This window comes from Gopherus evgoodei, chromosome 6, assembly GCF_007399415.2.
Source record: "Gopherus evgoodei ecotype Sinaloan lineage chromosome 6, rGopEvg1_v1.p, whole genome shotgun sequence".
NCBI lineage: Eukaryota > Metazoa > Chordata > Testudines > Testudinidae > Gopherus > Gopherus evgoodei.
In genome coordinates this window covers 45,140,764-45,429,121 of record NC_044327.1, presented here as the reverse complement: position 1 = coordinate 45,429,121, position 288,358 = coordinate 45,140,764, and the positions used below count along the sequence as shown (strand labels likewise).

General features: G+C 41.9%; 7 protein-coding genes across 28 annotated transcripts; 5 read left to right on the top strand and 2 right to left on the bottom strand.

Annotated features, from left to right (window-relative positions):
* Positions 1 to 52,129: 52,129 nt before the first annotated feature.
* Positions 52,130 to 60,019, bottom strand: RMI1 (RecQ mediated genome instability 1). 3 transcript variants are annotated; one of them, XM_030566639.1, is made up of 3 exons: positions 59,749 to 59,863; positions 55,650 to 55,834; positions 52,130 to 55,538 (listed from the first exon to the last, which is right to left on the bottom strand). In XM_030566639.1, the coding sequence occupies exons 2-3, from the start codon at positions 55,797 to 55,799 to the stop codon at positions 53,949 to 53,951; spliced, it is 1,740 nt and encodes a 579-aa protein (XP_030422499.1). In that variant the 5' UTR covers positions 55,800 to 55,834; positions 59,749 to 59,863; the 3' UTR covers positions 52,130 to 53,948. The 3 variants fall into 3 exon arrangements, with proteins under 3 accessions (XP_030422499.1, XP_030422498.1, XP_030422497.1); XM_030566638.1 differs by lacking the exon at positions 59,749 to 59,863 and adding an exon at positions 59,941 to 60,019 and having other exon boundaries at positions 52,130 to 55,834; XM_030566637.1 differs by having other exon boundaries at positions 52,130 to 55,834.
* Positions 60,007 to 83,927, top strand: HNRNPK (heterogeneous nuclear ribonucleoprotein K). 5 transcript variants are annotated; one of them, XM_030566645.1, is made up of 17 exons: positions 60,010 to 60,098; positions 60,292 to 60,433; positions 62,838 to 62,912; positions 63,017 to 63,099; positions 64,022 to 64,119; positions 65,909 to 65,965; positions 67,469 to 67,512; positions 68,485 to 68,557; positions 69,137 to 69,250; positions 70,051 to 70,179; positions 71,095 to 71,402; positions 71,589 to 71,643; positions 78,797 to 78,847; positions 81,129 to 81,150; positions 81,229 to 81,311; positions 81,742 to 81,911; positions 82,727 to 83,927. In XM_030566645.1, the coding sequence occupies exons 4-17, from the start codon at positions 63,051 to 63,053 to the stop codon at positions 82,755 to 82,757; spliced, it is 1,284 nt and encodes a 427-aa protein (XP_030422505.1). In that variant the 5' UTR covers positions 60,010 to 60,098; positions 60,292 to 60,433; positions 62,838 to 62,912; positions 63,017 to 63,050; the 3' UTR covers positions 82,758 to 83,927. The 5 variants fall into 5 exon arrangements, with proteins under 5 accessions (XP_030422504.1, XP_030422505.1, XP_030422500.1 ...); XM_030566640.1 differs by having other exon boundaries at positions 82,667 to 83,927; XM_030566642.1 differs by lacking the exon at positions 60,292 to 60,433 and having other exon boundaries at positions 82,667 to 83,927.
* A 1,803-nt stretch (positions 83,928 to 85,730) lies between these two features.
* On the top strand, positions 85,731 to 98,800 carry C6H9orf64 (chromosome 6 C9orf64 homolog). 4 transcript variants are annotated; one of them, XR_004000915.1, is made up of 6 exons: positions 86,111 to 86,180; positions 86,383 to 86,729; positions 88,049 to 88,308; positions 95,435 to 95,630; positions 95,767 to 95,873; positions 98,358 to 98,441. XR_004000915.1 is itself a non-coding variant. In XM_030566635.1 (5 exons), the coding sequence occupies exons 2-5, from the start codon at positions 86,393 to 86,395 to the stop codon at positions 98,588 to 98,590; spliced, it is 1,026 nt and encodes a 341-aa protein (XP_030422495.1). In that variant the 5' UTR covers positions 85,731 to 86,099; positions 86,383 to 86,392; the 3' UTR covers positions 98,591 to 98,800. The 4 variants fall into 4 exon arrangements, 3 of the variants coding, with proteins under 3 accessions (XP_030422495.1, XP_030422494.1, XP_030422496.1); XM_030566635.1 differs by lacking the exons at positions 86,111 to 86,180; positions 95,767 to 95,873 and adding an exon at positions 85,731 to 86,099 and having other exon boundaries at positions 98,358 to 98,800; XM_030566634.1 differs by lacking the exon at positions 95,767 to 95,873 and having other exon boundaries at positions 98,358 to 98,800.
* A 7,781-nt stretch (positions 98,801 to 106,581) lies between these two features.
* Positions 106,582 to 151,510, top strand: KIF27 (kinesin family member 27). 4 transcript variants are annotated; one of them, XM_030567252.1, is made up of 19 exons: positions 106,582 to 106,662; positions 110,098 to 110,166; positions 112,860 to 113,236; positions 115,731 to 115,931; positions 118,671 to 119,647; positions 125,646 to 125,789; positions 129,379 to 129,585; positions 130,110 to 130,285; positions 130,718 to 130,851; positions 131,505 to 131,660; positions 132,824 to 133,029; positions 133,486 to 133,683; positions 134,032 to 134,142; positions 136,431 to 136,607; positions 137,708 to 137,923; positions 139,676 to 139,882; positions 143,078 to 143,276; positions 144,286 to 144,450; positions 148,110 to 151,510. In XM_030567252.1, the coding sequence occupies exons 3-19, from the start codon at positions 112,918 to 112,920 to the stop codon at positions 148,568 to 148,570; spliced, it is 4,254 nt and encodes a 1,417-aa protein (XP_030423112.1). In that variant the 5' UTR covers positions 106,582 to 106,662; positions 110,098 to 110,166; positions 112,860 to 112,917; the 3' UTR covers positions 148,571 to 151,510. The 4 variants fall into 4 exon arrangements, with proteins under 4 accessions (XP_030423112.1, XP_030423114.1, XP_030423113.1 ...); XM_030567253.1 differs by lacking the exon at positions 106,582 to 106,662 and adding an exon at positions 107,210 to 107,311; XM_030567254.1 differs by lacking the exon at positions 110,098 to 110,166 and having other exon boundaries at positions 106,619 to 106,662.
* Positions 151,511 to 154,044: 2,534 nt separating this feature from the next.
* On the top strand, positions 154,045 to 204,484 carry GKAP1 (G kinase anchoring protein 1). Of its 4 annotated transcripts, none has more exons than XM_030567161.1 (12): positions 154,163 to 154,335; positions 168,976 to 169,247; positions 174,346 to 174,489; positions 186,139 to 186,216; positions 188,923 to 189,046; positions 191,441 to 191,463; positions 192,253 to 192,405; positions 194,343 to 194,444; positions 196,780 to 196,843; positions 199,119 to 199,189; positions 200,023 to 200,100; positions 204,158 to 204,484. In XM_030567161.1, the coding sequence occupies exons 2-12, from the start codon at positions 169,029 to 169,031 to the stop codon at positions 204,203 to 204,205; spliced, it is 1,104 nt and encodes a 367-aa protein (XP_030423021.1). In that variant the 5' UTR covers positions 154,163 to 154,335; positions 168,976 to 169,028; the 3' UTR covers positions 204,206 to 204,484. The 4 variants fall into 4 exon arrangements, with proteins under 4 accessions (XP_030423025.1, XP_030423021.1, XP_030423022.1 ...); XM_030567162.1 differs by having other exon boundaries at positions 154,163 to 154,355; XM_030567165.1 differs by lacking the exons at positions 154,163 to 154,335; positions 168,976 to 169,247 and adding an exon at positions 154,045 to 154,154.
* Positions 204,485 to 218,081: 13,597 nt separating this feature from the next.
* UBQLN1 (ubiquilin 1) lies at positions 218,082 to 257,034 on the top strand. Of its 4 annotated transcripts, none has more exons than XM_030567159.1 (11): positions 218,082 to 218,462; positions 235,549 to 235,700; positions 239,659 to 239,777; positions 240,985 to 241,247; positions 242,142 to 242,300; positions 243,102 to 243,345; positions 248,003 to 248,124; positions 249,245 to 249,328; positions 252,692 to 252,807; positions 253,824 to 254,001; positions 255,839 to 257,034. In XM_030567159.1, exons 1-11 carry the CDS (start codon positions 218,301 to 218,303, stop codon positions 255,992 to 255,994), a joined length of 1,755 nt encoding a protein of 584 aa, XP_030423019.1. In that variant the 5' UTR covers positions 218,082 to 218,300; the 3' UTR covers positions 255,995 to 257,034. The 4 variants fall into 4 exon arrangements, with proteins under 4 accessions (XP_030423019.1, XP_030423020.1, XP_030423018.1 ...); XM_030567160.1 differs by having other exon boundaries at positions 247,982 to 248,124; positions 249,284 to 249,328; XM_030567158.1 differs by having other exon boundaries at positions 247,982 to 248,124; positions 255,842 to 257,034.
* An 8,240-nt stretch (positions 257,035 to 265,274) lies between these two features.
* On the bottom strand, positions 265,275 to 288,081 carry IDNK (IDNK gluconokinase). Of its 4 annotated transcripts, none has more exons than XM_030567168.1 (5): positions 288,037 to 288,081; positions 279,144 to 279,174; positions 278,648 to 278,734; positions 268,291 to 268,334; positions 265,275 to 266,331 (listed from the first exon to the last, which is right to left on the bottom strand). In XM_030567168.1, exons 3-5 carry the CDS (start codon positions 278,675 to 278,677, stop codon positions 265,953 to 265,955), a joined length of 453 nt encoding a protein of 150 aa, XP_030423028.1. In that variant the 5' UTR covers positions 278,678 to 278,734; positions 279,144 to 279,174; positions 288,037 to 288,081; the 3' UTR covers positions 265,275 to 265,952. The 4 variants fall into 4 exon arrangements, with proteins under 4 accessions (XP_030423028.1, XP_030423026.1, XP_030423027.1 ...); XM_030567166.1 differs by lacking the exon at positions 288,037 to 288,081 and adding an exon at positions 287,959 to 288,028; XM_030567167.1 differs by lacking the exon at positions 288,037 to 288,081 and adding an exon at positions 287,955 to 287,987.
* Between the last annotated feature and the right edge of the window lie 277 nt (positions 288,082 to 288,358).

Sequence of the window (288,358 nt, the reverse complement as noted above, 5' to 3'; positions counted from 1 at the left end):
CTCTATCTAGTGGACAGAACACTGAGATGATGTCAGGCTGGAGGCTATTTTAAAAATACAATAGTCTGTTCCAGCAGTGTGAGCAATTCCTGCTACCAGAAGCTGTGTGTGCCTCAGATGGGAAGAATTCTGAGCGGGCCTGTTTGCAATGGTAGGTGGCTTCTGGTCAGAAAATAGTGATTAGACAAGATGGCAAGAAAAGGCCAGAGGGAAGAGGGTTTCTGGGGGATTGTGGGAAAGTGTTGGAGTACTAGTGACCCTAGATTGTTGTCATAGAATCATAGAAGTGTAGGACTGGAATGGAACCTCAATAGGCCATCTAGTCCAGTCCCCTGCACTCAGGGCAGGACGAAGTAATAACTAGACTATCTCTGGCTGGTGTTTGTCTAACCAGTTCTTAAAAACCTCCAATGATGGAGATTCCACAATCTTCCTAGGTAATTTATTCCAGTGCTTCACTACCCTTGACAGTTAGGAAGTTTTTTCCTAATGTCCAACCTAAACCTCCCTTGCTGCAATTTAAGCCCATTGTTTCTTGTCCTATCCTCAGAGGTTAATCAGAACAATTTTTCACCCTCCTTCTTGTAACCACCTTTTATGTACTTGAAAATTGTTATAATGTCCCCTCTCAGTCTTATCTTCTCCAGACTAAACAAAAGCATTTTTTTCTTCAATTTTTCCTCACAGGTCATGCTTTCTAGACCAGAAAATGTGTGAATAGAATTGTTTCATTGAATTTAGCCGAACAATTTATCAGCTTTACCATATCACATGTACCACATCAACTTGGTTTTCAGCCACTGGGAATTACTATTTTGGTGGATATTTCCAAAGCTGACCTGGATTTAGCCACACCGCTCCCATTAATTTCAGTGGAGTTCTGTGGCTACATCCCGTAGTAGACTTTGAAAATCTCAACTTAAAAAAAAAAAAGTTTAATACTAACAAGAATTTGAGCTCAGCTTGTTTTTTCTTGTGTATGTTTCAAATCAACAAGGAAAGATGTTAGTGTCTAACCTTCTGTTCAATTACTTCACTTCTCCCCAGTTGCCTTTTCTTGTTTATAGTAATAAGCAAAATACTGATAATTTGCTTTTTAAGCGTTATTATGTTACTAAGAGCCAGAGAGAGAGCTGTTTGAGTTTACTTAGCAAGGTCCTTGTTGTTTGAGAACACATGTACCTGATACTTAATTGTGAAATATAGCTACTGAAAAATAGATCCTACAACCAGAGGGGTGCGGAAATGGTTCATAAACTCTGCTTAGGCCAAATTAGCAGTGTGGGCAACAATACTGTGCTGTGTTTTCTTCTTCAATGCATATATTAGCAGCTACACATGCAAAACAAACTCTGCTTTGTGGAGAATGAATTATGTAAATGTAATTTATAGCATTAATTTGGGCTTGTAAATTTAATCCACTCAAACATAAAAAGGTTTTCGTGCAATGAATATTTCTGAGGTGGTTTAATACGTTTAAAATAAATATTGAGCAGCTGACAAAAAAAATGCCCTCCACATCACAAAAGCTGTTTTAAAACAATAATTTAAGTGCCTAATGAATATTTACTATCCAAGGTTTTAACTCCTAAGTAAATTTTTGCTTCTAAAATATTCATTATGTAGTCTATACAGGTGGCAAGTATTGATGGTGTTCAACAATTGTTCATGCTAGGAGCATAGCGGGAAATAAGTGCTACCGTATTAAAAGGTACCTTTCATGGAACCAGATTATTTAATACAAAAAAAATGCAGTAAAGAACTATTATAAACATGTTCATGTTTCAGTGCTTTAGAATATGCAGTGGATTTTCTGTCAGCTAACAAGCTTCCTGAAAGTGAAAGTTGCGTAGTCTTCCCTGAAAAAAGGTTTTATTTTTACAAAATATTTATAATAAATTCCTCATAAATTGTTTATTTGTAATTGTTGTTTAAGGGAGCCCCATCCAACAAAGGGGACTGAGTGCATCCAATTATAATCCAGCGGGACTAGGGATTGCTAAATATCTTGCTGGAAACATTAGCCACATTGTAGGATTGGGCCAAAGTGTATAAAACTCCCTCTAAAGCAATCTGTCTTTTGAGAAGTTATTAAAAGGGCAGAAAAATACCAATGTGAAAAACTTGGGAACTGATCCGATTGAGTAATTTTTTAAAGCATTTAAGTGACTTAGGAGCCTAAATACCAGTGAGTTGGGCATTAGGATCCTAGTCACTCAGGCACTTTTAAAAAAAATTTTGTCTGTGGTTGTTACTGGAAAAACTGCCTAGCTTCAATGGAAGTTTTGACTGAGTCCTTAAGGAATACAGGATTGGGCTTTTTGCTTCTTCCTAATAAGTTGTATTGCAACTCAAACACTGTATCACAGCTGTAGTCTGTATAACTGAAGGAAATCCAAGCAGCCATCATGCAGGCTGTATTTAGCTTTCAAAATTCTTTCTCTTCCTCCTTCTGTTTTTCTCTACTCTCTTAAACATTTATTTTAAAGGTAGACTGCAAAAGAGAGGAAAATGGGGTTTGTGCCCTTTTTTGGTTTTGTCCTGTTTGAAGAAGACCTGATATGATTGTTTTTATCAACTTTTTTTGATCTGTGTTTGTTTTACATTAGAAATTCAGCTCTTGTATACTCTTTCTTTCTTGAAAGATCCTATAGCTGTGTCTGCACTAGGACTTTGTCCTCACTAGGAAAAGAGGTGTTTGTTTGGCATGTGTTATGTGGTAAAATCCTAGTTTGGACAAGGCACTTCATAGTTTTCACATGGTAGGTAATGAAGGTGAGCCCTCAGATTTCCCGTAGTCATCCTGCTCACATATGTGAAAACTAAACACTTGGATTTTATCACAGTGTGTTAACTAACATGGTGGTTTAAAAAAAATCCTGACTTGAGTGCACCTAAAGGTTTTACCCAGAGTTATTTGTCAGTTAACTCAAGGTAGTTAATTAATATGTTTCTAAAGACCACTCTGAACACTCCACACTCATTTGTTCCAGGCTACATATATTTGTCATTTGATCTGCTGTATAACTCAAATGTTTGAAGAATACTTGGAGGAAAAATGCCTTTGAACATATGTATGTGTCTCATCCCATAGCATATCTGAGCACCTGAGCCATGGTGTCATGTTTTATAAAACATATCTTCTTCCTGTGTTAGGACCAAATCCTTCTTATGTTACTCACCTAACTCTCATTGATGTCATGGGAGTTTTGTATGAGTAAAGTGGGAAGGATTTTGACCTTGGTGTTAGCCATGATAGCAATGCTGCAGATACAGTTGAGAAAGCATTTTCATTAAAAACACTTGTAATTTTTCAAGAAATTGACCCTTTTAGCTGGTAACTTTTGCATCACTTGAGTTTTAAACAGGAAAAAAAAAATTTAGAATTTCCTGTGGCTGATTTTTCTTGTATAACTGATTCATCATGAAGGTGAATAATTAGAACCATTTTTTTCTTATTGAAGGATTTTAAATGTAAGGTTTGTAATGTAATTAGAACATGCTAACTGTATCCTCTCCTGGAATTAAAATGTATGTCACTTTGCCTACCTTCAGTATAAATTATGACTGAAGTATAATAATTCCACTTTCCTGGTAGAAAGACACCCTCCAAATACAAGATAAGCTACTGTTTTTGTTTTATGTTTAATTATCAGAATTGTGTGCATCTCTAAAAGATACAGAAATGTGAAAGGCTCTTCCAAGAGACACCATAATTAGAAATGAATTGGAGCTTTAGTTGGAGTTAGAAGAAGCACTCTGTTTACAGCCAACAATGGTATATACTGTTCATTTAATATTGCAGACCATCTTTCAACTGCACTCTTGTAAATTGCAATTTAAAAAATCATGTTTTGCTCCTTCTAAATGTCTTTGTGGTTTGCTTCAGGTCTCAGATGGTGTCTTTAAAACGCTCCAGAATGCAGTTTCTGAATTTTAAAAGAGCAGTTTTGTTATATTTATAATCACTTAGGCATTGGAGAAGACATGAGTGCATTATGGATCCTTCTTTTCTTGCTATTTACAAGTAATTTTAACATTAATCTTGGAACTTTCAAGTGAAAATGCTGAAATACAAAAGCAGCTGATCCAGTAATTCTCAGACAAAAATCTATTTCTAGCTGCCTTTTTTTCCCCCATGTCTGTTTAGGGTGCAATTCTCTCACCTTTAGTCATGTTCAATACCTTAGGTCCTGATGCTACAGAGAGAGGCAGGTAGACACCTGAGCCTGCATGGAGCCCCACTGATTCTAATCGGGTTCTGGGTGATAGAGGGATCTGCCTGCATGTGTCTCCTTTCATAACTGGTGCTTTACTCATGCGTTGTCCCATTTAATCTGTGGCAGAATTGGGCCTTTAATCATTAGTGGAAGCAGGATAAAGTATCTGCAGAAATAAATATATATTGAAAAAATCATCATCAGAGAATTGAAAGCAAATCGCCAAAAGGTTTTTGGCACTTTAAACATATACCTGTTTGGTTCAGTCAAAGCTTTCCAGTGTATATGAAGGAAATCTAACAAGACTTCCTCAGAAAAATTCTGTTTTATTACATTATTATCAGAACAACTTTCACGGAAGAACTTTATTTTATTTATAGTAAATTTGCTGCTCATGAAACTGCCAGATTTCTCAAGGTCCAGCACATGTAGCAAAAGCACCAAGTGTCCCCCACACTATGCTGCCAATGTGCCTCAGTCCTGTTTGGCAAGACCACCTTTCTGGGCCAAGAGGACAGTTCAGTCTTCATGTCTGTCTGCTCCCTTGATGCTGTGCTGACATTAGTAAGAAGTGCCAGGGATGGAGGTTAGGTTTTTGCGGAAGGGTCACTTGTTCACTTGAAACTGAACTGAGACCACATACCCCTTTCATACAGGCCACTAGCCAACAATCAACAATGATCAGTTATTAACAAACAAACTGGTGACCTAGAGGCAAAAGGTTTGGCATCCCATTACCAAGTCCCTGAGTTATCCAGTCCCTTCATAGAAATATTTGTAAATGTAAAAAGTCTCCAGACTTGGTGTAACCTCTCCTAACATGACTCCAGCTGTGAGGAAAGGAACAGATCCTGACAGGATTTCTTTTCCTTCTTTTAAAGTATGGGTGTATTTTAAGATGGGTGATTAAATTGTGAAGGTTTTCTATGGTTTTAAAGTTAGGTCCAGTTAAGGAGGAAAGAGAGTGGTGGTTCCTTTTAAAGAATTCTTTTTTTTAATTAAATCCAAGCTGCCAATTTCATAAGAAGTGAAATATACATTTGACTTCTGCTGATTTTTTTTTTAATATATAAATATTTGAGCTGTTATAACTCAAATGTCTTCATTTATAATGATGTTTTAAAGGGTTTTAGTCCTCAATGCGGATTTCTGGTATCTTTTAAAAAGAAAACTTAAAAATGTAACTGAGGCACAGTTTTTGAATATTACAACAACATTTAAAATATTTTAATATGCATAGCTCTATTAGCATATTGGCTTCAAATTGTAGAGCAAGACTGTATTACAAAGAAGGAGCTTTTGTTTTCTGAAAGCATTAGGAAGGTGCAATTTTCAGCAAAGAAAAGTAAAGGCTAAAATCTTCTATATTCTGCAGCCCCCTGCAGAGAGCCCACACAAAGCAGATTACTTCAGGTAGAAGGGAGGGGGTGTGGTGATGAATCTCACCTAAAGAAAATATGGAGGATTGGGCCTTGAAGGAGACCAGTCTGTGGGCCAATTTTTTAAAGGTATTAGGCACCTAATGGTGCAGATATCCACACAGTGGGATTTTCAAGAGTGCCTGTCTCTATTTATAGGCACATCTGGCCCCTTGTAACTATAAATATAGCTTTTTCCTGTCCAAGTCTTTACCTGCAGATCTTCCAAATATTTATATACATGCTTAAGTTTATGCAGATGAATAATTCCATTGGAGACAGTGAAGTCCCAATGACATCAATGGGGCTTAGCATGGGTGTAGGGATGAGGTGTCTGTTGCAGAACTGGAGTCTTAAAGTCTGTCAGTTTTAAATATCTTGTATCCATCTAATATAATGGTCCATGGTCCTGATGGGGCATTTTCTGGCTACTACTAACATATAGAAGTTAAACAATAATAAGTTAATTGCTATTTTGGCTATCAAGCGTGTTTATTTTGATTGTTGTTTTATATTTTCTCCTGATACTTTATTTTTTGTGTGCTGCATATTGTATTTTATATTCATCACCCTTAGGACGTTGGACACTTTTGCAAATTAATACAACTTTAGGGGCATTGCGTACATTTTAAAAGGCCTGTGCTATATTTTGGTCTTTGAGTTCTGCATTTATCAGTAAAATGCATCATATGTTAATAAAATTCATGATTCCTTTTAGTTTCATATTATCATAAAAAATTCAATATAAATTAAATAGACAGGAGAAATATGCAGGAAAGCAGGTTTAGAATTATATCACTCTAGCACAGAATGCACTGTGAGTGCTTGGAAAATGTTCAGGCTGCATAGGTTGGGAGCAACAAGAATAACATTACAATATTTCAGTCTAAACCAATACTTACTGGCATATCTTGATAACAAGGTTTCTAAATATCAATTTAATTTTAAAACTGCAATAATTAACTTACAAGTTATATAAAATGCATGTGTCATTGCCCCTTCTGAACTGTTATGCTCTGGCTATCTAAAACAACTATTTATCTAAAAGATGCCTAAATCCTAGAAAAGAGCTGTTACAGTTTAGTAATCATCCTCTCCACTCCTGAAACTATAGGATACATCCTGCTGGGGGCAGCTGCAGTTCCATGACATCCTTTCTCATTCCTGGGACCTCACTGAAGTTCCTCAGCTAGAGCACCATCGGGTCAGTGCTCCATGAAACTATGGGAAGCAGAGTAGTGAGTTGGAGGCAAGAAGCAACACATCATATTCCCATCTAAAGGTAGGGAGAGGGATTTTGCTGAGTAAGAGCAGGGTGTGTAGGTGGGGGGACCTTCCATGGAACTAAAGCTTCCTTAACCAGGGACCCCTATGTTCCATAGGGTTATGTGGCTGCATCCTCTACATACTCTAAAGCCATCCATACCTTTTGAAAATCAGCCATTTTTAGTTAAGTGTCGACATCTGCATTCACCTCCCACCCCAAATCCTGCTCTTATTCTAGAGGTGAAGAAACAGGGCTGCCCAGAGGATTCAGAGGGCCTGAGGCAAAGCAATTTTGGGGGCCCCTTCCATTAAAAAAAAAGTTGCAATACTATAGGATACTATATTCTCATGGGGGCCCCTGTGGGGCCCAGGGCCTGGGACAAATTGCCCCACTTGCCCCCCCCCTCCCTGCGGGCAGCCCTGTGAAGAAATGAATCCATGTCTTGTCATTGTATACAAGTGCCCTGATTTTCAAAAATACTGACCACCTGCAACTCCCATCCACTTCAGTGCGATTTGTGCATTCTCAGAACTTCTGAAAAATCAGACCACCCTCATTCATGTAACGATGTGTGGATTTAGGAGCCAGACTTGAGGCACTCAGATCTGAAAATGTTAGCCAATGTGTGTAAATTATTTGCAGAGCAGAGTGGGAACTCCACTAGTTTACAAGCACATAATAGCCATTGTTGAAATGGTCTGAAACTATACAAGTGAGGTAATCATAATGCCAATAGTGAGTAAAGGTATATCTACACAGCAGCAAAAAAAAAAAAAAAAAAAAGTGTCAGCAAGCATCTGCCCACGTCAACTGATTTGGGCTCGCAGGGTTTGCGCTGAGGGGCTGAAAATTGCAGTCTAAAAGACCCTGTCCCTTGCGTAGGTTTCAGAGCCTGGGGTTCAGCCTGAGGCCACACATCTACACTGCTATTTTTTAGCCCTGCAGCATGAGCCTGAGTCAGTTGACCCAGGCTCTAGGACTCACTGTGCGTATATCTACACAGCAAAAAAGATATACCCTTTTAGTCCAGGGTATATCTTTTTTGCTGTGTAGATATACCCTGGACTAAAATTTCCCAGTATTGAATCACGTTCAGGCAGGAATGTGGTTTTATTTCACCATAGTCATCAGCTACATTACTAAAATATTTTTATTTCTTCATCATGAAGTTGATGTGTGTGTACTCACCCACTACAGCTCCTTTGTGGTATTCAAAAGTAATGTTATGTTAAATGTCCATGCACCCTGCAAATTGCCTGAGTTGAATTTAAGAATGTTAGTAAACTGATTTCTGAAGAGCTTCTGCTCCCATTTAAGGAGTAAAGAAGAGAAGATGAGACTATTTTGATCTGCAAATAGAAGTGTTTAGCTCCACAGCCCCTATCCGGCTCCCATTGAAGTCAATGGCATTTTTTCATAGACTCCAATGAGAGCAGCATTTGGCTCCTGATTAGATTGCCACTGAGCAAGGAGGAAACCTAATAAAAGTGGAAAGGGGATTAAGGGGGCAAACTCTAATTATCTAATCTATTAATCCTCAGTTACCAAATCTAATGTTTTAAACCATATAGAGTTTGACTCCCATCTCCACCTCTGCCCTTCTAGTAAGGTACATTAATAACAACTTCCCTTCCTCAAACAAACAGAACTAGGATGTAGCCCAAGACTAATTGGTTCCTAAAATTCAAAGAGAAGAAAATGTAGTAACATATGTATGAGGAGGTGTTTTATGCAGCTTAGCAGTGATTTGAAATGGTCTGGTTCACCTGGGTCTCTGTGGTTTTTAAATGTCAGAGGCAAATGAAAACTGATTAAATGTAATGCTGTAGTAAACAAGAGGGCACCGTGGAGAAGTCCAGAGTATAACAACAGATGGTACGCGTTAAGTCTATTTATTAGCAGTCACTTGGCAGTGAGATTGAAAAAGAGGAAGAAGGCAAGAAAATAGATAACATGGAATATAACATTGGTATAATGATTCCATAGCCTTAAGACCAAAATGCACTACATTCTTCTTGCCCCATCCTTCACCCCTCACCAGCTTTTTCTTTTTCTGAATTATAAAGCTAAAAAGAAAATTACACTGCATTTACTCTAAAATACCATTGGTCAACTGGTTTTCCATTGCTGAAGGGGGGAGCTGCTGGTGGATTCTCTGCAGCTTGAGGTCTTCAAACCAATTTTGAGGATTTCAATAACTCGGTCCTGGGTTAGGGGTTGTTATAAAATTGGATGGGTGGGGTTCTGTGGCCTGCCTTGTGCAGGAGGTCAGACTAGATGATCATATTGGTCCCTTCTGACCTATGAGTCTATGAGTTAAATGATTGTGCACAGCAATCAAGATGCAATGGGAGAACTAGTCTCTCTCCTGCCCCTTAATTTTTCTTGGAAAAATCCTGTTTACTCATTTGAAGACACAGCAAAATAAGATGTGCATCTGGACTGTCTGTTGAGTGCTTTCTAAATAAGGTATACTCCCAACTTCATTGTTTGTTTCACCTCTGCCCTGTAAAGATTAAAATGCTGCTCTCTGCATACATTTCTTTTTTTAAATGTGAAATTTATGAAAGGGTGGAATTACATTTTTAGTGTTTTTAGTTTTACCTTTAGAAACCTAAAGAGCAATACAAAGGTCTAGGAGTTCAGAAGATAATCGCCATGTTATTATTCCCTTAGAGCTCACTAAAATGGCAACACATTTTTACTTTAAGGGGATCAGGATGCTCGCCATGGTGCTAATAATATGATGATCATCTCTCAATTTTCTTTCTCTCTTTCTCCCCCTCCCCTTTCAAAACGTTTTGGGCTTATGGGAAATAGGGTAGCTTTGGTCGCCATTAAATCAATCTCACCTCACATCCTTTCATAAGTGTGAAATTAATTCTGAGTGATACTGATTATAGCAACTGTATCCTGGCCCTGGTCAAACCTAATTACAATTTCATGTAGTGTCACACTCCATTTTTGTTTCCAGGTAATGTGGCCTCTTTTTCACACAGCAGCCTTTACAGACAGCTTGTTGTTGATGAATAGAGTTGAAAAAACCTACAGTCTCAAATGACCTTCTTTTGCATTGTAAAAAGATATGTGGATTGATAAATAGACTAGGATGTATTATTATCCATTATTCAGTTTCACAATCAGTGAACACCTGGCAAGGGGAAGGTGAGATGGCTGTTTGCTTCCCATCAGTATTAATGTTGATGGCCCAGAGCAAACACAGAGCAAACCAATTCCCCCTTGTTAGAGGAGAGAAAACGTGAAACAAAACAAAAAAAATCTGCTTAATATTTAGAGTGTGTAGGTTTAAATTTTAACTTTGTAAAGGTTACGGGTTACAGCTGCTGGGTATATGCCTTTTTTTAGGTATCATTTATTTAGAGTTTATTTATGGAGTCAAAATAAAAAGATTAACAGTTGCAAAAGGCTGACATATTTCTAACCAAATAACAAAGTGGTACACCAGGAAAAGAGAGATCTTAACAGTCTGACGTGGTATCATCAGACAAAGGTGAACATCTTGTTTTGTCTAGTTGGTATTACCTAGTGGGACTCAATTAACCTAATTTTCAAATTATCTTTTTTAAGAGAGTTATTTTAAATCACAGATGTGAAAGCTTAATTTTACTTGATTGACCACACTCGCTTGCAAACATTTCTCAAACGTCTTTGATCTCTGAATTTATCATTTTTGATGTGGTTTTTATAGTCACAGAACTCCACAGCTAGCAGTTAGACAAGAATTGTATTCTCAGATTGAAAACTTTAATATGAAATTAAGGCAGAGAGAAACAATTTTAAGAAAACAACAATTAGAGACTCAGGAAAGCTAAGATTACAAGTAAATGAAGCCCAAACCTTTGAAAGTATATAAATCCACAATTTAGAACACCCAAACAACTTCGATTCTTCCCCTATAGTGATGCCAGCCTCCCGTCGTCCCCTCAAAAGTGTTATGTTTGGATCAATGATTTTCTAAGAACTTTAAGACAGTGGTTCCCAACTAGAGGTACCTGTAGCCCTGGGGGTACGCAGAGGTCTTCCAGGGAGTACATCAACTCATCTAGATATTTGCCTAGTTTTACAACAGGCTACATAAAAAGCACTAGCAAAGTCTGTGAAACTAAAATTTCATACAGACACTGACTTGTTTATACTGCTCTATATACTGAAATGTAAGTACAATATAAATATTTCAGTCAATTTATTTTATAATTATATGGTAAAAATGAGAAAGCAAGCAATTTTTCAGTAATAGTGTGTTGTGATGCTTTTGTATTTTTGTCTGATTTTGTATGCGGGGCCGGCTCCAGGCACCAGTGAAAGAAGCAGGTACTTGGGGAAGCGAATGGAAAGAGGCAGCACGTCCGGGTCTTCGTCGGCAATTCAGCAGCAGATCCCTCAGTCCCTCTCTTCCTCTTCGAGCTCCCACCGAAGAGGAAAAGAGGGAGTGAAGGACCCGCAGCCAAAGAAGGAAGCGGCTTTATCTTTTTTTTTTTTTTCCGCTTTGCCACTTGGGGCGGCAAAAAAAGCTGGAGCTGATGCAGTTAGTAAGGAAGTAGTTTTTGAGTGAGCAGAAACTAGTGAGTCGGCAAGACAAATCAGACTCCTAAAAGGGGTACAGGAGTCTGGAAAGGTTGAGAGCCACTGCTTTAAGTAGTTCATAGACTATGGGCTTGATTTTGCTCCCATTCCAGGAAATGAAAAAACTCTCATTGACTTAAATGGTGCAGAATCAAGACGTATGGCTGTGGACATCTTACATTTGGAAAAGTTTTCTGTATTGATACAGTGACTTTTCCACCGCTATCTTCCCTCCATCTTTTTTCACAAGGGCTTTAAGAAGTCTGCGGTCTGTGCACTTCTTTAAATTGAGAAAAGACAGTGTACTGTACATCTTACAGATAGAGTATTGATAGTAGCAACCACCAAACATCATTTTTAACATTGGTTTCAAATTTTAGAGAGACTTTCCAATACTAAACATGATGTTTCATCCTGTACTAATCTTTATTCTTTTCGAGTAAGTTCTATATTGAACTGGGTCCAGGATATCTTTATAATATAGATCACAATCTGTGTTTGGTTGTACCTGTATAATTGATGCCACTTGCAATTTAAATGATAAGTGGGGAATGATTGCCTTCAGTATGCTAGATATCTAATTAGAAACTTGGAAAAATATATTTTCTTCTTCCTCAAATTGGATACATTTTGTGGACACATTTGAAATGAGAAGGACCACCTTGAGGATTTTAGAGGGTAAGCCAAAATCAGGCTTATAATGGAAAGAAAGCAAGCTTTGGCCTTCAAAATGGAGCAGCTAAACCCTAGACTAGTGTGGATCAGATAAGCAAATACATGGCCACATTGAATGTCAAAGCAGCTGCAATGCCACATCACCTCTGTGCAGGGAAACTCTGCAGCCCCTGTAAATCACACAGCTGTGCTCCACAGAGGTTCTCACTCCTAAGGAAATGGATTGGGGGCAGATGAGAGCTTTGTCAACGTGTCCATGCACATTGCACACGTGCTGACCAAAAATCCCTGCTAGTGGAAAGCAGTGGACTGCATCCACTACACTCCTGTAGTGATTGGCCTGACTGTCCATCCACTACTACAAATTAGGGCTCAGGATTCAATATGGAGAGTAACTAGCATCTTGGCTACTGTAGAAGTCAGACTGTGTAGGAGCTGGGAGGCAAGTGGCTGTGTGTGGATGCCCTTTTCCTCCTGTGGTCCTCCAAATCCATGCAGATCTTTGAGGATTCTCCTGACTATTTTTTAGAGTGAAGAGGGGCAAATCCCCATGTTCCTCCCAACAGAGAATTATCAGGAAACTCCCCAATTTTGAATTTGTGGATTTTTCATTCACCTGATGAAGGAATAACCCAGGCAGAGGAAAAGCTGACTATTGGTCTATATTAAATTATAACCTTATTAAATGCAAACAAGATACACAAAGTAATGTTTAAGTTTAGGAACAGAGCATGAAGAACTGCAGCACAAAATTCTCATTCATGATAATTGGAGATGCTTATCCGTGTCCCACTGAAACAGCTAAACAGCAGTCCTCTGGGAACTAAGTCAAACTGGGGCTTGGTCTACACTACGCGTTTAAACCGATTTTAGCAGCGTTAAACCGATTTAACGCTGCACCCATCCACACAGCAAGGCCCTTTATAGCGATATAAAGGGCTCTTTAAAGCGGTTTCTGTACTCCTTCCTGATGAGAGGAATAGCGCTGAAATCAGTATTACCATATCGGATTAGGGTTAGTGTGGCCGCAAATCGACGGTATTGGCCTCCGGTCAGTATCCCACAGGGCACCATTGTGACAGCTCTGAACAGCAATCTGAACTCGGATGCAGTGGCCAGGTAGACAGGAAAAACCCCGCAAACTTTTGAATCCAGGGAAAAAGGGCAATCCAGGGAAAAAGGGCATGAAATGATTGTCTGCCGTTGCTTTCACGGAGGAAGGAATGAGTGACAACATTTACCAAGAATCACCCACGACACTGTTTTTGCACCATCATGCATTGGGGTCTCAACCCAGAATTCCAATGGGTGGGGGAGACTGCGGGAACTATGGGATAGCTACGGGATAGCTATCCACAGTGCAACGCTCCAGAAATCGACGCTAGCCTCGGACCATGGACGCACACCACCGAATTAATGTGCTTAGTGTGGCCGCGTGCACTCGACTTTATACAATCTGTTTTACAAAACCGGTTATGTAAAATCGGAATAATCCCGTAGTGTAGACATGCCCTGACTCAAGTTAGAAAATTCCTAAGTCTGACATTTATCCTTGACTCCCTCTGCTGTGCTTGCATATACTGCAGCCCACAAGAACAGTGGGTGATCTTACATAATATACTATAAGCTTTTATGCCTTCGTATGTCAGAGCCAGTTAATGGAACCAAATTCTGAGGGGTGGTAGGCACCTGAAATATTTGTCTTCTCTCCTTCCATGTGACACTTACCACCATCACAGATTATTGAAATTGAAAGAATTTTAAAATCTGATGTCCTTTTTCCCATTTATGTTGCTTTTTGCATTTCATCCAGTTTTCATCATAATATATTTCAATTTCACTTTTCTTTTCTGGCTGTTATGCACTAGGTTATAAGCACTACAAGTGAATGTTTTAGGATACAAAGAATTCCTGGAAAGATTTCTGTTAAATTAGGTTTTATCAAATATTTTCCCAAATTTTTAAGAAAAAATATTCAGTATTTGAAACAAGATTCTAAATAAACATATTGTCCGTATAGTGGGTTGCTTGTTTATCAATCCTGGGCCAAATCTTAAGGGGTTCTGTTAAAGATTACATGATTCATAAGTTCAGATTTGGTTCAAATTGAAGAAGTGTTTCATTAAACTTGAAACAAAACCAAAAACTGGCAGGGGAGCAAAATTAGTTTTGGCTGAAATTCTTTTCAGATTTTTTTTGTTTGGCCCCTGTACTAAATAAATCAATTATTCACTTAGCTCTAGTCCAAAAATGGGATTAAACCATGGCCACATTATAGACTAAGCCACTGCATATTCTCAAAGTACATTGTATGTGGGGGTAAGGAACAGTATCAAAATCACAAAAAAATTCTACTTTAGTATCTCCTAGAATCATAAAGGCAGAATATAGGCCATATCCCTTCAAATAGAGCTGGGTATACAGGCCCTTGCATCCTCATGGAGTTCCACTGACCTCAATGGGACACTGTACTGGTGTGTGTATTAACAGAATTGAGGGGTTCATGTCCAGGCTCTATGATTAAAAGATAGTGGTCACAGGAAGTGGGTTAGGTAAATCCCATATTGTACAACATAATATACTACAGCTAATGGCTAAGGCAAGATCACTATCTTCATAGCCCTCCTCCCCATACTGAACACGTAAAGGAGAAAAAAGAGAGAAACAAAAATATTTTGTCTTCCCTACTGTTTTCCATACAGTTTACTGTTTCCACCTCACATTCAAAATCCAGACCAAAATATAGTATTCACAGATGTCAGCATCTGGAGGCAACAGCTTTTGAGGGAAGGGCAAGGAATAAATACCACTCACTACCTGAATGTCACCTCTGAAGGTTAGGACCAGATGCTGAGAGCCCAGAGCTCAGCATGACCAAGTCTTATTTTTATTTATTTAATTTTTAAAAGCAGACCTATGTTATGGTCCTCAACAATTTGACAGTGCCCCTTAAAGGACACAATAACAATAGCTTGCTGGCTTCAGACATTTTACAGTTGTATTTGTATTTAATTCACTTTGCTGCTTTAATGCACCTATAAAATAACTAATACAAAATAAACATGTATTTTAAAAAAGTCTCCCACTGACATCTGTCTCATTTGCATTGACTTCTTTATGGCTTTGATGTGAATGCAAGTCCATGAGACATTAATGTTGTAGATAAATCCTTTTAACAACTTTTCAGGTCCATGGGTCAGCTGTAGCTAATATACATGAAACTGTTCTAATTAATCCACCTATCACATTGACTCCATTTCAGTGAAGATGACATAAGATGCCCCCATATCAGCTCTATGGGTCTTTTGGACACAAGGCAGTGTTTGCAATAAGATGGTTTTCATTAGGGAGGTAAAAGGTACTCCTCTACTAACAAAGCCTTCAGGGGTCAAGCTCTGTGTGGGGAAACTCCAGGGAGGTTGGGAAGATGGAATCCATGTGCACACACACACACACACACACAGCCTTGCAGGGCTGTAAAGAGCAGCCCCTCTATGACCCAGTATAGAGGCCAACAATTAACATCCATCAGTTTTGAGCCACTGGCTCTGCAGTAGTTCCTCCAGCAGCACACCCTTAAAATCTTCCTCCACTTGACCTCTCTCTGCATGGGAACAGGGCAGGATTTAAGTGGTGTAGAGCACCTTGCACAAGCTCTCATTGCCAAACTGAATTTCATTCTGGGGCAATACTGCTGGTGTAGCCAAAGAGGGTCCCCTGGCAGTGCAAGAGGTGCACTTCTGCTTCACAAAGAGAAGAGGGTTTGGGCTGATCGGAAGTGGTGGAGGATGGGCACCTCCTACACTGTGTAGATATATGGGCCTTTCAGTTTCAGCAAACATGGGGAAAAGGTTCTAAGAGGGGAAGCAGTGCATTCTAGTGGCTAGAGCACTGGACAGAGAGTTAGGAGAGTTCAGTTCCTGGCTCTGCAACTGACTTGGTGTGTGACCTTGGGCAAGTCACTTTACATCTCTGTTTCCTCTCCCACCCTTTGTTTATCTTGGCTAGAAGATGAGCTCTTTGAGGAAGGGATTGCCATTTACTAGGTGTTTGTACAGTGGCTAGCATTGGGGGACCCAGTCTTAGCTGGAGTTTCTAGGTGCTACAGTAATATAAATAGTAAATAGTCATAACAGAATGATAGGTTTAAACAGCAGTTAGAAGCCTGCACGTTCCACTTCACAGAAAACTCCTGCACACAGTTCTGTCTGTGGATGGACAAACTGTTAGAAGCTAGTGTATTTGTTCATAGTTCCCAGACACTTCTAGCCAACTGGTACACTGGAACTCAGTAAGAAAGAATTCTGCTCTCATTTACACAGAAGTCATTCCCCCTGAAATGAATGGGAGTTGCACCGATGAGAGCAGAATTTGGCCTGCTGACTCCAGTTTAGTCACTATACTTACACAGGCTTGAAGTCAGTACCTCTGTTTGGTAACGTGCTTTCCTTGTTCATTTAAATTTTTTTAAAATGATTAAAATAGTGCCAGCCTAGTAGAATTGCTTTGAGCAGGCAAACAATGCTTACATATAAGCCTCAGCATTTCCAGTGTGGTCCTTTTCAGCATCCTTTTAAAGTGCTTGTAGAAAATGAAATGTTAAACATCTCACTGCAACTGTAGTCAGGGCAGCTCTAGCTTTTTTGCCACCCCAAGCACAGCAGGCAGGTTTGCCGAATTGTCGCCCAGCGGACCTCCTGCAAGCAAGCCACTGAAGGCTGCCTTACTGCCACCCGTGCAGGAACCGGAAGGGTGCCCACCACGGCTTGCCACGCCAGGCACGCACTTGGAGCGCTGGTGTCAGCGGCAGCTTCAGGCTGTAGTACAGAATTACAATACACTAGTATTTTGGAAGCTTGCACGTATGCTTTCTCTCACACATACATTTGGGAAATGAAGAAAATACTTTGTCCTTTTCAAAGTATTTATAGATTGCTGTTTAGTGGCCAGAGTTTCAGTAAGTACTAATTAGTCATTATAAGGCTCTTATTATTAACTATTACTTAGGGAAGTGCCTAGAGGTCTGGGTCATAGATCAGGACCCCATTTGCTAGACACTGTACAAACTCATAACAAAGAGATGGTCCCTGCTCCAAAGAACTTACAATTTTCTAGTGTCATCTTATGAAAAGAAGCTCTTCATTAAGATAAATTTGCATGCCATAACTAAGGATATGTCTGTAGTGTGTGTACTTGCATCCTGGCTTGTGCACATGCATTCGTGTGTTAGCCAAGTCCACTGCCAGAGTCCACTCTGCAGTCTCACACATGCGTCAGACACATGTAGCTGTGTCCATACTGGTGCTGTAGCTACATGTGATTCATGCTTGGATTTATGGGTGCATATCCCATAGTCCTGTACATCCTCACCTCCTGGAGCCGCTCCAATCCTTGATTTGTGGTGTGTTGTGGGAGAATTTGTCTGTCCTTTTCAGACCCCTGTGCATAAGTGCTTTTAGCCAGCAACATTTCAAATGCAGTTTTTTTCTGAGGCATATCTGGCTGTGCATGCTCCTCACTCTGTAAATTCCAACCCAGAGACAAGACATGGATCTATTTCAGGGGCTGGCAATCTCTGGCACGCGGCTCACCAGGGTAAGCACCTTGGCAGCTCAGGCCAGTTTGTTTACTTGCCGCATAGGCAGGTTCAGCCCACTGTGGCTCCCACTGGCCGCGGTTCGCCATTCCAGGCCAATGGAGGCTGCGGGAAGCTGTGCAGGCCAAGGGACGTGCTGGCTGCGGCTTCTCGCCACCCCATTGGCCTGGGACAGCGAACCGCGGCCAGTGGGAGCCATGGTTGGCCGAAGCTGCTGAGCAGCAGGTAAACAAACTGGCCCACCCCGCCAGGGTGCTTACCCTGGTGAGCTGCGTGCCAGAGGTTGCCGACCCCTGATCTATTTGATCAGCTGCTCCTGCTTGTGGGTAAATGGTTCATGCAGCAGAACAATCAGCAAGATGCTGGATGGCATTCCAGGAGCACTTTCTGAGACCAAAAAAAAAAAAAAAGTGGTGGTACTTGGAGGGGGAATAATTTATGGCAGACTGGACAGACCTAGTGAATGCCACAGTTGGTGCTTATTTTCCATGGGTAAACTAGTGTTTCTGTGAAAGACAATTACCACAGCACGATGGGAACAAATTGTCCTGCAGTTCTGGGATGACCTGGAGTGGCTCTAGAGCTTCCACATGAGAAAGTAAATGTCCCTGGAGTTGTGAGAGGAGCTTGCACGAATCATCCAGTGCCAGACCACTTGAGTGAGGGAGGCGATAGTAGTGCAGAAGAGGGTTCCAATTGCCTTCTGGAAACTGGCTAACGTTTGTCAAAGAGCATGAACCAATTAGTTGCAAGATAGGATTTCTCTTTACTCTTTTCATTTTAGAACCCAAACTGGTTGGTTGGGGGATGTGTGGTGGCACTCAGAGTACAGAGGTTGAGAAATAGTAAAGACGAGAACAAAATATAAGTAGGGGAGAGTGTGGCAAGGGAAAAGCAACAACAAGTTTTGATACATGACTATCTCCAGTAATGGACTGTGGTCACAACTTTTTGACCAGTCTTACTATCATAAAACATGACCAGCGAGAATTTGAAAATAAGTTTCTTCTACTTGCAAGAGTAAAGAGGAGACTGGCTTCTTTTGCTCTGCTGTTGGCCAGTTGCAGGTGATTCCTCCACTTAAGTGTACACTTACCTTACAAGTGGCTTCTTGAAGCAGATGTTTCCATGTCAGTAACCTCCTCCTCCTGGTGACACCTCTCTCCTTTTCACACCATTAGTATAGTTTGCAAATGTTTTGTCTAGGGATGAAAGAGCCTATTTCTCCTACTTTCATATTATTTTTTTAAAATATGTTTTCCTCCAACTCTCTGCTCCTCCCCCTATCGGGTGAGATCAAGCACTTCATCATCTTACTTTTCACAGGCCTTGTCCTGCCTTTCCCCACTTCAGTTATCTCCTTTTGGATGTTACTTTTTCCTGTTGTTACATGAGTACCTTTTCCTGTCCTTTTTTGTTCCTCTATTAATGATGCTTGAAAGCTTTTCCTTTTTACCAGTCCTCCCACGGAAGGAAGCTGAAGACACTCCACACATATAAAGAGGTACTCAGAGCACTGAATGGCTTTTAGAGAGTAGTACACCAGGAGAGAGAGAGAAGGCTCCAGACAAGCGGTATAGTCATGTGTTAACAGAGTTGTCTCCCACAGACAAGGATATCCATGTTCTAGTGTGTTTTTTAATTATATAATTATTGTATAAGATCACCACCAGGGATCTCTGTGCTCTAACCATTTTCTTTAATCTTAGTGTGGATAGGACAGCATGTCAGTGGTAAAGCTGACTAGTCCAGGATCCTTATATAGTTGGGTATAGAAATATGTTCTCTTATCCACACTAGCTTATAGAACTAGACATCCTACATACATGTAGTGTGGAGAGGCTGTTCGATGCACATCTACAGCAGGCTGGTGTGCCTTCCCGATTTAATAATATTGCTGAGTTCTTATGTAGTTGTTTTTGTCTTTTAGCTCTCAAAGTGCATTACAAAGGAGGTCTGTCTCATTATCTTCATTTTACAGATGGGAATACAGAGGTGGGAAGTGACCTGCCCACAGTCACTCAGCCAGTGAGTAGCACAGCTAGGAATTGAACTGTGGTTTCCTTGGTCTAAGTCCAGTGCTCTAGCCACTAAGCTATACTGCCTTCCTTTACCACCACTTTCAATAAGCCCTACTGTGGTAATGGGGTGAGGAGAGTGAGCATGTGAGAGAGATTATCCTTCAACTGCATTTTGCTGAAACACTGTATAAGAAACATAATTCCTTGCTCCTGCTTACTCCTCTTGTTTATCATACATTATGAAACAATTAAGAAAAGACTCATTAAAATGTTTGCTATAATTTTGTATCTAGCCCCATTTGGAAAACATTTGATTCTTTGTCTTCTACATATAATGTTGTGATTCATCTGAATGCAGTTCCTTCTTGTTTGTTTCAGTATTGCCATAGCAACATTTGCCATTCAAGTACCATGTAACTTGTTGAGAAATACATTTTTATTTTAATTATATGAACAGCATGCTACTGTAGAGGTAAATACTTTATTATTAGGGGCACAAACATTTCATTAATTGAACCTACTCTCCCCTTTCTCAATGCAAGCATATCCATTAAAATCCAGTTTTTGAATTCTTTTCTCACAATGACATTCAAAAGGTTTGTTTCCAAGAATGCCCAGTAATCAAATTAGAAATGGGTAGGGGGTTAAAATTTACTTTTTAAATTAATCTTCTGTAATATCCCTGTGCAACTCCTAGCACTTAACAATGAAAAGCCCAACAGATATATGCAAGAATTCCCACCTAGCATCTCTATGTAAATAGAATTACTTTATTTCTCTCTCTGACTCAAATGCAAGACTTCCAAAATATAGAGAAAAGCCTTAGAAGATACATGGCTTGAAAATGATTGCAGGGTGGGATTTCCACTCACAAAATCAGTGTCTTGGAGAGAGGAAGGGAGTAAACAATGCATACAACAATCCATATTGCGATACTCATTGATAAACAGCAAGGCAGAGGACATCCAGTTTAAAAAAATACAGTATTCTACAGAAAGCAAGGTAACTTTTGAGGAGTCAAATATGTTGAAACTAAAGACTACCTTGCAGTATATCCATCTAGTTAGGTTATTAGACTATGTCCATCACTGTAGTATCTGAGTGCCCAAGTGGTAATAACTACCATGCTGTGGCTTGGGCATAGTAGCTGTCTTTCCAACTGCGGATGGGTTGTCATGCAGCAGCCAGCCAAGTTTTGCTTATATTTGTACCCTCTCCTTATATTAGTGAAAGCATGTTCCGTCTTTATGATCTAAAGACTCAGTCCTGCATTGAAGTCTGCATGGATGTAGGTGCCATGCTAGCAAATCCTGATGTAGTATTGGATCTGACACTGAGAGTAACACTGACTCATCCCTTACCGTGATAGACTTGCTACTTCTGTAAGCCAAACTCCAGCACCATTAGATACCCAATCTGATCCCTAAACCTTGATTCCACTCTCTAGCTGGGTTCCCTGGTGATGTGGTGTTACTGGCATACTGCATGCTGGGACATTTTAGATAAGAGAGTCAGAATCATGGCTTTTAAGAACCTAAAAATAATACTTTGTGCTTCTATAGCACCTCTATTCAAGCATCTTGTAGCTTGAAGTCTAACATTAGTGCATTAAACCTCATACTGCCCCTCTAGGCAGGAAGTATTAATATCCCAATTTCACAGCTGTGCAAACTGAGGCAAAATAAGGTAAGTGAATTGCCTGAGGTGATTTCTATGCTCAAGTTACAAGACCAACCATTCTTTACCTAATAAAATAACAGTACTTTTAAAATCTACCTTTTCATTTCCCCTCTTTTGCAACTGGGGCAGTCAGCATTTAAACAAAAAATCTGTAATTATGGAGTTAAGACTTTGCTAATGTAACCTCTAAAATCTTTTTTTTTAAATTCAGATGTTGCACACTGCTTACTTTTTTATTTTTATAAAAATTATTTAATAAACTTGAGTCAGGAAACAAATTTCAATGTCAGACTCCCAAAGAATTTTTATGAACAATAGAGAATGAGAATGAATTTTAAACCTTATTTAAAAACATTCTAGGCTGCATCCTTTTCACAAAGCCTCAGAAATTGTGTTTAACCTACAAACCTGTACTAGACACAAACTAGCAAAGGAAAGGACACCAAAGACCTTGAAGGACTAACAAATGTAATCAGCATCTGAACTCTCTGACAATAACATATCCAAATACTTAGAAATTTCAGCTGTCTTGCTATCAGTAGAATTATTCCCCTTCATTTGAATTAGTAGTTTAGAAAAATTCCAGTTACAAAACCTTTAACAGAAGAGTCTGTTGACAATTCAGTGGCTGAAGGTTGAGGCTAGACAAATGCAGATTTAACATAGGGTGTAAATTGTTGGAAGCAAGGGTAATTAACTGTGGGAACAATTTACCAAGGATCATGGTAGATTCTCCATTGCTGGCAATTTTAAAATCAAGATTAGTTGTTTTTCTAAATTATATGTTCTAGGAATTATTTTGCGGAAGCGCTATAGCCTGGGTTATGCAGGAAGTCAGACTTAATAACACAGAGGTCCCTTCTGTCCTTGGAATCTATGAATCTAAACAATTCCTGGGAGTAGATCTATTGCCCTATTTCTCTCTCTTTGTTCTCTTTGAGTAATGGAAAAAAACAAAGTACTGTATCTCCCCTGCTGATTAGCATAGTACTGGAGAGTCACCAGACAGCACAGAGTTGGTAAAGTCAGGACCTACACCTCCATCCCCTGCAGCACTACTGTAGAGGATGGGGAAGCATGTGAATGGAGCATGCTGATGATGAATAGTTTGCCAGCTGGTGTAAGTCAAAGCATCTCCTAAACTTTACTAGTCAATGTTGCAGAGGAGCCAAACGAATCAAGGAGTTATAACCAACTGATGCCCCACCCCCTCCACTGCACTGAGCAAAGCTCAGCAGAGAACCTGCCCTCTGATTTACGGTTTCAGACACAGTATATTCAAACAGTACATAAAGAAGCAAATGTCTTCTTTTTATAGGTGATATGAGTCCTGTGTGGTATAGTTGTATCTGAGGTGTTGTCATGAAGTGCTCTATTCGCCACTGGGTGGCACCCCTTTCTCGTGATTCTGGGATTAGCTCCACCCAGTTCAGCACCCCTTTTCTTTTCTTCCACCGTTACGCTCTCCTTCCGCTCATGGAGTTGCAGTATGGCTGCTTCATGGCTTGGTCCTCCAGCTGGGTCATACTGTGATTTCCTCTTCCAGGAGCGTCTTTCCAAGTCACTCTGCACAAGCAGTGCCAGACAGTCTTCATGCCTGCTGCCTTGACCATGGCACTCCTGCAGTGACTCTGACAGTCTTCCTGTTCATTGCCCCAAGGAATGCCATTCTGCAGTGAACGGTAGGGGAACCCAGGTCTCTATGCCTGGGTTCCAGTCCAGAGCCCGTTAGCAAGCAGTATATACAAGGCCAGCATGATGTTGTACAGCAGTATCCCTCAGTTGCTTTTCCAAACTTATGACCATAACTCTTAATACTTTTTCTCACCCGTTATGTGCCTCTGTTCCTGCCAGTCTCTTATCCCCACTTCCATTTTTCCTAGATTCTTATCAAATGTCTCTCTCCCTCTCTGCTACTCACAAGCAGTTTGGTGTGTGTGTCTGTGTGTCAGTGTGTGTGACCCAACTAAGTTTTTGGTGCAGCCTTTCAGTGCCCTGAAATGTTTTTTAAAATACTGATTGAGCGCTCGTCCCTCAAACCCACTTCCTTGGAGCATAGGAGAACCAGGCATTTGTCTGTGACCATAACCAAATTAGAAGTGAATTTTGCCATTTTCTCCAGGATCTAAACTTTAATTTAAAATAAATAACACTTCTGACTTTTGGTTGTGAAGTTACCTTTGACAATGTAAATATAATACTGTTATTGTATGTCATGTCCCAGTGCAGTTGTCTTGTTGTGTCTGCAGCTAGAAAGTCTGAATCACCATAATTAAAGTACTATTCTACTCTGAAAATAATCTTATAAAAATGTCATCATGGAGTTTTTTGTTCATTGTTTCTCTATGATTTCCATATCAAATCTGATCAGTTTACAACTTTAAAAACATTTGTTCTACCTCCCAATCCTGCAAATTTAATCTGGATGTCAAATTGTGAGGCGAAAGGTCATGGAGGCCAAATTTAGGCTACTAGTTAAAGTCCTGGACCTCCATTGCAGCATTCTCTGGAATGCATCCCATTCCACATGTACGACCAGAAAGACAGGCAGAACTGCAGAGTTTCAATGCAGGAATGAGACTATGGTGTAGGGAGGCAGATTTTAGGTTTATTAGGAACTGGGGAACCTTTTGAGGAAGAAGGTGCCTATATAGGAAGGATGGGCTCCACCTAAACCAAAATGGAACCAGACTTCTGGCATGTAAAATTTAAAAAGTTGTAGCAGATTGTTAAACTAAGGGCTGGGAGGAACCTGAAAGAGGTTGGGAAGCATACGTTTTAGACAAAGATATCCCTTAGGAATTAATTTATTAAAGGGGAAAGTCTATATCCTAGTAAAGAGGACAGAAGTTAGTAAAGTACAGGTAGGAGCTAGTGAGCAACAGACAAACATAGGAGTCTCATTTAAATGTAACACATGAAGGCAAGCAACTGAATGTTGACAGAATGTACAAATGCTTATATATAAAGGCTAGAAATCTAAATACTAAAATGAGTGGTCTAGAGTGGCTGGCACTAATGAGTATATTGATATAAGAGGCATTGTGGGAACTTGGTGAAATGAGGATAATCAATGGGGCATAGTAATACCAGGGTATAAAATATATAGGAATGACAGAGTAGATCATGTTGGTTGGGGAGGAGCACTATATGTAAAAGTAAAGTACAAATCTTAACTGAATCAAACTGTACCATGGAACCTGTATGGATAGAAATTCCAGGCTTGAATAATCAGAGTATAGCAGTGGGAATATACTACTGACCACCTGACCAGGATGGTTACAGTGATTGTGAAATGTGAGAAAGACTAGAGAGGAAATCAGGAAGATTAGAAAATATAGTAATAATAGGGGATTCCAATTATCCTCATATTGATTGGGAACATGTCACCATAAAATTTCTAGACACCATAAATGACTGTCCTGGAACCCACAAAGGGAGAGGCAATTCTTTATATAGCCCTAAGTGGAGCACAGAATCTGGTCCAAGAGATTAATATAGCTGAACCACTAGGTAATAGCAACCATAATGTAATTAAATTTAACATTGTTGTAAGGGGTGGAAATGCCAAAGAAACTCCCCACTGTAGCATTTAACTTTAAAAACTGAGAACTACACAAAAATGAAGAAGCTCTTTAAACAGAAATTAAAAGGAAGTCATGAAAGAAATGCCTGCAAACTGCATGGAAACTATTTAAAAACACCATAATAGAGGCTCAAACTAAATATATACCCTAAATTTAAAAAAGAGATAAAAAAATACCACCATGGCTAAACAGCAGACTAAAAGAGGTAAAAAGGCATCCTTTAAAAATTGCACATCAAATCCTAGTGAAGAAAATAGGAGCCTAAAATCTGACAAGTGTAGAAGTATAGTAAGAAGGACAAGAAAATATTTGAAGAGCAGCTAGCAAAAGAGACAAAAGCTACCAGAAAAATTTTTTTGAAGTGCATCAGAAGCAGGAAGCCTGCCAAACACGTGGTGGGGCTACTGGATGATTGAGATGCTAAAGGAGCACATGGTAAAGACAAAGCTGTTGCAGAGAAGCTAAATGAAATCTTTGCATTGATCTTCACTGCAGAGGATATGGGGGAGATCCTCACATTTATCACCTTAAAAAAACTGCTTGCGTGTGGGGAACTGTCATAGACTGAGGTGTCAATAGAGGAGGTATTGGAAAAAAATTGTTTAGTTAAACAGTAATAAGTCACCAGAACTTCTGAAGGAACTCAGATATGAAACTGCAGAACTACTGACTGTGGAATGTAACCTGTAACTTAAATCAGCTTCTGTACCAGATGACTGGAGTGTAGCTAATGTAATGCCAATTTTTGAAAAAGGCAATCTTGGCAATTACAGACTGGTAGGTACTTCAGTAATAAGTAAATTGGTTGAAACTATAGTAAAGAATAGAATTCAGACTCACAGATAAACGGGGAAGAGTCAACATAGCTTTTTTAAAAGGAAATCACGCCTTACCAATCTATTTGAATGCTTTAAGGGTATCCACAAGCATGGGAACAAGGATGATCCAGTGGATATAATGTATCTGGACTTTCAAAAAGTCTTTGACAAGGTCCCTCACCAAAGGATCTTAAGTAAAGTAAGCAGTATTGGAATAAGAGGGAAAGTCATCAGTAACTGGTTAAAAGATAGGAAACAAAGGATGGGAATAAATGGAGAAAGTTAAATAGCAGGATCCTCCAAGGATCTAAACTGGGGTCTGTGCTGTTCAACATATTCATAAATGATCTGGAAAAAGGGTTGACGAGTGAGGTTTTCAATGGTAAAGTTTCTGAGGTCCAGGACTCCTTGGTCACCTCTGAGTTCTGACCAAAGAAAGCAAGACAAAGAGAAATTATTTTGAACCTTTTCAGTCCAGAAACAGATGTTTCAGTATCATTCTGTTTCATGATAATGTTCACAAGCTTTTCTTTTTGTTCTAACACAAAATAAAAACAAATTCTGAAAACTCAAAGGTTTTCATGAAACTGAACTGTAATTCTCCAGTCAGCTGTAACAATCAGAAAAGAGGCTTTGCTTTTCAGCTTTGTTTTAGTGAAGACTAAATGATTGGATTCAAAATGTCCATCTGGATTAAATAATACTTTTCTTTTTGGAGCATCTTTCCTCCAAGAATTTCAAAGTGCAAATAGTTAAGCCTCACAACACCCCTGTCATGTAAGTATGATTCCCTTATTACAGATGGGGAAAATATGACACAGTGATCAAGTAACTCGTCCATAGTGAATGGTAAAGCCTGCTGTAGAAATAGCATTTCCTGACACCCAGTCCAGTGGACTGATCACAGATCACTCTTTCAAGATGTGGAAACGATTGACTATAGTTAAGCCACAACTTCAATTATTGTCATTGTCCGGAAATGCCCAAGTCACAATGTAGATTTGAAAAAAAGAGATACATGTTATTGTGGAAGCCAAATTGTGCTTAATAAGTGACTTACTATCTGTTAACAAAGAAAAGTTCAAAACAATTTATTTCCTATTTAAGAAAAAAACAAACTGTTTTTAGCATTATGGTCAAGTAATGCATCTCTGATTTATTAAATAAGACAGCACTATTACATCTGAAATGTGGACTAATTATTCTAAAAGCATTAATCAATTTGTTAAGAACTCTTGAGTAATAATGCAGTTTCTTTACTGCTACCATGGTAAGATTTATCCCACATAACCATAATCTGCTTATTGATACAAATACCTCCTCCTTTTAGCTAATTTAAGGAAAACATTCTCCAAGTGCTCTAGGCTGAAAGGGATGGTAAATAATTTTTAGACAGAAAGTTGAAGTGGATTGATTAGCAGCAATTTTTTATGTTTTACACAATAAAAAGATGAACTACATGGTTCGCAGAGCCAATTTGCAGAGCAACCTCTTCTCTCTAATTGCTGCTAGACTAATGTAGAAGCACACTCCTAGGAAGGAGAGAAATCCATTTACCCAACCATGTCATTTAAGTAGTGAACACATGTAGTGGATTTTTCCATTACCCTTCATATTAGCCCTGCTACATTCCACCTGTGACCCTCATTTTATGAGGGCAATGCTCTTTTATACAATTCTGTAACTATAATATAGGTCCACTTTAAAATTTTTCAAAGTAGACTAAGGACATTTTTTAAAAAACATAATTAGGAACATAATCAATCTCACTAATTCCTGGAAATGTATTGTGAAAGCAAATTATTTGATAAAAGGTTTAATAAGACCACATCTTCAGATATAGAAAATACCATTCCATCTCCTCCAGCACAAAAGTGACTATTCTCATCTGGCTACTTGCCCCACCTACTGCGAAACTGTTTTCAGAAACACTTTTTGTAACAGGAAATAGATAGATTGAAGTGGATGGATCTTCATGAAATCAGCATAGATTTACTTATTTCTAGTTCTTATATGAAAATAGATGAAACAGAAAAGACATAACAGTACATTTACACTGCAGTTAAACACCTGTGGCAGCTGACTCAGGCTCATAGGGCAGGGGGCTGTTTAATTGTGGTGTAGATGTTCAGGCTCAGGAACCAGCCAAACCATCAACAATGCAATTAAACAGTCCTGTAGTTTGAGCCCTACAAGCCAAAGTCAGCTGACATGGACCAGATGCAGGTGTTGAAGTGCAATGTAGACATTCCCTTAGAAAGGGTCTTGTACATTATCCTCAATACTGCCTATTACAGCAAATCATAGAATATCAGGGTTGGAAGGGACCTCAAGAGGTCATCTAGTTCAACCTCCAAACAGATTTTTGCCCCAGATCCCTAAATGGCCCTCTTGAGGGCTGAACTCACAACCCTCGGTTTAGCAGGCCAATACTCAAACCACTGAGCTATCCTTCCCCTTGGGATTACATCATTGGGGATTACAACAATAGACACAGTATTCCAAATCCATTCTTGAAGACATAAAGCTTAATCACCTAATTAATTTAATTCACTTCAATGAAAAAATAACAAGAATAAGGACTCTCAGGGAAGCAGGGATTTACAGGATTGGGCCCAGTGTACAATGCTTCAGAGTCTCTTCATTAAGAATATTTGAGTCCCAATTATATTAATCATAATTATAATAATACTTAACTCTCATATAGCACTTTCCATCAGTAGATTTCAAAGTGCTTTATTAGTGCCATAAAACATCTAGGAAGAAAACAAAAGTAATTTAAAAAGATTTGTTTGAACTAAATTTTCTGGTTATCCAAAAAAATCCTCACAGTATCAGATTGTAATGTACAAGTTCCCCTTAAGAAGTGAATTATTTCAGTTCCTCTGATGAAAGGCACTATATAAGTACAAGGTATTATAACATTATTACTTCAAAATATTTTCTATGCCTTACCACAGAGTCTAAAATAAGGAGTTGATTCAGCAAGAACTATAGCCTGTTCTAGACAAATGTCTTTAAAAATATTTTAGCTAACATGTTTTAATTAACACATTTTAAATACATGTATAGACATGGTTTAACACTTTAAAAAAGTTTTAGCACCTTGAAAAAAATATTAGCTGGTCCTGGTCAACCTCTTGACCTCGACCACCTAGCATATTTTTAAACTCTTTTCTACACTAGGTATTAGATGGTGTTTGAAAATGTGTTAATGCCTTTTTTAAAATACCTTTTCTCAAAGTCTAGACAAGGCTACTGCATGCTTCCTATGCAATGCAGTGAGACAGCAGAGAGTATCGTCCTTGTGAATATGCCACTTCAACAACCCAGAGTGAGACCAGGGATATAAACTTCAAAGTAGAACTCGCTTTATTAGTTGTGTAACAAGATAGCTCCTACAGAGGCTAGTCTCTGAGCATGCAGATCCAGGCTGAGGGTGAATCACATGAGAGATCCATTCCACTGGGAGGCCCTCTGGTGATTACATGACTAATTTTAAACAATTAGTACCACAATATACTTCAGGCACTGAAGTCAGTGGAGAGCTGGATAAAAAACCAATGTGAAGTCAGAACTGGGCTTAAGTTTTACAGTCAGGGCAATTTACCAAATTATATGGCCTGATTTTCCTCACCAATACCAATTTTACGTCAGTGTAACTTCATTGTCTTTGGTGGAGTTACTCCTAATTTGCTTCAGTGAAAGTGGAGGAGAATCAGGCCTGTAATATTTATCCGACATTAATGTGAATCTTAAACCAGAATAAACTTCATTCAAGGACAAATAAAATCTGTAAATCTTTTTCCTTCATTCCTTTCTGCAGTGTGGTTCATCTCATTCACTGACTTAAAATATAATGTATGTTTATTAAATAAATAAGTAAAAATTTGCTTACGCATTAAAAAAATCTAACAGTGTAAGATGTAGGTAAAACACAATTATTAACTACTGGATATATTAAATAGATAGTAATTAGATTCTTTACGCATTTAATTCAAGTAAGGTGACAGTATCTCCTTGAAAACTTCTGCTAATGATATTATAGGTGGTAAAGGTATTTAAGGTTGCCCAGTAAAAGATCCTGCTTTCAGTTGTTTATACCTTTGTAAAACTTTAACTGTTTAAACTGAAATTTTCCATGCTGGGTATCTGTCCATCATTCTGGCAATCCCCATCTTGCAGAGGCTACTTTAAACTGTGCCAACAGCCAAAACAATCCCCAGATTCCCCCAGGATTATGGGTGGTGGGGACAGATTGAAAGTTGGGGTTCTTGCTTGCCTGAGAGTCTAGCCCACTAAATTACCTGTTCCTGAAATAGTGAAAGCCTGCAGATGGGACTATATGGAACCACAGGTAAGGCAATCTGTTTTATTTACCTGTATTATGGCAGCACCTAGATGCCCCAACTGACATCAGCATTGACTTCTATGTTAGACACTGTACACACACACACAGAGTAAGAAATTGTCCCTATCCCCAAAGAGTTTACAGTCCAAATAGACACAGAAGGAAGGGGAGAACAAAAAGTATTGTCATCTCCCTTTTTGTAAATGAGAAACTGAGACACAGGGAGATTAAATGACCTGCCCAGCAAGGAACTGACTCTGGTGTCCAAGCCCAGTGCCCTAATCACAAGACCATCCTTCTTCCCAGTAATATAATTAGTTTTTTAAAACATTTTTTTCTCAATTTAGGCTTGAGTTAATTGGTCTTCAATAACTAATTATAAACTGGGTACTGAATTCTGTCAATGTGATAAACCATTTTACTTGATGTTACTATAAATATTAAGTTGTACTCCATATAATTATTATTTTCCATTATTATGCTTAAGCCTGTTTGGTATTGGTTAGCAATGTTTAATTAGTTATGTTTTATTTAGTTGGTTGGTTAGTTATGATAAGTTATCCTGCATTAAAAAAATCAAAAATATATATAATAAAACCACTATGAAAAAAACATTGTTTTAAACCAGATAGCATCCCTTGATGACTTAGACCTACTCTATGCTGTGTAAAGCCTTCACTCAATCCAGTAGAATGTGATTGTAAGATCTGTAACTTTTCAGTTATTGCTAGTATAATCATTAAGTTCTGTAACCTTTTGCAAACTTTGTAACTTTTAGTCATTGTTAGCATAGCCTTTTAAATTTTGTAACTTTTGCAAGCTTTATAACCTTTTCAGTTACCACTTGTATAACCTCCAAGCTTTGCAATATTCCGTCATGCGATCAGGGAGAGTGTGAACAAGGGAGTGTGGGGGGGAGATAAGGGAGTGTGAACAAGGGAGTGTATGTGGGACTGGGCAGAGAGTAACTGCAAAGAGAAAAGAACTGGGAGCCAGGAACCAGGTGTGTCTGATGTAATCTGCCCTGAGAAGGTAGTCACAGGGAGCTGTAAAGAAAAGAAGAACCTGGTATGCATGAAAAGAACGAGGTCTGTTTCTTGGTGATGGACACAGAAGGAAAAATCAGTATAAGTGACAGGAACTGCCCAGTTCCGATAAAAGGAAGAAAGCATGCTCACAAGCTCTCTTTTTCTTGACCTGCTTGCCGGCCCGGATCTGTGTCCGTAGGCGGACACACCAGATCTACTATGCTCCGACTTCTCAGCTTCCTCTGCTGTCTCCGGTAACTCTCCACTTGCGTGAGTGTGTGGGTGCCTGAGGGTATGAATGCAGTGAATGTGTAAGCTCCATCCCTTTTCTGTTTGATCCAATAGCAGCATTTAATAAAACCAATAAAAGTGTAACCCTGAGTTGGTTTCTAGTGAAATCTAGGTAACACTCTACACTACAAAGAGTTTGTCAGTATAGCTATATGAGTATACCAGTATAGCTATACTGTCAAACCCCCCATAGTGGAGATGCAGATTATCCCAGCCAAAGAGTTATATTGCCGGTATAAATTGTACCAGTTCCGAGAATGAAAAAACACAGTTACCTTTTCTGTAAATGGTGTTTTTCGAGATGTGTTGCTGATGTCCATTCCATATTAGGTGTGTGTGCTCGCCACATGCACTGGTGCCAAAAGTTTTTCCCTAGACAGAATCCGTAGGGGACTGGCTCTGGCGCCTCCTGGAGTGGAGCCCACACAGCATGGCACACGATGCGCCACCGGCTCCCACCACCCTCAGTTCCTTCTTGCCACCAGTGATGGTGCTGGAACATCTGCTTCGGCTAGTATTGTTTAATTTTCTGTTCTTGTGAACTTTTTGAAAACCTGTAACATAGTTGTATACAGTGGTGAGCTGGAGCCAGTTCACGGGAACCAGTTGTTAAATTTAGAAGCCCTTTTAGAACCAGTTGTCCAACTGGTTCTAAAAGGGCTTTTAAATTTAAAGTGGTGCCTTAGGCGCCAACTCCATGAGCTCTGGCAGCTCCCCGGTCCGCTCCCGGCCCCAGGTCACCTCTGCTCCACCTCCGCCTCCTCCCCCTCCCCTGAACGCTCCACCCCGCTTCTCCTTCCCAACCCTGCTTCCCGCAAATCAGCTGTTTGTGCAGGAAGTCTGGGAGGGCTGAGAAGCAAGCGGTGGCTTCGTGCTCAGACCCAGGGAGCTGGAGACGGAGCAGAGGTGAGCTGGGGCGGGAAGGCATGAGGAGGGCCACCTGCGCTATGGAAGGTAACCCCCTGATGCCCCCTAGCTACGCTACCCCGCCCCTAGGAGCCAGAGGGACCTGCCAGATGCTTCCTGGGAGCTGCCCCAGGTAAGCACCACCGAGACTCCCGATCTCGCCCCCGGCAGGTCCCTCTGGCTCTTACGGGCAGGGCGGGGTGGGCACCCGCTACGGTGGCCCACGAGACCCTCCTGTCCAGCCACTGAGCTCCCGGCCAGGGAGACTAGTCCCCGGCTGTCCCCCCTCCCCCGCAGCTTCAGCTCACCCTGCCGCCAGCACATGCTCCGGGCGGTGAGCTCGGCCTGACCCAGTGCTCTAGGCTGAGCAGTGCGGCTATAGCACTGCCAGACACCAGTGCTCCACGTGGTGTGTGGTGGCAGTGGCCTGGCCCAGCTCCAGCTGAGCGGCGTGGCTGTAGCGCCACAAGCCACCTCCAGGCAGCGTGGTAATGCGACAGGGAACAGGGAGGGGGTGTTAGATAGAGGGCAGGGGAGATCAGGGTGTAGGGGGGTGGATAGGGTTGGGGCGGTCAGAGGGTGGGGAACAGGGAGATTGAATGAGGGCAAGGGTCCCAGGGGAGCAGTCAGGAAGGAGCAGGGGTTGGATGGGTTGGTGGGAGGCAGTCAGGGCAGGGGTTCCAGGGGCGGTCAGGGGACAGAAAGAAGGAGTGGTTCGATGGGGCAGGGGTTCCAGGGGGCCATCAGGAATGAGAGGAGGGGTTGGATGGAGTGGCAGGGGGCAGTCAGGGACATGGAAGGGTGGATGGGGCAGGGGTCCCAGGAGGGGCATCAAGGAATGCGGGGGGTTGGATGGGGCAGGAGTCCCGGGGTGTGGGCCACACCCCCCTCGTAGAGTGAGGAGGGAACCAGATGTTAAGATTTTGGCAGCTCATCACTAGTTGTATATAGTTAGTAGTTTCTTAGTTACCCTTAGTAGTAGTTCTCAACTTTTCGTTCATACCAAACGGGACTCAGCGAAGGGATGGGGCATGCCCCAGTCCCCAGGCTTTAAGACCTGTGATCGCTGCAAACAGCCTTTGCCTGTCAGTGATCCACATACCAGCTGCCTAAGGTGCTTAGGCGAAGGGCACGTAAGTGCCATATCTGCAAGTCCTTTAAACCTAGGATGAAGAAGGAGCACGATATCCATCTGAAAGTGCTCCTAATGGAGTTGGCACTCATTCCAGCACTGGAGCAGCCGTCCAACTCCACACCAAGCACCACGGCTTCTGTGCACAGTGCTCCACCAGCACTGTCCATGAGCCAGCACCAGTCCCACTCCATGGCTCTGGGGAAGTAGCCAAAAAAAAAACTGGGAAAGATCTCCTAGCTCCTGGAAGGGACAGGAGAGGGCTGGGGGTGAGCCACGAGCCGCACCAGGCAGCTCAACACCCCCTTCTGGAAGTCGGGCCCCAGCTCAAGTTGAGTGGTGCAGCCCATCCCATGCTTTGCCTGCGACCCTGGATAGTGGTGCAGGCCCTAGCCAGCTTCAGGTGCCACTGACGCCCGAAGCTCTTCGGGCGGCTCGAGATCCTGATGCTCCTGGTGCCACCCACACTGGCTCCCGCGATACCCTAGTCTCGGGGAAAACCCACATTGGGACCTATGCGTGAGTCCCCACCTCAGCAGCACCATTCCCCATCGAGGGGGACGTCCCGCCAGCATTCTCAACTTTGCTCTCAACCAAAACCGTCATGCCTCAGAATAGGAGAGGCAGGCTCAGTGGGCCCTTTTCTGTCTCCACACCGGGGGCAGTGATCAAGGGACTCAAGGCATACCTCGACGGTAGATTGGTGTAGACCCTCTGAGGCACGTGCCACCCAGCAAGAACTGTGGGATTGGCCCCAACCATCTCCAAGAGCCTGGTACCGATCCTGGGACCAATTGGACACTAGAGACTGCCGATCATTGGGCCGTCATCATTTGTCTCCAAGAAGGAGGTTGCCTTACTCAGGATGAACCAACCCATAATAGCTCCCAGTCCCATTCGACGTCCTAGTACCAGTCGACCAGCATGAGGTGTGGATCGCCAGGTAGCCAACACAGAGCCACCGAACACTGTCGGTCCCTGAGAGCCTGACCAAGATAGTGTTGCTGTAGTGAGGTGGTGTAGCTCTCCACCGCCCTGGAGCAGGACGAGCCCATCTGGAGGCTGGAGTGGGCAGGGCCAGGGAGCTCTGAGCCCGCCCCTCAGAGAGTCAGGTGGCAACCCAGAAGCATAAAGGCTCGCTTTCAGAGTTCAGTAGGGCCCCAGCCACTGGGGAGGCCAGACACCTCCTGCCTAACCCACAACTGGGAAACTCCCGCGGCCCAAGGTGCCCACTAGAACTGGCCGGACCTGCCCTGCAGCCGCTACCCAGAGGAGTTGCTGGACCTGCCCTGCACTCACTACCCAGTGGAGCTGCCGGGTCGACTGCTGGACCACTACTCCGAGGAATCCATGGCGCTGGACCTCAGGTATCACAAGAGGGGGTTGCGGCCAGGATCCCCACTGACTTAGCAGCGGGTCTTCTGCTGCTGCTAGGGCCCCGGGCTGGGATGCAGTGGAGTGGAAGGGCCTTCGTCCCCCCTGCCACCCAAATCGTGGGTGGCAGTCTCCCCCTCTCCCAGGCCTTGGAGGCTTGGGTCTACTGTTGTTGCTCAGCCCTATCCGAGGGCCTGAGCTCCTGACTCATTATTGCCCCACACTGACCTAGGGCCTGGGCTTGATACTATTTGTACTGTTACTGCTCAGCCCTGCCTGAGGGCCTGAGCACCTGACTCATTGTTGCCTCGCCCTGAACCAGGTCCTGGGCTTATGGTACTTATTCCAGTTACTGCAAGGGCCTCCAGGAAAGACTCCTGCAGCCGGACTAATTCCCTAAACCTCAGGAGTGTGCAATGAGTCGATGTGGCTCCCCGCCGCCCTGGAGAGAGTTCTGCCCTGGCCAGCACCTCTACAGTCACTCAGACAGATCGACTTTGGGATGCAATGACTGGCACTGGTTGGACAAGGTGGAGGTGAGTTGGGGTGGGGCGGAGAGCTGCTGGTGGGTGCTAAGCAGCCACCAATTTTTCCAGCCCCAGAGCACCCGTGGAGTCACTGCCTATGATATTTCCCAGTGTTCTCCAACCGCATTTCCCCTTTCTATAGCGTGGACTGCTATAAATTCAGACTGCTGGGTCTTCAGCACAGTGGGATGGGGTTATTCTCTCCAGTTCCTTTCTACCCCCCCCCTTCCCACCTGCCTTCCCCATCCCTCTTCAGGGACCCGAGTCTCCTCGTGCAGGAGGTAAAGGGGTTACTACAGCTGGGTGCAGTGGAAGAAGTTCCTCTCGAGTACAGGAACAAGGGGTTCTATCCCCGGTACTTTTTAATTCCAAAGGCCAACGGTAGTCCATCCTGGACCTGCGAGACCTTAATAAGTACCTACAGCTGCTAAAGTTCTGCATTGTCTCTCTGGCTTCTATTATCCCGTTCCTGGATCCGGGAGACTAGTATGCCCTCCTTGACTTGAAGGATGCATACTTCCACAAAGCAGTCTTTCAAGGACACAGATGCTTCCTCTGGTTTATGGTGGGGCCCCACCACTACCAGTTTACGGTCCTCCCATTTGGCCTAGTGACAGCACCAAGGGTGTTTAGCAAGTGTATGTTGATGGTAGCAGCTTACCTCCGGTGCCAGGGTATCCAAATCTACCCATAGCTCGATGACTGGCTCGTCAAGGGCAGCTCCAGGTCTCAAGTCTGAAGGGATGTTGCGGTGTTTCAGGCCAAGTGCCACTCTCTGGGCCTACTGGTGAACAACAAAATGTTGACGTTAGTGCCAGTGCAGAGGATAGAGTTCATTGGAGTGATCCTTGTCTCTACTTGTGCCAGAGCATTCCTGATGCTGGAAAGGTTCCACACGATGGTGAATCTCATTGCAGAAGTCTCTGTGTTCCGACTACAGGCAGGGTCTGTCTGTGCCTGCTGGGCCACGTGGCAGCATGCACTTATGTGGGCCACCATGCAACAATGGCTGGCAATGGTCTATTCCCAGTCCCGAGACCCCCTGGAAAAGATCATTACCATTCCCCAGACGAGACTTATCTCACTGAGATGGTGGTCTGACCGCAGGACTGTCCTGGACGGGGTTCCATTCGACAATCCTCCTCACTCCACTGAGCTGGTGTCAGACACCTCAGACATCAGCTGGGGAGCACATCTCAGCAACCTCCAGACAGGGGATGTGGTCCATGGAGGTCCATGTGGTCCATGGAGGAGGTGCGGTTACACGAACGTCAGAGCTCTGAGCAGTCCGGCTGACATATGGAGTCTTCTTGCCCCACCTGTCAGGCAAAGTGGTACGAGTCCTGACAGACAACATAGCCTTGATGTTCTACATCAACAGGCGAAGGGGTGCACACTCATCGGCTCTCTGTCAGGAGGCACTCTGTCTCTGGGACTTCTGCATAAGCCACAAAATCCACCTGGAAGCTTGTCACCTTCCCAGCATCAGGAATCCGTTGGCAGACCAACTCAGAAGGGACTTCTCCTCTCACCATGGGTGGTTGCTTCATTCAGAGGTAGCCTGCATGATCGTCCAAAGGTGGGGAACTCCCCAAATGGACCTGTTCGCTATCAGACAGAACAGGAAATGCCACTGACATTCTCGATAGGGTCTGAGCAAGGACTCCCTCTCCGATGCCTTCCCTCCTGTCATGGTCAGGGAGCCTGATGTACATGTTCCCTCCAATTCCACTCATCAGCAGGGCCCTGGCAAAAATCAAAAGAGTCCAGGCGCAGGTTATCATGATCGCCCCAGAGTGGCCTCACTAGCACTGGTTTGGCACGCTCATGAGCCTGTCAGCAGCCTCTCTTTGGCCCATGCCCAAGAAACCAGGGTCAGCTCTTACACCCCAACCTCGGGTCCCCCTCCACCTCTTGGCATGGATGCTGTGTGGCTGAACCCGGAGGAACAGACCTGTTTGAAAGGAGTCCAACAGGTCTTCCTGGAAAGTAGGAAGCCCTCAACCAGACTAACTTACTTGATCAAGTGGATGAGGTTTCCCACTGGGCATCTGAATGGGGCATCTCTCCCTTGTGTTCCTCTGTACAGGCCGTCCTGGACTACCTGCTCCATTTGAGGAACCAGGGCCTGGCACACTTCTTCCATCAGTGTGCCATCTCCACTTTTCACCCACTGATCCAAGGACAGACAGTGTTTTCCCATGACATGACGGTCAGATTCTTGAGAGGGCTGGAGAGACTCTTCCTGCAGGTGCAGGCTCCTGTTCTGCAGTGGGATCTTAACTTCGTCCTCTCTAGGCTCACTGGCCCGCCCTTTGAACTGCTGGGGTCCTGCTCCCTTTCCCATTTGTAATGGAAGGTCACGTTCCTGGTGGCGGTGATGTCAGTGAGACAAGTCTCGGAAATTAAAGCCTTGACCTCAGAACCACCATATACAGTCTTTTACAAAGATAAGGTTTAGTTGCAGCCCCACTCGGCCTTCCTGCCAAAGGTGGTCTCCACCTTCCATATGAACTAGGACATCTTCCTTCCAGTGTTCTGTCCCAGATCGCACAAGACCAGTGAAGAGAGGCGTTTTCATGCCCTGGATGTCCAGAGGGCATTGGCTTTTTACTTAAAACGTGCCAGGCCTTAACGCAGATCAACTCAGCTCTTCATCGCTACAGTGGATAGGATGAAGGGTTATCCAGTGTCCTTGCAGAGGATTTCCAATTGGATTATCTCATGCATAAGGACCGGTTACATCCTGGCGGGGGTTCCGCCAGCACTGATTGTCAAAGCCCACTCGACGAGAGCTCAGGCATTTTCAGCGGCCTTCCTGGTGCACATACCTATCCAGGACATGTGTAGAGCTGCAACATGGTCCTCTGTTCACACATTTACCGCTCATTGTGCCATCACTCAGCAGGCCAGCGACGATGCTGGGTTCAGCAGAGCTGTGTTGCAATCTCCTACATTCGTGAACACCTACTCCAGGGTTACTGCTATGGAATCACCTAATATGGAATGGGCATGAGCAAGCACTCCACGAAAAGACAGTTACCTTTTCCATAAATGGTGTTCTTCGAGATGTGTTGCTCATGTCCATTCTATGACCTGCCTTCAGGGCAGAGGCGGGGCAGGGGGTGGGTCGAGCACCCAGGGGAAAGAGGGAAAGTCAGCGTCTGTGTGTGCAAGCACAGCTATGGACTAGCTGTAGAAACATAAACATCTACCAGCAGATTGCATGGGAAATGTAGGAGAAGGGGCATGACAGGAATGAGCAGCAGTGCTGCCTGAAAGCAAAGGAATTGTAGCAGGAATACCAGAAGGCCAGAGAGCCCAGCAGTTGATCTGATACCAAACTGCAGACCTGCCCCTTTTATAAAGAGCTTTGCATGCCATACTTGGTGAAGACACCACCACCAGCCCGCACACCGCTCTGGATATTTCAGACGAGTCTGAGTCACAGGCCCCTGGCAGGAAGAGTGAAGATAAGGTGGAGGGACTTGCAACCAGGGGGTCTGGCTATGCTGTGTGAGCCTGGCCTTAATTGAGACTCCACCACAGTCCAGTCAGTCCCAGCAATCAAGCACAGATGAGCCTGACACAAGGAAAGAAACCTCCGATAAGTGTGTAAATTTATTTCCCATTAATGTGATGGCACCCCTGATTTAGCAGGACACAGCTATCAACTTTTCATTAAATTACTTGTACTAAAAGAGGTAACAGTACAAAGAGAGGCAGAGTTGTTATCTGCTTTTCATTCTCCTTTAGGTGGGGCAGAGCATGTGGATCAATTTGTTTATGTACACAGGGACGTCCCTTCAGTCCTCCTGCGAGATCTCGATGAAACTTTCATGGAGGGATTGTGCAATCCTCTCCCCAAGTTTTCTGGGAATGGCAACCTTATTTCTTCCTCTGCGGTAGGACACTTTCCTGCACCATCAGCAATAAGTCACAGTCCTGTGTAGCAGGAGATGATTAACATCCCTGCACACTTGCATAACAATGGCCCCTAAGGTGGATTTTCCAATTCCAAAATGAATGTCCACTGACTGATAGCAAGCCACTGTTGGAAGTTTCCACAGTTTGATGGCTGCTTGCTGCTCCACTGTCAGTGCAGTTCTCATTTTGGTGTCCCTTGGAGGAGGGCTGCGGATGGCACACAGATCCAGGAGTGTGGTGGCCTTGTGCATCCAAAAGTTCTGCAGCTACTGCTTGTTATCCCAAATCTGTGTTACATTGCCGTCCCTCCAAACAGTGCTTGTTTCTCAGGCCCAGAAGTGGCTCTCCACCATTTGGAGCTGCTCTGCGAATGCCACCAGCAATCTTCAATTGGTTCTCATTATGTCCCACAGCAATCTGAGTCCCAGAAATTGTCATATTCCCCACAGCACTTCTTGACCCTGCAAAACCCAGAGGATCATGTGTCTTGTGCTTGCAGTGCTCATGATAATGATTAATGCTGTGTGGGCTCCATGCTTCAGAATCATGCTGCCTATGAATGAAGACAAAAGATTCTTTCAGTGTAACATAGGGTGGAGAAAGGCACTCTGTATCCATTCACAGAGGAGACATCTTGGGGCACAGGGATGTTCTCATGAAAAATTGGATCCTGGTTCTTGTGAAGGCAGCCAGCTCTGCAACAGACTGAACTTGGTGAGGGGAACCTACTTTGTTAGTTAGGAAAGGTAACTATTAATAAGTGTAGACCCAGGTTCATCTTTGATTATTTTGTTGTGTATTGTAACCATTTGTTTCCATCACTCTCTCCTGTTTCAAGCTGAATCTTTATTCTTTCTTCAATAAACTTCTGGTTTTAAAATAAGCGCTTACAAATTCTGTGTGATTTTTTACATGATGAGTAGTTTAAGGTAAAACTTGTAATCTACATTGCTCCTCTGCGGGGTGAGGATCTGGGATTTCTGTAAATAGCCAATGTCGGGCTGGATATCACAGGGGAATAATTCAAAGGCATTCAGGGACTGCGATGCACCTATTGTTAACCTGCAATGTGGAGACTGGCTATCATAGTTCCCTGTCAGAGGAGAGTGCTTGAGTGGCTAACAGGCTAGTAGCATTAGGGAGCTGACGCCCCACTAGGCACAAGCAAGACTGTCATGCTGGACGCAGGGGGTAACGAGGTGGCTGTCAGTCCTGGGTGCTGCAAGAATTGTCATGCTGAGAAAGGGACATTTTTGCCATTATAACTGTGTCGACAATAGGACTGTGGTATAGATTCATAGATTCTAGGACTGGAAGGGACCTCGAGAGGTCATCGAGTCCAGTTCCCTGCCCTCATGGCAGGACCAAATACTGTCTAGACCATCCCTGATAGACATTTATCTAACCTACTCTTAAATATCTCCAGAGATGGAGATTCCACAACCTCCCTAGGCAATGCATTCCAGTGTTTAACCGCCCTGACTGTTGGGAACTTTTTCCTAATGTCCAACCTAAACCTCCCTTCCTGCAGTTTAAGCCCATTGCTTCTTGTTCTATCCTTAGAGGCTAAGATTAACAAGTTTTCTCCCTCCTCCTTATGACACCCTTTTAGATACTGAAAACTGCTATCATGTCCCCTCTGTCTTCTCTTTTCCAAACTAAACAAACCCAATTCTTTCAGCCTTCCTTCACAGGTCATGTTCTCTAGACCTTTAATCATTCTTGTTGCTCTTCTCTGGACCCTCTCCAATTTCTCATCTTTCTTGAAATGCAGTGCCCAGAACTGGACACAATACTCCAGTTGAGGCCTAATCATCCCAGAGTAGAGCAGAAGAATGACTTCTCGTGTCTTGCTCACAACACACCTGTTAATGCATCCCAGAATCATGTTTACTTTTTTTGCAACAGCATCACACTGTTGACTCTCATTTAGCTTGTGGTCCACTATAACCCCTAGACCCCTTTCTGCCATACTCCTTCTAGACAGTGTCTTCCCATTCTGTGTGTATGAAACTGATTGTTCCTTCCTAAGTGGAGCACTTTGCATTTGTCTTTATTAAACTTCATCCTGTTTACCTCAGGCCATTTCTCCAATTTGTCCAGATCATTTTGAATTATGACCCTATCTTCCAAAGCAGTTGCAGTCCCTCCCAGTTTGGTGGTATATGCAAACTTAATAAGCGTACTTTCTATGCCAATATCTAAGCCGTTGATGAAGATATCAAACAGTGCTGGTCCCAAAACAGACCCCTGCAAAACCCCACTTGTTATACCATATATATTTCCAGCAGGATTGGGATCCATTACTAACTACTCTCTGAGTATGGTTATCCAGCCAGTTATGCACCCACCTTATAGTAGCCCCATCTAAGTTGTATTTGCCTAGTTTATTGATAAGAATATCATGCAAGACCGTATCAAATACCTTACTAAAGTCTAGGTATACCACATCCAACGCTTCTCCCTTCTCCACAAGACTTGTTATCCCATCAAAGAAAGTGATCAGATTGGTTTGACATGACTTGTTCTTTACAAATCCATGTTAGCTATTCCCTCTCACCTTACCACCTTCCAATTGTTTGCAGATGATTTCCTTAATTACTTGCTCCATTATTTTCCCTGGCACAGAAGTTAAACTAAGTGGTCTGTAGTTTCCTGGGTTGTTTTTATTTCCCTTTTTATAGATGGGCACTATATTTGCCCTTTTCCAGTCTTTTGGAATCTCTCCTGTCTCCCATGATTTTCCAAAGAAACCTCCTCTATTAGCTCCTTGAGTATTCTAGGATGCATTTCATTTCAGGCCCTGGTGACTTACAGGCATCTAACTTTTCTAAGTGATTTTTAACTTGTTCTTTTTTTATTTTATCTTCTAAACCTACCCCCTTCCCATTAGCATTCACTATGTTAGGCATTCGTTCGCACTTCTCGGTGAAGACTGAAACAAAGAAGTCATTAAGCATCTCTGCCATTTCCAAGTTTCCTGTTACTGTTTCTCCCTCATCACTGAACAATGGGCCTACCCTGTCCTTAGTCTTCCTCTTGCTTCTAATATATTGATAAAAAGTCTTCTTGTTTCCCTTTATTCCTGTAGCTAGTTTGAGCTCCTTTTGTGCCTTTGCCTTTCTAATCTTGCCCCTGCATTCCTGTGTCGTTTGCCTATATTCATCCTTTGGAATTTGTCCTAGTTTCAATTTTTTTATATGACTCCTTTTTATTTTTTAGATCATGCAAGATCTTGTGGTTAAGCCAAGGTGGTCTTTTGCCACATTTTCTATCTTTCCTACCCAGTGGAATAGCTTGCTTTTGGGCTCTTAATAGTGCTCCTTTGAAAAACTGCCAACTCTTCTCAGTTGTTTTTCCCCTCAGTCTTGATTCCGATGGGACCTTACCTGTCAGCTCTCTGAGCTTACCAAAATCTGCCTTCCTGAAATCCATTGTCTCTATTTTGCTGTACTCCCTTCTACCCTTCCTTAGAATTGTGAACTCTATGATTTCATGATCACTTTCACCCAAGCTGCCTTCCACTTTCAAATTCTCAATGAGTTCCTCCCTATTTGTTAAAATCAAATCTAGAACAGCTTCGCCCCAGTAGCTTTTTCAGCCTTCTGAAATAAAAAGTTGTCTGCAATGCAGTCCAAGAACTTATTGGATACTCTTTACCCCGCTGTGTTATTTCCCCAACATATATCTGGATAGTTAAAGTCCCCCATCACCACCAAATCTTGGGCTGTGTATGGTTTTAAAAATGTCATAAAGAATCACACCTCTAGTATGCTGGCAAAAGTTTATATTGTAGACCTAGCCTTATCTTTGCATTTTCCTGACTTGTAATACAAGAGTTCATAAATTATTTAATGTACCTGTCCCAGCATTTTAATATTATTTAGCATTTTAATATTTTGAGTATATTGTGTTTATTTTGTTTACAAATGTTCTTCACACACAGGAGGAAATAGTCTATATTTACCTTATCATTTACAAATTTTTAGTAATGTATTCTGAGAACTCATTAGGGTACATAGCTGGAAAATTCTCATTTTAAGTAGAGTAGTTGTTAAGCAACTTTAAATTTTAATTAGAACTCTTTGCTGCATTTCATTATGAGGTTATTCAGTAATTACTCAGCAGGTCCTGGGTATTTACTAATGCAGAAGTGACAGTACATACTACTGCTAAATTAGAACTGCACAGTTGGAGAAGATACTTAGAAAAATGTAGACCAGATAAATGCATTGTTTAAAAAGCAGCAGGGGAAAACTTAGCATTGAGCATAATCCTCTCTCTTTTTTTCCTAACTACTATTCCCATGCTTAAATAATGCTACAATATTCACCATACAGGGCTCTTTTCTAATGGCTTAAGTAGCCTATATAATGGAATTGGCTGCGTCTGATTCTTTTCATTTCTTACAGCGGTGAGTATGGCAGTGAGCATGAGGGAACGTGTTCTAATTACTAATGAAGGCAATGGCAGAATTGAGTCCTTACTCACACTAAGTTGAATTCAGTAGGTCTATTGGCAGGGTAATGTACTACTCACTGTATAGGTAGCAGAACTGGGCCCTAAATGACACTGAGGCATACCCTCTGGTTGGGGGAAGAAACAGACTTACTAAATATTTTCAGGTATTTTAGACTTTAGTATTCTATTCAACTTTCATTTTGTATGGAACAAATATTTTAAAAGATTTAAAAAAAAATGAAAATCCAAGCAGGTAAGCTTGGGGGTGGTAAACTCTATTAATTTAAATAACCTTTTCCCAGCATTTCAGGTTTCTGACATCCTTACTCATATAAGTGTATTTGGATTATTTTCTTTTCTTGGTTGTGTGTGTTTTTGTTTTGTTTTCCCATTTCTACTGTCTCCTGCACTCAAGTCTGACTCTCTATGGCTATTGACTTTTTTTAGTGTTTCAGCCTAGTTATCACTTGTTTTGTATCTTTGATTTTTTCCCCTTGTATTTTCCCTTTGTGCTCCTAACCGGGCTGACAGAAACAGACAAAAAGAGACAAAAAGAAAGGGTTCGACCAGCTGTTCCTCTAGCTATACTCAAACAATTGAAACCATCTCAGCTTTCCTATCTTGCCTTTTTTCTTGACCTTTAACTATATCTTTTTCCTCCTTTCCTCCTGTCCATTCAAAAAGACAACAATTCTCTCATCATCCCAATTCATTAGAAACTGCATTGTGTCCAAAATGATCTACTCTTTGTTCTTTTTCCACTTGTGTCTCAGGCCTGGTCTACACTTAAAAGTTATACTGTTATAGCTATGTTGGTTAAGGGAGTCTTTTTACGGACATAGCTATAGTTGGGCTACAATTATGTCATGGAGTCACGGCCAGCCGCAGGGGTTGGCAGGAGGAGGGCAGGGGGACCCCACAGCAGTCCAGCTGCGGCGGGTGGCAGGAGCCCCTCCACAGCAGCCCCACCCCAGGGGCAGCGGGAGCCCCCTACATCTGCCCAGCCGCCATGGCTGGGATTGGAGCCTGCAGCAGCCCAGCTGCTGTGGGTGCTGGACTTTCCTCCCTCCCAATTTTGTCAGGGATATTTTTAGTAAAAATCACAGACAAGTCACGGGCTTCCATGAATTTTTGTTTATTGCCTGTGACCTGTCCATGATTTTTACTAAATATATCCGTGACAAAATCATAGCAGAGCTCTATTCTGGAGGAAGTTATATCAGTACAGCTGTGCTTATACCAGTCTGTCGTATGCCAGTTTCTTGAATTGGCATAAACTAGACCAGTATAAGCACTTTTACACTGATCTAACAACATCCATGGGTTTTACCAATTTAACTATGCCAGTATAACTGCACAGGCAAAAATCTCTTAGTAGGATGAGGCCACAGATTTGCCAAGAACTTTGAGCTTTTTAAAGGTCTTTTCCCTGAAGTAACCATCAAATATATTGGTCCCTGTGATATGCTGGACGTGGCACTATTGTCAAGCTCAGCAGTCTACAGTTTTCCTATTGAAAATCTGTGGGCAGTGCAAAAATATTGGAAGGCATTCACTGTGAGTGAAATGCTGACAACATTGAAGTCAACTGAGGTCTTGCCATTGATTTCAGCACGGCTAGGCTTTCACACTGTAAAGGCTAGCAACACAACATGAATACCTAGGGCCTGGGTATGTAAGGGCCATTGTTTCCTTACCTAGTACAGACACCTTAGTTTAAATATATATTTCCACAAAGAGAAAATTTTGTTAAAAATGTTAAAAATTAGTTAAGGAGAATGCTGTCCCACATAATCCCTTAAAAACAAGGGAATATCCAATTTGAAATATCCTTCTTTATATCTTAACCTCCATTACATGTTCATTTCACTAACAGACAACACACCTCTATAAATAAAACCTATATACCTCTAACACACATAATGACAAAAAAGTATGTCACACACCTCATAATCACAGTAATGCAAAACCTTGACTGAGTAACATCAACATGCATGTCTGTTAGACACCTGTTCCCTTAATAGAACATATCTTTCTCTTGGATCATGAAAGATCAGAAAGAACCCTGATGTCCGTCACAGATAAATGATAAACACTATACTAGTCCATATTGTTCAGCATTATCTACAGCAGGGGTGGATAAACTAGGGCCAGGAGGATTGCCACCCCAATGGCACCATGGGCCCTGTGCCCCTAACAGAAGCCGCCGGCACCACATCCCTGCAGCCACTGGATGTGGGGGGGGGGGCAGAGGGCTCCGTGCACTGCCCTTGCCCGCAGGCATCGCCCCTTGCAGCTCCCATTGGTTGAGAAATGGGGAACTGCAGCCAATGGGAGCTTCAGGGGAGGTACCCACAGGCGAGGGCAGTGCGGTGCCCTCTGCTGCCCCTTCTACCCCCAGGGGCTGCGGGGACGTGGTGCCGGGCCGGACGCTTCCAGGAATGGCATGGCGTGGGGCCAGGGCAGGCAGGGAACCTGACTTAGCCCTGTTGTGTGCCACTGCCACCCCAGAGCCGCTCCAGGTAAGAAGCGCCAGGCTAGAGCCTGCACCCCAAACTGCTCCTGCACCCTAACCCCCTTCCCTGAGCCCCCTGCAGGGACAGCTCTAGACATTTCGCTGCCCCAAGCACGGCAGCATGCCACGGGGGCGCTCTGCCGGTCCCCGGGAGGACGGCAGGCGACTCCGGTGGACCAGCGGACTCTCCGCAGGCACACCTGCGGGAGGTCCACTGGAGCCGCCCTCCGGCAACCGGCAGAGCGCCTCCCGCGGCATGCCGCTCCAAGCAGCGCTTGGCGTGCTGGGGCCTGAAGCCGCTCCTGGCCCCCTGCCACACCTCATACCACAACCCCCTGCCCTAAGCCACCTCATACAGCCCAAAATCCCTTCTGCACCCCGACCCCCTGCCCCGTGGCTCTGCATGCAATTTCCCCACCCAGATGTGGCCCTCGGGCCAAAGAGTTTGCCAACCCCTGATCTACAGTAAGGACAACAAGGTTATTGAGGGCACAGAAGCAGCGTTCCTGTTTTTTCAGTTTATTTTATTCATCTAAAGCAGTGGTCGGCAGCCTATGGCCCACAGGATAATCCACTGGTGAGCCGTAAAAGTTTGTTTACATTGATGGTCCACATGCATGACCGCCCGCAGCTCCCAGTGGCTGCAGTTCGCCATTCCCAGCCAACGAGAGCTGCAGGAAGCGGTGCAGTCAGAGAGTCAATGTAAACAAACTATCTTGTGGCCTGCCAGTGGATTAACCTGATGGGCCACATGTGGCCCAAGGGTTGCAGGTGGCTCACCACTGATTTAAAGGCATTAATCTGGCACAATTAAGTGCAATATATCTATTTTACATTGATGACCTGTGAATATATCAGACTAGTACAGTTATTGTAATAGTATGTGAGAAAGAAAAAATAGAATACAAAAAATGAAGCTATTTCAGTCTGATTCACATGGGAATATACATGCAGATAAAAAAATCTTCTTTACACAGAATCATAAACAGAAGAGATAACAATATTTCACCTTTTGTCTGCAAATCAGACATTTTTTAAAAAATTAGTTCCCTCAGAACATATACTAGTGATTGTGCAGCTGCAATGGTACAGAAATGACAAAAGGGCACTTGAACGACAGAGCACATATGTAGACAAATTTCATTAACGAAAACTCACTTGTCTGTGCAGTTTCATGCATGTATTTTTGTACAATTGCTGCAACACCCTATATAAACTGAATAATTGCACATGCAAATTGATGCCCCTTACTTAGCTCTTTGTGTGAGCACTTGTAGTAATTGTATAGGCAAAATAGGATTGTAATTGTGCATGCATTTTTGCGCATGCAACCACTGATTATTCAGCCCCAAGAGTCAATATTAGAACATCGTTTAGCTTTTCTGGTGTGGTATGGGGAATGGATCATTTAGTCTCTGCAGGAGGACAGAAATTGGATCAGGAGGAGAGATGTAATCAGACCAAGAATTTTCTGCAATGCTTTGCAGTTAATCGTCACAACAACCCTGCCAGGTGGGTCAAAGTATTATACCTATTTAAAGATGGAGAAATTGAGGGTGAGGTTAAAGCAACAATTTTCAAAGGTGTCCATTTATGTTTGAGGCTGTTCTTGGATACTAAACTTAAGTAAATTTGACCCCCACAGCTCCAATGGTGGTTACTCTGCATGTCTAAAAATCATGTTCAGTATGTCTAAAATACCACACCCAAAATTGAGGCACTCAAAATCAGTGGCCCAAATGATTTAAGGCATGTCTACACTATGAACTTTTGATGCAGCACATTACGTTGGCATAAAGCTGCTGTAGTTAGCATATAGCTTGTGTTCCATTCTATGCATCCGAAGAAGCGAGCTGTAGCCCATGAAAGCTTATGCTGAAATAAATTTGTTAGTCTCTAAGGTGCCACAAGTACTCCTGTTCTTTTTGCGGATAGAGACTAAGATGGCTGTTACTCTGAAACCTGTCATATAGCTTGTGTGCGTGCATAATTGGTGCCAGATTGGTACTGCGCATGCTCACTAGTAGAGGTGACTGTGGGGGGGGATATTCAGGATCACATGCCACTCTCCAGATTTTATGCTTGGCTTGTACTGAGCATGCTCATAACACTACTGAAGCCAGCTGCCCTCACTCTGCCACTCCACTATCGGCAGTCACAGGTAATCTCTGCCCACTAGGAATGCTCGTGTCAGTGCATGATATGGTGCACTATGGATAGGTGTCCCAGAATGCAACTCGCCACCATACAGCACACTATCTTTTGGAAAGTTATGGACATGCACGGTGGGGCTGAAACAAATCATGCAAGATTGACTGGGAGAAAGGGAGTTCCTATCATGCAACTTTCTCCACCCTATAATGCCATCTCTGTCCCATAACTTTGTTCCTATTCTGAAAATCCCACAAACTCATGCAGGATTTGTAGCTGTATGTGATCTCTGATAGAAGCATGTGGGACATAATGAGAACCAATTGAAGATTGTTGGTGCCATTCATGGAGCACTGCTTCTGGACCCGATAAATGAGCACTGTTTGATGGGATCACAACAGAATGCACATTTAGGATGACAAGCAGAAGCTGCTGAGCTTTTGGATGCGCAAGGCCACCACACTCCTGGATCTGTGTGCCAAGCTCATCCCAGCCCATCTCACCAAAATGAGAACTGCACTGACCATGGAGCAGCAAGCTGCCATCAAACTGTGGAAACTTGCAACACTGGCTTGCTACCAGTCAATGGAAATTCATTTTGGAGTTAGAAAATCCACCTTGGGGGCTACTGTCATGCAAGTGTGCAGGGCTATTAATCGTCTCCTGCTACACAGGACTGTGACTTATTGCTGATTGGTGCAGAAAGTGTCCTACCACAGAGGAAGAAACAAGGCTGCCATTCCCAGAAAACTTGGGGAAAGGATTGCACAGTACCTCCATGAAAATTTCATCGATATCTCTCAGGATTGAAGGGAAATCACTGTGTACATAAACATAAACTGATCAGCATGCTTTGCCCCGCCTAAAGGGGACTGAAAGGCAGATAACAACTCTGCCTCTCTGTTGGACCGTTACCTCTTCTAGTATGAGTAAATTAATGAAAAGTCGATAGCTGGATCCTGCTGAGTTGGGGGTGCGATCACTGTAATTGGGAAAAAATTTACACACTTACCCAGGCTGAGGTTTATTCCCCTGCATCGGGTTCATCTGTGCTCGACTGCTGGGACTTACTGGATTGTGGTGGAGTTTCAAGTAAGTCCTGGCTCATGGCATAGCTGCACCCTCTGGTTGCATGTCCCCCATCCTCCTCCTCCTCACTGTTCATGCCAGGAGCCTGTGACTTGGGCTTTTTGGAGGTATCCACGGTGGCATGTGGGCTGGTGATGGCTTCTTTGTCAAATATGGCGTTCAAAACTCTTTATAAAAGGGGTAGGTCTGCAGCTTGGCACCAGATCAACTGTTGGCTTCCCTGGCCTTATGGTATTCCTGCTACAATTCCTTTGCTTTCAGGCAGTACTGCTGTTGCTTTTCCCCATCATAACTCTTCTCCTGCATCCCCTGTGCAATCTACTTGTAGATATCTGTTTCTATAGCTAATCCACAGCTGGGCTTGCACAATGTCTTCTCTCCACACACCAAGGAGACCCAGTATCTCCTGTCTACTCCAAGCAGGAACACATCTGGATCATGTAGCTGGCATGGTCAGCTGGGCAGATGTGCACAACAGTCAAGAGATGGTAAGTGTGCTCTCCAGGATGGACATCAAGAAAAGGCATTTCAAAAATTTTCAGGGCTTTAATGGGGTGGCCTTCCAATCTTTGTGACCATTGGGCAGTAAAGTTCACAATTCTGACAAGAATAGTCAACGTTGGATAGTGTGGGACAATCGCTGGAGGACTGTTAGGGTTGTGATATACATAATGCAATGTCTACCTTTGTGCTGCATTGTCTTCAACACATTGATCCCTGCTCCATAGTGCTTGGGGAGGTGGTATTTATATGCTGGCATCATGGAGAGCTTTCAGTGGGAGACACATTTAAAAGTAGATGCATGCATCATTAGGTCAATGCAAGTCATGTTTCATCAACCTAACTTTGTAGTCTAGACCAAGCCTTACTCAGTGTCACAGAGAGGGTCAGTATCAGTGAGGCTTAGAACGCAGAATTCCAGTTTTGTGCTGAATCTAGTACAAGCAGAAATAAGAAAGGATTGCAACAGAAGTTCCAAAAGTCAATGGGGAAGAAGTAATCATCCATTTGATATCCCCGTAAATCAAACTGGGTTCTTTCTGCATCATACTTTACCAGCCATCACCAGTCCATAAATTAATGTTATATTTTGTCTCACATTGTCAAAGGCCTTAAGGTACTTAAATATCTTTCATTTGGGCCTTAGTGTTGAGTTAGAAATTAGTCTTATGCTACATGGATACAATAGAATTATTATGCAGAGTGCCTCAGCGCCCCCTTCATGGACCTGGACCCCATTGTGTTATGCCCTGTACAAACACAGAAAGAGATGGTACCAACAAGAATAAGACTCCCTCATTTCTGCAGTCATAGGCCATGTCTACATAGTGAAAAAAGGTAGAGATTTTTCAACTTGAATTAGCCCCATTGAGTTAGTTTGACAGAAACTATGTCTAGATGGGTTTTCCAATTAACACCTTTACAGCTATATTGGCTGTTGATCCATAGGTGTTGAGACTTTCTTAGCATGTTAACTCAATTGAGCCAACTTCCCCAGGGGAGGAGAACCTCTTTTCATAGTGTAGTTATACCCTTGGTGGTTCTGCAGTGTTTATATTATGTGGGTGAAATTCATCTTATTGAAGGATCTCTGCACTACTTAAGCCCTGTAAGAAAATCTAGCGTTGCACAAACTGCACAGCCCTACAAAGGAATCTCTGCATATTTGGTGCATTTCAGAGAGGTACTCTGTGCAAGCCAAATAGTGTAAATGGTGTGTAAGGGACACTTGAGGGGTTTGCTTGGAGTGATGCCACTGGTGTCAGGCTTGCACAGATCTGGTGGTTCAGAAACATCATATGGAGATAAGAGGAATGAGCCACTGTTCCAGCCAATTCTGATATATGCGTGCTCCCAACTTATACACCCACATCAAGATCTGAGCATATGCAAGTATGGTGCATACAACAGTTCATGAACACTTACGTGCATTGTAAAAAATTCTAATCCTATTAGTTTAAATCAGCCTCAGCTATACATACACTGTATGTATCAGTCCTGTTTTTTGCAGATCAAGAATATTTTGTGAAGTTCTTGTACCCAAAGAACACAAGAGAAGACCTTCTTAATCTGTAAATAAAGGGATCTAGCCAATATCACCCGTGTGTATTCATAAAATGTCTACACATTGAGTAAAAATAAGTGTTTTAAAGTTACAGAAGTTTCTTCCCACATTCTAATGCATTTCTTAAATGCACTGTATCGTTCAATTTGTAGCAAATTGCAACTGTATGAGGACTGATTCTATACTAGTAGCGCTCTTCCTCCCTCCGAAGCATGTTCTTAAGTACTTGTCTGGGCTGCACATTTCTTCTGTATCACTAAGGCAAGTTCCAAGGTTTAATACTGACATGCTTTTCCGCATATACATTTGTTAAATGTTGACTGCAATGTACTTGTAAATATTAAATTTAAACTGTCTTAAAATCAGAAAAGCCAGTTAAACAACTTTCAATTGGTAATTACATTTATTTACTTAAATGTTGTCAGTAGTATAGAATATTACCATTTCATTATCATAAATCAGGCTCTCTTTCTACCAGCAATCTTTTGCACATATACATATTTTCACATTAATCTTTTAAGATCTATTACACAATTTAGAAATGTGTTGTGAATGCTGGTGCTGCCAACTAAAATCAGTTATTCATCTGCCATATTTAATATCATTTTCCCCACAATGCAATTTAATGCAGTTTTCACCACGATTGTTCTGTGCTTATTCTCAATGTTGCCAAAGAAGGCATTTCCTCCTCAATATAGAAATAATTATCAGTTCACTTTTCGCACACACAGGCAAGGGGGATTTTGTCTGACTGAGTGCAAAAATCAGCCTTTGTGTTAATTTTCCAGAAAACAAAGGCAAATATTTCAATACTGAGTTTTAAGCAGTACTCCCCAATAAAGGCAACAGGTCTGATTCTACTCTTAGCAGCAGTAACTACATTGGTGTCAAGAGTTAAACTATTGTTGTTGTTTGTATTATAGTGGATTGGTGTATGCTTTTACACTGTAATGGTTTAAGACCATTATTTATTGTAGTTTGTATTACAGTGTAAAAACATATAGAGACAGTCCTTCTTCCAAAGAATTTACAACCTAAATAGACGATATAAAGGTAGAAGAAAAAGTATAATCACCTTTTTTTACAGTAGATTCAAATTTCTACTGTAAAAGAGATGCAAGGGGAAAAAAAATGCTTTCAGACCTTCAGCGCATATCAAAGGATCCAAAAAAGGCACACATCCATTTTTTTTTTTAAAGGTCACTTTTAAAACTTCTCCCAAAAAAAAAAATCACACTTAGTCATCTGATATTTTAATTTTTATGTATGTTCCAGTAATATTAAAAATGTTCATCTCTGGATCCATTCACAATATCAGAATTTCCAAACTGGACCTTTCTGTGAGTCTTAAGACAGTACAAAGTGAGATTTTAATAAATATGATAACCATAGGGACAGGAAACATTTCAGGAACATGAAAAACATTTGACTAAATTGCACAAAGACTAGAAAAGCAATTGTTATCAAGGTAAATAACTAATTTGGAGAGAAGAAATTTATGTTAATGAGGTTCAATCTTGTACTACTAGATTGATCAGAGGCATTGTCAGGTTAAAATAAACAAATCTTACTTATGATAGACACCATCCTCTGTTAAATGAAATGTTTTTTAAAACACTTAGATTTTCAGAAGTGTAAAGTTATTTATTCTAGTTAGTGTTTGTTTCTCATACTAGACAATAAGAATAAAATAGTCTATTTTACTTTTGATCATAAACCATTTCTATTCACTTTCAGGTTTTCATGCACTACATACGAATTTGAGTTACAACTCCTGAATTTTATCCTGATAGTATGTCATAATATAGGTATTCTGTATCTGTATCTTACAAAGGTTCAGTGCCTTGTGATGAAAGCAAATAATTTGATTAGATTTACTTCCAGGACTGGATAGTACTCCCTTGTATAAAACTTCTTAGCAGTGACCCTAGTTCTAATGATAACTCCACAGAAAAAAAATGTAAGGATCAGCTGATCAGCACTCGATGACAAACTTTCAGATAGAAAACTGGTATTCCTCATCCCCAGTTAGGAGCAAGGTGGCTTTTGTAAAAATAATTAGACACATGAACATTTTATCAAAACAAGTTTATTTGTAATTTTTATTCAAATATTTCCCCCTTTAAAGAATGTCTATTCCCCTCCCCGACGTTAATAAAAACAAACACAAACCACTGGACTTCTTAATGGAGTTCTCAACACTTATTTGCTATGCTTTGAATTACATCTTTCCTTAGACTACTTTTTAATAGATTTTTCCTCCAACTATTTATCTAAACGTTTCTTCAAGTTTTCTAGATCTACTACATCAACATCTTGTAAAATTAGTAATGTTGCTTTAGACTGAAAGGGATTAAATTCAATAGTCATCAAACAACAAAGATCTATCAGTTCTCTTTGGCATTTCTGTAAACCATCCTTAAGCTTTTGATGTAGAATGGGATCTTTCCTTAATTGTTTCATTTCAGGCACTGAAAATCCAATTAAGCTCGTTAGAATTTCATCAGCAATGTCTACCTCTAGATACGCAGTACCATCAGAGATTTTTGCCATTATACTCCAGAAGCCACTGCTGCTTGTGAGATTTCCAGTAAGGGTTACAATAAAAGCTTTAACTTTCACTGTTGCAACAGTTTCTGGGGTATATGCAAGTAGAACAGAAATATATGTAAAAGGTGGGGAATCTAACTCAAGACTTTTGCATTTCTCTGTTCTGTAAGAAAAGGTTTGTACACAATTTTGTTTGTTTATCTCTGAATCAGGTTGTTTAACTGGTCTTTTGTTTAACAATCTGCTGCCAGAAAAACTACAGTTTTGACTGCTCTTAACTACATCTATCTTATTACACTTCTGTTCAAGAACATTTTCCAAGGAGAAATCATTGGTAAAGCTCTGGGAGTGTTGTACATTATCGTGTAGTGAAAAATTACTTGTACTACTTTCATCACCAGACAGTTCTCTCCCACAGGATTTTTCTTTGATAACTGAATCCAACTGACCTCCGCCATCTTTTTCAGACATGTAACTTAGTGAAGATCTAGGCATATGTGAAAATCTTTGTGTAATTATATCTATAGTATTGTTTATGACCGGTGACTGCACTGTCTGAATTTCAACTTGGATCTCCTGTTCTAAAAACAAGTCATCTTCCAATGAGAGGTCATCTAAATCTCCATCAGCATACTCCACAGTTGGAACACTTTGTTCTTCATTTGCCCCAGGCAAGAGCATCCCAAATTCCTGTTGTGAGTAGTTTTCATTGCTTGAAAGGAGCAAATGTGTGGCTGTATTTGAGTTGTTACTTCTGCTACAGTATCCACTTTCTAAAGGAATTGCATGATTTATGGTAAATTCGTCACTTTCATCAAGACTTGCTAGAAGCTCTTCATCTGAAGGTCCTAGAGTTTGTCCTAGTTCATCAACAGCTCCTAAAATTCCTTGTTCATGATCACGCTGCTTGACAGGATTAGGGTTCTCAGCTTCTCCAATTAACCTGGCAAGGACTCTTTCCTGAGCATACTCCTCTAGAAGAGCATCTACTTCGCCCCCCAACAATTTCACATTTTCTGATTTTAGCAAAAGAACTCCAAGACGATATGCAATGTTACCCTGTATTGTAATTTTTGTACCTGGAGGAAGATTACTATGGAGGACAGGAATGGGTTGGTATTCCATACCCTGAATTTGATGTATTCCATCAGTTAGCTGCAGCATGAACATTCGAGTAGGCTTTGCTTCCCAGGACTTTTGGGGTGCCTGAGTGTTGGCTGTTACTTCTTCATTTACAGTATTTTTCCCTCTTATCTTTTGCAACTGGGAATACGCAGGCTGGCTAACGTCCACCAGTGAATCAATCTGTATGGAATAAAAGCCATTAAGTTCTCCTTTTGGACCATCTAAGATGCAACTAGGCAAAACAGGATAGTCCAAATCTCTCAGATCTGTAAGAAGCCACTGCTCAAATACCTGTTTGTTAATTTGAGCTTGAGTTAAATTACAACCATTTTCTTGTTGGATCCAGTTAATACAAGCTTCTAGCCATGTCAGAGGAACTTTAACATGCCACGTAGAAGAAAGCCAGGTTTCCACTTTTCCTGCAACACTAGATGTACTCATTTTCTTTTAAGTTATAGGAAACATGTATGAATCCCCTGAAAAGAAACAAAAAAAGTTTATTCTTCAGCCCCTTACTAATTTGTACTCTACAGCAGAAATATAGAAAGGTAGCTACTCCACTTCTGTGACAAGAGAGAAATAAGGCAAAATGACCACACACAAACAATTTAAAGAAACTTTAAATACGTTATAAATGCATTGCTGTAGAACTATAATTCTAAAGCAAACATACATATTCAATATTTAAGCGTGGCCTTGAGGTAGCCAGCAAATAAACTAACTGGCATATATAATCTAAGGGTCTGTCTACACAACCGATGTTAATGCAGCTCTGTAGTCGTGGCTCCAGCGCTGGGAGAGAGCTCTCCTGGTGCTGTAATAAAACCACCCATGTGAGAGGAGGCTCTCAGCGCTGTAGCACTATCTACACTGCCACTTTGCAGCACTGAAACTTGCATCACTCAGGGGGTGTTTTTTCACACCTCTGAGCAAATAAAGTTTTGACCTGTAAGTGGCAGTGCAGACAAAGCCTAAGTAATCAGCTGGTCACTAGAAAGAACTGAGAAAGTGTTGAGATTTTTACCAGGTTCCTCTCCCTGAACTCATCTTGGTGACTCTATCTTTTGTACAGACTTCTGACAAGCCTGCAACTCAAAAACCTTTCTTCTTGCTGGCAGAAAGAACTCCTCCTGTCATCCTCTTGTCTCCCTCCCACCCTGCCAAACGAAATAATGGAAGCAGGCTGGGAGGTCCCCCTCAGCCTCAGTTTATAATTGCTTTCTTCCTGCCGGAATTGCGCTAGTACCTTCTCTACTTTTGAAGGGAACACGGTCCTTATTTTCACTCCTGCCAGTAGACTTATGCATAAAAGTGACAGGACCCATCTATTCTACAAGCAACTCAGGAGATTTGTGTACAGTTATGGCACAGAGGAGGCCTTAAAAATGCTGCAACTGGATGAAAGATTTAGAACTAAAGTAGCATCTAGATACATCCAAGTCTTGAGTATTTGTTTTAGGTTCGGGGGCTGTCTGTAAGCAAGGACTGGCCTGAAACCTGAAGCCCCCAAACCTGAAACAAATATTCACCAGCAACCACACACCACGCAACAAAAACACTAACCCAGGAACCGATCCTTGCAACAAAGCCCATTGCCAATTCTGTCCACATATCTATTCAGGGGACACCATCATAGGACCTAATCACCTCAACCACACTATCAGAGGCTCGTTCACCTGCACATCTACCAATGTGATATATGCCATCATGTGCCAGCAATGCCCCTCTGCCATGTACACTGGCCAAACCAGACAGACAGTCTCTACGTAAAAGAATAAATGGACACAAATCAGACATCAAGAATTATAACATTCAAAAATCAGTTGGAGAACACTTCAGTCTCCCTGGTCACTCGATTAGACCTAAAAGTCGCAATAATACAATAAAAAAACTGCAAAAACAGACTCCCACGAGAGACTGCTGAATTGGAATTAATTTGCAAACTGGACACCATTAAATTAAGCTTGAATAAAATCTGGAAGTGGATGGGTCATTACACAAAGTAAAACTATTTCCCCATGTTTATTTTTCTCCCTTATTACTCCTCACACCTTCTTGTCAACTGCTGGAAATGGGCCATTTTGATTACCACTACAAAAAGTTCTCTCTCTCTCCTGCTGGTAATAGCTCATCTTAACTGATCACTCTTGTTATAGTGTGTATGGTAACACCCATTGTTTCATGTTCTCTGTGTAGCTATATATCTTCCTACTGTATTTTCCACTGCATGCATCCAATGAAGTGGGTTTTAGCCCATGAAAGCTTATGCTCAAAGAAATGTGTTAGTTTGTAAGGTGCCACAAGTACTCCTGTTCTTTTTGCTGATACAGACTAACACGGCTGCTATTCTGAAATGTCTCCTCTGAAATTCTGAATGATATGCAGCAAAGAGTCCTGTGGCACCTTATAGACCAGGGATAGGCAACTTATGGCATGTGTGCCATGCAAGCGGATTTTCAATGGCACTCACACTGCCCAGGTCCTGGCCACTGGTCCAGGGGGCTCTACATTTTAATTTAATTTTAAATGAGGCTTCTTAAACATTTTTAAAACCTTATTTACTTTATATACAACAATAGTTTAATTATATATTGTAGACTTTACAAAGAGACCTTCTAAAAATGTTAAAATGTATTACCAGCACGTGAAACCTTAAGTTAGAGCGAATAAATGAAAACTCAGCACACCACTTCTGAAAGGTTGCCGATCCCTGTTATGGACTAACAGATGTATTGGAGCATGAGCTTTTGTGGGTGAATACCCACTTCGTCGGATGCATGTAGTGGATATTTCCAGTCTGTTAGTGTATAAGGTACCACAGGATTCTTTGCTACTTTTACAGATCCAGACTAACATGGCTGCCCATATGATACTCTAAATTATATATTAGTCACAGAGTAGCGGCCATTAGGTGTTTGTCTCTGTCTGAGGGATTGGAGCAAATGCGGTTGTATCTTAGGGCTTGGCTACACTCACACTTTACAGTGCTGCAACTGGAGTGTGAAAAAACACCCCCCCTGAGCGCTGCAAGATACAGAGCTGTAAAGCGTCAGTGTAATCAGGGCAGCAGCGCTGGGAGCGCGGCTCCCAGCACTGCATGCTACACCCGTAAGGGATGTGGTTTACATGCAGCGCTGGGAGAGCTCTCTCCCAGTGCTGCCGCTCTGACTACACTCACACTTCAAAGCGCTGCCGCGGCAGCTCTCCGAAATTCCAAAGGTAGCCATACCCTTAGAGCTTGGTTGTAGACAATGGATTGTGTAGTGTGCCCTGGATGGAAGCTGGAGGCATGTAGGTAAGTATAGCAGTCAGTAGATGATATATGCCATCATGGGTCAGCAATGCCTCTCTGCCATGTACATTGGCCAAACCGGACAGTCTCTACTCAAAAGAATAAACAGACGTAAATCTGACATCAGGAATCATAACATTCAAAAACCAGTAGAACACTTCAACCTCTCTGGCCATTCAGAAACAGATTGAAAGGTGCCAATTTTGCAACAGAAAAGCTTCAAAAACAGACTCCAATGAGAAACTGCTGAACTTGAATTGATATGCAAACTGGATACAATCAATTTAGGTTTAAACAGAGACTGGGAATGGCTGAGCCATTACGCACATTGAATCTATTTCCCCATGTTAAGAATCCTCATAGCCCATTTAAGACAGTTTGATAAGAAGCTATTACCACTACAAAAGTTTTTTTGCTGACAACAGTTCATCTTAATTAATTAGCCTCTTAGAGTTGGTTGGGCAATTCCCACCTTTTCATGTTCTCTGTATGTGTATATGATCTCCTCACTGTATGTTCCTTTCTATGCAGCCAATGAAGTAGGCTGTAGCCCACGAAAGCTTATGCTCAAATAAATTTGTTAGTCTCTAACATACCACAAGTACCCCTGTTCTTTTTATATATTAGTCCTGCAAAACCTAACCTGGCCTAAACTTTTGTCTGAATCAGTCACGTTGCAGGGCAAGACTTCGCCTCTCCCCTAAGTGAAAAGAAAGTAGTGTGTTCACATATTTATGGGCCTGGTCATCTTGTGCAAGCAGGGCAAGGTCATCCTGTGCAAGCAAATTGACTCCAGTACGATTACAATGGGACGTATTGTTTTGTTACCAGGAGTTTTCCTGCCTGAGGCTTTGCATTTGTCAATTATTTTTGCCGTTTGTATTGCAGTGGCGTGAGTGCCCCACAGACAGAAGGCAACGCAGGCCCCTCCGTTAGCACCATCACCACCACATCGCTGCGGCGCTCGAACCGGTTGCGAGCGCAGGAGCCATGGCCTTTAGGCTCTAGGTAGAGCCCGGCTGCAAGGTGCAGCGAGTGAGGAGAACGCGCTCAGTACACCCCCACCAACCCCGTCTCGCGGGGAGCGGCCTCACTTACCCGCTCCCGGGTGGGGCAGCGGGCCAGGCATGGGCAACAGAGACCACTCCTCCCGCCCCTCATACCACAGGCGCGCACTGTCTGGATGCGCAGGGCTAAGCGTGCTCCATACTCTCCCCCACAGCACGAGCTTAAAACCCAACGATCATTTAGAGCCGGGAACGGCCTCGCCAAGCGCGCGCGACTTTCAACCTCGCGAGAGCTTCGCTCATCTCGGAGACGGACGAGGGAGGCGGAGTTTTCACAAACGCCATTTTCTCTTCACACGACGGAGGTCGCTCTTGCTTGCCTTACGGCGGCCGCTGGTTCGTGTTGCTGTTATAGCCTTTATCGTGACTCCTGCCTGTCAGGTAAAGGGTGTCCGACATGCTGGTGCGATGCGGCGCGACCGGAGAATAAAGCCGGGCACCTTTCTTATGGTTTTCGGGCCCAAATAGGTTTGCGTAGCTACCACGGAGGGCGGGGCTAAGTGGGAACCGCCTTTAGCCGCGATGGGCAGCTGTACGAACCAATAGAGCTGTGACGTGCCATCTTGTGTTGTAGGCTGAGCCAATAGGCTGAAGGTTCTCTGTGTGCGCGTTGGTGGTGGGGCTGCTCCTTCCCACACCTCTTTCTCTCTCACACTCGAGTCGGTGGGGCAGGCGGCTGGTGCGTTGCTGCTAGGGACCGGAGAGCGCGCAGCGCGGTAAGACGCCAGCAGGAGAGGCCGGCTCTGGGGGGAGGGGGGTATCGCAGCGCCTGGGATTTGTCCGCCCGCTATAAATGAAGCCGGGCCCTGTTTGCGCCAATGCAGCTCATGACCCAGTGATGCGAGCGGCCTGGTTGTAACTGGGCCTTAGCCAACAGTGTCAGGCTGCCAGCTCCCTTTCCGCACCAGGGCACTGCCTCCTTTGCACGGGGGCAGACGTCTCCCCCTTCACTGGGTGGGTTGAGTAGGTCAGTGCCCTGAGGGATTGTAGCCCCCCCCCCGGTCTCTCCCCCTCACCGTAGTCGGCCATGGCGGATGGGGGAAGTGCTGATCTCTGCGGGCTAGATTTGCTAACGGTGTGGGGGGACTGGCTGTTGTGGGATCAGAGCGCGCAGTCGGGGAGAGGTGTCTAATCTGCGCGGCGGCCCGTGACCCATGCAGTGCCTGTGTCGATTTCCGTGGGATCAGGGTTGGGTCTCTGCTCCCACAGGGTGATCATGGCCGTGGGGGCGCATTTCTCGCTGGGACGCCTTTATTCGTCCGGGCATGCCGTGATGCGAAGGCTCCCAGGCGCCTCTTTTGTGTCTGCCCGGCAGCCAAGGGGTAGGCCTCCGTGTGACCGCGTGGTGGTGGCTGTTCCGCTCCCAGCTCCGCCTAGCAGCGCGTAGGCGCCATTACAGCGGCCGCCATTTCTTCTCCCTGGCCTGCCGCCGGGAACGAGAGAAGATCCGGAGGTTTGGGGGGAGGGGGAGAAGAGATTATATAACTCGGCCGGTCGGCCTCTTCCTCCCTCTCTGAGCACGACGCGGCTTAGGCTGGGTGGCTCAGCCGGCGGGGGAGGCGGGAGCGGGACAGCCATCTCAGAGCAGCCGACACCGGGAGCGGCCGACTCTTGCGGCGGGGCTGCTAGTTTCTCACACAGGGAATGTCCTGCTTGTTGAGCGAGTGGGGTGGGGTGGCTGCCGACCCTCCCCCACTTCGCATAGTGCGGTGCGGCTGTTGTGGCCAATCTCCGCTAGCTCCTCCCGTCCCGATGCGCAAAGGGTTGGCAAGTTGTAGGCACTTTAATCTGGCTTCCTCTGCCCTAATGAATATCGGGTCTTGTACAGTGTTTGTGGCTTGCTGCTTTATTCGTATAATGCTTTTGGATCGCCACTTTCTAGGCTAGCACTATAGCCAGCGTGAATTAGCCGCACACCACTCCCGTTTGGGATCATTCCAGCCGCCTCTGAGCATCTCAGTAAATAGGGGGCGTATCAGTGGCTACATTTATGGGCTTTCCTAGTGGTATTAGTAGCATTATAAATAAGGCTCGGAAATGTCAGGGTTACATCCCCAGGGGCATATATTCGCTATAAATTTGAACTTTCTGGCGAAATTCTTGGTATTCTCGCCTTGAATTGTAAACCAGCATAGAGTTTTTGTTAGCCTAGGAAACCCATTTTTTGACATGTTTAGTTGAAATGTGGATTTAAAGAATAATATGCAAATCTATAGTTAATAGGATTTCAGACAATGCAATTTTTGAACATTCTTATGCAGACTTACACAAGCAGACAAATGGATAATTTACACTTGAATGCATTCGGCTGCTTTTAATGTTTGATGGCAATTGCATATGAATGCATAATATACAGTGCAGTGCTTTTAGTAAAGTTAACCTATCTAAGTTTACAGGTTGATCTTTTATCATTCTAAAGACTCATAGCTGATTTTGCTGTTAAAAGCCCTATTAAAAACAAGTTGATGTGGATAATACATTGTTTCAGGCTTTTGCAATTGTACTTGAGTACTCTCCTATTTACAGATAGACTGTGGAAACCCCCTCAAAATAAGATTTGCATAAGTCTGAAGTGCAAGTGTTAGTGTACTGTGTGTAATAAGGATTGATTTGGCTCATTTAATTTTAGAATTTGAAGTTACCATTTGTTGAGTAAAAGATGAATACTGAAATACTGCTAAACATCTGAAAATTATGAACAAATGCAAACCAGTTTTTCAATAATTACATTTTAACTGGAAGTGGGAAAAATCAGTTGTTGGCCTTTTTATGTTAAGGCGTCATGCTGTCTGAGTTGTAAAGAAAAACTGGATAATAGTGTTTACAGTGAAAGCTCAAGGCATCAACTTCGATGTACTCTCATTCAAGACTGTAACTGTAAATCAGTGGTTCTCAAACTTTTGTGCTGGTGACCCCTTTCACGTAGTAAGCCTCTGAGTGTGACCCCCTTTATAAATTAAAAACACCTTTTTATATATATTTAATACCATTACTAATGCTGGATGCTCGCAACCCCCCATGTAATAATCTCGCAACCCCCCTGAGGAGTCTCAACTCCTAGTTTGAGAGCCCCTACAGTAAATGAACAAAATTAAAACTAATGTATGTTGGTTTTCATAGGCTACTGAAGCAATAGGCTGTTGGGTTTGATCCCGCCCAGAACACTTCAGTTTTGCTCTGCAAGGATATATAATCGTAAGTTCTAGAAGCAGTTGTCTCTTTGTTCCTTTTAGCAAGATGCACAGTTTGATTTTTTTTCTGTAAAGACTATTTGTGCTAGCCTCTTTATTCTTTGACAGGTTCCATTTACAAGTCTAAAAATAAAAGGTAGTGATGGAGACTGAACAGCAAGAGGAGACCTTTACCAACACAGAGACAAATGGTAAGTTCTATAACAGGACTATATGCTTTTAAATACTTTAGAAGGCTTAAATTGTTAAATTACTAATTGCATTCACAAGTTCAATAACTGAGACGTACTAAATGTTTGCAAGACAGTAGGGAGCAGTACTTCTTATGCACTGACTATGACACTTTCAAATTTCTTAATGGTCCAATAACATTACATTTTGAATTTTGATTCAGTGCTGTATGTTTGCTTTAGCTATCTTGTCAGTGCAAATTGTTTCATTATCCATCCATTATTTAGCTCATATTTGTATTCAACAGAAGAAGTACTGATCAGCATCATTGCAGCTTTTATTTACTTAGTATTTTGCACAAAAAGAACTACAGATAGTATGCATGAATTACTCAGATCTTCTAATTAGTGGTAAAATTCAAAACAGCAGCAATAATTCAGTTTTCATAGTTATTGTTGCCAGCTTGTAAAGAGAATATTTGAATTGTTCCATTGCAAATTATTCCAGTAGTACTCAGCAATAGGGCGAACTGTTTTCAACCTTTTGGATATGTTAGTGTTAATCTTTTGAGAATTTTGTAAATTCTAAAACATTCTTGTGATGACACTAGTGCTATCTTAATAAATTGTGAGTCCTAAATTTCATGAAAGTGACAAACCCCCAAAATCTTGGTTTAAACTGTACTTCATAGATTTTAAATGATTGCAATATTAAGGTCATTCTATAAGAATCTTAATTACCACAGTTCTTGTATTGGAATTGTAAATTATTTTGTTATAAATGTTCAATATATTCAGCTTATGGATTTGATGTTTGTATCCGCTTAATCAGGCAGAAAGTTTAATTAGGAACACTGATGCGTGTGGTTGAAGTGCATACATTTTGAATATGGCATAGAGAAAGCTAAATGAGTGTTTGCATTCCTTCCCTATGAAACTATAGGAAAACGTCCTGCAGAAGATATGGAAGAAGAACAGGCTTTCAAAAGATCTCGCAACACTGATGAAATGGTAGAACTGCGCATCCTGCTTCAGAGCAAAGTAATATACTTGAAATATGTTGCCCCTTTAAAGTGTATTGTAGCAATTATGTAGACAATCATAGCAAAGCATATAATCTTGGTGCTTGAGTTTTTAGTTGAAGGTTTATAAACAAAAATGTAAAGAAAACCTTTATTTTTCACTCTACTGAGAGAACTAATGTGCAGTGTTGTAGCAGAAATAGCAACACTGTGTAGTTTATCTTTTAAAATAGTCTAATTAAACTTAACTGGTGTGGAATATTGAATGTGGTGATGGGATGTAGCAGATAAAAAGTGATTTTTTAAATGTATTTTTACAAGGATTAGTCCTTAGTGATTTTAAAGTCTCACATTTTAAGCCAGTAACCAAGAAGTTAAACAATAACAACTAAAGTGCAGGCTATTTCCTGGACTTGATCTAAAAATTGGTTATTTGAACTGAAATTCTATTCATTAAGCTCAGATAATAAGGCTTAAGGGGAACAGTGTTCAATTGGGATCATGAACTTAAATATGGGGGAGAAAATTGTGCCTGTGAATTTTGATAACTCTAGTTTTCAACAGTGCAGTTTTTAAAGTCACCTGCATAGTAAACAAACAGCAGTGTGGAAGAATACATAGGTAGTTCCTCCTGAGACTGAAGATGATAATCTTGCTTTGGCTAACTCCTTGGTTCTCTCAAATTGCGATAGAGACATCAAAATTTGGGCACAGCTTGGTTTTGCATTTTGCTGAAGTAAAGTACAATATTCTATAGTTGGGGCGGGGGGGGTTAGTGTTGGGATTTATGTTTCTTTAACTGTTTGTGGTATTCCTAGAACAGGGGTTACATAAATTGTTGCAGAACAAGTTGACATGTTCAGTATAATATTTGAAGATCCCGCTGCATAGCATCGAGATTTTAATACACCAGTCAGTGTAACAGCCTAATTTGATACATTTATTTGCAAGCTGAATATGTATCAGTTTTATAGACTGCTGCAAATTTATTCTGCTAATCAAAAACTTGAAATACAGACTTATTCAGAAAAGTGACCGTCTAAATTGGCATCACGTTACTCAGCAAATCTCTATATGTATTCAATTATACCTACTCTGTTTTAGTTGAAGTAAGATTTTTACCGTTATTAACTTTTCACAACATGGTGGATTCTAAATGTGAACTGGATTGTTTTTTGGCTTTGTAAATAAATTGAATAAATCCAAATTGCAGGCCTCTGCGACTCCATTGTCTTCATATCATAACTTGGGTTGTACCTTGCAAGAGGCCAGTAGAGTTGCATAGGTGTAATCAAGGGCAACACTTGGACTGTAGACCCTTTATTACAAGTAGTGGTCAAGAAGCATTGTACGATCTAAAAGTCAAGTTTATAGTGCTGGCAATTAAAAGGATAAACCTCTTATAAACTGAACAGATTTAATCTGAAAGCCATTGACCTACACAAGAAGTATGGAACCTCATAATGCCTTTTTTCTCCAATGTCACTTTTCAGAGGTGAACTATATCTTGATATTGCAGTGATGCAGACCGAAACACCCAGAAATTTAAAGTTAACATGGAAATTTTGATTGCAAAATTTTGCTTTTTCTTAATTGATCATTAGCAGCTCTGTCAGCCTTTTTTCAGTTTGCGTAGCTTGTCTGTTTCTTCACCATCATTTAAATTGAACTCTTTTTAAAAAAAAAAAAATTGTTTAAAGGCATCCTAAAATCAACCTGATGGGAAAAAAAAGAAAAAAACTTTACTTCTCTTTGGGGAAAAAATAAAATTTGCATTGGCATTGTGTAATTTTTTAATATTTTTTCAGAATGCTGGAGCAGTGATTGGAAAAGGTGGCAAAAATATTAAGGCACTTCGTACAGACGTGAGTATTTGAGAGTTCGAACTAATTTAACGATTCTTTCAAAACACTGCATTTAAACCTGATTACATGCATTTCTAGAAATTGAGAAGATCAGTTAGAGACCTCAATAGTCTAGTTACAAGCCATTTGTAATGACTGTTAGAATAGATAACCTCAAGGTTTTTGAGTTTATATTGTAATTAAAACCCAGATTGAGTTATGTTGGAGGAGGTTTGTATTAAACCTCTTTGCATTTTAACAGCATTCCACTAAATTATACTTCAAGTGAGTTAACATCTTAATTAGAAATATTGACAGAGCTTAAAACCCTTAATTGCACCATTTCCCATATGTGTGAATCAATTATAGTATTACTGAAAACCATTGCAGGTGGCTGGCTTAACCCAATGATAGATGAATATTTTTTAAACTTCCTTTTTTAAAACTGTCCATCTGTTCTTACTTTAACAGCTTGCACATGAAGCACAAAGACATTAATGTTAAGAAGATTGCATGATTTAAATATGGGTATAGAACAGCATAGAAACATTTTATTCTGTAACTTGGAAGATTTTAAATGATCATGATTTATCTACTATTCACATTTTATAGTGGGTTGACTCTTGTGATTAGACACATGTTCAATATAAATGTTCTATAAAATGTTTATAAAACTTAGCAGCATTTAAAAAGAAATTTCATTAGTTTACACTCTTGTTTTTAACATCAGGTACGGTTTCAGCAGTTTTTCTTTCTTGAGAAACACTTTGTTAAACACAGTATTTGGTAGTATATCATTTCACAGTTAGATTTGTCTACATTTTTCATTAGATTGTTTAAATTTTAAATATGTAAACTGGACTTGTAAAAATTGTGCTTGAAATTGTTCATAAACAGCAACTAGAATTGAAAATGGTCAAGAATCATATGTGCATTAACTGACTTCTTTGGCAGCTAATGTTTTTATTAAAGGAAAAAACAAATCCAGATATCATATATAATTATCTGGAATAATAACTTTCCCAGTTTGCCCAGGATTTCAGTAATCTGAATCTCAACAGGTTTTGTGTCTACCCTCATGAGCCAGCCTACTACTGAAACATCGTATGCTAAAAGTAAAAAGTAGTATAGTTAGATCAAGTAACTCATTTTAAGGTCCATAAATGTTAAGCCACAGTCAATGTAGCAATCCGTTATTGTGTTAGTCTTCAGAACAACTTAATCTTGTTTCATTAATTGAGAGTAATGAGTATAGTTTGTATTAAATTAAAATTTATTGCTTTTCCCCCTTTTCCCTCTCCTTGTTTTTTTGGCCATATATCTCCGTTGCCCATGTACTGGATCGACTTGCCCCTGCGTTGCCCATCATGACGTTGGCCCATCCGCCCCTGAACGCCCATGTGAAAACCCTGGTTGGCTATGCCCAAAAATGTGCTCGTTGCCAAACGGGTGCCATACTTGACAACTTCCGATTGAATGCCCATGCCCAATGCCAACATCCACGAACGCCAATGACCAATGCAGTACAATGCCAGTGTTTCAGTCCCAGACAGCAGTGGCCCCGAGCGGTATGTCCCAACAGTTTATGCCTCACTGCCTGATTAGAAAGAGAGAAATGTATTTTATTACCTGCCTTTTATATAATTAAATAGTATCCCCTTATAGACGGTGTATTGTTTATTCAAGTTTTCTGTCTTATTTTCCCCATTAAGTCTTTTTGTCACTGAACTTTTACGTGAGTTGCCCACCCAAACAATCCACTAATTTTATTTCAATGGAAGGAGCACAGCTTCAAGTGTTGCATATTCGCTGCATTGTAAATCAAATTGTTTCAAAATAGTCTCTCGCTCTGTCTTTGTGGCCCACCTTGCTCCCCCAACATTGCCTGTTCATAATTTTTTCTGATGAAATGCTAACTCTCTGGTTCACTTTCCTTCACTTCTCATTTGTGTTGTCTTTTTATTTATTTGTGTTGTCTTTTTTATTTATTTGTTGGGGGGGGGGTTGTTTGGTTTTTTTGGTCTTACATTGTGTTTGTTTTCTTGCAGAGCCCCATTAGTAATTTCTAACTGGTCTCATAACCTTACTCCGAATATAATGTTCACCACTTGCATATCCCCACTTTTCCTATGAGAAGGTGTGCCAGTTTTACCAATGTAATAGCAAGGATATCCTGAATTAGTGGTGGTGGGGAACACGAATATTCACTTCGACTTTCAGTTCTGCGTCAGTTTCTTGCCCACTTAATCTGAGCCCTTCCAAAATCCCATTTTCTCTCTTGCTCTGTCTTTTGCTCTGTCTCTTGCTCTCTCTGCCTCTGCAAGACCTATTCTTAAATTTATCATGTGTATATATTGGGCATAAACAAAGATGCATGTGTTGTAAATTCAGTAAACAGGTTTACTTTAAGTGGGGAATACTGTAAATTCTACTCCCTGTAGTAAATTTGTTGTTTGAGTTCTGTGATTATGAATGCAAAACTTACTTCTACTTTTTTCCCCACCTTTTCTTTATTATCTGGCACTTGTGGCCTTTGACAGCATATTGAGTATAAGTGCAGATATTGAAACAATTGGAGAGATTTTGAAGAAAATTATCCCTACCTTAGAAGAGGTATGCCTTTTTCTTCTATTTGCATCTTCAGAAATGTAAAACATCAAATGACAATTCTGTCTGTGTTGTTCTTTAAATTAAGCTGCTTTTAATTGATGGAAGTGTTACAAACTCTTAGTAAGTATCAGTAATTTAAGAGATCAGTTTTTGGATTCAGTTTGACAAATTGCATTCTGTTACAGCAGAAAAAATCGTTTTAAGGTTTAACATAAGTCAACTGTGATCTACAAAAGTACAAGAATTTGGTACTTCACCGTTACTAAAATGCTTCCAATAATCAGGCAAAAATGGACATTGAGAACTTTCCTTCCTAAACACTTCATTTTACTTGCTCCGGTTCTGATGTTGCAACATGCTATCTTGACCCCATGCAGTGCTGCATGGTTCTTAAGTGGTTATGTAGTCAAAGCAAATTAAAAAAAAAATTTCAGCTGTTATTGGCCCGCTGTAGATCTGTTTAGAAATTTATAAGATCTGAAAGAGTCAGAATAGCACTATGCTAAATATTTATACAAGAAATATTTATGCTATATTTTGCTGATCCTTTTTTGTGTACAAATTTATGAACTTTTAACACAGTACCAGCACTACAAAGGAAGTGACTTTGACTGCGAGCTAAGGCTGTTGATTCACCAAAGTCTGGCAGGAGGAATTATTGGCGTCAAGGGTGCTAAAATCAAAGAACTCCGAGAGGTATCATCATTTTCCCCTCTGTTATCCAGTTTGGTTTCATAAGCTATTTACTAGTTTTGTATTTATAGGTGGTTCCAGCATGGCAGGGTGCATTCCTACAAATTGTAAAATTATAGTTGCTTAGAAGATTCTAATATTTTTCACACACTGCTGTTCAGTAACAATTTTTTACCAGTAATACCTAAATCTCTAACTTTTCATATTGGTGTAATGGTTTTTATATACAAAAAAATGTTTTTTCTTGTCTGCTGGTTTTAAATTTATATGCTGATAAAACCAATCAATCCGTTTACTTTCATTTTAAACCATTAATAATTGAGATGTATCATTAGCTCTTCAAGATAGATTGGTATAATTTAATTACTTGAGTTTTTTGTATTGTATAAAATAGTCAAATATTTAATATTTCAGCTATAAAAATACTAAGCTTTTTGATATTTCTGTACCACATTAGACAATGACCTACATTAAAAGTTAAATCTATCCTATCATTAAAATGAATCTTGAGTTACTATAACTGAAAGATGAGAGAGGAAAAAATTTTCTCCTTCAGTTTATGCATTTGACAATGTTGTGTAGAATTGGTTTTAGACATTGGCTGGGGAGCTCAGGAACCAAATGTACCTGAAACAACTAAGAATTTTAATTTACTAGGTTAGGTTGATCATATCTTGTGTGTACATCTATAAAACAAACACACACTCACACAGAGATATTGTTGGCTTTTTTGTTAGTTTCCTTGATAAGCTATTAAAGTTGTGGTTAAGTACTTCTAGTTGAAATGTTTCTTTTTTTAACAGAACACTCAGACCACCATTAAACTTTTTCAAGAATGCTGTCCTCATTCCACAGACAGAGTGGTGCTTATTGGTGGAAAGCCTGATAGAGTTGTGGAATGCATCAAGATCATCCTGGATCTTATATCAGAGGTAACATGTTTTTAGATTAACTTATTTAAAGATCAGTATTGTGTTTGTAAGGGGCCTAGATGTTTTCAAGATGGGGCATGACACTTCAGTCTTCAGGGTTACAATTCTATTCTAGCATATGGAAATTATAACCAAAAGTTACTGTTTGGTTATTGATGCCTTGTGTTTAAATAAGTTTCAGGCCGATTCTAAAAAACGTTCTCTTTTTACAATAAAAAAAAAATGCAGTATTTCTACCAAAAAAAAAAGTCATTGGTCCCCTTTTCTTGTGTACTGAATGATATAAAGGGAGTCCGGAATAGAATAAAATCAGAAAAGAATGGGCACAGAAACTGAATTACTCTCTGTTCCTTGAGTGGTGTCTCCAGCACAGTTGAACTTCATAGGAAGCACATTAAGGCTGTTATCTACACCTGAGAGCTTACAGCAGTGCAGCATTGCAATTCAGGTGCACCGCTGTAAGAGCTCTCATGTAGCGGCTCTGTGGCAACGAAAGAGATCTCCCCTGTTGGCATAATTAATCCACCCTCAGTAATCAGTGGAAGGAGCTCTCTGTTGACATGACGGTGTGTACACTTGTGCTTATGCCAGCATCATTTGTTTTTCAGTGGGATGGAACATTCACACCCCTGAGCAACATAGTTTTTCTGACATAAGTGGGAGTGTAGACATTGCCTAATAGGGAAGTTCATGCTCGTACTGCCTCTTCTGTTCCTGTTCTGTGGCTAAAGTGAGGACATGCCAGGGTTACTAGATGTACTTTTCGCAAGCATGATACGTATCAAAGTGTACGGGGATAATTTTCCAACTCTTTTTAAATTGGTGATTTAAAGTATTGTTTTATACTTTCGTGTATTATACTGAGGTATATTAATTTTAACAGTCAAATGTGAAATGTCTTTACTTTTGAATTAGTCTCCAATCAAAGGACGGGCACAGCCATATGATCCCAATTTCTATGATGAAACATATGACTATGGTGGCTTCACAATGATGTTTGATGATAGAAGGGGACGTCCTGTAGGATTTCCAATGCGTGGAAGGGGAGGCTTTGATCGAATGCCTCCTGGTCGTGGTGGGCGTCCCATGCCTCCATCAAGAAGAGATTATGATGACATGAGCCCTCGCAGAGGGCCCCCTCCTCCTCCTCCAGGTCGTGGTGGCAGAGGTGGTAGCAGAGCACGTAATCTTCCTCTTCCTCCTCCTCCACCTCCTCGTGGCGGGTGAGTTGCTGTGCAAAGATATACAAAATTATTCCAAAGGGTAGAAATTGTTGTTTTCTATTTGTGCTTCCTGTGTTCATTGTAGATTATCAAATTGAGTTAATAATTTTGAACTAAAATGTGACCTTACATAAGTGAAAATACTTAAGTTACAAACCAGTTCTGGGTTTTTTTTCTTCATTGTAGAGATCTTATGTCTTATGACCGGAGGGGCAGACCTGGAGACCGTTATGATGGAATGGTAAGGATTTTCATTTATATTGTCATTTACCATGTGTTCACCAAAAAACCTATTTTGTTTGTTCGCTTTCAAGAATTGCCTCTTCAAATAACAACTGCTCTAGGATATGTGTTTTTGTTTCTCAAAGTTCTAGAAAGCAGGGACCCATCAGAACAGTGCAAAAGGAACACTTCACAGCCCCTTCATGGAAAGGGACATTTAGGACTGAAGCTAAAAGGGGCATACACCCCTGCCTCAGCCAGCTTGTTCTCCTGCTATTGTCAGCTGTGGTGCTCTTATCAGTTTCAGGGCTTGGCTACACTTTCAAATAAGAGCACATTAAAGCAACCCCAGGCGTCCTAACTCTTCTTCCCCCCCACTCCCCAACACCCTGTCACACCACACCACACACCCCCCAATCACCCCCACACACCCATTTGAAAGGCATGTTGCAGCCACTTGCACGCTGGGATAGCCACCACAATGCACTGCTCTTTGTGGCTTTGCAAGAGCTGCTAATGTGACCACACCAGTGCTTTGCAGCTGACTATAAACACAAGGCAGCAATTTTCCTGCTGCGGTCTCCAAAGGCTGGCTTAATTCGCAGCGCTCTACATCTGCAAGTGTAGCCATGTCCTAAAGTCTCCACTAACTCGCCTTTTTGTCCTATCACCACATGGGTGATACTAGACCACTTTATCTTGAATCTGTGTTAACTGCCCACGCTAAACCATATGTTAGATATTGTAGATAGCTGAGAAACTGTTAGGCCATGTCTACGCTGGCAAGCTTATGGCAGTGCAGCTGCATGATCACTCATGTAGCCACTATGCTGACTCGTCAACATAAACCCGCCTAAATGAACAGTGGTGGCTGTGTCGGCCGGAGAAGTTCTCTTGCCCTCAGTGTTGTGTACATGTTCCCTAAAAGTGCTCCTCACAGAAAAGTATCTAAGATGTTAAGATCTAAAGCTATTGGATCTTTGTGGCTTCATGTATTCTGAAGCTTCTGGGACTTATTCATCATGGCTTCAGAAAAAGTGATGTAGTGGTACCCTAACTTAAGGTTGGGGCCATCATCTGAGAGGTGCCATTGGTCCAAGAATAATTTTGCGTTAAAAGGCAAGCCAAATATGAGCATTCAGATGGTTTGCTGCTCTCTATTTTAGTGTGGTTGGATCCTGCTGCAGGTATTGCACATTTGACCCCCAGTGCAAGTCTCAGATGTCAGTTTCCATTTTTCTGCAGATTGTCACCTGCCTCCGGTTATCTTGAATATCTTATCACTCATGTTCTTCACTTGATTCTTTTTTCCTCTGGATTGAGAGTTCAGGTAAATTCCAGAGGTACCTGGATTTCAACTCAATCTGTACTCCAATCAGAATTTTTAAATTTGATGTTTCATGATGGTTTTTCCATACCTTCTGTCTCTAAATATACCCACAAACATCTAGTTCAATGTTTCTCAAATGCGGCCACAGCCTCCTGGTCAGTGATTTGAGGGAGCGGGGGACAAAGTGGCCTCTCCCCAGGGCCCTACCTCCCTCTGGCGGGAGACAATCTGGAGGAGTTAGTGAGTGTCCCACCTTCCTGGGAGTGGTGGGGTTAGGCTTCAGTCCTGGAGTGGCGGATGGCAGGATTAAGCCACGGGGCTTCGGGCTGTGTCCCCAGGCGTTGTCCCTTGTGTATGGGGCTCTGTTCCCTGGCTGCGTGGTGGCGGGCTCTGTCCCCGAGCTTGTCCCCACCCCCCTATCACCTCTGGCTCGTGCTGCCTCCCCGTTGCCCATAGCACCGACTGCCTCTGAACCCAACACCACATCCAGGGCTTAATTTGGCCCCAGCCTTACTGGGGCTGAGGTAAGTCTGCTGTGAAAAGTGATACTAACAAACATACAAATACTTTTCATAGCAGACTTACTTATAGCTAGCAAGTCTAAAAAAACCCCAAACCAGCAACCCAAAAAAGCAAAAGAAACAACAAGAAAAAAGACAAGACTGTTCAAAGTACCTTATTTATGTTTTTGTTCTGTTTTGGTCCAGTAAAGAATAGAGAGAACAACAAAAAACCCTACATAGATAGATTACTATGATTTGGACATGTATATGGAATGGGTTACCTAGGGAGGTGGTAGAGTCTCCTTCCTTAGAGGTTTTTAAGGTCAGGCTTGACAAAGCCCTGGCTGGGATGATTTAGTTGGGAATTGGTCCTGCTTTGAGCAGGGGGTTGGACTAGATGGCCTCCTGAGGTCCTTCCAACCCTGATATTCTGTGATGTATATGTGCATATTTAATTGTTTTTTTCTAAAGTTTAATTAAGTATTTTAGGAGAAATTGTCATCGGCCACCAGCAAGAAATGTGTTGTGAGAACCCCTCATCTAGATTCTTGTTTACATCAGGAAAAATTAGATGTGTGATTTTTACCAGTGATTTTGAATTGTGCTAGGAAGTATGTGCTCTCACAGCCATTTTCCATGAACTTCTGTTGTTCTTCATAGTTTGTCAGATTTTGTCAATACAGCCCATTTGTTTCATGGTCACAAGGAGCCTGATGAACGCTAGGGGACAAGTGAAGTCCATAGAGAGATTCCTAGTCTGTCTATCCCAACAAAAGTTAAGATCTTTTCTATAAGATATTCATCTTTCTTGTCTAGAGAGTGAGGATCGAAGAGTTCACTGAGATGCCTGGGGTATTTTCTGTCTTGACTGCTAGAAACTCTGATATCAGTTCTTTCCCTTATTAGATCATCTTTTCTTGTATTAAGATTAGAATTGACCTGTTCAAAGTTATCTGATCACTGGATTAGTGATTATAAGGCAAGATTGAGCATAAACTGTCAGTCTTGGGTGGTTTTTTTTTTTTTCATTGCTTCAACATTAGATGGTGATGACCTTGAGGGTAGTTTTAAGGCTTCTTGATCAGGATTTCAGAAAATCTGGAGTTGGAAGTGTCTTTAACTCAAGAAAAGACTTAAATGTACAGTCTGTTTTGGAATCTTCTCAGAACAATTCTGTCTTTGCTTTTTAGTGACAGATTATTGAAATCTCTGTCTTTGGTTCACCCCTGCATCCATAACGCCTGTGGTGAAGAATCTGAATAATCTGCATCAAATCTTCTAATGTGGCTTTTGCATATTCCCTTTTCTATCCCATTCCTGGTTCGCTTTTCTCCATGTCTGCAGAAAAATCTGGAGCAAAGGAAGTTAGGAAGAAAGGCTTAGTCTTTGGCTACTAGGCATTAAATTTTGCTATTTTTCAGGTCATTGTTTTCTTACAAATTTTCTCCCAGGCATAATTATATCTGTAATATCTTCTATTTGATTTTTAAGAAAGCTAAAGATCTTTTTGCAAAATTTCAGTGCATATTCTTTGACAGCATTAAGTGATGATAGCTGCAAAGGCTGTGGTTACCTGTTAAATCTGCATAGACATGCACAGGTTGAGTCTACAGGTCTTCTAGCTGGTATGAAAATTATGTCCATTAAGGGTTGGACCCCTTTACTAAAACAAAACTACACTAATGGCCTAGCTGTTCAGGCTGTTAGTCTTGATTCAGAAAGAAACATTCACAATAGTCATCCACTGTCACAATAAATTTCAGGTTTCCTCCTCTTAAGACTTGTTGTGGGGATGTGGAAAGTGTATATCAAGGCTCATTTTGGGCCTTGGAGATGAATCCCTGAGGTAACACTGATCTAAGGTATTGTTCTCTACTCTGTTGGCTCAGTCTGGAACCTCAGAGAAGGCAGTAAGTTTAACTAGACATGCCTTTTTCTTCTCTGTAGCTCTTCCATGTAACATAAAGTTGAGCATACTGATCTGTGATGTTAGAGTTCAAGAAAGCTATGTGATCCAGTTGCACTCCATCCTTAGCCAACTCTTCGAGACTTCACAACCTGCTATGGCAGGAAGTTACTGTCCTTAAGTAACAGGGAAGTAGAAATTTCCCAGAAGTATTGAAGGGAAGAGTTTCCTCTTGTAATCGTGAAAGAGTTTTCTGCTCTATCCTGCATCTTCAGAAACTGAACTAATCAACAGATGCAAATACCAGATGATATTGTCTTCCATTTGACAACCTCTAATCTCATGTTCTCAAGACTGGTTTTCATATTTTGATCTGTCTGAAAAGACTTCTGGAGTGATGTGTTTATTTGGATGATTGATGGAAGCACAATCTCTTCAAAATATTCTCTTCACATAGTAATGTTTTTTATTATGGACTCAAACATGGAATAAGCCTAGAAAGTCCACTTTGTCCAATTCAAGCCAACTTTTATTGGGTGTCCTTTGATTGTTTGGTGACCTAAGAGTTGCTCTCAAAACAAGTCTAAAAACTTGAGAATGCATCTTCGTATCTTAAAACAGCTGCAGAAATCAGCTCACTTCTTTCCGTTCCCTCAGATTACAAGATTAATTAACTTTTATGATCACGTATACTCTGCCTAGAACTACTGCTTCCCCAAAACAGATTGAATCCATTTGCTGTTCTCAGGGCCAGCAAAAATTCTAATGTCCCAGCAACCTCAACTGTACATGTGTGTTTGGGAAGTATGGTTGTATGTAAAATATAAAGATGCTGCTCTTAATTGGAGGCAGAGCCTGTAGGAGTTAGTGATACATAAAACATAAGATCTTCCCAGCTGCCTTTTCTCAACAGGAAAGGACAAAATTCTCTGGCAGATATCTGAGTCTCAGCAGAACCAATATGAATATAGTCCCTGAAGGACTCTGGTAAAGGCCCTCTTCAGAAAGTAGGATCATGTTTATATAAATCTACTGACTCAAAAGACAGCACAACATTATTCTAATAAGATAGGAAAAGATACAACATTCAGATGCCATGTGGCTGGATGGAAGTGAAGCACACAGGAGTGCTTGTTTTTCTCTGCCACTTTTTTCCTGTTACAAGCATGCGTGATATTATTCTCTTATCCCCAATTTGTGCTCAGCACTTTCGGTGTCAACATTTTCTACAGTAGTCCCAGCTCTCTTGTTTTAGAACTATTGGATTTTCTATCCAGACTGAAGGTAAATAGATTTGGTAGTTTGAGATCTTTTTAGGTTCGGTTATGACTCGAAAACAAAGTGTTGTTTTTTTTAATTTTTGGTTCTCCTCACTTAAAATCCGTTAAATTGGAATATTCAAGTCTATTTTCAAGTATATATTGCTATTCAAGTATATATTTTCTATATTCAAGTATATATTGCTAGTTGTGCAAGCCGTTCTGTTTAAGAAATTTCTTCACAAGGAAGACTATAAAGGACTGATTTGTGCTGTCTCTAGTTACAGAACCACTGTAGACATTGGATTTGAATCTAGTCCAGGCTAAATAGAGTTGCCTTCAAGCCTATAGAAACAGACTGGCTTTTAAAAATCTGTTTAATGTAATCTGGGACTGCAAACACTTACATGCTAATGACTATTGTGACTGAATGGTGTCACTACAGGATGGAATTAATATTAGCCCCTCCCACCAGTAGGCCAAATTTTCTTAGAGACCACCCCCAAATGTCCACCTGCTATAGCTGATGAGTAGACCTGGTGCAACAGGTAGTTTTTCTCTCCGCCTCACACCCCATTACTGAACATTTCTCTTTCAGCAGAGCAAATACCCACTTTCAGAATGATCACAGCCCTCTGTTGTTCTCAGTGTGGATGAAGTTAAGCTGCCCTAGGGGAAGATGGTGGCCCCTGACTGCCAGTGTAGGGCACCACCAATCCCATTGGGAGTAATGGGGAATGGTGGTCATTTTCAAATAAGTCATTTTGTTGATGGCAGCTTGACTTCCAGTGGGTTTAATCAACACCAGATTTTTTTATTTCACTTTGAGTGAGTTAATTGCCAACTAAGTCAAGTTTAACATATTAAATATTAGCGTAGTCTCTCTCTTGATATTGATTCCATGCTACAGATGTTTAGTCTTTGCCCTAAAACACAGGGCAACAAGCAGTTTCTTGTGGAAAATTATTGGTGAGGCTTTGCTGAAGGAGGAATTTTTCAAGTTGAAAAATAATGACAAAACTGTACTATTATTCCTTTAAAAAAAATTTTTTTATTTATTTTTAACTTTTGAGTACTAAGCATCTTAAAGAACCCTTTAACCGAAACTAATTAAAGAGTTTATTTCCGGCATTTTAGGAAGTTTATTGTGTGCCCAAAGAGTGATATAATTTCAGGAAGGATGTGCTGTGAGGATGTAACACAGTGGTATTAGCCCTGCTTTAAGTACTCAGACTTAGCTGTGGAACCACAAGCAGCACTTGTGTGTAAAACACAACTCAGAGATAACTGAGTCTTTTGACAATAGATGTTTTATGTGAATCTCAGGGTCAGGAACATAGTCCATAAGTGGGGAGAGGGGAGAGTAGGTTGCACCTTCAGCACAAGTGAAACAATTCTGAGTGGGGACGTCTTCCATTGTTTGCAGTGTTGTAGCCATGTTGGTCCAGGATAATGGAGAGACAAGGTGGGTGAGATGACAATACCTTTAACTTGATTATCTTTTGATGGTGAAAGAGCAGGTCCTGAAGAACTCTGTAAGATCTAAAGCTTGTCTCTTTCACCATCAGAAGCTGGCCCAATAAAATATTACCTCTCCTAGCTTGTCTTCATGAGTAGGGATACTAAAGTAAGGAGGAAGTACAGTTCCCGCTCTGCAAAAAGGAGAGAGCGCTTTAGCTTCCCACTCTTCATTATTCTTCACTCACTATTGAAATGAGGGTTCATCAGGCGGAAGAATCTGAAGTAAAAGCATGAGGATTTGGTGCTTGGGGGTAACTTCTGCCAATAGGTGGTAAAGGTAACTCAGAGTACCCTATTTGTCTTTTGCGTCCTTAACAGGAAAATCTCTGTCCCATCCAAAGGGGCAGAGAATAAGTAATGATGAGCCATTTCAAGCTCCCCCCCTCCAAAAATAAAAGGGAGAGCGCCCTGCCACTGGCCAGAATCTAGAGGAAACCGAGTGACCCCTTTGGTTCCTTCTCCCTTTTCAGTACTCTGTACTGGGGCAGGTGGTTGGGAGCGCAAGGGTATTCCCATACACATCTCCACCGTGTGTGTGGGTGTGTGTACACGCACACCTTTGTTGGGTTAGATATAGGTCTGCTTGAGGACATGGACTCAGCTACATTTCTCTTGTCCCCATTCTCTCCCTTTACCATGTCCTGTCTCGCAAGATGATGCAATGTCATGTGGATGCCTGTGATGACATACAACCACCAGAATTGGTGAGTGAGCTCCTTCTTTGCTTTTTATTTTAGTCTGCTATTATCACTGCTTCTGAGGGAGTGCCTTTTTAGCCGGTTAAGGATGTCCTCCTAAGACAATGAGAAGGACATTGGGCAGTTCTTCAGTTTAGGTATAGCCCATGACAGGCTTGTTTAGTACACCTCTACCTCGATATAACGCTGTCCTCAGGAGCCAAAAAATCTTAACAACATTATATCCAAATTCGTGTTATATCAGGTCATGTTATATCGAGGTAGAGGTGTACTGTGAAGATATAAAAACCTGCCATTTAGCTCTTTGGCTACAGATTCAAGCAGGTATATTCTTGATTTGGCATTCCTGTTTCTTGAGAGCAAGTGCTGCAGTTGCTGGGCTTTCTTTTGGGAATTGTACTACCAATTAATATCCCAGAGTGCAAATGTCCAGAAGCTTTGTCAAAGGAGATAATGGTAAAGAGACTCTATCTATCGTTGTTTCAATATCTTGCCTATTTAGATCCGTTCTCCCCTTTTGCCCCTCTTTTTTTAGTCCTAACATTTGATCCATGAGGTGCTATTACTCTAGCACATCACTTGCTGCATTGCAGAAATGTCCCTTATAACAGCACTGTTTGTGCTTATATCCCACTGTGTATGAGGCAATGTACTCTAACTCATTAATGGTAAGAAGCTAAATATTTTTATTGGGTTTCATTCTAAATTTTAATTAACCCAATTTTAACATTTTCATATTACATACACTTATCGATAAGCTTCTTTATCAGGTATGCATTGTTTGATCTATAGCCTTTGCACTATTAGAGTGTACAGATAAAAATATAAAATCATAGCCACTGTACAGGGCTTCATTCAAAGCTTTCATTCTCCACTCTTTTTGTGTTCCACTGTAAGTTCTATTATGCTGCATTGATAACTATTGCTAAGTAACATGATTACACCATATTCGTTGCTTAGGAACAGATGATTAACTGAACACTTGGTTCTAAATAGCTTCCTTTTGACATAGTTCTCAAAAAGGACCAGAGGTAGCAGGTAAATGCGAGATTATTTTAAGGAGCAACTCAATTAGAAATTCTGCAAACCAATAACAATTCTGCATATTCCCATATTTCTGACTAATTTACTGAATTATTATTTGAATTTTAATAAGTATCCAAATCTATTTAGTTTTACACGTGATAAATTAGAGGAGTCAGTTAAAATATGTTTAATCAGGAAGATTGGATAATTAAGTGCATAAGGTGAAGAAGCACTGTAGACATCAGGTGAACTGCCATGGGAGTAGTGACAGGTTTCTGCACAGATTGTGCTCTGATTCTTTTTAACACTCTTCTATCCTAGATTGATGTGGGGGCAGGATGTTACATTGGGCTATGTACTGGGGCTAATCTTAAAGCACTGCCTTACAATTGCCACTTGATTTTTGCCTAGACCAGTGGTTTTCATGTGCAGTTCTCTATGGGTTATGTGGGCTGCATGGAGTCACATGGGTTACAACTAAATGCCAGTTGGGCTGCAAGCAGCCCACAGGCTGCAGGTTGAGAACCGTTGGCCTAGACCTAGGCAGAGTGAGAGGAGGGCTGATGTGATCCGCAGATTCAATAACAGTCACATATGGGTTCAAAAAAAAAAATTGGGGGGAACATGAGCTGTCGTCATACCAAGTAGTTTAGGTGGCTTTGAAATGCTGAGCTTTTCATTTCTAAGTCTGGTCTTGGATCAGTAGGTCACTACTGTGAGATGTCCAGTTGGTTGCATATCTAAATATCATTATTAATTCACATTCTTTTGTTAACGTACATATTCAGATCCTTGTAGTGAGATAGCAATGATAACTAGATGTATCTTCCAGAGTAGGGCTGAGATACATGGGCTGGAAAAATTGTGCAGAGCTTTCTGTATATGCTTCTGTGGCACTGTGTTTTTCTTTGCACAAAATGGGGTTAGTCTTCAGATGGTATGTCTACACAGCAAAGAAAAAAAACCACGGCTGACCCAGGCCAGCTGACTTGAGCTTGTGCTGTGCAGCTGTTTCATTGTTCTGTAGGCTTCCAGGCTTGGGCTGGAGCTTGGAAGTCTACAGAACAACGAAACAGCTGCACAGCCTGAGTTCGAGTCAGCTGTCATGGGCCAGCAATAGGTTTTCTTTGCTATGTAGATATACCCATAGTTAACAATTCAGCACCTTTAATGAGCGCTAAGTACATTTGCTACAAAAGTTTGTCTCATCTAAATGTTTGATTCATTACATAACACTGAGCCTTTTTCTTTTTTCCTATAGTTTGAGGGTGGGTCTGGATATGGTAAGTTCATATTCATAGATTTTTATGCATAGCTTATTGTTTGGTATTATAAGGACTTGATGCATACGTTTAAATCAGACTATTCTTATGCAGGGGGTCGTGGATCATACGGTGATCTCGGTGGACCCATCATCACAACACAAGTAACGATTCCCAAAGATGTAAGTATTTTATTCTTTTGTAATTTTGTAATAACTCTCTCTAAAACATATTCCCCAGACTATACAAATGAATCAAAAATATTTCAGATGCTTACCTTTTTCTTTCTAAACTGTACACATTTTTCCAAACTACCACTCTTCACTTATTGGATGTTCATTTTGTCCCTTCATTTTATAAAAATAATTAATAGTAAAATTTAGTATTTTACTGATCTTGAGTAATGAAAATAGACTAGTCAGCTTGATTATTTTTTTTTTGCTTAGTCAGTTTGACTGTTTCTCACACATGCTGAGAACAAATGGTGGCCACAAGGGAGCGGTTTCCATTGGCAGTCTTAAAAATCACAAATACTGAGAGTAATACCTTGAATTTTGTAATTGCTTTTACAGAGAAATGTCATATTAAAATGTGACTGACTTTTTTTTCTAGTTGGCTGGATCTATTATTGGGAAAGGAGGTCAGAGGATCAAACAAATACGTCATGAATCAGGGGCTTCGATCAAAATTGATGAACCTTTAGAAGGCTCAGAAGACCGGATAATAACTATTACAGGCACACAGGATCAGATACAGAATGCACAGTATTTACTGCAGAACAGGCAAGTTGAAGTTTTAATGTTGCACTCCCACTAAATTCTAAAGCTCTTCTTCTCTATTTTAATGATGTCGCTTTTAGAAGGCAGGGTTTTAAAAATATCTATATTAGGACCTGACTTCTACACTTGGTAGTTTTGCCTTTATTCTCCTTTTGTTCTCCATTCTTACTAAAATGAAGACACTCTCAAAACTAATCTTGCTGGAAGACGCCTTAACCAAGCAGTCCTCTCATTTCTCTGGTGAAAACTGCTGCAAAAACTACTTCTAATAAATTATATAGAGCCTGTAGAAAATATAGAAGATTTCAGTGGATGTTGGTCTAGTTCTGTGTGGAAGACTAGTGATTTTGTTGTTTTTAGATAACTAAATCGACAACAAATCGCAGTCTGCCATATGGCACAGGCCATGCCTCTACAGGACAAGTTGAAAACGATTGGTGCTGTTAATGCAGCATTTCACACCTTACTGGCATTACCTTGTCTTTTCTGCCAAGTATTAACAGCTTTAGGTTTAATGTGCTTAATTCTTCTGTATTAACATGTTGGCTAACTAGTAAATATTTTGTGATAATTGACTTGAATGTTGGACTTTAGAGTACTAATGCTTAAATGTGAATTAAACCTTTAGTCTTTAAAAATATGCAAGTGTTTTGAGAACTTGTTGTTTTCAATTTTTTTAAAAAATGTGTGTAAAAAATTTATGCAAAATGTATGTTCAACCATTCTAATACATGCTTTTTTTTCTTTTTCTTTTATAGTGTGAAGCAGTATGCAGATGTTGAAGGATTCTAATGCAAGATATTTTTTCTTTTTTATAGTGTGAAGCAGTATTCTGGAAAGTTTTTCTAAGACTAGTGAAGAACTGAAGGAGTCCTGCATCTTTTTTTTTTTATCTGCTTCTGTTTAAAAAGCCAACATTCCTCTGCTTCATAGGTGTTCTGCATTTGAGGTGTAGTGAAAGCTTTGCTGTCCACCAGATGTAATGTTTTAGTTCCTTACAAATATAGGGGGGGAAACGGGGTGGCGCGTGAGACTAACATTGGAATTTTGAAGCAGCAGCAGAGAGAGTGGTTTTTATTTTTGTTAGTTGGTGGTAATCTGTAATGTTTTTCTGTAACTATTGTGAACACCCTGCTTTATGTACACTGTATTTTTTTTTTGAAGGGGGAGAATATTAGTAGTCCACATGTTCCTGACATCCATTCAGAGCAGTGTGCAGAATGTAATGCTCTTTTGTAAGAAATGTTTTATGATTTTTAAAATAAATTTAGTGAATCTATACTTGGTTGTCATTTTTTTAGATATTCATGAAGGTAATATCTAAAGTCGATGCTCTTTTTTGCCTCCCCCTCCCCCCTGCAAGAAATTGTAATTGAAAATTGCTGTTAAGTTCTTCTGCTTCTGATATAGACGTGTGTTTTGGCAAATTAAAGGATATTGATGAAAATACCATGATTCAAAGCTTTGCTGCTTGGGAATAAATTGCAACATATGCAAAAGTTGGGTTGGGTTTGGGTTTGTTGCAAGTGTTTGCCCCTATTTACCTGATTTGCAGCACATTTGTCTATATTACTGACTGTATGTGAATAAAATCTTTAAAACCTTGTGATATCCGAGTTACAATGGTAGATTCCAGCTGAAGTCTGGTCATTGACAGCCTTGCTGTATCAAATAACACTGTTATAGAGATGAAAGACGGTGTACCTCTAATAAATACATTTTGAATGTTTTCACATCTTTCAATTGTATGAGGTAGACATTTTTAAATGGCAATTTGATAGATACTCTGTAACTTGTACAAATATCCTGGTTTTTCATTGTATACAGGCTTATATGAAACACTTGTATTGTTTCCCTGTTGAATGTTGGATTATGTAGGAAACAGTTGTGAGAAATTCAAAAAATGGTAAAAGTACCTCCTGGATATCTCATGTACCTTGGCATTTGTATTGATAGTTTACAAGTTTTAATTTCACTTCCTAAATAAAAATAAATTGAAAAAACGCACCCACCTTACACTCAGCTAGATCTGATCAATTCAGTTTCTGTGGATCCTTGTTTTGATTACTGGGACATTTCACTTCCGCCACCATCCCAAGCAGCTATTGACAACACTGATGCAGCAGAGGTGTAGATGTTCATACACATTGCTCTAGAATAAGTAAGATCTAGTAAAGCTATTTTTATAGAGGAAACAAAATTGTCAGCTTCATTAAAATCTATATAAAGCATCAATAGTTAGAAAGTTGCTGGGTATGTAAGTTAAAATAGCTGCTTCTTAAAACTAATGCATTATAGTTGAAAAGTTTGGATATGAAAGGTTAAAATTCACATAAGACTATTTGAAGGCTAGCAAAAGTAAGTTGGCTGTACTGTAGGGTCAATTTCAACAGTTGTAAGAATAATAAATTCCATCCATTTCCTGTTTCAAAACCTAGGGCTGTTTGCTTTCAGAGGGAGTTTCTCTTGGCATGCTGATGGTATCCGTGTATCCTCTACCATTTATTTGTATGAAAGTGTATTTAAACTATCACAATCTAGGTATTTTGAGCCTCTTCTCGTTTTTCCTATAACCTTTTGTTCTGATGTTGAGCTGCTATACTTTTTGTGATGGAGAGGTAAAAGTATTTTAATCAGCTGTAGGGGAAGCTCAAGTGGTCAGTGGTTTACTTAACCTTTGTCCCACTTAAGAATCAGTGTTTAGGCCAACCAAGCCAGTGCAAATATGTTAAACCATGCAGAATGTAAAGTTCATTCTGAAACTCTTATATTTTAAATTCCACAGTTAGTAAGCTTTCTCTAGGCCAATGTTTAGTGGCACATGTTTTTCCATATAAACTGAATTAAATCTAGACCTCTAGCAATGGTACAAATGAAGCCAGTTGTCTAATCTAGCCTCTTAAATTATTGTGCTGTCTCCATTCATTTATTTTCATTTGAGTGGGTTATCAGTGTTGGGGAAAGGAACACTGCAAAAATGAATCCCTCCATTTGAGAATGGTGCTGTTTATATTGCTTTCGTGTACTTGCAAGAGAAATACCTACTGATGTAAGTATCTGCGCCTAACTTAGTGCTTTGGGTCTGTGTTAATGCTGCAAGTATTCCACTGAATAGAAGATAGGGGGTTGCTAGTATTTTCTGTGCATGAAATGGCAGTAGTGTCCAACTGTATTTTATAAAAAGTGGACTATTTTAGCGTGACTTTAAGGACCATTTCATAATTCAGGGTAAATAAGCCTAAACTGGTGTTAGAATAGTTAGTTTTTGAGGGCAGATGGGACAGTATTCAGCTAGACCAGTGCTTCTCAAGCTGGGTCAGGACCCCAAAGTGAGTTGTGACCCCATTTTACTGGGGTTGCCAGGGCCAGTATTAGACTTGCTGGGACCCAAGCACGAAGCTAAACCCTGCACTCTACCTGCTCTTCTGTCCACCTGACCCCTAACTTTATTGTCTGAAAGGGGTCAGGAAGCAATGAACTTTGAGAACTCCTGGGCTAGAGTGACTTGCATATTGCTGGTCACAGAATCTCACCCATCTTTTCCTGTAATAGACCCGTAACATCTGGCTAAGTTACTGAAATCCTCAAATTATGATTTAAAGGCTTTGAGTTACAGTGCATAGTGTCATGTCTTTCTGACAACTGGAGGCTAACAAACGACTTCTATGGGGGAACATGACATGGTAATTTGTTCACGGTCCTTAAGCTTTTTGTAGGTGTGTAACATTTTAAAATAAAGCATGGTGCTTTCTCTGTTCAGATCACTCTGCAAGCAACTCATCTGTACTGCAATAAAATTCCATCAGAACTGCCTTCCCTGCATTCTCCCTTACCCCCAAATTGTCCTCTCTCCTCCTTGCACCAGGAGTCATAGAGAGGGAAAGAATTTGGTAGAAGCGTCATAAAGAGAAGCTGCTGTAAAGGTCAGGCCGAGCCCCCACTCCGTTAAACGGCTCTTTCGTGCAGCCTGCGGCTTAGCTCAAAAGCTAGCGCCCACCGTCTTCTGATCGTATCGCCACTATTCTGCAAATCAGGCAAGTTGTCATTGGCGGCTGAAGGTGTGACGGCTGGAGGAAAGACGGAAGGGGCGGGCTATGCGCTGCTACTGCTGCCTGTTCTGCTCGGTACTGTCACGGGTCTGACGTTCGTTGTGCGGAGCCCTCCTTGCGAAGCGCCCGCGCACCTGCCCAGGTAAACGGGGAGCCGGGGACGCTCGTACCCCTGTAGCAGCGCCCGCCCGATGCGGGGGGTGTTAGTTCTTTTCTTTTCCCGGTACGTTCTGCTGAGAGAAGTGCTGTGATGGCCTGTAGCTAATCATGTGCAAGGGGCGGGGGAACCTACCGCGAGACCTGGTGGTGTATGGACTTAGTAATGGCCCTGGCCGTGCTGGGCTTCTGTCACTCCCCTGGGTCACTTCGCGCTCTCTGAGTACTGCAGAGGGTGACTCTGAATGTTTTTCTTTCCCTCTCGCTAGAAGGAGAGCCATGGAAGCGTTCCTGTCTCCTAAAGACTCTGCCAAGTTCATAGCCGAAAACAGCCAAGACGTGCTCCTTGAGGAAGAGGGAGTGAAGAAAGTTGCAGAGGCTCTGTTTGACAAAGTCTCAGCAAAAGAATTTAGTTTGTCTGGCTGGAAATCTCTTCACGAACTGAACCCTCAAGCAGTGAGTGACGATGCAGTGAATTGGGTGTTTCTTGTAGATACACTTAACTTTTCCTTTTGGTCTGAACAGGAAGACCGTAAGTGTCTGGTGAAGTACAGAGGCAAGATGTACAGTGGTTACTGGTCTCTTTGTGCTGCAATCAACAGAGCACTTGATGGTGGTTAGTACATAATTACTCTGAATTGTAGTGGAGCTGAATGGTGGCTATATGGTTGAGTTGCTTATTAAACGAAAACTCTACATAGTAGTTATAATTATGATGGGAGAAGGAGGAAATTCAGACTGTCTCAGAGACAGTTTCAAATGTACTCTTTGACCCTGCAAATACATGGAGGTGAGCAGCTTAGTATATCTGGGTAGTCCTATTCAGTTCACATGAGATGAACTAGAAGGGCTGTAATACCCATTCTTATAGAAAATAAACTACTTAATCATATATATGCAAAATTTTTGTTTTGGGTTATATTTTTTCCGATTAATTATACTATTGTCAATTATGTAGTCATATGCATACGTGACTCTTGTTATTTCAGGTACATTTTTAAATTAATTTTATATTTTTGTGATTATCAAATAAACCTTGTCTACACTGAGAATTTTAGAGAATTCTCTCCTGTTAATCTAATCTCTCCAATGCAGTTCCAGCAAGTCTAGAAACCACAGTAATAGAAACACCTGTACCTGGTGCAGGCTGGTGCTTCCACAGTTGCTATCACTGAAGGAGTGCTAGACCAATGGTGGCTATAACAGCATTTCAAAGAGAACTGGATAAATTCATGGAAGTTAACTCCATTAGTGGCTAATAGCGGTGTCCCTAGCCTCTGTTTGTCAGAGGGTGGGGATGGATGGCAGAAGAGAGATAACTTGATCATTAATTGTTTGTTAGGTTCACTCCCTCTGGGGCACCTGGCATTGGCCCCTGTTGGCAGACAGGATACTGGGCTAGATGGACTATTGGTCTGACCTAGTACGGCCGTTCTTATGTTATGTGAAGGTATGGCCAAAAATTCTCAGTGTGGGTCTGGTTAAATGTCTTTATGAAGAAACCACAATGAGTGCATACAAATAAGGGGAAAGCTATAAGGATATTTTATGTGGATTCAGAATGACTGGCAATTAAAGTAAAAATAGGAGTAAGAATTGTGTGCTGATATTTGCATGGGATATTATTTAAACATCAAGTCAAGTATTGAAGACTAGTAGAAATGGGGAAAGATACAGAAAAAAGAAGAAATGTACAATGATGACTTGCCATTTGGGAGCTGTTATCTGTAGGAGTCTATAGGCATAATAAACCTTTATCTCCATTTAAAATCAAACTTAACAGTTGACTGAGTACTTGCTTCATCTTAATTTGTGAACATAACGTTCTAGTGTACAGCTGTAATATAACTGTTCCAATCCTAAGTGATTATTATTTCACAAATGCCTATATAACATGACATTCTAAGAGAGTTTTTTTTTTTAATTTTTCTGAAGGAATACCTATTACCAGTGCCGCATATTACGCCACTATGACACTTGAGCAGGTTAGACATGTATTTCGCTCTGACACAGATGTCCCCATGCCTTTGATTGAAGAGAGACATCGTATTCTGAATGAAACAGGGACAATTCTGCTTGAGAAGTTTGGAGGCTCTTTCGTCACTTGTGTTAAAATGAGTGAGAAAAGTGCTCAGAAACTACTGCGTATAGTAGTAGAGAATTTTCCTTCTTACAGAGATGAGGCTACATTTAAGGTAAGTTAGTTCTGCTGGGGAATTTTGCATTTAAAAGGAGCTCACTTATTACTGAGTGTACCCCAAAACTATTGTTAGGCTATCCATGAGAACTTTTTTTTTTTTTAATGACAACAGGTCAAATTTTTACTCAGAATTGAGATTTTTGTGAAAATAAGCTTCCATAAAATCAAAGGCTAACAGAAACGTTGCCATGAAATCTTCTTTTTTTTTTTTTTTAAATTTCAATGATAACAATTCTTCTACTATGTTTGCTATCCAAACATAATAGCATGGTGTTAGTGCTTGAGAACCTGAAAGTGAAATTGACTAGAAATAAAAGTGAAATTGACTATTCAATTTTTACTGATGTTTCTCTGGGGTAAAAAGCAAACAGCATTTAGTGAAATTTTTAATGGGTTTTTAATAATAATATTTAATCATAAGTAATATAGGGAACTTTGTTTTTAAAAAAAATAATTTTTAAGATGTAAAATTGGTTTTGTTTATAAAGCTAACAGCAGATAACAACAAAATTACAAATAATACTTAAAAATCACTTGCTTAACTAAAGCTTTCGTGCTCCTTGAAACCCAATAGGGACTTCCATAATTACTTGCACTGATAAATAACTCCTGTACTAGTGATGCATTCCTTGTGGATGATATACACTTTTATGAGTAAAAACACAGTTTTCCTTTTCTCTCCCCCTCTTCTATTTGTTTCCTCATCACCACTCTTCTTTATTTTTGTATTGTAGGAGTGACAGGGTTCCCACTCAAATTAGGGCCCCATTGTACCAGGGTCTATATAAACACACAGGAAAAGATAATTCCGGCAGCTGAAAGTTTATATTCTGCTCCCACTAACTTTTTATTTTTCCTTTTATCTGTCTCCAGGGTTTTTTTAAATTCCCTTCTCCCCATTTTTTAAGGGTTTCAGCAGCCACTGAAGAAACTTTTATTTTTAATGGAGTATAACAATTTATAGCAGCTGGGGATCTGCCCCGTGACTCCTGTTGAGTTCAGTGGGTGTTGTATATAGATGAATATAAAATATAATTAACCCATAATGTTATACTTCTGCTCATACACCATCTCTACAGGGATGGAGCAGAATAAAACAGATTAAATCAAAGTCTCATAAAAGGAAAGGGCTGCTGTCCAGGAAATTGGGTCTAGTCAATTTTTGCTTCATTTGTTGGCATCTCCTGTCTATACTGGAGCTTGGTCTCTGCTAGCATATTCTGTCCCAGATGTCAGAGAAGATGAGTTGCACTGTGTTTAGTACTGTCTATACTAGTGCTCTTGTCAAGGTTCCTCCTCCACTCTGAACTTTAGGGTACAGATGTGGGGACCTGCATGGACACTCTAAGCTTAATTACTAGCTTAGATCTGGTAACACTGCCATTATCCAGAAATTTCAATGTCGGGAACACTTCCTGTCCTTCCCCTCGTTGGGCAGTCTTGAGAGGCTTTTTCACCAAGTTCCTGGTGAACACCGATCCAACCCCTTGGATCTTAACACAAGGAGAATTTAACCATTCCCCCCTTCCTTTCCCCCACCAATTCCTGGTGAGTCCAGATCCAATCCCCTTGGATCTTAAAACAAGGAAAAATCAATCAGGTTCTTAAGAAAGATAAAAATCATCTCTGTAAAATCAGGATGGAAAATACTTTACAGGGTAATCAGATTCATATAGCCCAGAGGAACGCCCTCTAGCCTTAGGTTCAAAGTTACAGCAAACGGAGGTAAAATCCTCTCAGCAAAAAGGAACATTTACAAGTTGAGAAAACCAACAAGACTAACACGCCTTGCCTGGCTGTTACTTACAAGTTTGAAACATGAGAGACTGATTTAGAAAGATTTGGAGAGCCTGGATTGACGTCTGGTCCCTCTTAGTCCCAAGAGCGAACAACCCCCAAAACAAAGAGCACAAACAAACGACTTCCCTCCACGAAGATTTGAAAGTATCTTGTCCCCCTATTGGTCCTCTGGTCAGGTGTCAGCCAGGTTTACTGAGCTTCTTAACCCTTTACAGGTAAGAGAGACATTAACCCTTAACTATCTGTTTATGACAGCTCTGCTTTCACACCACACATGAAGAAGACCTGCACGAGCATTAGTGATGATAGGTGGTCTTTTCAAGATACCCTCTTTTGAACATCTGAACTTGAACCGAAAGTATACTGACAACATGCAAAGAGGAAACAGGCCAATAAAGTGCAGAATGGCATTTATAACTGTTAATTTTTCCCTGGCTGGTCTTCAGTAGGTGATGTTATTTTATTTCTTTGTGTGGCTTCCTACTGAGAAATAAGATGTCTTCTATATGGAAAACAGTTCAGATGAGTTTGAATTATTATTATTTATGCAGGGTATTACCATGATATTAATTTAATCATAAATTCCTTTATTCAATCAAATGATATTTATACAGTTGATTCTAAACATGTCTAAAAAGCATAAATAATAAGCAATTTATTACTTCCAAACAGTAACAAAACATTTTATAAGCATTTGATCAAGATACTTACAAATGGCCTAAGCCCAACGGTGCTTAGATCCGTATTGGTTAGCTCCAGCATGGTCAGGCAGGTATTAGCAATGAACCCTTTAAGAGTTTCCTTTTTTATACCTTTTAACAAATAAGTGATGTAATTGCCAATTATTGGACCTTAGCTAAGGCCAGATGGAGTTTCATTCTTTTTTAACCGATTATTTACTGCATCTGGTACCCAGTTAACCATGTTTTTATTTCTGTTGTTGTGCCTGAAACTTAAAAAAGATAACACTGGTATTTGAAGAGTTGATATTTCTTCTTCATATGGCTGATGTAAATGTAGAGCAGCATCTTTACATTTAGATGGCAAGCCAGATAGCTGCATCTGGAGTAGCAGAGTGTATTGTTGTGATGCATCCTTCGTATTTGTAAATCAGGCATTGAGTTGTTCTATGTTTCATGGTTTGTTCTGAGTGACCCCAGTCGCACTCTGGAGAGTCTTAAATTTTCCATTTGTACAGCAAGTATCCGCATCTGCCATCGTTTGTGCAGATGTGGTTTTGGTTGCCCAAGAGCTTCATGGGAGATCAAACCAGGGATCTTAATGCATTGTGAAAGACCCAATGAAGTATTTTGACTTCATATGAGTTCCATTCTGCTTTCCAAGCTTCATCAGGGTTGAAATCGCACTATTGAAGCTTAAATATGTGAGTCCAAAAGTGCTTATGCAACCTCAAGTGGTGGTGAGAAATGGTGTTAAGGTCCTAGAGAATGGGAAGACTTCATGTTCCGTGGTCCTCTGGAATTCCAGAAGGGTTGTGGCATTGCTCCTCCATCCATTTGCTGCAATGTGCAACAGCATTGGCAGCTAAGGTGTTGGGGTCAGCTTGAGGATTCCAGTGATGCATTGCAGTGTTCAGTTGGACAGCATCAAGTTGAGTATCACTACTTCTGGTCCGTACCAGTGCACAGTATTCAGCTATGGAGTACACAAGGACTGATGTGTCTAGCACTGATGGTGATGCTCACCAGCTTGTGCTTGCCAGTTTCTGGACCTGGTTGACCCTTGTTTTTGTCTTGGTATTTACCTTCTTCAGTTGGTTATGGAAGGTTAGCGTGCTATCTAGCTTCACTCCGAGATAGGCCAGAAGGGGGTCATGTTGCAATGTTGCCACAAAAGGGTCATTACACATTTAACACCACAACTCCTCTTTCTCACGGTCTTATTCCTTTTGGTCATTTGTGTTGGATCTGTTGCTCATGCTAATATCCCAACTCAATTTAAAATCATAGTTCATCCAAATCTAAGGTGGGCCTATATTCTAAAAGAAGTCCACCCTAACTAGTTTCTGAAGTTACTATGCTGTTCATGTTAAACAGTTCAAAGCATATTTTTCCTCCTTCCAGCAAATACATGTCTGATTAAAAGATAAACACTTTACTGGAAAGTGATAAGCAGAATATGCTTCTTATCTGCGGAATGGCAAAATGTGTTTATGTAACCTTCACAAGAGCCTGAATGCTTAATGCAGGGGTCGGCAGCCTTTCAGAAGTGGTGTACCGAGTCTTCATTTATTGATTCTAATTTAAGGTTTCATGTGCCAGTAATACATTTTAATGTTTTTAGAAGATCTCTTTCTATAAGTCTATAATAGATAACTAAATTACTGTTGTATGTAAAGTAAATAAGCTTTTTAAAATGTTTAAGAAACTTCATTTAAAATTAAATTAAAATGCAGAGCTCTCCAGACCGGTGGCCAGGACCCGGGCAGTGTGAGTGCCGCTGAAAATCAGCTTGCGTGCCGCCTTCGGCACATGTGCCATAGGTTGCCTACCCCTGGATTAATGAGTCTTGCATTATAAATAGCAGCTGCAAACAAACTGCAGAATGAAAATCAGTCACAAATGCTGATGTTGCACCATAAACATTTACATGATCAAAGAGTTTATTGCACTAATGCAGGGCCTATCTTTTGTTTTTTGCCGGGCAGCTATATGTTCTGAAGGTGGATGAAACACTGCTGGCCAAATTTATACCCTGGTTGTAACAAAACAAGTGCTAGCAGTGGAGAGACAGTCCCAGTTTGCACATTATCAACTTTGCTTCCGTGGTAGAAGACTGGGGTGTCACAAGGCAGGACCATGACATGATAGAGGATCAGGAAGTAGCAGAAACTGAAGTTGGGTAGGGGAGGAATCTGAAAACAAATAAAATTTCCCTAATTACACTTAAGAACAAAAATGTAATGTGCATTAGTGTGTCACGTTCATATTCAAAAGTATAACCATACTAGGCTTCAGCTTTTCTCAGTCATGCTCTGATTTTCCAGGGGAATTTTTACAACTAAGACAAGATGTCCCCAATTCTATGGGCATAAGTTTCACAAAATGTACTACATATGAGACACTTTGTTGCTAAAATTACACTAATCAGAGTCCCTATTGTCCTTAATTTTTTAAAGGCAAATTACAAACCAAAAAAAGTGGCACCAAAAAAAAAGAGACCTTAATATTAATAGACTGCCCTCCATCTCTTCCCACCTGGTGTGTTTCCTCCCTCTCCCTGCCTCCCTCCTTCCCCCTCCCCCCAAAAAACAAAAAAAACTAGTTGCCACCGTTAAGCAAGCACTTAAGTGCTTTGCTGAAGTGAGGCCCAGAGACACACTACTTGTGAATCACTGTTGTACTTAAAATCACTGCTGTACTTGAAATATGTCCCAGGATTCACATTGCAGGAGTCTCTCTTGCCTGCCAGTTAAACTATGGAATCCTTTCTAAGCAGTGACCCATGAATGATATATATATATATATATATATAATATACACTTTGCATCCAACATTCTGGAACTGTAAAATCCTCACCCTCTAACAATCCACCTTTTCTCTGATTTGGTACTAGAAGCATTATCATACCTTTCATGCTCAATACACTGCTTTTTTAGCAGCAACTAGCCCTGGTAACATGGTACTTAGGCCTCTGTCTGACTCTCAAGATGAGATCTACTGGTAGGTCAGAATTAGTAAGGGTTCTGATGATTCCAGCTGTTTTTCCTCTCTTCGTTGGGGAGGAGGGATCACAATTTAATCTTTCAATGGAGTCCCACTGCCAAAACTGATAGTTGGTCCAATTTCCCTCAAAAACAATCTGAGAAAACAGTTTAAGCGGTAATACTATTTCTCTAACGATATTGCTTCTTCCTGGAAACTGCCACCAACAACCCTAGCTAATTCTACTCTGTCCAACAGACAAGTTATGAAGGCTTAGAGGGAGATGGGGTCACTATGGTAGCATTTTGGGAAGGACATGAAAACTACTATCACAGTCCAGTAGGCTTTAATTTCTTTCTTTTAAAAGGATAAGCGCTGGAAATTGTTGCTGTAAATACAAAGTATTACTTCCTTACATAAATCAGGCTATACTTTGAGTTGCATTTGAATGAAACACAATAAGATTCTAAAATTAGTATTTCTTTAAAAATGGAGGGGGGCAGACGTGCAGGATGAGTGGAGGATGGAGAGGGAGAACTAAAAAAAACACTCAAGTGGTTTGCAGAGAAACAGACTTGGCACTGCTGATCTCTTGGTCCTTTTGGAGTTGGGCACAGAACAGCAAAAAATACGCTCTGTTCGCTGGAGTAGTTTAAAGCACAGTTTTAGAAAAAGAATAATTTTCTTGCTGTCCATTGTGAATTGTGAAAATTCAAGGGGAGGGGAAGTGGCAGAAAAGTATTCCAAAATCTAATGAAAGTCCTATCTCATTTGCTAGTGTTCTATAGTAGCCACTTCAACAAACAAACCCTATTCTGCTATAGCTGTATTTTAATCAGATCTGATTTTATTTTGATAAAAATATTTATAGAGCTAGGGCCCCAATCCTGCAAAGGCTTATGCACATTTTCAACTTTACACTTTAAAGTCGATGAGACTGCACACAATGAATTAGATGAAGCACATGCCTAAGTCTTTGCAGGATTGAGGCCTAATACAAAAGCATTTTAACAATCTAAGCAAATCTCATGCTTCAGACTATAAAACAATTACTGAAATGAATTTTCCCCTCTATCCCTGTGTAATTGGCAAGATGTATGGAATGAATGTTAAGCGTTGCCTTCACTGGAATATTGTTTGATCAGTATTAGAGGCAAACTGTTGAACTCGATGTACCAGTGGTCTCATCCAGTAAGATACTCCATATGTTACTTTCCTCCGGATAAAGTCTTGGGTGAACTCTAGGACTTCTGAAAGAAACTTTGATTTAACTGGGCTCCAAGTAGCATAACTTATAATAAACCATTATACAACAATATAATGAATAAAACAATAAACCATTGTTACTCAGTAACTTGATATCACAGTAATTCTCACAGGTAATAAACTAATATTATTCAATAACCTGATATCACAGTATCTTAGTTCCACTGCAGTAAGTTCAGGTATATTTCTTTAAGGGTTTTTTGCATATAAAATTTGGATTTGGTTCTACAGTGTTTTTACTGGAATGTATACTAGGATACCATATTCTGTTTAACTAGCCATCCTTAGTTGAGTAAGCATAATAATGATTATTTCCTTTTAACAAAATGAAGTCTGTGAATACCTACATCTCTCAGGTGCCTAAACAGTTGTTTTCTTGTTATCTGTCAGGGTAAAAAGGTGTCTTTTTATAAACGGGCACAAATACTAGTGGCTGATACTTGGAGCGCATTGGAAGGGAAAGGAGATGGCTGCTTCGGTGACATTTCTAGTCTGACTGTATTTGCTGACTATAGGATCCCTCAAGTCCTTGTTCACCTGGGAGCAATGAGATATTCTGATGAACTGATGAGGAAACTCCGTGAAGGTTTGCAACTCCTTTATTGCATCAAGTGTGTTTGTGGTGTTTGTCAGCATTTATGAATATTTTGTAGCATAGAGATTATTAGCCTCTATGAAAGACGTATGAGAGAGGTTTTTTTTTTTTCCTTTTTGTTGTGCAGGGTTATCATCCAATGATGGGGAAAGGGAGAGAAAGTACACGATTTAAAGATCGGGGATGAGGAGACCACCCCCTGTCATCTTTTTCATCGTATATAAATATTAAACTGTAAATTTATTTGGATTAAACACTACTAAGGTTGGATTTAAATGGATGTATACCAGTTGAACACTGAGCTTCTGTTTGGGCTGGTGCCATTTTCAACAAGGTTATAGCTGCCCGTTTGTGGCTTAGAGTATGTCTATGTTGCAGTTAGACACCTGCAGCTGGCCCATGCCAGCTGACTGTGGCTCGCATGGCTTGGGCTAAGGAGCTGTTTAATTGCGGTGTAGACATTCAAGCTCAGGTTGGAGCTTCAGCCCAAGCTTGAATGTCTGTACTGCAATTAAACAGCCCCTTAGCCCAAGCTCTGTGAGTCTGAGTCAGCTGGCATGGGCCAGCCACAGATTTTTAATTGTAGTGTAAACATACCCTTAGGCCTGGTCTACACTGCGGGGAGGGCGGGGGATCGATCTAAGATACATTGACTTCAGCTACGCTATTCTCGTAGCTGAAGTTGCATATCTTAGATCGACTTAGAATTACTTACGTCATGTCCTTGTGGCACGGGATTGATGGCCATGGTTCCCCTGTCGACTTTGCTTACGCCTATTGCCAAGCTGGAGTTCAGCAGTCGACGGGTGAAAAATTGGGGATCAATTTATCGCGTCTACACTATATGCGATAAATCGATCTGCGATAGATCAATCGCTACCCGCCAATCCGGCGGGTGGTGTAGACGTACCGTTAGTGAGTTCCTAATAGTTGTACCTACCTTTTTTCTGAACTTGAAAAAACAAAAGGGTGGGGACAGTCATTTACCTCACAGTAACTGTTATCAGTTTGTGTGTGAAAAGAACAGTAATATAGAAACATAAAGTTATTTTGTTAGTTATTCTGTAAACATATCCATGGGAAGTGAAATTCTGAAGACCATATAAGCAAATTCTCTCTAGAGTCATAGAAAAGGCCTAGCTATTGTAGCCATTAGAATAAATGGGTCCCTTTACATCTGGCAGTCCTTTAGTCATGTCCACTGACAACTGCCTCTATTCTAATCTGTGGTGTGTTTTGTCAATACATGGTAGCACACTTATATCCAACAAATACAGCTTCTGTATTGCATTTTTATTTATTGATGCTTGTTTCCATTTTCCTGTGCATGTTAACAGTAAAACAACTAATAGTAGGAAATAGGATTTGTCTCTAAATTTTTTATGTATTTGTTTCACTTTTCTCATTAAAACCTGTAGCCTGTCTTTGGCTTAACCACTTTACCATGTACTTAGTTATTGGTAATTTTTGGCTGTTAGTTCATCTCTCTGATGAAACAATACTGCCTGGCAGTAGGGTAAATCCAATATCAAGACATTATAAACAATAGTTCATTTATTAAATCTACGCTTCCCTATCTCCTTAATTACACCAATCACTAACTTAAAAGAAATCAGCTCCCAGTCCTCCAACTTTTGTTTTTCTTCCCTTTAGCAAGTCTTCCAGAACAAACAAAATCCTCCTCATTGAAAATCTGAATACAGTGTTTATTCATGTACCCAATGTTGCTCTCCTGTAATGTCCTGGTTTCAATGTTCACAAATCTTTCACTATTGACTGGCAGCATCAAATACAAAATAAAAGCTACAGTTCCATTCTTGCAGGCAGTGGGGAGAGGTAAAGGACATCAAAATAATGGGATGAACTATAGTCCCACCTAATAATGTTTCAGGACACAATCTTTATTTTCTGGATTATTCTGTTTTAGCTGTTAAATCCTTTTTAGATTAAAATAGTCTTCTGTTCAGTTAGTGAGCTGTTCAGAAGGAGTAGGTTAACTCTTCTAAAATATATGCATTACTTAAAAAAGTTAATGGAGAAAATGAGAAACTGCAATATCGTCTACATGCAAAACAATGCGTCTGTCTTACCTTCCTCAATGGCAAAAAAAGATGAGGAATTATATGACACAGTGGATTTGTTCACTAGCGTTTTGGAAAACAGATTTGAATTCTGTTTTAAATCACAGGAGCTTAAGAGTCTTGTGGTCTTCTAGTGCCGGGGTGATATAATCAGATTCTGCTGCCATACAGTGGTGGATACGTAATTGTCAGTCTCTTGTCAGAAAAAGATAAGGACTGGAATTGCAAGAACAGGAGTAAGGTGTATTCATAAATATGGGCAGCTTGCATAACGCCAGCCTGCAACATTCCTTACCTTGAATAGTGGAGTAGTATCTGGATTTGCCTGTATATCAACCCTTATCCGCAGCCACCTACTGCTGTATTTTAGAAATAACTAAAATATATAGGACATACTTCTCAGTAGATGGGAGTTTAACAATGCAGCAACTCATAAATATACACAGAAAAACAAAATGAAAACCCTAGAAAATGCACAGGCTGAATTCTTTTGATTTATGGTGCAATATATCAAATCTATAACTCTGGTTTCTCTTTAAGCTACATATATAGTTAAATATAAAGTGTATAACATCTGTGACTCCTGTCTTCTGTTCCACTGAACATTAATTGGAGTGCTCTCTACTCTGTTCTATAGGAATAATGTTTCAGTCTGGAGATAAACAAGAAGTGGAGATACGAGGTTGTTCTATTTGGTGTTGTGGATTGATCTGTGATCACCTGCTGGAACTTTATAAGAAGAAGGGACAAAACATGAGTGAAAGAGTCAATGCAGTTCTTCTTGATTATTATCTATGGGACTATGCCCGGGATCACAGGGAAGATATGAAAGAAATTCCAATTCATCGTGTACGTTGTATATACTACTGACACCAATTTTATAGATCTCTCACTGATGCATCATGCAGATTTGTTACCTATTCTCTGACATTTTAACACTTTGTCCATCATTGCAGTTGTGTATTAGTACTCCATAGAGTTCACATTCAGGGAAGGCCTATTTTTTGTATTCAATAAATAATTATGCTTGAAATAAACTAAGACATCTGGATCTATATAATAAAACTTTATTAAAATTTATTCACTTGATTGAGTAAATATTCAATTAATCTAATTTGCATTGTAAATCTTAAACAACATAACTGCATTTTCATAGGCACACAGGGCTGGAAGACACATTGAGTTGAGAGATCATCAGATCCAGCCCCCTGCACTCAGGTAGGACCAGGTAAACCTAGACCAGTCCTGACAGGAGTTTATCCAACCTGTTCTTAAAAAGCTCCAGTGATGTGAATTCTGCAACCCCCTTGGACGCCTATTCCAGAGCTTAATTATCCTTATACTTAGAAAGCTTTTCTTAAATCTCTCTTGCTTCAGATTTAGACCACTACTTCTTATCTTACCTTCAGCTCACATGGAGAACAATTGATCACCATCCTCTTTTTATAACAGCCCTTAACATATTTGAAGACTTATCTGGTTCCCCCTCAGTCTTCTTTTCTCAAGACTAAAAAAACTAGGCATATTTAATCTTCCTTATAGGGCATATTCCCCTGTATTTACACTTGCACACTATTGTAATAATATTTCTACAAAGTATGCCTTGTAAGGTATCATTTGAAAACTCACAATTTGCTGGTTAGTATTGACCTGGTAAAATGTGTGGCAACATTGATGTGAGGTTATAAGATTCCCCTCTGTGCTGTTAACACATGCCCCAAACCCTGCAGCCCTGCCCAAACAGAAGCTGGCAAACTTGCTTGATTATTCAATTGTGATACACTATAACCACTTGATTCTTTTCAGCAGTACCCCTGCTTAGCCAATTATTTCCCATTTTGTAGTTGTGTGTTTGATTCCCCCCCCCCCCAGGATAGTGTTTTGCACTTTGTCTATTGAATTATATCTTGTTGATTTCAGACCAATTAAAATTGTCTAATCCTGTCCTCTAAAGTACTTGTAACCCCTTCAAGCATACTTTGTAAGCATACTATCTACCCCATTATCCAAGATTATTTATGAAAATACTGAATAGTACAGGAGCCCTGCAATATCCCACTACATATGCCTTCCCAGCTCAACAGTGAACCATTGATAACGATGTTTGGAGTACAGTCTTTCAAGCACTGGTGCAGCCACTTTATAATAATTTAATCTTGATCATATTTCTGTAGGTGGCTTGCTTATGAGAATGTCGTGTGACTGCACCAAAAGTCTTACTTAAATCAAGATACATCAGGTCCTCTTCTTCTCTTCCCTCCTCCTCCCCCCGCCCCATGCACTAGGCCAGTAACTCAATTTTAATTAAGGACTTGCAAAGCATAAGATACTTTCTAATCCATAATTTAGCCCTTAAATCATGATTTCTCATGTACAGCCCTCTGCTAGATGTGCTGCAATCATTCCTTCTTAGGGGATAAAATACTTCATTTTGTGGCATGCTTGTAGCTAATTCCTCATAAATTATTTTACAAGCAGAATAAAATTTGCAATGTAGTGTTGTCCAAGTATTACTTGTGGTTTAGGAGGCATTATTGTGATAAAGTTATGTATCTAGATCAATAAACCTATTTACAGAGACAAGGTGAGTGAGGTAATATCTTTTATTGACCAACTTTGGTGACAGACAAGCTTTTGAGCTACACAGACAGGGCTGGCTCTACTGTTTTCGCCGCCCTAACCAGCGCGCCAAATTCCGGTTTCCACGGCGGCAATTCGGAGGCAGTTTCTGTCTTCAGCCAGAAGGCAGAAGCTGCTCCGCCACAGACAGCTGAATGTAGAAGCTGCCGCCGAATTGCTGCCGCCACGGAAACGCACGTGCCGACCTAACAGCACAGGGACTGCCCCCACCGGCTGCGGTGGCAATTCGGAGCACTGCTTGGGGGCAAACCACACATGGACTGCCTCCCCTTGCAGATTGCCACCCCAAGCACCAGCTTGGAATGCTGGTGCCTGGAGCCAGCCCTGTACGCAGAGATCTTCCTCAGGTCTGGGAAAGGTATTCAATGTCACAGCTAAATATAAGATTGAACAGATAATTTAGCATAAGTACCTTGAATAGTTCCTTAGAATATGTGCCCTTAACACCTCTGTAGTCATAGGACAAAAAAGGAGGGGGGTTAGTGAGTTGCAGATTGTTGTAAAAGCTATAAATCCAGTGATTTTTTATTAAGACCATAATTTTTAGTGTATAGCAAAGTTATGAATTTAAGCTCCCAGGCTCGTCTTTTGAAAATGTTGTGGAGGTTATTTCTGAAGAAGGCCAGAAGTAGGGGTTCAGGAAAGATTTTTTTCTGGATGGAGTTCCCTTGGAGTATGCATTGGAGTTTGATACCCAATATGGGTTCCAGTCTGGGGTGGTACTGGTAGGTGATACCTAGAGGTGTGCAGTTGGGAGTGGGAGGACATTATTTCTGTATTGAAGCAGGTTCTCTCGTGTTTTTTGGGGGGGGTGGGGTGGCGTTCCATAATGTGATCTACTTCTCTGGTGGAGTGTCTTTGTTCAGTAGAGGCAGTTCTGAGTGGGTTAAGGTTTGTATCCCAGACTTCCTCCTAGGAGCATATTCTGTAGAATCTAAGTGCCTGGATGTAAATAACAGATTTTGGGGTGGTTATTGGATCTATGGAGGTAGGTGTGGTGATCTGAGGGGTTCTATTGTTAAAGCTGATTGTGGAGTCCAGGTGAAGTTGATTCTAGTATGGGAGAGTTCCAAAGAAAGTTTAATTGACTGGTTGTGTTTGTTGAAGTTTTGGTGGATATCTGTGAGGAAGTTTCTGTCCAGAGGATGAAAATACCACTGATGTATCTCAGGTATATCATTGGTTTTATGATGCATTTGTCCAGCAATTCTTCTTCAAAGTGGCCTGTCAAGAGGCTGCGTATTTGGGAGTCATTCTAGTACTCATTGCTGTTCCCATAGTTTGGACAATATGGTTGTTCAAATGTAAAATTGTTATTTGTGAGGATGAAATGGATGAGTCTGACAATATATTTGGGGTAGATATCTGAGGTTTGTCCATTGTCTTGCAAATATTTGAGGCAGGCAGCTATGCCATCATTGTGAGGGCTGTTGGTGGACAGATGACCTCACTACTTTCTCTCATCACTTCAATTACCTCATCACCTACTCAGGCTTATGCAGTGTTGAAGCTATCTACAGGCATTTGTTTTCATTTTTTTTAAAGTAGAAGTTTGGCTTTAAATGTTTTGGACTGTTTTGGGGTAATTAGAATGTGGGGAAGGGTCACATGGTTGTCATTTTTCAAATGCTCTTTTTAGTGTTTGGATAACAAAAACGGCCTGAGGTTCCTATGAACCTCCAGGGACCTTCCACAGAAACAAGGCTTAAAATGGGTATAGATTTATTATTCACTGAAGGGCTGAGGACCTTTGGTTCACTGTTTGACCTGGGGTTGCCAGCTGTTGTTAGTAGCTGCCGGTGTGGTGCTCTGCTCTTGTTCAATGATAACAGTTGGCTGCGTGCGTGTACCCTCTGTGCGCTGCCCCGGCTCTGCGCAGATAGCTGACACAGCAAACCCCGAGAGAACTCCCAAAGACCACAGACTTTAGTAAGGTACGAAGGAACCCAAGCCAGTTTTATTGTCAAACGAAGCACAGTAATCGTTTCCTATAGACTCTACAGGACATACTACGAATATGTGCTCCCTGGCAATGGACAGACCTCAGTCAGTGGCGGGACTAGGCTGGCCAAAGATGCACATAAGAATGGCCGTACCGAGTCAGACCAAAAGTCCATCCAGCCTAGTATCTGTCCACCGACGGTGGCCAATGCCAGGTGCCTCAGAGGGAGTGAACCTAACAGGCAATGATCAAGTGATCTCTCTCCTGCCATCCATCTCCACCCTCTGATAAACAGAGGCTAGGGACACCATTCCTTACCCATCCTGGCTAATAGCCATTTATGGACTTAACCACCATGAATTTATCCAGTTATAGTCCTAGCCTTCACAACCTCCTCAGGTAAGGAGTTCCACAAGTTGACTGTGTGCTGCATGAAGAAGAACTTCCTTTTATTTGTTTTAAACCTGCTGCCTATTAATTTCATTTGGTGACCTCTAGTTCTTGTATTGTGGGAATAAGTAAATAACTTTTCCTTATCCACTTTCTCCACATCACTCATGGTTTTATATACCTCTATCATATCCCCCCTTAGTCTCCTCTTTTCCAAGCTGAAGAATCCTAGCCTCTTTAATCACTCTTCATATGGGACCCTCTCCAAACCCCTAATCATTTTAGTTGCCCTTTTCTGAACCTTTTCTAGTGCCAGTATATCTTTTTTTAGGTGAGGAGACCACATCTGTACACAGTATTCGAGATGTGGGCGTACCATGGATTTATATAAGGGCAATAATATATTCTCAGTCTTATTCTCTATCCCCTTTTTAATAATTCCTAACATCCTGTTTGCTTTTTTGACCGCCTCTGCACACTGCGTGGACATCTTCAGAGAACTGTCCACGATGACTCCAAGATCTTTTTCCTGATTAGTGGTAGCTAAATTTTCCCCCATCATATTGTATGTATAGTTGGAGTTATTTTTTCCAATGTGCATTACATTACATTTATCCACATTAAATTTCATTTGCCATTTTGTTGCACAATCACTTAGTTTTGTGAGATTTTTTTGAAGTTCTTCACAGTCTGATTTGGTCTTAAGTATCCTGAGCAGTTTAGTATCATCTGCAAACTTTGCCACCTCACTGTTTACCCCTTTCTCCAGATCATTTATGAATAAATTGAATAGGATTGGTCCTAGGACCAGCCCTTGGGAAACACCACTAGTTACCCCACTCCATTCTGAGAATTTACCATTAATTCCTACCCTTTGTTCCCTGTCTTTTAACCAGTTCTCAGTCCATGAAAGGACCTTCCCTTTTATCCCATGACAGCTTAATTTACATAACAGCCTTTGGTGAGGGACCTTGTCAAAAGCTTTCTGGAAAGCTAAGTATACTATGTACACTGGATCCCCCTTGTCCACATGTTTGTTGACCCCTTCAAATAACTCTAATAGATTAGTAAGACACGATTTCCCTTTACAGAAACCATGTTGACTATTGCTCAACAGTTTGTTTTTCTATGCGTCTGACAATTTTATTCTTAATTATTGTTTTGACTAATTTACCCGGTACTGACGTTAGACTTACCAGTCTGTAATTGCCGGGATCACCTCTAGAGCCCTTTTTAAATATTGGCGTTACATTAGCTGACTTCCAGTCATTGGGCACCGAAGCCAGTTTAAAGGACAGGTTACAAACCTTAGTTAATAGTTCCGCAACTTCACATTTGAGTTCTTTCAGAACTCTTGGGTGAATGCCATTTGGTCCCGGTGACTTGTTAATGTTGAGTTTATCAATTCATTCCAAAACCTCCTCTAGTGAGGCTTCAATCTGTGACAGTTCCTCAGATTTGTCACCTACAAAAGCTGGCTCAGGTTTGGGAATCTCCCTAACATCCTCAGCCGTGAAGACTGAAGCAAAGAATCCGTTTAGTTTCTCCACAATGACTTTATCATCTTTAAGTGCTCCTTTTGTATCTCGATCAAGGGGCCTCACTGGTTGTTTAGCAGGCTTCCTGCTTCTGATATACTTAAAAAAAAATTTATTACCTTTGGAGTTTTTGGCTAGCTGTTCTTCAAACTCCTCTTTGGCTTTTCTTATTACAGTCTTGCACTTAATTTGACAGTGTTTATGCTCCTTTCTATTTGCCTCACTAGGATTTGACTTCCACTTTTTAAAGGAAGTCTTTTTATCTCTCACTGCTTCTTTTACATGGTTATTAAGCCACGGTGGCTCTTCTTTAGTTCTTTTACTGTGTTTCTTAATTTGTGGTATACACTGAAGTTGGGCCTCTATTATGGTGTCTTTAAAAAGCGCTCATGCAGCTTGCAGGGATTTCACTTTAGCCACTTTTAACTTCTGTTTTACTAACCCCCTCATTTTTGCATAGTTCCTCCTTCTGAGATGTTCTTCCCACCACAGGGATGTTTAATATTGTATTATGGTCACTATTTCCAAGTGGTCCTGCTATAGTTATCTCTTGGACCAGCTCCTGCGCTCCACTCAGGATTAAATCTAGAGTTGCCTCTTCCCTTGTGGGTTCCCGTACCAGCTGCTCTATGAAGCAGTCATTTAAAGTATCAAGAAATTTTATCTTTGCATTTCATCCTGAAGTGAAATGTTCCCAGTCAATATGAGGATAATTGAAATCCCCCACTATTACTGAGTTTTTAATTTTGATAGCCTCTCTAATTTCCCTTAGCATTTCATCATCACTATCACTGTCCTGGTCAGATGGTCAATAATAGATCCCTAATGTTATATTTTTAGTGGAGCATGAAATTTCTATCCATAGAGATTCTATGGAACATATGGATTCGCTTAAGATTTTTACTTCATTTGATTCTAAATTTTCTTTCACGTATAGTGCCACTCCTCCCTCCCCGCACAACCTGTTCTATCCTTCCGATATATTTTGTACCCTGGAATGATTGTGTCCCATTGATTGTCCTCAGTCCACCAGGTTTCTGTGATGCCTATTATATCAATATCCTTCTTTATCACAAGGCACTCTAGTTCACCCATCTTATTATTTAGACTTCTAGCGTTTGTGTACAAGCACTTTAAAAACTTGTCCCTGTTTATTTGTCTGCCCTTTTCTGATGAACCAGATTCTTTTTTATGTGACTGTTTATCATCTGATCTGGCCATTACATTATTCTCTTCCACCCTCTGCTCCTGACTATAACCTGGAGATTCTCTATCATTAGACTCTCCCCTAAGAGAAGTCTGTGTCCGATCCACATGCTCCTCTGCAGCAGTCGGCTTTCCCCTGCCTCTTAGTTTAAAAACTGCTCTACAACCTTTTTAACGTTTAGTGCCAGCACACTCCGAGACCTACTTTTATACAGTTACAGGACAGATTACTCATCCCTACTGACATATTGAGGTACAGCCCCTTGGCTCATTAGGGTGCTGTCTCCCCTTTGATCATGTTGTTCCAGACAAACAGATCTATCCATCATGCTGTCTTATCTTTAAGATGCCTGCCTGTTCCTTGTTATGTCTGCAGAGTGTCCTGATGTCATCTTGGTACAAGTTCCTCTTCTTGCCACTTCTGTGAATGAGGCCTGCCTCTGGCTCACAGTCTCGCTTTTGCTTAGCGATGCCTGGAAGTACTTTGGTTCAGGCTTCAGGCCTCAGACTAGGCCTCTGACACAAGAGTTTATATTTCAGGGCCTCATCTTACTACACCAGCCTGGGAGGTGGCTTGGCTAAAGAAAGAAAGGGGGGCTTACTGCCTTTTTCCTTTTGAATGATGTTATTGCTTGTTTAAATCAAAGCAGAGGAATTTTGTCACTACTAACAGACTGTACATTAAGCTAAATATAGTACTCTTGTCATTTGGTCATAATTCAGTTTGATATTTGGGTTACTGTGCATGTGAACAGATTTGACATTTTGACCTGACATGCCATTTTAACAAGCAGCACCAAAGCGGGATAGCACCAGGCCAGCATACACTACAACTCCCCCTCTATATCCAGTAATTGCCTTTATTGATGTCATGAGTGTGGTTTTAGTTATTTTTTGTTGTGAACACACACGCCCAAGAGGGATGAAGGCGAACCCTGCGGCCAGCCGCTCCAGTCCGGAGCTTGAAGCCGGCAGCGTATGCGGCCTCCTCCAGGGCCACGCGGGGAAGGGTGCGGTTGCGGCTGGGCAGCGACTCTCGCAGGGCCCTGCAGGGGGCACTGCGCCGGGCGGCCGGGAGGCGCCGCTCTTGGTGGGCCGCAGAGGCCTCGGACTCGCTGGTCGCCCTCGGGGCGGAAGGTTCCGCTGTTGCCTGGTGACCGCGTGTAAACAGAAGGGGAGCGGCGGGGAGCCGGCCTGCAACACGCTCCGCCCGTGCCCAGCAGCAGGTGGGTTTGTCGCAGTCCCGCGGGTCGGTGCTTCCCGCCCCAGCCCTCCGAGATGCCGCAGCGTCTCCTGTGCCTGGCAGCGGCCCCGCCAGCGGACAGGCCGGCGCGGGGCCTTCCCCGAGGGGAGAGGAAAAGGGAGAAAAGCTGGATACCCCCCTCCCGCCCCCGGCCCGGCAGGAGCCTGACGCTGCCCGTCCCGCTCGGGCATGGCACCGGGCAGTAACGCTGCTCAGCCGAGGAGCCGCGCCCGGGAGGAGCTGCCTGATCCCCGTGTCACAGGCCGGGCGCTGAAGAAGGATGGAGAAGTTGAGCAACGTGCCCAAGGCCAGTGGCAGAGCCAGGTCTGGCAGCCAAGTCTGCTGGGTGCCAGGCCTGAGCCCTGTCTTAGCAAGTAGTTCTCGAGCACTGAGCTGGGAAGCTACAATGGCCTTCCCAAGGGTTTGCTGGCACCACACCACACCACACCATGCAGGGTCTGCTATGCTTGAGACCCCTTTCCAAACACAGTGCAGCCAAGTGGCTTTCTTGTTAGCCGAACCTAGGCTTAGTCTGAGGATGAGTTCTGAACCCGATTTTAATAATAATAATTATAATGTTCGAGCAGAGACACTGACTGTGACGTCTGCATGTGTACTGCGACTATGGTTATGTGAGTAATTCATAATAGACTTCTTAAAATTATATACATTACATCTCTGTGCTAGTCTGTCTTTCGATTGTGGTGTCTGTCTGGAGGAGGATGGGGAAATAGAATATTTCAGGTCATAAGTAAATATATTAGCATAATACATGAGCATAATATTGGCACTAGGTGAACAAAGGAGGAGCTATTAGCCATATTCTTGTATTAAATATTTCAGTTGCAAGATACAGTGTTAACATGAAAGCTATGTGAACCCAGAAGTCAGATCTCCTGATTCCCATTTTAGTGATCTGATCCCCTATTAATTAAAGGCTCCGCACTCATTGTGTTTTCCACAGCTTTCCAAAATTCTTTGTGATAACAAGGTAATAGTCCATGGAAGTAGTTTTGTATTTGTTTAATAACGTAAAGGGTAATACAATTGGCAGGTTGTAAATACTGATTTATATTTCAATTAGTGGTTTCTGAAGAGCTCATGATATTTTCTTTCAGACTAAAAAACAATTCTGTGCAGAAATAATTAAAAAAACCAAAATATTTTATTTGTGTGTACTGAGGTTTGCTTGTGCTGAGCCATCAGACAAAATAATTATTTCTACTCTGCATACTATAAACCATTGTATCTGTGCTTTATGCTTGTAGAGCGACTCTATTCTGTGTATTTGTAAACCACAATCAGGTTTCTTTAAAGTATCAGGGGGTAGCCGTGTTAGTCTGTATCCACAAAAACAACAAGGAGTCCAGTGGCACCTTAAAGACTAACATATTTATTTGGATATAAACATTTTCATGGGTTAAAAACCCACTTCTTCAGATGCATGGAGTGAAAATTACAGTACAGCCCCGAACTAAAACCACACCAGCACACCATCAACAATCTACAACCTATCCTGAAAAAAGGTCCCTCACTCTCACAGATCTTGGGAGACAGGCCAGTCCTCGCTTACAGACAGCCACCCAACCTGAAGCAAATACTCACCAGCAATTACACACCACACCATAGAAACATTAACCCAGGAACCAATCCCTGTAACAAACCTCATTGCCTACTCTGTCCCCATATCTACTCTAGCGACACCATCAGAGGACCCAACCACATCAGCCACACCATCAGGGACATATTCACCTGCACATCTACTAATGTGATATATACCATCATGTGCCAGCAGTGCCCCTCTGCCATGTACATTGGCCAAACCAGACAGTCTCTACGTAAAAGAATAAATGGACACAAATCAGACATCAGGAATGGTAACCTACAGAAGCCAGTAGGAGAACACTTCAATCTTCCTGGACATTCAATATCAGATTTTAAAGTAGCCATACTTGAACAAAAAAACTTCAGAAACAGGCTTGATTAGGGACTAAGAGTGGCTGGCTCACTACAAAAACAACTTTGCCTCTCCTGGAATTGACACCTCCTCATCAATTATTGGGAGTGAACTACAGCCACCCTGATTGTATTGGCCCTGTCAACACTGGTTCTCCACTTGTGAGGTAACTCCCTTCTCTTATATATAATTCAGTATAATAATGCCTGCATCTGTAATTTTCACTCCATGCATTTGCAGAAGTGGGTTTTTTACCCAAGAAAGCTTATGCCCAAATAAGTCTTTAAGGTGCCACCGGACTCCTTGTAGGTTTCTTTAAAGACTTTTTTGTCTATGCTGAAAATATTTAGAAGTTACAGATCTTATAAAATATTTCATCTAATACCCCTGTTGCCCCAACTCTGGACTCTCGTATTTGAGAGTTTTGTGTGCTTTTTTTAATTAAAAAATGTTCAGTAACCAACATAGTACATAATATTGTTATGAGACCCTAGTAAGTTCCTTGTATAGTGGAACCATCTCTCTTTCTATACACAGGCAATATTTAAATAACAAACAAATCCTTCTTCCCCCTCCCTCCCATATAGTAGCTACAGTACAATGGAATTTGGAATCCACTACTTGTTCTGCTTTCAGTTTGATTCCTGGGGCACTCGTTTCCACTCACTATTGTCAATTAAAATATAAATACTTAAATAGGGATCCAGTTTAGAAAATAGTGAAAACATCTTTGGTCCATCTCTCTGCAACTGCAGAATATAATTTGCTGAAAGTGATCATGACAGTGAACATATCAGATACTAAAGTGATACTGAATTTGAGGTTACACCAAACCTCAAGAAGAAGCTAGTTATAAAACCTTTTAATTAGGCTTTGATCCTAAAGTATTAAAAAGGCAGGTAATCCATACATACTATTTATATGCTAAGCTGGCCTTTACATAGTCCTATATATGGAAGTCTAGCAAACAGTGCTACTTCTTCTTCCCCTCATTTCTGCTCTCATGGGACTCTTTGAACTGAAGTTGTTGTGGTCATGCAGCCTTTCCATAACTTCAACTCTGAACCTTTGGTGTCCCAAGAAAGTGTCCATCCATGCCTGACAAACAGCTTTCCGGAAGGTTCTTGAAAGTAGCTGTGGGACGGGATGCATTCCCTAAGAGTGAATATGCAGAGGGCAACAAAAGGAATCATAATTTCTATAAGATACCTGTTTTCAAAAAACAGATGCAAACAAAAAGAACAAAACTGTCATTTTAATTAGGTAGGTACTTAACAGTGATTAAAAAGGCCTGACTTCTACATCAGGCTGCTTAAAGTATAATAATCCGAGAAGTATTTAAAATCACACCTTCTTGTTGTATGCAACTAATCTGTTTCCCGTGTGGTTTTCAAGTCCTATCTACTTATTTTATTTAAGTGGAGACATTTTTAATGTGCTTTACTTCTTTTTCCCCTACAGAGCTAATATAGCTGTGCGAGAGTGAGTTGGATTAATTCTGAGCACATGCTTCATCAACAGAATTGATAAGTAAGCTTTCATGGTGCTGTCTCCTATTACTTAATGTAGAGGTTCTCAAGCTTTTCAAAATTATGCCATCCCCCCCCCACTTTTTTTTAAACTAACTTGGAGCCCCACTCTCCCCCCCTTACAAAATGGGACTTTTCAATGTAATCTAGGTGGAATTGGGGCTATTAATACATTGAATCCAATAAAGGGAATTCTACTTGAAATAAATCAGTCCTTTGATCCTGCTAACTGTGCATAGACTAGGAAATCTTTTAAAAGCACATGCCTTAATATCCACAAAGTTTTCAGGGCAGTATTTCTCAAATTCAGCATTGAAGAGTTCTAGTGTTTCCATGGGTGTACGGCAAGCCTTCCCATTCTCTTACAGGGTCATAACACTCAGTGAAATTTGTCCTAGCCACCCCACTGTCAGATGGTGTGGCTGATGGGCTAAATTTCACCGAGTGGTGTTGCACAGGACCGCCCGGGGGGCAAGTGGGGCAATTTGCCTTGGACCCCGCAGGGGACCCCACAAAAGTTTTTTGGGGCCCCTGGAGCGGGGTCCTTCACTTGCTCTGGGGGCCTCGGAAAACTCTTGCGGGGCCCAGGCCCCCGGAGCTTCTTCCACTCTGGGTCTTCGGTTGTAATTCGGCAACGGGGGGTCTTTCCACTCCGGGACCCACCACCGAAGTGCCCCGAAGACCCGCGGTGGGGGATCCTTCCGCCCCGGGACCCACCACCAAAGTGCCAGGTCTTTGGCAGCAATTCGGTGGCGGGTGTCCCCGCCGCAGGTCTTCAGGGCACTTCAGCAGCGGATCCCCCGAATTACTGCCAAAGTGGGGGGCCCTTGCTATCGAAGACCCCAGGCCCACTGAATCCTCTGGGCGGCCCTGGTGTTGCAACCCTGTAAGTGAATGAGAAGACTTGCCGTACCCCCATAGAAAGTTTAGCAGGCTTCCCCAGAGGTGCATGCCCCCTGTTTGAGAACTGCTGACTTAATGTAATCATGCCATGTCCAGAAAGAAGACTACTTGACTTTCAGTTCCAGGTCGAATTTGCTGGTCTGGTATTTAAGAAGGGGAAAATATTACCTATAAACTGAAGAAATATGGGACTGGACCCTTCTATGCCAATTTTACAGGACAGAAACTCACTCAGGGCTTGTCTACATCAGAAAGTTGCAGCGCTGGTGAGGGAGTTACAGCGCTGCAACTTTGAAGGTGTACACATCTGCAGGGCACCACCAGCGCTGCAACTCCCTGTTTGCAGCGCTGGCCGTACTCCCGTTTTGTCTCGGGTGTAGAGGATCCAGCGCTGGTGATCCAGCGCTGGTAATCCAATGTAGACAGTTACCAGCGCTTTTCTTGACCTCCGTGGAAGGAGGAAGCCTCTGGTAATCAAGCTGGTTTCCTTTCCCGGTTTGCTCTCTCGGTCCTGGAGCCACCCAGCAAACCGCAGGGAAGGAGACCTGCTTGCTCGGGGTTCCGGGACCGAGAGAGCAAACCGGGAACGCCGCGGTTTGCTCTCTCGGTCCCGGAGCCAGCCAGCAAACCGCAGGGAAGGAGACCTGCTTGCTCGGGGTTCCGGGACCGAGAGAGCAAACCGGGAACGCCGCGGTTTGCTCTCTCGGTCCCGGAGCCAGCCAGCAAACCGCAGGGAAGGAGACCTGCTTGCTCGGGGTTCCGGGACCGAGAGAGCAAACCGGGAATGCCGCGGTTTGCTCTCTCGGTCCCGGAGCCACCCAGCAAACCGCAGGGAAGGAGACCTGCTTGCTCGGGGTTCCGGGACCGAGAGAGCAAACCGGGAAAGGAAACCAGCTTCGCCGCGGTTTGCTCTCTCGGTCCCGGAACCCCGAGCAAGCAGGTCTCCTTCCCTGCGGTTTGCTGGGTGGCTCCGGGACCGAGAGAGCAAACCGCGGCGTTCCCGGTTTGCTCTCTCGGTCCCGAAACCCCGAGCAAGCAGGTCTCCTTCCCTGCGGTTTGCTGGCTGGCTCCGGGACCGAGACAGCAAACCGCGGCGTTCCCGGTTTGCTCTCTCGGTCCCGGAACCCCGAGCAAGCAGGTCTCCTTCCCTGCGGTTTGCTGGCTGGCTCCGGGACCGAGAGAGCAAACCGCGGCGTTCCCGGTTTGCTCTCTCGGTCCCGGAACCCCGAGCAAGCAGGTCTCCTTCCCTGCGGTTTGCTGGCTGGCTCCGGGACCGAGAGAGCAAACCGCGGCGTTCCCGGTTTGCTCTCTCGGTCCCGGAACCCCGAGCAAGCAGGTCTCCTTCCCTGCGGTTTGCTGGCTGGCTCCGGGACCGAGAGAGCAAACCGCGGCGTTCCCGGTTTGCTCTCTCGGTCCCGGAACCCCGAGCAAGCAGGTCTCCTTCCCTGCGGTTTGCTGGCTGGCTCCGGGACCGAGAGAGCAAACCGCGGCGAAGCTGGTTTCCTTTCCCGGTTTGCTCTCTCGTCCCGGAACCCCCCTTGAAGCCGCCCAACAGCGCTGCAGTGTGGCCACATCTAACACCACTTGCAGCGCTGGTTGCTGTAAGTGTGGCCACTCTGCAGCGCTGGCCCTATACAGCTGTACTAATACAGCTGTAACAACCAGCGCTGCAAAATTTTAGATGTAGACATGGCCTCACTTTAATTACTTAACTTTCCACTTTGGAAAAAGTTAAGTCACTGGGACATGAACTTCTATTCACTGTGTAATTCAGAAAACTTTGTTTCTTAGATGCAGAAGATTGAGAATGTTATGAAGACAAGAACCATAAGAAAATTTTTCAGGTTAAATGTTAAAATTGGAGGCTGTCATGGAAGAGATTCCAGTTAAAGTTGCTGTAAGAATAAGACCTCTGCTTTCCAAAGAGATTCTTCATAACCATCAAGTATGTGTGAGACTGGTCCCAAACACACAGCAAGTTATCATTGGGAAAGACCGTGTCTTCACTTTTGATTTTGTGTTTGGCAAAAATTCAACCCAAGATGAAGTTTATACAACTTGCATTAAGCCTTTAGTGGTGTCATTGATTGAAGGATATAATGCTACAGTTTTTGCTTATGGACAGACAGGGTCTGGGAAGACGTACACCATTGGTGGAGGTCACATTGGTATGTTTTGGAAAGTTTATTTTGTTTCTGTGTATTTGTGACCAGTGTACTTGCCTAACCCAAATAAATAATACCTGGAAGGCTATGTAATATTTGTGAAATAACTATATTTTACAGGTGTATTTTTAAAAACCTGAGGCAAGTTGTTGTTCAGGCAGGCTGTTGGGTTTTTGTTTATGTGTGTGGGGATTTTTGTTCATTTTTGCTGCTTGCTTGACTTTTCTCATTAGAACACTGGGCTGGCTCCACGTGCAATTAATAATTCCAACAATTGTGTCTATGCAGCATAGAGAGCACTACAGTCTATCTATATCTGAGAAGTTTCTACAGTGCTCATTGCCACAATATCTAAGCTCTGTGCTACTGACAAAAAATGTTTAAAAGGCTAATGGAAAACACTACTATAAACTAATATACTCTTCTGACCAAACATAAGTTAGATGAGCTATCCATGACAGGGGTTTACCTTAAATTAGGCTGTACTCAAGAACCCTGAGAAGTATCATAAGAAGTGCTTTTCCTCCACACCCCCCAACATTAAATTAGTGCCGGCCATTGGAGCTTCTGGATTTGATCCACATTTAAAATAGGATTGTTTTAGATGTGCGACTATTTGCTCTCATCTTCCAAATTTAATCCCAGCCTGTTCTTGAACATCAAGAGCTCATTTATTTTAACCTGTTTGATCTTAGCTTTATTTGGTATTAACTAAAAAAAGCAATGGTGAGCAAATCTATTATATCTACTTTAGGTATTTCTAGCATATCCACCACTGAGTGCCCAGAATATTTTTGTGCTCCTCAAATAATTCAGTTGAGCACCATGAGAGTCTGAATACTACATTCTGAACAACGTAGAGGCTGCTTACCTCTTTATCTAAAGTAAGAGTTGAGAAAATATTATTTTAGCATTATATTGGTGAATCTGAGTGAGTCTAGGCCACTGTAATATACACTTCCTTTTTGTTCCCTTAGCATGAAAATTACACCAATATAGCCTCTCCTTAGACTCAAACTGAGTGTAATTAAGTTTGAAATTACTGAGGATGTCAGGAGGTAGGAAGTACACCACCTTAGATTCCCTTAGACTCACTTATGAATTTGACCCTCTGTCTCCATATGATGATCTAAAAAAGGATACAGTTTTAGTACCAGATCAGTGTCATAGAGATCAGAATTTTGGCTTAAAATGGCAAACATCTGATCTTGCTTTGGGTTATTTTGCCAGTAATGACAGCTCCCTTAACCATCATCATTCTGAGTTATCAGACATTATTATTATTGGAATTCTATTCCTATTATAGCGTGCTGCTGCTGCAGAATTTTATAATAGAAAACAAGATTGTAAGACATCTCTTATTTCAATGTCTTTGTGGTTCAAGTTTCTAGATTAGACTCCTGCTGTTTAAATATTGACTGCATCATCAGGTAATCAGCATGTTATTCTAAAATATGGAAAATAGTCTCTTTTATCTTTCAGACTAACTGGGTCATATTATCTTTTTTTCTGTGTTTAAATTGAATCATTTGAAGATTAGATTTCCTCCCCTTGGCCATGTTCACTGCTTTCAGGTGTTAATTCCCCTAATAGAAAAACCCAAATTATAATATCACAGTTCTTTTTTTAATTTGACCTTTCCAAGTGGATATAAATAGATTATTTAAAAAATCTCTATAAAAATTAAAATCTTCCTTTATTCTTAATTCTTTTTATTCTTTTCATTTCTTGTCATCTTTTGGCTGACCATGATTATTTAATGTTAAGTCTGTTACCTAGAAGCTTTAAATAGCAGGTGCCACAATACAAAGCTGTTCAAAGCTCAGCAACTTTTTTCACATATACCTATTGAGTCACTGATTAGATGGGACAATTTCTAATTTTCTTGGTTAGAAGGAGTGAGCCACTCAGAAGCCTCTCATCAACCCTCAACCAATTTCCATACTGTGGAATAAGTAACATCTGAGATCCTTGCTGATATTTAAAAGCAGGAGTTTGACAGGCATTGGTGAGCCGTATGTTGTTTTGAAAGAACAAGAAGTGTTCCTAAAAGCTATCTCCTATTTCCAGCACATGGCAACTTACTGAACTACTGTTGTATCCTTATTGGAGCAAGAGGTATCTACTGAAAATTGAGGTTGTCATTGTAAAATTGTGCAATGTCCTGAGTGTAAAATGTGACTCATGAGAAATATAGGCTTATAATAGTGATGCATTTGACTGCCGAACCACTCACCATGTTGCCCTCCAGTTTATATTAACAAGTAATTTATTGGATCTTGAATATGAATCCTGTTAAGGACTGTAAACAAATATTCAGCCATTCAATAGTATTCATATATTATGATTTTTTGACAGGACTAAATTCTTCAGATTCACAGGTGCCTTAGTGCTAATGGCCACAGACGTTTGTTCACGTTTTAGAAGTTTAAATTTTAGTCTAAACTATAAAGATATATTCACTGCAAGCGTGGTCACATTTCTGTTTATATTTTAGCATCGGTTGCAGAGGATGAAAAAGGTATCATTCCACGCGCTATACAGGAACTATTTCAGAGCATCTCAGAAAACCATAATATTGGCTTCAGTGTGAAAGTATCTTATATAGAGGTCTACAAGGAAGAACTCAGAGATCTGCTGGAGTTGGATACCTCTATGAAAGATTTACACATCAGAGAAGATGAAAAGGGAAACACAGGTAGAGAAGCCCGTTTGAACTCTGATTTTTTAAATTTGCTCCTACTTATATGCTTGAAAGAATATTTTGTTCTAAGTGCAAGTTTATGAAAGCAAATGCAAAATGTTCTTGTTTTCTCTTAGAAGAAAAAGCACTTATTAATTACAGATATTAGGAAACGAGGGGAGGTCTATTGTAGGGATACATTTTACTGATAAATGTAAAGTTCATCTTGAATAGTCTGAGTCAGTTTTGGTTTTAAATAGCTGTTGATACATCAAGAAAACAAATACTGCTAGAGTGGGTGGAAATGATAAGGAGCAAATATGGGTCCTGGTCCTGCAGATCCTACAGAGTAATCTCAATGATTTCAATGGGATTATTCACCTGAGTAAATGCTGCAGATTGGACCCTTGCCTCCCAGCCTCCTTACACTTAATTCCATATAAAATATACAATTTCTATACTGTACAAGCTGTTGTGTTATGCCTTCAGTTGCATTATGCAGAAGCTCTACATGTAGTAAACAGCTGGCCTCAATAGCTTCACAAATTGAAATGAGAGAAGAGAAAATGATACTGAGATAAACTGCTGGTCTTGTTGGTGGCTTTGAAATGGATGAGTGCCAGAATGCTCTTGGTGAAGCATGGGTTTTTGAACAATGATCCATCAATACATTTTAAAATATTGTGCAGGGATCAGTTACTCTTCTTTAGTACAAACATTTATGCGTGTAAATTTCCAATCAGCCTCAGCTGACCACGTATCCTTCTATGGCAAGCTCTTCCGATTCATCAGTAAAATCCTGGGGAAAATCTATATTGGACAGTAATATTCTTTATTACTTCTGTATTTTTGACTATCCAATTAATCAGAGACCTATGAGGTAAGGAAGCTGTCCAGAAAATCCTTGCTCCTTAAGCAACATATTATGGAATCTCTACCACAGTGTTGTAGTTGCGGCTGAGAAGCAATTTTCATTATAAGCATCTATTTTCACTTCTTTTTAACTGGGGTGTGGGGGAAATTATCCTTTGAACTGAGATTTCTCATTCTTGTTCTTAGAGCAGATCAAGTTTGTAAAATTCCATGGAGCTGTGTTTAAGTTATTCAGACATGAAACTTTTGTCTCCATTAAGATACATTTTTTTAACATATTTTGGATTTTTTGTTTTGCCCCGATGAATTAAACATAGCTTCTTAGCCCATTATTCTGAGCTTGCTATGACAGCATCCTCAAAGATAGCAAATGCATTGACTATAGAAATGTTGTTTTCAAATGAAATAAAATTCTGTGGTATCCATAGGATACACCAGTGGCTTTCAACCTTTCCAGGCTACTGTACCCCTTTCAGAAGTTTGATTTGTCTTGCATACTCCAAGTTTCACCTCACTTAAAAACTAATTGCTTACAAAATCTGACATAAAAATACAAAAGCGTCACAGCACATAATTACTGAAAAATTGCTTACTTTCTCATTTTTACCATATAATTATAAAATAAATCAATTGGATATAAATATTGTACTTGCATTTCAGTGTCCAGTATATAGAGCAGTATAAACAAGCCATTGTCTGTATGAGATTTTAGTTTGTACTGACTTTGCTAGTGCTTTTTATGTAGCCTGTTGTAAAACTAGGCAAATATCTAGATGAGTTGATCTACTCCCGGGGATATGTGTACCCCTGGTTGAGAACCACTGGGATACACTGTTTTTTCCTGATTTATCATAAGCAGGGCCGGCTCCAGGGTTTTTGCCCCCCCAAGCAGCAAAAAAACAAAACCCAGCAACAACAGCAAACACGATTGTGATCAGCTCTGCTGCTCCAGTCTTCGGCGACAATTCAGCGGCTGGTCCTTCCCTCTGACATGGAGTGAGGGACCCGCTGCCAAATTGCCACTGAAGAGTCGGACGTGCCGCCCCTCTCTGTTGGCCGCCCCAGGCACCTGCTTGCTGGACTGCTGCCTGGAGCCGGCCCTGATCATAAGGCAACATGGCACAATGCTCCCTTAAATATGGGGCCCAATTTTTCAGTATGGCATTATCTTGTCCTCCAGTTTTGCACTCAATTATTTTGTGTGTGCATAGACCTGCATGTAGACATTTGAAGAGCTCAGTAGTCAGGAAATTCAAATTAATTGCTTGAAGTAAGTGTTACTTGGTCATATTTCCTAGATGTAGTAAGGTATTAGCATTAATACCCTCTGGTCCAATCCTGCAAATGAGCAACTGAATAGTTCATTGACTTAAGTGGGGCTACTCACATGAGTAAAATTACTCACAAATGTAAGTGTTTGTTATGTTAGCCGATTGTCATTTTATACCTGTATAAAATTTGTATTATTGTCAAAGTTATGATTTGTGAGAACCATAACTTTGAATTTTCTATCTTTTGTTTGATTAAAGTCTTCACTGTAACCTTGCATTTGTTGTTTTTGTATTGATTTAAATAAAGTCTCAATAAGCTATTTTTGTAACGTAAAAATGCGTTTTACACATACACTACAGGTTTAATATGGTGTATGTAGTGCTTCCATTCATATAAATTTTTCTTATAGGTATTTGCTGTGAGCTCATATGCTAATGTGAGCTTATACACATTATTATAGCTAATTTTATTTGCTGGATTTTTAGTATGTTTTTTTGTGGATTAGTTTGACTGTTCATGACTTTATCTAAAAACAGTTTTTCTGTAAACTTTTGCTGAGAATCTAGTGTTAACCCATTATTCATGCTTTCTTGGGGTTGATGTTTGTAGTGATTGTTGGTGCCAAGGATTGCCAAGTTGAAAGTGTGGATGAAGTGATGAGCCTTTTAGAAAGTGGGAATGCAGCTCGCCACACAGGTATGACACAAATGAATGAGCACTCCAGTCGATCTCATGCTATTTTTACCATCAGTATTTGTCAGCAACAGCCTCCACAGTCTCTGAAAAATGCAGATGCTGCACAAGATTCATCTCTGAGATCAGGCCAGCTCATTGCGTCTAAGTTCCACTTTGTGGACTTGGCAGGATCAGAAAGGGTGACAAAAACAGGGAACACCGGTGAACGGTTCAAGGAATCAATTCAGATCAACAGTGGCTTATTGGCTTTGGGAAATGTGGTAAGTGCTCTTGGCGACCCAAAGAGAAAAAGTGTACATATCCCATATAGGGATGCTAAAATTACTCGTATTCTGAAAGACTCCTTAGGAGGAAATGCCAAGACTGTCATGATAACATGTATAAATCCATCCTCATCTGACTTTGATGAGTCTTTAAATTCCCTCAAATATGCCAACAGAGCCAAGAATATTAGAAATAAACCAGTTGTAAACTATAACCCTGAGTGGGACCGGATTGATGAAATGGAACTTGAGATCAGGTTGCTCCGGGAAGCTTTGCAGAATCAGCAGGTTACTGTAATGAGCCATGCTAGCCAGGGATCACAGGATATGAGTGAAGATAGGACTCGAATTCGTTCTCTTGAAGAGCAGCTTTCCCAGCTTCAGGTGGAGTGTTTCAACTACAGAAATTGCATAGAGGAAGCGTTTCCCTTCCTAGTTGAACTAAATGACATTGCCAGCCTAACAAGGAGTCAACAAGAGAAGCTGCAGGATTGTATCAACATTGCACAGGAGCTAAGGGAGGCAGCTCTTGTCATGCCACGAACTGATAGTGGAATTGGAAGCGACCAAGAGGAGCCACATCATATCACAATTCTTCAACTGAAGAGGGAACTAAAAAAATGCCAGGTATTAAACTATAACTTGTTAATTTAAGTATTGTTACATGAAAGGGTAGCCCACTAGTAGAATTCTCATTAGACTTCGATAGTTTTAAAATCCTTAACCATATCATCTGCATTTTATCTAGGGTTTTATATAGTTAAATAATAGCCGCATTGCAAAATTCTGTTTGCCTGCTCACCTAGGTGAATTATTCATTTTGATAGGTGATTAAAACATTAATCATCATTGTACTAGAGGTGGGCAAATAGGTTTTATGCTCTGGCTAATTAATTTTCGTTATACCTTTAAAGAGATTGAATAGCAGTATGACCTCTCATCTGTTAGTTCTTTCCTTTACAGGGATAATTGAAGCTGTCAAGTTAACCAAGAAATCTCATTTTATATCCCACCAGTATAATTTAATGTATCAGAACCACAGACAAGTTGACAACATAGGTCATCTGATGCCAAGTTTTGTCTAATCTACCTACTTACTTGGCTTCAACACTGTAGTATCAAGTATCAATGTTGAACCTAGTACTTATAATTAAACCAGTCCTTCACACGAATGATAAAAGCTATTCTTCAAAATAGGGCTGTCAATTAATTGCAGTTAACTCACATGCTTAACTCAAAAAAATTAATCATGATTCAAAAAAATTAATCATGATTAATTGCATTTATAACAATAGAATAACAATTGAAATTATTAATTTTTTGATGTTTTTCTACATTTTCAATATTGATTTCAGTTACAACACAGAATACTACATGCAGAGTGCTCACATTATATTATTATTTTTTATTACAAAGATGGTAAACAAAAGAAACGGTATTTTTAAATTCACCTCATACAATTACCAAAGTGCAATCTCTTTATCGTGAAAGTGTAATTTACAAATGTAGATGGGGGGTGTACGTAACTGCACTCAAAAACAAAACAGTGTAAAACTTCAGAACCTACAAGGCCACTCAGTCCTACTTCTTATTCTGCCAATTGCTAAGACAAACAAGTTTGTTTACATTGACGGGAGATACTGCTGCTTGCTTCTTATTTACAGTCTCACTGAAAGTGAGAACAGGCGTTCACATGGCACTTTTGTAGCTGGTGTTCCAAGGTATTTACATGCGAGATATGCTAAACATTCATATGCCCCTTCATGCTTCAGCCACCATTCCAGGATACATGCTTCCATGCTGATGATTCTCATTTAAAAACTAATGCATCAATTAAATTTGTGACTGTACTCCTTGAGGGGAGAATTGTATGTCTCCTGCTCTGTTTTACCCTTGTTCTGCATATATTTCATGTTTTAGCAGTCTCAGATGATGACCCAGCATGTTTGTTTTAAGAACACTTTCACAGCAGATTTGACAGAACGCAAAAAAGGTACTTATGTAAGATTTCTAAAAATAGCTACAGCACTCGACCCAAGGTGTAAGAATCTGAAATGCCATCCAAAATCTGAGAGGGACGAAGTGTGGAGCATGCTTTTAGAAGTCTTAAAAGAACAACACTCTGATGCAGAAACTACAGAACCACCAAAAGAGAAAATCAACCTTCTGCTGGTGGCATCTGACTCAGATGATGAAAATGAGCATGCCTCAATCTGCACTGCTTTGGATCGTTATCAAGCAAAATCCATCATCAGCATGGAAGCATGTCCTCTGTAATGGTGGTTGAAGCATGAAGGGACATATGAGTCTTTAGTGCATCTGGCACATAAATATCTTGCAATGCCAGCTACAAAAGTGCCATGCAAAGGTCTGTTCTCACTTTCAGGTGACATTGTAAACAAGAAGCGGGCAGCATTATTTCCTGCAAATTGTAACCAACCTTGTTTGTCTGAGGGATTGGCTGACCAAGAAGTAGGACTGAGTGGACTTGTAGGCTCTAAAGTTTTACATTGTTTCATTTTTTAATGCAGTTTTTTTGTATATAATTCTACATTTGTAAATTCAATCTCTTTATCGTGAAAGTTATGCTACAGTACTTATATGAGGTGAATTGAAAAATACAATATTTTTGTTTTTAAAGTGCAAATATTTGTAATAAAAAATAACTATAAAGTGAGCACTTTACACTTTGTATTCTGTGTTGTAATTGAAATTAATATATTTGAAAATGTAGTAAACATCCACAAATATTTAAAATAAATGGTATTCTGTTGTTTAACTGTGTGATTAATCATGATTAATATTTTTAATTGCTTGACAGCCCTACTTCAAAAATAAAACTACCTGACAAAAAGCTGTTCCTTTCTTTTAATTGTCAGATCCTTAGTTGACTGAGAGCTGTAACACTCAAGAAAAAACAAGTTGAAATGAGTTTCTCAAAACTGCAGTTTTTTTTCTTGTTATCTGTTATTCACAGGTTTTCTTATCATAGCACTTCTTGGACATGTACTTCTATGTTAAATATCAGCCTTCTGCTTTTTGGTGCCATAACATTTCTTTTCAATTCTCCTGCTGAGGTGAGAATTTTGAAGAAGGCATGAGATTCTCAGCAGGACTGCTATCTAGGAGGAGGTGAGAGAGGAACTATGGTGCTGGCAACTTTGAACAGTTCATTCTCAGAGGCAAACATAAGGTTGCAGCCTTTCAGCTCATAATAGTGCTAGACAATGACCTGCTGAGAGAGAAGAGCTCTCTGCCATCTCAATCATGACTTCCGCCCCTCCCCACAAAAAATATTACATGATAAACATATATAACTTTTTTGGGGACAGCCTCTTAGCAGGTGGAACTTTTGGAAACAATGTTAACATGCTGTGTATGGATAACAAAAAGTACACTAAACCATGCAGCTTTAACCAAATCAAAAGTTAATGGTGTAACTTAAGACATTTGAATCAAGAGTTGAAAACTGACTGAAAGTGGCATTAAAAGAATAAGAACATTAATAATAGGTCAACAATAACAACTTAATCTGAGTCTACATCTTGTGATAGAAGGAATCTGTGCTCCTATGTGTTATAAATAGTGTAACAAAATGCATGTTTTGTTGAGGAAACCTACTTTGAGGTTTGCACATGAATTCTGATGCAGTTTATAGAATCTATCTTGGGAAATGCCTATATAAATTATGTCTTCCAATTACTTTCTCATAATTTGTTAAAAAGGAAACATATCTCTCTACTCTTGGTTCCTTTAACTTTGAATTATCTTTCTCTCTGCTTGTGATTTCCCCCTCTGGATTATTTTAAACCTCCTACTTCTCTAGAGGGTCTAGGCTGCATGTTTAATTGCTTATAGGTAAGGTTGCCAAGCAAACCACTGCTCCTTCTTGTTGCTGTGTCTCAAGCAGCGAGAATTATCCTGTTTTGCCTCTTTAACAATGGGTAAACTAGATTTATACAACATAAATGAGAATATAGTAGAGCAGGGAAAATGTTCTAAGATTTCTAGCTCAATTTGTCAAAATGTGCTTCCTCAGTGAACGGTTCCAAGTATATATTCATATTACTCTTTTCTGTTCCACATTAATACTGCAAATAATAGTAACATTCTAATTTTGATCTTAATTTTTAAAAAAAATATAATCCTATATTGGGAAAAATTAAATAAGATTTTTCAGGCTGTTTTTTTCCTCCCTATGAATGTTAAGTAAAATTATTTGGATATGATAAATGCTTTAGCTTAATTCATTATCCTCTTCTGTTTTAATAATTAACATTATTTATTGTAACATTTTCTTGATGTAGCTGTATTTTTTTCATGTACATAAGAGTGCAGCTTTCTGGCATTTGAATGTAAAATCAAAAAGGAAGTAAATGGACAATATACTACTTATTCTCACATCTTGCCCACAATGTGCACATTTATTTTTATTATTAGCTGTTGTTTTCTCTACTATTAATTAAGCCAAGTCAGAATAGGAAGAGGGAATTCTTGTTTTTCAGTGATTGCCTGGAATTTGAATGATGTTACAGGGCTAATGTGGACCAGGAAATTGAAGTTTCAGTTAAGTTTTGAAGTGACCGAGACACTTCAATGCTTTGGTGCACACAGTCAAAATAAAGTTCTATCTTCTAATGCTTCATAAATTGCTTGGATGATCAGTTTAAATAATGTTAAAATTTGGCCCATTTCAGTGTACTTGGCAGCAAGAGGTAGGTAGAACAGCTGTAACCAGGCTAACCAGTCCTGGATCATCGAGATGACTCGGGCCTGTTCTGCATATGAGTATTCAGAGTTGCTTTTTGGATGTAGAGCTCATATAAACAAACCTCTGCCCCCTAATCAATCTCCTACATGCCCTGTCTAACGTCCTTCTCTCTGCTGTGGTCCTGGGGAGGGTACAGAATCCCTCATCATCAGTTCAGTGTCAGGAGAAATGGAAGGGGCATACTTTTTTTTATTGGGGTGTTGTGTATGCCTCTGTGTGTGGTTCGATCTAAGCTGTGAATCAGTCCCCATAATTACTAGGTGGGAATTCTCAGCCCCCTTTCCACCCACAATCTCTTTTCTTGGGTGGTATTTCTGTTTTGAAGCTGTTCCTTTTTAAGGGTCCTTTGGCTAATTGTCATTTAGTTGGAGAGGGACCTGGTCTTTGTTGTAATTGCAGCTGAGGTACTGAACACACCCTATGCTTTCCTGGAGTCATTCACCAGGGCTCAGTTGCAATATGTGATAGTTGGGGTGGAATGACTGTGAATCTGCTCTGGGAAGGAATGGTTCTGGGTGTGATAGCCTCATCAGAGAGACTGTTCCCCCCCATTCTCCCCCTCCCCAATCTACCAGACATCCATGGCTGCAGAGCTCAAGTATGCTATGCAGCTACTGCAGCCCCTGCATTCTGGAAGTTGCTTAGACCAACATTGGATCATATACCTGTAAAGACATCAAAAGAAATTTTCAAGCCTATTCTGACTTTATTCATGTGGTTGTAATCACAGTTGTAGAACAAGGAAGGCAGTGTTAGTTTCTTCATTATTTTATGAGAGATTTGCACTACTCTTGCAGTTAAAATGCATGGATTTTGTGACTGAATTTTACTGCATGCTGAAAGCAGCATTATATTTATATACCATTGCATACACTAGTTCTGGTTATTGGCATTTTTCTTAGGGAGTGTAATGGCATGCACCTACCTCTTGCAAGCGTCCCCTTCAGATTGTGTGTGTCTGCAGTCTTTAACAGTCCTAGCCCTAGGACCAGGCTGTATTCTCAGGGCTTCTTCCCTGGAGGCAATGGTTTTAACCTCTCTGGACCCTTCTGGCCTCTAAGTACTTCAGATCCCCTTCTTGGGGTTTATCACTGTCTAATTCTAGGCTATTTCCCCAGTGGCCTATTGTGGGAGGAGGGAACCTGGCCCACCCAGTACTCCGAATCCCAGCCCTGGGAACCTAAGAATAGTAGCCACATGCCACCATGTCCCTTTAACAAAAGTGTTTTCAGTTCCCTGGGCCACTTCCACATGGCCCCAGCCTTCATCAATCCTTCACCCTTACCTTAGGGCTCTTCTGTGTTCAGGCCTAGCAGCCAGCCAAGAGCTCCTTTTTGCTCCCCCAGTCTGTGCCAGCACTGAGCTGTCCATGGTGCTGCAGTTCTCTTTGACCAGCCAGGAGCACCAGTTGAGCTCCTCTGGCTCCATCAAGGAACTCACTCTGGTCTGCACTGCAGCTCCTTTTATACTAATTGGCTAGCCCCTTGCAGCCTCTCCCAATTGGCCATGTCCCACACAGTCTGTCTGTGCAGCTTAGAGGATCTCTCTACTGCTCTTTTCCTGAGACGGGTGTGGCAGGACCCCGAGGCCCCCAAGTAGGGGCCTCTGGGCCTATTCCACCACATCATAGGGAGAAAGGAACTTATCAAAAAAAGGTCAATAGATGAATAAAATTGAGGGAATAATTAGAGATACTGCATCGTCAAGATCTACTAGAATCAGCACATCATTGGTATACCCTGGGAAATTTTGCAGTTCAGATCTGCTTTTCTTAACACCATATGAAGAATCTCTTCATTCAGTTGTCAGAATAACACCTTTCCTATCCCACACCATCTCCTTTTTGTTATGTAGCAGGCTTTAGCTACAGACGAAGAAGTATTCAGTCAAAAGGAGCTTGAGCTGAAGGTATTACAGGATCAAATACTAACACTGATACAGGAAAACCAAGAACATCTAGAATCTTTTAAAGAGGCACAAGAAACAAATAAATTACAGGTAAGTTTTCCTCTTGCACATTTTACTGTGTAAGTTTGGTTCAAATAAGATGCATATTAGAATGCAGTAATTACAATTTAATAGTTTGGGCCAAATTTTGTAGCCCGCAGGCAAAAATTATTTTTTTATCAATGGTAATTTTGTCTCAGACTGTACAATTTATGCCTTAGATTCCATAACTGTGACCAATTATGAGAAAATTATCTTTGTCTAGTTTTGTCTAGTTCCTAAAACATAGGACTGAGATTCAGGAGATCTGTAATGTAGCCTAGCTCTACCACATACTTACTGCATAATCTTAGGTGAATCACTTAATGTCACTTGTTCCCTGTTCCATCCGTAAAACAAGAACAGTAATATTTACCAACATTACTGGAGAGTAGTGTCTCTTAATTCTTCAATGTTTGTAAAGCTTTTTGAGATCTTTGGATGGAAGGGGTTATAGAAACAAGGCCTGCTCTACCGTTTTGGCCACCCCAAGTCGCACACTGTGGATGGCGGAGGCAGTCTGTGTGCTGTTAGGGCAGCACGCACGTTTCCGCGGCAGCAGCAATTTGGCGGCAGCTTCTGTCTTCATCTGGAAGACAGAAGCCGCCGAATTGCCGCTGAGGGAAGCTGAACGTAGAAGCTGCTGCCGAATTTCCGCCGCTTCGGAAACGCGCGTGCTGCCCTAAGGGCACATGGACTCCCTCTGCCATCCACGGTGGCAATTCGGCGTGCTGCTTAGGGCAGCAGAAACACACGGACTACCGCCCCTTGCAGATTGCCGCCCCAAGTACTTGCTTGGAATGCTGGTGCCTGGAGCCGGCCTTGTATAGAAATGTCTGTTGTATTATAATACTAAAAAGTTTAGGAATGAAATCTTGGTGCTACTAAATTCATTGAAGTTATTGGGAGCTTTGTCAGTGGGACAGGATTTCAGCCTAAATATATAGGAAGATTGCTACCTTGATTCCTGTGTTAGCAATAGTGGAGACAGTACATGCCTCTCCATTTCGAGCATTTCTCAATAAAATAATTACAATGGTTTAGGCAATTTCCTGGTAGCCAGAGGTCCGTCAGATCACAAATGGAATATTCAGTATATTTCTCCTAAAATTGACTGTCTCATAAGATCCACAAATATTACCATTCCCTAAAACTTGTGAAGAAGTTGTAAATATTCCAAGTATGGGAGAATCAGTGCTGTTCTCCTCACTCTCCCTTTTCTGTCTTTCTCTCATCTTCTCTTCCCTTCTCCTCCCTCTGTTGATGCCCTGTAAGCAGGTCACTGAGTAATGTGCCATAAAAGGTGAGTAAGCCAATTATCACCTTCTTCCTCTCTTGCTCCTTCTCTTCCTTTTCTGCAATTTCTGGTGAGGCTCAGGTAGTTTTTACCTTGACTAACTACAGTGAGGTAAAAATTACCCATGCCTTGTCTCCACTGGGATTGTATACTGAGATAGCTATGAAATGAGATAGCTGAAAACAGGTGTGTTTTTACATCAAAATGGATTTCAGTGTAAAATCCATTTTGATGTAAAAACACCTGTTTTCAAATCTATGAATCAAATAGTTTTTAATGGAATTCACAGGAATATGTGATTTGATTGGCACTTCAAATTGGATCAGAACTGTAAAAGTAAATTGCAATACATATATGGTATTATGTGCAAATATCATATCTTATGCAACTGAATGTTGCCTGACACTTTCCATTATAAGACCTTATTTTCAATAGCTTATAAACTTTCCAAACGTAAACCATTCGAACTAAAATTTTCCATGTTGGGTGTGTCTGATTTATTTATTTGTTTATTTTAATTTCAGCTGAAACATTTCAGTCATTTTGAGAATGAAGTTGGGGGAAATACATTCTTTTTCTGTGTTGGAAAGAGATTCTTTCAAATGTTTAGCTGAGAAATTCTACTGCTACTGTATTTTGGAGCAGGGACTTGAAATTTGGCATGGGATTGCCCTGTAGTTCCCATGGAAAAAAACATTCAAATCTGGCCAATTTTTATCCTTTGCACATGATCAATGGAGACTTGTTAAGCATTTTGCAGCTAAATTTCTCGAAGATTCAATCTATACTGAGACTGTTCGTTCCTGGGGAATCACGGTCTATGCAAGACTTCCCCTGCAGCTGCTTCTCCCACTGTGCACCACCCACTGTGGTGGCAAGCACCAGAAGTAACAGCAGGGAGACTGTCTCCATTGTGATCACCCTGTTCATATGCAGGCAGCATGAGGAGGACACAGCTTGTCTATGGCTACGTCTACACTGCATACTTTTTTGGTGGCATGTAGAGTGTGTACTTGGATATTCTCCCTCCCTTCCCCGCCCCCAGCATGGGTTTAAGTAGCAGTGTAGACAGTGAGGCATGACTTAGGCAAGGAGAGTACAGACCTGCATGAAGAGTGTGGTTATGTACCCAGCTACATAGCTTACATGGTTCTCTGCTTGCCCAAGCCAGGCTTTTCTGTCTAAATTCCTGTTTTTAGCTGTGTAGTGTTCTGCTGCCTCCCCACTGCTGGAGCACTTTCCCACTACAGGAAAAGACTCTGGCAGTAGGGAAAGGCTCTGGCTGGGGGGAAAGCAGCTCCTCACTGCTAGAGCTGTTCCTCACTGCAGGGAAAGACTCTGACAGCAGGGAAAGTCTCTGACAAAGGACAGGCAGCAGGGAAAGACTCAGACTCAGATGAGTAAGAAAGATGCACTCAAAATAGGACAACATTATATGTGTTTTATAATTAAATATCTTCATATTGACTGTCTTTTATTGACTGTCATATTAACTTCTCCACTGTTAGTTACGCAGTTTTTGTAGGTGTTATGAAAGATGTGGATCTTGGTGAGAGATTTGAAAAAAGATCAGATAATTACTTTATGGATCAGTTCAGAGATGACGGTTCTTGAATAAGGGGCAGTTTTGAACAATGCACAAAGACTCTTGTGGGAAAGGCAGTTGAGTAGGTTCTCCAGACTAGCATCACTGGCAGACTTGTGTGGGGCAGGCAAGATCAAACCAAAATCCTGATCCTGCAAACATTTGTGTGTGTAGTTTTATTTATATGAGTTCACTTACTTGAATGGAACGACTTGCTGAGCAAACATACACACCATGCTTTAGGATTGTAACTTCCATTTTGAATATCAATTTTGGCTGACTCATATTTTGTTCTTTTCCAGTTATGCATTAATAAAGCAAATATGGACTCATAAGTATCCGCTCCAGCTCTTGTTAATCTTCTTAAATAACATATCTGAGATGGGCCTTTCTGAAAGGGTTAATGACATGTTTTTAACAAACCTTTTTGAAGCTTGTTCATTATATGGTGCATATTTTTAGATTAATTTAATTAAAATTATATGTTTTAGAATCGAAAGATTTTGCAATCAACTAACACCGCCATCAATTTTCTGTTTGAAGTTAGCACTGGTGCATTGCATAAACTTATGCCTTGCAAGAGAATTTAGAATCAGTGTGCTACACCAAACACAGCACCCTGCTAATAGCTTTACCATTCAAACCAAAGTGTTTTTGATTAGAGTAATGTAAATATAAGATAGTTGTCACCTACCAGGTTTTTTTGGTTTGTTTTTTAGAATGAGAAAATGGTGGAACAGCAACTCCTTATTGATCAGCTGAAAGATAAGTTAGAGAAGCTTACTGTGACTACAGCCTCAGTATCCAGAGGTGCTTGTGGAGATGGGCCAGCTGCTGTGACATTCGCAAGAAGACCATATAGTGTGCCGCTCACTAATAGTTTAGTACATTCCGTTCATATGGCTCCAGGACTGGAGTCCCGAAAGGTAATGACTAAACACATTTTCTGTTTTTCTCTTTCATTTTGTAATTATTCTGATTTTGGTACAAGAGTTGAAAGGCGATACTAACAGTTGTATTGACATTTTCTGCTTATAGCCCATTAAAGAGCGTGAAACATTAATTTCTGATCTGTGGCAATGTACGCATCACCAATTTATCCAATGCAAATCTATTTCTACAACCTCCAGTACAAAGGATCTGTACTCCTGAGTGGGCCTTTAAGTGCTACTAAAATACAAATAATTACTAATAATGATATATTTATTCTGCATTAATTCCAAGAAAAGAGGGCTATGTACTGACTTGCCAGTATCCCATTCTGTAACAATTGGAACCAAATTCTCAAAGGTTTCTCCAAAAAGAAATCCACAAAACTTGCACAACTCTCCTCATTTTTTTGCTTGCAAGTTCAGGTGTTAGCAGATTTATGTAGAAAAATCTGCTCTAAATATTCCTAGTTTTCTGCAAGTGACTTTGCACCTGGTTTTATTTTTGGATCTCTTGGAAGGTACACACCAGCCCTCCTACTTACTCATTGGCCCGAGTAATGGCTGGATTTCAAACTCGCAGGCAAATGATATTGGGTCATATAGAAGACCAAGATGAAGTCCTTCACTGCCATTTCTCTGATCATAGTGATGAAGAAGAAAGGAACACAGACAGCAAAAAGAAATCAGCATTTAGGTAATCTTTTTGTTGTTGTTTTATTCAGTCTTTAAAGCTTTCATTCAAAAATAGATATTTAATGGGTATATTCCTACCAAATACTGTCATATTGTGAAGCTAGTTTACAGTGTTGTTTTATGTAAATTTGTAGAACCTCCTGACATCACAAAATAAGTTAACACGATAGGTATTGCTAATGACCTACTCTATTCCATTTAACATAGCTTTAGATTGAATGCGTCTTCACTTGAATAAATATGTCTTGCATAATGTGTCTTGAATAAATATGTCTACTTGCAGGACCTGAGGGAAGCAGGTGGTGGTAAAAGTAGATTTTAGCATGCAAGTCCTTTTAGATTCAGGACCTAGTGCATTAGGATTACATAATCTGGCATGAAATTTAAAAAAAACAAATTTGAAATATGGCTTGGCTTTTCATTTTTTCCTTAGGCGCTCTATAAACCGCACATGGACACGAAAACAGGGTCTTCCTTGTTCTCCCCTTCAACTGGATGATCTACAATTCCAAATGCACAAATCCAATTTACCAAATGAAACCATACTGCAAACTGACACTGTCACAGGTAACAATTACAAATGGAAATTATGAGATACTAACATATGCTTATGTCACACCATGAAAATTTACATTTTTAGTGTGATTATAGTAAATTAATCTTTTCCATTCAAATGTGGACTTTAAATAAAAATACTTTTGAAGTCCTAATTTGGAATTGTTTTTAAATACTTTTTTTTCCTGAAGTACATGTGAAATACATTCATGTTCTTACTGGTTGGTGCTTTAAAAATAATATATAGCATTTATATAGTGTGCCACATATCCAGAGCACTGTATAGATATTTAATTAATCCTCACAACACCTTTGTAATTGATGGAGGTAAGTTGTATTATCCCTGTTTCACAAATAAACTGAGACAGAAAAGTGATGCAACTTGTAGAAGGCCACATGTGGCTGTAAGTACATTATTCGCTCCCCTTTGGGTCATGGAGCATCAGTGGGCATGTTAGCCAAGGATCTTTCTTTCCCAACCTAGTGCTGCTACTCTGTATCCTGTCCTGATTTTGTGCAGATGGCAGGTGGTGAGGAAGAGACTCTCTGTATCCTGTCTTTGATTCCCTTCCCAGTGTATATGCAGAGAATAGGCCAGAATTTCATCCTCTGGATAGATAGCGTGTTCCAGATCTTTGTTCTCAGCATTGCCCCTTTCTTTCAAGGTGAAGAGATTGAATGCCTCCATAAGAGTCGTGTAATAAACATGCAGAAATTAAAGAATTCAGAGCTGAGACTCTCCGAGGCCAAGCAAAAGATGAGAGAACTTGCACTTAATATCAAAATGAAGGAGGAACTCATTAAAGAAATAGTAAAAACAGGTAACTGACTTGTGTAAAGCACATTTGAATTAAAAACACATACAGTAGAACCTCAGAGTTATGAACACCTCGGGAATGGAGGTAGTTCGTAACTGTGAAATGTTCATAACTCTGAACAAAATGTTATGATATTTCAAAAGTATACATTTGAACATTGACTTAATACAGCTTTGAAACTTTACTATGCAGAAGAAAAATGCTGCTTTAAACCATCTTAATTTAAATGAAACAAGCACAGAAAGTTTCCTTACCTTGTCAATTTTTTTAAACTTTCTCTTTATTTTTTAGTAGTTTACATTTAACACAGTACTGTACTGTACAGTATTTGCCTTTTTTCTTTTGTCTCTGCTGCCTGATTGTGTACTACCAGTTACAAGTGAGGTGAGTGGTTGACCAGTCAGTTCGTAACTCTGGTGTTCGTAACTCTGAGTTCTACTGTACAAATGAAAGTAAGGATTAGCTATTTAATTGTCCTAGTTGTCCATAATTAATCTTGTTCAGTGGGGACTATTATAAAATAATTACGTTTTTGTCACTTATGAATAATGGTTTATTAATTGTATTATGGTGGCACCTACGGCCCCAGATGTGGGTTGGGGCCCCTCCATATATTCATTAAATACCTTCATTAAATATTTGGTGTGCTTTCCTAATTATTATTTGTTCTGTAATTATCTCTGTACTTTTCCCATGCCATCTACTGATGAGGGAATGTCCTTCTTGAACTAGGCTATATTAAAATTCCTCTTGAAGATCTACTTCTACTTTGACACTTGCCAGAAACTAGCTGCCAATAATGACAAGAGTGTTACTGAGAATAGTCTGTCTATATTTTTGGTAACTGGGTTATAAATACTTTGTACTATCAAGATGAGGCCTATCAACATCTGGCATCTTATGTGTATATTGTACTCCTTCCCCCACCTTATGCCTGTTTGTTAGGGTATTCAGTTGTGAATTCTTAAGGAAAGGAACTATGTCTTTTTTTCTGGTTGGAACATGTCTGGTAGGCTGTGGGTATTACCAGAAATAAATGCTAAGTAGTAGTAAATTCTTTAGATATATAATTAAGGATTAGATTTTCATATGGAATTTGGAAATAGCGGCTTGTTTTTTTTCAATAACACAATTTTCAAACAATTTTGTAATATTTTGTTTTTAAGGCAATGATTCTCAGTCTGTAAGCAGGCAGTATTCTTTGAAAATAACAAAACTGGAACATGAAGGTGAGCAAGCCAAGATGGAATTAGCTGAAACACAAAAGCAGCTTCAGGAGCTGGATAACAAGGAGCTGAGAGACGTTGCTGAGAAGGCCAAGTTACAAAAAGAGTTTCGGAAGAAGATGGATGCAGCTAAATTAAAAGTGCAGGTAGTTTTGATTTTTGTCGTTAGGAGTTATAAATTACTGCTGTATCCAATAGAACACTTAGGACCTAATCATCTGCTCTGTTACACAAGTTTTATGCCATTGTCACTCCATTGAAGTCAGTGGAATTGCAGTAGATAATCAGGCCCTTAATGTACCAATAAATGGTACTTAAATGTCTCTAACAATATCCTTATGTGAGAAGTGTATTTTCTTACTAGAAAGGTGGACAAAAAAGAGATTATTGGTGTTTGGCAGTAGGTAAGAATGTAGGGAGAATGCTTTAAATTGATTTGCAAACCATCTGCTTTGTAGCACAAGTCTTCTATCAAAATACTATACAAAATCCTAAATCTGTGCAAATATCAGTGAACTCGTTTACTGGTATCTGTCCTAAGATGTGTTTTTGTTTCTTCAAGTGTTCATGCTGTTAGACTGAAATATGCCGTGTGAATTCAGGTCTTACAGAAGAAGCAGCAGGACACTAAGAAGTTGGCATCATTATCCACCCAAAATGAGAAACGGGCTACAGAACTTGAGCAGACTGTGAATCATATGAGGCATCAGCAGGCCCAGCTACAGAAAAGACTGCGAGAGGAGAGTGAAAAAAAGAAAATTCTTGAGGCAGAGATTGCACGGGACCAACAGCAAATCAAAGTAAGAGGCTTTCTTTTCTGTAGAATGGATAAGCATATAGTACAATTTCACCCCGTTACTTTCTCATAGATCATGATGCATAACTGTAAGACTTCTGATAAATACAAGGAATGCCTTTCAAGATAGGAAAAATGAAGAATATGCATAAAAAATCTTTTCACCTACAATTTTTACAATTACTTTCTTCTTCTTTATGCTTTTTTATTTTACTATCCACCTCCTATCATTACAATACAGCCTTCATTAGTGGAATGAAATCTTTTATCTTAGCTCCTTCAGAACAAAACTAAATTTGATGACAATAGACTCAATGAGGCCAGGAAAATAGTTTTATCTTCTTACTTACAGGAACTTCAGTTAAAGACAGAGCAACAGCAGAAAATTCTCAAACTTAAAAATGAAGAAATTGCTGCTTTTAAAAAGAAGAAAAACTCAGCAGGAACTTCAAAGCAGTTACAGGTAGCTAATTTATTCCAAATTTGGTGGGCTGTGAGAAGCAAGGGGCGGGGAGACAAAACTCATCTCCCCCCTCCTCAGCTCTTGATTAGCCTTGTGGGGAAGGAGGGAAGATTCTGTTTGCTAATTGGCAGAATTGTTCTCAACTCAATTGTTAGATGCCCTTCTTTCCTTGAAACAGGGATAAATTGGCCACCAGAGATAAAGAGAAAGGTAATCCTCTAGCAGGGAGCAGGAATAACTTCTGCCTGCCTGCCCTTGCTCTCAGTGATGGTTTTAATTTGGCTTTATTGTTGTACAATGAACTTAGTTTCTGGTTGGCACAGTGGTTCAAGGTTTCTACTGTACTTCCTTACAGGCTCTAGATTGCAACTGATTGTCGCTCAGAGTTGTAAAAGTCTTTTGCCAGCAGCTGGGAGGGCTATTTTACCCTTTCCTCTGGTCATCCACTAGGTGAGGCTAGCTGGTGGGTTGGAGGGTGGTGAATTGGGTTTGTTCACCCAAATGTGGACAGTTTCAAGGTTCTTTTCATAGAGGTTCTGTTACTTGTGGCAACTTTAGTGGAGCAACCTCTGTGACAGTGCCACCTAGATTATTCCAAGCCTGAACATAGGACCAAAAGTGAATGGGCAACCGAGTGCAGTGAGTGATCGGATGGGATGTAGAAAGCCTTTAAGACTGAGAACAAATTAGAGGCATCATTGTCTGTGTCCAGCTCTTCATGAGGAAAGTGCTGGTTCCGGGCTGGTTGCCTATGGTCAGTATTCTCTCAAATCTCTGCAGTATTGGCTGTTCCAGCATTAGGAGTGTTGGGAGCTCATATAGCCAGCTTTTGGGCTCTAGATGCTATTTTCAATACTTTGTTGATGTTATGAGCTGCCCTTCCCCCAGTGCAATTCAGTTAAGTTTGAGAGAGACTAGATGGATTTTAACCATTTATTGAAAACTACAATACAATCCAAATATGTGATAGGCTGAGCTACAGTACAGAAAGTAAAGTAAAGAATCTCACTCCCTGCTGGTGGTCCGGCAAGGCAGATGTACTTTTCTCTCTGTTCAGAGTCTGTCACCTCTCCACCACACAGTTTAGCTGTAGCATTCCCCCATATATCTTAAGTTATGCATGCACCTTCTGATGACCACAAGCAGGGCTTAAATTCAGCCAGAGCTGTCCGAAGCAGAGCTTCAGTAAATATTTTCAAACCCACAGGGCTGAAGCCCTGAGCTCTGGTGCACCCCCTGGTGCTGAAACCCTGAATCCTGGCACTTTCCCATGGGGTTGAAGCCTTGAGCCCTGGTGCAGTCAGTGCGTGGAACTCTGTCAGAGGATGTTGTGAAGGCCAAGACTATAAAAAGGTTAAAAAAAGAACTAGATAACTTCATGGAGGATAGGTCCATCAATGGCTATTAGCCAGAATGGACAGGGATAGTGTTCTTAGCCTCTGTTTGCCAGAAGCTGGGAATGGGCAACCGGGATGAATCACTTGAAGCACCTGGCATTAGCCCCTGTCAGAAAACAGGATACTAGGCTAGATGGACTTTTGGTCTAAGCCAGTATGGTCAATCTTGTGTTCTTATGTCACATATACAGCATGTCCAGATATGCCCAATCATGGTTCTCTCTACTGCCAGAAAATGTGAAATACATGCTAAGAAAATAGACATTAAAATAAAAAGGACAAAGGTGCCTCACCCTGGGGACACAGGAGCGTCTAAGGGATGGCCTGTTGGAGCTCTCCAGTCCCCTAACATTGATTAAACCTGTTCAAAACAAGCCTTCAGTAGGACTTCACTTGGGCATAAGGTCCAAGTAGCACACTTTGATGTAGGACCAGTGCACTAGTTTTCTGACTTCGGTTGTTAATGTAGTTTTTAGCTTCTCATTTTCTTCTCAGTTGCTGTTTTCTGAAAAGTAAATAGTCTCAATGAAATGTAATGATCACCTTGTACCTCAGCTATAGAAGTGTTATTAGGAAAATAACATGTATTTCAGCAAGGGCTGTCTTATACAGACATGTGCATAGCAGACTTTGCAATGTAATACTGCTGTGGTTTTCCAAATTTCTCCAACCAAATAACTTAATTATTTGAGATCCAAATCAAGATTCTGTTGTAGAGTTACTGTTGTTAACACTAAGAATGTCAATTTTGGATTAAGTTATAAAAATCTGAACTTGACAGAATTATGATTCTAGATGAGAAAATACTGTACTTAAAGATTACTGCACAAAGAAGGTACTTTTGAGCTCTGACTAATACTATGTATCTCTATATTATTTTTTGAAATGTAGAAACAGGAAGAGCAAAGGAAATGGTTAGATGAAGAACTAGAGAAGGTTTTGCATCAACGTCAAGAATTAGCAGAACTGGAAGAAGACTTAAAGAAAAGAGAAGCTATCATAAACAAGAAAGAAGCATTGTTACAAGAGAAGAGCCATTTGGAAATCAAGAAACTAAGATCTAGCCAGGTGCTCTATATAATACTATGCAGGGCCGGCTCCAGGCCCCAGTGCGCCAAGTGCGTGCTTGGGGCGGCATGCCGCGGGTGGTGCTCTGCCGGTTGCTGGGAGGGCGGCAGGTGGCTCTGGTGGACCTCCCGCAGACGTGCCTGCGGAGGGTCCGCTGGTCCCGCGGCTCCGGTGGAGCATCGGCAGGGTCCACCGGAGCCGCGGGACCAGTGAGCAGCAGAGCGCCTCCTGCGGCATGCCGCCATGCTTGGGGCAGCGAAATGGCTAGAGCCAGCCCTGATACTATGTAACTATTATTACAATACCATTGTTGGAGAGTCTAGATAAAACATATTAGAAAGAGAAGCAGCGGTAGGGTCTTGTGTAATCCCCTGGTATTGTCACTGTAATCTCAAGCAAGACAATCTGTTTTTTTGTACCTCCATTTCTCTTTTTAAATTGGGGATAATGCAGAATAATGATATTTCTTAGAATCATAGAATATCACAGTTGGAAAGAACCTTGGGAGGTCATTTTGTCCAACCCCTTGCTCAAAACAGGACAAATCCCCTGACAGATTTTTACCCCAGTCCCCTAAATGGCCCCCACAAGGATTGAACTCACAACCCTGGGTTTAGCAGGCCCATGCTCAAATCACTGAGCTATCCGTCCTCCCTCTTTACCTTCTGTAAAACACTTTTGAGTTCTGGAACCAAATTCCTTTATGTAAGTGCAAAGTATTATACTTTATAAAATTTGGTTGATCCCTTTTCAATTTGAAAACAAAATATCTTTTTTGGCTATTATTTGGCTTTAAAAGCAAAAATGATTAGAAATTTAAACACAGATTTCTTAATAGCAGGTGTCTTTATAACAGATGACTAAATTATGAATTAACTTTCTGTATGTAGAAAGCTGAACTTGAGTGTTTCTTCACTTTTATAGTTAGTAGTAAATATTTATATTACAATAGTGCCCAAATAGCATTGGGGCCCCATTGTGCTAGGTGCTCTACAAACATGGAAAAGAGACAGTTCCTACCCTGAAGGGCTTACAGTCTAAACTATATACAGTTTGGTTAATTATGGATCGCGTTTTTGTGAATTTGGGTTTTTTTTTAGGCTTTAAACAAAGATAGTTTGAAATTATCTACCCGCCTGAATATGCTGGACAAGGAATTGTGTGATAAAAGTATGCAGCTCCAGACCAGTGCCAGTGAAGAGAAGAGACAGATTTTGGAAGAAGTTCAGGTTCTTCAGAAGGAAAGAGACCAGCTGCTCAGAAGAAGAAATAGTGTGGATGAGAAACTTAAAGATGGTAGAGTGTTGTCCCCTGAAGTAAGTAAAAACAGCCATTAGCTACTAATAGTTACTATTTTATAATATAACACACTAATCATGATCTAAACATGTTTCCAAATATCAGATAAACTAGAATTGAGAAATTGGAACTGTTTTTGTTAAAATATAATTTTTTTAATTAGGAAATTGAAAGGAATTGAAGTAAGTACAACAGTAGTAGCCTGGTTTGCTAGATAAGAAAGTTTAGGTTTGGAGGTCTGTTCCAGCTGGTGTCCTGACAACCCTCCCTTGTTCTTTTATTTGTGGCATACTGTTTTTCTTCCTTGAGCCCTTAGTGCTTCTCTGTTCTAGATGGCCATCACAATTCTGTCTTTAAACTGAAATAGGACTTTCAAACCTGCGTGATTTAAATCTTTAGTTAAATCAGTGTAATTTCTTGTATAGATTAGAGACAGCTGTCTAATAGCTGCCACTGAAACTGACATCAGTACTGGATTGGCCAGCAGGAAATTCTTATTAAAAATACATCACCCTCATGACACAGCGGTCTGACATCTGTCATTGGAAGCAAGAGACAAAACTGCCTCCAAACTTATGTCTCTCACTCCAGGACAAAGCCTAGTTAAAACTTCCAAGACATTCTGTTTCCTTTCCCACCACCCACACACTAAAAAAAACCAGAACTAATAAAAAGCATTGTTCTGTCTTTTTGTGTTTAATTTTCATTTTCCTTCTCCTGACATAGCTTCATCTTCACTATGCTAAAAAGATACACATTTGCAGACTGTCACTCTAATTCAGGATCCTGATAAGTTAGATACTAAGTTCCTTTCTACTTAAAACAGGTAATTAAAGGTAGAAAATTGTAGCTCCCATGATTTTCTATTAATTAAGATTATGTATATAATGTACAGAGTTATGCATATTTATAGTGACTACTACACTTCTAGCGCAATATAATGCTGTTCTTGGGAGCCAAAAAATCTTACCATGTTATACATGAAACCGCGTTATACTGAACTTCCTTTGATCCACCAGAGTGCGTAGCCCTGCCCCCCCGGAGCACTGCTTTACCGCATTATATCCAAATTTGTGTTATATCGGGTCGCATTATATCGAGGTAGAGGTGTACTATAAATTTAAATGTACTTTCTATTAAGAAGATCAAGATCTTTTAAAGTTATTTTTTATGTGCTGCTTTCTTGGAATACCCACACCTACCCTTTTTTCCAAATAACCATATAATTAAAAATTCCTACTGTTTAGAAAAACTTCAGTGGATGACTGTCAGTTTTTCGCAGCTGGTTCTTATGATGTTAGGACATTGGTTGAGGCGATTTGTCTATTAATAAGGGCTTCACTTGACTTTTCACTGGGTTTTGTGAGAAGGAAGTCTCACCTGAAATATCCCCAAATTTCCATTGGGACAATAAGGTATGTTGCTAGGGATATTCCCAGACTCCAGCACAGTGTGAGGTAAAAATCCTGCCAATCAGCATAATTAACTTAAATTAGGGTGAAGTAAGTCCCTTTTACAGTGTATAGACTCTTTCATGAGCCCTCCACTCAGTAATGTACTGTATTTAACCCTCAGTGAAAAAGAAAAATATCACTTTTACTTTTTAAAAATATTTTTCTCATTTGTAGTATGTTACTGCATTTCCTCTCAGAAAAGTCAGAGTCTATATAATAAAATAAATTAACATATTAATATTGGAGTATACTGACCCTTGCATAGCTTTTTAATTGAAATGGAGAGTAGCACCTCATTTCTGCTTTTATTTGTAGGAAGAACATATCCTTTTCCAACTGGAAGAAGGGATTGAAGCGTTGGAGGCCGCCATTGACTACAAAAATGAAAATATTCAGAATCGCCAGCAGTCACTTAGAGGCTCATCGCAAATCCTTACACAGAGCGAGGCCAATGTAATGGGAAAACTAGTTTCCCTGTCTGCTACTGAACTTAGAGCTATTCTCTTCAAATACTTCAACAAGGTGTGTTTTGGCTGATTAATAATATTAAATTGAATTTTATTTTTCACTAGTGTCACAGGTAATATAATTAAACAATTCTGTTTCTTAGAACTATCCCTCTCCCCCACAAAAAGAAGGAAATTTAATTTTAAAAGTTGTGTTTTCAGTGACGATGGCTGAAGTTAGGCTTGGTCTCCCCTGTATTGAGCCAGATACTGTGCAGTGTTTCTCACTTCTGTAAATAGTATTGAACTTTTACATGTCAGGTTTGTCAACCTCCTTTCAGACGTTGCCAGCCTACACAGTATTTACTTTCAGATGTGGAGGTAAGGGTTCCCTCCCTTTCCCAATGTGGTCCTGATTCTTCTAGCAGCAAGGAACTAGATTATTTGGGTGTTGCAGCACTGGGTGTTGCAGTGCCTAACTTCTTTTAGGTGCCCTGGCACATAGTGGAATTCACAACCACAAGTTAGGCTCCAGGCTCCCTAAACAGTGCATAGGCAGAGTTACGTGCGTAGAAAATGGAAATCACAAAAGCATGCACAGTGAGTTGGGAACAGACTAACTAGCCAGTGCTAAGGAGAGGGGTGTGGCCTACACCCAACTCCTGGAAAAAAACATAGGTGCCTAGCTCTACTTGGAGTTGGGGCTGACCAGGTTTTGGCACCTTTCTCAAGAAAAATGAAGATCAAGAGATAATGATGGTGGGTTCCGACCACCTTATAACTTTTAGCCCAGTGGTTAGAGCAATCACCCTAGATGTGAGAGACCCAAGTTCAGTTCACCTGTTTGCCTAATGTGGAGTAGGGATTTGAGTGTCCTACCTCTTGGAGAGTTCCCTAAACACTGAGCTATAGATTATTCTGGGATGGGGCTCTCTCACTCTCCTATTGAAGTTGTTCTACTGTGCGTAAATATTTAAATATTCATTGGGCCAGAGACAGAGATTAAGAATGACTCTTGAATGACTGTTTTTTCCATTATTTTGTCTGGGATTGATGTCAGAATAACTGGCTGATAGTTATCTTAGTCGTCCCATTTTCCATTTTGAATATTGATGCAACATGAGCACTCTTCCAGTCTTTTAGAATTAACCTGGTATTGCAAGATTTACTCACAATTAACATCAATGGGCCAGAGACCTCTCAACCAACTCTGTTAGGGCTCTGGGCTGCAAATTATCTGAGTTGCTGATTTTAAAATGTTTATCCCTAGATGTTGTCAAACATCCTTCAGTTACTAATGGACTTGAGAATACATAATCATCCTCATTTGAGATGAGTGCATGCTGCATCTTACCAAATACAGAACAGAAATATTATTGAACACTTCTGTCTTTTTTGTATCATTATTAACTATTTTACTATCTCCATCTAGTAATGAGTCTATATCATTGCTAGGATTTATTTTGTTTTTAATATACTTAAAACACTTTTTTATTGTCCTTCACCCTTCCAGCAATGGATTCTTCCTGGATATGTTTAGCCTCTGATATCAATTTTCAGTACTTCATAACTCCTAACTTATATTGATTGCTAGTCTGTGTATTTCCCACTTTTCCCATTTGTTATATACAGCTTTTTATTTGTAATTGTTTCCTTCACTTTTGCCACTGAATCAGGATTTTCTTTTAGCCAAAATTGTTCTCTTTGATTGTGGAATCATGGCTTTTTGGCCACCTAATAAACTCTTCTTAGAAAATTCCCAATTTTCATTCACTTTTTTTGTAATTTTTTCCTCCCAATATATTTTGCTCATAATTTTTCTCCACTTTAGGAAATAGCCCCTTTTTGAGTCTGTTTGTACATATGGAACGTAATTAGTTTTGGTTGTACATATGGAATGTAATCAGGTCATGATTGCTGGTCCCTAGGCAACCACCAGCTTCCTGTCCAGTAATTAATTCATCTGTATGTGTCATGAGGTCCAAAACAGTTACTTCATGTTGGCAGCAATTCCTTTCTTGTTAGAAAATGTATAATCTATAATATTTAGAAAAAAGAATGAAGAGTACTTGTGGCACCTTAGAGACTAACACATTTATTTGGGCATAATTTGTTAGTCTCTAAGGTGCCACAAGTACTGCTCGTTCTTTTTTCTGATACAGACTAACATGGCTACCACTCTGAAACGTATAATATTTAGAAACTTGATGAAGATTTACTACTGGCTGCATGACATCTCCAGCATACATCTCCTAGATTGAAGTTCCCCAAAAGAACACAATTTTTCTTTCCAGACATTACAGACAGGTGTCCAAGAAATAATTCATCCTGTTCTCTGGTTTGATTTGATTTTGTGGCAAGACGCCTGATACTGCAGTATGTTGGTGTGAAAGACTGCAAATTCTGTCACAGTTCACTTTTTAATTTTTTTAAATGAATTAAATCTGAAAATTAATAGTCATTGCATTTAGCACCTGTATATATTTTGATACTACATTCAATTTATTTTATGCTGGCTCTGTGTTTTCAGTTTACAGTATACTATAATTTTTTTTATTGACAACATAACTGCTTCACAAGTTTTCATGAAACAAGCTGGAGGTTTTGGCAGCTGAGTAGGTGACAACTGGGGCTTTTGCTACCTGAGGTGTGGGAGGCAGTTTGAGATTACGAGATAAGTACATTAGCTAGATAGTTTTGTTAAGATTAATAGCAGTGAAATGCCTAGCCACCTTGACATTTAAATTGTTGTTTTTAAGTTTCAGAGTAAACAATCCATTTAGCTGGATAGACAGGTCACATCTCATATTGTTACAGGCATTTACAAAATGAGGAAGACAACACAACATTAATATACATTTGGTTCATATTGTTAAGTTCTTTATAACTGTATGGGCTAGATACATAATTAAAAAAAAAAAGAGAGTGCACTTCTGCAGGAATTTTCATGGTTGCGGAATCCACCAGGAGCAAGGAAGAGCCTTCTGTATAGTAAGCCTTTCGTACTCTTGCTGTGGATGTGCAGTCTAGACCCTTCTTTTTCCAGTCAATGTGTGTGTGGCTTATAAAGACTTATTCCCCATGGGTTAATGAATATTATATGCATTAAGCTGCTACTTTCCTGTAAGTACAATAAAATGTTTTATTTTAAAAAAGTATATTCCTTCAAGATTTTCTCCTTTTTATTCAAAAAGGGCATTGGCTGAGCCTGTTTCGATTACCCATTACTAGGAATTATTTGTTAGTCAAATTAAGAATATTTCTTTATTAGGTTGTTAGTCTACGTGAAGCAGAATGTAAATTACAGCTGCAGACTGAAGAGCTGGAAATGAGAGTCACAGAACAGGAAAACATAATACGTGAACTAGAATCGGCACTTGAACACCTCACGCTACAGTGTGACAGGCAACTGACCCTCCAGCAAAAAGAACATGAACAAAAGATACAGTTAATATTGCATCATTTCAAAGGTACTTGCTTCTTAGGGTCTCTATTGGCAAACACTATTTATTCGCTATAAAAAATATTGTTGGTATAACTACGTTGTTCAGGGGTGTGGATTTTCCTGGTGCAGACAGCGCTATGTCAATGGGAGGGCTTCTTCAGTCAGCATAGCTACCGCCACTCGGGGAGGTGGAGTACCTATACCAGCAGGAAAAGCTCTCCCATTGGCGAAGGCAGTGTCTTCACTAAGTGCCACAGCGGCACTGGTACAGCTGCACCATTGCACCACTGTAAATGTAGAAAAGCCCTACTTCTATTGCATGATAGAATGCTGGGGTACGGTCACAATATAAGTTCTGGTATGAAAGGAAAACACAGCTGCTACTCTGAAATCAGTTTCTAAAGTTTTCACACTAGACACAGGAAATTGAATGACCTTTTTAAAAACTGTGGAACTTGTTGATGTAAATCAGAATTAAAAGACCATATTTTGCATGTGTTATTCTCAGAATTACTCCCTAAAAAGTTAATGGTCAAAAGTAGGTGCTGATTTTTGGGTACACAGCTTGAGACACCTTGGTTTTTCTTTTGTCTTGCCAGACATACAGCATATCAACAATTCTTGATTTCAGTTACATTTGTGAATAGTTAAGTCCCAGGTGTCTCCTGTTGGATACCCAGAATCAGTGGTCATTTGTGCGGAACTACTTGTGTGAGTAAAGTAAGCAGGTCTTGGCCCAAAATCTTCAAACTGTGGAGACATGGGCTTTGAGTCCAATCTTTTAAGGTGCTAAGTGTTTCCTCGCTGGGTACCTTCAACTCCCAGGAGACACTTGGATTCTCCCATTTTCTGCTGCTGTGCAGCAGAATCCTGTTAAGAAGTAAATTATAATGTTTACAATGCTAATTCTAAGCTTTTTAGGGAAAACCAGCAGTGGGCTGTAGGATGTAGTGTGTAATTCTGTATTCTGCATTATTATTTGCATCTGTAAAAATGAAAGAACATTAATTTTAGCTTCAAAATGTTTATCTTAGAACAAGATGGTGAAAGTATTGCAGAAACTCTTAAACTGTATGAAACTAAAGTCCAACAATTGGAAAAAGATTTGTTTTTCTATAAGAAAACCAGCAGAGAACTAAAGAAGAAACTGAAGGAGCTGGTAGGAGAGTCATTTTATCAGCTGGTGGCACCAACTAAAAGTATGTGCTGTGTAGTCGCAATAGAAACAATATACAACTTTTAATAGTAACATTTCAAAAATAGCTAATGCAGAGAGTCTCAAGCTTTGAACTTCTTACATTGAGCAGACCTGAGCAAAGCAGTTTTTCCTCAGTTTAATTTTTAATCATGATATCTGTCTGGGAAAATTTATTGCTTCCATTGCTTTCAAGTGGAAGAAGGCATTGTTTCCAGTCTCAACAGTCTGCAATATGTTGTACCTTTAAAATTGCATCAGATTATTATCTTGCTTTTCTGGATTCTAACATTTCAGTATTTACTGTCTCAAATAGAGTTAAAAACAAAGGATTTTTACTAACTGAAAGCTTTCAGATGGTACTATAGTTAACCCCACTGCAGGATGTCACTGTAAATTTTGAGATACACCAGTCCCTTCTTTAGATATGTGGTAGCATGTGATGCATATCACTGACTCTGAGGCAAGCACTGTAGCTGCTTCAAGTATTATGCTACACAGATATTACTTACCTCTTGGTGAGGTCCCATTGAATACTCAGAGACTTCTAGTAAGTAAAAAAGGAATCTTTACTAGGTCTAGTAGAAAGGATGTAGATACCCTAGGTAACATGGTTTAAACAAATACAATAAAAAGATAAACACATTAGTTCCTAACTTGGCTCTAGAGTACAGCCCAGCAGAGGGGGAACCAAAGGCAACTATATGGTGGAGGAGTTTCTCAAGCCTATTACCTAGGGTGTCCTTTCTAGTCCATACTACCATTAGAGGGTAATTAAGTATTGGCCTGTGTATCCAACTGGCAGGTGTTCACTCCTATAGCATGCCTAGTTGGGGGCCGTCCTCATGTTGTCTTTTGGTAATCCTGTTTAAGTGGTTGCTGGCCTCATGTCTTCTGATTACAGACTACTCCCCCTGACCATCCCTCCAGAGAACCAGATCACTGATTCTAGCCTGCTGCTCACTGAGCCTCATCAGTTCTGCTTCCAAAATGTCACCTTTTCTGGGCCATTCTGGGTAACATAGTGCCTCCTTTTGGCTGTATGCTGATCTGGGTCCCTGTCTCCCAACCTGTCCCTTGAGTGTCTTATCACAGAATCATAGAATATTAGGGTTGGAAGAGACCTCAGGAGGTCATCTAGTCCAATCCCCTTCTCAAAGCAGGACCAACACCAACTAAATCATTCCAGCCGGGGCTTTTTCAAGCCAGGCCTTAAAAACCTCTAAGGATGGAGATTCTACCACCTCTCTATGTAACAAATTCCAGTGCTTCAGCACCCTTGTAGTGAAGTAGTGTTTCCTAATATCCAACCTAGACCTCCCCCACTGCAACTTGAGACCATTGCTGCTTGTTCTGTCATCTACCACCACTGAGAACAACCTAGTTCCATCCTCTTTGGAACCCCCTTTCAGGTAGTTGAAAGCAGCTATCAAATACCCCCCTCACCCCCCCCATTTTTCTCTTCTGCAGATTAAACAATCCCAGTTCTCTTGGCCTCTTCTCATAAGTTGTGTGCTCTGGCTCCCTAATCATTTTTGTTGCCCTTGCTGGATTCTTTCCAATTTTTCCACATCCTACTTGTAGTGTGGGGCCCAAAACTGGACACAGTACTCAAGATGAGGCCTCACCAATGTCGAATAGAGGGGAATGATCACGTCCCTCAATCTGCTGGCAATGCTCCTACTAATACAGCCCAATATACCATTGGCTTTCTTATATCCAGCTTCTCGTCCAGTGTAATCCCCAGGTCCTTTTCTGCAGAACTGCTGCTTTGCTAGTTGGTCCCCGGCCTATAGTGATGCATGGGATTCTTCCTTCCTAAGTGCAGGACTCTGCACTTGTCCTTGTTGAACCTCATCAGACTTCTTTTGGCCCAATCCTCCAATTTGTCTAGGTCACTCTGGACCCTGTCCCTACACTCCAGCATATTTACCTCTCCCCCCAGTTTAGTGTCATCTGCAAACTTGCTGAGGGTGCAATTAATCCCATCATCCAGATCATTAATAAAGATGTTGAACAAAAAAACAGCCACAGGACTGACCCCTGGGGCACTGTGCTTGATACCGGCTGCCAACTAGACATTGAGCCATTGATCACTATCCATTGAGCCCGACAATCTAGCCAGCTTGCTATCCACCTTATAGTCCATTCATCCAATCCATACTTTTTTAACTTGTTGGCAAGAATACTGTGGGAGACATATCAAAAGCTTTGCTAAAGTCAAGATATATCACATCACCGCTTTCCCCATATCCACATAGCCAGTTATCTCATCATAGAAGGCAATCAAGTTGGTCAGGCATGACCTGCCCTTGGTGAATCCATGCTGACTGTTCCTGATCACCTTCTTCTCTTCCAAGTGCTTCGGAATGGATTCCTTGAGGACCTGCTCTTATGGATGAATCCTTTCCCTCTAGCTTATTTGAGGTGGTGTAATGTGCCAACAAGTTCATTACACTATAGAACATTAGCCACAAATTCTAGTACTACAGGAGAGCTGATTCTAATTGAATGTGGAAAAGACTACAATAGAGGTTTTTAATTGTTAGATAAGCACATCTTTCAGGACAAGTGAATTTCTCCAAAAACTAGTCCTGGCCATGTAATCAAAGAAAAATGCATGAGCCCTGGAACAATCTAATTTTTCATAATACATTTTTGATGGGAATGATACAAAATCCAATAGTGGTTCAGTTTTCTTATAATATTACCATTAAACTTCTCACCCTGCCTTTCATTTATTCTTGGATTTGTTGTTGTATGTGTTCATGCAATAGAATAAAATCTATTTTTTCTGCTTATTTAAATTTATTGACTAGATTTTCAAAAAATTCTAAGAAATGAACATGCACATTATAATTGAACTTGCAGAATTGTGCATTTGCTTCCATAATTACAGGAGTAATTTTAGGTATTGAAAACTTGACCCATTATGCATCAATCCATTAGGTCAGGTGCACTTATAAGTTAAAATGGTGAAGAGCTAGGTATATATGCCTAGACCCAGGGGTTCTCAGACTGTGGGTCGCAAGCCCATTTTAGTGGGGTCGCCAAGGCTGGCATTGGCTCTGGGCCCCAGCAAGTCTGAAGCTCAAGCCCAAGCCCCACCACCCAGGGCTAAGCTTACATGTCCCCCACCCAGGGCAGGAGGCTTTGGGCTTCAGCTTTGCTCCCCGCCCTTGGGGCAGTGAAGCTCAGGTGGGCTTGGTCTTCGGTCCCCCCTCTTGGGGTCGTGTAGTAATTTTTGTTGTCAGAAGGGGATCACAATGTAATGAAGTTTGAGATTTGCTGGCCTAGGTGGATGGAAGTAACAGCTAGTTACCTTCAGTCATTATACATGAGATGTTTGTTTAGCAGGCTGTAAAAAATGCCTCCAGTGTTGTGCGAAAGCTTGTCTCTCTCGCCAACAAAAGTTGGTCCAACAAAAGATATTACCATACCCACCTTGTCTCTCTAATATCCTGGGACCAACACAGCTACAACTACACTGCATACACCAGTGTTGAATGGTTATTATTGGGGACAGTTTTCACATTTAATCTTGTTAATGCCCTAAGACTGTAAGTCCTAGTTAATGTTGTGTAAAACAGTGTTTCCTTGACTGGGAGGATTCTCATATGAATTGTATCCTAACCATTTGCTTCCCTGAAAACTTCCTTTTAGATAATGATGCTGCTAACAGGATATTGAGCCAAGAAGCAGAAGTTTCTTCAGAAGAATTCAAATTGATATCCAAACCTGAAAGTAACAAACCATCAGGAAGATTAAGACAAACAGATATCCCAGCAAGTGGTTTAAGGTGGTGGCAGAATTCATACAAGCTTGAAGAAGATGTTTCAGAGCTAACACACAATAGAGGGTGTTTATCAAGTAGTACTGAAGACCAAGCAGGACCAGATGAAGTATGCCCTTCAAAATCTCATCCTCAACTATTCTCTCATTCTCAGACAAAACAGATAATACAGCTTCAAGGAGTGACGCCAGTAAAACTGTCTCGTCGAGAATTACGGCATATTCCTGCGTCCGAACTATCACTGAGGCGCTCCAGCCTTGGAGTCAGTGTCAGTTCTGTTGCTCCAGATTCCATTGAAATGTCCGGAAAATCTAATGACTTCAAGATATAGTTATTCTTTGACCCATGTATAGCAGCACATGCTACTGGAATCACTGTATTACATTTCCTTTATTCATGCACTAGTAAACTAGCAGCCACAGGTGAATGAACTATTGTTCTGTAACTGCTGATATTCAGAGCACCAGGGATCATATGTGTCTGTCGCACTTATGCAGTTTCAAGGAATCTGAGACACTTTCTTATTGGCACAACCACAAACAGGCACATGATTAAAAAGCTGCTTATTCCTGAGAGAAAAAAAACTTTTATATTCCTTGGTTTTTCAAATCACTCTAAAAGTTCTGGTGCATTTTGCAAAAGTTAACGTTAGCGAAGATTGAAGACTATTGAACTGTACAAGAATGTTCTGTGACTAATTTCACTTTCATGGTTTATAAAAACATTAAGATCCATGGTAATTTGCAAAATACATAGTTTAAAAGCTTGGCTACTGGACCTGCACCTAGTAATTGGCAGTGACTGAATTCCCATCACTCATACTACGTATCTTACATAGCATATGCTTGATATCAGAGTCAGGATCTAAAACTACATTTGTTTTTCAAAAGGCATATGTAAATATTTCAAATTATTTTTTGCTCAGTGTTTAATTGCTTACTCTTATGTAAGAATTATATTGCATGAGCTAAACATGCCTCAAACTGTTTTAAAGTCTTTTTCCTTACATGTTTATATAAACTTTTTTAAGCTCTGTGCGAAACACATATTATGCCTTATTTGTGAAATTGGTGCCATTACTTATTTCACTTCTTGTGTTTTTTGTTTGTGGGCTTTTTTTTTTTTTTTTTAAATATTCGACATATCTAGCTTTGAAGTGTGATGTTTGTGTACTACTGAAATGGTAAAATATGGGACCAAAAATTCATCATGTTAAGGTAAGCCAGCATTACAGTGTAATACATTGTTATTGGTAATAATGGTTCACAATTTTTCATTTAGAAGGAAATATGAATCATTCTTTTAAAATCCAAATCTACTTCAGAGCAGATAGTACACAAATCCACTGGTTTACAACTAGTTTGTTTAGTTCTGGATAATAAGTTGAATAGTGTTTTGTAAGAGAGCAGTAATCATTCACAAGAAGCTAGTTAGCTGAGCTGACTTGAAGGCAGAGGCCAAGGTTTTTTAATTTGAGTGTTCTAGGTTAGGCACCTAGATTCATATTTAGGCTCCTAAGTAAAAGTGACCTGATTTTCAAAGGTGATAAGCACCTCAGAGCTCAGCACTTTTGAAAACCAGCCCATTTTTATGTAGGGACCTAACTTTAAGCACTCATATTTGAAAACTTAGTCCTGAATTATTTGCTGCACTTAGCAACAGTAAATCTCTCCAGTCTGAACTGAGATTATTTGCTGATGTATTTAAGGAATCTTGGACTGAAGCCTCCAGTACACAGTACATGGCCACTGAGAGAAAGAGAATTTCATTTTCCCATGCTTCAGGCCATTAAAGGCGTGTCTACAGAGCAAATTTTACTGTGTCAGGAGATCATGTTGTAACATAACAGTGCTCTGATTGCCGTATAACACAATTGTTGGTCTTTTCTATATAGATTGCCCAAAACTGTATTATAACCATATTGATGAACCATTTTGCAGCCCCATAAAGGCCTCTATAATTGTATCCGTGAAAACTGGACTTATTACATATTGTTCTGTAGAATTGTGATATAAGGGATTTGGAGGTTTTGTTTTGTTTTTTTCATTGGTTGGTGGTTTTGGTTAGGAGTTTTTACTATGCTGTAGGTCTAAATAATTGAGACTTAGTAATGTTAAATTTTATATAAATGTATTTAATATTCATAACTTAATACATGGAAATACAGTAAATGTATTAAAAGCCTTAATTTCAGTTTTCTACATCACAGTACCAGTTGTATGAAACACAACTGTTAAAGACACATACTGAGCCTTAATCATATACCTCAAACTATCTTGTCTGTTAGCCTGCATTTAAATAGATCTGGGTTGATTTTGCTTTGTGTTTTACACACGAAAAACAAACCAGCTATGTCCATATGGGCTCAAAAAGCAGACTAAAATGTAGGAATGAACGATTCAGTCACTACTAAGTGTCACTAGATGCTCAGTTAATTTGTGTAGATTGGACGGGAGGTTTATTTACTGCGCTTACCTCAAGTGGCTCCCGGAAGCAGTGGCATATCCCTTCTCCACTCCTACACGGAGGCACGGCCAGGCGGCTCTGCATGCTGCCCCATCCGCAGGCACTGCCCCTGCAGCTCCCATTGGAGCACTGGAGGGGGCCATTGGAGCACGTAGGAGCTGGACTGGGGCCATGCTGCCGCTTCTGGGAACCATGTGGTGTGTCACCGACCCAGCGCCCCAGCTGTAGCACCAGAGGGAGGCTGAGCCAGGTGGTGCAGCCCCTGACCCAGCTGGTGCGGGGCGAAGCCACGTGATGCAGCCCCAACCTTGCACCCTGGCCAGAGTGCCAGAGCATGGCCAAGCCTTTGGTGCAACTCCCGACCCAGCACCCCAGCTGGAGCGGGGCCGAGCCGCATGGTGCGACCCCTGACCCAGTGTCCCGGCTGTAGCACCGGAGCGGGGCCAAGCCGCATGGTGCGGCCCCAACCAGGGGTGAAAGTAGAAATAGAGACTTACTGGTACGGGGCTGGATTGGGCCGGCCCTGGCCCCCAGAAGGGGCAGGACCTCAGATGGAAGGGGAAGGGATGGGGGGGTCAGAGCCAGCCCTGGCCCCCCCCGTACCGGTAAGTGCCCTCCGCCTCCCCCGCTGGGATAGCAGTGGCAGCTGGGGGCTCCGGCAGCAGTTTAAAGGGCCTAGGGCTCGGCCGCCACTACCACCTGGGCCCTTTAAACCATTGCCACAACCCCGAGCTGCCACTGCTACTCCATGGCTCTGGCAGCTATTTAAAAGGCCCAGGGCAGTAGAGTCAGCAGGAGCACTGGCCCTTTAAATAACCCCTGGAACCCCGCCGCTACCCCAGGGCTCCAGCAGCGGGGCTCTGGCGGCAATTGAAAGGGCCTGGGACTCCAGCTGCTGCTGGGAGCGGCTGGAGCCCAAGGCCCTTTAAATTGCTGCCTCAGGAAGCCGGGACTCCCCTGTACAGCACACTGGCTCTTGCTGGTATGCCCCGGTACGGCATACCGACTTACTTTCACCTCTGGCCCCAACCCTATGCCCTGCCCGGAGCGCTGGAGTGGGGCCGAGCCTCGTGGTGCGGCCCCCAACCCAGCGCCCTGGCAAGAGCAGGGTCAAGCCAGGTGCGACTCATGGGCCAGCTTAAAACAGCTTGCAAGCTAGATCCGGCCCACGGGCTGTAGTTTGCCCACACCTGGTATAGACCATAGTGAAATTCATCTCATGCGTATGTTCTGCACAAGGCTCTGTGCACCCATTTAATATATTAAGGGTTAAATCCCTGACCCATAAATCAATGGGAGTTTCGCTACTGTCTATAATAGGACAAGGATTTGGTTTTAAGAACTTATGGTGAGATTTAAGAAGCACATAAGACTTCATATACATGTCTGCATTGCAGTGAGTTTCATCCTGCATGAATCATTTTTAGGCATATTGGGATGACATTTGGTATACAAATTCTGAACAATGGCTTAAATCAGTTCTTATTTGATGAGGAGGATTATTCTGTACTGGTTTCAGAGTAAGGGTATGTCTCCACTAGCCGCCAGATCGGCGGGGAGCGATCAATCCAGCGAAGATCGATGTATCGCATCTAGACTAGATGCAATAAATTGACCCCCGAGTGCTCTCCCGTGCAGGCGGAGTCGATGGGGGAGCGGCAGCAGTCAACTTACCACAGGGAAGACACTGCAGTAGACCTAAGTATGTCGACTTCAGCAGCATTATTCACCAGGGCTAAGTTTGATGATATTCTTATTTTCAGCCTCTAAGCACTAAACTTCTGAATTTAATAAAGAAATGGTTAGGCACTTCTTTGTGGTGCTTTTTGGTATTTTTTTCTCTTGTTTTAACTTAAAGACAAGTTATTAAATCTTGAAATGTGAATACTGTTCAGTAAAAGCAGCAAAGAATCCTGTGGCACCTTATAGACTAACACGTTTTGGAGCATGAGCTTTCCTGGGTGAATACCCCCTTTGTCAGATGCATGTACGAAAGCTCATGCTCCAAAACGTCTGTTAGTCTATAAGGTGCCACAGGATTCTTTGCTGCTTTTACAGATCCAGACTAACACGGCCACCCCTCTGATACTTAATACTGTTCAGGCTTTCCAGACATTTCAAGATTTATAATTCCTTCATTGCCATGTTAAAGATTAGCATAGGATCTCTCATTCAAGATGCAACCCTAAAAATCTCACAGCTGAGAATAGCTAAGGAGCACAGCTAGCTCTATATGAATAATATTAACCTTTGTTATATTATAAAAACTCAGTATTGCTGGCATGTGTAGCACACCTCTTGACTACAAGCAAGTGCTTGCAACAAAGCCCAATTGTTGCCAAACATTACAACTGCACTTACTCCTAGCAAGGCTCACCACGGCATTGGGTACCCTGTACTAATCCAGGCCTAATATAGACTAAAATACTAGTACTGTAGCTGCAATGTTAGAATTGGTCCTCTCAGCAAAGTCCCATAGCACTTTTATACTCCCTTAGTTCGCACTCTATGGAATGTGTAGTTTCCTGCATGCCTTTGTTTTGAGCTGGTGAAGCTTCTGTAATCTTATGCTTATGAGTTTTCTGTTTTATAAGGTGTAATTGATGCATGCAAGATATTTTTTGTTTCAAAACATATTTTGATGCAATACCATTGCCATTTAACTTTTCTAAATACAGCAAAACATGGTAATAGCTGGTTTGCATTTAAAAAAAAAAAGAAGTACATCACCTATCCAAGTCAATTGTTAACACAAATCTTAGCTTTGGGAAGCTGTGCTAGGATCTATGGGACAGGTACCTCTCATGCACAGATATTGCAATGATTAAAGAAAATGATGTGAGTTTATGCTAGCCATGTTGGATGTATTTCACAATTACAAGATCCAACAGTTCAGTTAACTGTTTGAAAACTGTAAAGGTGTAATTCTGTAGGGTAAACAAATCTTTACATTTTCAATTATATAGGAAATGGTTGTGGGAGGCATAGGCCTCTCCAGTGCTCCCATGATCAGAAGGAAATGTGGGTACACCACCAGCATTATTCAAGAAAATATTAAAATATAATTTAAAAAATGTGAACTGTGGTATAAAAAACACCTTATTGAAAATGTAAATAACTTTTGAGTTCTGTGATAATTTCACTTTGGGAGTAAGAGGCACTACAGAAACTTATCTAGAGCAAGAGCTGTATAAACAAATGGCATTTTAAGCAACCAACACGTAACTCCTTTTGAAATGCTTTAGATCACATAAGTATACAGACTGCTAAAAGCCTGCTATATGTAGAAATTTGGGGTTTCCTCCCCGCAGGCGGCACACTGGGCATTTTGAGCCAGCCCGGCGTCCGTACCCGCTCTGGGTGGGTGCCCTCCGTTCGGAACTGTGCGTCACAAATCCTTTTTCTTGCGCACGCGCTGGCACCGCCGAGCCAGCCAACCAGCGAACGAGGTAAATAAACAAACCCGCGAGCGACCAGCGTGCCCCCTCCCTTCGCCACCACGGCGCGAGCTTCTCCGCAACTGCCCGGCCCCGTCCCTCGAGACCCGTTATAACCGCCTGTTAGCAGCCAACAGTGACACTGAGCGTCCCTCCGCTGCTGGGGACAGAGCCTCCCCGCCCTGGAGAAGGAGTGAGTGCTGCGGCCACACCGTATGTCCAGCCGCCTGCCTCCGCGGGCCCCCGAGGCTCCTCAAGTTGCCTTATCGTGTACCCGCCCCTCCCTCTGGCGCCGATTCCCCGGCGCAGACGATGAGTATCGCGCCGCCCCCCCGCTCGCAAGCTGCGGCCTCCCCCGAGGAGAAGGGGCGGGCTCGGGCGGACGCTGCCCCTGCCGGAGCGGGGCCTGCTTGGGGGGGTGGTAGTAGGGGTACTGGCGAAGAAGCCGTTTGCGCCCGCGGCATTCGCCGCAGCTCTCTCGCCAGGCTCGGGCGCCGCTCGGCTGCTGCCTCTCGCGTGGGGGCTGCAGTCTCCAAGCGCTGAGCGCAGCTGCGGCCGGGAGAGCCCTGCTGGGTCACGTCGAGTCTGTTCCCCGCCGGGGCTATTCCGCCCGCCCTTGCTCGAGACGCGCAGGGCTTTGTTCGCTCCGCAGCCAAATCCTGCTGGGGCTAGCGCGGGTGTCTGGGTAACTGACCATCCCGCATCCGCGTGGGGATCCCGGCGGGGCGCGCCCCGAGGTTCGGCCTTCGCTGGCCCTCCTGCTGCCTCTAGTTTCCCCTCTCTCGAAAACAGCGACTTTTTTCTAGCCTTTGACCTTTTGGATACGCACAGCTCATTCTCTGCTCCCTGATCACTGCTTGGCCAAGCTCTGCCTGTTACCGCTGGGGCCCAGTATATGTAAAATAAGGCCCATGTGTTCACACGTTCGGAACGTTCACTGGTGTAATGGAAACTTCACCTGTTGGAGGCCTTTTCCCAAAGCTTGAGCCAAATCCCTTTAGATGTGCTCTAGGTCACTGCAGATGGAAAAATACTTCTGACTCTTCTTTAAAAAAAAATCTAGCTGTACCTTTTTACAGAAGAATAAAAGAAAAATTGTTAAAGTTTGAAACTTAAGATTTTGCTTGGTCGTAGCAGACAATGAGCACTAATGCCTCTGCTTGGCTGGCAAAATGTTCTGGATTTACTAAAGATATAAGAGTTGTTTATATGGGTATGTTTTTGGTAAAGGAGTGGTGCGTGGATGCATGGTAGGTTGAGTATGACTTCAGAATTTCTTTACCTAAACATTCATAACTTTAAAATTTAGCAAACTGATTTTCTTAATCTTGGATTGATTTTAAGTCTCAGTGATGTATCCCTAAACAAATCATAGGTTAGGGAAAACCTGTCTGGTGGTTGTAAAGTTGTGAATATTTAGGATATTTACGACTACTTGCATCGGAGGAAGTGGGTATTCATCCACGAAAGCTCATGCTCCACAACTTCTGTTAGTCTGTAAGGTGCCACAGGATTCTTTGCTGCTTTTACGACTACTTAGTGATCAGAATCCTGAACTAAGAAAAGCTTAACCAAATCCAACTTGTAGCTGGGTAAGAGATGATATAATACATCACTTGGCTGTCCTTCCACCTTTTTGACCACTTATATAGTATCTCCTGGTATTTTTTCCAGTTTAAATGTAAGACCTTAGATCAGTTTAAACTTTTTAAGACTGAGACTCCAATCGTGCGACAAGCTCTGCAGAGGTGGATCTCTGAGCCAAACTCCTTTGGCTTCAGTACAACTCTGTGTGGGTGCAGGGGTGGAGCTCATTGCAGAATTGGGGTCTAAGACTTTATAGTTTTAATCTGTTTAAGCTGCTCTAAAGATTGAGTGGTTTAAGCTACTTAATGCAGATTTAAGGTCTCTGGTAAAACTACAGAAAAGGCAGGATTTAAAGGGAGAAGAACACTGGTCAACTGGCAGGAGGTGTTTTTCTTGAGCTGATCTCATAGTTCTATGAATTCAGAGATAAGGCAATGTGTATAAGGTCTCCAATAATGAGATGCATTGAACTTTGGCTGTTTGGTGCTTCTTAGTACAGAGTGTACTAATGATGATGATCAATGCCTATTAGTCTTTGACTGGTATGTGTTAGAGAATTGGGGACTTTTCTTTTGAAACAAAATAAAAATTCCCTATATACACACACACACTGGAAACTAAATGTAAAAAAACTAAGTTCATGGACTGTTACAGTTGCACAAAGTACCTAAGACAGGAAATGTGAAAGTTAACGTTGTAACTGCCCTTTTGCACATATGCATTCGAGCTTATAACACATGATCATAACTGCTCATGTGTATTTCCAGTTGTAAAAACTGCTCCGTTGTATGGCAGAAATAGTATGCCATTATGCTAAAAAATATTTTCAGAGCCTGGAAATATGAGTTTGCATTATTTAAACCTGCAACCTTTAAAATAAACAAACCTACTTTTCAAAAGTAATAGTATTTTTGAGCGTCTTAATTTTTGGCTGCCCAGATGTGACACCTTAATGGAGCTTGACATTAAGAAGTTGCTTGCTGTGCACTATAAGAAAATCAGGCCCATTTAAGGTATCTTGGGTAGAGCATCCAAAATCACTTGTTGTTGTTTTTTAGAAAATCTTGACCAAAATGGGTAGATTCAGTTTGGTTGGATCAGAAATAAGCAGTTTTTAAATGACAGTTTCTGTTCTTGCATTGATACGTTGTAGTTGCTGTAAAAATAAAATAAAACTTCCAAACATTTTAGGAAGGATCAAGTGCCTTATATTTATAATATACTTTTAGTAAATAAACCAATTCTAATGATGATGGTTACAAACTTGCTGTCAGCCTTCTTGATATACATTATACAACAATTTAAAAGGAGACTGCAATGGTATTTTTCATAAAGTTTTAAATGCTTTCTGTTCATAGCTCCTTGGATGTTTGAAATTTAAATCTGTTGCCATAACATTTCTGTCAGAAAATGGCTTGTTACAGTACTGTTGTTCAGGAGTTTTCAGATGCTGCTAATTTTAATGGAAAGTGTATTCATATATAAAGAAATCTACTGACTTTGCAAATGAATAAGAAGGAAATGGGCTATATTTTGGATCTGCTAATATTGTCTCCCTGAAACAGATTATAAATATGGTGCTCCTATTGACTACTCTGCTGACCTTTAGAAATATAAAAATATTCTACTAACACTAGATCATATCCATGGCAATTTGAAGTATCCAACATAGATATGCAGTCCTTTTCCACACTATGCTGCCTCCTAATCTCTATTCAGGGACCCTTTTAATGCGACAGTGTAAAGGGCATAAATACATTCCCTTCTGGAGCTAGGAACAATAGACAAAGAAGATGAGGGAGGGAAAGGTTTCTATTAGAAATATTTTTTGATCCCAAAAAAAGACAGTAGCTTCTATACAAGTACTTTTGATGTAAATAAGCACTTCACTCAGCTACTGAATAGTTTTGAACATTGTGTAAAGGCAATCTGAGTTAGGGTAATGCGGATAGCAGGGTGAAACAGATGGCAGATCCTCTGCATGGACTCTTAGAGGTTGTTGAGATGAGGCCTAAACTAACAAGTCATCCAGGTATAGGATAGACATGATTGTTCTGCCACCTTACGTCGGCTGCCATACCAATGTCTGACATTTTGAGAACACTCAAGTCCAGGGCAACAATCTGAAACTTGAGCTTTCTGATTAAGGAATTTAACTTTGAGATCCAAAATAGCCTCTGACTCTTTTGAGGAATCAAAAAGCATTTCTAATAGAACCCCTCTCCTATTATTCTTCTGTTGTTCCCAGCCCCAGAAGAGAATGCGTTTATGCCCTTCATACTGTCTCATGAGAAGGATCCCTGAAGAGGGGTTGGAAGGCAGCATAGTGTGGAAAAGAATTGCATATCTATGTTGGATTTGGCACAAGGGAAAGTACTCCTAACAGAACATAGGTACCTAAATATATGCAGAACCATGAAGTGGGAGGGATAGCTCAGTGGTTTGAGCATTGGCTTGCTAAACCCAGGTGTGAGTTCAATATTTGAGGGGGCCATTTAGGGATCTGGGGCAAAAGTCTGACTGGGGATTGGTCCTGCTTTGAGCAGGGGGTTGGACTAGATGACCTCCTGAGGTTCCTTCCAACCCGGATAATCTATGATTCTACTGTCTGAGAATTGTGATCAGCAATTGATCTCTTACTTTTGTCAGCTGGGACTTGAGACTTCAGCCATTTAGGGTACTCCTTATGCTTGACTGAGGATGAAACCTCTGTAACACTAGGTAGCTCATCATTATGTTCTAAATATGGAAGACATTATTCTTGTTAACAATACCTAAAAAGGTGCTCACTTGCCTCAAGTGATGGAATCAGAGGAACATTATTCAGATGGGAATATTCTCTGCACTTCCAGCCTCTTTCAGTGACCATCTCGGACATCGCCAATATTTTAGCACAGAGGCCTTCAATCTGTAGGGCACAGCCCCGAGGGGCATGGAGTAATGTTTGGGAAGGTGCGGCTTGGGGTCTGGACCAGCCCTCTCAGGGGGCAGGGAGGGAGCGCCGCTCAGCTCTGCTCCTGGCCCAGGGCCAAGCTGCCGGGCCTATGCTCGGGGCTCCGTGCATGGCTGTAGCCTCGACCCTTGGCCGAGGGTCCGCTTCTGCCTCCAGCTGTGACCCCAGCCTTGGCCTTCTTACCCCTGTGTGCGTCCCCACCTGCCAGAGCCATGGCCCTGCTCCTGGCTCCGAGGGGGAGCACAGATAGGGATAAAGAGGAGATGCGAGGAAAACATTTGGGGACCACTGTTTTAGCAGATCAGATCAGTCAAATCCTCCAGGACCAAGACAAGTGATTTCTAAAACAGTGGCAGGCTGGATTTTTCAAAATGAGGGCATTCAGAGAGAGAGTGCTTTTCCACCAGATGCAAAAAGTTCTTCAGAGCAAGAATAGATAGTCACCTCCCTGAGCACAGCAAGTTTGAGCACTTTAAAGCGCTAGGATGGACAGGCTCTGAGCGCTAGGAACTGTGCTGCCAGCCATAGGTGCCAACTCCTTGGGTGCTCCAGCCCTGGAGCACCCATGGGAAAAAATTGGTGGGTGCTCTGCATCCACCGGCAGCTCCCCAACCCAACCCACCCCCCTGTCCCATCTCACCTCCATTCCACCTCTGCCTCCTCTCCTGAGCGCGCTGCCGCGTCCTGCTTCTCCCCCCTCCCTCCTAGCGCTTGTGCCACGAAACAAACAGCTGCTTCACGCAGCAAGCTCTGGGAGAGAGGCGGGAGGAGGATTATGCGGCGTGCTCAGGGAGGAGGCGGGGTGGGGTGCAGATTTGGGGAGGGTCCATTGGGGCATGGAGGGGGCAGAGTTGGAACGGGGCTGGAGGGAGCGAGCTTGGAGCTCCTCTCGTGGAGGTGGATTACCAGGAGCGGTGGGAGAGCTCTCTCCCAGTGCTCTCGCGTGACCACACTCACACTTCAAAGCTGCTGCGGAGCGCATTGAAGTTTCTAGTATGGACGTCACCTAAGAAATCCCCTGTTCTTCTCTTGTACAGTAACTCCTCACTTAAATTCTTCCTGGTTAATGTTATTTTTTTGTTACGTTGCTGATCAATTAGAGAACAAGCTTGTTTAAAGTTGTGCAATGCTCCCTTGTAAGTTGTTTGCAGCTGCCTGCTTTGTCCACTGCTTGCAGGAAGAGCAGCATGTTGCAGCTAGCTGGTGGGGGCTTGGAACTAGGGTGGACCGGCAGCCCCCAATCAGTTCCCCATTCCCCTAAGTTCCCTGTGCAACAGCTGCCCAGTAGGCTGTCAATTGCTAGGCAGGTCAGCTGTCCCTCCCCCCACTGCCATGTGCTGCTCCTGCCCTCTGCTGTGGAGCTGCTCCCCAAAGCCTCCTGCTTGCTCTGTGGGGACGGGAGGGGAGAAGGGGGCTAATGTCAGGGTGTCCCCCTGCTCCTACACCCCACTTACCCCATCTTCCACAGAGCAGGGGGGACACATGACAGGGCTCAGGATGAAGGGAGTTTCCTGGCAGCAGCTGCTGTTTCAGCTTGCTGATTTACTTAAAAAGGCAGTGTACTTAGAGTGGGATCAGTGTACTTAAAGGAGTAATGCACATCTCTCTCTTGCACACACCGTGTGTGTCTCTGTCTGCCATGCTGTCTCCCCTCCCTCCATTTATGCTGCCTTGTAGAGTGTGAGGCTACATTAACAACGAGTTAACCCTTGAGGGCTCAGCCAATTGCTAGTTCATCATTTAGCAGTAAGGCATTCTCTGGGAAATATCCCACCCTTTGGCTTCACTATCTCAACCAAGCTTCACAATCATCATCGCCGTGTACCAGTATTAAATTGTTTGTTTAGAGCTTTGTGTGTGTCTGTCTGTCTATCAGTCTCTCAAACTCAGGGTTGTGAGCTCAATCCTTGAGGGAGCCATTTAGGGATCTGAGGCAAAAATCTGCCTGGGGATGGGCCCTGCTTTGAGCAGGGGATTGGATTAGATGACCTCCTGAGGTCCCTTCCAACCCTGATATTCTATGAAAAGGGGAAAAACTAAAACTAATCGTGTGTGTGTGTGTATATATATATATATAAATATAAAAATAGTCTTTTTTGTCCGGTGAAATTTTTTTCCCATGGAACCTAACCCCCTGTGTTTACATTCATTCTTATGGGGAAATTGAATTCGCATAACATCATTTAGTTTAAAGTTGCATTTTTCAGGAACATAACTACAATGTTAAGCGAGGGGTTACTGCACTTTTAGTAGTGAAGATATTTTTGTTGTGGACAAAAAAACCCCCACCCTCTCCAACCACAGTTCCAATGTCTTCAGTCAAAAAGCACTTAATACCGTTATAGGAAATAGAATGGTATTATCTTAAGTCCCTTTCTGCTTACTGTGTAGAAGTAACTAATGTGTTTTAGTCTTACTTTAGAAAAAGGTTTTATGAAAGACATGAACATCTTTCCACTGAGTAAAACACCACACATGTTCTTCCAAACTATATTTAATTCTTGCAGGACTCATAAAGCCCCCTTTTTTGAACCTCTGGGAGTCAGCTATCTTTTTCAATCTCTCTGAGAAGTTCACATTTCTTATCTCCATTTTCTGGAGAAGGATCAGTGAGATTCAGGCTCTTGTAGCTGATCTTTCCTTTACAATCTTCCATAAGGAAGAAGTGATCTTTTTGTCCTTACCCTAAATCCTTTCCCAGGGTGCTGATGGATGACTACCTTAATCAGACAATCTACTATTATTCTTTCCAAGACCTCACTCCCATATGAAGAGAAGTCAAGTTATACATCTTAAATGTTATGTTTTTGCCAAACTAGATTAGAGTATATCAAAACATCTAGGCTTTTAATTGCTTATGAAGAGAACCATAATGACATCACTTCCCAAAGCCTGTCCAAACAGACGAGGCTCGATAGAGAGGAGTGTTAAAATTTAGAAAAAATTTGCTACTGAGACTTGAGGTCTATTCCATTAGAAGAGAGGTTCCCAAACTCTTTTTTGCTGAGCCCCCCGCTTAAGAGATTCAAGTACATTGTGAAGCCCCTTCTTTCTAAGAAACAGTATTTTTCCATAGTGCAGGAGGATTTTATCTTGGCTAATAACGTATTGTTTAAGATAGAAACAGGGCCGGCTCCAGGCCCCAGTGCACCAAGCGCGTGCTTGGGGTGGCATGCCGCGGGGGGCGCTCTGCCGGTTGCCGGGAGGGCGGCAGGCAGCTCCGGTGGACCTCCCGCAGGCATGGCTGCAGAGGGTCCGCTGGTCCTGCGGCTCCGGTGGAGCATCCGCAGGCACGCCTGCGGCAGGTCCACTGGAGCCATGGGACCACCGGACCCCCCGCAGGGAAGCCTGCAGGAGGTCCGGCAGAGCGCCCCCCGCAGCGTGCCACCGCACTTGGGGTGGCGAAATGGCTAGAGCTGGCCCTGTATAGAAAGCAACATATATAGTACAATATAACTACTCTGCTGCTGAATAACCATGAACATAAAAGAATACTTGATGACCCATCTTTGTCTCAGTGAGTAGGATTAGCCTGTTTGCTAGCACACAGTTTGTGCAGTGCTGATCTGATTTCTGAGCGTTTCAACTGCAGATCAGTCTCTATGTTCAAGCAGCTTTTATACTTACCTTTGATGCAAATAGGCAAAGAAAAACTCATTTCACTCAGATTTCCAAAGTGAACAATTATTTTGATGGCCATTTACGACAATTCATGGAATTGTTTTTGAATTAAGAGCTGGAACTGATCAAGAGGCATGACTTTAAAATCATCTCTCAAAATAGAGTTAACAGCAGTGTCAGACAGTTTCTCCTTAATAGCAAAGGCCAAGATTACCATCAATATAAAGTGCTCTGAAAATGTCTTTTGAAGCAGGCTTTGAACCAGGATTAGAATTCAAAATGACCCCGACTAATTGGAGAATTGTTCTGAAATCAGTGAGATAAATTTCAATGAAGGTATGTGCAAAGTGCTACACTTGAGAAGGAACAATCAAATGCACAACTACAAAATGGGAAATAACTGGTTAGGTGGTAGTGCTGAAAAGGATCTAGGGCAGGGGTTCTCAAAGTGAGGGTCGAGATCCCTCAGGGGTTCACAAGGTTTTTACATGGGAGGGGAGGCGGTCCTAAGCTGTCAGCCTCTACGCCAAACCCTGCTTTGCCTCCAGCATTTATAATAATGTTAAATATATAAAAAAAGTGCTTTCAATTTAAAAGGGGAGGTTGCACTCAGAGGCTTGCTATGTGAAAGGGGTCACCAGTACAGAAGTTTGAAAACCACTGATCTAGGGGGTTATAGTGGATCACAAACTGAGTCAACAACATGGTCAGACAGCCCGTAGTGCAGCCACCCTACACCTGGGCCATGGTGCCCCTCCCCCACCACCTCTTCCCCTCCTTGAGGGTCCTGCTGCAAGGGGTGGCAGGAGGGGAGAGGATCCCTGAGTAACTTTATACAAGTGAAAAAGCCTTCCAGAGAGCTACGGCTAGTCTACGCTGGCAACGCTAAAGTGCTGCCACGGCAATGCTTTAAAGTGGCTTGTGTGGTCACAGCCCAATGTTCTAAAAAAACCCAGTGCTCCCAGCACTCAAAAAACCCATCCACGGGCATAGCTGCCAGAAGGAGAGCAACAAAAATTATATAAATTTTAGAAAATCTGACCTATGAGAAGATGTTAAAAAATTGGCATATTTAGTCTTGAGAACAGAAAACTGAGGGGGGACCTGATAAGCCGTAAAATAAAAGGGCTGTTATAAAGAGGACTACGATCAGTTGTTCTCCACATCCACTGAAGATCAGTAGAACAAGAAGTAGTGGGCTTAATCTGGAGCAAGGAAGATTTTGGACTATTGAGCTCAGTTCCACCCCTACATTTCTATGATACCCTGCAATTCATTTGCCTCGCTTTTGGGAATGTATTTCTGAATTGTGTGCAAAACTGATACAAATGTTCCAGAATTATATCTTTAACTTTTAGGACCAGCATTTCACAGTCCATATTGGCAGAAGACCGTGTCAGGCACATGACTGCATTATCTTGCAGCACATAGCTACTCCAAAGAGCAAAATTTTTTGGCAAAGCTATGTACTTTTTTGTGCATAATTCAAATGTTCATTACAGTTCTTATCTTGCAAAGAAGGGTTAAGTTCATTGAGTTTGTCAAATGTGTTGTGTTGTCCAATAATCCAGTAAAACCTTGAAGTCCTGCTCAGGGAAGTAATGGTGAAGTGGTGATTCAGAGTTGATCAAAAACATAACCTCAAGGAGTTGGCAGATTTGTTTGGTATCACTTTTGTGGCTGGTGCTTCCCTGTGCATACAACAATGGCACCATATACAGTGTGGTCCAACAGCGTTCACCTGAGCAGTAAGCTCACTACTGCATCCAGTCGTGGCTTTTGCCCCATCTGTACACATCTCAACGCTACAATTCCATTTGATGTTTTTTATCTGTCATGTATCGGTCTAAAATTTTGAAGTTTCTCAGCAGTAGTTCTTATTGGGACAGAGAAGCAAACTAAAGTCCCCTTTGATCTCAGATGAGCTTGTATATTGAACAGAAACCCTCATTTGTACTGCGTTGGCATAGTCAGTACTCTCATCAATTTGTAGTATGAAAAAAGGATTTTGCCTTACTACTTCAATTGGTTGCTCCTCGACGTCTGCTGCCCTATCCATAGTTCTGCAGCTGTCCGTGTTGTTAGATAGTTTCACTGGTCAGCAATTTTTCTTCCACCTGCTATTGATTCCATTTCAATTGCTGATGGTAACAGAAGACTTTCACTGATTGTATGAGATTCTCCACTTCTTGCTGTTTGGTATGAGACAGCATAGGATGCTACAAGTGCTTTGGGAGGGTAGCACTGCATTCTTCTGTTATCTTCATCTGTCCTTTCGGTTGAAAGAGCTTTCATCAGGAAAAAAAAATCTCATGATTTTTCTTTGAGGGCGTGTCTGAAGTGACATTTTAGTTTGCTTGGTTTCATACTATCCTGAGCAAGAACTTGAGCACAAATAACATGCTGTGGTTGAGGATTTTCATCAGAACCAGTAAATGTGAATCCCAAGTTCAAGTAGGAAAGATCACATCTCCTGTTTTTTCTTTTGTTCCTTTCGAAGGATCAGCATCATACACTTCAAAAAATGCTCCATTCATTCACTCTTATCAAACATCAAAGCAACTGGTCTCTCCACACTGAAAGGCCATTTGAGTGAAATGTCACATTCACATGAGTTATGTAGTGCTGGAACTAGGGAGTGCTGATGTGGCAGGAGCACATTGATATTATGCACAGGTAATCTTAAAATCTGTGGGACAAAACCCATGTGTAATGGCTGCAACAGGATTTTTTGAAGGGGAATTATTATTTTTATCAACAATATTTTGAAGAAACAACAACAAGAAAACAAATCTGCCTCCTAACCAGTAAGACTTTTAATTTTTAAAATGTTTTAATTTAGTTTCATTTCCCAGAATGTATTGGGTTTTATTCAAACAATTAAAAACCAGGAAATTATCTATAAATAAATGAAGTACAGCAGGTGGCAGTGCTCAAATTAAGGGTAAATTTGGGGAGTCCAGCCCCCCCTTAATACTTTAAGGGGCTACTCCACTTCTGACTTATTCAAAGGCATGTGAGAGTGGGGGATGTTTTTGCCTCCTTACTACTTCCTCCTGGGCCAGCAGCAAGGCCAAGAGCTAGAAGGAGAACATCAGCAAGTGCCACCATCCCTTGGTGGGGGGAGTGAGAATGCATTTGGGAATGATCTGTAGAGAGAGCAGGAGTCTGCTGGAGTGATCAAGGATCCCAGCACTTGCCCTTCGTGTAGTGGGGAAGGGTTTTCCCTGACCACAGCAGATCCCTCTGTCTGGGGTTGGTGCTTCATTGGCAGATCCCAGGCTCTCTTGCTGCCCAGTGCTGAACAAACCTCTTCATCCTGGCAGGAAGCAGAAGGCACTGCTCAGTGTCCTGGCCAGTTGCTATGCAGCGATCAGCTCAGGCCATACTGGCCACAACTCCTCCATTGACCAGCTGGGAATAGAGATGGGAAAAGATATCAGGGGCACAGTGGAGGTTGGGGACTGGGTGAGCTGGGTGGTGGGGACCAGGGGGTGGAGTGAAGGTCTGGGGAACCTAAAAGAGGGAAAGAGGTGAGAGAATGGGAGCTGTCACCATAGGGAACCAGAGGAGTTAGGGGGTAAAAGCCTAGTCCTGGGGTAGAGAGGGTCTGTGGTTTCGGGGGGGGGGGGTCCGCGGAAGAGAGGGGGCAGAGATGGGAATGGCACTGTTTAGTGTAGATGGAGACGAGCAGGAGAGCTAGGGAATGTTGATTGGGTGTAGAAATCGGGGAAAGGCAGGTTAAAGGCAAAGGCAGTAGGTGAAGATGGGGCAAAAGGCAGTTAGGGGATATAAGGGATAGTGGCAGGCAGAAGGGGACTTATTGAGTAGGGGAGAAAGTTGGGTAACGGGAGATGGAGTTAGGGGTAGTGTAGGGGAGGCAGGGGAAGAGGGTTAAGTGGGGGGGCAGGCAGGGAGAGTTAGAGGTAGGCGAGTAGGTGGGCAGAAGGTGGAGATTAACACGTAAGGAAGAAGAATGCAGGGCAGAAGGGAGAAGACAGTCTTGCTGCAGCTGGGCTTGGCTTGGCAATGCAGAGCATGTCAGCACAGGAGCCACCCAAGATATATGTTGGCACCTCACCCCTTCCTGCCTTCAGGACCATCTGCATCCTTAAGGGCCCATTTACCCTCCTACCCGCATAACTCAAGCACTGATATGCAGAGGAGAGTGGAGCCCAGTACCAACAGCCTTGGGGAGATGTAATACCTATGGGGCAGTTGAGGAAGCAAGCCTGCTCCCTGCAGCAGTCGGTTTCAACTGCTGGGACCTGGGTCCTTTCCCATCCTGATCCCCCTACTGCAAAGGGAAAGCAAATGGGGCTGTGCTGAAGAGGCAAAGGTTAAGAGGGGAGAAGGCTGCACCCGGAGGACTGTTACACCTGTTGGATGCAGCCTTCTCCGAACCCCAGGCCTTCAGCCTGGCTGTATCTAGCATGGGGGACGGGAGCTCTGCTCTGGGGCTGTGTGTGACTCAAGGACCTCTTGGTGCCGGTTCACAAAGGGGTACACCAAAAACGAGTCATGTCAGGTCTTCACTGAAAGCATGTGTCACACTGGTTGTCATAATCATTGGGAGATGTATGTATAGAAAGTATATGAGGAGTTATGTATTCATGCTGAAAATTATGTTCTCTAGGCCTTGTAGTTAAAGGCAAGTCACTAAAAGTTACCGTGTTGTGAGACAAACTTCTCCAGGTGGGAAGTGTGAGACTCTTGTCTCCCTGATGGACCATTGTGTATTGAGTGTCTTACAACAGAGGTGTATTAGCATAGTGAGTCAAATGCTAATGAAGAGTTTGTAGATTTTTCAGAAGGGAGATTAACAGGAAGAGGTAAGGGGGTGGGGAGGGAGAGAGAATCCTGTTTTCAGGTGAAGATCAAAGGTCTGGTCTGGTCTATTGTACATCTGGGGGAGCAGAGAGAGAGACTGGCATACTTGTGAAGACAAGCTGCCTTCAGGCTTGATCTTGTGAAAGAGGGATCTCAGCTATCCTAGTTGAAAACACTGGGGAAAAAGACTTGGGGTAAGCTGTCCTCAGATACGGGAATGTCCTCTGAATTAAATTCACACTCTAGAAAGTGTGTATGTTTCTGTTTTTTATGTAACCATTTGTTTCCAATCATCTTACTTATAATCATTTGAATCTCTCTACTTTGATGATAAACTTATTCTTGTTTTCACTATAAATAATCTAAGGGTTGTGTGCTAAGCAGAGTGCTGATCCTGAGTTTTCTTGTGAGCTGGGTTCTTTGGGAGCAGAGGATCTGAGTGTCCAGTGGAACAGGGGCTGAGCACTCCAGAGGGACACTTGGAGGACTAGGGGGGTGGAGTATGCCTATTGCCAACCTAGACAGAGACAGTGAGGCCTGCGGAGATGTTGAAGGCAGTGCTTGTGTTTGCCAGAATTTGGTGGAGTCAGGGAGCTGATCCGCAGCAGGCAGACAAAACTCCCTCCTGCTAAGGGCAGGTGGTAGCGAAGGGCCTCACAATCCTGGGTACCCTTGGGAAGCATCACACAGTGCTAAGGGCTGGGGTCAAGATTGGGCCCCTTTCGACAGGGAGGGTAGTACTCCTGGGATGCAGCCTTCTGCTTCCCACTTGCAGAGTCCTTGCCAGTAACTAACTGCTGGTTGGTGGCTGCTGCAGCTGTGGCAGTTGGAGGAGCCTGGGTCTTGCTGACTGAGATCTCCTGCACAGAGCCCATTTGCTTCATTTGTCAGACAGAGCCCCCTCCTGGGCCTTCGCTAGCTCCTCCCATCACCAGATTACCTCATCGCGCCCCTCCCTTCCAGTTACTGGTAAATAACCTTTATTTCTTCTTCAAGGAGCCTCTACATTAGGATAAATGTGACTTTGATGGTATGTCTTAGATGCATTCACATAATTGAAATCTGTAGGACTGCAACTTAAAGCTCATTACACACATTTACAAAACTTTACTCCCTATATTTAGCCTCAAGATCTGGTGCAAAGTTTGGGAGAACAGTATTACAATCTTTATTCACCTAGAACTCCTCAGCTAAGCTTTCTGTGGGGGAGAATACTGCTTGCTAAACTTCTTAGAAGTGGCAATGTACAGCAGCTCCTTGAAGAAGAGAGAGAGGTTATTTACCAATAACTGGAGTTCTTTGAGATGAGCTTGCCTCTACAAAATCATACTATCTGGCCACCCACTTTCCTTTCCTGGAATCATGTCTTTTTGCTGGACTTTTAGGTTCAGGTCAAAGGAGCTGAGGCTATAGGGGTGCCTCAGCCACTTTTATACTCTGGCTCCCGAAACATTAGGAGCATGAGAGAAACAGGCAGGTGCCACAATGGGCACTGCTTTGAGAAGATTCTGTTTGCTGCATTGTTGCTACATCTTCTAAAAGTGTAAATGTGCATAGTGGCTTATCTCAAAGAACTCCAGTTACTGGTAAGCAACCTTCACTTTCATTGTTTTTGTTCATATATTAATATTAAACATTACATTATAATTATTAAACTATCAAAATAGTTAATTCAAAAGTATAATGAGTCACTAATTTATCCTGAAGTCTTTTGCCCCAAAATTACATAAAGCCTGGATAATTGACCTCTCAGAATTGTTGATGTGAAGGCTATTGCAAAAAGTTTTTGTACAGCAGAATAGTGTGATTCCTTTATTCTTTCTTTTGTTGCTACATTCCCAGGAAGCATTTTCTTTGAATAAGAAGTCATCCTCAAAGTAATCTCAAACCATACAATGGCCTCAGCTGTAATCAGTTCAGTTCCCACTACTGCATCTCGCTTTGCTCTGTTACAAGTGGATAGTGGTAGTGGCTCTGATTCAGAGACTGGAAAGGGAAGAAGTGGTCGAGGTGCTGGGAAGTCTCAAGCTTCAGGGGGAAAATCAACTACAAATGAGAAGAAGAAAGAAAAGAGGAGAAAAAAGAAGGAACAGCAGCAGAGCGAGGCTAATGAGGTAGAGAGGCTGTTATATTTTCAGTAACATACAAGGTGTGCAGTTATGCCAGATACCCATATGCCTTCGGTAAATTGTTCATCTGTTAGCTGAGTAATGTGGCTATTTTTGTTGCTTTTGACATGTTACTTTTGTAAAAAAACAAATTTCAGTTTATAGTAATTAAAAGGTATTATTTAAAAACTAATTTTTTTCCTTAAAACTTTGTTAGAGTTCAGTCATAACTATGCTTCTTTAAATGTGGGAGGTTCTTGACTAATCAAACAATTAGATTTATATATTTAAATGAAAATAATTTGGTTTCTTATATATCCCCATTTCCTGATTGCAGACCTTATTCAGCAGGAGACAGGGAAACATTCATCTTAGGAAGTGGGAGCTGGTTTCTTGTAGTTCCAATAGGTTTTTTTTCTTTACATACAGAAGGGAATGGAGAGGGCTTGGAACAAGTTGGTAGAATCATAAGTTGTGGGGCTAGTAATGAGGGATGTTGCAGATTCGCTTTGACCTGGAATACTTGTTTCTAAACTAAAATGTAAAGGAGCAGAGGCTGTTGAGTACAGCTGAAGCCAGTAAAGGATGTAATGCTAAGCAGGAAGCAAATGGAGGAAGGACCGGAGGTTTCTTATTTTAAAGGCTGGAGAGCAGCAGGATGGAAGGTAGCTTCTGACAGTATAGAGGAGGGCAAGGTATGATTGTGCTGCTCCTTTCTTATTAGTATTTTTAGTGCCAAAAGCTTTGATTGCTGACCCATTATGGTAAGAAGCCTGTGGTTTCTTCCTCGCTCCTGGCAACTCCATCCAGTGCTCTTTTCAGGTTGCTGTTTGGTGACTCTTTACCATTCACCACACTGTGGCGGTTTTCCAGGGCTTGCCAGGTCTGAGCCCCGACACCTCTAGACTTGGCAGCTCACAGCCCAAGCACCTCTGGATTTGCTGCCTAAAGTATGAAAGGGAAAAAATTGCTTCAGTCTTGGCACTTCTTTCATTACAAATTAAGCACTGCTGTTAGCTTCCTCACCAACCTCCCGTCACTGGTCATACTAATAGTTTCCCTCAAAATTGGATCTCCTATTTCCATTAGTCTTCTGTAGGGTTCTGCTACCTCTAGAAAGAGATCTAGACTATACGGGAGAACTTCTGCAAAACTCTTGCCTTGTGAGATAGATATCCACATGAGTTGCAGAAGGGCTGCAGTGAGGAAGTGGTGAATACTTATTGGAAAAAAACACTTACGTAAACACTTTTATTCATTGAAAGTTCCAAATTATTTAGCAGGACCTTCCCATATTTTAAAAATGAAATTAGGGAAGCACAGCTACACTTCAGTTCTTTTAAAGGTAAGAAACAATAACCTAGAAATATCTTGGCATCTCATTTCTGAAATGAGGCAAGGCCCATTCATAATAACATGCTTGTATTTCCTTGTTCCATCAAAGGATATGTATGTTGATAGTATTTTTTTAAATGCCCTTTAAAGTAGTTAGTATAATAGTGTCAGCTCATGTAAAAAGGAAAAAGGATACTTGCTAGTAATGTATACATTGCCAGTGCAGATTCAGATTGTAGGACTTATATATGAGATGAGTAATGGAACTCTTTAAAAGAACGCTTTGGATCTTATGTCCTAGAACTGATTGAATAAAAAGCCCCATAACCTGACCATCCCTCAGTTTCTCTTTCTACTAGCTTCAGTGAACTTGGAACCCATCCCTTTTCCCAGCATTGGGACAGTTTTCTTACTTAAACGTTTTGATGATTAAGTTGCTGAAAATATTCACTTGGAAAATCTTACAAATCTAAACAAAGCTTCCTATAGTGAAGCCAGCCATGCAGATCTGGGGGGGGGGAAGGGGGAGAGAAGCTAGTGTTCATGAAATGCTCTTGTGCTGATGTAATGTTGGACATGGACCAAGGCATCCTGTGTCTATAATGCCCAGGAGAAGGTCACTTGAGGATGGGATGTTCAATTTGTTTACTTTGTTTACAATTTGTCTTCACACCAGCTTGTAGGGAAAACGACTGTAGACTTTATGGAAACCTTTGCATTTCAGAGACTCTCCTGTGGGAAGAGTTGCAGATTCAGATTGTTCAACTCTTAGAATGATATTCACTATCTCTTCCAAAAAAAAGTCCTCTTGGCAAAGAAGAATTTGCCTTGTCCAGATTCAAGAGCTTTAATTTTTCAGACTTAGCTATTATGGTACAGTTTCCTCAAGGAGAGCAGGAGAGTTCTCCAAGGGATCTCACATCTTCTCAGCACCTCCATTTACCAGGAAAAAAGCATAGATGTACAGGGATCCAGTGGGAAGCAACAATCTTTCCTTTGGGTCAGGGACTTTGTGCAGGAGTTGAGTTCTGGTTGTCCCTTGACACTGATAGCATCCTGTGATTCAAGGGGATCTGAAAGTCCTTCTGAATATTCATAAGATGGCTAGAACCATTGGCTGTATCTAAGGAGCCTTCATACTGGCTTCTCTGGTACTATCCACCAAGCCTATACAGGTCTTGCAAAGAGAAATATCCCTGGAGTCTCCTTGGATCCAAGCCCTGAGTCTGTTAGATTCACACTTTTTTTTTTTTTTCTGAAGCCTTGTTGTCCCTGATATAGGGCCTCTTAATCTTAGGCTCAATAGAATCAAAGATCCAAGGGACAGTATAGAAGTGCAATGCTTGGCAGCCTCAAACTACTCCTTTCTGGTGCAGCAACATCTGGTCCACCTACTCAGTCTCCTTGTTAGTGTCTCCTGTCTGGAACAGTTACCTCTTTGACACATTGTCAAATTGAAAAAGTAGGAAGAATTAGAAGTATTATTTAAAAAAAAAATTCCAAAAGGATTAGTCTAATCTTAATACCTACTTGTAAGAATAGTAGGTAAAACAACTTTGGACAAATGTGTTTTTTAAACTGTGGTTTTCGTGCAATTTTAACTTGAACATTTTCTGTTTTTTTGGTAAGTGCCTAGCCTTGCTGATCCAACATTATCAGCACCGTCTTTATATTTAAGAATTATTAATTAGAGTGAAAATAACATCTAATGTTACGCTACCTACAATAAAATTGTAAGCGTCAGAGTCTGATGTATGACATATGGGGTCCAGAAAAATTGTATTTCCCCATCTCCCTGTGAAACAGCATTTCAGAATTAGTTGCATTGTGGGGGTCTTAAGTCTGTCTTTGAAACATCTGGAATTGACTTCTGTTTGTGAAAATACACAACTGAGCTTTTTGTTATTGTATTTCCTATGTCTGAGCACTTTTTATAAAATAAAAACAGGAGAGAGTAATGAAACTTAGTGTGAAATTACGGCTGGGAGGTCATCTATGCACTTTAAATGTGAACTGTGAAATTCCTTGCTTTTGAGTTGGAGAATCTTTAATGTTACTTTTCAACATATTATTCTGTAGTTGTCTAAGGTACTTCTTAGTCATCTATCATTATGGTAGTCACATACTTTTATAATTGTTTTCTGGTAACTGCTCCCAGATTGATGTAGTACTTAGCACATGCTTGACTTAAGACAGAGGTGGGCAAACTACAGCCCAGGGCACATCCAGCCTGTGGATCCCTCCTGCCAAGCCCCGAGCTCCTGTCCCGGGAGGCTAGCCCCCGGCTCCTCCCCCGCAGCCCCATCTCAGTGTGCCAGGGTGGCGGGGCTATGAGCTCTTACCTGATAGCACAGCTGCAGAGCCAGCCTGACCTGATGCTCTGGGTGGCAGAGCTGTAGCACTGCCAGACACCGGTGCTCCAGGCAGTGTGGTAAGGGGCAGGGAGCAGGAGGTGTTGGATAGAGGGCAGGGGAGTTCAGGTTGGTGGTCAGGGGGTGGGGGTGTGGATAGGGATCGGGGCAGGGAACAGGGGAGTGGAATGGGGGCAGAGGTCCCGGAATGGGAGTGGAATGGGGGCAGGGGTCCCGGGGTGGCAATCAGGAAGGAGAGGAGGGGTTGGGTGGGGGTCCGGGGGCGATCGGGGGACAGGGAGGAGTGGATGGGGCAGGGATGGATAGGGGTCGGGGTGGTCAGAGGGTAGGAAATAGGGGGGTTGCATGGGGGCAGGGGTCCTGGGAGGGCAGTCAGGAAGGAGAGGGAGGTTGGATGGGGAGGCCAGGGGGCAGTCAGGGGCAGGGGCTCTGGGGGTGGTCAGGGAGAAGGGGTGGTTGGATGGGGCAGGAGTCCCCGGGGGGCAGTCAGGAAGGAGAGGAGGAGTTGGATGGGATGGTGGAGGGCAGTCAGGGGTGGGGAGTCTGGGGGCGATCAGGGGACAGGGAAGGGTGGATGAGGCAGCGGTCGGGACAGGCAACAGGGTGGGTTGGATGGAGCAGGAGTCCCAGGGGTGGGGGTGGGGCATCAGGGAGTGAGAAGCGGGGGGCGGGGGGTTGATAGGGGCGGGAGCCGGTCCACGCCTGGCAGTTCGGGGAAGCACTGCCTCTCCTAACCAGTGTTCCATACAATTTCAGAAACCTGATGTGGCCCTCAGGCCAAAAACTTTGCCCACTTGTGACTTAAAAGCTGTGTACTCGAAAGCTTGTCTTTTTCACCAGCAGAAGTTGGTCCAATAAAAGGTATTACCTCACCCACCTTGTCTTTCTAATATCCTGAGTCTGACACTGCAAACATTAAACTATTGCAAATATCAGCATTATCAGCTATTAGAACTACTTTGACTGTATTGGTTTAAGTAATTGGTGAAATGAATGTAAGTTATAGGCAGATCCTAAGGCTATGTCTACACTAGAGACTTTATAAGCGGCTCTGTGCTGCAGTAAGGTCTCTTGTGTAACTGCCCTATGCCAAAGGGAGAGAGCTCCCCTGTTGACATAAATCACCCCCTAAAAGCAGCAGTAACTATGTTGGCATGAAAAGCTCTCCTGCCAACATAGTGCTGTGCACTGTACCACTTATGCTGGCGAAACTTGCATTGCTCGGGGTGTGTTTTTTCATCCCTGAGTGACATAAGTTTTGGCAACATAAGGGGTAGAGTAGACATGGCCTAAATGTCTAAGATGATAGCCCAATTGGCATATTGTTTCTGTATAATCACTAATATTCTAATAAATAGCAACACTATTGATTTATATTCCTGGCTCTTGCTTTGCAGCTCCGAAATCTTGCTTTTAAAAAGATTCCTCAGAAATCCTCGCATGGAGGCTGTCTGTCTCAACATGAACAAACATTGCACAGCCCAGTGCAGAAAGACTCTCAGGAAGAAAATTGGCAAGAGTGGAGACAAAGAGATGAACAGGTACAGCTTGCTATATCAAATGACTTTACTTGGGGTGCTTTGCAGAGTAAGTAAGTAACTTCAAAGGTAAATGTGTGAGAGAAATAGCTATGGCTGAGATTTTTCAAAGCAGCTTGGAGGATTTTCATTAATCTTCCAAAAATTTTAATGAGGCAGGGTGGGTAAAGTAATATCTTTTATTGTCAAACTTCTGTTGGTGAAAGAGACAAGCTTTTGAGCTGCACAGTGTTCTTCTGGACATTCAAAGAAGAGCTTGTGTAGATTAAAAGATTGTCTCGTTCACCAGCAGAAGTTGGTCCCATAAAATATATTACCTCTCCAACCTTGTCTCTCTAATACCCTGAGTCAATGTGGCTACAACAGTGCAAGCAAAAAATTTTAATCATAGGACTGGAAGGGATCCTGAGAGGTCATCTAGTCTAATCCCTTGCACTCATGGCAGGACTAAGTATTATCTAGACCAGTGGTTCTTAACCTTTACTGCAGCCTGCATTCCTTTGGTTCTCAAAATATATTCTTGCGCCCTTAAACCTAGATATATCTTTTGTTTGTATATTATAGTAATTGTTAAAAAAAAGTATAATGTTAATAAATACAGAGGTTTGATGAAACAAAGTAGTTGTATGTACGTGCCTGTGCTTAATTTGTGTTTTCAATGATTTACCTTCAGAAAAAATCTGGCATGTCTTGCACCCCCAGAAAGGGCATCTTGCATCTCCAGAAAGGGCGCATGCACCACAGGTTAAGAACCACTGATCTAGATCATCCCTGACAGGTGTTTTTCTAATCTGCTCTTAAAAATCTCCAATGATAGAGATTCCACAACCTCCCTAAGCACTTTATTCCAGTGCTTAACCACCCTGACAGTTAGGAAGTTTTTCCTAATGTCCAACCGAAATCTCCCTTTCTGTAATTTAAGCCCATTGCTTCTTGTCCCATCCTCAGAGGTTAAGAAGAAGAATTTTTCTCTGTCCTCCTTGTAGCAATCGTTTATGTACTTGAAAATTGTTATCGTGTCCCCTCTCAGTCTTCTATTTTCCAGATTAAACAAACCCAGTGTTTTCAGTCTTCCCTCATAAGTCATGTTTTCTAGATCTTTAATCACTTTTGTTGCTCTTCCCTGGACTTTCTCCAATTTGTCCACATCTTTCCTGAGAACTGGACACAGTACTCCAGTTGTGGCCTAATCAGCGCAGAGTAGAGTAGAAGAATTGCTTCTCATGTCTTGCTTACAACACTCCTGCTAATACATCCCAGAATGATGTTTGCTTTTTTTTGGCAACAGCATTACATTGTTGACTCAGATTTAGCATGTGATTCACTATGCCCCCAGATCCCATTCCGCAGTACTCCTTCCTAGGCAGTCATTTCCCATTTTGTATGTGTGCAACTGATTGTTCCTTCCTAAGTGGATTACTTTGCATTTGTCCTTATTGAATTTCATCCTTTTCACTTCAGACCATTTCTCCAGTTTGTCCAGATCATTTTGAATTATTATCCTATCCACCAAAGCACTTGCAACCTCTCCTAGCTTGGTATCGTACACAAACTTTGTAAGTGTACTCTCTATGCCATTACCTAAATTATTGATGAAGATATTGACCGGAACTGGACCCAGAACTGATCCTTGCAGGACCCCACTCGTTATGCTCTTCCAGCATAACTGAACCACTGATAACTACTCTCTGGGAACGGTTTTCCAACCAGTTATGCACCCACTTTATAGTAGCTCCATCTAGGTTGCATTTCCCTAGTTTGTATATGAGAAGGTCCTGTGAGACAGTATCAAAAGCTTTACTAAAGTCAAGATATACCACATGTACCACTTCCTCCTATCCACAAGGCTTGTTACCTTGCTGAAGAAAGCTATTAGGTTGGTTTGACACAATTTGTTCTTGACAAATCCATGCAGACTGTTACTTATCATCTTATTATCTTCTAGATGTTTACAAATTATTTGCTCCATTATCTTTCCAGGTACAGAAGTTAACCTGACTGGTCTGTAATTCCCTGGGTTGTCCTGATTTCCCTTTTTATAGATTGGCACTCTGTTTGCCCTTTTCCAGTCTTCTGGAATCTCTCCAGCTTTTCAAAGATAATTTGAAGATAATAGCTAATGGCTCGGACATCTTCTCAGTCAGCTCCTGGAGTATTCTAGAATATTTTTCATCAAGCCCTGGTGTCTTGAAGATTTCTAATTTGTCTAAGTAATTTTTAACTTGTTCTTTTTCTATTTTAGCTTCTGATCCTACCTCATTTTCACTGGCATTCACGATGTTAGATGTCCAATCACCATCAACCTTCTTGGTGAAAATTGAAACAAAGAAGTCATTAAGCATCTCTGCCATTTCCACATTTTCTGTTCTTGTTTTCCCCTGCTCTTTGAGTAACGGGGCCTGCCCTGTCCTTGGTCTTTCTCTTGCTTCTAATGTATTTGTAGAATGTTTTCTTTTTACCCTTTGTCTCTCTTGCTAATTCAATCTTGTTTTGTGTCCTGGCCTTTCTAATTTTGTCCCTACGTACTTGTTTGTTCATCCTTTGTAATGTGATCTAGTTTCCACTTTTTGTAGGACTCTCTTTTGATTTTTAGATCATTGCAGATCTCCTGGTTAAGCCAGGATAGTCTCTTGCCATACTTCCCCCTACACAATGAGATAGTTTGCTCTTTTGCTCTTAATGTCCACTGGAAGATGTGAGATAGAATCTCCTGCTTTGCTCAATCTTTTCACTTAAATCTCATATTTTAAAGATTTTCTGTTCCATAAAAATCTTTTGAAGCATCTTTGTTATCACCCTTATTATCAAAAGAGCATTTCAGTTGGTTTATTCTTGGTCTTCTGATGTGCCGAGTTCACTCTCAAATCCAGATCTCTTGAAGAGCAGCGCACCCAACAAGCCACAAGGGTATGAGGACTGTCACATCTGTCAACATAAGATACTTATTAATTGCAATAGATATCCCTATTTTTCTTGGTTGATCTATTTACCAAAAGTAAGTATTCTCTATAGAGCTAGGGGTCACCAACATTTAAAAATGTAATAAAGCAGAGGCCACTATAGAGTGTGTGTGTGCGTGCGTGCGTGCGCGCGCCATTGAGACCTTTTTACCATGATTCCTCTTGGTAGAACTACCAAAGGCAGAAATTACACTAAGAATTGTGATGGCTTCAAAATATTACAAACGTTTTAGCCTTGAGGTAAGACCATTTGAAAAACCATACATTTTCTTAACTGATTGATGTGCCTTTCCTCCCAGTGATGTCAGTAGGAGAAACATTCATAATTAAAACTGTTCCTTTGGTGATTATGGTAGTTCAGTACTTCACCTACATATTTTGTTGATTTATAGAATGTCAAAATTTATTTTACTATTTAGTGCAATGCCATTTTGTTTTTACATCTCACATTGTGTGTTTTTACATTTTTTTCCTTGTTCTAGAATAGGGAGAGCTTGTATGAAACTCTTTACAACATTTACTAATAGGTACGTGATGATCTGGTGGCTTTGGTTATTGAGTATCAAGATATCTGAGTGTGTTTTCTCCTTTTATAAGAAAACTGTTTCATACAGAGTTGGCAACATCACAATTCTCTATGAATTATGCATTTTGAGATACCCCTGTACACGTGTAAGGTCCCCGTAAGGGGCCAGTGTTGATGGTGGCATGTCTTTAAAAGGTCTGTGTGAAGTTCAGGTGCTAGGTTAAACGCCTCTATTGACAGCTACCTGGATTTTATTGACATGTAGAGAGATTTTCAATCTGTGAGTCAACAATGAGGAAGAATTTCAGAAATCCCATTTTGGAAGATGATCAAGCATTAAGTGAGGGCAACATTTGGTGGATAATAAATTGTTGAAAGTTGTTAATACTGTGATGTCAGGAGACTTGCCCCCCCCCAAAAAAAAACCAAAACCAAAAACAAACAAAAAAAAAACAGGTATCAATTTTTTCAGCCTGCCTGTGCCTTCTGATTAGATGGTTGGTATATCAAGCAATGTAGTAGTGACTATAAAGTGCTTTGGAGAATTGCATGAAGCTTACAAGCCGCATGTCTCTGCCCTCATTATTATAAAAGAGGAGAAATATTAACCCTTGTTTAAGTATTTATGAATGTATTATTGAACAGTGGGACTGGATGGTGGACATACAGTTGATTCTTAATTCATTTGCATTCTAGAGGCCTATAGGTTATAAAGTTGTCTTGGGTTTTCCTTTCACTTTGAAAAGTAATTTCATGGTTTTGCCAGTGTCCTGAAATATACCACTCTGACTTTGGGGCCATGATAAGACACTTTTTCACTAGTGGGTAGTAGAGAATATCATAAATAGAGGCAATTGCAGTTTTTGAGATCAGAGCACGAACTGTTTGTGTATGTAGTATTGTATTGAGCACACTGTCAAATTTAAGCACTTGTTAGAGATCACAGTAGAGGATGGGGAGTTGTGATGCTCCTGGCACATGCTCTGCCCACAATACCTGAATAACTAGATGTTGTTTTTTCTAAGCTCATCAGTAGTGAAATAGCTAAAAATGTAACATTGTCCTCATTAGGTTGCAGAGTTAACATCCCATTACAAAAATTAAGTAGTTTACTTCTGTCACTATGCTGTCTGCTGTCTTATATCTTGTAGGCTTTTCTTGGCTACTGCAAGAGCTAGAGGGTAAAACTTTCCAATTCACCTAAGTCACTTAGGAGCCAAAGTTGGTGGAATTTAGACTCTAAAATAACTTAAGCACTTCTGAAAACTCCACCCAGAACCACAATTTCTTTGAATGAAAGATGAGCTCCCAATGTATGTAGGTTCAAACACATTGTCCACCATGGTTCACGGTATAGCTCGTCAATTTACTCCCTGCCCCCAGCACGTGAAAGAAAAGGGAAAGAAATCATTTCTTGACTTATTTCGGTGTCACCCTATGTCTACTGAGTGCTGGTGGTAGACGCGATGCTGCAGCAGTAAAGAGCAGTATCCGCTCTTCTCCCCACCCCGGTGGCAGACGGTACAATATGACTGATATCTGTCATCACCATCAGCCCGTGAATGCTCCTGGCTTGCCTTAGGTGAGGTTGGCTGGGGGCGCCTGGGTAAAAATAGGAATGATTCCTGGTCATTCCCAGTAGATGGGACAGAACGGCTGGTAACTGTCCTCATCATAGCAATTGGGGGGTGAGCTCCATAAGCCCCCTCCCTTTCCTGTGTAAAGAAAAGATTCTGTACTGCCTGGACTATCATAGCAGCGGCATGCTGGGCTCGTCTCCCCCGCACCGCTTAATGTCCTGCCTGGACTGTCATAGCACCGGGAGGCTGCCTCCCCCTCATTTTATCTCACTAACAAGTCACTGTTTCTTATTCCTTTATTCTTTATAACTTCATGATACAAATGGGGACGCTGCCACGGTAGCCCAGGAAGGTTGGGGGAGGAGGGAAGCAACAGGTGGGGTTGTTGCAGGGGCACCCCCCGTGAATGGCATGTAGCTCATCATTTCTGCAGGATCTGACACGGAGCAGCTGTGCTCTCTGATACACTGGTTCTCAAGCACACTTGCCCCATATTCTAGGCAGGACTGACTCTATTTTTAGAAACCATAAAGGAGGGATTGACTCGGGGAGTCATTCCCAGTTTTGCCTTTGGGCCCCCAGCCGCTCTCAGCCAAGGGCACCCATGATAGCAGCAGACAGTACAGAAGGACAGATACCCGTCATCTCATTGCCAGTTTACACCAGCAGCAGACGGTACAGAACGACTGATAACCATCTCTGCTATCATGCAAAAGCAAATGAATGCTGCTGTGTAGCGCTGGAGTATCGCCTCTGTCCGCGGCATCCAGTACACATACGGTGACTAAAAAAAAAAAAAAAATAGCTGAACGGGCTTCATGGTTGCTGTGCTATGGCGTCTGCCAGGGCAATCCAGGGAAAAAGGGCATGAAATAATAATAATAATAATTAATGATTGTCTGCCGTTGCTTTCCCGGAGGAAGGAATGAGTGACAACGTTTCCCCAGAACCACCTGTGACAATGATTTTTGCCCCATCAGCCACTGGGCTCTCAACGCAGAATTCTAAGGGGTGGAGGAGACTGCAGAAACTATGGGATATCTACGGAATAGCTACCCACAGTGCAACCCTCCGGAAATCGACGCTAGCCTCGGACCATGGACGCACACCGCCGAATTAATGTACTTAGTGTAGCCGCGTGCACTCAACTTTATACAATCTGTTTTATAAAACCGGTTTATTTAAAATCGGAATAATCTCATAGTGTAGACGTACCCTTACAGTATTAACTTCCACATCCATGTAAAACATTGCCTTTTTATAACTTTAGCCCCCCCCTTCGACCTCCATCCCTTCCTTCTTTTTTCATTACTTGAAATTTTCAGGGCAATCACTGTGCCTTGATTTTTTTTTTTTTTTGGTAGACATCCTTCTTGCTCAGGCTCAGATTCTGTTGTACAGTTGATACTAAATTGTAGCCATAGAATAAACACATTTTTTGGAGTAATAGCACATAGATACCTGCATACTGGCAGTCTCACTCATGTCCCTGCCTCCTGTTGAGCGGGTATTTATATGATTGTGTTCAAGGACTAAGTCAAAAGGAGAGGCTCTTAGCTCACTATTGTGAGCCATGCATCCCACAGTGCTAAATAGGTTGAGAACCAAGATCTTTGGAGGATTGCATAAACCATGTATTTTAAATAATCTGTGTCTCCTGAAACCCTGTCAGTTCTTTAAGGGCATAGTTATCATAGGCAGGAAAATTGTATGCTATCACTAAAACTTAAAAATGGCTCAAGTAGCATTTATAATTTGATCAAATTGAGCTAAGAATGTGCAAAGACTCACAGACTCTAAGGCCAAAGAGACCATCATGATCATCTAGTCTGACATCCTGCACATTGCAGGCCATAGAACTTCATCCACCCATTAATAGAACCATAATCTCTGGCTGAGTTTCTGAAGTCCTTAAATCGTGAGTTAGAGACTTCAAGTTTAATCCTTAATGACTAAAAACATCCTAATTGCAACTCAAAGAACAGACAAATGACAGATGAAAGAGAAGAGTAGTGGAATGAACAGGCAAAGACAAACTAAGAAACATGATAATATTTGCTTATTCATCACACTGGGGATTGCTCTGATAATTTGGGAACCATTTAAAGGAATAATATCTGATGCAAACCAACTGCTACATTTTTAGAGATGTATTATAATCAGTTACATCTGAGCTATGCATATTTGTTTATATTACTGCTGTGTGCACACTGCAGTTTTTCCAACCTCCTTCTGATCCACCAATACCCTGAATCCAGGTGAATCCCTGCCTCTGCTTACCTTCAACCTATCTGTGTCCCCCATTCAATAAGTTTGTATTGGCTTGGGTGTATTTTTTTTTTTGGCTCACCTTCTTTTCCCATGAAGATTAATACAGTGCTCTAAACAAAACTCAGCTACCCCTCTGCCATGCCACCATGTTATAAAATCAGATGTTACCTCTCTACCTTTGCTAAGCAACTCTTAGTTCTGTCTTTCCTTTTCAGTCCCCACATACAAAATTTCAATTCCCCTTTTATCCCACGTCCCAAGAAACTCCATCAAGACTAAAGCTCCCCTCATAGACTCTAGGACTGGAAGGGACCTCGAGAGGTCTTCGAGTCCAGTCCCCTGCCCTCATGGCAGGACCAAATACTCTCTAGACCATCCCTAATAGACATTTATCTAACCTACTCTTAAATATCTCCAGGGATGGAGATTCCACAACTTCCCTAGGCAATCTATTCCAGTGTTTAACTACCCTGACAGTTAGGAACTTTTTCCTAATGTCCAACCTAAATCTCCCTTGCTGCAGTTTAAGCCCATTGCTTTTTGTTCTATCATTAGAGGCTAAGGTGAACAAGTTTTCTCCCTCCTCCTTATGACACCCTTTTAGATACCTGAAAACTGCTATCATGTCCCCTCTCAGTCTTCTCTTTTCCAAACTAAACAAACCCAATTTCTTCAACCTTCCTTCATAGGTCGTGTTCTCAAGACCTTTAATCATTCTTGTTGCTCTTCTCTGGACCCTCTCCAATTTCTCCACATCTTTCTTGAAATGCGGTGCCCAGAACTGGACACAATACTCCAGTTGAGGCCTAACCAGCGCAGAGTAAAGCGGAAGAATGACTTCTCGTGTCTTGTTTACAACACACCTGTTAATGCATCCCAGAATCACGTTTGCTTTTTTTGCAACAGTATCACACTGTTGACTCATATTAAGCTTGTGGTCTATTATGACCCCTAGATCTCTTTCTGCCATACTCCTTCCTAGACAGTCTCTTCCCATTCTGTATGTGTGAAACTGATTGTTCCTTCCTAAGTGGAGCACTTTGCATTTATCTTTATTGAACTTCATCCTGTTTACCTCAGACCATTTCTCCAATTTGTCCAGATCATTTTGAATTTTGACCCTGTCCTCCAAAGCAGTTGCAATCGCTCCCAGTTTGATATCGTCCGCAAACTTAATAAGCGTACTTTCTATGCCAACATCTAAATCGTTGATGAAGATATTGAACAGAGCCGGTCCCAAAACAGACCCCTGCGGAACCCCACTTGTTATACCTTTCCAGCAGGATTGGGAGCCATTAATAACTACTCTCTGAGTACGGTTATCCAGCCAGTTATGCACCCACCTTATAGTAGCCCCATCTAAATTGTACTTTCCTAGTTTATCTATAAGAATATCATGCGAGACCGTATCAAATGCCTTACTAAAGTCTAGGTATATCACATCCACTGCTTCTCCCTTATCCACAAGGCTCGTTATCCTATCAAAGAATGCTATCAGATTAGTCTGACAGATTTGTTCTTTACAAATCCATGCTGGCTATTCCCTATCACCTTACCACCTTCCAAGTGTTTGCTGATGATTTCTTTAATTACCTGCTCCATTATCTTCCCTGGCACAGAAGTTAAACTAACTAGTTTGTAGTTTCCTGGGTTGTTTTTATTTCCCTTTTTATAGATGGGCACTATATTTGCCCCCTTCCAGTCTTCTGGAATCTCCCCCGTCTCCCATGATTTCCCAAAGATAATAGCTAGAGGCTCAGATACCTCCTCTATTAACTCCTTGAGTATTCTAGGATGCATTTCATCAGGCCCTGGTGACTTGCAGGCATCTAACTTTTCTAAGTGATTTTGCTCTTCTTTTATTTTATCTTCTATACCTACCCTCTTCCCGTAAACATTCACTATATTAGACATTCCTTCAGACTTCTCAGTGAAGACCGAAACAAAGAAGTCATTAAGCGTCTCTGCCATTTCCAAGTCTCCCGTTACTGTTTCCTCCTCCTCACTGAGCAGTGGGCCTACCCTGTCCTTGGTCTTCCTCTTGCTTCTAATGTATTGATAAAAAGTCTTCTTGTTTCCCTTTATTCTCATAGCTAGTTTGAGCTCATTTTGTGCCTTTGCCTTTCTAATCTTGCCTCTGCATTCCTGTGTTATTTGCCTATATTCGTCCTTTGTAACCTGACCTAGTTGCCATTTTTTATATGACGCCTTTTTATTTTGTAGGTCACAGAAGATCTCGTGGTTAAGCCAAGGTGGTCTTTTGTCACATTTTCTATCTTTCCTAACCATCGGAATAGCTTGCTTTTGGGCTCTTAATAGCGTCCCTTTGAAAAACTGCCACCTCCTCAGTTGTTTTTCCCCTCAGTCTTGATTCCCATGGGACCTTACCTATCAGCTCTCTGAGCTTACCAAAATCCGCCTTCCTGAAATCCATTGTCTCTATTTTGCTGTACTCCCTTCTACCCTTCCTTAGAATTGAAAACTCTATGATTTCATGATCACTTTCACCCAAGCTTCCTTCTACTTTCAAATTCTCAACGAGTTCCTCCCTATTTGTTAAAATCAAGTCTAGAACAGCTTCCCCCCAGTAGCTTTTTCAACCTTCTGAAATAAAAAGTTGTCTGCAATGCAGTCCAGGAACTTATTGGATAGTCTGTGCCCCGCGGTGTTATTTTCCCAACATATATCTGGATAGTTGAAGTCCCCCATCACCACCAAATCTTGGGCTTTGGATGATTTTGTTAGTTGTTTGAAAAAAGCCTCATCCACCTCTTCCACCTGATTAGGTGGCCTGTAGTAGATTCCCAGCACGACATCACCCGTGTTTTTTACCCCTTTTAGCCTAACCCAGAGACTCTCAACACTTCCATCTCCACCTCAGTCCAAGTGTGTATATTTTTAATATATAAGGCAACACCTCCTCCCTTTTTCCCCTGTCTATCCTTCCTGAGCAAACTACGCCCATCCACACCAACATTCCAGTCATGTGTATTATCCCACCAAGTTTCAGTAATGCCAACAATGTCATAGTTGTATTTATTTATTAGCACTTCCAGTTCTTCCTGCTTATTACCCATACTTCTTGCATTTGTATATAGGCATCTAAGATACTGGTTTGATCTTGCCTCCCAGCTTTGCCCTGACCCTCCTTTTTCTCTGCCATTATAGCCCGTGCTCCCTCCTGTTTCCAACCCATCTCCCAGGTCTTGTTCCCCACTTACCTGTGGGGTTTGCTCACCTGTCCCCGTCGAACCTAGTTTAAAGCCCTCCTTACTAGGTTAGCCAGTCTGTGCGCAAATAAGGCCTTTCCTCTCCTCAAAAGGTGAACGCCATCTGTGCCTAGCAGTCCTTCCTCGAATAGCATCCCGTGGTCGAGGAAGCCAAAGCCCTGCTGGCGACACCATCTTCGCAGCCAGGCATTCACCTCCACGATGCATCTGTCTCTGCCCAGGCCCCTACCTTCGACAGGAAGAATCGAAGAGAATACCACCTGCGCTCCAAACTCCTTAACCCATACTCCCAGAGCCCTGTAGTCACTCTTGATCTGCTCAGTGTCACACCTCACAGTATCATTTGTGCCCACATGGATGAGTAGCATGGGGTAGTAGTCAGAAGGCCGGATAATCCTCGACAATGCCTCTGTAACATCTCAGATACGGGCCCCTGGCAGGCAGCATACCCTCCATCTCTCCTTAATCTAAGACAGCTCTTGATCCCTTACACTTCTCTGAAACAACTCTTGCACTGCATATCCTTCTTCTATGGCATCCCAGACAAACTTTTTTCCCTTTCACAGATGATGTCCTGGAGTCTCTCGCCATCCCTGCCATTCAGCAGAAGTTACTTTTTGTTAAGGGCAGCAGATTTGGCCTGGTCTCTTCTATGCTTTTGAGAGGCTCTTCTTTCCCCTGTCCTACTTGTTGATATTTTAGGCATTAAAATCAACAAGCTTCTGCATGCAGAACCTCAAGATCTAAGTTACAAGCAAGCATTTTGAACAAATACAATTTGGAAAAAAAAAAAGAGAACTTACCTTTCCCTGTAGTGACTAAGTAGTGCATGGTTTCAGTCACAGACTTTTATTTAACAAAATGTGTTTCAACCAATAAGATATTCTACCAATTGTTGTACAAATGTATTTAGTCATTCTTACTGGTGCATTTCATCATATTACCAAGAGTGTGTTGACAGCAGCTGTAACATTCCATAGGCTAAAATTAAGTTTTAAAGGTGTGCAATTGAAAGCTGGTTTTGCTTTTTATTAATAAAAACAAAAATCTGTCATGAGTTTTTTGTCTTAATCTTATTTCTTCAGCTGACATCTGAAATGTTTGAAGCAGATCTTGAAAAGGCATTACTGCTAAGCAAACTGGAATATGAAGAGCACAAAAAGGTATTTGCTTGCTTCATCCTGATCTGAAAATTGTGCAAGTTTTTTACCTTTATTGAGTTCTGGATAAAGGAGATTAATAATTTGGTTTCCACAAAATTTCATGTAAACTAACTCTTTAGTTTCTTAATACCCAAAGATCTACTAAGAATTGAGAGAACCATTAGAGAGGTGAGGGAAACCACAAACAGCCATATTACAGCAAAGAATCCTATGGCACCTTATAGACTAACGGACGTTCAGGTGAATTCACCTAAACGTGAAATTACCCACGAAAGCTCATGCTCCAAAACGTCTGTTAGTCTATAAGGTGCCACAGGATTCTTTGCTGCTTTTACAGATCCAGACTAACATGGCTACCCCTCTGATACTTGAAGCCATATTACAGTTTGAGAATATTAAAGATGACCTGCCAAGGGGGGAAATGAGTTTGTACCCTCTTTGCTTCTTTGATATATAAAGACATTTGTTTTCACCTTAGAAATAATAAGACTGCTAAGCCTTGTTCCATGTAGGCGTCTGTGTGCACGTGTGTGTTTTTGTTTTACTTTATTTTTTGATCTTGGTGTAGTCCCTGGAGAGGTGGTCTTAGAGGATCACAGAACTGAAGGGGAAGAGGATCTTTTTTAGGTCTGAATTGAAGTGGTAGGCATGTTGAATCTTTAACATTTTTCCTCCCAATTGTTTCAGTTATTTGACTTAAATAGATAACAGTTTAGAACAGGCTGACTAAAAATTCCTTCTCAACTGGTTAGGTATACCTTCTTTGGTACTTGTATTGTTGTCTTGTGAGTTCTCCAGTCATCTACATAGTGTTCCAGGAGAGAAAGTACTGATAAGTCCTGAATTTCTACTGTGAAAAACAAGTAGGGAAGTTTAGAAAAACAAAAACCTTTAAATTATACAGAAGAAAAAGCAAAAATGGCACATGTCCATTTTTTTGCTTGGAATGTCAGCTTTAGTAGTGTCTCGTACTTCTGTTGGACAAACTAAGACTTCACAGAGGTTTTTTGTTTGTTAGAAGGGAATCCCCACAATTAAGTTAAAGTTCTTAAATTACAGTTTAGTTTTAACTTCCAATTTTAACTTCATTTTAAAATGCATGTTTAAGTTCAGGCAAGCAAAGACTTAGTCTTTAAGCATAGCTGTTGGGGATTTGCTCTTGAGTCCAAATGGCATCTGCATGGATTGCAAGTAAAGCTAATTCTTTAGCAGTTTGGGAGAACTTTGTATATGCTAGTAAATTTAAAATCTAGTAGCTGTTTATATTGTAGTCTCATAGTATAGAACAGGGTTTCTAAACCTCTATCTTTCTGAGCCCTTCCCTCCCCCCACATCTGGGGTGGGTAAGAGACATGGCTCTGGGCTTCAGCCGCGAGTGGTGAGGGGGGTGCTCTAGGCTTCAGCTGCTGGGCTGGGAGCGAGACTCTTGCTCCATGGGATGCTGGGGGGCTCTGAACTTCCTGCCCTTGGCTCCAACCAGTCTAATGCTGACTTGCTTTGTGGACCCCCTGAAACCAGCTATCAGGCAATGGACCCCCGGCTGAGAGCAGCTGATACAGAACATCAGAGCTCGTTTTTATGTTTTTCCCCTGCTTTATTTATTTTCTATATAACTATTTCTGTTTAGGTAAAACCTTCAAATCACACTTTACTCTTTTCAGTGTAATGGCACATTTAAGAAAACAGAACTTCAGGCTTAAAAAGAACTCTGTAAACCTCTGTCTAATTTCATTTAAGCAATAATGTCAGTTGGCTAGAGCATGATCATAGAATATTGGCAGTCTGCTGCTATATGAATGACTAGGGATATTGAGAGTAAATGTCAAGCAGATGTTTATTTTTAAAGCATGTATAATTGTGACACTACTGTATTACAGTACTTTTTGATTATATTATACCAAATTGATTTTTAGATAACATTTTATCGAGGTGTTGGGTAGCAGGCTGACAATTCATTGTACTGTTTGTGAATCGCTATATCGGTTTAAAGAACACGGTTGTTTCTTTAGGCTAATTGGAGTACAGAGCGAGAAAGATGACTACTAAAAGCTGTCAAATTGTTTTAGACCAAGGGCTTTGTTTGTGTACTGTCATTTTTTTCCTTAAGAATACAAAACTTTCGAGCACTGGTACCCAAACATTTGAGGGATATGTGCCCCCCAACCCTTCTGGGGCTGAGAGTGGGGTTGGGCATGACATGGACAGGAGTAAGGGGGCTCGAGGTGGGTCTGAGAGCTGGGCTGGGAAGGGAACAGAGGTTGGGGGCCGGCTGCTCAGCCCTCATCCAAGTGCGGCTCCTCCACCAGCCTCTGCCTCAGGCCGGGAACGGAGTCGCAGCCAGGGGCCGAGGGTGGGGCTGGGAGTGAAGCCACAGCCAGGCCACTGTGGGGTCAGCAGCTGGCCCCGGCTGAGTGTGGAGCCATGCTGAGGCTGGGAATAGGGCCAGGCTCAGGTCCGGGAGCCATGACCGTGGCTGGGGGTGGGGCCAAAGCAAAGCTGGGGGTGGGACAGGACTGAGTGGTCCGTCCTCCCCTGCCCCCAGGGGGGCTGGCCTGGGCCTTCTGCATGTTCCCAAATGTTCCTCTGCACCCCCCTAAGGTGGCATGTCCCACAGTTTGGGGACCTCCGCTTTAGAGCAATTAAATTACTAATTGGTTTATTCATTAGAGTAAAATAGTGCAATCAGTGGGGTTTTATTCCTTTCAGGACTCTGAAAATGCTTCACCTCCCTCAAAGTCAGCAAATAAGAAAGAGAAAAGAAAGAACCAGCAGGGAAAAGACAAACCTCTCACAGTGTCTCTCAAAGACTTTCAGTCAGACATTAATATAGGTATGCATTTTTATGTTTAAATATTTCTTTACAAACCAAATGTTTAATTCTTTGGAATTACTATGACATATACTTTTAATAACAAAACACCCTCTATACTGAAACTCTGCATTTCCAAAGTCTCAGTTCACGAACACTGTATTTAAATATAATATTCACTGAACAATGTTAGAAACAAGTAAACTAAACACTGTGTTCTGATAGCTCTAAATCTAACTTTATGTATCCTGAATCTTATTATTTTTAATGTGGACTAATCAGTTTAGCTAAGGAGAGAAGCAGATGAGAGAAGTATTCAGCTGCTGGGGTGTGAAGAAGTACTGAACCTGTTGCAGTGAGCAGCATCTGGCAATGGTCCAGGGTCACTCGAGGAAAAACTCTTCACTCCTAACTTCGTTGTACTTGTTGCCTTGCTGTTCCCTTTGTTTCCCAGACAGTGGCAGTTGCCCTTTGCACCCAAAGCTGGCTCTTTAGGGGAAGAAGAGTTAAGGGAGGGGGAAATATTGCTTACCACAGCAGCTTGTACATTCTTTGAAAATTCTTTGGGTGCTGGTTTGTTCCTGTTGTCTTCAGAGCAGTGGCTCCTGCCTTTAGCAGAGAAACGGTGGTAGGATCTGGAAAGAGAAAAAGTACTATTGAATCAAAGGTCTATTTAAAAAATATTCTAAGCACTTATCTACGTTCCCAGTATTTTATTAAATGTGGGTTGATTTTAAAAACAAACCAAGAAACAAACAATAAAACACCCACGAACGATGAGAGTCTGAACAAATTATAGATGTTGGTCATGTCACCTAATATGCTGCTGAAAGGCACTGAGATACTATGGTGGTGAGAGTAATATAAGAACCAGAACAGAATTAAATACAGTCTGCAGTTTGTTTATTGCAAAAATGTTGCTGGCCAGTTATGAACTCTCACTGCATTTAACAAATTGGGATCTGCTTTCTGTTACATTATTTTAAGGGATAGGGTTTAAAATACAACATAGACCAGTGATACTCAGACTGAGGGCTTGTCTTCACTACTGGCGTAAGTTACTCTACTCCAGGTACGTTATTCACATTTCTGGAGTCGAATTAGCTTAGGTCGATTTACCCTGGTGTCTTCACTGCACTGCGTCAATGGGAGACTTACTTACTGCTCTTGGAGAGCTGGAGTACCTGAGTCGCTAAATCGACACCCATTGCATCGATTGCAGCAGCGTTGATGTCCCCGGTAGTGAAGCCCTGAGGCTCGCAGGCTGCAAGTCGTGGATCTTTAACCTGTCTCTTGCGAATCTTTGAAGCACATGATGATAAAACACTGTGTGATATAATTATTAACCAATCAAGATACATTTATTAACTAAGTTATCAACTTGCACTGAGTTAACTTGTTTGCTGTAAGAATAATATACACTTCTCCCCCGATATAATGCAGTCCGATATAACAGGAATTCGGATATAACATGGTAAAGCAGTGCTCCGGGGGACAGGGCTGCTTTACCTCGTTATATCTGAATTTGTGTTACCACAAGTGTTTCCTCTCCGCCTGCCCTTTACTTGCTGCAGCCGTCCTTGGGACCTTCCTGCCCCGTTCACCTCCACTCCGCCTCCTCCCACAAGCATGCCGCAGCTCTGCTTCTCCTCCCTCCCAGGCTTGCTGCGCTGAACAGCTGATTGTCGCGGCAAGCCTGGGAGGGACAAGTGGAGCTGCAGCGTGCTCGTGGGAGGAGGCGGAATGGAGCTGAGCTGGGGTGGAGGGGCCCCAGGGAGGGCTGCAGCAAGTAGCAGGGGGGTGGGAGTGCAGAAGAACTGCTCCCCACTCCAGTTCCTCTCCGCCGCCTCCCCTGAGCATGCTGCTGCTGCTCTGCTTCCGCCTGCCCCCTCCCCCCTGTCGCTTGCTGGACCAAACAGCTGATTGGCATGGCAAGCCTGGGAGGGAGGGAGAAGCAGAGCGGAGGCAGCGCGCTCAGGGAGGAGGAGGCAGAGGCAGAGCGGAGGTGAGCTGGGGCAGAGAATGATTCCTCTCCCTAGCCTGATATATCGTGGCCTCACCTATAACACGGTGAGATTTTTTGGCTCTCAAGGACCGTGTTATATCGGGGTAGAGATGTATATAAAATATAGTACTATAGTAAACAATTCACACTACTGTGACTCTTCTGAATAGTTTATCACTAATTTGGCTTCTGAATCACTGAGGTCTGAGTATCACTGGTGTAGACAGTCCTCTTTAATTCTTTAGTGTAATATTTGGGAAAAGAATGAGAGTTAATGCTGGAGAACCAAAATGGATTTTTCAGCCTCTTCTGAGTTATCTCACTTTGATAGTTTTTGGTATGATTAAATCAGACAATGTAGTAGTTTTTTTTTAAAAGTAACATTTTATTTTTCCTGTGTTCTTTTTCAGATCCCCTTGCTAAAAAACACGAGGTAAGACTTAGTTTTTATTAAACTAATAAACATAACACAACACCAAAGACCAGCTTAAATAATGAGGTTTTTGTATGCAGAAGATAGTTATTAAATAAGTATTTAAACGAAGAGGCCTAATCACTTTCTGAAGTTACAGTCAAGAATTAATTTTTCAAATTGGCTACCTAAAGTATGTCCATAATATTTGTGTGAGCAAATGCAAAGATAAAAGTCCATGAATGAGAACTTATACATGCCTTTTCCAGTTTTGTGCCATCAGTTACAGGCTTGCAAATGTTATTGGTACAGTTCAGAAATTTGAAAGCCTGGCCCTCAAAGTTCTGTAGGCAGGGTACAAGAGGCTAAATAACTATTAGAAGCAGAGTAGATAAGAAAATATGGCAAATATTGTGCAGTGGAACATTCCTAGTATTGTAACCCTTTTAGGAAGAAAAATCAGTTTGATGTTAAATATTTCTTTATAATTCAAAAATCTAGGGAGGCATTGCACAAAATTATTAAATCAATGGAAGTATTTTTCTCACCTGATATCACTTCTATGAAATGTTCTTATTTTTCAGAGTTTTATAGTTGGCAGTAAAATATGCTCTAGGTAAAATTTAGTACTTCGTTTTGTTTCATTATGTGTCTCTATGTATTAAAGGAGAAAGTGCTGATACCTGTATTTTGTGCATTTTTGTGACTTTAAACACAGACTTCTTTTAAGCTCAACTAAATATTTCATTGTTTAGCTGGATACTGACTTTTATTTAAATGGAGATTAATCACGAAGTTAATTTTTGACAGGAACTGAGCTCTTCCCAGACTTTATTGCATGATGGAGGATTCTTCAATAGACTGGAAGATGATGTTCATAAAATACTTATTAGAGAAAAAAAGAGAGACCAACTCACAGATTACAACGGCTTGGATAACTGTACATCACATGAACATAGTCAGGCATGTACAATGGCAGCTATTTTCAATTGCACAATGAATATTTGCTTGGTGGATAATCTAAATAAAATGTGAAGCTTCTGGCGTAATTTTTCTGTCCCCCCCCCCCTCCCCCCGAATCTGACTGCTTATGCTCTCACAACTTCAGTTATGTGCTGAAAACACTTTTATGGATAACTTTTTTTTGACTAGTTCATGTTATAGGTCAATGCATCGCTTAAGAAAAAACAAAATGCAAACAAACTGAAATGGGACTGCCAAATCTCCTCCTCTGAGAAGAAGGTCAAGAGGAAGGAATGGCAAAGACCCACTCCTCTTTTATCTCTTTCCAGTAGCATAAATATCTTTTGGAGAAGGGAAGGTGACAAAATTGTCTCCTGGGGTGGTAGTTTTTAACGCCTTGGTCCCTGCAGTCTGGTTGCAGGTCTCATGGATCAGTCATCAGGTCCTTTGACTACCTGTAGATATTTCTAGGGCTATTGTTGTTGTAATAGTAGCCTGACATTAGCAAATCTTTTTTTTTTTTTTCTTCAGAAAATACTACTACTGGTCTGTGCCCTTTGCTGCAATGGTGACTGAATGTCCTTGCAGAAAACAATAATTGGGATATATTCTATGACTTCCACGTTGTTGAGTGGGATATTTCTTCCCTACAGTGAGGAAATAGTCAGAAGGGAGAACAAATGCTGTATTTTAAGAATATAACTTTAATGTTAGAGAACAAGCTTAGTTTTGATCTGACTGTTAAAAGCTGAAGTAATTTAGTTACAACTGTACTTTTAAGATTAAATTATGTGTTCTCGTTTGTCCTAGTTTTTTTCACCAACTTGATATCCTTTCCTTCCCTACTCAGCTGAGAGAGAGCTGAGCTGAGGTTACAATCTTTGTTGTGACTTCACTGTTCACAACCTCCACAAACCCTGCTATAGTTCTTCAGGGAAAAAAAATGATATTCTCTTTGTTTTTTTAAGAAGATTAAAACTAATCAAAACCTTTTTTTGGAGAAAAGATGACTTTGTTAGCATTGCGTATGCTCCAGCTAAACACAGTGTGCAGGATCCAATCATTCTGAGCGTGAACTTGAAACAGCATTAGCATTTAATCTGGTTTGTGTGTACTTTCACTCCCAGTTCTTTGTAGCACCTTTTAAAAAAAAATACAAAACACTTCTGCCCAAAACTACTTCCATTCCCCCTCTGAGTCTCATAAATCTAAAGCATCAAAAAGTTGGCTAGCTCCTAAAATCTTGTAGCATGGTTTAGTAAACTAGGACTTCCTCAGTTGTAAAAGCAAAGGGCAAAGTTGTGTCTCATGCTGGGTACAAGCAATTTTTCTAATAGCTTCTGTATAATCAGGTGGGGTTAAAGTGTGTACACTGATATTTGAAAACACTTAAATAATTTGTCACACTTGATTTTGTTCTTATTGCTAGCAAACAGGATTTAATAGTCAAGGCTTAGAGAGCTTCTCCCATTTTGCTTGCACTTCCACAGAATGTGCTCCTTTTTTAAATTGAAAAAGCTTAAAAAAAATACCGTGCTTGTGTATCCATCCATAAAAGCTTTGATAATATTTTTAAAGCTATATTTTTAAAATGAACATTTTACAGAAGCTCTGTTACATGATTCTGCCAGATACCCAGTCTTTAAATGTTTTATGGCTTGGTCCTTCAAAACATACTTGAAGCATGCAGGTATTTGTTAAAACGTAAACACCTTATGTTACTGATTTACGTATATCTTATTTTAATGGTTGTGCAGCTATGGAAAACCAGCACTTCTGCACAAGAGCTACTTTGAAACAACCAGGCTAATAGTATTGTATTTTTTCTTTGCTTGGAGACAGTCAAGGGCAGCTGAATTCTGCCTTTTGCAGGACTGAAATTCTAATGCAGACTTATAGTTAGTCCTAAACTTGTGTGGTTGCTTATTTTTCTGTAGGAGGCTGTTTTGAAAGATGGAAAAACAGAACGATTAAAGTTGGAACTTGAAAAGAAAGATACAGAAATTCAGCAACTGAAAAGCATCATTACTCAATGGGAGGTATGTAGTTGATGATCTCTCCAAGTATTGGACAAAGTCTAACTTCTTTTTTTTACCCATTTGATTAAGCCAGAACATGGCGAGTCTGAAAGGGAACTTTGTGTTGTCCACCAAAATATTACCTTTCCAGAGCATCTTTCTCCAAAGTTGTTCTTGCAGTACCAGATGGATTGACCTTTCTTAGTAAGTAAGACAGGTATCTAAAAATAAACTGAATACTTTAAGAAGGTCACCCATCAAGGAGTAAATATTTCAATTTTGGCGTACCCAAGTACCATTTGTTTCCCAGATATTGCCGTTTTGTTAGCTGTCAAGACTGTAGACCAATCTGAAATGCCTAAAAAAAGAAACTAGTACATACTTCTCCAGATACAAGAGAAACCATTTAGAGCTGCTGCCCTGTAGTATTGAAATGGAGCTTTGCATCTGCTGTGCCCCTTCTCCCAACCTAGGAGGAAGATTTCAAAACAACATTCAGTACAAAGGTTGACCCCTTACCAAATCCTCTGGTGTTGCTGGATTTGGATGCTAAATTAGATAGAAAAATTCCCAGAATTGCTGCCCTGGAACACCACATTAATATCTGTCCCGACTCTCTAGCTGACAGCTTGAAAATGAATACAAAGCAGCAGGCATTGAACTTTTATGAGAAATTACCATTATGTCAAAGGCTCTGGTAAATGCACTAAAGCAGCAGGACCAACTTCTTATTGGTCACATTAAACCAATTTTTGTTAATCCTTGCTTGTGAGTGGTGAACAGGAATACAAGGAGGAATAGTTTGTTTATGTAAATAAGAACCGATAGATATGTAAACTGCATAACTTAGCATTCGGTACCAAACAGTTGAACTCTGTAGAAACAGCATGAAATTGTTGACAATAGTGACATTCAGCATTTCTGCTAAGTTCTGATTAGAAAATGATTTCAACCTACTACAAAACAGGAAACAAGTTTTTTGGTTAACAGCTGCTGTCGTGCAAAAGTGGGGCTCACAGATGAAATTAATTGAAATGGAAAACCATTTCTGTTTCATATTGCTCCTAGAGTACAGTTGGCAGAATAATGCAGTGCACAAGAATTTTTGTTAAATGCTTCATTTCACATGATGTAACATGTTAAGAGTTTCTACTTGATAGTCTTGTATGCTAATTGGGCATGAAGGGCATAGAAAGCTTTAGCTAGCCGTATGTCTAGAATAATTCATTACTATGACAATTAAATTCACTTTTATTTGCCTTTGGTCCTATAAATATTGCTTTAAAGCATGGCTGTAGTAGGGATGGCGTGGCATTCCAGTATACTTTCTTGGAGAGGTTGAAGGTACTCTGCTGTAGAATTATCTACCCACCCTTTTTCAATATTGGCATTTGCTGTTCTTCATGCTGCTCCCATGCAATTGAATCAGCATCCCGTTAATTAGCACAGTGTTCCTTCTCTGTTTATAAATCAGCTGACCTTGTTGTGTGGAGCATTATGAAGGTAACGTGAGGGACAAGATTGATGTGCAAGTGGAGCATGGTAGCGTGCCACCAGGTTCAAGATATCCTATAAAAATTAACTTTTCTTCAAGGCCAGAGAGCAATATAGGGACACCGAAATGGGGAGAAAAGAGAATGAGGAAAATATAAAATGGGTGTAGAATTAAGAAAAGACACAGAAACCAAACTGCCAGAATTGCCAGTGACCAATCATGAGAAGTACTACCTTAGAAGAGGCAATTCAGGCATTAGATGAACAGGAGAGATCAGTAAGGTCCGTTTCCTGAGTAGAAAAACTGAAAGATGGAGTCCAAAAGAGAGTTTCCTTGACTGTAAGGTCTTTGGAGACAGGGATCATGTCTTCCTACGTGTCCTTGTATAGCACCTAGGACAATGAGGACTCAGTCCTAACTGTGCTCTGTGGCTACCACCATAGTATAAATTATATGTTACTACTTTTGGCATTAAAGTTCTTTCATGTGGCCTTAATTTTTTTCCAGAGAATCCACTAAACCTCTGTCAGACATGGAGCTAAAATCTTCCAGCAAGTTCTGGTTCTCTGTTTAGCAGTTCTTTCTTCTCTTTCTTCATTCACACCATGTGTAGTGGATTTTGAATCTACTGTAGTGCCAGTGCCTGCTTGTGCTCCTTTGACTTTGGCCTCTAACTGGTTTAAACTGCATCTCCTATGTTCTCTCATCCTTGACTCCTATGTATTTAAATAGATGAGCCTAGAACCCTTGTGCTTCTTAAATTACCAGTAAAATCACTTCTTTCAAATTTGATGTTTGTTATTTTTAAACACCAATTTAAAGACTGTCCCTTTTGATTTTATTTAAATCTCTTAATATTAGGTGAAGTATAAAGAAGTAAAAGCAAGAAATGCACAGCTGTTGAAAATGCTACAGGAAGGTGAAAGTAAGTAAAGTTTATGCTCTAAGATGTTAATTTTGATGTGTACAAAGTTATTTTAAAAATTCACTTAAATGACTTTGAAAAACAATTTTTAAAGATAAATTACTAAGAGTAATGAGTGGCAACTGTAAATTGTAATAGTGGAATTATTTAATCTGACAATTTCCTTTACTAGGAACTTCTGATAATTCATTTTCAGTCTGAGTGACTAGTGTTCAATTTCATTAGTTACTATTTCAGTACAATTGTCTTTATAAGCAACATCCTAATATGAATATAAGAATCATGTGATTGTGTTAGACTTTTTAATACTGCTGGGTCATGCATGTTCAAGTTGTTTCCATGACATCAGGTGCAGTATGTAAACTCTACTTTAGCATATCACACATTGTAAAACAATGTGAGAGAGGAGGGTAACTTTCAGAAGAAATTTTGTAATTTTACCAGTATTGGGGATGCTACACTATAACAGGCTCACTAGTGACACTATAGTTAAAGTTGCCCAAGTGTTTCCATTCCAACCCCCTGTTCTTAGTCATTCGTAATTTACTGAAAATTTCTGGTGTCTGGGTCAGGGTGAAATGTTTTTTTTGGGAAAAAATTATTAGTTCAGCCAATTTTGGAGGAGTGTGGAAACATGGTTGCCAGATGTCCTGTTTTCAGCCAGAATGCCTGGTTGAAAAGGGATTCTGGGGACTCCAGTCAGCACTGCTGACTGAGCCATTAAAAGTCCAGTTGGTGGCACAGCAGGGTTAATGCAGGCTCCCTGTCTGCTGTGGCTCCACACGGCTCCTGGAAGGAGCAGCATGTCCCCCCTCCAGCTCCTACATGTAGAGGTGGCCAGGGGGTTCCGCATGCTGCCCCCATCCCAAGCGTCGGCTCCGCAGCTTTCATTGGCCGGGAACCACAGCCAATGAGAGCTATGGGGGCAGTACCTGCAGATGGGGCTGTGTACAGAGCTGACTGGCCGTGCCTCCATGTAGGAACCGGAGGGAGAGACATGCTGCTGCTTCCGGGAGCTGCTTGAGGAGAGCGCCGCCCAAAACCTGCACCCCTGACCCCCTCTCATGCCCCATCCCCTGGCCCCAGCCTTGATCCCCCTCCCACCCTCCGAACCCCTTGGTCCCAGGCCGGAGCACCCTCCTACACTCGAACCCCCTCATCCCCAGCCCCACCCCAAAGTCTGCACCCTCAGATGGAACTTTCACGCACCCCTGCCCCCCAACCCCCTGCCCCATCCCTGAGGCTCCCCTCCCCCCCTCATTTCTGATTCCACCCAATAACCCACGCCCCCAGCCCAGAGCCCTCTCCCATGCTTTGAACCTTCAGCTCCACCCCCCAGCCTGGAGCCCCCTGCTGTACCCCAGAGCCCGCACCCCCAGCCAGAGCACTTACCCCTCCTGCATCCCAACCTTCTGCCTCAGCCTGGAGTCCCCTCCCGCACTCTTGAATGCCTCTTTTCTGGCTGCACCCGTAGCCGGAGCTCTCACCCCCACCCCCTGAGTCAACCCAGTGAAAATGAGTGAGTTATGGTGGGTAGAGCGAGCAACAGAGGAAGAGGGGGATAGTGGGGCAAGGGTGTTCAATTTTGTGCGAGTAAAAAATTGGTCACCCTATGTAGAAACAATGTCCTATTATAAAATAATCTTGTTACCTCTTTTACTAGCTCTCTTGCTGAATAGCTGAGGCAGAAAGATTAATTTGATGGAACAGTTACTGAGGAAAATTAATTTTGTCTTTTGGTAAAAACTAGCTTGAATGTGGTAGAATTGAGCCTTGAAAATCCCAATTTGCACATGTACAGTAAAGGTTTATAATGATAGCACTATTCTGTATTATCCACAACTTCAAAGAAAGTAACCAAGTATGTATGTTCAGCACACCTTAATTTTGCTACGTATCTAAAACTTTAGCCAAGATTTTCACATTGATTTAAGGCATGGCTTTGGAAAGCTTACAGTCTCAAGCTCCATCCATAACCAGAGAACCTCACAGGTCTGTAGTGAGTCTCTGTGAAGTCTTTGGGATCCCATACAGGTACTGGCAGTAAAAGTTTCCTAAAAGGCCTAGAAAGTTTCCCATATTCACAGGCTGCTGCTACTGGAAATGATAATAGACTGTTGGCTCCACGCAACCTCTATTGTTGGTCCTGCCTTCAATGATAACTGAGGAAAATATCCTAAGAGTAGCAAAAAAATGGATCCAGCAGTACCCCAACTACAGTTATATATAAGACTTGTAAGGATAGAAACAGCCTAATGTTCTTGTTTTCTTTAAGTGAAAGACAAAGCAGAAATACTTCTACAGGTTGATGAATCTCAGAGTATCAAGAATGAGTTGACCTTACAGGTAAGTTTTTGTTTTGGTTTGTTTGTTTGTTTCAATTTTAAAAAACCCTTGTGAATATTTTTTTTAAAATAGTATATGAAGGCAAACAGCAAAGCCAAACTGAAAATGAGTATAAATACAGAAATAGGTGCAGAATTCCCCTCTATATGGATTCTTTGTGTTAATGGACATAGAGTATATAAGATCCAGCTACCCTTTTTAAATGGCATTTGTGCATTCAGAGATTTCTACTGCGGAAGAATCAGCAGATTTTCAAGGTGAAGCATTAACATTTATTATATGAACATAGAATAGGTAACACACACCATATTTCTGTATTTGTTTTGGCTTTGTAGTAATTTAATTAAAATCTTAAACTTGATCCAGTATTCTATTTGTGCAATGTCATAGGATGACATGAAATAATATAATTCAGTTTCCATTAATTATGAATTCTGAGATAATCACTTCTTAAGAGTGAGGTAATTGAATCAATTGTGTTGCATTATATTACATCAGTTACAGTACACTGACAAAATAAAATATAATGCAATGGCTAAAATCTGAAAGAAAACTGTCACTTTTCATATTACATTATTCAGGCAAACACATAAAGAGGCACTAGGGAACTAATAGAGACTTAGGAAATACTACTTGTACTTTGTGATACATCAAATGTTGATCATTTTGAGAATAATCTCTTCCTTGAATAAACTAATTATTTACTTCTCTTCCCAGCAACACTTTTTATATATATTTATAATATTATTTAGGCTGTTGAACTGCAGCAGAAATGTTTGGTGTGTATTGGAAGATTAAGATAATTCTGTAACGCTTTTAAAAAATTGTTGTAGGTGACTACACTTCATGCTGCATTAGAACAAGAAAGATCTAAAGTGAAATTATTACAAGCAGAACTAACAAAATATCAGGTATTTATTTTTGTATTGTCTCTAGAAATAAATTCACCTATGTCTAGTATAATTCTAATAGTATGTGGAAACGTTGATACAAGAGAATCTTGACTTTTGAGTAGTTGCTTTGAAGGTAACGTGTCTGTGTATTTGCTTAAGTTAGTACTACCTAGGCCAGGAGTTGGCAACCTTTCAGAAGTGGTGTGCCGAGTCTTCATTTATTCACACTCTAATTTAAGGTTTCGTGTGCCGGTAATACATTTTAATATTTTTAGAAGGTCTCTTTATATAAGCCTATAAAATATAACTAAACTATTGTTGTATTTAAAATAAATAAGGTTTCAAAATATTTGAGAATCTTCATTTAAAATTTAAATTAAAATGCAGAGCCCCCCAGACTGATGGCCAGGACGTGGGCAGTGTGAGTGCCACTGAAAATCAGCTCACGTGCCGCCTTTGGCATGTGTGCCATAGGTTGCCTACCCCTGACCTAGGCGATTTTAAAAATATAATGGACTTTTTAGAAAAACAGTAACAAAACTGAAGCATAGTTATGCATTTACTTGGGTGGCTGAATGGATTTAGTTTTCCATTTTGTGCCTCAAAGCATACTTGAATTACACAGGTAAACAAGATTGCACACCTTTGTTGCTTCTATATACTCTTAATATTCTGAATATAAGACTACATCTAAACAAGAAACTTGATTTTTATACAGTAACTCCTCACTTAACATTGTAGTTATGTTCCTGAAAAATGCAACGTTACACAAAATGATGTTAAACGAGTCCAATTTCCCCATAAGAATTAATATAAATGAGGGGGTTAGGTTCTAGGGAATTCACACGCACACACGCGCGCACACACACACACATGCAAAATAAATACTGGTATATAGTGATGAAGATTGTGAAGCTTGGTTGAGGTGGAGGAGTCAGAGGCTGGGATATTTTCCAGGGAATGCCTTACTGCTAAATGATAAACTAGGAATTGGCTGAGCCCTCAAACGTTAACACTCTCACTCTATAAGGCAGCAGGAATGGAGGGAGGGGAGATAGCATCGCAGACAGAGACGCACGCTGTGTGTGAGAGAGAGATGTGCATTTCCCCTTTCAGTAAGCTGCCTTGTTAATTAGATTAGCTTGCTGAGACCACAGCTGCTGCCAGCAAGCTCCCTCCATCCTGAGCCCTGTCGTGTGTCCCCCTGCTCTATGGAAGATGGGGTAAGCGGGGTGCAGGGGCCGTGGGACAACCTGACAGCCCCCTCTTCCTCTTCCTCTTCCCCTCCCCCCCCCAGCAAGCAGGAGTTTCAGGGAGCAGCTCCAAGGCAGGAGTGGCACATGGCAGTGCGGGGAGGCACAGCTTCAATTGCTAACCTGCTGGGCAGCTGCTGCACAGGGAACTTAGGGGAGCAGGGAGCTGATAGCGGGGCTGCCAGTCCACCCTGGTTCCAAGCCCCCACCAGCTAGCTGCAACAGGCTGCTCTTCCTGCAAGCAGTGGACAACGCAGGCGGCTGCCAAACGATGTTAGAAGGGAGCATTGCACAACTTTAAACGAGCATGTTCTCTAATTGATCAGCAACGTAACAACCAGCATGCCACCACCACTAAACGTTAACCGGGTCATCTTTAAGTGAGGAGTTACTGTATATTTTTCTTGTTATCTGGGACAGATAACCTGAAGCCAAGTGCAAGTCTTAGTAGATTGATTATTGCCTTTTTCTCTCACCCGTGGCAAACCTTTCAAATGAGATAAATGAAATAGATTTTCATTTTGCTCTTAATATGTAGAAGATTGCATTTACAGATCTGTTCTTTTTAATGTGGCATTTTCTACTTGGCTAAGCAATAGAGTAATTTTTGTTAGTGAAATATAAGACATGAAAAAAATGTTTGAAATTGTTTTAATGTAAGCTGAATTTTCACACTTGCATGCTTTTATATTTATTCAATTATGAGCATCTTCAAAATAGTGAAATTATTTGATTTCACAGCAATAAGATGCTGTGCTTATTTCTGTATGGTAAGTATTTCCTTTGGAAAAAGACTTAAAACAATGCTGAAAGAAAATATTGCTTCAGTTATAGGTAAGGTTAAGATTTTGTCAGTTATTTTTAGTAAAAGTCATGGACAGGTCACAGTCAATAAACAAAAATTAACAGAAGCCCACAACCTGTATGTGACTTTTACTAAAAATAACCGGGGGAGTGGGAGGGCTGATCACCAGGGGGACTGAAGCTGAAGGAGTCCTGAAGGTTTGTTAAAATCATGGAATCCAGGACTTCCGTGACTAAATCGTATCCTTAGTTATAGGGAAAGCTAATCACTTGTAAATTAAAATAGAAAGTTTTCAAGTAGCTGCATAGACTTAGGTGTAAACAGTAAGCGCTCCTGTTTCAAGCTATAACCTGTTGGTTGTTTATGCTGGAGTACTGTGTGTTCATCCAATGACAATACCTCATTGCATTCAAATCTAATTACTCTTTCTGACAAAGCAACAGATTCAACATTTCTCATTGCTTCATCATCTTCCCTCTCTGATATTCCATGATGGTCTATCTTCAGTTTCACCTGCTTTTTCCCTGTGCATTTCCCAGGAGTGATCTCATCGACTCTTAAAGCAAAAATTATTTTTACAGTAATAGTTCCCAAATGTGTACATGCACACCTTGACATCTCACTCTGTTCACTCTCACACTTCCAGCTGTATCTTAACATCCAGCATGCCACACCACTAATCTTAAAAAAACAATCAAGCAAAACAAAAACAAACCCTCCTGTTGCCATCAAACTCCATCATGTTCCCTGTTACTCACTTACAAATTTACTGCTGCATTTAACTTTTCTCTAATATTCATGCTGTTGCTAATTTCTTTCATTTCTTTAAGATCTCCAAAAGCCATCTTTTATTCCTACAAAAATCCTCATCTTTGTCTTGATTATTGTAGTATCGTCTTCTCTTCCCTCTCTGTCTATACAAATTCTGTTTTTAAAATTTTCCCTTTCCTCTACTCCTATTATCTTCTTCCTCATTTAATCCCCTTTGCTGCCTCTTTGTGCAAAGTTCAAGCTTGTCCTCTGTTTAAGGGCACAGCACAATTACACCATCACTATTTCTACTTTTATTCCTTCTTATAATTCTCTTAGGTTGTCCATCAAAGGACCCCTTCTCCTAGTTTTGTCTTTACACAGTCTTCCATGACCTCCCTCAGCTTTATGAGCTCCCTCTCATATTTGTGAACCAAAAGACTCATAAATTTTATGGCCAGAAGAGAGCATCATGACCCTCTAGTCCAGGGGCAGGCAAACTTTTTGGCCTGAGGGCCGCATCGGGTTTCCAAACCTGTATGGAGGACCAGTTAGTGGAGGCTGTGCCTCCCCAAAGAGCCAGGTGTGGCCCAGCTCCGCCCCTATCTGACCCCTCCTTCTTCTTGCCCCCTGATTCCCCCACCCGGACGCCTGTCCAATACAACCCTCTGCCCTTGTCCCCTGACCGTCCCCGTAACCCCTGTCCCTGACTGCCCCCCACCACCCCAACCAACTCCCCTCTCCTTCCTGACCACCCCCGGGAACGCTTGTCCCCATTCAACCCCCCTGTTCACCGCCCTCTGACTGCCCCGACCCCTATCCACACTCCTGCCCCCTGACCACCACCCCGAATTCCCCTGCCCTCTATCCAATCCTCCCTGCCCTCTTACCGCGCTGCCTTTGAGCACTGATGGCTGCACACCACCTCTTAGTTTGAGTATTATCTTAAAACACACTTTGTCTGTGAATCCTTTCAATAACTCTACCAAAAGTGTTTTTAATATTCTTTGCTTTGATCAGATGTGTTGTCTCAATCTTTCTCTTCATTTGTGAGTTCCCTGAGGCAAGAACTATCTTCATCTATTTTTGTACAGCACAGTTGGTGCACAGATAATAAGACTTCAGTTGTGTATGTAAAATGCTATACAATTCAAGATTTAAACTATCCAAAAATAATTGATTTAACTGACATGCATGTCTTTATACCTGTATTCAAATATGTCAAATGTATTTTTTTAGTTTACTATTTCTCTTTTTTCCTCTGCAGGGTGGGAGAAAAGGGAAGAGAAACTCAGAATCTGACCAATGCAGGTGATTATACTTGCCATCAAGTTGAAAGCAAAAAAATCAAATCTTGTTCGTCAGGGTTTTGCAGAAATGTATATATTTGTTGTACACTGCAAAGCTATGCAGTTTTTTGGAAAGAAGCTAACAATTACTAGTTTGACTGACATTCTAAATAGTTAATTTGTTGCACTTTCTGTTAGTTTAAAGAAAAAAAGTAGAGAACTGTTCCAGCAGAGCTCCAACATTGTTGCTGTTAATGCCATAATTAGTTTTTCATCAGTTAATAAAATTTACTCTTTCATTTGCATGTCTAAATTCTTGCTTTTTAGAACAGGTTGCATCATAACATCTATTTAAATGTCAACATTTCTAATTCCTCTAAAATTGACAAGCTTAGTTGGATTTCTTTTGAAATTAAGTGTGTTTTTTAGAAGGGTGTAGTATAGGATTAGTGACCGAAATTTGGAGGAGTTTGAGCCATGATTTCCAGAGATATAAGCCCCAGAAAATAAAAAGGCGTTTTAAAAAAGGTTTCTCGGTGGGGTTTTTGTCTAAAGCTAGTGATCAAATGATCGATGAGCTAGGGTAAAAATAGTCTCTGTGTCACGTTGTATCCAAGATAGTGCTTGGCACTCACTAAATCTTTGGGTGACCCAGAATGGTATGTAAGAAAATGTGCAATTTTACACTGTGCATGCCCCAATACAAAAAGGTGACTAGAGTTTCCATTCCTGCCATTTTATGTTTTAAAGCTCTACTCTAAACTTCTCTAAACTTTGAACAGTTAATCTAATTGCTTTGAAATGTGATGCGCTCCATAAAAGTGTGGGAGTAGCATTAGTGATGCAAATTTGGGATCATTCAGCTGAGGGCTTCACAAGTTATAGCCCCACTTGGCTTTCTTCTGTTGCCTTGTTCCGTAAAACTGAGACAGAGGTACTAATGACTGAGGATTATGTTCAGACTACAGGCAGTGGTGAGCTGGAACCGGTTCGCAAGAACCAGTTAAATTTAGAAGTGGGTGTAGAACCGGTCATTAAAGGGGCTGGCGGGTGGGCAAACTCTGGTCTGCAGGACTGTCCTGTCCGATCTGCCTGAGCTCCCGCTGCCAAAGTGCCACGAGGGCCCAGAAGGGAACTGGTTATTAGGATTTTGGGAGCTCATCACTGATTACAGGGATATGGATAGCAGTGTGCATCGAACTGCTGTGCTGTAACTTCCCCAAGTGGACACTGTGGGCATGAACTAAAAGGTTTCTAGTTCATATTAATGTAGTCTTGGATTTTTTGTTTGCATCCCTTAATAATGTTAGATGGAATCCTGTGGGAGAGAATGAATCATTGTAAAAGGTGAATAGCTTGTACATTTCAGCAACTGGCGGAGTAAAGGCATGTATGTCAATGGAGCGTATTGGGGCATTGCTGAAAGAGGGCAAAGTTAAGGTTGCATAGGTAACCTTAACTGCATTTCCTAGTTTTCAGAAGTTTTGAGTTTTGATCAATTCAGCATTCTGCAAGAGGAACAACATAGCACCAAGCAACCTTAACTCCAGGTTAATGTTTTTTTTGTTTTTTTTTTTGCCATTGAATTATCAATATTGTTTAGCTCTTGTTAGAATACAAGTGCCCTGGGGAAAGTGTCTCCGTAATACCATTCATCTCTGTCTGTAAATATATCAGTGAGAGACTTTCTTATTGAAACCAAGAACATGGCTGCTGAAAGTTTATTTGCAGTTAAAAAAACATTAAATATTTGATTTTACAGTACCTAAACCAAGCCTTTAGTAAGGCCAACATGTTGGAGTATAACCAGGGCTTTGCATACTCTGCATCACAATGAGACCAAATCTACATTAAGGGTATGTCTACAGTACAAAATTAATTATTTTATTTGAATTTTTGGAAGTGATTTTATACATTGGGTGTTGTGTGTCCCCACTAAAGTGCATGATTTTGGCGGAGTGCGTCCACAGTACTGAGACTAGCATTGAATGTCGGAGTGGAGCGCTGTGGGAAACTATCCCACAGTTCCCACAGTCTCTGCTGCCCATTGGAATTGTGGGTTAAGCTCCCAGTGCATGATGGGGCAAAAACATTCTCGCAGGTGTTTCTGGATGTGCCATCACTCGCTCCTCCCTCCGTAAAAGCTACGGCAGATGCCATACTACCAGCAGATGGTGCAGCACAGAGCACCACCTGTCTCCTGGTACTATGAATCCACCTCACATGTCCTCTCGTCTTTTTATCTACTCTTTCATCTAACAATTTCCTGCCTTTTTTCGGCTACTGTGAACTGAGCCGCACAGCTTCCGCCACTTTTTCCATGTTGTTGGTCGTGAGCTCCCATGGAAGCTACAGATGGCAACAATTCCCTGCCATTTTTTGGCCATCGTGAACAGAGCCACACGGCTTCTGCCGCAAACTCTGCTCTCCCGCTCTTGCAGCTCTAACTTCCTGACTCCATGAAAGCTGCAGAAGACAACAATTTACTGCCTTTTATCGGCCATCTTGAACCAAACAGCTCGTGTCGCACCCTTTTTTCCACGATTTCCCATGCAGGCGCCATAGCGCGGCAAGCATGGAGCCCGCTCAGATCTCCACTGCAGTTTTGACCATTATAAATACCTCGCACATTATCCAACAGTATGTGCAGTACCAGCAAAACTGGGCGAGGAAGTGATGACAATGCAATTACCATACTGATGAGAACATGGACACAGACATTCCTAGAAGCACGGCATGTGGCGATTGGGAGATAATGGTGGCATTGGGCCAGGTTCATGCCGTGGAACGCCAATTCTGGCCTGGGAAACCAGCACAGACTGGTGGGACCGCATAGTGTTGCAGATCTGGGATGATTCCCAGTGGCTGCAAAACTTTCAAATGTGTAGGGCCACTTTCAGGGAACTTTGTGACTTGCTGTCCCCTGCCCTGAAGCGCAAAGACACCAGAATGAGAGCAGCCCTTACAGTTGAGAAGCGAGTGGCCATAGCACTGTGGAAGCTTGCAACACCTGACAGCTATCAGTCAGTCGGGAATCAGTTTGGAGTGGGCAAATCTACTGTGGGGGCTGCAGTGCTGCAAGTAGCCAATGCAATCATTGACCAGCTGCTATCAAGGGTAGTGACTTGGGGAAAAGTGCAGACTATTGTGGATGGCTTTAATGCACTGGGGTTCCCTAACTGCGGCAGGGCAATAGATGGAACACATATACCTATCTTGGCTCTAGCACACCGGGGCGGCCAGTACATAAACCGCAAGGGGTACTTTGCCATGGGGCTGCAAGCACTGGTGGATCACAAGGGACGTTTCACCGACGTCAGTGTGGGATGGCTGGGAAAGGTGCATGATGCTCTCATCTTCAAGAACTCTGGTCTATTTGAACGGCTGCAGGAAGGGACTTACTCCCCAGACCAGAAAATTACTGTTGGGGATGTTGAAATGCCTGTAGTTTATCCTCGGGGACCCAGCCTACCCCTTAATGCCAGGGCTCATGAAGCCATACACAGGCACGCTGGACTGTAGTAAGGAGCAGTTCAACTATAGGCTAAGCAAGTGCAGAATGGTGGTAGAATGTGCTTTTGGACGTTCGAAAGTTCACTGGCACAGTTTACTGACTTACTTAGATCTCTGTACAACGAATATTCCAATTGTAATTGTTGCTTGTTGTGTGCTGCACAATATCTGTGAGAGTAAGGGGGAGACATTTATGGCGGGGTAGGAGGTTGAGGCAACTCACCTGGCGGCCAGTTTTGCACAGCCAGACAACAGAGTGATTGGAAGAGCGCAGCAGAGTGCTGCGCATCAGAGAAGCTTTGAAAGCCAGTTTCATGACTGGCCAGGGTACAGTGTGATAGTTGTTTGTTTCTCTTGAAGTTACCCACCCCCTATATATATGAAAGGAAATAAAGTCTAAATTGTTTAAGAACGGTTCTTTATTATTTGTTGCACAACACATTGAGAGAAATCAGAAGGCAGACTGGGGGAGGCAGGGTTGGGTTAGGGGGGTAGAGGAGGGGGAAGGAAGGACAGGTCAAGAAACCAAATCAAAAGTTCACATATGCTAGTTTTCTGCTGCTTGGGCGATCCTCTGGGGTTGAGTGTGTGGGGCCCCGTAGCCTCCCCCTCGTGTTCTTGGGCGTCTGGGTGAGGAGGCTATGGAACTTGGGAAGGAGGAAGGGCGGTTATACAGGGGCTGCAGCGGCAGTCTGTGTGCTTGCTGCCTTTCCTGCATTAGATCCCCATACAGCGGAGCACGTCAGTTTGCTCCCCCATGAGCTTGACCATAGCGTCCTGCCTGCTCTCATCGTGCACATCCCTCCTCTCTTCGTGTTCCTGTAATGCTTTACAGGACTCCACAATTGTTTGCCTCCATGCATTCAGCTGGGCCCTATCAGTGTGGGAGGACTGCATGAGCTCGGCGAACATGTCTTCCTGAGTGTTTTTTTTTTTTTCCACCTTCTAATCTGAACCAGCCTTTGGGACGGAGTAGATTGGGGCTGCGTTGAAACATTTGCACCGGCCGGAGGAGAAAAAGGGAGGGAAGTACTTTAAAATATACATTTCAGAGAACAAAGGGGACACTTTAGTATGAGTAAGCCCTCAGACACAGCCGGGCAACAGAATTCAGCCTTCAGTCAGCCTAGGGGCATGCGGGGTTCTGGTTCTTCTACATTCATTTCAGTGTTTTCAAACTGCTGGTACTCCTTTCCTATAGCAAGCAATGCCTGGTGGGTTTGCCATAAAGGAGGGCCTGCGGGCTCTCTGGGATGATCACTTCACACAACACGCACACACGCATGGCTCCGGTCAGGCTCTTGCTCACCAGAAGTACCTTCTCCAGGATCATGGTCCAGGAGTCTGCCCTGGGAGTTGGGGGAGGCTATTGGCTCCAGTGTTAAGCATAGTTCCTGGCTAGGGCGGGGAATGGACTCCTCACTTGCCGCCTGTGCACTGTCATCGTCCTCCTCTTCATCCTCCAGTGACTCTTCCTCCTCGCAACTCCCCCTTGCAGGTGTCCACGGACAGTGGTGGGGTAGTGGTGGCATCACCTACCATAATTGCATGGAACTCACGGTAGAAGCGGAATGTATAGGGGTGTGACCCAGAGCGCCCGTTTGCCTCCCTGGCTTTTTGGTATGCTTGCCTGAACTCCTTGATTTTTGTACAACACTGCTCTGTGTTTCCTGCCAGACCCTCCTTGTGGGTGAATATGCCCCCCCACCCCTTCAGAAGGAGGTGATGATTAAAAATGGCTATGCAAATTGCTTTAAATAAACAGTCACACCTGCGGACCCTGGCCTTGTGCGTGCCCCGGAATTCCCCACACTGGAGCAGCGCCGCTACGAGCCCTCAAGGACAAGGCTGGAGGGTCCGGAACTGTCCATAGCAGAAGGGATATAAGCATTGATGCTTGCTTGTTGGAAGGCATGCATTTAGTAATGTGTAAAAGCTGGGAAGCTTATTATACCTTGGCAATAAAACCAGTTATACTTATGCACCTGATACGGCTTCATTGAGTGTATCCGAGCCCCCCTCACCATTTGGCTGGACACTGGGTAAACTCATAAATTGTCCGCCATCTTTAACACACACAGAGAGAGAGAGAGATGCACAGCTGTTTGCTCCCCAGGTATTAATTACTTACTCTGGGTTAAGTAATAAGGAAAATGATTTTATTAAGTATAAAAAGTAGGATTTAAGTGGTTCCAAGTAATAACAGACAGAACAAAGTAAGTCATCATGCAAAATGAAAGAAAACACACAAGTCTAAGCCTAATACATTAAGAAACTGATTGCAGATAAAATCTCACCCCCCGAGGTGTTCCAATAAGCTTCTTTCACAGACTGGACTCCTTCCTAGTCTGTGTCCAGCAGTCACGCCCACACCTGTAGTTACTGTCCTTTGTTCCAGTTTCTTTCAGGCATCTCTTTAGGGTGGAGGTGCCATCTCTTGAGCCAGCTGAAGAAAAAATGTAGGAGTTTCCAGGGCCTTTTATATTCTCTCTCTTGTGGGCAGAAACCCCTTTGTTCTTCTGTGCAAAATAACAGCAACAAAATGGAATTTATAGTCACCAGGCAAGTCATATGTCTATGAATGATTCAGCTCTTTGCAGGACCAATGCCGTTGTTTACATGTTAGTTTGAACATTCCCAGGAAAGCTCAGATTTGGATTGGCACCTCCAAAAGTCAGTTAAGTGTTTGATAGGACTATTCTCAGTAAGTGCCCATTCTCAAGAGCTGACCAAATGCTTCACTGAGGCTACTTAGAATCAAACACATTGAGATACAAGTACATAGCCACTATTCATAAGTTCAAATACCAAAATGATACACACATACAGCATAATCATAAACTGAAAATTACAACCTTTCCATAGACACCCCTCTTGACCTCCTCTTTACAAGACCAAGTGCAACCATAGGACCCTGGTTGCAACAATGATCTGTACGGTCACAGTTCATGTCAATAACGTCACAGTTTCCTTAAAAGAAAAGTCAGATCCCACTTAATCAAAATGCAGTATTCTTACTTCATGACCAACTAATCCTTGTCATGGGCTCAATGCTGCATGGTGCGGAGCGTTCTAGCCCTGATGCAGCAAAGCACTATGCTTAAGTGCCTTACTGGGTTAGAGCCACAGTGTTCCACAGTGTGCAGCACTGAGCCCATATCAGTAGTAATAATACATGATAGTTGCTATCCAGTTAGCATATTAGTTTATTGTTGTAAGCTTAACTTCTTTAACAGAGTCTACAGTATCCTTCAAGATAGAGCTGCATTCTTTGTCAACAGCAGGAGTCTTAAATGCTTATTTTGTTATTTAGCAACAGGTAAACTGTATGTGATAAATGGAATCCCTAAAAGGTGACCTACAAAGGGAAAATTGGTTTTGACCCTCTGGTGCTCCATTTTGTATAAACAAGGCCATAAAGGTGGGGGGGGGTCCTAGTTTTTTTTTATCTTAAATAGTAGGAATGTTAAGTGGTTTTCCTTGGTTTTGCTGGAGCACTCCTTGGAGGTCTCAGATGTGGAGTGTGGTCAAATGTCTGAGTGGATCTTAAATTGCTGTAACTTTACATCTTCTTTCAGCCCAATGTAATTACACTAGCCAAGGTCTTGTCAAAATCGCATCAGTTTAACTAAAGGTGTGATTTTAAATTTAGTTAAACTGGTTCAAAACCCTATGTGGATACTCTGTTCAGTTTAAACCTGGCTCAGTTCTTACCCAGTTAAACTAAATAGACACTGCTTAAACTGAATTCAGAGTGTCTATACAGGAGTTTGTATCTGTTCAATTAAAATAGCTTTCAAACTGATTTAAAGTTAAACTGGTATAATTCTGAATATACCTATAATTTACTAGGCAGTGCTGTGAATTTAACATAGTTTAGAACTTCTGATTCAACTTTAAAATTAAATTTAAGTTCTAAAGTCTTAATCAGAAAGGGAAAGACAGAAAAGAAAAGGGAGAAGGTGGAGAAATGGATAAAACACTTGCTACCTGAGACATAAATCTGAAAAGTCCTTTTAATTAAAATCAGAAGATGTAATTTTTAGTTATGTTTTGTTTTCCTTTGGGACTATTTATAAGTGATGTAATGCGTTTTATATCAATTTTAAAAATCACTTTTCTCCTAAGTGTTAGCTATTTTATAAACACAGACAGGACACTTTAGGGAGTGTATCACTGCTTCGTTGGTGGCTGGAATACTCGACCGTCAGCCAGGCATTTACCAGTGCAACCAAAGAGCAGCAATATCCTAACACAGTTCAAACAATGTATCTTGTTGGGTTAAATAAAACGATACATTAAAATCAGTTTAACAAAAACTATTCAAAATCTTTGCACAAACACTTGTAGTCAGAAATTGATGCAGAAAAACTAGCTGAAAAAGGGAAAGGACAAGGAGCCGGTGAGGGGCAGGGCAAGAAGAAAAAGAACAAAGTGGAGAAGGGGAGTGTGAGTTGAAAGAACATTGTCAATATATTCTTAAATTTAAAATAAAAAATCTACTTCCCCTTACTAATATCTGTACTGCAGCTGGGAGGTGTAATTCTTAGTTTTGGTAGATGTACACATGACAGCTCTGCGTGATCTGACATACTAAAAATAGCAATGTGCCACAACAGCTCACACTGCCACCCAAATACAATCCTGTTTTTGAGATCCTGGTTATGTGCTCAGAAGGCTCCACAGTGCTGCTATGACCACATTACCATTTTTAGCATGTCAGCTTGAGCAAAGCTAGTGTGTGTACATTTACCCAACTTGGGAATTATACCTTCTGGATACAGTGCGTCCATAGCTTGTAGAGGGCAGAAACTAGAACAGTTGTAAAAATCATATGTTTAGGGTTAGTTTCGCTTTTTGGTTCTCATATGCTGCTGGCTAAAAGGTGTGAGATGAGTTCATACCAGTGTAGTTTAATGTCTCTGAACAAATATCTTGTTTTCTTGTCCCCTGAGAAAATGGCAAGGAAAAAGATGTTGAAACTCGACAAACTGACTCTTCCTTATCATCTCGACTGAAAGGAGTAGGTGAATCAAGAAACCTTAATTTCTTGATGAACTTTTCCCACACCCTTGACTAATTCTATGATGAAGACCCTCTCTAGTGCATTAGTAAGTCATTTTCCACAACAAGGCTGCAGTAAATTACTTGTTCCCATTTTCTTAAATGTTCTCATTGAATCAAGGAATTAGTGATCTGCCTCATTCAAGCAGAAAATTTATAAAAGGGCTGTTCCAAAGAATGTGGAATTGTGTAATTCTTAATATTTGTAAGAATATATTATGTTGTGACACCCCCAATTGTACAAAGGCTTTGTAGCTGGGATTCAATTATATGTAAAACATAGACTAGCTCCTGAGTTACCTCAACTTATATATCTCTAGCCTGTGGACTGCAAATGAAATTCAGCTCCCCAATCTGATGCTTGATTTCTGTATAAAATGCTGTTTCAAGACTGCTGGAATTGTTACAGTTCAGAGTGAACAACATCTGTATTTCCACTGCTCCACCAAGAACACCCATTCTCAGGCTGTCAGCACCTTAGCTGTTGCCTCTCTTTGGTGGAGATCCACATCTCTGCCTTCTGATCATATTTCCAGGATGCACAGTTCACTGCCTTTACTATGTATTTCCTGGCACAGTCTGCTTAAACAGACCTGCTTGCTTTCTTTTCAGAGACTGGCAACAGAAGTGCTATAGATATGTTACGACACAATTCCTCCTATACCTTAACAATGGTATTGCTGTGGATGCTTCTGTTATAGTTCTGCAGCCTTTTAAAATGGTGAATGTTTATAACAAAGTGATCCTGAGTAAAAGATTCCAGGATTGGCAGCTGAGTGGACTGAGGCCTGGTCTACACTACGCGTTTCAACCGATTTTAGCAGCATTAAACCCATTTAACGTTGTACCCGTCCACACTATGAGGCCCTTTATATCGATATAAAAGGCTCTTTAAATTGGTTTCTGTACTCCTCCCCGACGAGAGGAGTAGCGCTAAAATCGGTATTACCATATCGGATTAGGGTTAGTGTGGCCGCAAATCGACGGTATTGGCCTCCGGGCGGAATCCCACAGTGCACCACTGTGACCGCTCTGGACAGCAATCTGAACTTGGATGCAGTGACCAGGTAAACAGGAAAAGCCCCGTGAAATTTTGATTTTCATTTCCTGTTTGCCCAGCGTGGAGATGTGATCAGCACGGGTGGCAATGCAGGCCCAAATCCAAAAAGAGCTCCAGCATGGACTGTACGGGAGATACTGGATCTGATCGCTGTATGGGGAAATAAATCTGTTCTATCAGAGCTCCGTTACAGAAGATGAAATGCCAAAGCATTTGAAAAAAAAATCTACAGGCTCCACAGTGCTGCGTGACAAGTGTAACGGGAAGCCAGAGCCTCAAATGGACGCTCATGGAGGGAGGGAGGGGGTACTGAGGACTCCAGCTATTCTACAATCCCCAGCAGTCTCCGAAAAGTATTTGCATTCTTGGCTGAGCTCCCAATGCCTGTAGGTTCAAACACATTGTCCACCGTGGTTCAGGGTATATCTCGTCAATTTACTCTCTCCCCCCAGCACGTGAAAGAAAAGGGAAAGAAATCATTTCTTGACTTATTTCGGTGTCACCCTATGTCTACTGAGTGCTGGTGGTAGACGCGATACTGCAGCAGTAAAGAGCAGTATCCCTCCCCGGTGGCAGATGGTACAATATGACTGCTATCTGTTGTCATCATCAGCCCATGCTTGATAACTGCTGAATACCCCTGGCTGGCCTCAGGGACGCCTGGATAAAAATAGGAATGATTCCTGGTCATTCCCAGTAGATGGGACAGAACGGCTGGTAACTGTCCTCATCATAGCAACTGGGGGCTGAGCTCCATCAGCCCCCTCCCTTTCCCATGTAAAGAAAAAGTCCAGGCAGTACAGAATCATCATAGCAGCGGCATGCTGGGCTCGTCTCCCCCGCACCACTTAATGTCCTGCCTGGACTGTCATAGCATCGGGAGGCTGCCTCCCCCTCATTTTATCTCACTAACAAGTCACTGTTTCTTATTCCTGCATTCTTTATAACTTCATGACACAAATGGGGACACTGCCACGGTAGCCCAGGAAGGTTGGGGGAGGAGGGAAGCAACAGGTGGGGTTGTTGCAGGGGCACCCCCCCGTGAATGGCATGCAGCTCATCATTTCTGTGGGATCTGACACGGAGCAGATGTGCTCTCTGATACACTGCTTCTCTAGTACATTTGCCTCATATTCTAGGCAGGACTGACTCTATTTTTAGAAACCATAAAGGAGGGATTGACTCGGGGAGTCATTCCCAGTTTTGCTTTTGCACCCCTGACTGATCTCAGCCAGGGGCACCCATGATAGCAGCAGACAGCACAGAAGGACAGATAACCGTCATCTCATTGCCAAATTACACTGGCAGCAGACGGTACAGAACGACTGGTAACCATCTCTGCTATCATGCAAAAGCAAATGAATGCTGCTGTGTAGCGCTGGAGTATCACCTCTGTCCGCGGCATCCAGTACACATACGGTGACTGTAAAAAAAAAAAAAAAATAAAAAAAAAAAAGCTGAACAGGCTCCATGGTTGCCGTGCTATGGCGTCTGCCAGGGCAATCCAGGGAAAAAGGGCGCGAAATGATTGTCTGCCGTTGCTTTCCCGGAGGAAGGAATGAGCGACGACATTTACCCAGAACCACCCGTGACAATGATTTTTGCCCCATCAGCCACTGGGCTCTCAAGCCAGAATTCTAAGGGGCGAGGGAGACTGCGGGAACTATGGGATAGCTACGGAATAGCTACCCACAGTGCAACGCTCCGGAAATCAACGCTAGCCTCGGACCATGGACGCACACCGCCGAATTAATGTACTTAGTGTGGCTGCGTGCATTCGACTTTACACAATCTGTTTTATAAAACCGGTTTATGTAAAATTGGAATTATCCCGTAGTGTAGACATACCCAAAGTAGTTGAGCTCTAAGGAAATCCCCACAAGGAAAGAGGTGAAGGAATCCTCACTGCCAGCCTTGGAGTGGCAGGGGAGCTGAGGCTGTACTAATCCTATGGCTTTAGCACACTTTAAATGTGTACAGAATTTCCTATATAGCAGGAGATCCTCCTCTTACCCTGTTCCTTTGCATTAGAGCATAGGGTGTGACTGCCACTCCATACCAAGGAAAGGAACAAGCACTCTGTAATTCTGCTGTTATGCAGGCCTGCACCAATTTTGCTGGCAAGACACCACAGGAGTAGTAGAGGCAGGGAACAGGATTTGCCCTTCACTCTGATCTTCTGGGTATGTGACTAATTTGTGGGAGTGTTGTAGGCACAGACGCTGCCCGAGGCAAGCAACAGTGTTTCGTGCCCGGAGTGCTTAGCGCCAATAAACACACCAGGGTGGGGAAGCAAAACACAAGTTTATTTGAACTCAAAGCGGTGCGGGGAGACTTGGCACACCTCAGATCCAGCACATCTAATACAAGCAGTTTACCATTTTATACTTTAGCTAAACCCGTCCCTTCTTTTCTCCCTCCCCCTTTTCCCCCCTCGTAGCAGTCACATCAAGCAGATACACTAAACAGTTAATTAAAACTGGAGACTACAAGTCTATCTTGTTAGGTCCACTCCTTTGAATTACGACCTTGTCCTTTCTTCTTTGTGAACCGTTATCTCCTCTCCCTCGGCCAAAAGTATGCAGGCCTCATTAGTTCTGCCTTATACTGGTTTGAGCTGTATGGCAACTGATAACGGATGATGTTGCATCTGGCCTTTTCTATTTATTGGCCTGTTAGGTCAATTAGAGTTTAAACATGGAGGGACTTTTGCTCATCTGAGGCCTAAACAGGGAGATTTCATGTCCTTATTGCCTTTTACCTTTTAAGTTACTTAGGGTTATGCTTTGTGACACCAACAGGAGTGTAGTGATATAAATTCCATAATCCTGCCATACTATTATGTCTAGTTTTGCCATCCAGTAAATTCTTCTGCTGACTGACAGCTCTACTTGGGTTATTAACAAGGTTTGAACCCAGAATCTTCATCTATACTTGGCACATCTCTTCCAGTAGGGGTAACAGGTAGTGAAACTAGGGTATTATGTTGTATACAGGCGAACTGGAAGAGGGGATATGACCAATTTTACCAATGGGTTATATAGCTGTTTATGCCTATGAGACAGCAGTGGAATGGTGGGTAACAATTTCCTAGGATTCTATTCCTGGGGCTGGGAGCAGAGTGGAGTCTAAAGGTTACAGACAGCACAACCAAGCAGATAACTTGGCAGGTGTTCTGGAAAGCACTGTGGCAAAGTAGATATTACATTGAGTATGCCAGATTGTAGATCTGCACTCTATACTAAGCAGATCCATCTGGATCTTTTGTAACCTCCCAGGTATCACTAGAACAATAGTTTTCAACCTGGGGTCCACAGATTATATTGAAGGGGTCTGTGAAAGGTGGTAGTTATGACAGATCAGTGGTTTTCAACTGGGGGTCTACAGACTAGGTCTAAGATTGCCCAAGGGGTACATTCCTCCATTTGAAATTTTTTAGGGGTCTGCAAATGAAAAGCGGTTGAAAGTGACTGATCTATGGCAAGGGAGCTGGGGTGAGCACTACTTATACCCCCTAGGTTCTGAGACCCTGTCTGTCACACACACCTGGCAATGTACCAGTTCTGGAGGAGAGTGGGGCGGGTGCTGTGACAAAGCTGACATGCATGTGTCAGGTGAAATGCATGACACCATGACCTAGCAGCTCTACATAAAGGGGACACAGTTTCACTCACTGGGGCGGGTGGGCTGTACCTTGTGCTTAACCTTACTTGTGCCGAGTCGGGCATGAAGCCCACTCACACGGCCTGGAGCGCAGCTATCATGTGGCCCCTTGCTGTGCACCATGCAAGCTGCAGCGTGAAACCAGGTCGCCTGGCTGCTTCAGAAGCCTCAGCAATGAACAAGTCCTGGTCACGGGAGCACTGCGCGTGCTGCGCTCGGAGTGGCCGGGGCACCACGGACCCTCTGGCCCCACCCGGTGACAGCGGAGCACGAGGAGAGAGGGGGGCAGGACCCTCCTGGGCTCGAACCAAGACACTCAGAACCTACTGAGGACTCGCTCTCAGGCGCTCAAGCGGAAGGCAAAAGGCCGCACATGCGCACTAGGCAAAGCGAACGCACACACCATCGCTCTAACCTGGTCGCGTGACAAGCGCAGGCGCACTGGTTATGCATGGAAACCGGAAGGAGTCTCACGGCGGGTAACCTAGAGCCTTCCGTTGATGGTATGTTTGCGCACGGCCAGCAAGTCGATACTGCGCGTGCGCACTGCGCAACAGCCGTTGCACATGCGCTTGGCTGACCTGTGCGCTCCACGGCAGGCGAGACAACATCCCTTTCTAGTAACTTCCCTCATTCGCAACGTCATCAGTGCGCGCCGCGCCTGAGATGGGTTGTTTCCGTTTAACTCTCCGGGAGTGAGAGTGTCGCGAGTGTTTCCCGGTGTCGGCGCGCGAGAGGCAGCGGCGGTGAGGGGCTGGGTTTACGTAGCGTGCCCCGCGTGGCGAGAGCGAGACCTCGAGTAAGCGGCCCCCTCCTCCGCCATGGCCGAGAGCGGAGAGAATCCCCACGGGGCCCGCAGCTCCCCGGACTCCCCCGCCCCGGGAGGCGCCGCCTCTTCGGAGCCGCGGATCATCAAAGTCACCGTGAAAACCCCCAAAGAGAAGGAGGAGTTCGCGGTATCCGAGACCAGCAACGTGCGGCAGGTGAGTGGGGCGGGCCCGGGAGGCCGCGCCGGTAGCAGCGACGGGGGGGAGGTGGGTGAGGCCGCGCAGCTTCCTGCTCCCGGCTGAGCATCCGAGCCCTGGGGAGCCGCAGCCGCCCCGCTCCCGTGGGGAGAGGCTGAGGTTGGCAGCGCTCTCCCTCCGCCGAGCCCAGCCGCAGTGCGGGGGCCTCCTAATCAAGCCAGAGCCCTTCCGGGTGACGAAGCAGCGCCCCGCTGTGTTACCCTGTGCGCTGCCGCTGCCTGCCCTGGCCCGAGTATTGCCCGCTATAGTACAGCTAGCGCTGTTACCGGCCGCCTCGCCCTCGGGCTCAGCGCCTGCTTCTGTAGTCCCGTCGGCGAGAGGAGCTGAGTGGCTTTAGCTCTCATACTGTGAGCTGAGCCTAAGCCCAGCCACCTGAGCGGTGCTAACAGCGGGAGCCTGGGCCTCGAACTGACATGCAGATTGATACAGGCGTAGCTTAGTTAGGGTGTGTGCATGTGATGTCTTCACCCTAAAAAGAGTCTTACTGCTTAACATTATGTTGATAAGGATGCTGCCAGTGAAATGCAGCCATAGCTGCGTGGGAATGTGCTGGTGCCATTACACAGTAGTTTCTCCATGTCTAACGATCATGAGCTGCTAGGGTCTTTTTCTGTGTTCTAGTGGAAATCAATTTGTTTCTTTGCACCTTGGGTTCATGGGGAAGAATGCCACCTATTGAATCAACACCATTTCCCCTGATACTTAAGTCTCTTGTTGGAGACCTTCCATCCAAGTATGGACCAGGCCTGATTCTATTTAGCTTAGGAGAACCCTGAAGTTCTGTGGCTGTAGGTTGTAGGATATTGACAGTTAAACTGTAAAGCAACTAGCTGTAGAGTAGAAGTTTTCCTGCCAGTGGATGATACAGATTTTGCCACACTAACAGAGCTACAAAAACCAAAGAAATGTTGCTGATGAGAGTTTGCTTTATGCTCTTATTAAAAAGTGCTTAATTTTTGCGCATCACTTGAGCATTCAGTGTATGCAACTTAAATTTACTGCCATAATGTCTTCAACCAAAGCAGTAGCCTTCTTTTCTAAGCCTTTGCAACTCGGTGTTTTGGAACACACCCAATGTGTAGAAAATTTTGCCAGCTGGCTGATGGTCGTAACTTCCTAGCCAGATAAGGATATAAAGGACAAGATGGGAGCTCCAGTAGCAAGACCTAGGATCAACAATCTGGTTAGAAGCACATTCTCTTGCTGCTACTAGGAAGGAGTAAGATGTTGAAATTTCTACCAAGGTATTCATTCCCTTTGGGCCCTGCTCAGGAATTTGATTTTGTTTTTTTAGACCAGTTTCTGACTACTAGGTCAGAATTTTCATTACAGTCTTCCTCATGGCTGCTTTGCCTGTTAGGGATCATCTGTGCTACAGAGTTAAGTCACCTTAACTACATCTTTCAGAGTTGTGAAAAATTTAATTCCCTGTGCAGTATAATTAAGATGACTTAAACCGTGGTGTAGAAACTGCTAGGTTGATAGAAGAATTCTTCTGTCAACCTAACTACTGCTCGTCAGAGTTGGATTTACTACAGCAATGGAAGAACCCCTTCCATCTCCGTAATATTTGTCTATGCTGCAGCAGCAGCAGCATTTCTAGCGTAGACATACCTTTAGCTTCTCCAGAGCCTTCAGACTGCTATAGTGGGGTAGGCTCTTTGCTACTGCCTGTGGACTTTTCTTACGGTAGGCAAAATTTCAGTGTGTTTTGATACTTCTGGCTGCTTTCCGAAGCAGCAGCTGTGTGAAATTGACAATTTTTTCATTTCCCCCTTGACCTGAGAGTTCTGAATAGCAGTAGTGAAACTGATTAGTCTTATTTCACTCTTTTGCCAAAAGTTTCAACAGTAGAACTGAGATATTCAAAGCCATTTCAGGGATGTAGACAAATCTTTCGCTGTAATATGTCTCTTTTCTCCTAGATGGCTTTGAGGATTTCACTGTTTGTGGGCTACAAATAACAACTCTGCATCATTTTACTTCTGGAAATTTGTGTTTTAAGGTTCTTATATTCTGTATAGGAACTAGTTTAGGTCTCTCACTTGCCATGAAAAGCTTTACACTTGCAAATGGATTTTCCAAGCCCTGCTTAGGTACATAGTAATGGGTTCATTATAAGTATCTGGGTAGACCAATGTACTTATGCATGACTTTTATCATTAAATATCATTCCTTGGATCTATACATGAAATGCATGTACCATAGATATAGGAATTGGCTGCCTTTTAAAAATGTGATATTTTAATGGAGATGCACTCTCTGCTAGTAGACAGCTGTCTTGTTATAAGCTAGTTAATAGAGAAATGAAATATTTTCCAAAAATAAACACAAGTTTTGGACTTCAAGTGATTTACAGAATATATATATATACATAAATTGCAAATACTTAAGCAAATTAGTTAAAATTAGATGCTACTTTTACCTGATAAGGCCTTGGGTGAGATGCTGGCCCCATTGAAATCAATGGCAAAAGCTACCATAGACTTAAGTGGGGCCAGGATTTCATCTCTGCAATAGTTGATGCCCCTGCCAACAGCTGAGAAGATGTAAGGTCTGAAGCTCCTGTAATACTATAGATATTAGCAGCTCTTGCTATACATTCACATTAACCTGTTGTTGATGCTCACTGTCAGCAGTGGATGTAGTTGAACCAGAGCTAAAAATGGATTAATTTCAAGTGTAGACAGGATCAAATAGTTTTGAACACCAGTTCAGTTGCATCTGTTGCCGACACATAGGGCTTGTCTACATCACAAAGTTGCAGCGCTGGTGAGGGGGTTACAGCGCTGCAACTTAGGAGGTGTACACATCTGCAGGGCATCACCAGCGCTGCAACTCCCTGTTTGCAGCGCTGGCCATACTCCCGTTTTGTCTCGGGTGTAGAGGATCCAGCGCTGGTGATCCAGTGCTGGTAATCAAGTGTAGACACTTACCAGCGCTTTTCTTGACCTCCGTGGAATAAGCAGGTATCCCAGCATATCTGAGGAAGCCTCTGGTAATCAAGCTGGTCTCCTTCCCCGGTTTGCTCTCGTGTTCCCCGAACCCCGAGCAAGCAGGTCTCCTTCTCTGCGGTTTGCAGGGTGGTTCGGGGAACGCGAGAGCAAACCGCAGCGAAGCTGGTCTCCTTCCCCGGTTTGCTCTCTCGTTCCCCGAACCCCGAACAAGCAGGTCTCCTTCCCTGCGGTTTGCAGGTTGGTTCGGGGAACGCGAGAGCAAACCGCGGCGAAGCTGGTCTCCTTCCCCGGTTTGCTCTCGCGTTCCCCGAACCCCGAGCACGCAGGTCTCCTTCCCTGCGGTTTGCAGGGTGGTTTGGGGAACGCAAGAGCAAACCGCGGCGAAGCTGGTCTCCTTCCCCGGTTTGCTCTCGCGTTCCCCGAACAAGCAGGTCTCCTTCCCTGCGGTTTGCAGGGGGGTTCGGGGAACGCGAGAGCAAACCGCGGCAAAGCTGGTCTCCTTCCCCGGTTTGCTCTCGCGTTCCCCGAACCCCCCTTGAAGCCGCCCAACAGCGCTGCAGTATGGCCACATCTAACACCACTTGCAGCGCTGGTTGCTGTAAGTGTGGCCACTCTGCAGCGCTGGCCCTATACAGCTGTACTAATACAGCTGTAACAACCAGCGCTGCAAAATTTTAGATGTAGACATACCCATAGTCAACAATGGGTCCTTTTGCTAGTGTAGGAAGAGACAATGATGTCCTCCATAGCTGCAGGAAAGACATAGAAATAAGGCGAAGGTCTGAACTTGTGTGGGCAGATACAATAGCCTTTCAGTTCACCTTAAACTGTATATCTGTAACCAGCATAATGCCTTAGTCATTTGAGATTTTATTTTTGAAGTTCATTCTAAGAAAAGTGTACTGCACAGTGAGTTCCAGAATAGAACAATGTGGCAGCACCCAAGGTTGTGAGACATCTCACCATCAACTGTCCTTAGTGTGAGGAAGTCTTGTTTGTGCTTGCAGTGTGGTGGGTCAGTTCCCTGAAATCACCAGCCTCTGGCAGCACAAACACTGACTTCCAGACCTCGCTCTGTCTGTACAGGTAGTGAGTGATAGGCACACACTAACCCCCATCCTCAGAGCATTTCTTGCAATGTGTCCAGCCCCTTATCCACTGAAGACTCATCGAATTACCACAACACTTAGATATATCCATAGTGAAAACAAGAATAAGTTTTATAATCAAAGAACAAAGATTCAAGTTATCCTAAGAATACACATGGTTACATGAAAAACAAAATCATAACATGCTTTTTAGAAACTAAACTTAACTATCAAGTTATCCTCTTACCTGAAGAAGATTCTCACCTGAAGTTCTCTCCAGTGTTTTCAACTGAGCCTGGTTGAGATCCCACTTTCATGAAGCAAATTCACTGTCTACTTTACTTACTAGGTGAGGGATAACAGGGTGTCGTCTTTGTCCCCCAATTACTGCAGAGAAACTTTTTATATTTCTGCCTTTCCTCCTCTGTTTGCTTCTTCATATTACTTTTCTCTCTGAAACTTTTCCATAGTCCTTCATTAGCATTTGTTTCAGGGCTTGTCTACATCAGAAAGTTGCAGCGCTGGTGAGGGAGTTACAGCGCTGCAACTTAGGAGGTGTACACATCTGCAGGGCACCACCAGCGCTGCAACTCCCTGTTTGCAGTGCTGGCCGTACTCCCGTTTTGTCTCGGGTGTAGAGGATCCAGCGCTGGTGATCCAGCGCTGGTAATCAAGTATAGACACTTACCAGCGCTTTTCTTGACCTCCGTGGAATAAGCAGGTATCCCAGCATACCTGAGGAAGCCTCTGGTAATCAAACTGGTCTCCTTCCCCAGCTTGCTCTCGCGTTCCCTGAACCCCGAGCAAGCAGGTCTCCTTCCCTGAGGTTTGCTGGGTGGTTCCGGGAACGCGAGAGCAAACCGCGGCGAAGCTGGTCTCCTTCCCCGGTTTGCTCTCGCGTTCCCCGAACAAGCAGGTCTCCTTCCCCACGGTTTGCAGGGTGGTTCGGGGAACGCGAGAGCAAACCGCGGCGAAGCTGGTCTCCTTTCCCGGTTTGCTCTCTCGTTCCCCGAACCCCCGAGCAAGCAGGTCTCCTTCCCTGCGGTTTGCAGGGGGGTTCGGGGAACGCGAGAGCAAACCGCGGCGAAGCTGGTCTCCTTTCCCGGTTTGCTCTCTCGTTCCCCGAACCCCCGAGCAAGCAGGTCTCCTTCCCTGCGGTTTGCAGGGGGGTTCGGGGAACGCGAGAGCAAACCGCGGCGAAGCTGGTCTCCTTCCCCGGTTTGCTCTCGCGTTCCCCGAACAAGCAGGTCTCCTTCCCCACGGTTTGCAGGGTGGTTCGGGGAACGCGAGAGCAAACCGCGGCGAAGCTGGTCTCCTTTCCTGGTTTGCTCTCGCGTTTCCCGAACCCCCCTTGAAGCCGCCCAACAGCGCTGCAGTGTGGCCACATCTAACACCACTTGCAGCGCTGGTTGCTGTAAGTGTGGCCACTCTGCAGCGCTGGCCCTATACAGCTGTACTAATACAGCTGTAACAACCAGCGCTGCACAATTTTAGATGTAGACATGGCCTCAGACTGGTAGGAGGAGACCTATTGTGAAACATACAATACTTAATTTACCTGTAAACAGTCAGCTATATAAACATTTCTTCTCTGACAGAAAAACTGTTTTTCATTTTTACTGGTAACCAGTCCCTGGACAACAGATGTTTCAGAACAGAATTTTCAGTGTATACAAATATGGCTACAATTATGTCACAGAATCTATGACTTCCCTTGACCTCCGTGACCGTGGGGCTGGAACTCCCAGCCAGGCCCCTCCGCCTGCAGCTCCCAGCCCCCACAATGGTGGGGGCATCAGAGGGTCCCGCAGCTGCCCCGTTAGGGCAGGTGGTGGGGACTCCCCACAGCTGCCCAGTTTGTAAGGGATATTTTTAGTGAAAGTCAACGGTGAGCCATGAGCTTCCATAAATGTTGGTTTATTGACCGTGATCTGTCCATGTCTTTTACTAAAAATGTGTGAGAAAAATGTAGCCTTATATATAAATAACTCCTTACACAACATTCATACATGCATTTCACAATGATAGCGATGACCAATGTGGCGCCATCTTGTATAACACCTCATGTGACACTCTTTGGTGAGTCAGAAAATGTAAAGATCCAGACTATGTTTACACTACGCAGCTTTTTAGCAACATGGCTGTATCGCTACAGCCATGCTGCTAAAAGTCGTGCAGTGTAGCTGCTGTTTGTCAGCTCTTCTGCTGACAAACTTCCACCCCTGATGAGCGAGGTTAGCTTTGTTATTAGGAGAGTGCTCCTGCCGATAAAGTGCTGTTCACACTGGCGCTCGTTGTTGGCAAACTTCTGTCTTTCGGGGTATGTTGTTTTTTCTTAACACCTCTAAAAGACAAAAGTTTTTATTGTTCAATTGCTAGTGTAGACAAAGCCACAGTGTAGGGTGTATTTAAGCAAGGAGGGAATGTGTCTAGAGTGTTTTTGTGCTCTGGTAATCCCTGGATGCCACAGCAGCCTGTTGGGGGACCATTACAGCCATTCATAGATTAGAGCAGCGCTTAGACTGCTCTAACTTGCATCAAAACCCAAATAAGCTGTAGGCAGCCTAGTGGACCATAAAGGTGGAATATAGCCACCTCTCTCTTTCTCAGCACCTTTAGTTTCTGTGCTGAGCCCAGATGGGCCTGACCCAAGGACTGGGGCCTATATTTTCACTGTTTTTGAAATGGGGCTACTACTAAACTTGCACAACTGTACAACTATTTGTAGTATATTGAGGGATGAGGAATAGCTGTAAACCTGCTGACTCCAGACTAGGTAAATTATTTGGCTAGATCTTTCATCTTTTGTTTGAAGAATTAATCATAGATACAGGAGCATGCTGACTGCTCTTCCAGAAGATGCACATTCCAGAATGTTCTTGTATTCAAGGGGATAATTTTGTTAGTTCTTTTTCACTTTGATTATTTTAAGAAGAGACGTTTTAGGAGATGTCCTAGGAAAGAGGGCAAAAGTGGGTGGGGTGGGGAAGAGGAAGTCATTTTAAGGGCTTTTTGTTCCTTAAATAATCTCTCCTCCTATTTGTAGTGTATGACTTAAACTGTGTTTGAATGGTAAAAGATGTTGGAATCAACCACCTTAAACAACTTTACTCTTTTCATTTTTAGGCAGTTTACCTTGGAAGAGTTAAAGCTCACTGGGCATTCACTGGTGTGCTTTTTTGTGTTCCTGAGCTCATGCTCTCTGTTAACCTTTCATGCAATCCAGGGTTGAAGTTGGCAATGTTCAAGGTTCTGAGTGTAGTTGGTTCACTGTTTCCATACGCATACACAAATATCCCAAAATGTCAAGTCATGCATTATTTTGTAAATACTACAGTCCTGTGGCAGAAAAATGCAGCCTGCTTTCTTTTGAACTTGTATGCAAACAGTCCACTTACATATTAAAATGTTCCAAACATACTTAGAAATATTTGATAAATCAGTGGTCCACAACCTTTTTCATCTGGCAAGCGTCAGATGACAAGCCACGGAGGACCATGGCAGCAGATAAGCATCCGCCAAAATGCCACCGACAAGCGGCAACGTCAATAGGTGTTGCTGCCAAAATACTACCGAGAAGCAGCATCATCCAGAGGCGTTGCCGCTGAAAATCGGCGGCATTTCGGCAGCGACACCTCTGGATGACTCTGTTTGTCAGTGGATGCTCAACTGCCAGCCAGTACACGGGCACACTTGGATGCCCCAGCAGGCGTCATGGCACCAGCAGGCACCGTGTTGGGGACCCCTGCTATAGATTGTTTATAGTTGTCAAGGCACTCTTATTTTAGGATCCTGTATTTAAGTGCTTATAACTCTTGCAAAAAATTACCCTCAGGACTGAAATTATTCATATTTGTCCTAAACTTACAGGTAAATATTCTCTTGGTAAGGTTAGTACAATGCAACTTAAAGCATCGAACCATAGAAGAAAATTTCAAGTGTTTCTGTGCTCTCATGATTCCTTTTTGAAATTTCAGCCTTGCCATGGAGTGTTTCTTGTCCTCTTTGAAGTGTGTTTGATATGTTTGGAGTAATTTCCAATAGATTAAAAATAAGATGCCACATACTTTAAAATAATGTGCTGTGCACATTACACTGTACTCAATTTTAAAATGCTGCTGGAGTGCCTTTTTACAAGCGTACATGCACATGTATAGCTTATTCTGGAGTTCTGCATGATAAAAAGATGGCTATTTGTGCATTACCTTTCTCTTTCTCTTTAAAATACCCAAAGGAAAAAAGCTATTCATGGAACACTACGGTTGAATGTTTAAATGCGTTAATCATGCAATTCAAAATTGTTATTGGTTCCCACAATTACAGCTTAGCCACGTTCCACATATTAAGGCCTGATGTTGAACAGTGTTAACATAATTATTAAACTATATATATGAAATGGAACAGAATATTGGTACCATATTTTCATATTACTGATGTGTGCAATTTGCTTTCAATTTCAGTAAACTTGTGTTAACCAATCCTTTCTCTGTGGTTTTCTCGCAGTCCACAGATTGATGAATGGTATAACATAGGTGTGGCTTTCATCAACCTAGGTTCACTCTCAAAACTACTAAAGTTACATAAGTCAGACTTCTTGCTCTCTCCAGCTATTGATAGTGTGATCTGTCTGATTGCTTTCTTCTGGTTAAGCAACTGAGTGCATAAAAGTTTCAGAAATGGAGTAAAAACATGGCTAGTTTTCTTTTGAGTTTTCTTCTATTCCCTTAACTACATGTTAAAATCCATCAAACTCACAGCCAGCTCATGTGAACTGACCCACCCTTGCAAATCATCAACTCTTCTTCATCCATTTCTTTTTCTTAAAAACAAACACACACACACACACACTGCTGGGATGAATTACTCAGCACTTAATAACTTAAATTCTTTCTCCCACGTTTTGGAAACTTGATTTAAAAGCTGTTCAAGAACAACAAAAACATACTGCTTGGTTTGGTAGTGGTGACTTTTTAAAAAATATGTATTTACTTTCCTCCAAAACCAGGATAAGGTAGAAATAGTGCCATATTTAAAATAAAAACATAAAAAAATAAAAAAAGTTTATACAATCAAGAATTTTACCAACATTTTTCTGATAAATGATTGACAAAATAGTTAAGCATCAAACAGCTGTAAGAATAAAGGTCTGAAGTGTCTTGTAATCAAATGATTTTTGAGTGATAATTCCAAATGAAGTAAATTGCCTGTGCTTCATCACTTTTTTCTGTAAATCAGAATTGTCATGAAAGTTTATAAATCAAAGCACAAAATCTAATTTTTCTTCCCTATCTTGATGGGTTTTTTAAAAAAAAAAATCATTCACCCTGGGTCTGCTGGGAAAGTAGAACTTTGAAAGGCAGCTCTAAACACTGTTAGAAATTTAGTCCACAAGGAAAAACTAATCAATGAAATACTTTGTTGCAGAGGAATCACTGACAGAATGGCAGTGGATGGTCAGATACTTGATTTGGTTATGTGAGATATTGGACCACATTCTAAAGTATTAAGGATTGTGTGCTGAGAGGGAGGAAAAATTATTTATTTGGACCTGCCCTTGTTGATGGGGTTGGTAATTTATGTTCTGTATCACTAAAATTTACCATACCAAAGAAATATTACTTCTAGTAGCAGAAACAAAGCAGTCTAATAAAAAGTTATGTTAGACATTAAGAAGATAAGGTTAGTTGAACTTTAATAAAATACCTTTTAAGATAGCTCTGGTGTTGCCTAAAATAAACCTCCTAGCTTTTCTTTGTATGTTACTATGCTTTTGGTTCCATAATGCCTAATTTATAATTAGGTGGAAGAACTAACCTGTAGATGCCATGTGTGTATTATTTCTCAAGCAAATACTTGCCATTTATGAGCAGTAGAACCTGAACTCACTCAGTTTTCTCAGTGAGAATGCCGCTAAATTGTCTAGCTCTGCAAGTTTTAAATTTAACACCTTTGTAGCACTCATGCTAAAAAAGGATAGTTGGCCGGGTTCTCAAAGTTTTGTTCTCCTTCAAAAAGTGATAGGCATAATGGGATTCCATGTTAACTTTCTAGTGATCTAGTTCCAGGTCATTTTTCTCAGTTTACAGGAATATAGTGCTCTTTGTCAGTTGATCTCAAACCCTCAAACTACAAAGGAGGTGAGTATAATTATCCCTATTTTACAGATTGTGAAATTGAGGCACAGAGTTGAAGTGGCTTGCCCAATAGAGTTGGGATTAGAATCTCCTGGTTCCCAGTCCAGTCCTCTTTCCACCAGACTACACTGCCTCACTAGTAACTTTATTTTTAAACTGGCAACCCTACAAATTCAGCCAAAGAATTGAGAGAGATTCTTTCCTGCTCTCTCTCATCACAAGAAATGACAATTCTGCAGATTTTCCGGGGTAGCACAGGTTTAATTGAAGTATTTGGACCATCAAGTAGAATATTGGTTCCTTTGTGTAAGACAGAGGGCATGTCTACACTATAAACTTAAGTTGATCTATGTTAGGTTGATTTACAGCCCCTGCAGTGGTAATTACTGCAGTGGTTCATGTCTGCACTGCCCTTCTGTCGGTGGTGTGTACTTCCTTGGAGTACTTCCACCCACTTATGAGGTGCAGTGTGGGGGCTGACAGCTGGGGCTCTCAGTTCTGCGTGTAGCATCCTGCCATGAGCTGGGCTCCCCTCCTCCCCCTGGTCTCCCTGTGGGGAACAGGGCAGCCTGGCTTTTCAGCTCCCCGCTGGGCTTTCTGCTCTCCACCCGGAGCATGGCAGCTGATCAGACTCTGGGTGCAGAGCTCCCTGTCAGGTACAGTCATGCTCCAGTGAGGAGCTGAGAGCCTGGGGGGCGGGGGTGGCAGCCAGGCTAACAGTTGGGAGATCTGCATCTGGTGTCCAATTGGTTGCACCATTCGCAGCAGGAAGCTGAGAAGCCTGGTGCCAGTGGAGCAGTGAAATTGACAAGAATGACAGCCAGTGCATATAAGTAATAGAATGTCTATAGAGACATTGCATCACCCTAAATACACTGAAATAAGCCCTGGGTGTCTCTTGGAGGTGGAGTTATGTCAGTGTACTAGGGCATTTACATCAGTGGGAGCAAGGCTGTGGTATGTACACCGACATAATTAGGTCGACCTGACACTGTACTGTAGACCAGGCCTGAATGCAATCCAGCTAATTCTTTTAGCTGTGTTGCCTCTGTTTTTAATAGGAATCAATAATAGTAAAAACTTATTTGTCGTTACATATATGACTTGGAACATAACAGAGAGCAGTTCTGAGTAAGGTGGTGTCAATCTTTGAAATAGAACTGCATTTTAAATGACTTTCAGGAACATAAATCTTGTAACTCTTTCACCCAGCTAAAAAGCCTGGACAGTCTCTCCTATAGTGCAGGACTGCAGGTATTTCACTATTCAAAACAAAAGTCCTGTGCTTGGCAGAGCAAGCATCTAAACATTCTTGTTTAGATATATAAAGTTGCAGTCTCGCATTTTCAGTGGGGCCAAAAGGTGTTTGGTGCCTAGTTTTCATGGAAGTTGGATATCTGATTCTCAAGGCCTCTTTGAAAATCCTTGCTATAATAGCTAATACTGATGAGTTGTATAGGTATCTCTCAGGCTAGGCCATGATTGGTTGGAAATGGGGAGTGGGCTTTCTGGTTATTTTTTATTTCCTTGGTTGTATTCCTTTTATTTCACAACACTCTTTGTCTTCAGTCAGGCACGTAAATGGGCACTAATGCATCCACAACTGCTGTTTTTTGCTTACTGTGAGTCAGCAGACAGTGTTTGGCTTACTATATTGGGAGGGTGGAAAGGCAGCTCAGGTTCTCATTTTGTAATTTTCCCTACAATAATGTTTTTCTGATTTTTTTTTTAAATGTCTTCCTTCACAACCATACTGTGAAAAGTATCTCGTAATATACCGTTTCAAGTACTGAGATTCAGAATAATGAATATGATGATTTGTCCATTGTGCCTGGCTAAAAGGTGCAACCAGCAGCTCCTCTGTGCAAAATTCTAGTGTAGAACCTGCTTGTATCTTCATTGTGCATAACCATATAATTGCGACTATTGCAAATGCAGATGATCTTTGTACAGTGAGCTGCATGATGCAATCCACTAGGTTGTCAAATGGCTCACAGTTCAGAATAGTTTTACTACCTAGGCAGAACAGATTGCTTGACCAATTCCATGGCTGAGGTATGTCATATAGGAAGTATTTGTGCCTTTCTTGTCAGAGGCTGTTAGCATTTTCATCACTGGCATAGTCTCCCACCTTTTTGTATTTCTTTTTTTGTGTCATCTGAAAACCATAGATATGTCTGGGCAAAGAGAAGGGAGTGGTGCTGCTTTTGATGACAGTACATTAATGGCACTGGATAGCATGTGGTTATATAATCTCCCACAAATTGTTCAATATCTTGACCTCTTGAATGAGTATTTCCTTCTAGAAATTGGTTCATACCAGATTAGACTTGATTTAAGATAAAATTTAAAGTTAATACTAATGTTCATTTATTGCAACTTTAATTTTTTCTTCAGCTTTAAAGCTGTTACTAAACAATGATTTAGCAGTCACTATTGTTTTTATGACAAATCAGAACATGTAAATAGCAGTATCTAAAATGTATTTTTTGACCAGGAAGTAGCCATCAAAGTCAATTAAGGTTAAAAAGCCCCCAATAAAGAAAATTCTGAGCCATAATTTTATTTTAGACCAGGGGTCAGCAACCTAAGGCACGCGTGCCAAAGATGGCACTCAAGCCAATTTTTAATGGCAGCAGCTGCCTGCTGGGACTCCGCGTGCCATTAAAAATCCTGCCAACACGGCAAGCTGTGGCGTCCGCAGTCCCAGGCCAGAGTGCCAGCCTGAGTGCAGCAAGCCCTCGCCTTCTCCTAGAGCCCTGCTGCCGCACGCGCAGCACTCTGGGGGCTGGGGCTAGGGGCTCCCGTGGGGCAGCATTTGGCTCCATGGGGAGGGAAAGACGCTCCCAGCTCATCCGGAGCCTTGCTGCCGCGCGCACAGCGCTCTGAGGGGCAGGGCAGGGCTGGGCTACGCGCACAGGGGTGGCGGCGGCAGGGCTCCGGATGAGTGGGGAGCCTCATGGTAAAGGGGCCAGGTCTGGGGCCGGTGGGGGGGGAGTTGGGTAAGGGGTGGGGGCAATCAAGGGACAGGGAGCAGGGTGGGTGGGTGGGATCCCGGGAGGTGGTTAGGGGTGGGGGTCTCTGGAGGGGGCAGTCAGGGAGCAGGGGGGTTGGATGGGGCATGGGAGTCTCAGGGTCTGTTTGGGAGGTGGATAGGAGTCAGGGGACAGGGAGCAAGGAGGGTCCTGGGGGAGCAGTTAGGTTGTGGGGGGGGGTTCTCTGGAGGGGGTGGTCAGGAGACAAGGAGCTGGCGGAGGGGCTGGATGAGTCGGGAGTTCTGGGGGGTCCTGTCAGGAGGCAGGGGTGTGCAGAGGGGTTGGGGCAGTCAGGGAGCAGGGGGGGTGGGGGTTGTATGGGTCCAGAGTTCTGGGGGTCCTGTCAGGGGGCAGGGAGTGGGTAGATAGGCATGGGAGTCCAGGGGGTCTTTCTGGGTGCAGGGGTGTGGATAAGGGTTGGGGCAGTCGGGACAGGTAGGGTCCTGGGGGGGCAGTCAGGGGATAAGGGGTAGGGGTCCCAGGAGGGAGTAATCAGGACAAAGATTGGGGGGGTTGGGAGTTCTGGGGGGAGCAGTCACTCTGCCCTGAGCCCTGACCCCCCCACTCACACACCCAGCCCTCTGCCCTGAGCCCTGCACCTCCACACACCCCCAGGTGCCTGCCCTGAGCCCTGCACCTCCACACACCCCCAGGTGCCTGCCCTGACTGGCACCCCCACACATACCAACCCCGCTAGCCTGACACCTGCACCCCCCTCACATGCCCCCAGCCCTCTGCCCTGACTCTTGCACCCTCCACATCCCCAGCCCCCCCACACATCCCCAGCCCCACCCTGAGCACCAAACGGGAGCCCCTGCACCACCACTCACATTCCCACCTGCACCCCTCACACCAAATGGGAGCTGCCCAGGTGAGTGCCCCCACACCCAAACCTCCTGCCCCAACCCTGAGCTCCTTCCTTCATTCTAGCTCCTAGTCAGACCCTTCACCCCCAGCCCTGTGCTCAGTCCACTCCCACTCTAAGCTCAGTGCAGAGAGAGGAAGAGAATGGGCCAGAGCCAGGGAGAAGGTAGGTACCCACTGTATGTGGGCAGGGCTGGGACTCGAGACCGGCACCAGGCTGAGCGGGTCCGGCAGCTGGGATCCCGGCTGGCAGGAGCTGGAGGATGGAACCCCTGAGCAGCAGTAGGCTGAGCTGCTCAGCCCACTGCCCATCTGGGGTCCCGGTGGCCCCGCACAGCCTGCTGCTGGTCTGGGGTTCTGGCTGCCAGACACTTCCCAGCTGGGGTCCCGGCCGCAAGCCTCACTCAGCCCACTGCCGGCCTAGGTAAACAGAACCCCAGACCGGCAGCGGGCTGAGCGGGGCCCGTGGTGTAAGATCAACATTTTAATTTAATTTTAAATTAAGCTTCTTAAACATTTTGAAAACCTTGTTTATTTTACAATACAACACTAGTTTAGTTATATAATATATAGATTTGTAGAGAGAGACCTTCTAAAAAACATTAAAATGTATGACTGGCACGCGAAACCTTAAATTAGAGTGAATAAATGAAGACTTGGCACACCACTTCTGAAAGGTTGCCGACCCCTGTTTTAGACCCTCCTCCTGAAATGAGTTCCACATGTGAAGAGCTCTGTTGACTTAATAAAGCTTTGTGTAGGCACAGAGTTTTCTTGCCTTCACTGCTACAACACTACTTTCTTGTTTGTCTCATCCATTTTTTCTCTTGGTGTTTTTTGTCAGATTGCAAACTCTTTGGAGTAGGTACTGTCACTTTCTGTGTTTATACAGTCTCTCGCACAATGGGACTTGACTTGGTTGGCCTGTAGGTGCTACAACAGTATAAATGAATCACTCGTTTCAGGATCAGTATCTTGGGGTCTTGCATGGAATGAGAATTCACTTCTAGCTGGAGGTACACTTAGAGCGTGATTTCTTTAAAATTAAATTGATCATATCAATAATAATAATAATAATAAAAAGGCAAGCTTCTGAAAGATTTTTAAAAGCCTAAAATCTTCCAAGCATTTTAGCTTGAAGGCTTAATCCTTAAAACAAGAAATAAATCGAAAGTTTGATTTTTTTCACAATATGTCATCAGCCTGTTAAAATATCTTCCTTTTCTCTTACTTTAAAATTAAATGCATTTATTGCTTTAATGAGGTACTGTCAGTATAGCATCCATCCACAGAATAGATGAAGCACAGACAGATGGCTGTCCAAGCTTGCTTATGTAGCCCAAGCATGCTGCAACTATGGCCTGCAAGGATCACCTCTGGAGGGCGGAGAGCAAAATAGTTAGCTTGCCTTGTCATTCTCTTTGCTGAGACTGCAAACAAAAGATGGCTTTTGTGCTATTGGTTGTATGTTTTTTGTTTTTGTTTGTTTTGTGGTGTGGAGGTATGTTCAGTAAAATTAGGTTGAAGTGACAACATAGTCATAGGATGCAAACAAACTTTGGTCACTGCTAATTAGAACTAGTGATCTAGATGTTGAAAATGTTGCATTTCACTATCAGTTTCACTGAGTCATTCCTGTTCTTTGGCCTGATTTCTTTAAATGTGTTCTATACTTTTTTTCTGGTGATAAGAATATAAACTTAAGACAAGTAAAAGCATATGCAACAGCTGTCCCAGTTCAGGGCAATTGCACCTGTATTTCTCCCCTGCTGTGGTCCACCAACGGCACCCACTCTGGGCTCCCAGCCCTTCAGTTGTCACCTCTCTTGGGCAGATATCTACTTTTCTCTCCCTCCTGGTCTTTGCCAATACTGTGATATTCCAAGCAAGCCGGACTTTTCTAAACAGAGGTGTGGAATTTGCATTAACCTCTCCCTTAGGTATTCCCCAGGAAATCCATTTAGCACTTATTGACGCAAAAGTCCATTCTTGTCTGGCATGGAGTCTTTTGAAATTCCAGGCATCACATCAGATCCTCCTGTCCCTCTTCCCCAGGTTACATTCAATCCTGTCCCACAATAATATATAAACTTTGCATTTCATTCAATGGACCTCAAAGATACCTAAACTTAAGATCTCCCAAGGATATGCAGGAAATTGCTATATCTGTCATAACTGCTTTCCATAATTTTGTAAATAACACACCAGTCCTGTAAAGCTAATGCATAGTATCATGTACAGAAGTTAAGTGGTGAAATGATACACTACACAAAAGTATTTCAAAATAGTGTGCTGTATAACCCCTGTAAGAGCAAGAAAATCGAGTTAGATGGCCATGGTAGCATTAGCTCAGCTTAGCTATGGTTCTCTTATATGTGCTTTGACTATAGGAAATTTGACCCCAATTCAGTACATGGCGATGATATAAGAACACTTGAAGTGCTTCTTTTTGTTAGGTTGTAACAAGCTTAACATTATGTTAATACTACATTGTCAAAAATGGGTTTTACTCTGTGTGAAAATGCTGTTTTCAAATACTTACATCTGTTACAGGTGTTAATAAGAGTTTTACCTCTTACATTTACGCCTATACAAAATTATATGAGAGAAGCTATAATTAAAAAAAGATTTTGGTTATCTTTTTTCTCTCATTCCTTGCCATTTAAGCTTTTGTTGTATATGAGGCTGTTGCATGAAACTATTTAAAGTTAATCATTTTCTAACACTATTGATTGACATACTGTTTAACTGTTTTGAATGTACAAATAGGAATGATCTGACTTCATAGTTATTGTCAAAAATAAAAAGCTGAGGAAGCATTTAATAAAGAGGGCATATATTGTATAAACTTGAAACTTAATAGTAATCGTGCGCAAAATAACTTCACCAAATCTCAAAAGTTATTTAAAATAGAATAGTTAATGCACTGATTTACACATAATCACATTTTTTTTTCTAATATCTAGTTTAAGGAAGAAATCTCTAAGCGTTTCAAGTCCCACACCGATCAACTTGTATTAATATTTGCTGGAAAAATTTTAAAAGATCAAGATACTCTGACCCAGCATGGGATTCATGATGGACTCACTGTTCACCTTGTCATCAAAACACAAAACAGGTAACCTTGCTGATAAGCTGTTTTCTGTTCTTTAGCTGTAAGAAACCAAATAAACATTCTCGTTTCCAAATTAGACAACTCTTGTGCAATTACTACGTCTGGCTAAAAAAAAAAAAAATCTTACTCCTGGTCCTGAAGTCCCTTGCAAAAACATAGGTGGAAATCTGCAAACTCTTGGAGTTTTTTGTTCCCTAAATGCTGCAATAGCAGGATAGTGTGAGTGTCATCCTCCTCTCTTGGCAGTCATGTGCCACCTTCTGAACTTCACCACTGCACTTAGAACTTTCCAGTCAGTGAACCAACTTTCCTTGGCTTCAGTCAGTGAAAACTCCTTGCAGGAGCTGGGCCTCTACAGTCATAGTGCTCTTTTCATGGGTATTGTTTGCCATGTTCCTCCCTTGTAGATGGGTTTAGGTTGCTAATAGTAAAAAACAAACAATTTCTGTTCTTTGGGCACTCAATCCTGGCACTTGAGTGCTGAACACCAACATTGTTTGTTGCCCTATAGCTTCTAAGATGTTTCAGTTTTCACCTCTCCAGGATGAAGGCAGCCTGTTTAGCAACTTCAAACCATGCCCAAATGGCAGAAAAATATCTGCAAAAGGTGAGCACATCAGCTGTATTGTTTACCTTTAAGTCAATCTCCAAGTATAGCGCAGAAGCCCTATTGGAATTATTTTTATTGATAATACAGGTATCACCAGGACATCAGTTTAATCTTAAATTCCTTTATTAAATTCAAAGGCCGAATGCTATTTATACAGCTGCTCCAAATGTGCCTTAAATGCCTAAGCAATCATACAAAAACAGTAACATGCAGTTATAAGCATTGTTGAGGTACTTACTACAGGACTAGACTGAGGATGTTCAAATCCATGTTGGCTGGCTTCAACTGGACAGCAGGTATTAGTAATGAACCTTCTGAGTTACCCTTCTTACATTATATATCAGAACCTATGTGACTAGTCACTGCTTTATGAATTTATATTTGATTGGGGTGGCTTCTTCAAGACTTTTCACCTGTTTTATCAGGTACCTTCCAGGTCCAGTTTTTCTAGTTAAGCCACATTCCAAGCCCAGTATTTTCAACTAAGCATACCATTTTTCAAGGCCTTCCCACAACTGCTAACCACCTCCACTTTGTACAAAGTGCAAATCATATATTTTCTTTAGCCAGGACAATTTAATGTTGTCTAATCATAGAAACATATGGCTGCTTTCACAGGCCTTTTTTGCAACAGAGGGCATTTCCATTGCAGTTGTCCAGGGTGCATGTAAGCGGTGCTCCAGGAATGTTTCTTACCTTTTTCAACCGTGAACTGCACCAGAAGCAGCTGAGGGGATGTGATCCAGGGTTCCCACTCCTGGCCGCATGTGGCTAGGTGAAAGATTTCCAGTCTCACATTTTCCAAGCGCACTCCTGTGTATCTTGTGCAAGGCTGGGCTAGCGTGCTTTGAAAGGTAAAAAAATTAAAGCAGAAGACTGAGATGGCAAAAGCTAATGACTGCCAAGACACTATCAGCACCACCTGAGTGAGCATAAACCCAATGTCCTCTAGTAGGGTAGTTTCACCTTTAAAGTGTCCAGAGCCATCACTCTTGAAGTTGAGGTTTCCATCAAGAAATATGTATGAGGATGTAGACTGGAATAGAGAGCTAACATGAACAACTTTTGATGGTGATGAGGCTCCTATCATCGGTGGATATCTATAGGTCCATTTGGCTGGAGGACTGTGGGTTCCACCAGTAAGTCTATTGAAAGACCAAGGAGACTCCTTATGTTGGAGAGAACCTGTTAGTGGAATAGGGGGAGATAGCTATGCAGAAGGCAAAGGAGAGACAGGCCACAGTGAGATCTTCTGGAGCAGCCCTCAAAAGTGGGGGAAAAAGGAAGAATTTGGGAAAAGTTCCCTTTCAGGTTGGTTTTCAGGAGAGATCTGTGATCCTAAACTCCCTCTGAACAATTATCAAAAAAACAAAGACGTGTAAAAAGGCGTCAGTGTACCACTTGCTGTAGCCCAGTCTGTTACTATCTGGTGACCTTCATCACATCAGACATGGGTCCTGTTTGGGGCTACATGATTAGGCTTTCATAAAACCCTCCGAATTACATGACTGCCTCTGTCCCTGGAAAGCACTCGGGCACTGTTTTATCAGGAAGATATGCTACAGAAGAACCAATCTCTTTTGGCTTGTGCCACAGAGTGAAAAAGAATTTCAGGTATTTCATGAGTCAGAGACAAAAGGCTTATGCTGGATCTCGGAACAGAATCATAATTAGTCAAGGAAGAATTCATTGTAGTCACCTTGTGTACCATCATGGTTCTTCTAGGAAAAGGCAACTGACTATGCTGTGGATCTCATGGATGAATGGTTCTTCCTTAGCACGTTGAGTATCTAAGATTGTAGGAATAGCAGTTTTCTCTGGCCTGCATCAGTGCTGTATTCGTCTCACTAAATGCCTGCTTGCAGAGTTTGGGAGTACCTGTTGCTCTATTTGGATGAATGGCTGATCAGGGATCCTTCTTTGGAGGATATCTTCATTCTCACCACCAGTATGTTCACATTGCTCTGGTTTATGCTTAAACTATTTAAATCTAAACTTGTCCTTAGCCAATACATGGAGTACATAAAAGCCCTGCAAAACACAGTTCAACTGCAAGCATTCCTGTGCCATGATAGGATCCAAGATATCACCGTTCTGGTGGCTAGGATTTGTCAGCCAGAAAATAGCATGATCTGAGCTGACAGGAAAGCTGGTTTTATGGATGAAATTCTGGTATCCATGGCACAAGACAACCTCAGCAGACCCCAGAATCCCAGTTGAGAGCAAGCATTGCAGGGACTTTTTGGATAATAACTAACCTCTGGGTTTCACAGGCCTGGTGACAGTTCAGGGACAAATCTGCAATTAGGAATGGGCTTTGAAATGCGTGCATGTCCAAATGTTGAGTCCCTCCCTGTACCCATTTGGTTTCTTCAGGAACAACTTCATACTGATTTTCTGGAGATGGGATTTGTACTGCAGAAGTGAGGCTATCTCATGTCTAATTTCCTGTGAGTCAGTGTGTTCACATTTTTGGGCTGGTCCAGATAATTTCAGCAAAGGACAGATTGACCTGTCCAAAGCTGAGCTGATCCATCAAGTGCAGAACTGCTATCCTGACACTGAAAATGAGAAATCTGCCATGACTAAGTTTGGGAACATACTTGGTCATAAACTTAGCCAGGTTTACATAATTGTGCTCCCATTTTCTGAAGAATTCTAACTTTGAATAGGCAGTAGTTTGCATATATGTCACAACACTTGGAACTCGAAATGACTCTGTTTTGTTTGTATTGGCTGTAGACTGTTTAGGGTTGTATCCACAACTGACATTCACCAGATTGGAATGGATGGTTTTGTGTCTCAGTTTACTTCCAGTGTTTGGGCAGGATAACAGTGGGAAGGGAAATGGATTGGTACCTGCTTTTGCTCAGAAAACAACTGAAACTTGTCAGAAATAATGGCTGTGGTACTGTGTTCATTGCTTCAGAGACTGGCTGAAATCCTACTCATGGTTCCAACTGCAGTGAGGGGTGGGGTTTGGGATCTCGGTGAAAACAGCAGTTTGGAATGATAAAACATGCACAATCACCTTTTTAACCCTATTAGTCTAAATCTTTCCTTTTAGAGATTGTCCTGGAGAATCCTGAGATTCTGTTTTTTGTCTGGGCTGGAGATATGAGTTTAATATCCAGTTGGACAGAAAATAGAAATACCCAAAGCATGTTCTTTTATTTAAAAAAAAAAAAGCCAGATTACTTGGTGTCCATATTTAAATAATGGTATTGACACACTATGTGAGAGTAGTCATAATTTATATTCTGGTTATTTCATGCTAAATTGTCTCTGGATTGTTTCAGAAATCTTTTAAATTGCCTCAAAGTGGTTTATAGTTTTAACTTTATTTTTCAGATCACAGGATCATCCAGTACAGCAAACAAACACCACAGGGAATACTTCTACCACATCAACATCAAGCAGTAGTAGTACCTCCACACCAGCCTCAACAAACAGCAGCCCTTTTGGTTTAGGTATGATTCTTTGCTAACTTTGTGGGTTAAGAACACTGCCCTTCCATTAGTTGTTACAGCCCATGTGCTAGACATTTAGAGGAATGGATTTAACTTCAGCATTCTAATGCAAGAATCTTATTTCCTTGAAATCTTCCTCTGTGGAAAATCTTGCATAAGAGTATTCCACTATGCTACTGCTTCATATATAGCACATGAACAAATAGCAAGGTGCAGCTGGTGTTTCATTCCAACATTACTGGTAATGTGAAAATTAGAGAGCTCCCTGTGAGCTGTGCATGCTCTACAGTGTATCTTGATTGGTCCAAGGAGTGAGGGCACTGCAGAAATTGGGACCCTAGTGTCAACCAGATTGTGAACAACTGTGACAAAACTGCTTCCCCACCTGCAAGCATACTTCTCTGACCAAATAGAATCACTGGGCCTAATAGCTCTCTTAACTTCTCTTCCAGAGCATACATTTCCCAAGCACAGACAGGCCCCTGTTCTGCAGTTGAAAAGTGGCTTTTCTCCTGCTAACGCACCAGACTTAGCACTGGTGATTCAGGCCCTCTATCTCCATTTTCTGAAAAATGAATAGAATAAAAAAGTTAAACTTAGTAAGCATTTGCTGTTATGGGTTTAAAGTGGCTCAAATCTCACAAGTGATCTTGGGAGCCACAATTTTGGGGTCAGTTATGCAATTTAGGCAGCATGAAGATTGTAGAAAACTATTTTACCTTATTGATGCATTAGGAAGTGGGAAGAGTTCTGTTTTATCTCAAAAGAAGGAAAATATACTGTATTGTAATGCTATCTTTGACTTACAGTCAGTTAAATTTTAAGTGACTCCTTCTGCAAATGTACTCTTGAGACATGTATGTATATATTGTATGGTTTAAAAGGAAGAAATTTTTGAAATCTTGGGGGCACAGACATCAACATTACTAGAATGGTAATGACATGTATGTCTTATCCGAAGTATTGGTTGTTAGCCAAATGTATTCATTATTAAAACAAGACACTGGAGAAAGGACTCTTTAGTGTCTAGGAACAATGGAATTCCCACTGTTTCGCATTGTCTGGAAATGTGGGTGATACATTAAAGTATTTTGTATTTAAGAAAAGTTGTCTGGATTAAATTGATTTAGAAATGTACTAAAAGCAGAAAGTTCAATTGTTTTTTTCTCTCTCTCCTCCTCCCTCCCCCCCCCAACCCAAACCCAAGGTGGCCTTGGAGGTCTTGCAGGTCTGAGTAGCCTGGGCCTGAATACATCTAACTTTTCAGAGTTACAAAGTCAGATGCAGCGACAGCTCATGTCTAACCCGGAAATGATGGTTCAGATAATGGAAAATCCCTTTGTTCAGAGCATGCTTTCAAATCCTGACCTGATGAGGCAGTTAATTATGGCCAATCCTCAAATGCAGCAGTTGATACAGCGAAATCCAGAGATCAGTCACATGCTTAATAATCCAGATATAATGAGACAAGTATGTTGAAAATTCTCTGTAAATTAATAAACTTTAAAATTCTTTAATACAATTAAATATGCTGACTTGAGTGTTTGAAGTATTGCTGAGAAATTTAGGATCGTATAGGAAAACTCATAGAATGTTACTCTAGGCAAATACTGTTGATTTTTTTTTTTTCTGGTCACTAATGTCTGAAATAGTTGAGTGTATTGTCTTTTAATGTTAAATAATTCTATAACATTCCCTGGAGAGTATTTCAGGATTACATAACTAAATTTTCTGAAATTAAACTAGAACAGAATTTGTGTGCACTTCAGATCTCCTGTTTTCATTGAGAAAGGTGGGTTGCTGTACTTGCCAAAAAAACCAACCCTGTTTTAAGCTAACTTTTAGTACTTCAGTCAGATTTTAAATGCAGTTGAAAGCTGCTGGTATACGTCTACAGTGTAGAGGCTTTTAAGACACAAACTAATGAATACTGTGGATTTGAGAAACCAGGTATTTATTTCTAATGGTTCCTATTTGGAAGCAGTATACTCTATTTCTGAGTTGAAACAATAGTAAAGTCACTAATTCTGTTTGAATAGAAATGAACTTGGACATACCTTTCTGTGTCTTCCTTTCTTTCTCCTGTCCAGTACCATATAAACAGTATGAATGTATCTGTGCTATATAACTAAACTTTCAGAATTTTACAATTTTGATAAAATGGCTAATGAAAATTCAGTTGACTTAACTTTTTAATGATTCCAACAAGAAAAATTCTTTCTCTAACTCTAACAGCAGTTCAAACTAAACTGCAGCAGGTTGGATAATCTATAAATAGTTGTTATAACTGAGACACTGCTTCAGATTATTTTCACTTTAGAATGTATTTTTTACTAATACAGATTAAATATTCCACTTACTTAGACACTAGAACTTGCAAGAAACCCTGCAATGATGCAGGAAATGATGAGAAACCAAGACCGAGCCTTGAGCAACCTTGAGAGTATCCCAGGTGGATACAATGCCTTGCGACGCATGTACACAGATATTCAGGAGCCAATGTTGAATGCAGCCCAAGAGCAGGTGAGAAATGGCTACATACAACCTAATATTAAATCATTGTCTCAGGAGTGAAGGAAATTATGCACTGTTTAAACAAGCATTCAAGAAAATGTAATTAGGTGCTAGATGTCACTGCACTTTGTTTCCACTTGTAGAAGTAGGGCTGCAGAAATCCCAACTCTCAACCTTGAAAAAGTAAAGTTTTTGTTTCTTAGTTTTGTGACACTGTCTGAAAGTGATTATGGCATGTGCTGTTTCATAAAGGAACACTTTTTTAACTTGAATTTTTCTGAAATTGACTTAAATTCCTAAAAGTACTCTTTAAATAGATTCAGGAAATTCTGTCTTAGATTCCTGATGAACAGATTCTGAAGTCTTTTTGCTGCTTTTCTTAAGTCTTTTCAACAAGAGAGAAAATGAATATGCTGGAGAGAGAGAGTCAGTTTCACTGTAAGAAAAGTGACAAATGCACCAAGTTAACAAAATAGATTTTTCCCTAACTACTTTCAACCTGAAATCCTGGGTGTTTTGCTGCTATAGTAAGGTACATTTTCAGAGATGTGATTTTTTTTTTTTTTAAATTTCCCTTTTTAAGATTAGCATCTCAAAACATCTGATTATTCTACCATGAAACTGGTTTTAGGATGGTGAATATATTCTACCATGAAACTGGTTTTAGGATGGTGAATATAATTAAAGACTGCTCTCAGGATCAGTAGTCTTCAAATTTGTAATTTTGCATATGTCTCAATCTGTCATTTCTAGCAGAGATAAAATTGATGGTTTTAATAGATGATATTCCTTGTTTTTCCTCCTTTATAGTTTGGAGGTAACCCATTTGCTTCCTTAGTAAGCAATGCATCTTCAGGTGGGGAAAATCAGCCGTCTCGTACAGAAAATAGAGACCCTTTACCAAATCCTTGGGCTCCTCAGTCCAGTTCTCAGAATTCCACAACCAGTAGCAGCAACAGTGGCGAAAGTGGGGGCAGTAGTAGTGTTGGAAATAGCACCACCACCAGTACAGGACCAGGCTCAACCATGCCTAATCTGGGACCCGGAGTAGGAGGTATGTTCATTATGATAGAATTGTATTTACTTGCCCCTATGCAAGAAATTATTGAAATGACAGACATTTTAGTGTTGAAAAAAGTTGTGCTTAAATTACTTGATGTAGTGTTACTAATATTTACTTGCATAGCTCTCTTTACTAGTATCAAAGTCCTATGTAGGAAAACAAACATGCAAAGTAAACTTATCTCAAGAATACTAAGAGGAGCCACAAATCTGCTAAAATAACAGTAAAAGTAGAGACTCACTAGACAAATTAAAGACATTCTGCACACTAGACAGAGTGCAAAAGTCCAGTAAGGTAGGTATTGAATGAGATATTGTTAGATACAGCCTCTCAATCTTTCCCACTTACCTGAAAGGACATCTGGAGTTCATGTGAGATCTGAAATTTTACCATGTAAACAGAGGAATGAAATGTGAATGTTAAATAAACCAATATTAGAAATTGTAATAGTAATGCCCCCACTTCAGTCAGTTTATTTGTATTATCATGGTACGTGGGAGTCCCAGTCATGGATCCACAGCTTCCTTGTGCTAGGAACTGCACAAACACATAATAAAAAATTCTGTGCTTCCAAGAGCTTGCACTCTAAATCTAAGTCAAGAAACAAAGGGTGGACACAGTAGACAGGAAAAGCCCATGGAAACAAGAAAATAGCGACCAGCATGATGCACATGAGTCTCAGCAGCCCTGCTCTACTTACTGATACCAAGTTTTCTGTAGGCAACACAGCAAACAAGAGTTTAAGGACAATGAAGTAGTTTAGTGGATGTTTATGGGGATCACCTCTCATGTGTGAAAGCCACTATAGAAGAAAGCACAAAGGTGCTTGTTTGAAAATGTAATAAGTAGTCGATGCAGGTTGACATCTCTGGCAGAGTGGAGATCAGAATCAGTCTATGTCAACTACTTTGGTATAGATTTGGAGGAAAACAGGATTTGCTACAATATAAAGGCAAAAGATACATTGTAATAAGAAGGGAAAATAAAGTACTTGTTTAGATAAAATTATATTATCGTTGGTGCTGGTATCAAGGCTTCTAATGAAGGTTGTTGAACATTTCACATTATAAAACCTTGTTTTCAGATGCCTATAACTTTGCCATAGTAACAGTTTAATCCAACACCAGCATAGACATTTTCAATCTAACACTGAATTTTTAAAAGGTTTTTCAGCAAAAATTTTTCTCCATTTCTGAGAATGAGCCAGGGAAAACATGGTTAACTCACGTTAAAAATAAAAAAAAATTTATTCTCTTCCTTGAAGCCCTAGTATTTCTGTGCTTTGGAGCAGAGATAAAGTGATCACCCTATTATAAGGGATTTTTTTTGTGATTCCTGGGAAAACAGCAAAAATTTTCCAAATTACAAGTCTTTGCAAATAATTTGCACTTAATTCATGCTCATAAATCTGTTAGTGGCTGGCAGCAGCATTCACTGAAGATTTCATCTTCACTTAGTATGCCCCATCCCACAGAGTTACTAAACATGCAGCATCCCCAGGTTGCAGGGGCTGACATTGCTGGTAATTACTCTGTGCTGTAGGCCAAGGGCCCTTATGTGTGGCTCCATGCACCAGAGCAGAGCAGGGAGACTCTGTGCTCTCAGTGATCCTCCTGCTGGTTCTCAGGTAGCATGGAGAGGGTAAGAGCCTGACTTGCTCTTGTGCAGAGAGGAGGAAGGCTGGGGCAGTCTTCTGGGACAGACTGGTTTAGAGTAGAGAGGTCCATGGTAAAGGGGATAAACGTGGGGAGAGAGATAAGGGCAGGCACAAGAGCAGAGGGGGAGGTACAGAAAGATCTGTTGCAGCCACTTCTGTGTTAAACCAGTGCTGTGTTCCGCCACAGAAGTACGGAAAACATATGACAAGAAGTACCCCCGCCCAAAAGAAGGGGGACTAGGATTATTTGATAAAATGGAATTACCTAAATTAGGATTTAGTAATATAACTCAAATGTCTATAGAGTTTTGATATCCAAGATAGTCTTGGTTTTTGTTTTTTTTTCAGTTGTGAAAGTTTCAAATTTGTTTCAATTCATGCTGATGTAACTAGTACATATCTTTCAGTATGACTTCTAAGTCTTTGGATATGGGTATTAAACTTAGATGTGAAAATTTTATATCAGGCAAAAATTTGGTATATAAATCTTTTTTTGCCAGAGAATAATTTTCAAAAACTAAAAGCAGCAAAGAATCCTGTGGCACCTTATAGACTAACAGACGTTTTGGAGCATGAGCTTTCATGGGTGAATACCCACTTCGTCAGATGCATGCTCCAAAACGTGTTAGTCTGTAAGGTGCCACAGGATTCTTTGCTGCTTTTACAGATCCAGACTAATACGGCTACCCCTCTGATACTTCAAAAACTAAAGTTTTTGAATAAGTGTGCAAAATGGAAAGTAGAATATCTTGGTTTCAGTGTCAACTCCACACTCATATAACTCGGTTGGTTACAAACTGAAGTTTTGCAGATTAAGGAAGAACTTGTTCAAAGTGCTCTTACACAGCTTTGGAAGTTGACTTCTCTTCGGAGCTGTTTGCAAGCTTACTAATGTTGGTAGATTATTCAGGGTACCCAAAAAGCACACCACATTCATACAAGGTATGGGAAGAGGCATGCTGGATCTGACTTTGTAGTGATAGCACGTGATGAGATGGTGAAGGAATGACTAGAATGAATAACTGAAGAGATGTACATTAACATTTGAAGACACAGTCCAAAACTCTGTGCAGAAGGCCTATGTAAGACTGGAAGGGTGTGACTGGACACAGTTCTAGAAGTTTGGTACGATTTGTGATAGGATAATCAGGTTTTCTGAGTGATTTAAAAGAATTATGGAGAGTGAACAATTTTGAGAAGTGCCCTTATTAATTTAACAGCCTGTTCTTTGACTGCTTGTTCATGTCAGTTCCTATCAGGTGTGTGCATGCGCAGATGCACGGTAGCTGGAAGATTTTTCCCTAGCAGCCTCTGTGGGTGTCGGCCTGGACACCCCCTGGAGTCTCACCTTCATGGCGCTCAATATAAAGCCCTGCTGACCTGCCCCCCCTCAGTTCCTTCTTAATCTTCCAGCTGCCATGCACATGCGTGCACGCACACCTGGTTGGAGTGGACATGAACAACACATCTCGAAGAATGACAGTTATGAGAAGGTGAGTAACCGTTTTTTCTGCCACTGTTAGAATCTACTTTTCATTTTGAAACCTGCCTTCCCAAAAAAGGGAATTTACTCTTGAGCTATTTGTTGCAGGTATGTGCTAGTTACTTGTAAAATATTTAAACACTGCGCATCCCTTCCATTTGATTATGATAGAAAAAAGGTTCCCTACCCCTATCAGGGGCCATTGAACCACAGGAAAAAAAAATCTATCGAGGACCTCACACAGCCCTGCGGCAGGGCTTCGAGCCTCAGGGCTTCCCCTAGGGTTGCCAGCTTTCTAATTGCACAAAACCAAACACCCACACCCCTTCCCCACTCACTGAGGCCCCACCCCCACTCACTCTAGCCTCCCTCCCTTAGTCGCTTGCTCTCCCCCACCCTCATTCACTTTCACTGGGCTGGGGCAGAGGGTTGGGGTGTGGGTTCTGGCTGGGGATGCTGGCTCTGGGGTGGGGCTGGGGATGAGAGGTTTGGGGTGCAGGAGAGGGCTCTGAGCTGGGGCCAAGGGCTTTGGAGCAGGGTCAGGGCTGGGCCAGAGGGTTGCGGTGCAGGAGGAGATGTGAGGTGCGGGCTTCAGGAGGGTGTGCGGCAAGGAGTTGGGATGCGAGGGGGTGAGGGCTCCAGCTAGAGGTGTGGGTTCTGGGATGGGGCCAGAAATGAGGGGTTCATAGTGCAGGAGGTGGCGGGGGTTGGGATGCAGGTGGAGGTGCAGAGTCTGGTAGGGAGTTAGGGTGCAAGAGGGGATTCTGACCTGCGACAGGGGGTTGGGGTGTGGGAGGGAGTTTGGGGCGCAGGCTCTGCCAGGCGGCTCCTGGTCGGCAGTGCAGCAGGGCCAAGGCAGGCTTCCTGGTCCCATGCAGCTCCTGGAAGCAGACGGCATGTCCAGCCCCTAGGCAGAGGTGTGACCAGATGGCTTTGTGCGGTGCATGCTGCCCATGCCCACAGGCACCGCCCAACAGCTCCCATTGGCCGCGGTTCCTGGTGGAGCTTCCCTGATCGCCTTTGCACCTAAGGGCCACAGGGACATGTCAGCTGCTTCTGGAAGTTGCACAGAGCCTGGGCAGGCAAGGAGCCTGCCTTAGCCCTGCTGCACCACCGACTGGACTTTTGATGGCCTGGCAACCCCAGCTTCACTCCACAGCGGGGTGAGTTTCCTGCAGGGCGGCACAGAGGCTCAGTGCTTTTGGCCTGCGGCACCGAGACTTGCAACGGGCCAGATGAAATTAAGCAGGGTGCTCAGTCTGACCCAAGGGCCATAGGTTCCCCACCTCTGGATTATGAGTTAAAAGTGGAAATGCTTCTTGAGATGAGTGGTAGCTGATGTCCATTATAGACAGTAATTACTCTCATGTTAAATTATGGAAATGTGTTATGGACTCATCACCATATTTAATTATAATAAATGAAAATGCATCTGTCACTATTTTCATGCTTATGAATTGCTAAAGTGGCCATATCTACTTTTTAAGCTGGTATGTTCAACACTCCAGGAATGCAGAGTTTGTTGCAGCAGATAACAGAAAATCCACAGCTTATGCAGAACATGTTGTCTGCACCCTATATGAGAAGCATGATGCAGTCACTGAGCCAGAACCCTGATCTTGCAGCACAGGTAAATGCACCTATGTATTGTATGTACTGAATGAGAAGAGAGGTATTGCAAATTCATGCAATAACTTGTCACAACAAAGTGACAATTTTATGTGCTAATACCAACACCTACTAGCCTATTAAAATGCTTTCCCAGTGCCTCATTAGACATCTTAACAGTCAGCCTCCTGAGTCTTAACGGCAGGATAGAGCTAAACAGTGAGCATTGACATTCCTCTGGGCAAGACTGCAGAGCAAACTGCAAAAACACTTGGCTCAGAACCTTAGGTGAACAAAAGTTAGATGGATAGAACAACCACTGGAGCTGAAATTTTTTTGTGTACTTTAGTGTGAAACATTTTAAAAACCGTAAAGGTGACCTCATATAGGAACCACCTTGAAAAGTTAGTCTCAAATTTGTAGGCAGAGCCACTGGTAAATGTAGCCCCAAACTGATTTTAGGAGTTAGTTGTTCAGGTTGTCAGTGTGATCATGGCACTTATATCTTCATTCTTCAGCTGTGGCCTTCCTGTACAGCTTCATTGGATGTATAAGTGCAAATACTATTACAGCTTTATGAATGGTGGCATAGTCTTTTCCTAATATCGCTTATGGTGCAAATATGCCTATGGGTTCAGCTTCTAAAGCGTCAGCACAGGTTGGATGTGTGCTATGTGGAGTGAATGGAAAGTATCTCATGCTTTTAAAAAAAAAACTTAGCAGGGGAGCTTCACTGGCTTTTTGGACACACTGAATGTGTGCATAGGGGAACAGTCTCAACTCTGTAGTATGCAAGTTTTATCCTGTTCATCCTCTTCAGTCTCTCTCTCAAAGGAATGTTTATGCAAATATCTGGCACTTCCATTTGGATTTAAAAAACAAAACAAAACATCCCACTTTGTCCAGTGTTAGATGACTGGATGTCTACCAGAAATTGGTTTGGGACAGGAAGTGAAGGAAGACAACATGATCATTTAAAAGATTTCTGGTTTTCAAAGAAGATCCTAATTGTAATGTAAAACAGTTTAATTATAAATGTACTGAATATATAAGTTGCACTAAATCATCTGCTGGGGGGGTGGGAAGCAGCGTTATTTACTGCATTTAGTATTTGCAGCCAAAATTGAACATTTGCCCCATAGATGATGCTGAATAATCCCTTATTTGCTGGAAATCCTCAGCTTCAGGAACAAATGAGACAACAACTCCCAACTTTCCTTCAACAAGTGAGTAAAAGAGAGGCTAACTGTTGTCAGTGAACATCTTGCATGTAGCATTAGCCGAATTGCAAACATATGGTCTTGCTTTGATCTGGGGTTGAAAGCATAAAGGCTGGTCTATGATTCTACTGCAAACTCTAGCTTCAATTGGAGGTTGGGCTTTTAGTGATTTAAATACTTGTAAATAGCTAATTCATCAGATTCACCTCCCCATTCCCATTTGTTCCAAAGTTTCACACCGATTAGAAGATAAGTATTGCTTCTGCTGCTTTGTTTCCAGAGTACAGTTTTTCTACCTCTTCCTTGTGCTGCTTTGCAAATATTAAATCAAACTCTTTTTCTTCCACCACTAACATGAGCTCTTGGTTTGCCTTTCGCTCCCTAAAAGATAGAGTCCTGATAGTGTGCCCCGAATGAGTGTCTGCTATGTCAGTGTGTACAGCCACAAAACATGATGCATATTATTGAGAACTGCACAATAACTCAGCCTCCTGGAGGTCTTCGTGCCTTGAACATGGTTGATAAGAATGCCCTGGCTTGGCTTGACCAGATTGCATATGTCAAATAAGATAACCTTACTTTTATCTGGATTGAGCTTTAGCCACCTCACTCTCATCCATTTTTTCAGTCTCTGCAGAGGCTGGGTCAGGTATTCAAACCACTGACTGAGTAGGGTGAGATGGAGATGCAGAGCTAAAAGCACTGCAGCCCATATTTCTGCACCAATCCTCTAGGGGGAGGGAAGGGGAGACAGAATCCCATGGCAATTGTTGTGACTGTGTCTTTTGGGATAATGAGCAATTGCATAGTTCTACTCTGTGGGAGTGCTCGGCAAGGAAGAACACACACAGCTGTGTGCAGCCCTACCCACTCTTGGGAGAGATCTTCATCCATCAATATACTTTCTAATCTATACTCAGGTCTGTACCAGATTAACAGGAGTAAGGAAATCTAAGACATCTAGGTGCTCTGAATTGTCAGTCTTTTCTATTATAACAGAACTCAGACTGTTGGACACTAGATGATAGACAAATTGTCAACATTATGTTTTGCTAAGCAAAGAGTGTGTAGCAGCTTACTTTACAGAAGTTGGCATGGGTTCTTCCTCAGAGACACTGAAAAATTTCACCAGCTGTGGATCTAGCTCTTTTCCTCTGGTCTTCCCCAACCTATCTAAAAGACATATTGTTGGCATGAAGGGCTCACAACACTTCTAATATCTCATTGAGCGTTACTGGCCTGAACTTTAACCAGAGAAGATTTTAGAATTTTTCTCCAGATCCTGTTCTGCATTTGTGGAAGCTGACAGCTTGGCCTGATCCATGCAAGGGTCGCAGAGCCCAGACTCCAGCCTGAGCCCGAACATCTACACTGCAATTTTATAGCCCCACAGACCGAGCCCCCTGAGCCTGAGTCAGCTGCCATGGGTGTTTTTACTGTAGTGCAGGCATAGCCTAAGGGAAAAATGGGAAAACAGGGTGGTTAGGAGCCTAACATGGTAGGATTTTTATAATTTTTATCCTATACTAAATCACCCAATAAGAATGGTTGTTAGAGGAGCAGCCACTTCTGGTAGGGCCTTCTTGAAACACTTTGCTTTTGTTGGTCTTCAAGTGTGGACCTTGAAACTAGACCCCTTTCCCTAAGAGGAAAGGAGTACCACAATCTCAAAACACAGAAGGAAATAGTTGTTGGCATGTCGTAATTTTCAGCCACTTCCTTTTGAAGCACAATGTGCGTCAAAAATCCAGTAGCAGTCCATTGTAACATTAAAAACAAGATGATAAATAGCACAACCCAATACTAAGCTAGCCTCATTTTAGGATCCATTAGGTGATCATCCAAATGGTAAATGAGTATGCTGTCGTTGTTGTAACCCCCAAGAGTTTGAATCTTAGACAAAGATTGTTACTCAAAAGTCACTGCAAGATTTCATCATTTGTTTATGCAGTTGTTCTAATAAGAGATGGGCCAAAGCCATGAACTTCAGTTTCATATTTGAAACTTCGCAGTGTCTAGAGATTTTCAGATCTCAGGATTTGTCTTGTGCTAATCAACAGTTGTGAAAGCTACAGGTTCAGATGTTCCAGCAGGTGAAGAGGAACTTGATCCAGCCATCATAAGTGTATACATCAGACTGTATGCATCATCTAGATAGCATTCATGTACATAAGTAGGCTGATATGACATTATAGACAATGCAGAGAGGGGGTAGTGGGCATACACTTGCAAAGTCTGAACTTAATAGCAGTCCTGTTCTGAAGTTCATATATGTCAGATGATACATTTCACTGGAAGAATAGTGAGAAACAGTGCTTCTAGAGTGCTGCTTGTCATAATTCAGGCCAATTGCATTTTTATCCTCCTCCCCCCATCCCCTGGTGGTCCACCAAAGCCACTCCCTCTAGGCTTCCAGCTCTTCAGCTGTCAACTCTTTGGGCAGAGATCCACATCTCTCTCCCTCCTGTCCTGGGATGTTACAGCTGCACAGCTCTCTAATGTACACTGTGATATTCCTAGCAAGCCAGACTGCCTAAAGCCAGCATCTGTGCTTTTCTTTCTCTCCAAAAGCTATGCCCAATATACTGCCTGCTATTATAAATGACCGCTCAGCTCCATGTAAGGAAGCACATTTATTCTTAAGGTAAAAGCATTGCAGAAAAAATGTTCAAAAACAATAGAAGAACCTACAGGCATGCTAAAAATTTACCAGAGATCACTCGAGCTCCAACTTCGGGCTCTGGTAGATGTCAGTCCTTCAAAACCCACATCTGGTTTTTTCTCTGGTTACAAGTTTATAACGGTCTCAGAACTAAGACTCGGCAGCTCATCGTGTTTCTATACAGCTCAGGCCATTAGCCTCCAGGACCAGATAGTCAGAAGACAATCACCCTCTCTTCGGGGTGTAACTTCAAAAAGCTGAGTTTTTGCATCACCAGAAGTGAGTAATTTGCATTAGTGTTTCCCTAGGGATTCCCTAGGTAATTCAGTTCACCCTTACTGGCACAGAAAATCCATTCATGTCTGGCATAATCTCAGTATAGTCCTTGGAACTCCCTGGTCTTACATCATATCCTCCCAAGAGGTTACCTGCAATCCTCGCCTGCAATAATATGTAAGCTTTGCATTTAATACAGTAACATTTTTTTGAGGATATTGCCTTATCTGTCACTCTTCCACATACTTAAAAGGTCTTGGTGGAGCTGTTACTGCAAAAGAGGGAACAATCACAAGAAGGGTGCAGAGAGATATTAGAATAAAAAGATGAGCAATAGCAGGTGTTGAGGGGATGGGTTCACTACAGAAAACAGCGATGAAGATTAACTTTGTACATGTTTCAGTTATATAACGAGTTTTTCCTTTTCTTAGATGCAGAACCCGGACACGCTGTCGGCAATGTCAAACCCTAGAGCAATGCAAGCTTTACTACAAATTCAGCAGGGTTTGCAGACATTAGCAACAGAAGCACCAGGGCTTATACCAGGGTAAGAGTTGGCCCAACAAACTTGTACATTTCTTTACTTATTTATTTTAAATCTATTTGGTTTATTTGTCAACTTTTTGTCTTGCTTCTTTAAATTTAGAAGTTTGTCCAGTTGCACAGGTTGTTCCACACAAACGCCATCTTCAATTTACTAAACAGCTTTATTTTAGGCATCTTCTACTTTTTTTCCCCTTAAAAATTGTTAATGCTAATATTTATAATTAGGTCCCTACCAAATACACAGCCATGAAAAATGCATCACGGACCATGAAATCTGGTCTTTCGTGTGCTTTTACCCTATACAGATTTAACGGGGGAGACTAGTGTTTCTCATGTTGGGGGTTCTGACCCAAAAGGGAGTTGCAGGGGGAGTTGCAAGGCTATTTTGGGGGGGCTGCTTTATTGCCACCCTTACTTCTGCGCTGCCTTCAGAGCTGAGTGGCTGGAGAATGGTGGCTGCTGACTGAGGGCCCAGCTCTGCATGCAGCAATGCAGAAGTAAGGGTGGCAATACCATAATGTGCTATCATTACTTCTATGCTGCTGCTGCTGCCAGCTCTGCCCTCAGAGCTAGGCTTCTGGCCAGCAGCTGCCACTCTCAGCTCTGAAGGCAGCACCGCCACCAGCAACAGTGCAGAAGTAAGGATAGCAGTACCACAGCTCCTCCCCCACAATAACCTTGTGACCTTCCTCCACCCCCCCCCAACTCCTTTTTGGGTCAGGGCCCCTACAGTTACAACATAGTGCAATTTCAAAGTTAAATAGCTGAAATTATGAAACTTAAATTTTTAAAATCCTATGACCGTGAAATTGACCAAAATGGACCATGAACTTGGTCGGGCCCTATTTATAATGGATCTTACTGTGTTTGGATGCTTTATTTACATTAAATGCACATTCTCCATTCCCACTGGTATCCACAGAATTCCAGTGAGACAGATGGTGGGGGGAGGAGTAACAGTATACGATCAACTTTAATACAAAAATATGTTAACATTGCTGTTCCTCATCTCTGCAGATTTAATCCTGGTGTAGGGGGATTAGGAAGCACTGGAGGGGGATTAGGAAGCACAGGAACAACTGTACCTAGCTCCGTCCCCAGTGAAAATACAAGTCCAGCCTCAGGAGTTGCTGAATCTGGTCACCAACAGTTTGTTCAGCAAATGTTGCAGGCACTTGCTGGTGCAAATGCTCAGGTAAGGTAGCAGATGGTTAAATCCTAAAACTTTAAGATGTATCTAGTATTTGATTTATCAATGTAAGCTAAAAGGTGCAGTTAGGAGAAAGTACTTGAAAAAACACATGCTTAATACTGCTGGCTCATGGATGGATGAGTGGATCAGGCTAGAAAACTATTATTTTTCCCAGATGTGAAAATAAATGCTGGAAAAATTGAAATTAATACTTCTGTCCTGGGGACCATCAGCCCTTGAGTTGTTAACGTGCACAGATTGTGTCAATGTTAAGCCTTTCATTTATGCCTCTGCCCAATCAGGGTTTTTTAAAGCTATTTCAATTTGTGTAGGTGTCATTTGTATTGTATTGGTGTGGAAGACTGAGATGGTGGTAGAAGTTTCTCACAAATGTCCTTAATAGTACAAAGAGCAAACTTAAACTGACAAAAGCTATAAAATTATTAATTTGGGTACTGCTTTTATTGCAATCTAGTTCATTTCAAGTTGTTGTTGTTTCAGGTACTCAATAGCCCCTAAGATTTCTGCTAATTCTTGTTTGTAAAGTAACATTTTATCTTCAAAATATTTGTCAGCCTAATTGCGATATCAAGGACCTATACAGACAAAGGACACTCACTATAGATAACATTCTGCAAAATGCACACAAACTAGAAATCAGAGCAAAATGTGTTTGCTTAATCAGTTAAACTGAGAGTTCCAAGTAACAAATAGTAAATAGGCAAAATAGATAAAAATGTTGGATAAGAGAATTCTTTGTGTGTCCATTTAATTTTCCCTTACTACTTAGGTAATGTAGGGAGTTCAGAATAGCTATACCATCCGTGCGGTAATACTTGAACATGGGCTTAATAGCTAGAATCAAGACAGAATGGCAGCCTGAACAATGAACAAAAAAAGTTTTTGTATTTTTATGGGTTGATCACTAACTCTTGTAACTGTGTTCACTCTTTTTAAAACCTAGTATTTGAAAAACAGTTTTTCCTTTGTTGCTTATCTGCCAAAACTGGAGTTAAAGAACTCTTGGAATGACAACTTCTGGAAACAGCAAGAAGTTTAGTTTCTTTGGCCTTGTTGTTTTAAAATACCCATGTTAAATGTACTGTTACTTACAACTAGAATGATTTCAAAGAATCTGTCTAACCATCAGACGTTTGTAAGGACTCGATCCTGTGCCATTGTAGTCAGTAGGAGTTCTGCCACTAATTATGTGGGAGCATGATCAGACCATAAAAGCACAGCTGTTCAGTTTCCCATTTGGAAGTTCTAGCTGTTATAAAACTGCAAACTTCAAATACTTCTTGACCTTTTTAAAAGCCTTTAGAAATTATAAAGGTGATATGCCACTAACAGGGATAACTTTACTGTGCCTCATCACATTCAGTAACCAACAATGAGCTTATTAAAAATCTCTGAAGAATAGCATCATTGGATTTAACTCTTCATTTCACTTACAAGAACAATCTATTAATGACACTTTGAAGGAACTATTTTAAGGAAATGATTCTCAATCAGATTATCTTGCTTTGCTCTCTTACATCACATCAAACATGCAGCACTTCCTGTAGTCACTTCAGAAACAATCGACTTTTAGTACAAGGGTGTTCTTAAACCAGTCAGCAGACTATCCTTGGAGAAGGATGCTATTCAGTTGCAATTGTTCAAGCACTTCCACTTTGCTCTCTAGTTTTGGAGATTTAAAGGAAACCTTAGTTGCAGAAATACGCCAGGCCGAAGTGCGGAATAGAATCAAATGTATTTTAATCATCTAGTACAATTTCTTCACAGTATTTGTATTAAGCCTGTGTCTATAGCTTGAAATAAATTGTCCTCTTTTTAGCAGTTACAAAATCCAGAAGTCAGATTTCAGCAACAACTGGAGCAGCTCAGTGCAATGGGGTTTTTGAACCGTGAAGCAAATTTACAAGCTCTAATAGCAACAGGAGGAGATATCAATGCAGCTATTGAAAGGCTACTGGGCTCCCAACCATCATAGCAACATTTCTTTAATTTGAAAAATGTAATTTATTTTTGATAACAGCTCTTAAATCTTTAAAATACTTGCTTTATTTCATTCTGACTCTTGGGATTGTCTTGTCATAACTAAACCCAGTCTGATGCATTTTAAGGTGGAGTGCAGTAGTTTTCTTTGGACAGTAGGAATCAATGCTTTTTCATTCACAGTTGTTGCATGCATCAAACACTTCTTTGTTCAGCATTTATTGTGATTTTGTTGAAACAAGTATCATCTTTTACAGTTGAATGAACAGGTTTTGTCAGACCTACAATTGTCCAATTTATTTACTACTTAAACATTAGCTTTGGGTAGTAACTTATGTAGAATACAAATTATTAAAAAGGAAACAAATTAAATGAAGCTGTAATTTGTGGGTACCAATACTGCTTTTTGTGACTTCAGCATGTATTTTTTGCTAGCAAAATGCTGTAAGATTTATACCATTTGATTTATGTCATTTTTGCTTTTATTTGTATAAAATATACACGCAATATACATGTTGGAAACAGCTCACATCTAGAAATTTGCACATTGCAATAGAATGAATCTATGTAACCAAAAAAATCCAGAACAAATAAAATTGACACATTTCTAGTGCAGAAACTTTTAGCATCTTTGGTAAACATCTCTCAGCAGAAGAGTTTAGGCAAATTCATTTAAAATATGCTAGAATTATTGATCTAATTATCTCTAAATCTACATCTAACTGTACAGAAACCTGCATTGTAACATTCTCAGTATTCACAAGGATTGACTGTAAATTATCTTAATCTTTTTGCAGATTGAAGGAGCACTACTGTATGCTCTGAAACTGCTTCTAAGGCTTTTTGGCTTCTCTCATTGAGATTCTAACATGCATTATGATTTGTAATTGGAAGAATTACTTTCACTGACAGTGTCATGTGATATTCTAATTACTTTTAACCACCATGTAAAAATACTGTATATCTTTTGAGTTTTTATTGGTAGTTATTTCTCTTGTGCACAGGTAATAAATGAATTAAAAATTCTTTGAGCAATTTGTCTCAAGTGTTTTTGCACAATTGCTGATTCTTAAACTTTCAGAAAAGTGAAACATCTTGATGTTTGGCCTTTAAGGGAAACATTTGGAGCACCATACACACTTATCTTTTGACTGGGATTAATAAACAATGTTTGGATTATAAAGGCGAGAGGGAAAGTAAGGGAAATCAGACGTATGAGGACTCCCCTTACAGTAGGTAAAATGTAACACTGGATAAGAGAAAGCATATTCGACTGTTTATATCCTGTTTAGCAAACTGGTTCTGGCTTGGATGATACATCCCTTCTGGGGCCTGTTATGTCAAGTTTATGTTAGTAGTTGAAGATTATTCACTTGTACTATTTATACTTTAATCTCAGCATTATATTTTTTCAAATCATTTAAACAATCACTTCCTTTGGTGTTGAGTATAAATGTGATTTACTTTAACCTGTTTCCCATCACCTTTTAAACTTATCCTTCCAAACATAGTTCATAGATTCAGAGTTCACCAAGTTAGATGAACCAAAAGAATTTTGAAAAATAAACAGCAAAATGAGATCAGGTACTCTGTATTTAAATCACTTGGTTATAAAACTGAAATCTTCTAACGTCTGTTAGAGCAAATCACAAGAGAATGTGATGCTCTGACTTGTACCTTTCCTGGATGGTAAACATTTTAGTTGAACTTTGGCACTAATAAGTAAATTGTTCAATTACAGCTCATGCACAGTGCTGAGAAAAGCTCAAGAAAACCTCTTTGCTCAGAACATCTGCTCAATGTGCAGTGGGAATAAAAACGAACAGTGTAAGGAACCATTAGGAAAGGGTGGATAATAAAACAAATATTATAAATGCCACTTATAAATGCATGGTACACCCACTCTTTGAATACTGTGTGCAGTTCTAGTTGTCCTAGCTCAAAGATACATTAGAATTGGAAAAGCAACAAAAATGATTAGGGGTATGCAACAACTTCCATATAAAGAGAGAGTAACAAGACTGGGACTGTTCATCTTAGAAAATAGACAACTATGGGGTTTTCTTCCCATACCTTAATCTGAATCTTTGGGAATCTTCAATTTAAAACTTTTACTGAATCTGTGGAAAAGGCATCTCTTCAGATGCAATTTAGAGGGAGTTAGTGAAGATATAGCAGGTTGCCTATATAACCACCCTACTTTGTTAGTTACTATTAGCTGAGATTTTCAAGTGACTAGTGATTCTGGGCTTTTATTCCTTGATTTCAATGGTCTTAAAGAAAGTAGGTAGTTCAGAGGACTTGAACTGAGAATCGAAAGTTGTTAAAATATCTCTAGACATTTTAATAAAATTTTAATTTAAAAAAAAACTGTCAAAGTAGGAGAGGGGAAAATGAACTCTGTTCCAAAGCCTCAAATTCACTGGAAGAAGTATAAAGCATTAAGTTCAAATTGTATGAGCTGTCCATGGAGGTCACAAATATATAGGTTTTAAGTTATGGCTGGATCATGATTTCTTTATAACCTACCAAGGGGACTCTTGCTTCTGCTTCAAATTCTTGGGATGGTGTCCCTACCCTCTGTTTGCTTGAGGCTGGGAATGGGCAATGGGGGATGGATCAATTGATGATTGTTCTTTTCATTCCTTCTGGGGCAGTTGGCATTGGCCACTGTCAGAAGATGGGATACGTGGCTAGATGGACCTTTGGTCTGATCCAGTATGGCTGTTCTTATGTTTAAAATGATGAGGTTGAAGCTGGTAGGCTCAAGGGTTTACCTTGAAAGCTGGGCCAAGTTTGATATTTTGAGGCATATACATTTCCACTTATCAAAAACACAAGTCCTAGCAGTCTCCTGCTCACAAACAGTGCTGTAACACTTGACCATTTTGTACATGTGTTGGAGGGAGCCTAGTTTTGTAAGAAAACATGCCAATTTCAAATGTGGTAAAGAGTTGGCACAGTGAATAATGCAAAAAGCCTCACAGTCATGGGGGACTGAACCTGTCCCATGCCATTTGTAAGCTGAACCTATTGCTTCAAAGTTGTTAGTTCAAATTCAATCCAGGTCAGTAGTGTCTAAAAGTTTATTTACTATCGGCTGACTGCTGACTTAGTGATCTGGTGATCTCAGTCCAGTTTCTAGTGAACAGGTGCCCACACAATAAAACTACCCCCACGTTTGGCTGTTTTGGAGAAACCAGGCACTGAACTGTGGACATTGGCCTGATTCCTTGTCCCTTGGAGATGCTTCCTGCAAGTCAAAACTGCTTTATAATGAGGCAGTTGTGAAACATTTTTCTGTAAATTTCAACTTTCAATGGAAATATTTTTCCTTTGGTTTGCACATGTATATACAATTAAATCAAAATTTACCAACATTTTTGGATAAAAATCAAATCCTTCAAACCCTACATATAATGTGGGTTCATTTTAAAAACAAAAACACAAAACTGTTGCGTGCAACCAAACCAAGGATTGCATTTATGCAGACTAATCACAGCTGGATCTATATTTAAATATCCTGGTTAATTCAGGTCCTGATCCAACAAGTAAATACATGTGTAGGCCTATGACCTCAATGAACTAATTGTGTAAAGTAATGCAACTGTTCCAAGAGTGGGGCTATAAACTCTAATTTCTAAACTGAGGGAAGTATAAAGAGTAACTAAACATTAATAGATTAAAGTAAATTCTTACATCTTTCAGTTTTAACAGTGTAAGGTGGTGTCTAATATTGGTAACTTGGTTTCAAATAAAAATCTTTTAATCTGACAGCATTCCTTTAATAGAGGCAAGGGCTCTTTTGCATAATGTATATATTGCTTAGTTTAGGTTTTCTCAAATTATACAGCCAGATTGCACTGATGGGCCTGAGATTATCATCTTTTAAAATGAAAACATTCTTGTCAGGTTCCCTGCATGCATTCCTCTAATCTTGGTGGGCTCTCACACATGCTGGAGGGCTGCAGAGACTCCTTATAGCCACTGTGATAGTCTGTAGCAGGGTGTAATTGGGATCTGAGCTCCTTTGTTTGTATAAGGGGGCATGACAGTAAAAAGTTTGAGAAACACTGACTTAGAATATCAACGTCATGCTTAGTCCGTAAGGCTGGGTCTGTCTTGGTGAAATCGTGTTTTGAAAGAGAAATGTTTTCTGTTTGTATTATTTATAAACAAACACAAATATGGATGAGTTGCTAATGGAAAAAGGCCATAATGCACAGCTATTCCCTAAGAGAGAAGGCTAGCTGTAGTTACTCATCAAATTTTCCAGACAAGAATAGTTAATGGTGAGGAAGCGGACCAGTCTTTGTGTGGTTAAAAAGAGGTAACCTAGCAGGGAACCCATGAACTAAGTGCACCCCTCTTTGCTTTTGCAGATATAAACCCCATTCCCTGCTCAGGTAATTTCCTCCATTATTAGCAGGGGCAGTAGCACCTGAAAACTAGATTCTCTGGCTTCAGATAGTAACAGCTTGAAGATGATGTGGGGGGGGAGATTGTGTCTTTCCCAGGAATCCTGTAGAGGAAAAAGAGTGGACCTGATCTCGTGAAATAAATGGAAAGCTGATGGGTAGGAGGAATTTAGGGGGAAAGCACTCAAAGGAAAATGCCTTGGCACTGAGCTCCCTCCCACTCTTCCTTCAGAGGGTGACAGCTTGCTGCTTCTCACCATTCCTGTTGCTGCTCATTGCTATACTGGTGGGAGGGGAGCCTGCTGTCTGCTCTCCAGACCTGTTATGACAGACAGATGCTGCTGGCTCCCATTCCTGCTGCTGATGCTACAAACAGCCTAAAGATCTGACCAAGACCGATCCTTTACTGTGAACCTCACTTCTGGGACGAGTGAGGCTGATGGGCACAGCAACCCTACAAGGTAACGTAACTAGTTTGAGGTCTGTGCACAAACTAGATGTACTGGGAATTGCTGTCCATTGTGGGGGTTGGTATAATTAAGCCAATGAGGTACCTTGTTCTTCTTTAAATATGTAGCTGGGAATTTACATGACCTTCAGCTTGGAACAAATAGGACATAACTGAACAAAGTATAGAGAGAGCTACACTAGCAGAATCTACACTTGTCAGTTACAATGGTTATTGCAGAATTATTTACATAGCTGGGTTTGATGTTTGAACTGGAAACAGAAGTCTGGTTTGCTTTAATCTGAAGTAATATGACAGATAAATCTGGGAGGGGGGGAGGGATTAGCCCTACTCCCCTCAGGCAAGTGAGAAACCTGTTAGTTTAATTTCTGTAAGCAGGAACTAAACTATAAACAATCAAAATAAGCTAATTTTAAATGGGAGGGGTGTTACCCACAGCCTCTAGGGCACCTACCTTTACGTACTGAGCCCTAGGAACTGGGTAATCTGCAGCTTTGCTGGGTCTTTTACTAGTGAAAGAGCCTGACTCGGTAATATCCTCAACCTCTATCTATTAACAGTCACCAAAACAGAATGCACACGCTAAGCATACAATTCTCACCACTCCCAGTAAGGCAGATGAACTTTTCCTGGGGGCTAGTCTGGGTCAGGTCGTCTGGGGACGCCAGCTCCTGCACAGTGTGATTGGCTGGGTGTTGTGATCTGGCAGCTCTGATATTGAGGATGTGTCCTGGAGTGGGTTCCAAGGAACTTCCTTTTGGACCCCAGTTTATATAGTGAAACTTGAGTCCTGCTTTGCTGTACTTTAACCAATCATTTTACTAAACAATTCTCTTCCGAGTCCTAACATGTTGTAAAACAATTCTTTACGCAGTCAGACCCCACCACCTTAGTTGATTTAAATCTTACAAAATTAGTTACGCAACAGACTGAAACAATCAAAGAACCAGAGAGGGACGATACAGATAAACAAGAGAGAGATGATAGGGACCATAAAGGCAAAACAATAAAGAAGTAAAGATTTCACACCCAAACTGTTGATAAGCAATTCCTTGCCAGCCAGAATGCCATCAAACAAAGTTTTCTTTAACTATCTTAAGCGACTCCTTGCTTATTTGGTGATGGCGGATCCTATTAGGAGGCACACTTTCATAACAGCCCAATATTACATTGCTTTGCTATAATTTAGAAGGAATGCGAGGCTGATGTGACTTTCTGCTTCCCGGCTAATGGCTGCCGCTCTCCTAATATGGCTGCAGAAAAAAGGCCTCAGACTGTACAAGGGAGTTGAGCTGGATTGTAATTAAAAAGAAAAATGTGTTTGAATATTAAAGACAGCTGGGCAGACTTTCAAATATGAGTGCCTAAATATAGGTTTAAATAAAAGAGGACTGATTTTCAAAGGTGCTGAGCACCCAAGACTTCAGTGGAATTTGTGGGTGCTCAGCACTTCTGGAAAGCAGCCCACTTATATATAGGTGCCTATGTAGATGTTTAGGTACTTTAGGTACACATTTAAAATTTTTAGCCAATATAGTTTTTAGGTGGGAAGGGGTGAGGGTTAATTTTGACTCTGTCATATACGACACGAGGCGATGTAACTGTTTTCCAAGCAGTATGTTAGATATATATCCTGAATTGTGTGGGGTTTTTTTTGGAGGTAGAGGGGTTGTTTTGTTTTGTTTTTTTGGCCCACACTTCATAAAATCCAAGCATAACTTCAACACTGTGCAGTAAGAGGCAGAGTAAGCCTTTTTGCCTGGAGAGCTGCACTGGATACATGTATTGGGATAACTGTGACTTTATTAAAATGTAGAGCTGACCTAGTGGAATCACCACAAGAGGGTGCCATTTACCTGAATGTAATGTTGGCATGAACCAGACTCTAGGTCTGAACAATATCTGAAACTGTGTGTGTGTTGGGAATGTTGCATTTGGCCATTTCGACGTGATGCACTGAACCATAATCTTATAATTGGGGCCCACTTCTAATTTGTTTCTCTTATAACAAATAAGGCTGTGCAAAAAGTAATCTGAAATGAATTGGCTGAGAGTCCTGGACTCTGTCGCACTGAAGCAAACAGTTTGGATACAGATTTTGGATTAAATAGGTTTATGGGCATTTTATACAAGACAGTATTACAGAAAGAAATGGATCAATCTTTTGCAGTCTGATTTTTGGCTGTGTCACTTGTAGGGAAAATACCTACCAGACAGTTATTAGTTTTTGATTTGTCTGGTATAGCAGAGTTTCTCTCTCACTGCTGTTCTCAAAGCTCATTCATAGCATGGTGCCAAGGAGGCAGTGTTGGTATTTCTTTGGGGTACCACAAGAGCAAGTCTAACTTCTACTAGAAAAAAGCTATAAACACATTTTTAAACTTGTAACCCAGCTAATGATTCAATTAATTTCCCCAAAGATGTCTTTGCACACCACCATCCTTGCCTGAAAAGGAGAGAGCTAGTTGGATTAATCAAGGTCATAAATTGAGATGAGAGGTAAAATATACACAGCAATATATCAGAAAGGTTCTTCACAATATTACTTCTCTTGAAGAGCATCTCTCATAGAAAATATATCCTATGATGACTTACAAGGTTAAAATGAACAAGAAGGAGGGCTGGTTTCAAGTAATATGGGCAGTCCAGACCAGCATTCACTGAGCTATGGTTAAAGGGTATTTTAAACACATTTTGATACATATATACACACCAAAAAAATTAAACATGCTTTCATATTCTTTAAATTCTGTCAATTATGTACATGACTTTTTATGCAAAAATTTCTAAGTACAGAATTAACATGTGAAAGTAGACTCTATTTTTTTATCCTGTTGTAATGAGGGTTTTTGTTGTTTAATAGACTGGCGATGAATATACTGGATTGAGAGTAGTGATTGTATGTAGCTGTCCTAGGCCCTTATCCTGTAAACACATATATGTATGAGCATATCTTGACACAGGAGTCCATTGTCTCCGCTAAGACTACTCAAGGCTGTAGTTGTATCGTCTTAACTTTAATAAGGACTTTAACACCTACAAAGCATTACAAATTGAAGAGAAAGGCCATGTCTACATCTAAAATTTTGCAGCGCTGGTTGTTACAGCTGTATTAGTACAGCTGTATAGGGCCAGCGCTGCAGAGTGGCCACACTTACAGCAACCAGCGCTGCAAGTGGTGTTAGATGTGGCCACACTGCAGCGCTGTTGGGCGGCTTCAAGGGGAGTTCCGGGAACGCGAGAGCAAACCGGGAAAGGAGACCAGCTTCGCCGCGGTTTGCTCTCGCGTTCCCGGAGCCACCCAGCAAACCGCAGGGAAGGAGACCTGCTTGCTCGGGGTTCCGGGAACGAGAGAGCAAACCGGGAAAGGAGACCAGCTTCGCTGCGGTTTGCTCTCGCGTTCCCGGAGCCACCCTGCAAACCGCAGGGAAGGAGACCTGCTTGCTCGGGGTTCCGGGAACGAGAGAGCAAACCGGGAAAGGAGACCAGCTTCGCCGCGGTTTGCTCTCGCGTTCCCCGAACCACCCTGCAAACCGCAGGGAAGGAGACCTGCTTGCTCGGGGTTCCGGGAACGAGAGAGCAAACCGGGAAAGGAGACCAGCTTGATTACCAGAGGCTTCCTCCTTCCACGGAGGTCAAGAAAAGCGCTGGTAAGTGTCTACATTGGATTACCAGCGCTGGATCACCAGCGCTGGATCCTCTACACCCGAGACAAAACGGGAGTACGGCCAGCGCTGCAAACAGGGAGTTGCAGCGCTGGTGGTGCCCTGCAGATGTGTACACCTTCAAAGTTGCAGCGCTGTAACTCCCGCACCAGCGCTGCAACTTTCTGATGTAGACAAGCCCAAAGTAAACAAGATTTTAAGAACAGAGTACTTAAATTGAGATGTAACTAACAGGGAGCACGGCCTTTGGTGTGCACATTTTTAAACGACTGTAACAAAACCTTAATTCACTGGCTCAGTTTGAGAGGGACACTGAAAATAATATGCTGAATTGCTTGAATGTATCTGCGAAATCCAAAGAATGTGTGTCTGTGAGGAGCAATGTGCAAGTCACCTACTTGAAGTGAGATTCTTCCTTATTAGGGGAGTTTCGCCCTTGCTCTTCCTCACACCAGCTCTGAATTTTTATTACAGCGCAAGTCATGCTTTGTGATACAGCTTGAGTAGTAGAGGCTAGAGTGAGGCTATTGCAGTAGCAGGTGGAGGGTGCCAGAAAAAGTTACACTGAACAGCTGCCTGCCAGTCAAGCTGAAGAGAGAACATTCATCTGTTCTGAACTGCTGAACCCAGTGGTACATAAATCATACCTCATTGTCTGAGTCATTCTCTCTCCTGTTTCACTGTGTGCATATGAAAGACTAAATCACAGTCAATACAGTGCTACTTAGTTTATTGTTAAAGATTTAGGTAGAATATTATGTTGCAGTTACACAGCTCTCTCCTCCCACTGTGTTTAAGTCAGAATCAATGAACTCTCACAATACCTCTGTGAGGTCGGCAAATATTTTCACAGATGTGGACAGACACCGAGGTTGTGACCTGTTCTAGATCAGGCATGGAGCTAATGGTGGAGTTGGGACCTGAACCCAGCTGTCCCAGCTCCTACCCCTCTGCACTATTAGAGAACTCTGCCTCCTCTTAAAAGGATGTTCACCTTTCAAGGGTCCATTCAACACTTAAATGTCAGTAGTGATGACTGGGGCCAATTTCCGTGTTTTGGGAGGAAAAAAAAGTTAAAGCTAAATTTATTGAGATTTTCATGTTCTGTCTAAATTCCTAGGGTGGGATTGTCACAAGCACGCGGTGTTGACCTACCCCTGTTTCTATCAAAGCCAATGGGAGTTTCACCTGTGATTTAAATGGACAAAGAGTTAGGCAAATGCCATTCACTTCTGAAAATTGTATCTCCAGGTTTGATCAAATCTTAATGAAAACATCAGTAATAGTGTCCCAGTCCCTTTAAAGTATGTTAAACCAATTAAGTTAATATTGCAAACCATGCTAGTTAACTTGAGAAAGCAACTAAAATGCTATTCCACAAATATGACATCGTTAAAAGAATTAATGTGCATCTAATTCAGAAACTGCTGTGGAAAAGCATTTCTCTAAGTGAAGAGATTTCTCAATTTCAGACACTATTTCAGAAACAGACTTTTCTAGACTAACAGTGATAAAGTTTTCTGGTGCTGACGGAGGCTCCAGTGTATCAAACTGAGATTGTAGTAGTTCGGGTGCCATGAAGTGTCCTCTCCTCTTGTTCAGGCGGCTGGTGATGAGTTCCATAGATCCATCCAAATGGATAAAAAGGACCTTCCCTGTGGCAGAGTCTAGCAGTTCACTTTTAGAATACACAGCATCCCCTCCACTTACTAATATGCGTCTGTACATTTTCTTCAGAGCTGAACAGGCTAGAATCACACTTTGTCCAGCTGACTCTTCTCTATTAAGAGAAGAAAATGTCAGTAGCAATAACTTAATAATATCACGCCCATTTTTGGTGTATTCAAACACTGACTGACTGTTCTCAATAGATGGTAAGGTGGGCAACCCAACATGGCCTCACAAAGAAGTGTAAGGATTCTTCCCTCATTTTAATGAGACTCTGATGTCAACTCTCTAATACAGGTAAGGACACTTGCTTTTTAAAGCTATGATTTCACTCAGTGTCCCTTTAACATCTCCATATACTGGAGCCTTCATAATGGCCCCCATCATCCCAAATGTGGAAGCGTAATTAGATTCCAAAGAAAGAGAGAGCCATCAGCATTGCTCCTTAATTGCTGAGAAGGATGGTTGTTGGACAGCATGAGGCACTCTCCTGCCCCACCTACATGCTGACTATAAGGGTCTGTCTAGAGTATAGTTCTATCCTGAACAACACACACACTTCTTAACCGGTTCCACTTTCAGATTTTGAACTAAATAGTTTGGATTAGCCATACTACTGTTAACATTAATGGGAACTCTGTATATATCCTAACTCTAGTTACTCTGGAGGGTTGGATTTAGTGAAATTAACATAAATACACTTGAGTAATTCTTTCATTTTACTCTGGCAAGAGTCCTTTAAAGCTTCAGGTAACCAGATAGCATTGGTGTTTGTTACACTGGAAATCCCATATCCTGCCTTCCAGTTAGTTTTGGTATTAGACACCGTAAATGAACATACAGGTTTGATGACTGAGATGTGCAAAATAAAAAAATAAATAAACTCATATTCTGCAGTCAAATTGTGAACACATTATATGTAGTAGTAAACTAATGTTACTGCCCTTTATTATACATGAGCAATTCTGTTACTTACATTCAACAGGCAAATAGCCAGTTTGGACCCTGTTACTTGCAGGCTGCAGTAAGAGTCATTGACTCTTGGTTAAGGCGGGACTACCCCTTTCAAGGTTATTCTATTATTTCTAAGTTCCATGTCCTCCCTTACCCTTCTTAAAAGAAACTACATCCCTTGCTTAATCCAGGGAGCTCAGCAGCCTCCTGCCCCTCTGAGAAGCAGCACATACATGGAATGTGAAAGCTCCTTTTTCCTGTCTCTGTCACATCCAGATACTTAAATTAATCATCAGGATGGAGAATATATTGAGTATACAACTGACAAGCAGAGAAGGGTAAATGCTGCAAAACCCAAATCCAGATTTTGGTTCAGACCTATCTTTACTGATGGGGATCATCAACTTGTTACTGTAATGTATGTAATTGTCTGTGGGGGAAGAGGAGGGTGATAGCTATTGTGAATAAACCCATGCAAATTTAAAATGTAGAAATTTAAAGTTCCAGGTTTGACTCTTCTCTCCCCCAAGCCTCATGAAATTACTTTTGCATTATTTTTAACAGGTCTAAATATTTGAGCAAGGAACACTATTTAGGAAGTGCACATCTTGCAAAGTTCAATGGCAAGTGAGTCAACTGGGGTAAGTGACTAAAGATAAAATTTTCTAAAACACGTAAGTGACTTCGGAGCCTAATCCTATGTTCAAAAGTGACTTAGGTACTTAAGAGCCTAAATCTCATTGAAAGTCAATGGAACTTATGCTTTGAAATCACTTGGGCAAAATTTTCTAAAATGCCCTAAGTTTATACAGTGTGCCCTCCAGACCTAACTGGTGTCAAACTTATTACTGAACTGGATTCTTGTAATGTAAATATCTTCGTATAGACAACGGGTAAAGAACTCTCATCCCCAAACAATTCCATCAATTAGGTGTTTCCTTACTGTTGTTGTAAGTATTAAAGCATTTCACAGACTAATGACTACAGAATGGTTTTATTGACTCCAGAATATTTTTACAATACTACATACTTATCCCCACTAATGCAACTGAAAAAAACCTCTTTAGCCAATAATCATTACAGATGCAATCACTCTGCAAGTCAGAGGTTCTCTTACCTCATTAATATATCATGTAATTTGCAAAGCCATGGAATCCTGTCCTAGAAACAAAACAAATTAGCTGAAAGTATGTATTATGGAGTTTCATTTTAAATTGTTTAACATCTACGTAGCACTTAACTTGAAATATAAAACTGAGTGAATCTCTTTCAATCCTTCTTTGGTGTGGGGAGGCAAATAGGCCAACTATTTTTCCCCTGCAGGCACATTAGCAAACTGATCCAGTATCTGTTTCTACATTCAAAGCTAACTTATACAACTTTTCATTTAAATTTACAAAAACAAGAGCATATCTAAATTGTGTAAACCCATTACTTGAAAAAATAAACTACTGGAGCAGAACAGAATAAAACACCAAACACAGCAAATGAATATGAATTCTTAACATTTGTTTCCATTAAGTGAAAACTGAATAAATTAAAAATTCAGTCTATACTATTCTGCAATAGATCGATGCCTTTATGCCTGTCAGTATGTATACATACTATATTTTACACATCTAAACAAATAAGGTATTTTGTTTAGGTTGCAAAGTCAAGCAACTGAAAGTTAAGAAACACCAGTTAGGTTGCTTGTGCAACTTTAATTCTTACCCTTGTGCCTATACATTATGATCCCATCTCTAATGATATGATCACATAAGATTTCTTCTAGAAGACCCCTACTTCCTTCAGTATGTAGTTTATAAATAATGTAACGTTGCACCATGCAAACAGATTTTCACCTTCTCCCCTCTTCCTTTCTAATCCAGAACTGCTACCACTTCATGGAGGATGGAGAGGGGAGATTTTTTATCTACACTGAAAACTTTAAAGTGCTTTGAATTTTATATACAGGATGGAAAAGGAAAATCAATGGAAGTTGCATGTAGCAGTAATGTATGTTTTAGGTTTAATATGACATATTGTGAACCTTTCAAAGAACCAAATTAGCTCTTGTTTTATTTGACAATTTAAACAGCAAATGTATTCTCACATAGCTGTTTTCACATCTAAAATAGCTGGAACTGTTATTTCCCTCCCCCCCCCACACTTCTCCTAACAGCTTAGTATATGTGTGTAATGCTTTGGATCAGATACATGTACTCATAAGGCTCTCAGGAACTCTCTCAAACAGTCAAAAACAGACCTAAATTCAGTTATCACAGATAAGTTAATTACATCATATTTACATCTATGGCAATCACAAAAACTCACTCATAACCACATTTATGCTCGCTGAAGGAATGCCCTCTGACTACACTATCTCAAATGAGCTTGGCACATACAATAAAAATGACTGATCAGCTTTCTTAATGTAATCCAATTCAAGCTTTAAGATTCCTGCTGCTTCTATCATAACTGCTCAGTATTATATGGATGCCCAGGTTTCACCTTTCCATCCAACTCATGTTGGACAAGTAAGTTTAATAAATGAGAGCATGGAAACAACAAAGGAGCTTGTTCATCCATTGCAAAACACTTTCCTGCCTGGGTGCCTTCAGGTAGGCCTCTCCATAATTTCACGACTGGTATGGTGCAGGAAAGCTACACACCACCTGCACGACATTATATGTCAGTGCAGTATGTGGCAGTTTGATCTGTCTAGTGAATTTATAGGCCTCTGTATAAGCCTTTCAGCTGGAAAACACTAGACACAAACCTGTGTGAATTTCATAGCATTAACTCAAGTTTTATAAAAAGGGTCTAGAAACATTTTTCAGCACCCATGCTTCCTTTCAAGAATATCACAATTCTGCCTTGTGCAAAAATAGTCATAACAATTTCTGGCTGTTCTATGAAAAACGCATCACAGACCGTGAAACCTGGTCTCCTCTGTGAAATCTGGTCTTTTGTATACTTTTACCCTATACTATACAGATTTCACAGGGGAGTCCTGCGTTTCTCAAATTGAGGCCCTGGGGGTCCCAACCCACAAAAGGAGCTATAAGGTGGAGGGGGTGTCCATGGTTTTGGCACCCTTCCTTCTGCACTGCCTTCAAAGCTGGGTGGCCAAAGAGCAGGGGCTGCTGGCCAAAGGCCCAGCTCTGAAGACAGTACAGAAGTAAGGGTGGCAATACTGTGACCCCCCTATAATAATCTTGCAATCCCCACCACAAGCTCCTTTTAAGTCAGGACCCCTACAGTTACAACACCATGAAATTTCAGATTTAAATAGCTAAAATAATGAAATTTACAGTTTTTAAAATCCTATCACCATGAAATTGACCAAAATGGACTGTGAATTTGGTAGGGCCCTAATCATATCAAAGATCTTCTATTTCCATTTGATTTTTCTGCTGCTGAAATGTTTTGTATCTTGACTTATCTTTGTTCCACAGTGCAATAAGATGCACCAGAACACTGATTAAAAACACCTCTGGTGTGGAGTGAGGTAAAGCCATTAAGATAAGAGTCCTGTATGTGATGAACTGCTTTCTGGGGTGTATGTTTATGTACACTTCACTTGTTCAGGCTGCTTCTCAAAAATGGACTTAAGAATTAGTTCAATTGTTCAAGTGTCAAAGTAGCTTATTTCCAAGATTCTATCATCACGAATAAGACTAATATTGTTATCTGCTTAACCCTAAACCCTAAGTAATACAAAATAAATTGGAAAAGAAAAACATTCATATATTGGTACACTTCAAAAATATAAAGTGAATTATTATGATGCAATACTTGTGATGACACAGTTAGCAACTTCATTATATGATCACAGTAATACACTAGGGATTCCTGTGTATTACTGTATTTAGCGGATTGGAGTTTTTAAATACGGCAAAGGATTGGCGTGTTTAAAGTATGGTAAGTATTGGGTGTCAATAGTCTCATATGTTGAAACCTCAGTCAAATTAAGCTAGTTAAGTATTGTTTTCAAATTAGGCTTTTGATGATCCATTTGTGGTGTACAGACAGGTCAGAGCAAGAAACATAGTTTTAAAGAGGAATGTATGGAATAAGAGTTTATATAGCAATTGTTTCAGCAGGTGGTGGGTAATGGACTTCTAACTCACAAGAGAGAATTTTCAGAGTGATAGTTGCATTAGTCTGTATCAGCAAAAACAACGAGGACAATGTGGGTGAAGTAATTATTTTCTATTGGACCAACTTCTGTTGGTGAGAGAGACAAGCCCCTTTTGAGCCACACAGAGCTCTTTTTCCCACAGAAGCAGCTGCTTGAAAGCTTGTCTCTCTGTCACCAATGGAAGTTGGTCCAATAAAAGATACTACCCTACCACCTGGTCTCTCTAATATCCTGGGACTGACATGGCCACAGCTACACTACTTCCAACCGAGAAGTCTGTTAGTATTAACAAAAACAACGAGAAGTCCTTGTGGCACCTTAGAGACTAACAAATTTATTTGGGCATAAGCTTTCATAGGCTAAGGTATGTAACTAAGGAAAAACTGTTTGACTTCACAGAATATACACGATGGCCTGGATCCACAAAGGGACTTAAGTATTGCAATGCTGAGCATTATGGTGACTAGAAAACCACAGGAACAACACTGAATCCACAAAGCATTCATTAGGCACCTAGACTCCCTATACAATGAAAGAGGAGAGATAAGTGCTTTACAATGTGATCCACAAAAGCCAGAAAACTAGGTGGGGAACTACCTAAGATAGCCAAGGGGGGACATGGGTGTATGCTAAGCCCCACCCCTTCTCAGACACAGTTCCCATTCACAGATTATTTAGCAGAGCTAAAGGTATGGCTACACTTACAGCCTAAGACAAGGCTGCAGGGAGACACTTAGGGCTTGGCTACACTGGAGAGTTGCAGCACTGGTGGTGGGTTTACAGCGCTGCAGCTTACTCACCGTCCACACTTGCAAGGCACATCCAGCGCTGCATCTCCCTGGCTGCAGCGCTGGCTGTACTCCTGCTCTGCCTGGGGTATAAGATTGAAGCGCTGGTGATGCAGCGCTGCTCCGCAAGTGTGGCCACCAAAAGCGCTGCAATTGGCCTCCGAGGTATTCGGAGGTATCCCAGAATGCCTGTTCAGCCACTTTGCTGTTTTGTTGTGAACTCCGGGCTCCCAGAGCTGCTTATCTAAAAAACAAACACAGCTCGTTTGCTCGAGCAGAGGCAGGCAGCGGGATTCCTTTGCAATGTTCACAGTTTGTTTGAGGAGAGAAGCAACACGGCAGGGAGGAGGGGGGAGTCCGTTTTGAAGCAGCTGCTTATCTGGTCTGAAGGCTATTTAGGAGTGCATAATTTGCATTTAGTGAATAAGAGAGGGGTGAGGGAAGGGGTCGAACTTTTAAAATGATTGAAGGTAGGCACTGTGTATCTTCCAGTCCTTAGAACTTGCAAGGCAGGGAGCTGACCCAGTGTCAGCTCCAGAAATCTACACTCTCTGTCTCCCCCACGCTCCTGTCACACTCCACCCCACCTCCCTCTTTTGAAAAGCACGTTGCAGCCACTTGAACGCTGGGATAGCTGCCCACAATGCACCACTCCCAACAGCTCTGCAAATGCTGCAAATGTGGCCACACTGCAGCGCTGGTAGCTGTCAGTGTGGCCACACTGCAGCGCTGGTAGCTGTCAGTGTGGCCACACTGCAGCGCTTTCCCTGCACAGCTGTATGAAGACAGCTATAACTCCCAGCGCTGTACAGCTGTAAGTGTAGCCATACCTTTAGCTCTGCTAAATAATCTGTGAATGGGAACCTGCTGCCTGAAGTCATGTGGCTTAGGTAGGCACCTAAGGCATTTTTTTGAGGGAATACCTTTGGTGCCTGCCTCACTCCACACAAAAAAGGAAGCCCCACACAGGGCCGGTGCAAGGATATTTTGCGCCCTAGGTGAAACTTCCACCTTGTGCCCTCTGCCCCCACCCCTCCTCCCAGAGCATTGCTTATTATAAACTTTCAAAAATGAATACTGCATAATGTGGCATTGTTCATTAGAATTAATACATATTCAGCTTGAAAATGTATTAATTTCATTATTTAGCCTACATATTTAATTAAAATAATTGAATTACCTGACAGGGTGTGGGGCTGGCTGGCTCTGGGCAGGGCAGGGGATGCGAAGCTGGTTGGAGAAGGGGTGTGGGGTTGGCTGGAGACAGGGGGTGCGGGACTGGCTGCGTGCAGGGCAGGGGGTGTGGGGCTGGCTGCAGGCAGGGCAGGGGGTGTGGGGCTGGCTGCAGGCAGGGCAGGGGCTGCAGCAGGGGCTGCAGACAGGTGGTGTGGGTCTGGCTATGGACAGGGCAGGGAGTGAGGGGTGGGCCTGGCTGTGGGCAGGGCAGGGGGTGCAGCAGGGGTGGCTGCGGGTAGGGCAGGGGGTGAGGGGCTGGCTGGAGGCAGGGGAAGGGGTGTGGGGCTGACTGGAGGCAGGGCAGGGGATATGGGGTTGGCTGTAGTCAGGACAGGGGGTTCAGCTGCCATGGATGGAGCTGGAGCACAAAGAGCAGCTGTAGAAGGAAGAGCTGTTGGACAGAAGCTTCTGTGAGGAACCGGCTCTGTCCCATGGAGAGGTACCACTGCGGGATCTGCATTTTAAATAGCAGTGGGGACGCCCCTGCAGCCCCTTGCCCTCTCAGCCTCCTGGGCACTGGCTCTCTGCGGCTCACTCCCTAGGGGCTCAGCCCTGCTCCTCTTGCTCCCAGTCCCTCATTAGGCCTGGGTGCCTGTAAAGCATGCAGCATATCTTTGTACTGTGTTAATGACTCCTGAACTGGTGGGGGCTATGCCTAATTGCTGCCACTATCTCTTTCTTTGCTGGGCAATTAGATGACAATTAACTTGGAATAGCCCAGAGGGGTCAGAGTAGAGAAGGAGGGAAGAGAGACCTTTAGGTTTCAGTTCTGTGCAAAGCCGGTTAACTTTTCTTTTCAGCTGCCTATAAACAAACCTAGTAGAGAAAAGAGTTTCTTCCCCACATCCCCTCCCCCAAAACATTGGTTATGATTTTAATGGATCTAGAAGCAAAATAAGACAAGTTTCCTGCTTTCCCTTCCATAAAGATCTATTTCCAACCCAGGTAACTTATTATTGATTATCTGTAGTAACTATGTTCTCACGTTTGAATGATACACTGTAGTGGTGTCGGAGTTCTTTGGAAATCCCTCAGCTCTTTTGCGGCGTTGGGAGTGAGTGCTAGACCCTCGGTTAATTACTTTTACCTTACTTCACGTGCCCATCTTTTGGTCATTAATTTTTGAAGTTAAATTAGATTTTCAAAACCCAGCTTTAAAATGATGTTCATGCCGACAATTGCAATTTAATTGTCCAAACGGGAAAATCGATGTCTAGAAATTATGGGATCTAATTTTAAAATTGTATTAAAAATGTGGCATTATAAAGGGGAAATATTTTAAAAGGTTTATCCAGCATCCCCATTACTGTTACCCAGGATTCTGCTTCAAGCAGTAACACAGGAGGGAAGGGGCAATGGACAGATTAGTGTGTTCAGTGGTACTTCAAACAAAAAGACATTTACTCTTAAATTATCTCGTTGATGCCTAATTGACGATCTAATAGCATGCATCAAGTACATCAAAACTTCGCTGAATAAGTTTGTTAGCATTTCTAAGGGGGACACTAAACATTCCAAACAGTGATAAGTGGTGAATGCGGGCGGTCCACCGGAGCCGCGCGAGCAGCCGACCGTCCGTCCGCAGGCACGACTGCGGCAGCTCAGACTCCCTCTCTGTCCCAGCAGCAGCAGCTGCTCAACCATTTAAAAAAAAATTTGAGGGCGCTTTTTGGCGCCCTCAAATCTCGGCGCCCTAGGCAACTGCCTAGTCTGCCTAAATGGTTGCACGGGCCCTGGCCCCACAAGCAACTTAGGAGAACGAACAGCTATCTCCCTCCGATTTGTGAATCACTTTGGGACTTTAGGCATCCAGACACCTATCTCCTGCTTGAGTGCACATGCTTGGAGGCAGAAACTTGGCATTTTTTACCTTAAAAATGTAGGCGCTGAGTGAGCTTAAGTACCTGCAAGGTTTGGCAGGAGTTTTGTAGATTGCAGTCAGGACCAGCTCCAGGCACCAGCCGATCAAGCACATGCTTGGGGCAGCACCTTGGGGCGGGGCGGTGCTTGGGGTTTTTTTTTGTTTCGGCAGTGTGGCGCTCAGGGGGGCGGAGCTTTGGGCGGTGCAGCGCTTGGGGGGGAGTGAGGGCGGCGCGGCGCTTGGGGGGCAGGACTTCAGGCAGCGCGGCACTCGGAGAGGGGGTGGGGGCTTGTGCAGCGCTCAGGGGGGCGGGACTTCGGGCGGCGCAGCACTCGGGGGAGGTGGAAGCTTTGGGCGGCATGGTGCTCAGGGAGACAGGGCTTTCATAGGTGCTGGGGGGGTTCGGCGGCGCGGAGCTCGCAGGGGGAGTACGGCAGGGCGGTGCTCTTCTTTTTGCTTGGGGCAGCAAAAAAGTTAGAGCCGGCCCTGATTGCAGTGGAACCAAAACTGGGACCTAGTCACCTAAATCTGGGGTTTAGGCACCTAACTACTTTTGTAGATCAGTCCTAAGGCCCTAACCCTACAAGCTGATCCATATGAGCAGACTTCCAATGAACTCTGTAAAGCTCTTCACAGGTGCTAGGGTCCATCCAAGTGGCTCAGCTTACAGAATGGGGCTTAATAGTCTGTGGGCTTGTCTACATCAGAAAGTTGCAGCGCTGGTGAGGGAGTTACAGCGCTGCAACTTTGAAGGTGTACACATCTGCAGGGCACCACCAGCGCTGCAACTCCCTGTTTGCAGCGCTGGCCGTACTCCCGTTTTGTCTCGGGTGTAGAGGATCCAGCGCTGGTGATCCAGCGCTGGTAATCCAATGTAGACAGTTACCAGCGCTTTTCTTGACCTCCGTGGAAGGAGGAAGCCTCTGGTAATCAAGCTGGTTTCCTTTCCCGGTTTGCTCTCTCGGTCCCGGAGCCACCCAGCAAACCGCAGGGAAGGAGACCTGCTTGCTCGGGGTTCCGGGACCGAGAGAGCAAACCGGGAAAGGAAACCAGCTTCGCCGCGGTTTGCTCTCTCGGTCCCGGAACCCCGAGCAAGCAGGTCTCCTTCCCTGCGGTTTGCTGGCTGGCTCCGGGACCGAGAGAGCAAACCGCGGCGTTCCCGGTTTGCTCTCTCGGTCCCGGAACCCCGAGCAAGCAGGTCTCCTTCCCTGCGGTTTGCTGGCTGGCTCCGGGACCGAGAGAGCAAACCGCGGCGTTCCCGGTTTGCTCTCTCGGTCCCGGAACCCCGAGCAAGCAGGTCTCCTTCCCTGCGGTTTGCTGGCTGGCTCCGGGACCGAGAGAGCAAACCGCGGCGTTCCCGGTTTGCTCTCTCGGTCCCGGAACCCCGAGCAAGCAGGTCTCCTTCCCTGCGGTTTGCTGGCTGGCTCCGGGACCGAGAGAGCAAACCGCGGCGTTCCCAGTTTGCTCTCTCGGTCCCGGAACCCCGAGCAAGCAGGTCTCCTTCCCTGCGGTTTGCTGGGTGGCTCCGGGACCGAGAGAGCAAACCGCGGCGAAGCTGGTTTCCTTTCCCGGTTTGCTCTCTCGTCCCGGAACCCCCCTTGAAGCCGCCCAACAGCGCTGCAGTGTGGCCACATCTAACACCACTTGCAGCGCTGGTTGCTGTAAGTGTGGCCACTCTGCAGCGCTGGCCCTATACAGCTGTACTAATACAGCTGTAACAACCAGCGCTGCAAAATTTTAGATGTAGACATGGCCTGTGTATGCTTCATTTATGCTTGTGAGTAGGTAACTAATTGTTTGAATGCGTGTATAGGCAGGTAGAGTGAATTTCTGCTGATCCCATTTTTCCCTCACATGCCTCCCATTTGGGTGTGTATCTTGTTTGCAAGGATGAGTATTTATCTTTCTCTGGGACAAATGTTATAAAATTCCAAAGGGCAAAAAAGAGGGAAAAACAAACAAACCACCACCAAGCTTTTTAAACTGGGGATAAGGTTGTAAATGTTTATCACGTAGGGCAGGGATTGGGGGTGGGGGGGGACATTTAGGAACACTAACTTTCCCAGAAAATACAAATGTCATTACACAGCAAAATCAGCCAGGTAATCTTAATTCTGCAGTAATCATTGCCAACCTTCCACCTGGTACACCTTACACACTGGGTGTGAAAGACGTGGCTGTGTCGATGTAGGCAGCTTTGATCTGGAATCTAAGGTGTTCAACAAACTGGTGCTATATCCATCTTAAATCCTCTTTGAGTAGTTGCCCCTGCGGAGCAACCGTCAACCCTCTGCTTTGCTAATAATGAATGATGCCAGTCTTAATAACCTTCTTGTCTCCTCTCACATGTTTCCAGGTTTCCTTTCACGCTGACTTTTATGCCTGGAGTGCTTTCCCCCAAATTATTATCCAAGCCATGTCTTCTGCCCCCTTCAAATCCGTCCTACAAGCTGCTCTTGCCATCTCATCTGAGAGGGGAAGGATAATGTAAGGGTGGAACTGAACTAAATACCTTGATGGGAGAAAAATTTGGCCAATGCTGAGCGCATTTCATAATCCCATCCCAAGCCAATAACAGCCATCAAGGCATGTGCCTCCCTTACTGAGTAATTGATCCTACTGTCACCCTTGTTCTTCCTCTTCCCTTGCTCCTTTTTTTTTTTTTCTGTTTATTACCCTAATTTATCATGTCACATACCAGTTATGTAAACTCTAATGATCAAAGAGTGTCTTTGCCAGGGGTCTGGCCCCTTTAAATGAAGCAGGTCCCAGGCCATAGTGCCAGAACAAGTGCTCCCAGTTTGGCCAGTTAGGAAGGTGGGACAGCACCTGGGGCTATAAAGAGTCAGACTTTCAGTAAGGAAAGGGATCAGCAGCTGGAGGAGGGAGGAATTTATTACCCCACCCCACATTCAGGATGAGGCAGTGAAAACCTGTGGGCCTCCAGGGAGAAAGCTGTGGGTGGTGGTGCCCTGCATAAACGGCAAGGAAGAATTCTGCAGCACTCCCTGAAGCAGCAGGGAGTGACAGAGGCAAAGGGGGGAAAATCTCCTGGGAGGCTATAACTCCCACTCTAGGAAGGGCCAAAGAACTGTTTTTTGTTGTGGGTTTTTTTAACCTATGTTTGGGAAATAAAACTGTGCTTAGAAGGAGATTCTGGCTGTGACAGAGCTCCTTTGGGGCCTGGAGACAGACCAGCACCTTATAGTGTCTCTTCTGGTTTTGTGAGGCACTAAGAATATTTTGGGGGACACTCAAATAATTTGACATAACTAATAGTTTACAAGTAAAAAATAATTCCCCTAACTTAACACCAGCCCTGCAAACTCAGCCTGGGTTCAGAATCAATGGGCCAGGAAGCAGTAAAGCTAATCATAACTCACTGTAAAAAGATATGTCAATGCTTAGAAAGGTAAACATATGTTGACTTCTCTGCTTTTGGGATTATATACAGCATAACTACCTGGTCATTTAGTGGTATTCCTTGTGCCATTTTCTTTATGTTCTCTGTAGGATGATACTCATCAGCGTCATAGAATTTCCATCCCAGCTAAGAAAAAGTTATACATAATTTAGCATAAACAAACTAGCTCATGGTAACTCACTAGTTTATTAAGAACACTTTGGCAAGTACAGTTGTGGAATACATGTAGGACTTCTGCACCCCACTATGAATCTCACTATCTACATAATGACACTTCCCAGAAATATAAGGTATAATCAAGAGGAAGAAAATATCAAGTCAATATACCATGTTTGTTGATAAGTCAAATTCACACTGCACTATATAATTATATTCATCCATGCCTGACTCAGTCAGAACAGATTCAACTATTCACAAATTGGTAATATTTACATATGACATAAGATTTATAATTTAGCTAACAATGACTTGCTAGAAGTGAAGAAAATCCTATGTAAAATTACAATGAAACCAGTATAGTTAGAAAATACCATACCTTAGTTGCCAGATGCGACCCAACAGTTGATCTGTAAGAGAACACAGGGAGAGCACTATATAAACATTACTTCATAATTTTAACTTCCCCTTAAAATGACATGAGGTGTTCTCTCTCCTTCTTGGGATGGAACAGGTCATAGGAATGTAGTAATTGCCACAGTACCTCAAACAAATGGGCTGTCTAGTTCTTCATCCGGTCTCTAGCTTTAGCCAGATTCATATGCTTCAGAGTAAAGTATAAATCCCCTTCTGTCCCCAAAATCCTGACGTTTCCAAATCATAAGTGGTCAGAAATAATAACATCAGCACAAAGTGGATGTTCATATACACTCAATTACCACATATAAAAAGAATAAGTATAATCTGCTGTGAGGATAAATCCTTACACATATAAAATCAAGCCAGAGATTCTATCAGGGCTGTAAATTGTAGGCAGCTTTTGCCTCTTCATACTTTTTTCCTCCTCTTCCCCAATATGTATGGTTAGCTGTACCCGTAAAAAAAAGAAAAGAAAAAAAACACTTTCAACTAAAAAAACCCCAATAAAACTTTGGTCACTGTGTCAGGCAGAGAAAGGAAAGGGGAGGAGAGTGGGAATTATTCAACTGTAAGTGGGAAAACCAGAAATTCAATTAAGATTACTTGATAATATTCTGGTCTGGTAATATTTAAAAGGCTGAGGATATGCAAACATGGCATCTACCAGCAATATTGTCTATAATAGTCTGTAGTGAATAAATTAGACTGGCCTTAGTTATACCTGAATTTTAGCAAAGATACAGCACATCAGCAAGCAACAATATGCAGTTAAGCATTCTGTGGCATGAGACCAAACTGATGAGCGCTTCACTTTAACACACAAGTACAACTACCACCTCTTAACTCACCCCACACCCAATATTATTAAATTATATTTTTTAAAGAATGGTAGGTGCTGGTGAATATATAGCTGTAACTGGGAAAGTCTATTATTAAAACAACAGGAATGAAATTAGGTTGGTGGAGGGGAGTAAACTTGAAGGGATCAACAAAGTTCCCTGAACCATTCTGCCTTTGTAAGCTTAATGGGCAGGATGCACAGCGGCAACATATTCAGCCGCATTCCTATTATGATTAGTTTATTTATTACCTTTATTACACAGCATGTAGGAGCCCCAGTCATGGACCAGACCCTATTGTGCTAGGTGCTGAACAAACAGAACATATGACAGATTACATACATTGTATTCATTGCTTGATTTCAGTTATCTGCAGTGGGTGCACAGTGTCCCATGGGGGCTGAAAAGTGCTATTGAAGGCATCAGTCATGCCCCCTGCCTAGCACAAAATAGAACACTTATGTATGTTGTCTGGCACCTAAGGGCTTGTCTACATCAGAAAGTTGCAGCGCTGGTGAGGGAGTTACAGCGCTGCAACTTTGAAGGTGTACACATCTGCAGGGCATCACCAGCGCTGCAACTCCCTGTTTGCAGCGCTTGCCGTACTCCCATTTTGTCTCGGGTGTAGAGGATCCAGCGCTGGTGATCCAGCGCTGGTAATCCGATGTAGACACTTACCAGCGCTTTTCTTGACCTCCGTGGAAGGAGGAAGCCTCTGGTAATCAAGCTGGTCTCCTTTCCCGGTTTGCTCTCTCGTTCCCGGAACCCCGAGCAACCAGGTCTCCTTCCCTGCGGTTTGCTGGGTGGCTCCGGGAACGCGAGAGCAAACCGCGGCGAAGCTGGTCTCCTTTCCCGGTTTGCTCTCTCGTTCCCGGAACCCCGAGCAAGCAGGTCTCCTTCCCTGCGGTTTGCTGGGTGGCTCCGGGAACGCGAGAGCAAACCGCGGCGAAGCTGGTCTCCTTTCCCGGTTTGCTCTCTCGTTCCCGGAACCCCGAGCAAGCAGGTCTCCTTCCCTGCGGTTTGCTAGGTGGCTCCAGGAACGCGAGAGCAAACCGCGGCGAAGCTGGTCTCCTTTCCCGGTTTGCTCTCTCGTTCCCGGAACCCCAAACAAGCAGGTCTCCTTCCCTGCGGTTTGCTAGGTGGCTCCGGGAACGTGAGAGCAAACCGCGGCGAAGCTGGTCTCCTTTCCCGGTTTGCTCTCGCGTTCCCGGAACCCCCCTTGAAGCTGCCCAACAGCGCTGCAGCGTGGCCACATCTAACACCACTTGCAGCGCTGGTTGCTGTAAGTGTGGCCACTCTGCAGCGCTGGCCCTATACAGCTGTACTAATACAGCTGTAACAACCAGCGCTGCAAAATTTTAGATGTAGACATGGCCTCAGTCTTTGTCTTGACTAGGAAAAATAGTCAAGTTTAGGTAGGGCTTAGCTAACACATGCTAGCTAGTCCTGATCTAAACTTGACCCTTCTCCTGGTGTAGATCCAGGCTAACACCTTTTAGCTTCATTTTAGCTGGTCATGTAGTAGCCTAGGCTAATAATGAATTTTCTTTATATTCAGAATATAATAATGTGACATACTCTAGCCCTTTAGGGCATGGGGTTTAGCCTTTGTGTTTGTACAGCAGCTAGCACATTGTGGGTACTATTGGAAACAATAATATCTGACATTAAGTTTAAACACAACACAGCTATTATCATTCAAGCTATTAAAAAGAATTTGACTCACTATTGCAAGTTCTTAAAAGTTATCCTAAATTAAGATTTTAGAAACAGCAGGGCTCCTGGTAAAACTTCGAAAGTTGCAGCCACACTTGTTTTATTTGAAAAGCAGTCAGTTGTCGTCTTTGGTTACATCCGTTTGGCAATGACTTCCACCAGTGTTTCACCCATCACAAGATGCTTTTAACTTTTAGATCAACAGAAGCTGCAGCATGTAAAGACATGATTATTTTTTGACTGAGGTCATGTGCTGAGGGCCTCATTCTAAATGACTGGGTGATTGTATCTATGCGGAGTTGGATTATTGAGGAGTTAAATGCCAACCATATTGTGAAACCTATGCATCCACATTAAATATAAGGGAAATAATTCAAGAGTATATAATTAGGAATACTAAGATGAAACTGAGCACGAAGAAATTTATCCTGGGAATCAGAAAAACACTTTCATCCTGGAGGAAGAAATCAGACGATGGACTAACCTGCTAAAGGATGTGGTGGAAACCTCATTGATAACTTTATTTGTGTGGCACTAACTAAACTGGATAAACCACTATAAGGAATAATTGTGCATTTCCCAGGGGGGTGGACCAGATAAACTCATTACATGTCCTTGGCCTGGAAAAGTAATTTTGATCTGTGGATGAAATATTAGTCATTTTCTTACTTCATGGTAAAAGATGGAGCGGTCTCTGGGCTGATACATTTTAATGATAACTTCCAGAGTGAGATAACCCAATCTCTTTAATCTCTAACTTTTTATGATTCTAAGAGATGTTGGATAGAGGCCTGGGAATACCAGATGGTCTAATCCAGTGGTGGGCAACCCACGACCCATCAGGGTAATCCACTGGCATGCAGCAAAAGTTTGTTTACATTGACCGTCTGCAGGCACAGCCACCCGCAGCTCCCAGTGGCTGCGGTTTGCCATTCCCAGCAAATGGGAGCTGTGGGAAGTGGTGGCAGGAAGCAGCAGCCAGCATGTCCCTGGCCCTGTGCCCCAGCTGCCAGGCCCAGAACTCTGCTCTGAGGCTCCACTCCCAATGCGCTGGCAGCCACGCTAACCCCCAGCCTCGGCCTCCTTATCCCTGCTGTGTCCCTGCCTCCTGGAGCCACAACCCTGCTTCCAGACCCAGCTTGGGCGGGGACGCAGACAGAGCTGGGGGCAGTGGGTGTTGAGGTAAAAAGTTTGGGGATCACTGATATAGTACATGATTTTTTTTTAAAGTAACTAATGCTTTTTTGGGGTGTGTTAATACCACCTGTTTGTGTTGCTGCCTTTACTAGTCCATTCTAAGCATTAATTATTCTCAGCGAAAAAAGTTTTTCCTCCTGTTTCTTCCTCACCCTTTCTCTGCTTTGTTTGATGTTCTTAAATCTGTCATATACTGGTTTGTGATATTCACCTTTGTACCACTTTTAATCATATACCTTAGTTTTCCTCTTTTGATTCCTTTCTGCTCTTTTTAACCTCTCCATAGAAGAATAAGAATTTATTATTCTACAAGTTACACTCTTGTCTCTTTTCTAGTTCTTCAGAAGTTCCTAAGATTCTAACTAAAACAGTGGTTCTCACAGTGTACTGGTGACCCCTTTCATATAGAAAACCTCTGAGTGTGACCCCCTCCCTTATAAATTAAAAAACACTTTAAAAAAATAGATTTAACACCATTATAAATGCTGGAGGCAAAGCAGGGTTTGGGGTGGAGGCTGACAGCTCATGACCCCCATGTAATAATCTCATGACCCCCTGAGGGGTCCCGACCCCTAGTCTGAGAACTCTTGAGCTAACATGTTCTAATAACACACCTTTTATCCCAGTCAAGACAAATCCTGGTTCATTCTGAAAAGAGTGTTCTCCAAGTTCTTTTCAAGCTAACAAGTATCAGAGGGGTAGCCGTGTTAGTCTGGATCTGTAAAAGCAGCAAAGAATCCTGTGGCACCCTACAGACTAACAGACGTTTTGGAGCATGAGCTTTCGTGAGTGAATACCCACTTCATCAGATGCATGTAGTGGAAATTTCCAGGGGAAGGTATATATATGTAAGCAAGCTAGAGATAATGAAGTTAGTTCCATCAGGGAGGATGAGGCCCTCCCTGTTCTAGCAACTGAGGTGTGAAAACCAAGGGAGGAGAAACTGGTTTTGTAGTTGGCAAGCCATTCACAGTCTTTGTTTAATCCTGAGCTGATGGTGTCAAATTTGCAGATGAACTGAAGCTCAGCAGTTTCTCTTTGAAGTCTGGTCCTGAAGTTTTTTTACTGCAGAATGGCCACCTTAAGGTCTGCTATAGTGTGGCCAGGGAGGTTGAAGTGTTCTCCTACAGGTTTTTGTATATTGCCATTCCTAATATCTGATTTGTGTCCATTTATCCTTTTCCGTAGAGACTGTCCAGTTTGGCTGTTGTACATAGCAGATGGGCATTGCTGGCATATGATGGTTTATATTACATTGGTGGACATGCAGGTGAATGAATCGGTGATGGTGTAGCTGATCAGGTTAGGTCCTGTGATGGTGTTGCTGGTGTAGATATGTGGGCAGAGTTGGCATCGAGGTTTGTTGCATGGATTGGTTCCTGAGCTAGAGTTACTATGGTGCGGTGTGCAGTTACTGGTGAGAATATGTTTCAGGTTGGCAGGTTGTCTGTGGGCGAGCACTGGTCTGCCACCCAAGGCCTGTGGGATCATTGTCCAGGATGGGTTGTAGATCCCTGATGATGCGTTGGAGGGGTTTTAGCTGCCATCCACAGCCTCAGAAACCACCCTGACATTATAATCAAAGAGGCTGATAAAGGAGGTGCTGTTGTCATCATGAACAGGTCTGACTACCAAAAGGAGGCTGCCAGACAACTCTCCAATACCAAATTCTACAGGCCACTTCCCTCAGATCCCACAGAGGAATACACTAAGAAACTGCATCATCTACTCAGGACACTCTCTACACTAACACCGGAACAAATCGACATACCCTTAGAGCTCCGACCAGGGTTATTCTATCTACTACCCAAGATCCACAAATCCGGAAATCCTGGATACCCCATCATCTCGGGTATTGGCACTCTCACTGAAGGACTGTCTGGATATGTGGACTCTCTACTCAGACCCTATGCCACCAGCACTCCCAGCTATCTCCGTGAGACCACTGATTTCCTGAGGAAACTACAATGCATTGGTGACCTTCCAGAAAACACCAGCCTAGCCATGGATGTAGAGGCTCTCTACACAAACATCCCACACACAGATGGAATACAAGCTGTCAGGAACAGTATCCCTGATGATGCCACAGCACAACTGGCTGCTGAGCTCTGTGCCTTTATCCTCACACACAACTATTTCAAATTTGATGACAACATATCTCCAGATCAGTGGCACTGCTATGAGCACCAGCATGGCCCCACAATATGCCAATATTTTTATGGCCGACCTGGAACAACGCTTCCTCAGCTCTCGTCCACTCACGCCCCTTCTCTGCCTACGCTACATTGATGACATCTTCATCATCTGGACCCAGGGGAAGGAGACTCTGGAAAAATTCCACCAGGATTTCAACAGCTTCCACCCCCACCATCAACCTCAGCCTGGACCAATCTACACGGGAGGTCTACTTCCTAGACACCACAGTGCAAATAAGTGATGGTCACATTAACACCCCCCATACTGAAAACCTACCGACCGCTATGCCTACCTTCATGCCTCCAGCTTCCATCCCGGGCACATCACACGATCCATTGTCTACAGCCAAGCACTGAGGTACAACCGCATCTGCTCTAACCCTTCAGACAGAAACCAACACCTACAAAATCTCCACCAAGCATTCTCAAAACTACAATACCCGCACGAGGAAATAAGGAAACAGATCAACAGAGCCAGACGTGTACCCAGAAGCCTCCTACTGCAAGACAAATCCAAGAAAGAAACCAACTAACAGGACTTCACTGACCATAACATACAGTCCCCAGCTAAAACCCCTCCAACTCATCATCAGGGATCTACAACCCATCCTGGACAATGATCCCACACTTTCACAGGCCTTGGGTGGCAGGCCCGTCCTCGCCCACAGACAACCTGCCAACCTGAAACATATTCTCACCAGTAACTGCACATCGCATCATAGTAACTCTAGCTCAGGAACCAATCCATGCAACAAACCTCGATGCCAACTCTGCCCACATATCTACACCAGCGACACCATCACAGGACCTAACCAGATCAGCCACACCATCACCTGATCATTCACCTGCATGTCCACCAATGTAATATACGCCATCATATGCCAGCAATGCCCCTCTGCTATGTACATTGGACAAACTGGACAGTGCCTACGGAAAAGGATAAATGGATACAAATCAGATATTAGGAATGGCAATATACAAAAACTTGTAGGAGAACACTTCAACCTCCCTGGCCACACTATAGCAGACCTTAAGGTGGCCATTCTGCAGTAAAAAAACTTCAGGACCAGACTTCAAAGAGAAACTGCTGAGCTTCAGTTCATCTGCAAATTTGATACCATCAGCTCAGGATTAAACAAAGACTGTGAATGGCTTGCCAACTACAAAACCAGTTTCTCCTCCCTTGGTTTTCACACCTCAGTTGCTAGAACAGGGAGGGCCTCATCCTTCCTGATTGAGCTAACCTCATTATCTCTAGCTTGCTTACATATATATACCTGCCCCTGGAAATTTCCACTACATGCATCTGATGAAGTGGGTATTCACTCACAAAAGTTCATGCTCCAAAACGTCTGTTAGTCTATAGGGTGCCACAGGATTCTTTGCTGCTCAAGCTAAGAAGAGTCACAGTAGTGTGGAAAGTTCTTGTTAAGGCCATTTGAAAAAATTAAAAAAAAAGGTGGACAGGAGCAAGCACAGCTGTGAGTCCCAAGTTATTTGGTCCTTTTTACTTAGTTACAAGTCCAGGGAAAAGCTTCCCAGTCACTAAATCAGAAGCTTTGCTGCCAATGCTTCATACCTGTTGTCACCCTCCAAACCCTTTAGTGGGGGAAACCACAGCTGCACATGGGTATCTCTATGCTTTGAGGTAAACTGCAAAGGATAAAACTAATTCAGCATTCCAACTCCTGCAATGAGGACACTGGTCAGTTAGGCCCTGCTCAACCCTCTAAACCTGATTTCTCCCATTGTCCTGCGATCTGAGATCCCCTCTCTACCACAGTGTCACTGCTGTCATCGACAAAGCAAAGTAGATACAAGTTGAGTTAAACAGTCAAAGGTCTATTCTAACCCAACAAGAGCAATTAAATGAGAGTGTTATCTCTACTAAGCCCCGCAGTGCATAATGGGTAGCTAGCTACCTGAACAGTTTCTGATGTGTGCTGAAATATCAGGAAACAAAAGGGAAACTTTAGCCTAACTCCTCACTTGTGTGTATTTGTTATTCATGAGCTAGTTTTTTAAATTGTTTACATAGCTATAAAACAGAAGAAACTGAATATAAAGCCACCCTTCCCTCAGTAACAACTCTTCACTCAATTAAACAAAATCCACTAATAGTGCACGCAAGGTGTACCATAACCTAGCATGTGAAAATTACACAAAGCTAGTCTGGTTCCTAGGCAACTTGGGCTCACAGAAACTAGTATCTTCTGACTGTAATGAGGTGCCTGAGTCGCCTCCATACTTGTGTGGGTGTAAAACACCAAAGGCTCCTTAGAGCACCTGTGGTTTCGTTTTGCCCTTCTGAAGAACGAAAAAGCACAAACTACTGAAAAGTGCCCTCGCAAGAGAGGCACCACAGCACAGGCCGCCTTCGGGTTGTCTTCAGTTGTTGTCCCAGAGCCCCTGCAACAGCGCAGGTTTCAGAAGATTTTTGCCCTTTGCAGACAGGAGGAAATGCCCCTTTAAAAGGCGCGTGGTACTGAGGGCAAAGCAACCAGTCTCCTGGTTACTGCACAGCTAATTCCCTGTCGGCCAGGGCAACGCTGGGAGCCCTGGAGCTGCAGCCTGAAGGGGCCCGGCTTGTCCGGCAGACCTGGCCCTGGCCCAGGCCCAGGAGCGGGCAGGCTGAGACCCTGCAGCGGGGCCACCCGCTTTCCTCAGGCCAAGCCCGGGACAAGACACGCGGGGGAGCCGAGCCGAGCCCGCCCCCCGCCCGCAGGGAGGGACCCGGAAGGAGCCGTCCAGGCGAGGAGCTTCCCCCGCAGGGGCTCCGGTGCCTGGGGCAGCCCGCTTGGGGCCCCGGGGAGGGGAAAGTACCTACTTCCCCGAGCCGCTCACTCCCATCACCACCAGCAGCAGCACCATGCCAAGCCCAGCAGCAGCAGCAGCCGCCGCGCACCTGCTCCTCCTCTGTGCCCAGCCCCTGCCGCCTTCACGTTCTGTCCGCCCCGCCCCGCCCCGCCTCCGGCTCTGTCCCTGAAGAGGCACCGCGGCCTTTCGCTGCCTAGGAGGGTTGTGCTTTGCTGCTCCGTGCGAGCGTGGGGCCAAGCTAGAGTTCAGGCTGCAGCCCTGACCTTGCACTGGGCTGTTAGCTGCTTCCGTCCCGTTCTTCTGCCCTAAGAACAGAAGAATGGCCCTGCTGGGTCAGACCAAGGTCCATGTAGCCCAGTATCCTGTCTAACTGTCTTCCAACAGTGCCAGGTGTCCCAGAGCGAATGAAC

Excerpts from the sequence above, each read along its gene's own strand:
- RMI1 (XM_030566638.1), bottom strand. The coding sequence starts at position 55,799 with ATGAGTACATCTAGTGTTGCAGGAAAAGTGGAAACCTGGCTTTCTTCT.
- HNRNPK (XM_030566644.1), top strand. The coding sequence starts at position 63,051 with ATGGAGACTGAACAGCAAGAGGAGACCTTTACCAACACAGAGACAAAT. Across the intron at positions 71,403-71,588 it reads CCTCCACCTCCTCGTGGCGG|AGATCTTATGTCTTATGACC; the intron begins GTGAGTTGCTGT and ends TCTTCATTGTAG. Across the intron at positions 81,151-81,228 it reads TGAGGGTGGGTCTGGATATG|ACTATTCTTATGCAGGGGGT; the intron begins GTAAGTTCATAT and ends CGTTTAAATCAG.
- C6H9orf64 (XM_030566634.1), top strand. The coding sequence starts at position 86,149 with ATGCGGGGGGTGTTAGTTCTTTTCTTTTCCCG. Across the intron at positions 86,730-88,048 it reads CAACAGAGCACTTGATGGTG|GAATACCTATTACCAGTGCC; the intron begins GTTAGTACATAA and ends ATTTTTCTGAAG. Across the intron at positions 88,309-95,434 it reads GAGATGAGGCTACATTTAAG|GGTAAAAAGGTGTCTTTTTA; the intron begins GTAAGTTAGTTC and ends GTTATCTGTCAG.
- KIF27 (XM_030567252.1), top strand. The coding sequence starts at position 112,918 with ATGTTAAAATTGGAGGCTGTCATGGAAGAGATTCCAGTTAAAGTTGCT. Across the intron at positions 136,608-137,707 it reads AGAAACTAAGATCTAGCCAG|GCTTTAAACAAAGATAGTTT; the intron begins GTGCTCTATATA and ends GTTTTTTTTTAG. Across the intron at positions 137,924-139,675 it reads GTAGAGTGTTGTCCCCTGAA|GAAGAACATATCCTTTTCCA; the intron begins GTAAGTAAAAAC and ends TTTTATTTGTAG.
- GKAP1 (XM_030567161.1), top strand. The coding sequence starts at position 169,029 with ATGGCCTCAGCTGTAATCAGTTCAGTTCCCACTACTGCATCTCGCTTT. Across the intron at positions 191,464-192,252 it reads CCCTTGCTAAAAAACACGAG|GAACTGAGCTCTTCCCAGAC; the intron begins GTAAGACTTAGT and ends AATTTTTGACAG. Across the intron at positions 196,844-199,118 it reads AATGCTACAGGAAGGTGAAA|TGAAAGACAAAGCAGAAATA; the intron begins GTAAGTAAAGTT and ends GTTTTCTTTAAG.
- UBQLN1 (XM_030567157.1), top strand. The coding sequence starts at position 218,301 with ATGGCCGAGAGCGGAGAGAATCCCCACGGGGCCCGCAGCTCCCCGGAC. Across the intron at positions 239,778-240,984 it reads CAGCAGCCCTTTTGGTTTAG|GTGGCCTTGGAGGTCTTGCA; the intron begins GTATGATTCTTT and ends CCCAAACCCAAG. Across the intron at positions 243,346-247,981 it reads TCTGGGACCCGGAGTAGGAG|CTGGTATGTTCAACACTCCA; the intron begins GTATGTTCATTA and ends CTACTTTTTAAG.
- IDNK (XM_030567166.1), bottom strand. The coding sequence starts at position 288,002 with ATGGTGCTGCTGCTGGTGGTGATGGGAGTGAGCGGCTCGGGGAA. Across the intron at positions 278,735-279,143 it reads GGTCGCATCTGGCAACTAAG|CTGGGATGGAAATTCTATGA; the intron begins GTATGGTATTTT and ends ACTTTTTCTTAG. Across the intron at positions 266,332-268,290 it reads TTACATGATATATTAATGAG|AGAAGAGTCAGCTGGACAAA; the intron begins GTAAGAGAACCT and ends TTCTCTTAATAG.